We start from the raw sequence: 288358 nt of genomic DNA, 5'->3' as shown, positions 1-288358 counted from the left end.
GGGGGGGGTAAGAATATGGGGTGGGTTGGGAACTGGGTGGAGGGGAGTTATGGGGGGGGGGAGAGGAACATCTATAATAATCTGAACAATAAAGATTACAAAAATAAAAAAAGTGAAGGTTATGGGAGAGTTGCAAGAGGCCTAGCTGATGTTGAAGGAGAACTCCAGCAGAGTCAATCTGCAAAGACCAGGAGAGTTGTATGGGGTTTTAGTTGCCATTGTTGTTTGGGCTCTATGAGGAGATGGCTATAAAATCACCAGTTGACCTCTATGCTAAAGGAACAGCGACTTCAGTAACCACACACAACAAAATAACATAGCCTTCACAAAAAAATAGTTTAGAAAAGTCATTAAACAAATAACTGTAATGCACAACAAGCAGCAGCAACAAACCCTGGGGCGGAGAAGAATGTTATTTCCAGAGTTACTGCATTATAATTTTCAAAATGTCCAATTTCCAACAAAAATTACAAAGCATGCAAAGAAATAAGAAAGTATGGGTCGTCGTCGTCGTCCTGCCTCTCCAGCAGAGAGGATGGTGTCCCACCCAGCTCCCAGCTTTTAAATCTATCTCTGCATCTTCTTTCTTTTTATTATTTCTCAATCCCTGGCCGCCTTCACTTAGAACCGGTTCATTCGTCTCTCTTTCCGTGCTGGACGTGGAAAAGGGAGATCCCCGCCATGTCTGGCCCCCGCTGCATCAGGTCCCCACATTCTGGTGCCCAACGTGGGTCACGGAAAAAAAAAAAGAAGAAGAAAGTATGGTCCTGTCATAGGAAAAAATAAATGAAGAAAAAATGTTTCTGAGGAATTTTGACAAAAACTTTAAATCAACTATCTTAAATATGTTCTAAAAATTAAAAGAAATGGTGTTCAAAAAACCAAGAGTCCTGACTGGTTTGGCTCAGTGGATAGAGCATCGGCCTTTGGACTGAAAGGTCCCTGGTTCGATTCTGGTCAAGGGCTTGTACCTTGGTTGTGGGCAAATCCCCAGTAGAGGGTATGCAGGAGACAGCTCATCGATGTTTCTCTCTCATCAATGTTTCCAATTCTCTATCCCTCTCCCTTCCTCTCTGTAAAAAATCAATAAAAATATATTAAAAAAAAACAAAAAAAAAAAACCTAAAAGATTGTATTAATACATTAATATAATAAACGGTATAAAAAATAAAAGAAATCAGGTAGAAAATATCAGTAAAAATAGAGAAATGATAAAAAGGAACCAAACAGCCCTGGCCAGGTTTCTCGGGTTAGAACACCGGCCTGCAGACCAAAGGACGGAGGGTTCAGTTCCAGTCAGGGGCACATGCCTTGGCGGCAGGTTCAATTCCCAGCACTGGTCGGGGCTTGAGTGGGAGGCAACCAATTGGTGTGTGTCTCCCACATTGTTATTTCTCTCTTCCTTTCTCCTTCCCTCCCTTCTACTCTGTCGAAAGGAAGGAAGGAAGGGAGGGAGGGAGGGAGGGAGGGAGGGAGGGAGTGGGGGAGGGAATTAAAAGAAAAAAGTCAACGGAAAAAATATCCTCTGGTGAGGATTAAAAAAAGAAACCAAACAGAAATGCTGGAGTTGAAAAGTACAAAAACTAGAATGAACTCTAAATAGAAGATGTGAACATTACATGTGAACAGGCAAAAGAATCAGTGAACTTGATTTTAAATGTATTTTTTATTGTTGATAATGTTACAGATACCCCCCATTCTTCCCTCCCTCCCCCCATTTCTCCCCTTCCTCCTGGTCAGTGAACTTTTAGCTAGATCAACTGAGATGATCAAGCCTGAGGAACAAAATTAAAAAGGAATGAAGAAAACAAACAGAGCCTCAGAGACTAGTGGGACACCATCAAATATATCAACATATGCAAAACAGGAGTCTCAGGAGGAGTTGAGAAAGAGAGGAATAGAGAGATGGGGGGTGGGGAGGGAGACACAGAAAGAGAGAGAACATTACACTTACAAGAAGCTCAACAATTCCAAGCAGGATAAACTCAGAGAGATACAAGGAGATAAACACTTAGATATATCATAATCAAACTTAAAAAGCTAAAGATAGCTCTGGCTGGTACGGCTCAGCTGGTTGGAGTATTGCCCCATACACCAAAGGGTGGCAGATTCCATTCCCAGTCAGAGCTCATACCCAGGTTTTGGGTTCAATCCCTGGTCAGGGTGCATGCAGGAGGCAGCTGATGAGTCTCAGTCTCTCTCTCTCTCTCCATTTCCTCTCTCTAAAATCAATTAAAACTTTCCTGTAGCCGAAACCGGTTTGGCTCAGTGGTAGAGCGTCGGTCTGCAGACTGGAGGGTCCCGGGCATGTACATTGGTTGCAGGCACATCCCTGGTAGGGGGTGTGCAGGAGGCAACTGGTCGATGTTTCTCTCATCGACGTTTCTAGCTCTCTATCTCTCTCCCTTCCTCTCTTTAAAAAATCAACAAAAAAAAATATATGTTTTTTTAAAAACAACTTTCCTGTAAATCAAGAGAATCTTAAAAGCAGGAAGAGAAATAATTATTCACCTACAAGGGATTCTCATTAAGATTAACAGCTGATTTCTCATCAGACACCATGGAGATTATTAGGCACTAGATAAAATATTCAGAGTGCTGAAAGAAGATTATGGACCAAGAATGTTACAATTAACAAAAGTATACTTCATAAAAGGAGAAATTAAAATATTCCCACATAAACAAAAACTGAGGCAATTCATTGCTAACAAACCTGTCCTATCAAAAATACTAAAGTAAGTCCTTCAGGCTGAGTGAAAGAATATTAGAGAGTAACTTGAATCCACATGAAGAAAAAAGAACACTGATAAAAACTACACGGGCATATGTAAAAGGCAGTAAATGTACTTTTTCTTTCTAACTATGTTTTTCCTATCTGATTTACAATATAACTGCATAGAGCAATAATTGTAAATCTTGCCTTAATGAGTGCACAGTATATTAAGATATTATTTATCTGACAATAACACTACAAAAGAAAGGGAGGAAACAGAGCTATATAGATGCCAAGTTTTTGTATCCTAGTGACATTAAGTTGGTATTATTCTGAACCAGACTGTGAATTATGTGATATTTATAGATAAATAACAATGGAAGTATTACTGTATTTTGCTTTGTAACTTTTCCCTATGTAATTTAAAAGACAAATGGGTAAAACAATAATTATACATCTATGTTATTAAACACTATGTTTAAAGATGTGGTTTGTGACAATAAAAACATGAAGGGAGGAATGGAGCTGTATAGGAGCAAAGTTTTTATATATATTGAAGCTAAGTTAGTATTAATTCAAACTAGTTTGTTATAAATTTAAAACATAAATTATAACCTCCAGGGTAGCCATTAGTACAATAACTAAGAATATAGAGAAAAGTAAACAAGGAGGGAATCAAAATGATGTAGTACAAAATATTAATTAAACAAACAAAAAAGGCAATAATAGAGTAACTGAGGGGGAAAAAAGATCTAAAGTACACTGGAAACAATTAGGAAAATGGCAGAAATCCTCCCTTGTCAGTAATCCGTTTAAGTGTAACTAGATTAAACAAATCCAAAGGCAGATACTAGCAAAAAGGATTAAAGAAACATGATCCAGACCTAGCTGGTGTGGGTCAGTGGTTAGAGCATCAACCTGTGCACTTAAGGGCTGTGAGTTCGATTCCCTGTCAAGGGCACAACATACCTGGGTTGCAGGTTTGATCCCCAGCCCTGGTCAGGGTGTGTACAGGAAGCAACCAATCTTACATCAATGTTTCTTTCTCTCTCTCTCTCTCCACCTTCCTCCTTCCCTCCCTCCCCCTTCCCTCCATTCTCTCTAAAAATTCATAGAAAACAAAACAAAAACATAATTCAACCATGCATACACTCTCTCCAAGAGACTCACTTTATGATGTAAATAGGTTGAAAGTGAAAGAATGAAAAGGTACTCCGTTGAAATAAAAACTGCAAAAGAGCTGGAGAAGCTATAATAATAATATCAGACAAAATGCACTTAAAAGTCAAAAATTACTTTAAGAAAAAGAAAGCCATGGCCCGGATGGTTTTGCTCAGTGGATAGAGTCGGCCCAAGGACTGAAGGATCGCAGGCTCAGTTCCTGTCAAGGGCACGTACCTCGGTTGCAGGCTTGATCTCAGGCTCTGTTCTTAGGATGTGTGCAGGAGGCAACCAATTGATGTGTCTCTCCCACATCAATGTTTCTCTCTCTCTCTGTCTCCCTTCCTCCCTTCCACTCACTCTAAAAATCAATGGAAAATTATCCTCAGGTGAGAATTAACAGAAAAAGAAAGCCATTACATATTAGTATGTGTCAATCATCAAAAAAAATATAACATAAATATACATGTGCCTAAAAACAGAGTTTCAAAATATGTGAAACAAACTAACAGAGTTGAAGGAAGAATTAGTAATAAATTAATAGCCGAGGACTTCAATATCTTACTTTCAATAGTGGAACTAGGCAGAAGGTCAAAAGAAAGCGCAGGACTTGAACAACACTACAAACTTACTAGACATAACAGACTGTTAATATATAGAACACATCACCCTTCAACAGCAGAATACATATTTTTTGCAAGTAGCATGGAATTTTCTTTAGGATAGATCATATGTTAGGCCACAAAGCAAATCTCAATAAATTTTAAAAGACTGACATTACATAAAGTATCTTTTCTGAGGAACCAAGATGGCCGGTACTCCCCACCTCACACAACCAGGACAAAATTACAAATAAAATACAGAATAACCATCATTCAGAGCTGCCTGAAAGTTGGCTAAATGTAAGTTCTACAACCACAACTAGAGAAGTAAAGAAGAAGGCGCATTGAGACTGGTAGGAGGGGCAGAGGGCCCAACACCCATGTATGGTGTGTTTTATCAGGAGGGATGTCTCCACTGCAAGGCTTCCTTTAGGAAGCAAGGGGTCCCAGCCCCACACCATAACTTGGACTGTAAAAACCAGCGGGATTTTGGCTGAGTGACACAGGCTGTTGGAGACCCAGGCAGTCCCTCTTAAAGGGAAATCACACAGACTTACTCAGGCTCAATCTCTCTGGGCTTCAATAGCACGGCAACAAAAAATAAATAAAATAAAACCGGATTTCATCAAAATTTAAAACTTTTGTGTTTTAAAGGATATTGTCAAGAAAATGAAAAGCCTACAAAATGGGACAAAATATTTCCAAAACATGTATCTGAAAGGTCTAGTATGCAGAATAGATGAAGAACTCTTACAACTCAACAACAAAAATGACAAAACAATCAATTAAAAATAAGCAAAAGGCTAAAACCGGTTTGGCTCAGTGGATAGAGCATCGGCTTGTGGACTGAAAGGTCCCAGGTTCGATTCCGGTCAAGGGCATGTACTTGGTTGTGGGCACATGCCCAGTAGGGGGTGTGCAAGAGGCAGCTGATCGATGATTCTCTCTCATCGATGTTCCTAACACTCTATCTCTCTCTTTCTCTCTGTAAAAAATCAATAAAATATATTTTTTTAAAAATAGAAAGAAAGAAAGAAAACCCAGCTTCTTTCCATCTTAAAAAAAAAATAATAAAAAAATAAAATAATAAAAATAAAAATAAGCAAAAGGCCGAAACTGGTTTGGCTCAGTGGATAAAGCTTTGGCATGCAGACTGAAAGGTCCCAGGTTCGATTCCGGTCAAGGGCATTACCTTGGTTGTGGGCACATCTCCAGTAGAGGATGTGCAAGAGGCAGCTGATCGATGATTCTCTCTCATCAATGTTTCTAACTCTCTATCCCTCTCTCTTCCTCTGTAAAAAATCAATAAAATATATTTTTTAAATAAATAAAAATAAGCAAAAGACGCGACGAATCATTTTCAAAAGATGTACAAATGGCCAACAAGCACATGAAAAGATGCTCAATGTTATTAGTCACTTTATTAGGGCATTAAAACCACCATCAGATACCACTTCACACCCACTAGAATGGCTATCATCAAAACAAAACATGTTGGTGAGGATTGGAGAAATTGGAACCCTCATACATTACTGGTGTGAATGCAAAATTGCACAGCCACTGTGGAAAACACTCTGACAGTTCCTCAGGAAGTTAAAAAAAGAATTACTATATGACCCAACAATTCCACTCCTAGGTATATACCCAAGGTAAATGAAATAGGTGTTCAAATAAATCCTTGTAAATGAATGTTTATAGTAGCACTAGTCACACAGACAAAAGGTGAAAACAGTGCAAATGTCCGACAACGATTAAACGGATAAACAAAATGTGGTATATCCATACAATGGACTATTATTGAGCCATAAAAGTAAATGAAGCACTCACTGGTGGATGCTATAACCATGGATAAATTTCAAAAACATTATGCTTGGTGAAAGCAGACAGACACAAATGACCATATATTGTATGGTTCTCTACATATGAAACAGGCAAATCCAGAGACAGAAAGTTTAGTGGTTGTCATGTGCTGGGAGGGAGGGGGGAGAAAGAGCAATGGAGGAGTGACTGCTTAATGGGTATGAAGCTTCCTTTTTGGACAGTGAAGATGTTCTGGAACTAGTCAGTGCTAATGGTTGTACAACATCCTGAATGTACTAAGGGTCTCTAAATGATACACTTTAAAATGGTTAAAATTTTAAGTTTTATGTGTCCTTTTTAACCACATAAAAGGTAAGTATATAAATTATACATGGGAAAAAATACATTTAAAATAATGCCAAGTAAGTAGAGGTCAACACACCTTGGTAGAAATCATGGATTAAAGAGAGAAAAATATTAGAGAAATATAAACATATTAAATGAATGACACATGGCTGTCATTTATGTACCACGGTTAAACAATAAAATGTTCTAGATTTGTGCCTATCTACTCACACACAGGAGGGCAGGACAGACACTCCTGGGGCACCAGGAGGTAGGGGTGGCTCTGAGATCACCCTCTCTCCTCCTTTGGGCCTTCAGGGAGCTACTGCCCAGGATCGCCGATCCTTCCGTTTGCCAGTGGAACGTTTTCCAGTTTTCCTGCCCTAAAATCTAACCAGTTTGTCTTGCTCCTACACTCCTTTTTTTCTTCCTGTCCTTCCTGGAAAGAGCTTCTGATTAAGCCTTCCTAGAGCCTCAACTCAACCTTGAAACTTCCTCTGCTGGCAAGCCACCTCTGGGCACAGGTGCATGAGGACTCTTCAAAGGGTGACAAGAATATACACTGAGTGGCCAGATTATCATGGCCACCCCATCAGTACTTCGTTGGGCCACCTTTTGCCTTCAACACTGCAGAGATTCTTCTTGGCATTGACGCCACGAGATGCTGAAAGGTGATGCGAGGAATCTGACACCATGCCTGATGGATAGCACTGTCCACCCTGTGAGATTTGATGGTTGTGGAACCAGCTGCCCGATGGCTCTTTTAACTTCGTCCCACAAATGCTCAATTGGATTGAGATCTGGTGATTGTGGGGCCACCTAAGCAAGGTAAAGTCTCCCTCATGTTCTTGAAACCACTCCTGCACAATATGAGCACCGTGGCATGGCACATTGTCTTGTTGGAAAAAGCCATCTCCATTGGGATACGCCATCAACATGACAGGATGAACTTGATCAGCAATGATAATAAGGTGTGTTGTGCTATTCAGACACTGTTCCACACGAATTAAAGGGCCCAAATCTGCCAGGAAAACTTGTCCCCACCAGCTTGAAGGGTTGTACTCATGCATGTGGGGTGCACGCTTTCATGCTGTTTCTGGGAAATTCTCACTCTGCCATCTGCATGATGCAACTGGAAACATGATTCATCAGACCACATGACTCTTTTCCAATGCTCAACTGTCCAATCCTTGTGCTCCTGTGTGAATTGGAGACGTTTTATCGGTAACTGCAGACAGCAAAGTGTTCGAACAGGCCTTCGGCTTCCATATCCCATACAATGCAGTGTACGGCTAATTTGCCTACAAACGTCAGGTGATCATAATAATCTGGCCACTCAGTGTATATTCTATGTCTTTTTAAAAAATATATTTGATTTCAGAGAGGAAAGGACAGAGAAAAAGACAGAAACATCAATGAAGAGTATCATTAATGACCTGTCTTCTGCACAGTCAGGGTTTGAATCTGCAACCCAGGCATGTGCCCTGACAGGGAACTGACCCATGACCTCCTGGTTCATGGGTCGAGGTTCTTGGGCCAGGGTATGCCTTCTATGTGGGAGGCCCTCTGGCCATGGAGAAACAGACAGACCAGCATAGGCCCAGGATAAAGGGGACCAGAACGAGGGCTTTGGGGTGACCCAAGAGGAGGATATGGTCTTGAGATTTGGGTTGTGGTTCATCCATCATGCCCACAGGGCAGGAGAGCAGGCAGGCGTCAAGCACAGGTATCAGGGTGCATGTATTAGTCACGTTGGGATGCCGTATCATAGACAGGGTAGTTTATACTACAGAAATGTGTTTTCTCACAGTTCTGGAGGCTGAAAGTCCAAGATTAAGGTGTCAATAGAGTTGGTTTCTTCTGAACTTCTCTTCTTGGCTAGCACATGCTGTCTTCTCCCTGTGTCATCACCCGGCTTCCCCTCTGTTTTTATGTCCTAATCTCTTCTTATAAGAGGCAGAAAGCAGATTAGTGGCTTAGGGATGGGAGAGAGGAGAGAAGATTGGGGTGGGGGTGGTGATACTAAGGGATGCAGGGATTCTTTATAGAGTGATGTAAATGTCGTAAAATTAACTGTGGTGATGGTTACACAACTGTATGAATTGTACACATTTAATGGGTAAATTACATGGTACATGAATTATATCTCAATATAACTATTTTTAAACAGAGAAAGTAAGTGAAAAAGGTGAAGGGGATTAAGAGGTATAGACTTTCAGTTATCAAAGAAATAAGTCACATGGTATGAAGTACAGCACAGGGTATACAGTCAATAGTATCATAATAACTATGTACAGTGACAGGTGGTTACTAGACTAACATAGTGATCACACTGTAAGGTATACAAATATAGAATCACTATGTTGTATCTAAAATTAAAATAATATTGTAAGTCAACTACACTTTAATTAGCAAAAAAGAAAGAAAGTACAGGTACAGGGAGAGTAAAACTAACGGTCACAGCTGATGATGAAGTTGAACCTGCCGAGTGGACGAAGGAGCGCAAGTCAGGAAGCATGGAAGCAAGTTTAAGGGTGTGCACATTGTAGATGCTAATCAAGAAGGAGGAAAAGAAAAACAAAGACTAAAAAGGTTATTAAAATCCTCCACAAATAGTCTATGTGATGATAGTGCTTTTTTGGGGGGAGAGGGGAGATGAAAACTGCCCTTTAAAACTTTTTCTTTGGGGTTCTTAAAGTACCAAGTTGAGTCTGGGAACATTTCCAAAGGCGAGAAGACTCCCTAAACCAAGCAAATGTTTAGTGTTCAGAAGTCTGTAGTGAAGACGACAGAACAGAACAAAGAATCAGAAACTGCTGATGCGCTGCTGAGACCAACTCCGTGCGGCACAAGCTGTGTGCGAGGAGTGGGTGGGAGGCTGTGTGCTTCTGAACTCGCTTCTTTTCTGAGCACAAGTGCTGTCTGTGTCTTCCCAGCAACACAGAGCCTGCCGCTCGGGAAACACACCAGCCTCTGTTCCCCTGCTGTGCGGATGGTTTTGCTCTTCCCATTTCGGCTGTTGGTCAGTCATGAAAAGCAGCATGCCCTGGTTTCAAAAAGGTCAGCAGTTCATGGCTCCAGATGGAATACAGGGGGGGGCACTTCCAAGTCTGAGGAGGTGACGTGTCACTGCTGACTGAGGGCCCTGTAGCTTCTCAGCCCCCTCAGGGCACGCACACATCTCCACCACACTGATGAGTCAGTTTTCCTGGGAGCCATGCGGGTGCTCAGAGGAAGCCTTGTTCTGCATCCTAGCACTCAGCCCGGGGCCCAGCTCAGAATGGATCCCAGAAAACGAGGTGGCTGAGGCTGGGGTTCATTTACATGTGCCTTATCTGCTCTGGCTGCCATAACAAGACACCACAGACTGGGGCTTCAACACAGAGTTCTCATAGTCCTACAGGCTGGACGCCCAAGGTCAAGCTGCTGCTGGCAACACAGGCTTCATCCTGAGGCCTTTCCTCCTGTTTTGTGGGAGGCCACCATCTCTCCATGTGCGCACATGACCTTTTACTTGAGGGAGAGGGAAGGAGGGCTAGCAATGGCGAGCTCTAGTCTCTTCTCCTTCTCATTAAGATGCTAATTCTATCACGGGGTTCTGCTCTCCTGGCCTCATCTAACTCTAACTCCTACAGATCCTTCCTCATCCGGCCAGTGATGCTCAGTGTTTGAGTGTCGACCTATGAACCAGAAGGTTATGGTTCGATTGCCAGGCAGGGCACATTCCTGGTTGCAGGCTTGATGCCCAATCGGGGATGTGCAGGAGGCAGCAAATCAGTGATTCTCTCTTATCATTAATGTTTCTCTGTCTCTCCCTCTCCCCTCCTTTCTGAAATCAATAAAATATATATACAAACACCCCTTCTCCAAACTCCATCACGTCGATGTTAGGGCTTCAACACAGGAATTAGAGAGCAGAACAATTCAGTCCATTAACGACATGCAATATACCGAACATCACTATGCTTAGTACAAATCAAATTAATCAACTTTAAATGAAAGTACAATATGCATATAGAAAAGTATATAAGGGAGAAACTACAGACTGATGAATTTTCACAGAGTAAACAAACCGAGGTAACCATTACCCAAGTTAAAAAAAAAAAAAAAAAAAAAAGGCATATTCCAGCATCCCAGGGTCCTCCTCCTGCTCTTTGCTACACAGTATGGATTCTTTTGTCTGGCTTCTTTGGTTCAATATTACACTTGTGTGTGTTCATTTTCATTGCTGTATAGTATCCTACTGTATGAATAACTGTTCTACTGTTAATGGACATCTCTGCTTCCACTTTTTATTATGAATAAGGCTTCCATGACTGTCCCACCCCCACACAATCACACACATTTCTGTTGGGAATGCACCTAGATGTCAAACTGATGGGTCACGGGAACATGTGTGCCCACTGTGGTAGACAGGCTGAAGAGTTTCAAAGTGGTAAGAGGAATTCACCCTCCTATCAGCCACTTGTCAGTTCACCTTGTTCTACTCTTGCCAACACTTGAGATTGTCAGTCATTTATTTTATTTTATTTTTTTTGTAGAAGTTTTTTGTTGTTGTTGTTTTTGTTTTTTAAATATATTTTATTGATTTTTTACAGAGAGGAAGGGAGAGAGATAGAGAGCTAGAAACATGGATGAGAGAGAAACATCGATCAGCTGCCTCTTGCATAACTCCTATCGGGGATGTGCCCACAACCAACGTACATGCCCTTGACCAGAATCGAACCCGGGACCTTTCAGTCCACAGACCAATGCTCTACCACTGAGCCAAACTGGTTTCGGCAAGATTGTCAGTCATTTAAATGCCTACCATTCTGGTGGGTGTACATTTTTACATTTGCATTTCCCTGATTCTAATGAGATTGAGTGCCTTCTCACACTGTATTGTTCACTTGCATACCTTCTTTTATAAAGTGCCTGTTCAAGTCTGTTGCCCATTTTTTCTTCATTGAGTTATCCTTTTAAAAAGATCTAGATCTGTGAGCATTCTTTATACATTCTCAATATGAGCCCTCTGTCAGTTAAATGTGCTAGAAGTATTTTCTCTCACTGTATGACGTCTTTTCACTCTCTTAATCGTATGTTTTGATAAAGAAAAGCTAGTCTAATATAGCCCAATTTATCAGCATTTTCTTCTATGATTAGCACTTTCTTGGTCCTGTTTAAGAAATCTTCCCATATACCAAAGCCATGAACATATTCTCATGTCATCTTTTAAGATTTTTATTATTTTACAGTTACATTTGGATTTATAATCTATACAATATACACTTTTATTTTGTTTTTATTTATGTATAACTTGGATATGGTACAGAAATCTTAAGTGCTCAGCATGATGAATGTTTCATGTGTGTATATGTGTATATATATATTATATGTATATATATAAATCAATTACACAGATTGAGATGTTAAACATTCCTCACACTCTAGAAAGATCTCTCATACCTCCTCGTCAATAACTCCTAAAAGTAACATTACTCTGCATCTATCACTATTATTTTTTGAAACTGTTCCCAAAAAGCCTATATTTGAATTTTATATACATGAAACCATACATTTTGTACTCTTTTGTCTGATTATATTTTGCTCAACATGTGGAAGTGAGATTCATCCATGCTGTTGCATGTTGTAGTCAGCACTTCATCCATTTTCATTATTGTATAGATTCCAGAGTATGCAGGCATCACAACTTGTTTATGCACTATTCTTTTGAAAGCATTTGGGCTGTTTCTTAGTTTAGGGTTTTATGATAAATTTGCTATATTCTTGAACATCTCTTTCAAAGAACATAAGCACTCATTGCTGTTGGATATGTGCCAGAACACACAAAATTTAGATGTTACCATATTATAAAAACACTTAGATTTATCAAGATCTCCCTGCCACATACATATAGCATATTTTATTTGTTCCCACATGTATAATTCTGACATTAAAAAATGTTAAACTAGTATTTTCTAGTTTCATTTTGAAATAATTTCAGACTTACTAAAAGTTGTAACAATAGGACAAAGAATTCTCACATTCCAAATTCCTCAATGTTAACATGTCCCTGTATTTTCTTCTTTGTTATTAATCCTCCTCCGAGGATATTTTTTCATTGATTATTAGAGAGAGTGGAAAGGAGAGGGAGAGACAGAGAGAAACATGGATGTGAGAGAAACACATAGATTAGTTGCCTCACCCTGAACAAGCTGTCGGCACAGATATGTCACCTCAGTGTGCTTTGGAGGAATTATAGTGTTCTGTCAGCCAGGGTGAGGACTGGGAGCAGGGGTCAAGTCTGGCAAAACAGAGGGGCCCCAGAGTCCAGCCCATGTCTACTCTGGAGTCAAAGAAGGTGGTCAAATGTGGCTTTGTGTTTCTAGGAGATCCTCACTCACCTTTCTAGCTCTCCCCAAGCTGGACCTGCTCACATGTTTAAACACCAAGCCCAGCACAGAAACCTGCTGAGCCAACTGGGCTTATCTACTGAGGCTCTCTGGGAGCAAAGTCACCAAGTGGGTTGATATACAGGCAGATTCAATTTATAACTGGACCCAGTCCCCATAGCTCATTCTGCAAGCCAAGGGTTAAAGAGCAGTAGGGCGTGGAGAGAAATAAGGTCTCCAGGCTAGCTGACAAAACTAATAACTCGCAAAGCGGTTGCATGGACGATTGAGGACTATGAATGGAAACTGCACTCAGAACACAATTCCTACAAGCTAAAGACTTCGACCTAGGTGCCAGGCAGACAATTTCACCTTGTTCAGTACCGTTCTCAACAAAGTCCACTTCAGCATCCCTGATGGGCCAAGCACTGAGAAACCAAGGATGGGGAAGGTCAGGTTTCTACCCTTGAGGAGCTCACAGTGGTGAGAGGTTTCTGCCATGGGATAGGCCCAGGGACATTAATATGTCAGTGGATGGTGGAACCTGGAACCGACTGTCCCCACAGATGTTTTCAGATGGGCAGGTCATGAGCAGGCCTGCCAGGGGGGAATTAAGCCTGGCTGCTGCTAAGCATGTTTCACTGAGAGGTACTAATCTACCAGTGGATATATAATAGTCTAATTTCTTTTATAGTTCAATGTTTCTTGTTTTGAATTTAAATTTTTTCCCCCAATTACAGTTGACATTTAATTTTATATTTGTTTCAGGTGTACAGCATAGTGAGCAGACATTTACATAACTTATGAGGTGATTTCCCTGATAAATCTAGTTCCCACCTGATACATTATTGACTACATTCCCTATGCTGTGCTTTACACATCTCCTGATTATTTTTTATGGTAGTGGTTGAAACTAATTTTTGCTTGTTTTTAATAGCTTCAAATTTTTCAAAAACCTTACAATGACAGTTCTCAAAATGAAATTTGTAATATCATCTTCATACCTCTTAATCCCTTCCCTTTTCCATCCATCTTCCAACCAACTTCCCATCTGGCATTAATGAGTTTGTTTCTGTTTTATTTATTTTATTAGATTTCACATATAAGTGGTTTTGTTTTTCTCTCATTTCACTAAGCTGGCTGCTGCCAAACATGTTTCACTGAGAGGTACTAATCTACCAGTGGTTATATGATAGTCTAATTTCTTAGAAATTTCTAATTTCTTCTAGGTCCATCCATGTTGTTGCAAATGGTAAGATTTCGTTCTTTTTAATGCCAAGTAATATTACATTATATGTATGTATCACGTCTTCTTTATCCAATCATGTATTGATAGACACTTGGATTGCTTCCATATTTTGGCTATTGGAAATAATGCTGCAATGAACATGTATCTTTTCAAATTGATGTTTTGGATTTTTCAGATAAATACCCAGAAGTGGGATTGTTAGGTCATAAGGTAATTCCATTTTTAATTTTTTTGAGGAACCTCCACACTGTTTCTGTAGAGGCTGCACCAGTTTACAATCCCACCAAGAGTGCACAAGGGTTCTCTTTTCTTCACATCCTCACCAACACATTGTTGGTTTATTGATTTGATAGTCATTGTGATAGGTGTGAGGTGATATTACATGCACTTTTAATTTTCATTTCCCTGATGGTTAGTGACACTGAGCATCTTTTTATCAGTCTATTGGCCATCTGTGTGTCCTCTTTGTAGAAATGTCTATTCAGGTTCCTTGCCCATTTTTATTTATTATTTTTAAATAAATCCTTATTGTCCAGATTATTACAGTTGTTCCTCTTTTTGCCCTCCATAGCTCCCCTCCACCCGGTTCCAACCCCACCCTCTGCCTTACCCCCCATCACTGTCCTCATCTATACATGTATGATTTTTGTCCAGTCTCTACCTGCACCTCACACCCCTTTCCCCCTGGGGAACTGTCAGTCCACTCCCTTTCTATGCCCCTGAATCTATTATATTCACCAGTTTATTCTGTTAATCAGATCTTTTATTGGCTTTTTACATTCACTTGTTGATAGATATGTATTTGTTATTCATAATTTTTATCTTTACTTTTTTCTTCTTCCTCTTCTTAAAGAATACCTTTCAGCATTTTATAAAATACTGGTTTGGCAGTGATAAACTCCTTTAGCTTTTTCTTATCTGTGAAGCTCTTTATCTGACCTTCAGTTCTGAATGATAGCTTTGCTTGTTTAGGCTCTTGCTATTCATCACTTTGAATATTTCTTGCCACTCCCTTCTGGCCTGCATAGTTTCTGTTGAGAAATCAGCTGACAATAGTATGACTATTACCTTGTAGGTAACTGTTTTTTTCTTGCTGCTTTTAAGATTATCTCTTTGTCTTTTGCCCTTGGCATTTTAATTATGATGTGTCTTGGTGTGGTCTTCTTTGGATTCCTCTTGTTTGGGGTTATCTGCACTTCCTGGACTTGTAAGTCTATTTCTTTCATCAGGTAGGGGACGTTTTCTGTCATTATTTCTTCAAATAGGTTTTTAATATCTTTGGATTATTTTTTTCTTTTTGTTCTTCTGGTTGGGTGTCTTTTGTTTCCTCATATTTCAAATATTTTATTTGATTCTTGGGATCCTCTAATGTATTGTTGAACCTCTGTATATTATTATTTTATTTCAGTCATTATATGCTTAATTTCTGACTGGTCCTTTTCCTTTCCTTTTTTTTTTTTTTTTTTTTTTCATTCTCACTAAGATCCTTGAAGGTTTCATTAAGTTCCTCTGATGTTTCTAGAAGATTCTTGAGTAACCTTATAACTATGGTTTTGAACTCTATATCCAATAGTTTGCTTTTCTCCATTTCTTTCATTTGTGACACGTTTCTTTGTCTCCGCATATTTCTTTGTTTCCCTGGGTTGATAGAGTGGCCTTGTGTGGTAGATATCCTATAGGGCCCAGTGGCCTAGCCTCTCCAATCACTTGAGGTGGATACTCTTGGTGCAGCCCTTTGTGGGCTGTGTGCACAGTCTTGTTGTAGTTTAGCCTTGATTGCTGTTGGTATTACTGGGAGGAATTGATCTCGAGACCAATGGCTGTGAGGACCCGCTGTCCTCAGTGGAAGTACTGCTGTGTAGGAGACCCCGTAATGGGGCAGGACTTGGTGCTCACTGAGTCTGCCCCCTGAGTGTGTCCTTTATGGATCTGAGGAGTTGTAATCTGGATGGTCCCACTCTGACCATTGGTACACTGGCTCTTGGATCTCTAAGGAGGTGCTAATTTAGCATCATACTTTTGGATTATGAAGCATGAAGGCCATGAAGCAGGAACTACAGAGAGATCTGCAGATTCCTCTTCTTTGTTTGGGTTTTGGAGGTTCCCAGATGAGGTCCAGCTGTGAAGCAATGCAAGCTGCTGTGGGGCCTTTGGGCCTGCTTTTGGATGTTCTGGGTCTGTCTGACCCAGCTGCAGTTTGTTAGGTAAGTTTAGATTGCAAGGGGCCAAGGCATTCATATGCAAAAGCCTCTGCATACAGCTTGGGTGGGGCGGAGTTTCAGGGAATCCACAGGGCGGAGCAAACAGCAATGGCTGATCATCAGCGCTTCCCTAAGAGGCCCCAGGTCTTAGTGCCCTGCCGTAATCACTGCAAGCACCTTTGAGAGAAAGTTGCCCTCAAGTTCCACCTGATGCCAGACAGTCCAGTTTCTCCCCGTAGGAGTCTGGGTCCCCAGAGTCTCACCCAGAACTGGAGTTCAGAGCAGTCGGGAGCTTGTGTCTCCCTCCCGATTGAGAAAGACAGCCACGTATTCAGTTGCCAGCCCTTTCTGCATGTGCATGTGCCTTCCTACCTCTGCACTCTACTTCCTCACTGCCTTGAATCTCTGTGTGCTTTTCTCTTTCCTTTTGTTGTAGGTTTTCCACTCAGCCAGCCTTCCCGTGGTTCTGGATGATGTCCGTTTTGTCTTTTAGTTGTAGTTTCGAAGTGGTTGTGTGAGGCAGCAATTTCAGGTGTTTACCTATGCCACCATCTTTGTTTCTTGCCCATTTTTAAATCAGATTGTCTTTTCAGTATTAAGTTGCTTGACTTCTTTATATATTTTGGATATGAACCCATTATCAGATATACCATTGGAAAATATGTTCTCCTATTCAACAGGTTGTCTCTTTGTTTTGTTGTTGGTTCCTTTGCTGTGCAAAAATTTTTCAGTCTGATGTAGTCCCACTTGTTTATTTTTGGTTTTTCTTGCTTGAGGAAGCATCAAAAAAATTGCCAAGAGCAATGTCAGAGAGTACTGCCTATGTTTTCTTTCAGGAATTTTATGGTTAGGGTCTCACATATAAGTCTTTAGTTCACTTTTACTTTATTCTTGTATATTATATAAGAAAGTGATTATCTATTCTGTTCCATTGATCTATGTGTTTCTTTTTATGCAAGTTCCATGCTGTTTTGATTACTATAACCTTATAGTATAGTTTGATATCAGGTAGTGTGATACCTTTAACTTTGTTCTTTTTTCTCAAAAATGCTTTGGCTATTTGGGGACTTTTGTGGTTCCACATACATTTTAGGATTATTTGTTCTAGTTCTATGAAAAATGCCATTTGTATTTGCTAGGACTGAATTGAAACTGTAGATTAGTTTGGATAGAATGAACATTTTAAAATAATATTTTTTTTTACTGATTTCAGAGAGGAACGGGGGGGTGGGGGGAGAGGGAGAGAGAAAGGGAGAAATATCAATGATGAGAGAGAATCATTGATTGGCTGCCTCCTGCAAGATCCATAGTGCAGATCAAACCCACAACCCAGGCATATGCCTCTGATGGGAATCAAACCTGCCTGGAACCCTTTAGTCTGCAGGCCAACGCTCAATCCACTGAGCTAACCCAGCTAGGGCTAGAATGGACATTTTAATTATATTAATTCTTCCCATCCATGAGCTTGATAAATGCTTCCATTTATATGCATCTTCTATTTCTTTCTTCAGTGTCTTTTTAATTTCTAAGTACAGGTCTTTTATATCGCTGGTTAAATTTATTCCTAGGTATTTTTTTATGTGTTTGTAAATGGAATTATTCTCTTAATTTCTCTTTCTGACAGTTTGTCATTCATGTATAAAATACAATCAAGCCCTGACCAGTTTGGCTCAGTGGACAGAGCATTGGCCTGTGGACTGAAATGGTCCCAGGTTCAATTTCAGTCAAGGGCATGTACCTTGGTTGCGGGCTCTTCAGGGTTCTCTATATATAATATAATTTCATCAATAAATAATGACAATTTTACTTCTATAGTTTGAATGTCTTTTATTTCTTTTTCTTATCTGATTTCTGTGGCTATGGAGTCCAATTTCACCTAGAAAAGAGACACACCCACCAGCTGTTTCTTCCCTCTCTAACCCACAAAATAATACATTCTTCATACTGTTCTTGACTTTTACCAACCCCCTCTTACATTCCTTGAAAACATTAGCATTTTCAAAGAAAATGAAATTAATGACAGTGGAAGGGCCCAGTCTGATAACAGGTCATCTTTTTTGCCTGAGTCTCCAACCCTGAAACCATCCATTACTGGACCAAGGCTACAGTTAACAACAACAAACTGACAGCTTAATGACATACCAAGGAAGATACCATCCACTGTGGGATCCAACTCAGCTCATATCTCTAACCCTCTCTTCCTTCCTCTCTGAAATCAACAAAATCACATTTTGTGAACAAAGATACATCCTAGAACCAATTTAAAATAAATTCTGGTTAGTCTGACATACTCTAAGCATTGTATCAAGAAGAGAATATGGGAGGGGACAAAAGTGATGATATCGAGCCTCTTCCCCCAGTCAAATAGGGAGACACACTCAACATCTAAATTTCACCTCTCTTTCCACCCTCTCCCTCCCAAGCCCCTAATATCCAACTAGCCAGGACCCATACCTCCTCAATCTCACTCATTCTTTCCAAGCTAAGGACTGGAACCATCTCAGAACTTGGCCTCCTGGCTCAGCCATACCTGCTGCTCTTCAATCCAGCCAGCGCGGGGCGGGGGGCTGTGGCTTCAAATGCCTAACTCATCCCACTGCAGGGCCAGTACCTCCCCAAAACAGCAAGCCCAAGACTAAACCTTTAACCTCAGCCTCCCTCCTCAACTCTCCCACCCTCCAGTATTGTCTCACAGTGTGACTTGACCATGGCACCCCACTTTTTTCTTTTACTTTGCTGGCTACTAGAAAAATAAAGTAATCTGTCTTAAAGTGTGGACATGAGGCCAAGTAATTATGGAATTCAAAGGGCTTTGAGCCTTGATGAAAAAAGATGCATAATTAACTCAGAATATTACAACTGTCTTGTTTTTATGAATACTGATTTCTCAACATGCCTTATTTTTTTTTTTTAATGTGGTTTTGTTGATTTCAGAGAGAGGAAGGGAGAGAGGGACAGAAATATCAATGTTGAGAGAGAATCATTGATTGGCTACCTCCTACAGCGCCCTACTGAGGATCCAGGTATGTGCCCTAACCAGGAATTGAACCCTGACAGGGAATCCAACCACTGAACCACATCAGCTGGGCAAGACGCCTTATTTTTAACGCCATCCTTTATGTCTGTTCTTTTAAACAAATATCTAACAACAGGAATTTTACTGAGGACAGCTGCTCTGGTCAGCAACGACTCAGTTTACAATCTCAAAGATGAAACGGGATGAGTTCCCCCTCTCCCCACCCCTCCTACCCCCAAAAAAGTCAAACAATCTCCAGTATCATAAACTGCACATTCATCAAACCAGGCAGGAGTTAGGAACAGAAAGTCTTTCTGTAAAGAAAAACAGCAGCTACACTTGTGCATAAGGAACATTAGAGAGAGAAAGAGAGAGAGAGAGAAAGAGAGAGAGAGAGATCACCAAATCAACCAAAATGTAAAGCAATTCTCAAGTTAGTTTGAAAAATGTTCTACCCCAACCAAGAAAACTGTGCCGTCGGGAGGGCCGCCCAGGAGAGTAGGCACCCGGTGTTGGTGTGGGTTAGGCAGGGTCACAGGAACCGGCAAACACACAAGCGCCGCACCAAGAGATTCCTGAAAAGGCCGAACAGGCTCCGGGCCTGGGACAGACAGGAATTCTAGTTGGGCCGTTTATGTGTGACCACAGGCCTGGGGCTCCTATAACTTACCACCAGCAAACGGAGCTGGCGCCAACCACGTGCGTTGCAGGCGAGCCATACAGGGTGGGAGGCCTCAGCACGAAGGGAGAAGGGCTGGGGTCCAAGGCCCAGGGAGCACACCGGAAGCGCCAGCACAGAGGGCTGGGCCAGCCAGTGGTCAAGGAAGGGGGTGCAGGCTTCCTGACCAAGGGTGGAAGGCAGTGGGGTGGTACAGGGAGGGCAGAATGGGGCCAGACAAGCAAGGCAGAGGTAAGGTCCCTACCTCCGGGGCTGCTGGTGTCTCCCTGCGCCTCAGCGTTGATCTCGACAGGAAACCGACTTCCACCTCCACTCCTGGCGCGTGCGGGGGGCTGTGGCTTTAAATGCGTGTAGTCCTGCTTCGTGCAGGCTGCATGCGTCCCTTCGTCCCTGCGCCCCTGCCACCCTGCCTGTAGCCCTGCTGCGTGTACGCTGCAAGCGTCCCTACGTCCCTCACACCCTGCGTGTAGCCCCGCTGCGTGCGTCCCTGCGTCCCTACCAACCTGCGTGTAGCCCCGCTGCGTGCGTCCCTGCGTCCCGCCCACCCTGCGTGTAGCCCCGCTGCGTGCGTCCCTGCGTCCCTCTCACCTTGCGTGTAGCCCTGCTGCGTGCACGCTGCGTGCGTCTCTGCGCCCCTGCCACCCTGCATGCAGCCATGTTGGCCCGGCAGCCTGGTGAGGCAGCCAGAGTTTCGCCCTCCCGAGCCGTGGGACAGTGCTGGCGGCTTCTCATGTGCTAAGTTACTGAGTCCTCGCCTGAACGAGGACGCCTGCTTTACAAACAGGACGCTGAGCCCAGGGGGAAGGATCCACTTGTCAAGGGCACCTGGACAGACTGTGGTGGCGCCAACATTTGAACCCAGAACAGATCGTGACTGCTTAGCCATCGGACCACTTCCGGGTCACCTAAGCACCACAGGGATGCATGCTGAGAGCACGCTGCTCATAACTACACCGTCCATGTTATTCTTCATCTTGTTTTGCTTTGAGAACATATCTGCCTTCAGTGTGTAGCTGAGATGCGTGTGTGTGTGTGTGTGTGTGTGTGTGTGTGTGTGTGTGTTTGGAGGACGTTGGCCTCCAAATTCAAACTCAAATGCTGGACCTAGACCTGGGCCTGGGCCTGAGCGAGGCCATTTCTCTTTATTCTATGCCAGCCATGTCACAGGTTAAAACCCACCCTTACCCTTCGGGGAACTGATTTCTAATCGGCGTCATCAATGGCCCATTAGGATCCCGGCTTGGTTCAGCAGCAGGAGGGGCGCTGGCCAGTGCTACGGCTGGGGCTCCGGAGCCCATTAGCGCCTCTTCTGGGCCAGGATGTGAGGGCGAGAGGCAGCAGCCCTGGTGTGCTGAGGGCCTTCCCTGCAGCATTGCTATTTGACCTTTTACTTCTCTTATCAGCTCCTCTGGGAGTTTGGGCCTATCGATTCATCTGACTTCGGTTGTCCAGAGCGATACTTGAGAGCTTGAAGAGTCCTATCCAAATTTCTTGCTGTTCATTGCAGAACTTCCACTTAAATGTATACACAGGTAAATGCATTTTAATGAATATTGAAAGTTTAATATAAATAGACAGAACTGGCCCCAGGCAAAACTGAAAATAACATACACAAGGAAAATAAAATTTCAGTATAAAAATTGCTTCCCACCACCATTACCACATTTGATCTTCACAGTAGGCTGGAGGGCACAATTACTACCTTCGTTTTTCAGATAAAGAAATAGGCTTGGAGGCCACCTACCTGGTCCAGAGCCAGATGCTGGGTTAGAAGCAGCATTTAAGCTCAGGGCTCTTGTTGCTCCTGGCCTAGCTTTTTAATCCACATCATCCAGCACTTTGCCCTCACTGTGGGACTGGCTGTCCTTATTTCTTTGGAACGCTGTGTTCAGGCTCTGTGTCCTCGAGGCTCCACATTCCTTCCAGAGGACCCTGGAAGGAGCAGACAAGGAGGGGGGCTAACAGGGCTGCTTCAGGTGGAGGGCCCCAATAGACAGTCCTCACATGGCCTAGCCATGCGCAGTTGAGGACCAGTCCAATCTCCCCTCCTCCCCTTCTTCCTCCTACTAGTCTTAAAATTCTCTTCTCTTAGGCTCTGCTCCATGTGCTTTGTGCCCACTCCTAGGGGACTTGATGTCTTAGCCAGTTAAAAAGCTGTATTTCTGAGGGTGACATCAACCAGAATGGTGACATATGCCATTCCTGAGTTTGCTCCTCTGATGAGAACTAATATTTATTCAATAATAAGACTGAAGCTCCTCTTTCCCTGCCCCTCAGAGACCAAACCAGACTGCATTAGAAGGGTAAAAGAAGTGGCTACAGGCCCTAACTGGTGTGGCTCAGTGGATAGAGCATTGGCCTGCGGACTGGAGGGTCCTGGGTTCGATTCCAGTCGAGGGCATGTATCTTGGTTGTGGGCACATCCCCTGTGGGAGGTGTGCAGGAGACAGCTGATCGGTGTTTCTCTCCCATCGATGTTTCTAACTCTCTATCCTTCTCCCTTTCTCTCTAAAAAAATCAATAAAATATATATATTTTTAAAAGTGGATACACATTAGTTACATTACTCCTCCCCTAGACAGGGCAGCACCACATAGAGATCTCCCGAGTCTCCAGTTCCTCCAGTGAGAGGGAGGACCCAGAGAGGACAGAGCTGACTGCCCCTAGAGCAAAACTGGTCCTGGGTATGGAGGGTTCCCAGGCTATGCACAACAAAGGGTTAATATAGCCGAAACCGGTTTGGCGGACTGAAGGGTCCCGGGTTCGATTCCGGTCAAGGGCATGTACCTTGGTTGCGGGCATATCCCCAGTGGGGGGTGTGCAAGAGGCAGCTGGTCGATGTTTCTCTCTCATCAACGTTTCTATCTCTCTATCTCTCTTCCTTCCTCTCTGTAAAAAATCAATAAAATATATTAATAAATAATAAAAAAGGGTTAATTTATAGCCAAGGCTGAGGGTAGGTCCCAGTCCCTCCCAGCAGGAGAACCTGTTTGGAAACTAAGAGTACCCTGGATGGCCCTCCCCGCTCCTGCTCAGACAAGGGGGCTGAGACATAGCCCACCTCCTAAGGGTATCTTAGGGGCCACATCTGACCCGAAGGGCTGGCCTTCCATCTGCAGAGAAAAACGAGAAGCTGTGTGATCAGTAGCACTCAAGCTGAGAGAAGGGCAGAGACGACAGTTGGCATAGCAAAGCCAGGAGACCTACTTGGCTAGAGAACTTGGAGTGCAGGTTAAGACAGCGAACAGTTTCACTGATTTTAGAGCCGTTTTTCCTGCTGCTTGTAGGCAGGTTCTATAACTGCTGTCGTTCCAAGGAGCCTAACTGTAACATATGGGAGTCTGCGTAACGCACTCAACAGCCCTACGTATAGCAGCACTTGAACAGACAGCACAGCCCATGGCTTCCCCTCTCTGCAGAGAAAAACTCATGGCCTCACCTGTTCAGAGAATTCGGTGCACACTCAGGCCTGATTCTATTGAAGTTAAGTTGTTATTTGTTTAAAACAAGATATTAAAAGTTAAAGATATTTTATGTAAGCCTCATGGTAGCCACTAGAGAAAATCATGTAGCAATTACATAAAGAATATAAAGCACACTGATACCAAAACACATCATAACACAAAAAAAGGACAGCAGGATAAAAAACCAAGGAACAGCAGGAACCAGTTTGGCTTGGTGGATAGAGCATAGGCCTGCGGAGTGGAGGGTCCCAGGTTCGATTCCGGTCAAGGGCATGTACCTTGGTTGTGGGCACGTCCCCAGTAAGGGGTGTGCAAGAGGCAGCTGATCGGTGTTTCTCTCTCATCGATGTTTCTAACTCTCTATCCCTCTTCCTTCCTCTCTGTAAAAAGTCAATAAAATATATTTAAAAAAACAACAAGGAACAATGGACTACAAAATAATCAGAACAATACAAAAGTCAATAATAAATTCTTACCTATCAACAATTACTTTGAGGACCCTCTCCTCCTCCCCATGTGGGAGTCTACTTATTCTTCAATAAATTTCCACTTCTGTCCGTGGATTCATTTTTCAACAGAGTTGTGGTTACCAAAGGCAGGGGTTAAGGACGGAGTGGAAGGTCCTGGGAATTGGAAGGTGTTCCAGTTACAAAGGTCCAGTTATAAGATAAATATGTACCAGGGAGGTGATGTACAACATGATGATTGTAGCTAATACTGTTGTATGATACACGGAAACATTGTTAAGAAAGTAAATCTGGCTGGTCTGGTGTGGCTCAGTTCTGTTACATGGCATTGCCCCATGTAACAGAAGGTCACCGGTTTGATCTGGCCAGAGCCCACTGCTAAATTTAAACCTTTTGGGCTAGATCCCCAGGAAGGGCAGCCAGGAAGCACCTGATCAATGTTTCTCTCTTATTGATATCTCCATCTCTCTCCCCTTTTCCCTTCCTGAAATCAATTAAAACATATTGATGAGATCCTGACCAAGTCCTTTGTACTGAGAGCATCTCTTAAGACTATGATTCCGCCGAAACTGGTCAGTGGATACAGCGTCGGCCTGCGGACTGAAAGGTCCTGGGTTCGATTCCGGTCAAGGGCATGTACCTTGGTTACAGGCACATCCCCAGTGGGGGGTGTGCGAGAGGCAGCTGATCGATGATTCTCTCTCATTGATGTTTCTAACTCTCTATCCCTCTCTCTTCCTCTCTGTAAAAAAACAATAAAATATATTAAAAAAAAAACAAACTATGATTCCATGGACTATGCTTTGGGAAATAGTAACCTAGTCTAGTCATAGTCTCCATGCAGAGGAAATGGTGTGTGTGGGGGGGAAAGTGACTGGCTGAGCTGGCCAGTGGGTTCAATCCCAGAGCACCTGTCTTCCAGACCAAGGTTTTCCCCCCTCACTAACCATTTAACTACTACAGGAACAAATCAACTATAGGTTCTTGAGCATTCATAGGATTTAAGGGGGAAAATTTTAATTTATTGTTGAGGGATTCCACTGGAAGTGAGGGAGTAACAGTGGAAGTCATTTAAAGCAAAACCCAGCTTTAGATGAGCTGCAAAAAATGTTCAGCTTCAGAAGAGAGTCCATTTTTTTTTTCTTGGTGGAGGGTATACTAACAAAGACCAGATGTGCTCCATCAAGTCCTTTTGAAAATACCATAACCTGCAGGAGACCGGAGGGAACATCTGGGACTTCAACATTCCCCAGTTTGCCTCAAACTGACCACCTGACTCCAAAAGCCCTACACGCACATTGCTTATTCTGTTCAAGCAGGAAATACAATAAAGTTTATTTGAGCCTATTATATGTGAGGCCTGTGCAAGGCATAATTCTTGCTGGGAAGGGAGAGTCTGTCTGGTAGGGAAACACTGATAACCATGAAGCCAGACTGTGACAGGGCTACACTTACAATGTGAACAACATCTTAGGAGCCAGTGGAGGGCAGTGTTTGCAAAGTCTTTGAATGCCCACCCTGCTAAGAAGCTAGCACACCTTAGTTGTGGGCCATTGGAGATATAAATGTGCTTGCTCCGTCTTAAACAGAACTCTGGCCACAGAATGTTCTGTGATTCCACTTCCTGCTGCCCCTCCCTCAACCTCTTCCTTGGTTGATTGATAGATTAAATAGAGAAGGTAGACCGGAGATCGGGATGGCAGGACCCAGGCTTTATTGGAGGGAAGGGTACCCCTGCCGGCTGCTTCCACGGAGAGGGGCGGAAGAGAGCAAGCGAGGGGCTTACAAGCACCTTTAAGGATAGAGGGTGGGGTTTAGGGCACTCAGCACACGCTGATTGATTAGGGACCTAGGGACTTAGGAATGGGGGCTTAGGGTATTTGGCAGGTGCTGATTGGTGGTTCAGAGCTCAGGAATGTCTGGCCGTAAGTGAGGTTTATGTCTGTCCATCAACTGAGAAAGGGAGGATCTGCCAAGACCGGTTTGGCTCAGTGGATAGAGCGTCAGCCTGGGGACTGAAAGGTCCCGGGTTCGATTCCGGTCAAGGGCATGTAAATTGGTTGTGGGCACATCCCCGGTGCAGGAGGCAGCTGGTCGATGATTCTCCCTCATTGATGTTTCTAGTTCTCTATCCCTCTCCCTTCCTCTCTGTAAAAAATCAATAAAAATATATTTTTTAAAAAAAGAAAGGGATGATCTATCATTGATAACCTCTGGGTCTGGCCACCCTCTCACCCATCATCAAGAAATCTGAAATCTGGCCCTACTCTCCTGCCCCTCATCACTTGTATGACTTTGCCACCACAACACCCTTGTAACAGCAGACTGATGCCAGCACTGCGGGTAGGTTTTTTCTGCCCGAGTTCTTGTGAGCTAGGCCAAAGCAGCAAGCTGGCATTGGCTCCCACACTGCCAGGATCAGCATCACAATGAACAAGCATAACAGTGAACACAGGGCCTAGGAGCACAACAGTAGGTGGTGAAGGCCTGGGGAGGGAAGTGGATAGAGGGGGACAGTGGGGGCGAGGAAAGGGGAACATCTATAATACTCTCAACAGTTTGGCTCAGTGGATAGAGCTTCGGCCTGTGGACTGAAGGGACCCGGATTGATTACAGTCTGGGTTATGAGCTCGATCCCCAGTAGGGGGTGTGCAGGAGGCAGACCACCTATGATGCTTTCTCATCATTGACATTTCTCTCTCCCTCTCTCTTCCTCTCTGAAAACAATAAAAATATATTTTAAATAAAATAAGAGAAAAATAAATAAATCTTTTGGGATCCTGCAAGCATCTTGATAGACGCAGGCTTAATGACTTCCCATAGCAGCCTCCACGTTTAGGGAGCACAACAATCAGGCAACAGGCACAAGAATGCTGGTGTGGTTGCCGCTTTCCACCCACGAGGATACGGGTCCCACGTCGCAAAAACAGCTGCCCGGCGCGGCCCGCCACCCAGAACCGAGACCGTGAGAAGTCCCAACCTCCACGAGGGCGCAATGGGGTAAATGCAAGGCAATACTGAGCATGCGCATTCTCAGGCCCCGGGTAGTCACGTGAGCGGGGCAGGTGCGGGCCGGTGGACGCTGGTCAGGGCGGAAGCGGAAGACTGACGCCACGGCGGAAGCAGCCCTCCCAGGAAGTCCCGCCCGTCTCCAGAGCCTGTCCCGGAAGTGCTGCTGTGGTAGCGGGCGACATGGCTTCAAGGTTACTTCGCGGAACTGGAGCGCTGGTCGCGCAGGCCCTGAGGGCCCGCGGCCCCAGTGCGGCGGCCGCGGTGCGCTCCATGGCGTCAGGAGGTACTCGGCCGGCGGACGCGCCGGGGCGCGCCGGGCCCTCCCCGGGGTGGGGGTCCTAGCACAGCTCAACGGGCGGCCATTCAGCTCCTCCGGGCCGCGGCCGCCCAGCCCTGCGGCCTCGGGTTCCCCCCGACGTTCCCCGTTGTTCCCGGCCACCGCTGCACCAGCCCACCTAGTTGACCCTGCTGGGAAAGAATCCTAAAAGGAGGTGCCGGGTGACCTTGGGGGTAGGTGCTGCAAGCGCAATGGGTGGGGGCTAAGCCGCCCTTCAGACCCGCGCGCGCTGTAAATTGGATGAACCCCACCAGGACTCTGATTTACCTGCTTTTAAAAAAAATGTGTCGAATAATGGGCCTCGGTGGTTGGAGGAAGAAAACATTTCCCTGGTGCTGTCACTTTGGGGAATCATGACTCTGGTCCTTAGGAGACAGTGGGTATGGGTAGCCTTTAGGAGCTTCTGAGTTCACTTAAACTGGATGCATTTTCGGTCTTGATAATTTTAGTCTACATCAAAATTCACGAATCTTCCTTTAGGTGGTGTTCCTACTGATGACGAACAGGCCACTGGGCTGGAGCGGGAGGTCATGTTGGCTGCACGGAAGGGACTGGTGAGCAGAAACTCCTTTCTGTGTCTTTGGAGCTCATGACCTTGGATGGGACCAGAGCATTCTCCTCTCTGGGAGCATTTGATCCAGGAACCTGTCTGTGGTAACAGCGCTGGTTAGAGTAGGGGTTCTATGGCATAATGGCTGAATTCTTGTTTCTTTTCAGGACCCATACAATATGCTAGCCCCAAAGGCGGCTTCAGGGACCAAGGAAGACCCTAATTTAGTCCCTTCCATCACCAACAAGCGAATAGTGGGCTGCATTTGTAAGTACCTCATCACTATTTTCTTTTTCTTTAATATGCCATATTCTACAGGATGTCCGTAAACTGCTTCAAATCTTTTGTGTGTTTGTAAAAGTTGTTCTAAGGGTCCTGGCCCTCTCAAACCTCATTATACCTGAGTAAGTCATCCTTACTGTCAATGGCATAGAATATCTAATACTGGCTCATTGGAGATGCAACATAAAGGCATATTCATCCAGAAAATATTTATTGTACTTGCTCTTTGCTAGATGTCATTTTAGGCAGGAGGTTTGCATGTCAGAATGACCCTGCTTTGGGATTCTGCATAGGCCGGAACAGTTAGAACCTATACTGACTCTGATATATGGTCAGTTTACTCACAAGTAAACTCAGGCCTGTTTCTTCATCTGGAAAATGGAGGGATACCTTGAACTGATCTCAAGGTGTCTGCCATAACTTTGTGTGTCGGGTGTCTGAGGAAAAGAGAGTCATATTGCTAGTCTCCTCTCCAGACTAGATGCCCTTCAACCACTTTCTCCTTTTAGGTGAAGAGGACAACAGCGCTGTCATCTGGTTCTGGGTGCACAAAGGCGAGACCCAGCGATGCCCTAGCTGTGGAACCCATTATAAGCTGGTGCCCCACCAGTTGTCCCACTGAGCCCCTGTACTCACTCACTCAACATGTGCTGTAAAGTTTGTTTCCGATAAAGACTAGCCATTGCTTTGGCTCCTCCCACAGTTGGCTGGTCTTATTTCTTTCCGTTTTTGGTGAGATATGGGTAATTTTTATATCAGGAATAGCTATCCGTTACTATTAGCTTGCCATCCACTCATGTACACTGAGACTGACAATCCCATGATGCCATGATTGGAATGACCTTGTATGGGGGAAAGCACGTGCTGTGGAGTCCAGCTGACTGGACTTGTAGTATTAGCTCCATTATTTAACTTTGTCACTGGGGACGTGTTCTTCAGGGTACGTTACATCCACAAAAATGATAAATACCTTGCCAGGTGTCAGAAGTAATATTTATTAAGAGTCTGGCAGATGGTAACTCCTCATAGTATTGTTAAAAAGGGTGACTTTTAAGGAGATTTGGGGGGGCTTTGAAGTTTTGAGGGACCTAGGTTCAAAGCCCAGTTATACAATCAGTAAAATCCAGAATATGGGACAATTCTAGAAAACAATGACCAGATTTTGTCAACAAACACGTTGCAAGGAGAGGGGAAAAAAGAAAGAATCTACGGAATAAAATGGATGAGAGCAAGAACAGTGGCGAACCTTGTTTGGATTTTTTTTTTTTTTTTAATTTATTGATTTTTCCACAGAGATGAAGGGAGAGGGATAGAGAGCTAGAGATGTCGATGAGAGAGAAACATGGACCAGCTGCCTCCTACACACCCCCTACCGGAGATGTGCCCACAACCAATGTACATGCCCTTGACTGGAATCGAATCTGGGATCTTTCAGTCCGCAGACCGACGCTCTATCCACTGAGCCAAACCGGTTTCGGCCCTTGTTTGGATTTTGATTTTAAAAACCAACTATAGCGCTAGCAGGTTTGGTTCAGTGATAGAGCGTTGGCCTGCGGACCAAAGGGTCCCAGGTTTGATTCTAGTCAAGGGCATGTACCTTGGTTGCAGGCTCCTCCCCGGCCCAGGCCTTGATCAGGCTAGTGCAGGAGCAACCAATCAGTGTGTTTCACATCCATGTTTCTCTCATTCTCTCTCCCACTTTCCTTAAAAATCTGGAAAAGCATTCTTGGGTGAGGATTAACCAACACATCAACTGTAAAAAAAGAAATTAGAATATTTTAAACTCTGGGTATTTGATGTTTATGGATTTATTACATTTTTAGCTGTTAATGAGTTTTTATGCTTTTGAGGTACATACCAATATTTAGGGGTAAAATATGTCTGGGATTAGCTTTAAAACAGAGAAGTGATTTGGGTTGTGATTGATCCCTGTAGGTAGGTAGGTACGAGGAGGTCCTTGTTCTTCCTGCCTTTGTGTATGTTTGAACTTGGCCGTAATAATGAACAGCGCCAAAAATATTGTAGTTGAGCAGAGACAGCCCAATTTAGCCACTTTATATTTGTGACTGGATAATTTTCAAAAACTGTGCTTACCTATAAAATGGAAATAGTTCCTTTCCACTCTGTGTTGGTATTAACCACAGAGGAACTTACAGTCTCACAAAATTGATTCAAACTAGATATTTCATTTGAATTAATGAGAGTCAAAGAGAAAAGCCCCCTTTCCCCAAGCTTGTGTTGTCTCTTCAAGGTATGGTCACAACTATTGCTTCCACTCCTTGTTATGTCACCTCATTTCCAGGAAATGCGCAAGCATCTATCTGCCATTGAAGACCCCTTCTGTGGGAAAGGGAACACTGGGTAGCCATTTATTAAATCTGCCTCTACCATTCCCACCTTAAATGACTTTCTATATTATTAATCGATCTACCTTCTCCCCCCCTCATCTCAAAGCCCACTTTGCTGCTTTATCCTCTCTAAATAAAGAAAAGTCTCCAGTACATATCCAGGTGGTGGCAGCAGAGTAACAGCCTCTCTTCACCCAACATGTGCATGTCCTCGGGCCCAGAAGTGGAATGTTAGGTCTGGTAGCGAAAGGTTATTAAGGCGGCGGATGGAATGGAGGTTGCTTAATCGCCTGACCTTAAAATAGAGATTACCCTGGTTGTGTGGGTGGCCCAGGAATTGCAAGGGTGGCAGGAGTCAGAGAAGGCTGTAACTGGAAGAATAGAGGGGTGCCGTGTTGCTGGTTTGAAGATGGAAGAAGGGAGTCACGGGCCAAGGAGTGCAGGTAGGATTCTGTCTGCCACCTGATTTCAGCACAGTGAGACCCATGCCAGACTTTTTTTTAAATTTATTTTTTATTTTTTATTGATTTGCATGAGAAACTGATTCGTTGTCCCACTTATTTATGCATTCATTGGTTGATCCTTGTATGTGCTCTGACATTGGGATGCTGCTGTAACCAACTGAGCTACCACCCAGGGCTGTCAGGCTTCTATAGAACTGTGTCATTTCTTTATGGCACTAATAGATCAGTAAACATTAATTACTTGCAATTTTCCTGTAAGGAAGAACTGTTTCTTCTCCCTCACGTATAAATCTGTCAGAATGGACTCATCACGATTGTGTTCTATGGCTTAAGATTCATTGCAGATTTGGCCACTGGGTGCTCCTTCAGGTTGGTTCCTGTGTCAAGACAAGCTTCCTTCCTTTTTTGAGCACATGCTTGTTTTATGGAACCATAAGATATTCCAGACTCATTTTATATTCTCTCTGCTTTAGATCATAATTTCCCCAAGGAGCTCTTTTATTTATTTATTTATTTATTTATTTATTTATTTATTTATATTGAAGAATAATATTTAGAAACCAAGATTTGAACACTATATGTGCTCATTACTACTGAGTGCCACTGCCTCTAGGCCCTCTGAGCAGTCAGGGCTAGGAAATACACAAATGTTTCTAGCCCTAGTGGTCAGAGAGAGACCTTTATTTCAGTATCTGTATGTATGCATATAGTCCATACCCCCCTTCCCAACACCACAGGTTCTTTCTAGCCTTACCACCTTCTCATCTGTCACTTTGTCCCAGCGGGCCAGAGCTCTAAGCACACCATCCCTGCCGCGAGAGGGAGGAGGGGGATGCTGCATAGAGCTTGGCTTAAAGCACATGTGTCAAACACAAGGCCCGCGGGCCAAATCCAGCCCGCCAGGCCTTGCAATGTGGCCCGCACCGCGCTGTCATCACTGCACTCCGCTGTCAGTTTATGACATTGTCAGTTTATGACTGTTCAGTAAACCATTCGGCCCGCGATTTAGGCTGGATTTTAGATTTTGGCCCCTTCTCTGATTGAGTTCGACACCCCTAGCTTAAAGGATGGATCTCCCACTGATGGCAAAGCCACTCCCAGCATGAGTAGAGGCTGGCGGGCACAGCGGGGCGTGATGATGGGGAAGCGTAAAATGGGGAGAGACAGATCCCTAAGGGACTGGACGTGAGGGGACTTCCCCAGGCAGCAGGGAAGTGCTGGGCATTGTGGATTAGGAAGTGGCAGAACCAGGGCTGGGGAAGTGAGCTGTGGTCTTGAGCCAGAGTGCTGTGGCCATCACAGGAAAGAAATGTCGGGGAGGGAAGGTGCCATAGAACCAACGGAACTGGTAACCGACAGAATGTGGAGGGAGGGAGGCAGGACTCCATGTAATAGGGCTGCAACTTGTGTGGTTGGGAGGAAGTGGAACATGAACAGAACCCCAAACCAAGGGTTCTCTGTAAATTCCGTTTCCCCCTTGAAAGCAGGTATGGGCTTAACTGCTCCCTGACCACAAAGCCTCACAAAATGCCCTGTGAAGACAGGCCAGACAGTACTCTCTCCCCTTACACGATCTCAGTTCTAACTCCCTCAGCTCTAACTCCATTGCCTTCCACACACAGCGATAACCATGCTCCTGTGGCAGGCTGCCCGTCAGCCAGGACACAGCTAACCCCCTCTCCCCCAGGCCCTCCATATGCTGGCCCCAACCTCCCTTTTTGGTCCACCGTGCATTCTAGCCAGAGACCACGTTCCCTTCCCTGCTGACTGGACTCACTCGGGTCTACGCCCTCTGTCCAGCTCACCGGTCCCAGGTGTCTCCAGCTCTTGCCTCTGCCTGGAACACCTCCCACACCTGGTGAGCTCCTGGGCCCACACAGGCCAGCCTGCCCCCCTGCTGGGCTAGATGCCCCTCCGGGTGGCCCTACAACGCTGTACTGAAATAGCCGGTTCTTCCTCCCGACCTGTGTTCTTTGGGCAGAGGGTACCACTGACCCCGAACACAGGGTCCCCGCCTGGGCATGCTGTGGGTGTTCACAGACCTGGTGAAGGGCTCTCTGGACTGGATTCTCACTGCGCCTTCCACGCCTCAGAGCCCAGCTCATCGGCACCACCTCTGCCATCTCCCCATCACTCTCCTTCCTGACTTGTCTGAACTCTGCCTGCATCAGTCCTGGTCCGGCAGCCTAGCCACACGTGCGCGGGGCAGCAGAGGTGTTCCGGCAGGTAGACGCAAAGACACGCAGCCTGCGCCCTGCCCGGAGGCCTGCCCAGGAGCAGACAGAGGACGGCAGCCTGGTCCTGCTGCTCCGGAGGATGGTAATGAGGCTGGGGAATGCTGCCTCCAGGCTGCCCGGCCTCCTGGGGCCTCCGGGCCACGTTGCCCCACCAACCACTGAAACCTGAGCGAGAGCCAGCGCCACACCCAGTGCACACTGCACCGTCCTGGCCGCGCTGAGTCCCCAGGGTGGGGGGCACACAGCAGCACGAGAACCACAAGAAAACAGCCACACACTGGGCCTTGTCCATAATTATTACTATAATGCTTTACAAAATGTTTTCAGGCAACTGTGTTAAATTATACATATCTGGGAGGGGGCGGGCTCTGGCCCCAGGGCAATGAAGACCTTCGTGGGAGAGGCTGTGCCCCCTCACCCTGGGTCTGACTCCTGATTAAGTGCTCCCCCTCAGCCAGCGAAGACCATTAACCCTTCCCCATCCCGTACTGGGTAAAAGGAAGAGCAGCAAGTCAGTGAAGTGCTTTGAAGGGGAGCGTGTAACAGACTGGCTGCCCAAGCCCCCTGCGTACTCTGCCCTGGCTCTGTACCTCCAGCCGGGGCCAGAACCCTGCACTGGGGGAGGAGAGGGGGGCGGCTGCCATACTCAGTGTGCACCAAGGCATCCACTCAGGAAGAGGGGGGCAGTGCGGAAGGTCAGGGATGCCTGGGAGTAGCTGGCCTTGTGCGCTACCCTGTCAGGCCAGGAAGAGGAGGCGTGAGAAACAGTGACACACCGTGGGCGCTGCTGGCCGCCCCTCTCCCACCCCACCCCCCAAGGCCAGTTACACAGGCACCCCGGCTCTGGGAGGGCGTCAGAGGAAATGGGGGTGTTGGGGTGTCTGGCCTTGGAGCTCAGGGAAGCAGCCAGGAACCGTAGGCTTAATTGGCCCTGCCAAGGGGACCCCTAGAACCATCGAAGGCTGGGCCCCCAATTGCTATACTCCAGACTCCCACCCATGCAGCTAGACCGTACTGTGTGCGTGCACGTAGGCAGGGCCGCAGGGAAGGCTGCTGCGCCACCCGCCGGGGTCGGGCATGCAGGGGCCCGGACAGAAGGGTCAAGGACTTTGGCTTCCCTTCCTCCCATGCTCCCAGTGCCGCCCTCCCGGGCACTAGAAGGTTTTGCGATGAATAGCACGCGCGCCGTCCTCTTCGTACTCTTTCTTGGAGACCCACATCTTCTTGAAAGTGTCCAGCGAGGCCAGGATGGAGCCCCTGTGAGGAGGGAGGGGTGTTCTCGGGGAGAGGCCCCCCCAGGGCCCTCAGCTGTCCCCTTCACCGGGAGAAGTCCACCCCCCCCTCCCGCCCGGCTGACCCTGGGAGGCTAGTCCATGGCCAAACGGTTTCCTCCCGAGCCCTCCCGGGAGCCCTGCCTCACCCGATCCACGTGGAGTACAGCCGCTCCTGAGGGGCCGAGATCTAGAGGGAGCAAGCAACACGTGACCGCCTGTCCCCACACAGCAGCCGTCCCAGCCTGGGCTGGTCCCGCGGCCGAGGCCAGCCAGCAAGCACGGGAGCCGGGAGCCAGGGAACAGGCGAATGGAAGCAGCGGCTGGGCTGGAAATGAGAGGCCCCCAGAGGACAGGTGCCCTCTCCTCCTCCCAGCCAGGGCTGCCCACACCCCCTGCGCCTCGGGCACGCTCCACCACCTCACCTTGATTTTGACGTCCTTTGGGGCAAGCTTCTTCACTTCACTTAGCAATCGGTCGCCAAAGCCTGTGGACACAGGGCTGGCTCACCTGGGCCCACTCTGGCCCTCTTACTACCAGCTCCCCTGCACCAGCCCGGTGCCCCCAGTCGCCGCCTTCCTTCAGCATTAAGGGTAGGCGCGAGCCACTCCAAGGGCAGAAAAGACAGCCCCAGGCCTGCAAATGACCCAGCTAACAGGTGACATGAGCTAGGACCCCAAGTCAGCTGGCTCTGCTGCCACCTTCTTCCTCACCCAGCTCCAGTTAAAACCCGCCAGAAGCAAAGGCAAAGGCAAATGACAAATCGGGGGAAAGCATAAGCCATTCTGCCCATTGGGTGGGCAGAGGCCCCACACGGTGTCGGGCAGGCGGTGGGCACCAGCTCCCAGGAGGGAAACGGGCAGCGCCACCAATAATGAAGGCACACCGCCTGACTGTTCTCTAGGATTTACCCCGTCCGTCTGTTCGCACCACGAGAAATGACAGTGCAGCCTGAGACTAGAAGGGACTGCAACTCTTCAAAGGCCCTCAGCAGGCCAGCGGCCAGGTGGCACATCGTCCGGTGAAATACCACACGGACATATAAGATAACATGCTAGTGAGCCATACGTGGTTGGGACGTGCAGAACACGCAGTGTGAGTGTATGTGGGTTGGCGCACATTGTTTATATGTGCAGGAAGGTAGCCGACAGTTGCCTGAGAAACCAGCAGATCCTGTGCGGAGGGAGGAGTGACCAGGACAATGGGGAAAGGACACTTCATCTAACCCATTTAGATCTCATATGAACTCATCACCTCCTTAGGAAGTGAGTAAATGTAGTTTTAAATCTTACTCTTTTAAGAGACACTGCTCACTGAGCACCAAAAAGCCGGCCGGAAGGGGCCATGTCCAGGCTGCGGGGAGCGGGGTGCGGACGGCCCAGCTGCCCCGGCCCCGAGCCCACCACCTCCCGGCCGGGCACCTTTGAACAGCGTGGAGCCTCCCGAAAGCACGATGTTGGCGAACAGCGTCCGGCGGAGGTCCAGGTCTGACTTGTGGATGGCGAAGGCCAGCACCTCGTGGAGTCCCTCGCTCTCGTCCCCCACCAGGTCCGGCTGGAACAGCAGCTCGGGGGCCCGGAATCGTGCCGGCCCCACCTGGGGTCATCAGATTGGGGTACAGACCTCTCCCTCCGGGTCCCAGCGGCACCCGCCACCCAGGCCGGCCTGTGACTTACGTCCAGCATGCTGCCATCCGGCAGGGTGTACTGCACCTTCTCCGTCTCCAGCGCCTCATCCTTCTGCGGGTTGATGGACAGGTAGCAGGCTCGCTGCGAGGCGTGGGGAGCAGGGACACACCTTCAGAGGCTGGGACTGGGACCCCACACCCAGGCTCCGCTTCAAGCCTTGGTCCCGCCCTCCTCCCCTGCCATTCACCCTCCTCCCCTGCCATTCACCCTCCTCCCCGCCACTCCACAGCCTCCTGCCCTCGTCACCTCTTTGATGGTCCGAACAACCTCAAACTCGGCTGAGGTGTGGAAGTCGAAGCCTTCCTTGCGCAGCAGCAGCCGGAGGTAGCGGGAGACGTCGCGGCCGGCGATGTCCACCCGCATGATGGAATGCGGCATGGCAAAGCCCTCGTAGATGGGGACGGCGTGGGTGACCCCATCCCCCGAGTCCAGCACCACGCCTGTCGTGCGTCCTGTCGCGTACCTGTCAGCAGGCCAGCGTCCCCTCGCCTCCGCCGGTAAGGCAGGGGCCTCCCCCCCCGAAGGAACCCCGGACAGCGGCCAGGAACTGCCCGAACTCCGTCCTCAGGGGCTGTCTACAGGGAGAGCAGACATGGTCCCCGCGGCGGGGCGGCCAGGGAGGGGCCGGGAGCACTCACAGGCTGAGCACGGCCTGCATGGAGACGAACAGGGCCGGCACGTTGAAGGTCTCGAAGAACACCTCTGCCGCCTTCTCCCGGTTCTTGCTCGGGTTGAGCGGGGCTTCCGTTAAGAGAACAGGATGCTACGAGACAGCGGAGCTGTGGGCGTGTGCACAGACGGCACACGAGGCCCTAAACGGGTCTTTCCAGAGGAACCCTCCTCCCGCCCCTGAACCCGCAGTGAGTGCACGTCCTTCTCAAGAACGCTGCCCTGTCGCCCGCTGGCAGATACCCTCCCGCAGCCCGCTCCCGGGAGTGTCTGCCTGGCTGCGCGCAGGACGTGTGGCCTGGCCCAGAGGGAGCCCAGTGGGGCGGGGGCACAGCGGGGGGGATTCGGGGGAGGGGGCGCCTGGTGCCGCACCTCCTCGGAGAAGGTCTGCAGCTGGTCCTTGGAGTAGACGTACTGCCAGATGCGCTCCATGTCGTTCCAGTCCCGCACCACGCCGTGCTCCATGGGGTAGCGCAGAGCCAGCAGCCCGCGGTGCTCCTGCGGGGGGTGGGGAGCGGGTAGGCAGTGTGGCTCTGGCCCAGCCACCGCTTTCTGCCTGCACCTGCCCCGAGCAGAACCACCGCTGCGTCCTGGGTGCCCCATGAGTGTGGCTGATTGTCTGGCAGCCGCTCAGGCTGAGCCCAGCCAGCCTCACCTGGCCGGGACGGGGGTGGTGACGTGTTCCTCCCCCCATCCAGGCCCTCCCCTCCTCCCCTGCATGCTTCTCTGCTCAGCCAGCACGTCTCCCCGTCTCTCCACACGGCTACCGCTCCCATCAGCACCGGTACAGTCCCCTCTGGTCACCTGTCACCCCCCCTCCCAGTTCCCCTGCCAGTGCTCACACCTCTGCATGGACTGTCCTTCAGTGTCCCTGTGTCCCTCCTTGCCAAGCACCACTTCCCTCTTTCCTATTACCCATCTCCTGAGAGCCCCCATTGTACTCTCAGGTCCTGGCCCCCCACACCCTGTTCCCCAGGTGCCTAATCTGCTCTTGCTTATAACCCCCCCCCCCCATTCACTCCTCCTGAGGGCCTCTCTGATTCAGACTCTTAAGTCACTTTTTAATCAGTTCTTTCCTCTGCAGCTTCCAAAAGACAGGGCATGAGTGTTTACCTGTACCCCACCCCCAGGACCCAGAGCTACAGCCTGCAGAGCCAGGGGCACTGGCGCGGGGCCCGGAGAGCCGTCTCAGGGGCCTCTGCAGGGCAGCTCTGCCCCAGACATGGTCCCGCCATGGGGACCCCAAACCCGGGAAACGCGGCTCCACGTTACCTCTGCCTTTGGTCCAATGAAGAGGTCCCCCTCCAGGGCCCCGGCCATCACCCGCATGTGCTTTGGGCGCCCGACACTGCGGGGAGAGGCGGGCGGTGAGGCAGGCAGGGGCACAGCTGGAAAAGCAAGCCCACTGCGGTGGCCAAGAGTAACTCACTCGACAGCACCGCAGTGTGGCCGTGGGCAGAGTCAGAAGCAGGGGACTGGCCTGAGCAGGAGGAAGCTCAGGGGGAGAGGGGGCCCTCCGGAGGGCTGAGCTCGGGGAGTGCAGCCAGTGACTCAGCCCCTGCCCATGGCAGGGGGACGAGGGCGGCTGGCCCCGAAGCTGGGCGGTGGCTCCCTGTGTGCCCGCCTCCCCCTCAGCCGATTCTGCCGCTTTCCCACTGCGGGGCTTCCAGAATAGAGATTCCAAAGTTTGACCCAAGCTCCCTGCACAAAGTGTTGGAAGCCGCCTGTCCTCACTGGCAGAGGGGTGGACAGGAACCGGAGGCTGGGCAACCTCGAAGCTCTGGACGGTCAGAGCCAACCACCCACTGTTTAACTGAGACAAGGCAGCTAAAGCATCTTCCACCTTTTAGTTTTATATAAATTCCTGCTGATGGGCTGTTATTGGCATTGCCTGCCGAAAGGCCACGGGTGTATCCCACAGTCTTAATAAAAGGGATGGCAAGGCCAGAGCGGGGTGGAGGCCTTCCCCTTGAGTTGGGCTCCCGCCTGGCCCCCAATATTTCCAAATTAATATTTTCTAGTCTCTTTCATTTGTGTGCGGCCTCCAGAGCCCGAACCCTGAACCGGGACCTGAACCACACGGGACGGGAGGGAGACACTGGCAACTGGCAGCCCAACGTGGGGGCTCACACAACAGGAGCCTTACTTACACCCAGTGGGTTCCATAAAGGAAAGCCCCCCCCCCCCAAGCTTCCCTGCACCCCCCTCCCCCCAGGCTTAGGCTAATCACTCCAAAGCTCCTAGGATTGGCGAGGTGAAGCTGCTGCGGAAAACTTCCCAATGGACTGGAGTAGCCGAAGGCGAACACAAACTTTCTCCAGGTTTCACCTCCTCTGAGAAGGTATTTTCTAGTCTGAAAATAAATGAGCCCCAAAGAAAGCCTCTCTGGGAGGAGGAGGGGGCTGTGCGGTACTCCCCACTCCCCCTCCCAGCTCAGGTCTTCCTCTGGGAATCTCCTCCCTCTTACTTAGCTGCTGCCGCCACGCCCGTCCCCAGGGGAATGCTGGCGCTTCTCCCCGCTCAGCGAGGGACCAAATCCGACTCCGAAGAGGAGGGGGAAGCCAGAGCAGCTGTCGGCCGTTCCAGAGCCCTCAACAGTGACAGCCTCACAAATCTGGTGTTTTCCCGGGGGCAGGGGGCGGGGGGGGGGGGGCGGTTGGCCTAAAAGACTCAGGATACTGTTCTCCCAGGGAAGCAAACAAAAAGGTTAGGGCTGCTGCCTGAACACTTACTAGTTTGGGAAGCAGTATTTGGGAATCTGATCTCCTGCAAAGCCAGCCTTGATCACTCCAGAGCCCTGCGGGGGAAAAACAGTTTAGCTGTCCGCATTCACCTCCAAATCAAGGCAGTGCCTACAGCGGAGAGCAGGCTGCCGAGGTCCTGCCGGGAGGGCAAGGTCATTCACAAGAACACCAGTGGCTCAAAACGGTGTGTGGGGGGGTCAATTCTACATCCCTTCCTCCCACATCTGACAATGTCTGGAGGGATGCTACTGGCATCTACTGGGCAGAGGTCAGGGTCGCTGCTAAGCACCCTGCGGTGCACAAGCCAGCCCCTCACAACCAACAACTATGCAGCCCAGAGAGCCCACAGGAGACTGAGCCATCACAGTCCACCCCCCTCCGCAGGCTCCAGGGCAGCTCCGGCAAGAGGGGTCCCGGGCAAAGCTTGCCTGAAAGCCAGCTACAAGCAGTTCCTTCCAACAGCCCTGGCCCCCTGCTCCCGTGGACAGGCCCCTGGGTGCCCAGGAAGCTGCCCCTCTCCAGTGGCTTCCCTGGAGCCCGCAGACAAAGAACTTGTGCTGCCGCTGCCCCAGCCTGGACCGGCCTCCAGAACCCGTCCCAAGCCCTCTTCACACACAGCTCCATCACCTCAGGTCGGCGGTGCAGGAGTCAGCACGCCCGAGTTACAGAGCGGCTGGAAGCCCAGAGGGACCGTGCAGGACGCTCTCCGAACTCAGAGCCATGTTGAGTGGCCTGAATTATTTCACCCCAAGAAGGGAAGTGGCCTGTCCTTCCTGCAGCCTGCTGGGGCAGCCCTAAGCCGCGTTCTAGCCTTCTTATTAAACACCCTGTGCTGTGGCTCAGGGAGCCCACATGGAACTCCAAGAGAGCCACTCAGCGATGACATGGGTGGTGCGGGAGGGAGGAAGGGAAGGGAATCACTGTCAAAAACTCCAGGGCTCACGCACAGGAGCCTCTCCTTTTCTCACTACGGACCAGACATCCTCAGAGGGCAGCTGACACGTGAGCTCCAGAGCTGCAGGAGAGCACGGGAAAGCCAGGCATCTCCCCTCTGAGGCTCCGAACGGTTATCCCAACTGTGTACGGGCCTGGGAGGAGGGTCCTGCGCTCTGTGCGCGCCTGCCAGCTGGGCAGTTCTGCCCGCGCTTCAGAGATCAACGTAGCCAGCAGCCAGCCAGGTGCTGGTGGATCTCCGGGTGGCAGACACGAACCTGCATGCCTCCCAGTCGCGGGAGGGGGCAGGAGGCCTGTTCGCTGGAAGGTCCTGCCTGGGCGCAGCCCCTTGGGAAGCGCAGGGGTAACGGTCCCCAGACCACCACCCCAAAAGGGGCCATCGGTGTGCAAAGGGGCCACGCAACTTTCTCTGCCTGCGGGGCGGGCGAGGGGGCCAGGAGGCTGGGGTGGCCCCGCAGGGCCGCGCTGTCACTCCTGCCTCCCCGGAAGCTCATCGCGCGGCTGGGGCACCGGTGGCCCCGAGGCCCCGGCTCCAGGGCCGAGCAGCGCGCAGAGGACAGCCCAGACGGGCGGGGTCCCTCCCGGCGCCGCGTGTGACCGGGGGCGGGGCGCCCGCCTCCCCCCGCTGCCGGGTCTCACGTTGTCGATGACCACGGGCTGGTTGGCGATGATGTCGTAGGACTCCATGGCGCGGGCGGCCCTGCCCGGCAGGCAGGGGCAGGAGGGACCCGCGGGCGGGCGGGCGCGAGGACCGGACCGCGGGGCTCCAGACGCGGCGCCGCGCCCTTCCCCCCAGAGCGCAGACTCCACGCCCCGCCCGCGAGGGCGCGCCGCGGCCAATCGCCGCTCCCACCTGGGCGAGGGACCGCCCACACCGGGACAGCGGAGCCGAGGGGCGGTGCCGCCGCGGGCCCGCCAGCCAATCGCGGTCGCCCGGGAGGACCGCTGAGCACCTCAAGGTAGGTTGCGCTGTGTGGAGATGACGTCATGGCATCGCTCTTAAAGGGGACGCGGGTGAAGTCAAGGGTTGGGGGGGGGGGGGCTACGAGGTCACCTGTCCGGGAAGACGTCTTCCCGACCGCCAGCACCTCCGACCGCGCTCCTTCGCTCCTTGGCGGTCGCGCAGTCCCCGGGGAGGCTGGCGCTGGCCGCTGTACCCAAAGCATTTACTGCGCGCGGAGGAGGTCCTTCCTCCTGTAACAATTGCAATTAGTGGTAACTTGGTAGCCGGCGTTTATCCAGCACCTACTCCGGCGCTGGCGGAGCACCGCTACCCACTTTGCATAGATTATGTTAAATCGGGCAGTAACTACCACGTAATTGCATTGTTGTTCCCACTTTACAGGTGTGGACACCTAGGAACCTGGCCACGTTTACAGAACCAGCAACCGCTGGGATTACACGTGGGCAGCTTCCCGCCGCCCTGGAGTCAGAGGCTGTAACCCGCCTGAGTTCACTGACCAAACTGAGCCACAGGGATTTGCCTCTCTCTCTGCCTTTCCCACCAGACTGTGACATAAATCATAAGAGTGGAGACCACCATACAGAAAAGTGCAGAAACCCTGAGTGTGCACTTGGCGTGTTGTTACAATGTGGACACACGTGTATCCATCGCTGAGGTTCAGAAACAGCTTGACCAGCACGTCAGGGGCCACCAGTAGTCACCGCCCTGTTTCTCCTCCTGGCAGCCCCCCTCCTGAATTTAACACCACAGGTTCCTTTTGCCAATTTCAGAACTTAGTGCGAGTGGAATCCTAGGCATGTGTTCATTTGTATCTGGTGTCTATGCATTCATAAAATGGCTCGATGCATAGCCGTGTAAGATCATACAGGGGTTCTGTACAATCTGATATGAAACACTATCAGGGCATAGGGTCAAATCAAAGCAAAGAAACCCAGACCAAGTGTCCCGAATGTTGTATGTGTGAATGGCTCTGAAGAGCAGATGCAACACCTTCGGGACTTCAATATGAGACGGGGATCATTGGTAGATGTCGGTAAATGAGGGGAGAATTCTTTTTGCAATATAAACTTTTGTATTGAATTGTTTTTAACTTGTTTATGTATATATTGCTTTCGTTTCTCATTTTTATTGTGCCAAAATACACATAACATACAATTTATCTTAACCATGTTAAGCGTACAATTCAATGGTATTAAAAACATTCATAATATTGTGGTATCACCACCATCCATCTCCAGAACTCTTTCATCTTGTAAAACTGAAACTCTACACCCATTGAACGCTAATTCCCCACTTCCCACTCTCCCCCGGCCCCTGGCAACCACTGTTGCACTTTCTGTTTCTATGAATTAACTAAGTACCTCCAGCCTCTATACTGCTGTCCATGGCGGCAGCACCACTAGCAATGCACTAGGGCTCAAGTTTCTCTATAGCCTCACCAACACTTGTTTTGTTTTGGTGTATTTTTAAAATATATATTTTATTGATTTTTTTACAGAGAGGAAAAGAGAGAGATAGAGAGCTAGAAACGTCGATGAGAGAGAAACATTGACCAGCTGCCTCTTGCACACCCCCTACCGGGGATGTGCCCCCAACCAATGTACATGCCCTTGACCAGAATCGAACCTGGGACCTTTCAGTCCGCAGTCCGATGCTCTACCACTGAGCCAAACCGGCTTCGGCTGTTTTGGTGTATTTTTAAAAAATAGTAGCCATCCCAATGAGGATGAGATATCTGCTATCAGCATAGTTCTGATTTGCATTTTTCTAATGTTTCGTGATATTGAGCATCTTTTCATGTGCTTTATTGTCCATTTGTATGTCTTCTTTGTGTTCCCGGGAAACCCCTGCTGGGCCCGGGCTGCCTGTCACTGTGTCCAATAAAGGCAGGGCTGAGTCATGTTGGGCGTTTATTGAGAAGGCCAGCCAGCCAAGAAGACAGGGTGCTTACAAGCATCAGATCCCGTCTCCCAGCAGGTGCAGGGTGACAAAGGGGAAGGGCTAGGGCAGGGGTCCTCAAACTTTTTAAAGTGGGGGCCAGATCACGGTCCCTCAGAGAGCTGGAGGGCCGGACTATATGAACTACTAATCCCTACTGTAACACCTCGGCTGCGCTCACTGCCCAAAAAACCTGGCGGGCAGGATCAGACTCCCCTGGGGGCTGCATGTGGTGCTCTGTATATAACATCTGTGTTAGAGCACTAGTTAAGTATACAATTTTACCTATATGTTCCCAAAAATTCTAGTTTAGCACTTCTTAGTTGGGATTCAGGAATCTGTGTTTTAACAACTCCACCAGGTGATTCTCATCATGAGAGAAGGTTGGGAAACACTGGTCTAGTCATCAGGCGATCGATGAGATGGTATTTGACTTCAGGTGAGGGGGTCTGACCCTGCTTATCAGTTCTGCTGCTGGATTCACAGCGGAGTCACCTCCTCGGTCGCTTCGCCCAGGCCTCAAAAGGAAACTTAAGAAAAATTTAACCTTTTATTCACATATGAGAAACTTAACCCCCTATTCACGTAAGTATGTGTTCTAAGATTTAAAACAATATTACTTTTCAGATTAATTCACGTGCTGTAGCTATCAAACTATAAGTCCACCTCCCCCCATCATTTGGAGATATGTCTATGCAAGTCCTTTGCCCATTTTCAAATTGGTTTGGTTTCTTTTTCTGCTGTTGATTTTTAGTAGTTCTGTTATATTCTGGATATTAATCCCTTATCAGATATATGATTTGCAAACATTTTTTCCATTCTGTGGATTGCCTTTTTACTCTGTTAATAATGACTTTGATGCACACAATTTAAAAAATTTTGTAGTCTAACTTGTCTATATATATTTTTGTTGCCTCTGGCTTTGGCGTCATATCTGAATCACCAAATCCAATGTTCTGAAGCTTTTTACACAGTGTTTTCCTCTATACATTTTATAGTTTTAGCTCTTATATTTAGGTTTTTAACGCATTTGTGTTTTTATATTTGGTGTTGGTAAGGGACCTTCTTTCTTTTGCATGTGAATATCCCGTTTTCCCAGCTCATTTGTTGAAAAGACTGTCTTTTCCCCATTGCATGTTTTGGCACCCGTCAAAGGTCATTTGATCCTGTATGTGAGGGCTTGTTTCTGGGCTCTTTTATTCCGTGTCTCTATGTCTGTCTTTACGGTGTACTACTTTAAAAATGAAATAAAATCCTGAAGTGACAGTTGTCTGCATAACAAACATTCATAAAAGAGCAGTTATGAAGAAGGCCAGGGTCCTGGATACAAGAAATCCCATGAACACCAGACAGCAGGGGTCAGGGTGTGAGGCAAGGGGCAGCTGAAAGGGCCCAGGGGGACACGCTGTGGAGCAAACCTGGCTGCAGAGGCAGGAGGGTAAGCTGAGATAACGCGAAAGGGGAGGAGCTCAGAAGGCTTACCTTGGAGGGAGGGAGAGAGAGAGAGAGAGAGAGAGAGAGAGAGAGAGAGAGAGAGAGAGAGAAGGAGAGGGAGGAAGGTGGGTAGAGAATGACAGTGCCAGAGAGAATCCCTGCAGCCCCAGGAGCAGCCACGCCCTCCTGCTCCTCTGAGCCATCGCCTCAGCAGCTCCCAACAGCAGCTCCCTCTCCTGCCTGACCGTTACCCTCGCACTGATTCCTTTGATGTTCAGTCTCAGTCACTGTTACCCTTTGCTAATAACGGTTACTGACCCTGAAAGGGATTACGCCTGTCACAGGGCCTCCTCACGTTAACTGGGCCCAGATTCATAGCAGAGCCCGGCAGCCTGGCTCACGGGCCTTTCGCTCCCGCTGCATCTCGGGAGAGACCAGCGTGGGCCGCTGCGGCTCCCGCGTGTGTTCCTCTGCTTCAGTCCGGCTCCCGCGTGTGTTCCTCTGGTTCAGTCCGTGCAGGGCTTCCCGGCGGTGTCTGACCCGTGGGCTGAGCCAGCCTGTGCAGTTGGAGCTGCGCTGTTGCTAGTACAGCCTCACTAGAGGCCCGAGGCACGAAATTCCTGCCAGAGTGGGCCTTCCTTCCCCAGCTGCCGGCCCGGCTTCCCTCCGGCACTCCGAACCGGGTTTCCCTCGCAGCCCCGGCTTCATCGGGAAGTTCGTCCAGGACGTCTAGTCTAATTAGCATATTATGCTTTTATTATTATAGACTTGCCATCTTTTAAAAAAAATATTTTTATTGATTTCAAAAGGAAGAGAGAGATAAAAACATCACTGATGAGAGAGAATCGTTGATCAGCTGCCTCCTGCATGCCCACTACGGGGGATGGAGCCAGACAGCAACCTGGGCCTGTGCCCTTGCCTGGAATTGAACCTGGGACCCTTCCCAGTCTGCAGGCCGATGCTTTATCCACTGAGCCCCACTGGCTAGGGCCTCATTTGCATCTTTAGAAACCAATCACAGCGGCTCCATAACGACCAATTGGGACACATGATTCTGACCAATCAGGACATTGCAATTTGGGTAATCTAACTGCAAATTTGGATCCTTAATTTGCATAGAAATGGACCCATCAGGGATGGGGCAGCACTTGCTCTGTATAAGCAGGCTTTTTTGCTTCTGCTTTGCCTTTAGGGAGGACACTTTTGTTTCCCCTGGAGGCTGCAGTTATTCCATTTCCATGAAAAGAGTCTGCCCTTTCACTGCCCCCAGGTTGGTGGTTCCCGTCCGCCTTGGATTGGGGGCAGCGGCCCTGTGTTGACAAGACAAATGCACCAATGAAGGTAAGGTCTTGGCACATGTGGCGGGAGCCAGAGGATGGGGTCTTCGGAGACTTCCCTCAGCGACGACCCCAAAACACAGACGATGGAGCACTGTGCAGAGGCCGCCTTCTCCGGGCGGGGCTGAGGGGGTGAGTCTGGGTTGTTTTATATGTTCTTGTTTTTTTGGTCAGTTTTTACTGTTTTGAAGATATTTTAGAAAAATGAGACTTATGCTGCTGCCATTACCTAATGTTTTTAGTTGAATTACTGCCACCTCCCACCCCTAAATCTTGCTCTGAAATGAAAATATGCATATACACAGATTACTGTGATACCTTGATTTATTCTAAGAATTTACTGGCTGTTCTAGCCACTTCCGATTCACTTAGGCTGACTTAGTGAAGTTCCTTCACTTGCAAGCTCCGCCTTCAGGCTGCCGGGCACGCAGATGGAGGGAGGCAGCATAGCCACCGGCCCCCCTCCGGCACCCCCTCCGGTCCCTGTCTGCAGACCCCGCCCGCCCGCTCCCGCCGTAGAACGGCCCCCCTGGCCTCCAGTGTGACTTCACAGCCCTCGGGTTCCACAGAACCCCAGCGTGCAGCTGCTGCGGCTGAGGAGTCCAGAGACGTGCTTCTCTCTGACGGTGCCAGACCGAGGCAGAGATGAGAGGAGCAGAGACCCTCTTCTTCCTCCTCTGCCTGGGCTGCTGGCAAGGTGCAGAGCCCCACCACCCTCCCCACCTCGGCAAAGGTACTGTGGCAGCCGCCGGCGCGGCTCCGGGGTGGAGCCGTGACCTAGGAACCAGGGGTCGCAGTTCAATTCCTGGTCAGGGGACATGCCCAGGTTACTCGATCCCAGTAGAAGGTGTGCAGGAGGCAGACAATCAATATTTCTCTCTCATCATTGATGTTTCTATCTCTTTTTCCCTCTCCCTCTTGCTCTGAAATGAAAATATGCATACACATACACTCACACACACACACACACACTGAATGGCCAGATTATTATGATCTCTGAATGCATAATAACCTGGCCACTCAGTCTATATCCTATATAATAAAAGGCTAATATGCAAATTGTCCCCTCGACCAGGAGTTCAACCAGCAGGCAGGCCAGCCAATTGTCCATGTCCCCTCCCCCTGGCCAGGCTGGCTGGACCCCACCCATGAATTCATGCACCAGGCCTAATACACACACACACACACACACACACACACACACACACACGAGCGGCCAGATTATTATGCGTTCAGAGATTATAATAATCTGGCCACTCAGTGTATATATATTGAGACACTGTCACTGTGAGGCAGCCAGAGAAGTGCGAGGCTCACTGAGCCCACGTCAGGCAGGGAGGTGGTCACCCCGCGGCTCAGGAGTGGTGAACAGGGTCGCCTCCCAGCCCCACCTTCTTCATGTCCCTGCATCGACCGTAAGGATTTCCTGCTGAGGAGAAGGAGTAACTTTCACATTCCCCCTCACTCTGAGCCTTTCCCCAGGTCCAGAGTTCCATGGTGGGCAGCATACACGCACAGCTAACCACATGCAGAACAGCAGGAAGATGCGTATATTGAGCCTCCTGTGTGAGTCAGGCCGATCTTGTTCTCTCTGTCCCTTCATATGCACACACACTATGTTTTAAGTGCCAGTTAGAGATATTCGCATGTAAAATAAAACTCACCCTCGTATGTGTACAATTCAGCAGGTTTTAGAACAAAGACGTGTGAATCACCACCAGGTAATGTTAGAGCATTTCCATCCCCTCAAACGGCGATGTCACCCCCAAACCCCACTCCCCAGGCCCCTGACAACCAGTCTGCTCTATAGATTTGTCTCGTCTGAAAATTCCATATGTAGAATCATATAATGTATGGTCTTTTTAAAAATATATATTTTATTGATTTTTTACAGAGAGGAAGGGAGAGGGATAGAGAGTTAGAAACATCGATGAGAGAGAAACATTGACCAGCTGCCTCCTGCATACCCCCTGCTGGGGATGTGCCCACAACCAAGGTACATGCCCTTGACCGGAATCGAACCTGGGACCGTTGAGTCTGCAGGCCGACACTCTATCCACTGAGCCAAACCGGTTAGGACGAACGTGTGGTCTTTTGTGACCGTGTCTTTCATTGAGCATGTGTTCACGATTTTTATGGCCCACTGATACCCCCTGGTATGGGTCTGCCACATGATGTTGACCGTTCGACAGCCGATGGGCGTCGGTTGGTGCCACCTGTCGCTGATCTGAACGAGGCGTCAGGAACACGGTTTCCAGGTGACCCTCCGGCCTCCTGCTCTTTCGCTGCTGACTGGGCTCCGGGACATTCTCCGGCTGTCCCTGTGTCCGGTCCGGGAGGAAGCAGAAGCCGCGGACGCAGTGCTGACGGAGGAAGAGCAGTGCTCTCCTCCAGAAACTAAGTAACCAGGGTCATAAAAGGTGTCACACTTCGTGAGGGACATGAGTCCCTCTGCAGAGGGCCAGGCCAGGGGGACGGCAGGAAGAGGGCACAGTCCCTCCTCTGGGCGGGCACTGTAAGAGCAGATGGTTTCAGTGAACCAATGTTTTCTGCCCGGGCTCCCTTACACTGCCATCGCCACGGTCCACATCTCGGCAACAGAACACGTCCAGTGTCTGTCACTCACCAAACAGCGGCCCGAAGTCGTGTCCCTGTCCCGGAACCCGGGTTCGGATTTCCTGTGGCGCTGAGTGTGCCCGGGCACCATCACGCCCTGGCTCCGCACTGTCCGCCGGGAACCGGTGAAGCCGGCGCGGCCACTGGCTTTGAGTTCAAGGTCAGGCCCCGGCTGCCCCGGCCGCTCTGTGGCCTCAGAGCCGGTGGCTGCTGGGGCCTTAGCCACCCTGCCCGGGCATGGGTTTCTCCTGGGTGATGGCCCAGGAGCCGGGGCCGGGAAAGGCAGGTCATGGCCTCGAAGCACAAGTGTGTCTGCCCACGGGGACGTCGCCGCTCCACGGAGAGCCTGGGGTGAAACAGCCTCCCGGTCCCTGCGCGGTGAGCCCAGCGGTTCCTGTCGCTGCTGCAGCCGCAGGACGGGGAGCAGAACCTTGGAGGCAGCCCGAGCCGTCTGGGAGGAGACTGTGCACCAGTCCATCCACCCGCTGCTTCATTCTCCCGTTTGCCAGCGGAGCCAGGGGCTCCCGGAGCTCACCCGATGGCCCGGGGGCAGCCTGGGGCTGAGCCCCTCCCCACCCAGACCGGTGTGGCCGGAGCGAGAACGGGGTACTGCTCCCGCTCCTCCTGCAAGGTCACCCCGTCTCCACGACCCAGCCCTCCTGCGGCACCCGTCCGGGACAGGGGGACGTTCCTCCTCACAAACCTGCATGGTGTCCGCCTCGGTCTGCTGCCCCGACACTGAGCACTGAGCCCCGAGCACTGAGCCCCGAGCACTGAGCACTGAGCCCTGAGCACTGAGTACTGAGCCCTGAGCCCCAAGCACTGAGCCCTGAGCACTGAGCACTGATCCCCGAGCCCCGAGCACTGAGCCCTGAGCACTGAGCACTGAGCCCTGAGCCCCGAGCACCGAGCACTGAGCACTGAGCCCTGAGCACTGAGCACTGAGCACAGAGCACTGAGCACTGAGCACTGAGCCCCGAGCACTGAGCACTGAGCACTGAGCCCCGAGCACTGAGCACTGAGCACAGAGCACTGAGCCCTGAGCCCTGAGCACTGAGCCCTGAGCCCTGAGCACTGAGCACTGAGCCCTGAGCACTGAGCCCTGAGCACTGAGTACTGAGCCCTGAGCACTGAGTACTGAGCACTGAGCACTGAGCCCTGAGCACTGAGCCCTGAGAAGCCGGGAGTTCCTCAGAGATGACAGCGCGGAGCCGGAGCCGTGAGAAGGGGGTCAGTGAGCTCTCCCGGCCCCTCCTCCGGGGGTTGGTGCCGCTCCCAGCAGCGTCAGAGAGAAAACCACCCCCGGAGCCTCACAGCCAAGCCCACAGGCCTCACAGGGGCCCCGCACCCAGGGCCGGGTCCCCGGCGCAGCCGCCTGCAGGGCACCGCGCAGAGCACCACGCGGGGGGCGCGGCGTGAAGACATCCGCAGACCGAGGAGATCCTCACAGCTGAGGTCTGTCCCACAGGTTCTCTCCAGCCGAAGAGCTCGAAAAACTCCGAGTTCGCGCCCCGGACACGTAAGCAGGAACACGCGGCTAGACTCTTCGGTGAGCACCCCCTCAGAGCCCTGAGCCCTGAGCCCTGATCGGCTGAAGGAAGGAAGGGGCGCCTGTTCCCGCGCTGGGGGGCGGAGGGGGGAGAGGAGCTGTGCATGGAGGCCAGGCGAGGTCTCCGGCGTCAGGTCCTGGGAATGACCAGAGCGCGGAGACCGGCGGGAAGGACTCCGCTCCTCCGGGGTGTGGCGGCAGCTGGCGCCAGGCTCAGCCCCACCCGAGCCCAGCCCGCCACCTCCCCTGGGCGGGCGGTGCCGATGGGGAGGCCTGAGGCTGAGCCAGACCCTCTGCCCAGGGCTCAGCATCCTGGGGGGCTGCCAGCCTGAGCCGCCCACCCCTCCCGGCCACCAGGCTCCTTGGTGTGGGAGTGAGTCCCGGGTTGATCGATGAGGCCCAGCCTTCATGTGAGTCCCCGCTGGGCCTCATCCAGCTCCCCACACCGCCCACTTACCACTGAGAGTGACAGGGCCCGGAGCCTTTTCTCCTAAGCGGCTGAGAAATCCGCCGTGACTGCCTCGCTGGTCGCTGACCCGCTGCATGAAGGAGGGGGCGCCAGCTGGTGCCTGCCCTGGGGGTCCCGTCCAGGAGCGAGACCTCTTTCCTCCTCCAGGTCCCTCGAGCCCACCTGTGAGGGCGGGGACTGCGTGCACCTAAGGTGGTGTCTGCTTCGGGGTTCGGGAGGACCCATCACCCCCAGGACCTACCGAGCTGCCCGGTGTCATGCCAGCGTCCGCCTGGGCAGCGCCGGCCACCGGGAAGCCGGCCGGTCCCTCTGAGCCGCCCCCAGGAGCCTGCAGGTCACCCGCTCACCAGGGGGCTGCTGGTGAGAGCTTGTCACGGTGCAGGGAGAACGTGACGGTCAAGTTTCTGTCCTTGTGTAAGCATCTCCTCACCAGGCGCAGACAGACCAGCCGCAGACACACCGACAGCCCTCGAGAAAGGACTCTGGATAAGTGTCAGATGCATGGCGCTTAGCAAAGGAAGCCTAGGAGAAAGCAGCACGGCTGTTCTCAGACAGACAGCAGGAGAAAGTAACAGATTTCAGAAAGTGTGCCCAGGAAAAGGCAGAGGCAGAATTACAAGTGACGGGTTTGCTGAGCTTCAGAATCTGCTGTCCTTCTGCCTCCGGGCCGGACCGATTCTCGTGGGTGGTTTTCACGCACAGCGGCTGTGAGGGGATGGGGAGCCGCTGCGGACAGCGTGCCTGGGGGCTGCGTTGGCCTGGGCAGCCCGGGGGCCATGGAGCTGCCTGGTCCCGGGTCCTCTGTGCGGCTCAGGGCTTCCTGTGGCGCCTGGCAGCCCGGGGGAACACGGAGCTGGCTGGTCCCGGGTCCTCTGTGCGGCTCAGGGCTGGCCTGTGGCACCGGGTGGGCGTCGTGGGCCTGCAGCTGCCTGCTGGCCGCCCCGGCGTCGCCTGGTGCCGGCAGGTCAGGGGGTGAGTGTCCCCCGGGGCCATCCCCAGGTTGCTTGCCGGTCACAGACAGACCCCCAGGCTGCCATGAGCCCCGTGAGCCCGCGTGTTGGTGAGTGAGTTCCCTGGTTCCAGCTCTGTGGACAGCACTGGCCTTGGGTCTCAGTAGATACCAGGGTCAGCCTGGTCCAGGCTCGGACTTCAGGGCCCGGGTTCTCTGCAGCCGCTCAGCCCGGGGCCTGCCTCCTGGCCGCCTGGGCTGAGGCGGGTTTCCTCTCCGTCTGCCGGGCCCTCGCCTTGTTCTGTGTGGCAGTGCCGGTGTGCCCGCCAGGTCTGGGCGTGTCTGCCTCTGCCATGTGTCTGGGTGGCTCTGGGATGCGGGCCAAGCAGCCCGTCTCCATCCGCTTTGAACCTGCAGCCGCTGCACAGTTCTGAGCAGAGCAAGGGCTCCACACGGGCTTTGGGTCAGAAGGGCCGATAGTCTTCATCCTGTCCCTGCCTACACGGTGTTAGGATTTGGAGGACGTACACTCAGGTCCCCCGTACAAACACGCGCCGTCACACCAAGCAAAGTTGCCATATCTGTGTGCCAGTTCGGAGTGCCCTTGGCACGACCCCCCTGCCCCTCACCCCAGTCAGGGTCTGTCTGTGTGAGGTCAGCAGGGCCTTGTCTGGTGCTTATGTCTCTTGGTCACAAGATGGCCTCTGTGGCTCCGGACATCACACCCACTTCCCAGGCAGGGGCGAAGCGGGTGGGAGGAGCAGCCCCAGCTCCTTTCTCTTCAAGGGTCAGAGGAGTCTTCAGAGGATCTTTGCAAGTCCCGTGTCTCCCCTCTTACCCCTTCCCTCGCCCCTCCCCCAGCTGCTCGGGGTGGGGTGGGTGGAAAGAGCGAGTCTCTGAGGCTGAGGCTCAGGCGCAGTAGGCGTGGGAGGAGGCTGGCGTGCGTGACAGCTGCAGTCTGTGGCAGAGGTTTCCTTGCTATTATATGTTAATTACATCCTCGCTTCCTTTGCATCTTGTCTTTTTCCTTCCTCGCCCAAGTATGATTCCCCGTGTGCGGGGGCCCACAGAGCCGTGAACCAGCAATGTCACGAGGCGCCGTGGGCTGTTGTTGGAAGTGAGTGGTGAGCGGCGTTTCCAAGGCCTGAGCCTGAGCATGGGCCTCGCACCGCCCTGCCACCTGCTTTCAAAGGTCGTTTCCTTCCGTTTTCACAAACGTCCCGTGGTTCAGTCACCGCAGCCCCTTCCACCGTGTGACCCGGGGGAGGAGGCGGGCGGCTGGGTGGGCCTGTGATCCCAGCAGGTGGTTGGGCAGCGGGAGGTGGGATGTGCCTGCCCAGGGCAGGGCTCCCCTGCCAGCTGCCGATACAATTAAAATACATGGAGCCCTTAGTGTGCACAGACACAGAGGCTTTTTTTTCTTTAAAATTTTTATTTTATATCTTTATTGTCTTAAGTTTTATATATGTCTCCTTTCCCCCTGATTGACACCCTCCACCCCCCAGCCATTCCCACCCCGGGCAAGCCCCCACCGCCCCGTGCCTGTGTCCACTGGTTATGCTAATATGCATGCATACAAGTCCTTTGGTTGCTCTCTAACCACCCCCTTCCCCTGCCATTTGTCTCTGGATCTGTTCTTGTTCATCAAATTATGTTGATCATTATATCCCACATATGAGTGAGATTATGTGATATTTATCTTTCTCATTCACTCAGCATAATGCTCTCCAGTTCCATCTATGCTGTTGCAAATGGTCAGAATTCCTTCTTTTTTATAGCAGCGTAGTATTCCATTGTGGAGATGTGCCACAGTTCTTTAATCCACTCATCTGCTGAAGGGCACTTAGGCTGTTTCCAAATCTTAGCTATGGAGAATTGTGCTGCTATGCACATAACGGTGCTTATATCCTTTCTGATTGGTGTTTCTAGTTTCTTGGGATATATTCCTAGAAGTGGGATTACTGGGTCAAATGGGAGTTCCATTTTTTTTTTTTTTTTAAACTTTTTGAGGAAACTCCATACTGTTCTCCGCAGTGGCTGCACCAGTCTGCATTCCCACCAGCAGTGCACGAGGGTTCCTTTTTCTCAGATCCTCGCCAGCACTTGTCGTTTGTTGATTTGTTGGTGATAGCCATTCTGACAGGTGTGAGATGGTACCATATTGTCGTTTTGATTTGCATCTCTCCAATGATTAGTGACTTTGAGCATGTTTTTATATGTTGCTCAGCCTTCTGTATGTCCTCTTTCGAAAAGTGTCTTTTTAGGTCTTTTGCCCATTTTTTGATTGGATTGTTATCTTCCTTTTGTTAATTTGTATGAGTTCTCTGTAAATTTTGGAGATTAAACCCTTATCAGAAATAGTATTGGCAAGCCAAAACTGGTTTGGCTCAATGGATAGAGCGTCGGCTTGGGGACTGAAGGGACCCGGGTTCGATTCTGGTCAAGAGCATGTACCTTGGTTGTGGGCATATCCCCAGTATCAGCTGCCTCTTGCATGGGCATATCTGATCGATAGGCAGCTGATCGATGACTCTCTCTCATTGATGTTTCTAGCTCTCTATCTCTCTCCCTTCCTCTCTGTACAAAATCAATAAAATATATTAAAGAAAAAGAAAAAGAAATAGCATTGGCAAATATGTCCTCCCATATTTATTTTGTTGATGGTTTCTTTTGCCTGCAGAAGCTTTTTATTTTGATGTAGCCCCATTTGTTTATTTTCTCCTTACTCTCCATTGCCTGAGGAGCTGTATTGATAAAGATATTGCTACAACATATGTCTGCTATTTTGCTGCCTATGGAGTCTTGTAAAATTTTTATGGTTTCCCATCTTACATTTAAGTCCTTTAGCTATTCTGAGTTTGTTTTTGTGTATGGCGTAAATTGGTGATCTAGTTTCAATTTTTTTTTCATGTATCTGATCAGATTTCCCAGCATCTTTCTTTCTTTTTTAAAATGTATTTTTATTGATTTCAGAAAGGAAGGCAGACAGAGAGAAAAGGAAACATCAGCGATGAGAGAGAATCATTGATCGGCTGCCTCCTGCATGCCCCCTACTGGGGATCGAGCCCACAACCCGGGCATGTGCCCTTGACCAGCTTGAACCCAGGACCCTTCAGTTCACAGGCTGATGCTCTATCCACTGAGCCAAACCAGCTAGGCCACAGGAGTTTTTCAGCTACATTGCTTCATTTCCCCTGCAGCCCCATGTATGTAGCATTGCGTATACGCCCCCATTTTACAGCTCGGGTACTGAGGCCCACGGACAGCTGGCATTGCAAAGGCAAGTGATTGAGTCACAGCGTGCTGCGTGTTTTCTCCCTTTTCCAGCCAAACTGAAGAAGGAACACATTTCTCTTTCCCCGGGTATAGCTAAGACCTCAGAGGTGCTCCCTCCCACCCCCTGGGGAGGACTAGCGGAGCCCACCCGGAGCTGCCGCCAGCACAGCAGTCTCCCGGGCTCGGCTTCCTTCCTTCTCACTCCCCGTCCCTGCGACAGCCCTCCTCTGACTGCGAACGGTCCGGACGGAGCCTGTGGGCTCCTGCCACGGCTCCGTTTGCTCCTGGAACAGTCGGACCTCCCAGCCCTCCGACGGCGGCTCCTGTCTGGGCGGCCGCGGCCTCTGCTGCCGTTCCCCAGGCTGAGCTCACGCTGGCCCTGCGGGCTCCGCACAAACAGCTCAAGGCGGCCGTTGGCGGAGTTAGGACGCAGACACTGAGTTCTCAACCCTGTCTCTCTCTCCTAAACCCGTGGTCGGCAAACTGTGGCTCAGAGCCACATGCGGCTCTTTGGCCCCTTGAGTGTGGCTCTTCCACAAAATACCACGGCCTGGGCGAGTCTATTTTGAAGAAGTGGCGTTAGAAGAAGTTTAAGTTTAAAAAATGTGGCTCTCAGAAGAAATTCCAATCCTCGTACTGCTGATCTTTGGCTCTGTTGACTAACAGAGTTTGCCGACCACTGTCCTAAACCATTCTGCAGGCACTCTATCAGTAAATGAGTGTTTCAGACTAGTCCGTGTTCCTGTCCTGCCCTTACAATTTAAGACACATTTTATAAAATATATTCTATTGATTTAAAACAGAGAGGAAGGGAAAGTGATTGAGAGTTAGAAACACTGATGAGAGAGAAACATCGATCAGCTGCCTCCTGCACATCCCCTAATGGGGATGTGCCCGCAACCAATGTACATACCCTTGACCAGAATCGAACCTGGGACCCTTGAGTCCGCAGGCCGACACTCTATCCACTGAGCCAAACCGGTCAGGGCTAAGACATGTTTTTAATAGTACTTTGTGTTATACACCGTTTTCATGCACAGCAGTCCATTCAGGAGGTGGGTCTCATTGTCTCTGTTTGATTCTAGCAGAGCCTGGGGCTCAGGGCTGCTCGGTGCCCGGCTGGCAGGTCCTCACAGCCTGCCGTCAGCAGGGTCACTCTCAGGCCTTCCCAGACGATGAACCCGAACCTTTGGGGTGAGGTCCAGTGGTGTGTGTGTGTGTTTTAATTAAAATTTTAAAAAATTTTCAATTACAGTCGACATTCTATAGCAATCTGTGTTTTAACCAGGCCCCAGGATTCTGACATGCACTCAGGTTCAACAACCACTACCTCGTTAGATTAAAAAATAAAAACAGCCGGGACTGGTTTGGCTCAATGAATAGAGCGTCGGCTTGGGGACTGAAGGGTCCCAGGTTCGATTCCGGTCAAGGGCATGTACCTTGGTTGCGGGCATATCCCCAGTAGGGGGTGTGCAAGAGGCAGCTAATCGATGACTCTCTCTCATCGATGTTTCTGACTCTCTATCTCTCTCTCTTCCTCTCTGTGAAAAATCAATAAAATATATTTTAAAAAAATAATAAAATAAAAAATAAAAACAAAACTTGGGTGCACTTTGGAGTCTTCTCCAAAACCCTCCCAACTTCTCACTCTGATTGAGAGGAAGTGACTTCATCCTCAAACAGAAGTGGCCGCGGGCCGTGGGCCGCTCTCAGACACGCGCTTTGCCATTCTGTCTTTGGTGTCTTGCAGGCCACGCCCCGGAGGAGGTGGGGAAGGGGCCCTCGCTGTTCCACCGGGCGGTCAGCGACCAGTTCCCAGGTAACTAGCCGCTCCGCGGGCGTGTCTGTAGGCCTCGCATGGCATTTTGAGGGACTAGAAGTCAGCACACCTTTAATTCCAGGCATTTGACCACCTTTAGAGAAGGTGCTACTGTTGTGTTGTTCCTGCACAGCCTGGCCCGTTCACACCAGGGGCACCAGCTGCCAGGCCAGGGCGCCCGGCTCCCTGCCCACAGGAAGGACGAAGGCCGCCCTGAGCCTGGTCCCGGGGTTACCTGAGCCTGGGCCCAGCCAGCGAGGGTAGGAACCTGCCCATCAGGGCTTCGTGTTGGGACCAAGACCAGTTCACTCTCTCCTCACAGCCACCGTTATCAAACATTATCAAACATCCCCTCCCTGAGAGGTGAAATGCTAAATTGTTGCAACATAGTCCGTCCTGTTCCCGATGGCACTGCCTCCGGACGGCAAAGATGCAGGGGAGCGGAGCAGCCAGGCCCAGGCCGGCCCCTCCTGCCAGCACCCCTGCGCCCCGTTCCCCTGAATCCGTTTCCCTTTTGGTCATTCTCCAAACGTGTCCCCGATGTGGGCTGGGGTCTTCTTTGAGGAGTAGCTACGATTGCCTTGTACTCCCAAGTCCGCGCTTGCCGCCCTCAGGGTTCCTGCAAGTCCCCGGCCGCAGGCGCTCAGGGTCACCTCGGGGTCACACTTCCCTATGTCACAAAACCCCCAGACCCCTCCCGCAGCAGCCACTCTGCGAGGATTCCCGGAGCTGGAGTGGAGCAGGAGGGCACGGCAGGCTGTGTCCGGACCTGGGAAGAGCTGCAAACCGAACACCTGGCTCACTGTCCTTAAGCGCGTGCCCCTCCTCTAGTGGCTGCCCCTCCCCGGCTGAGCTCCCCTCTGCCCCCCACGTCCCACAACCTGGTGTGGGGCCTGAGGTCTCCACCTCCGCCACAGGAGCCCCCGATGCCTTTCCTGAGAGCCAGCTCCCTCTCCCGGAGGGGTGCTGGAGCCCCGGGTGTCCCTGCCCGGCGCCTCTGGCTCGCCGTGTCTTCCCCGTAGACGCGCGGAACAGGACGGTGCAGTGCCTGCAGCTCCTGCGCTTCCTCCAGAGGAACACCGTCATCCTCATCTGCTCGGTGGCCGGCATCCTCCTGCTGCTGCTGCTCCTGCTGACCGTCCTCAACCGGAGGAAGCAGGCGCTGTGAGTGGTCTCCTCCCGCTCCCTCCCCAAGCGCCCGTGCTGGGCCCGGACTCCTGTGGGCCTGGACAGGGAGGGCGGAGCGCCCCGCGGCCTGGAGGGGGGGGGAGGGCGGAGCTCCCTGCGGGCCTGGACCGGGAGGGCGGAGAGCCCGGCGGGCCTGGACGGGGGAGGGCGGAGCTCCCCGCGGGCCTGGACGGGGGAGGGCGGGCTCCCGGGCGGGGGGGGGGGGGGGGGGGGGGAGGGGGGAGGGCAGGGCGCCAGGCCTGGTGGCCATCGGCACCTCCTGTGCAAGAGCTCAGGTAACTCGGCTGTCAGGTTTGTGTTTTATTTATTATTATTTCTTTAAAAACATTTTTATTGCTTTTAGAGGAGGAGGGAGAGGGAGAGAGAGAGATAGAAACAACAATGATGAGCCGGGACCGGTTTGGCTCAGTGGATAGAGCGTCGGCCTGCGGACTGAAGGGTCCTGGGTTCGATTCCAGTCAAGGGCATGTATCTTGGTTGCGGGCACATCCCCAGTGGGGGGTGTGCAAGAGGCAGCTGGTTGATGTTTCTCTCTCATCGACGTTTCTAACTCTCTGTCCCTCTCAATTCCTCTCTGTGTAAAATCAATAAAATATATTTAAAAAAAAAGAAAAAAGAAAAGAAACAACAATGATGAGAGAGCATCGCTGATCGGCTGTCTCCTGCACGCCCCACACTGTGATTGAGTCTGCAACCCAGGCATGTGCCCGACCAGGAATCAAACCGTCACCTCCTGTTGATGCTCAACCACGGAACCACGCCAGCTGGCACAAATTTGTTTGTTTGTTAATACTCACCGGGCATTTTTTCCATTGGTTCTGTTTTATAGGGAGACACAGAAAGAAAAACATTGATGTGAGAGAGGGACATTGATGGCTGCCTCCCACACACACCCTGACCCAGGCTGGGATAGAGCATGCAACCACGGTATGTGCCCTCGACCTGAATTGAACCTGGGACCCTTTAGTCTGAGGGTCTGTGCTCTATCCACTGAGCCACACTGGCTGGAGGTCAGCTGTCGGTGTTCAGGCGGTGCCATTCAGGCTCGGATCACAGCCAGGTTCTGGCTCTCCAGCCTGGGCCATGCTGCCCTCTCCTGGCCACACCTACCGGCATGTGCGGGCTGCTGAGAGGAGCCGGCAGCCTCCGTCTGGGAGAGCAGCAGCAGGATGGGGTGGGAGGGGGGGACCAGCACGGCAGGAGGGCGGAGGGGGGAGGCTGGGGAGGAGATGGCAGCCGGTTTTCGGGTATGGAAGACAGCTCTACTGGTTGGTGAACCCCTTCCCAGAACCCCCGCAGACTGCCCAGTCTTCCCCAGGTCTGCACCTGGGGGTCAATGCCTGGCGGGCGGGGCCCTCTGCTGGACAGTGTCTGCCTGTACCAGTCATTAGATGCTTTGATTACCCCCCTGGATGGGGGCTCGGGGCCCAGTGGGTCTGCCACTAGCAGGCTGGGAAGGAGATCATGTACAACAGTGTTTCCCAAACTTTTGACATATGTGCACCCCTTCTATAATTTCCGTAACGCCGAGTACCCCTCGTACTCATGAGAACGTAGAATTAGGCGCAGTGCATATCCCCACCGAACTCTGGTGCAACGCGTACCCCCACCAAACTCTTCCCGTACCCCTGGGGGTACGCGTACCACACTTTGGGAAACACGATGTACAAGATTATGCAAATCTGCAACCGTACCTTGAGCTTCTGCGCCTGGTTCTCATCCGTCGGGACACACATTCCTGGTCACAGGCAGAGCGGCTCCCGCAGGCCCGCAGGCCCTGCCTGCCTGCTGGGCGCTCCGCTGGTCCTCAGGGGCTGGTGTGGTGTCCCGGGCGGGGCCACCTCACAGCCAGCTCCCAGCTCTGGGAACAGGGACGGCCTTGGGGCACACGGGAGGGGCCGGACGGGGCAGAAGTTAGCGACAGGATTGGAAGAGCTAGAAGCCAGCTTGGCCCGCTCCCCCGTTCTGCTGAGCGCTCACCCATCAGATTCGCCACCCCCCTCCCGTGTCCTATGGGGACCGTCACTTCCCCCAGGACCCAGTGATGGGGGGCCCTGGGGGCGGGGCTGGGCAGAGGGAGGAACCTCGCCCTCTGGGAGCGCAGGTGGGGTCTCCCAGTGGCACGCCTCAGTGCGTTCTGTGTTGTCTAGCTACCCGCCGGCCAACGTGACCTACAACATCTTCATAATGAGCGAGAAGTCGTGGTGGCAAAAGTTTCAGGAAAAGATCCCCAGGAGCAGCGCGGGGCAGCAGAAGCAGCTGAACAGCGATTCCTGCACCTAGGCTGGCCAGCAGCTCGGTCCCCGCAGACACCGGGCTCCCGGCTGGAGGGGGACCCTGCGAACTTTTACTTCCCAGCTCAGGCGCCGAGGCCGAGTGCCCACCCAGGGCCTGGTGCAGCGCGCTCGGTATTCACCCCGCAGAGCTGACAACACCGGTTTCTTGGTTCACTGACTCAGTCCTTTGTCAGACAGACATAGCTGAGCACCTAGTACCGATGTCAGAGTACCGAGGCCCAGAGGTGCTGGAGGCGGGCGCGCGGGCACTGCCGGAGAGGCGGCGGGCTGAGCTGCTGTGGGGGCGAGGTCTCTGGGTGCTGCAGGGGGCAGGAGCGTTGTCGTGTGGCCCAGAACACGGAGGCGGCAGGTCAGAGGTCCCTGCCGCCACCCGGGGGCGCTCTTGCCTCAGCCTGGTGCCTGCCTTGTGCTCAGGGGGACTCAGCTCCCGGCTCAGCACCAAGCTGTCCGAGGGCGAGGAAGGGGAGATCAGAGGGCAGGAGAGGGGGTGGTGTGCCAGGAAGGGGTGTGGAAACCCGCCGGAGACACACCGGGGTGGGGTGGGGGTGGGGAGGGATTGGACGGGAATGGGGGAGATGATAAGGTGGGGAGGGAAGGGGAGGGATTGAGGGGAGGGGAGAGGGCTGGGATAGCGGTGCTGGGCTGGAGCAGGGCCGGGAAGAAGAAGTGGGGTGGGGAGGAGGAGGGAAGATCTGGGTGTGGGAGCGGGGAGAAGAGCAATGCGGTGAGAAGAAAATGGAAGAGGGGGAGTGGTGTGGCGGCGGGGGGGGGGGGGGGGGGGGGGGGGGCAGATTTGGAGGGAAGAGGGGCAGGAGAATGGGCGGGAGGAACAGGAGGAAGAAGGGTGGGCCCTGGGTGGCCGCCAGGGGGAGCTCTCTCCCATTCAGCACCGAAGCGGCTGTTCAGTGAGCGCTGGCCCCACTCAAGGCGGATTTATCAGCACCTCCCGGGCCAGACACGTGCCTGGAGGCCAATACACCCAGCCCTGGCCTCCAGGGCCCCCTGCTGGGCCTGTGTGGGCCTGCCTGCCGGGCCTCTGTGACCACCCTCACAGCGAGTGCTCCATGGGAAGCTGGGCCCAGCGGCCTCCTCGGCCTCCTCTGGGCCTCAGTCTCCCGTCCTGGCCGCGGGTAGGAATGCACCTCCTTTGCAGGGCTGTGGTTTATGGGCCACTTGCTATGTGCCTGGCACTGTTCCGGGCTGGGTGCTGGGGACGCCGCAGGGAGAGACGGTCGAGCACCTTCCTGAGGGCAGGCTGCTGGCGTCCTCCTGAGCTCAGGGCCGGTGTACACCGCAGGCACCTGGCAAACCCCGGATTTCCCCAGCACCCGACCTGAGAGTCACCCACCTCCTGTTGGCCTGCCCCTGCCTCAGGCTTCCATCTGAGGAACAAGTGGGGTGCGCCGCCTCCGGCCTGTGCCCCGGCCGGCCATCGCCCGCAGGCCCGCAGCCTGCCCTCAGCTGTCGGCTGTGTCCCCATTTCTCTGTCCGACAAGGGGCCCCTCTGTCAGTGTGCCCTCACTCCACCGTGCCACCTTCGGCCCGGCAGCCTGTCCCAGCGCCGTGAGCCAGGAGAGCCCAGCTCTGCCACTCCCTAGCTGTGACACCTCAGGCCTCAACTTCTCTGTCTGTAAAATGGGGCCAGCCTGCTCCGTGGACTGTCGTGAGCATTTAGTGCACCTTCGCCGGGGCCACGAGAAGCCGTGTTGACTATTGATGAACAAATAAATTTTAGCTGCTGTGATTATTCTGTGAGGCGTTGGCTCTTTGCCTGCCCAGCCTTCTTCCCCCTCCTTCCAGCCACAGTCTGGCTTCCCGGGTTCTCAGGCTGGTGTGGTGGGCACCTGGTCCTAAGCCCTCTCACACAATCGCTGGCTGGGGGTGGCGTGTGACCCTCCCGGCCAGTGAGCTGCTGGGGGCTCTCGCGGGGGATAGTTAGAGATTCCCTGCTCCTTGAGTGCGATTGGAAGCTGAGTCACTACCTTGGACCCCAGGAAGGAAAGCTGTCTGAGGGTGAAGTCAACAGATGGTGTTAGAAAAGCTTGTGCAGGATCCACAACCGCGGGCTTCTCCTGGATCCCTGCCACATCCACCGAACACTATGTGCAACTCCCCAGCTCCCCGAGGTCACGTCCTGCCCCAGGGCCTTTGCACGGGCTGGTCCCTCTGCGCAGAATGCTCTTGCCCCACTATCTCCAATGCCCCTCCCCCCGCACCTCCTGCAAGTCTTTCCTCACCGGCTACCCCTCAGCAGGCTGCCCTCGGCTCCAAACCACCTGCCACACAGCTCTGGTTTGCTTTGCTCCTCGGCACTTTAAACTCCCCGATATACTTCTCAGAACAACCGTGCATTTGGCGTCTTCTCTCCCTCCCTCCCCGGAGGGCCAGCTCCCCCAGGGATGCATCTGCCTGTTCACAGCAGACCCCTGCTGCTCAGAGCGGCGTCTGGCCCGAGGAGGGCTCAGTGCTGGGTACAGGCAGCCCCGGAGGACTGTCTGAAGAGGGGACACTGCCGTCGTGGTCTGAGTGTGTAAGGAGCCAGCCATTGGTCTCTTCTGATGTAAACCAAGTTGGATGAAAAATTTGGTGGGGGCGGAGCTGTCACTTTCAACCTTTAAGCTCCTACTTAGCCTTAGCCGATGCAGAACTTGAGAGCTGCCCCTGTAGGGCGCAAGGGAGTCCTGCCGCTGCCCTTGGCCCGGGCGCTCAGGAGCAGCCTGTAACACGGGAAAACTCAGGCCCGGTCAAGCGGTTTGGAGAGCCGCCCCGCACACAGAATGTGGGCTCCCTTTCTGGCCAGGGCACATTCCGAGGCTGCGGGTGGGGATGTGTATGGGAGGTCACTGACGGATGTCTCTCCTGCTCTCTCTCAAAATCAGTAAGAACGCATCCTCGAGTGAGGATTTAAAAAAGAATGGGGGCGGGTGGGAACTCGGGAATGCTTGTGACGGTGAGGCCGCGATGGCCTGTGGGGCGGGTGCCGTTTCCTAGGTGAGAAGCTAAGACACAGAGCGCCAGCGACGTGCCCAAGGCCCCTGAGCTATGATGGCAGAGCCAGAAAGAACAAGAGGAAAGCCCGCCGTCTGGCCATCAGAGGGAAGGCAGGAGAGCGCGCGGCTGAAGACCCAGGCGGGAAGGGCTGAGGAGGGCCTGGGGCAGGGGCTGCCCTCCCGTGGGGGGTGGCGGCTGAGGGGGAGCCTCTCCCCAGCCCCCTGGCTGCAGGTCTCCCCGGCTGTGTCTGGCGTCCCTTTAGCCCTGGAACCCATCTGGCCTGTGCACAGGTGAAGCCGACGCCAGTCCCCACCGGCCAGTCAGAGGCCCGGAGGCCTTCCTGGAGGCGGAGGCGGGTAGAAGCGGTGGGTGGAGAGAGTCAGGCTGGGACATGTGTGGGCGGAGGCCTGGGGGTGTGAGGGTGAGCAATCAACTTCCTCCGAGGCTCTCTGCCTGTCTGGAGTGAATGTTTACCGAAACCCCCCCAGCTTTCCAGCCCACGTGTCACCGTCTGCTCTTTCCCCTGAGCGTTCGCAGGCCGCACCCACGGGTCTCCCCACTCTGGCCCCCCGAGCGGCCTTGTCTGCAGGCCCATCTCAGACTGTGGGGGGCAGGCAGCGTGAGGAGGCGCCCCAGGGCCACTGAGCCAATGCCTCCGGCACGGAGCCCTTCCCAGGCCCGAAGACCCAGCCGGCAGCCCCGCTGCTGCCCCGCGGGCGCCCGCCCACGTGGAGCCGCTCCCCGCCCGGCTCTCCGCGTCCAGCTCACAGGTTCCCCTCCTCTGTCCGCCGAGGTCGCTCCCACGCCTGCACCTCGCCGGCCTCACTTAGCTCATCTGGGGAAACTGGTGAAGCTGTAAACTGCCTGCAGCATTGTGAAGCCCGTAGGCAGGCACGTCACACCCGTGGCCGTGGGCCGGAGTCTGCCCTGCTTGGGAGGCTTCTGCTGTGACCCCGCTCAGCCTGCTGGCCATCCTTCTCCCCGCACCGGGAGGCCAGTGTGGAAACAATTTCTCTGCCTCCTGAGTTTCAGGTGCCTGTGGGAAGGGGGCTTCCAACAGAACACATTCATCCGGGGACTCTACACGGGGGGGTAGCCCGGCCGGAGCCCAGAACACGTCCTGCGTGAGGGGGAGGGTGGGCGAGCTGGGGCAGCAGGACCAGGGGCGGGGCGGGGGGGGGGGTCCGGAGGGCAGGTCTGGGTGGGCATGGAGGAAACTTCGTCAGGCGGGCTGGGGAGCTGAGCCCTCTTACCCAGCGGCAGGACCCAGAGGAGACGGATTCTGGGGTCTCAGCAGTGGGCCTACGACAGCCCCACGGGTCCGAGAGGCCAGCAGAGGCCGCGGGCGCCGCAGGGGGAGCGGGTGGAGGAGGCTAAGCCGGGCTCTGCAGCAGGGAGAGGGGGGGCGGGGGGGGGGCTCCGAAGGCTGAGGGAGCAGCTGTGAGGTGTGGCCACCCGGTCAGCCAGCGTGCAGGCAGGCACCATGGGGAGGGAGTGTGAGGGGGGAAGGAGAGGACGAGGAAGTGGTTGTGGCCAGAACAGGAGGTGGGGATCAGCGTGCGGCATGAGGGAGAGGTCCCAGGTGGGCTGGGGGGGCTGGGTGGGCACGGGGGCTCCCAGCCCTGCGTCCTGATAGGACTGACAGGACCCCTCTGAGTCCTTCCCGGCACCCCCAGGCTGCGAGGCTCCTCTGGGGGCGCACAGTGCCCCGGCTTCTGCTCCCAGCCCATCTCCCTGGGCTCCCCCGTGAGCCCTCGGAGGGCAGACACAGCTGTGCTTGCCGACCGACCCCTGTGTGCCGACCAAAGCCTGTGTGCCGATCCTGTGTGCCGATCCTGTGTGCCGATCCTGTGTGCTGATCCTGTGTGCCGATGCCTGTGGCGCTGGGTGCTCCGAGCCTCTGCGGTGGGCCCTGCTCAGTAGGCTTCCCTCTCTGTCTTTAACTGCCGGTGGAATAAACACATCACTCTTACCGGCAGCTCAGCCAGGGCAGCTGGGTCCGCGCCCCCCGGGAGGGGAAAGTGGGGCGTTCCCGTTTCCAGTGCGTCCTGGGGATCCCCCTCCCACTGCTGTCCCCCCCATTCCGGACACTCCGCTCCCCCGCCCCCAGGCTAGGGTGCTGTTGGAATCACCATTCCTGCATCACCTGGACGGCAGGCAGCCCAGTTCCCCTCCAGCTGGGGCGGGGGCGGGTGGGGGGCGGGCTGGTGGCCCCGGAAATACAACTTTCCTTGAGCGCAGCACTTTGTGACTGAGACGTAAACTTCAAATGCAGCCTCTTTCCTGTCTTTGCATCAAGGAAACAGGCCAAGTTTCAGAGAAGCCGCTGCTCACTGCTCAGAGCACAGCCTCCGCCGCCCCTGCCCGCTGCCCGCTGCCCGCTGCCGCGAAGGTGAGTGGCATCGCCAGCCTCCTGCCTCTGTCCCGCCAGCAGCCCCCCTGCAGGGCACTGGGTGCCAGCGGTGGGTGGGCCTCCTCACACCTGGCCTGGGCCTGGGGGAGGGTGTTAGCCAGCAGGAGCCTGAGGTGGGGCTCAGGCCTAGAGAAACCAAGCTGGTTTCCTGGGCCCAGGTCTGCACCTAGAACCGGCCAGCTGGGCACTGGGGACCAGAGACCCAGCGGGTGCTTATCTGGACGCCTGCTGCACGTCTCCAGTGAGCCATCCCGGGTGGAGCAGCGGCCGCCCCCGGGGCTGGGTCCAGCGAGGAGGACAGAACAGGAGGCCGTGGGAGAGACAGGAGGGCTGTCGGTCTGGGCGGGTGGTGTCGAGCTGCAGAAGGAGGCAGACATGGCTGTGGCCCCCTGAGGGGCAGCCCCGCCTCCGGAGGGACCTGGACACAGATGCTGCCCGTCCCTGCTCCCGCTGGCTGCTGCGTCAGGGCGGCCTCCGTGGCTCCCGGAAACAGAGACCCCAGACAAAGCTCTGGCCCGGCCCATGGACGTGAGCGTGGCTCCGCGGGGCTGGGCACCTGACAACAACATGCTGACCGGCTCCCTGAGGAGCCCAGGGCGGCCCCAGCCCCTGTGGGCAGCTCGGCGCAGGTGGGACGCGGAGGGCGGAGGAGCACACGCTTGGATCCTGCTCCGTCACTGTGTCCCCGGCACGCAGCTCGGCCATCCGAGCCCCGGTTTGTGCGTTGGTACAGGCGGGTGGGAATATTGGCACCCATAGGTGCTTGGCTCCTGACTGTTGGATGAGAGGCTGGGAAGGGGTCCTGGCAGGAACAGGGGTCGTGTGGTGATCAACTCAAGACGATCTTCGTTACTCTTGTTTCAGCCGGGGAAGCAAGCACACAGTAGGTGCTTAATAAATCTTTGCTGAGAGATTAGGGTTAGGGACTCCCGGGTGGAAAGTCCTCGGGTGCCACCTGCCAAGGCAGAGTCTTTTCCCTTTTCTCACTGGTCCTCCAGCCTCACGCACGCAGCCCGGCAGGGACCCGGCCGGGCGGGCAGCCTGCTGGTGTGTGGGGTCCACTCGAGCTGGGAGGCCCAGAGCCAAGTCCTGGCTCTGCCACCTACTGTGTGTGCTGGGTGGCCTCGGGCAGGTCCCTCCACGTGTGTGCCTCAGGTTCCAAATCCACAATCCTTTCCTCACAGGGTTCTTGCAAGGATTGGGGGAAAGACTATGTCCAGGGTCCCTGGCACATAGTAGGTGATATAGAAGCATAGGAGCCATAGTTGATCTTTGAACAATGTGGGGGCCAGGGGTGTGTACCCTCTGCAGTCAGAAATCCATGTATAACTTTCATCCCCAGCCATCCCTCTGCATCACGACCCTTATATAGGACTAGAGACCGGGTGCATAAAAATTCATGCACTGAAGAGCTGTCCCAGGTCACTGCCGGAGGAAATGCTCCTTCAGGTGTGCCTGGGTGCTGGTCCCGGCCTCCCCCAGCCCCCAGCTCTGACCTGCGGCCAGGTAGCTGGCACAGCAGCCTGACCCTGGGGCCGGTCCGTGGCTGTCGAGGTAGCACAGGAACCCCAGGCTGATTCTGTCAGAGCCTTTGACATCTTTTAATGTACCAGGTTTCACTGAGCCCTCGCTCCACTGGGTCTTGAGAGGGACGCTGACATAGGACCCAGACCCACCCCCACCAGGGCTCCCAGCTGTGTCTGATGGGCAGCTCCGGGGTGGGAGGGTCCGGGAGGGGGGGGATTGGCACCTCCCTTGGGTGGTGCTGGTGGTCCCACTGACTTTACGGGGGAAACGAGGCCCAGTACCCTCTGGTGGCGTTTCTGCTGTCCATCTGCAGGCCAGAGGCTGGCTTCCTCCAGGCCGTCAGGTCAGAGTCCCCTCACTCACACCTTGCTCTGGCCTCCAGCAGCAGCTCAGCCCCGGCCGGCATGGTTTTGGGCACAGGCTGTCTGAGGGCGCTCCTCACTCCGCTGCCTCAGGGCGGCCTGCAGCCCTGGCTGCACCACCCACCGGCGGGGCCACCTGGGCTGTCTTCTGGAGCCTGGCCGGCAGAGGCAGTGCTCCCAGGCCTCCTGCCCCGCAGCCACAGAGGCCACTGCACGACAGCCACGTCCTGGCCCAGGCGGTGTTGCCCAGAGCCAGCCAGTCTCCCTGGGTGCCAGAGGGGTGCTCAGGGCCATGGACATTCAGGACTAGACCTGAGCACTATCTATATACACTGAGTGGCCAAATTATGGTGATCTCTGAATGCATAATAATCGGGCCACTCAGTGTATATCCTATATAATAAAAGGCTAATGTCCCCTCCACCAGGAGTTTGACCAGCAGGCCAGCCAACCACCCAAAGCCCGGCTTCCTGTCCCTAGCGACTAGCCTCCTTGCAGTTTCTTCAGCCCAGGAGCACAACTCGCTTTATAGCCAAGTGGTAACATTTCACACTGTAACCAAATGTCTGTGAAGCGTTTTCCGTGCCTCATCTCATTTGATCCTCACAGAAGTCCTGGGGTAGGTAGATAGGAGACTCGGTGGAATCCCATTTTCATTAGCCAGAAAACGGAGATTTAGAAAGCTTAGAAACTTGACCTGACTGAAAAGAAGTAAGAAATGGTGGACCCTGAAAATGACTCAGGTTTTCTCACTGCACAGAATATAGTCAAACACCTCTGCAGTTAATATTTCACCCTTTTGTCCCCCTGCGTGACCTATAATAATAATCTGTTTCGTGTTGATATTTACTGCTGTGTTGCTCACAATTACCTGAAAGAGAAGTGGGAGTGCTTCATTGGACTGGAAAAAGTTTAGCTACATCAGAAAGCATGTCTAAGTAAGCAAGTTTATTCTACATCTATAAAGGGCTAAGTTGACTCACCCATATCTGATACATATAAAGCTCTCACTGGCTAAAAAAAAAAAAAAAAAAAAAAAAAAAAAAAAAAAAAAAAATTTATGCACTGGAGGGGGCGTTCCTCAGCCTGGCCTGCTCCCTCCCATAGTCCAGGAGCCCTCAGGAGCTGGAGGCAACCTGGCTATCACCCATCACACCTCTGCTGCTGCCACTGCTACTGCTGGCAGCGCAAGCCTCTGCTGGCCCTGGTTACCTGCGCCTCGGGCGGCCCTGGGCGGCTGGGCAGCTGCCATCCGAGGCTAGCCTGCACCTTGGGCTGGCCCTGGCAGCTGGGGGGCTGAGGGGACTGGGGGACTCTGCCTCTGGAGTCCAGCCTTGCAGCAGGCCTGCTGCCCCGGCAGGACTCAGGAGACTGGGCACCACTGTCTTGTAGCTGTGGGCACCACCATCTTTGAGGCCATGACAGTCAATTAGCATATTCCCTCCTTATTGGCTGTGGACGCCGCCATTTTTGCGATAACATGAGGGTCAATTAGCATACTCTCTTTATTAGATAGGATGGCATAGAACAGTGCATACAGTCAGCCCTATATCTTGCAGATTCCCAGCAGGGATAAAAAATACTGCTTTCCATCGCAGCTGGTCCAATCCAAAGATGCAAACCCTGGGGGTCCGGAGGACTCACTGTATTGAAGGAAGTCCATGTGGAAGTGGACTCGCTGCTCAAGCCCGGTGGCTCATGTCAGCTGGGACGTTACTGAGCGTTGTGAGCTCTGGATGGTCTCTGGGCAGCGTAGCTCCTGGGCTACACAGCCAGGCCGCTCCGCGCGGACCCTGCCCCCCACAGCGCTCACTGGAGCCGGCCTTGCCCCGCCTCCTCCAGGGACAGTTACCCGGCCTGAGACCTGGCTCCTCGGACCCAGCGGGACTGGCGTGTGGGGTGTGCAGGCAGGGGTGCTGCTGAGTGGCCTGTGGTGCCCAGCACAGCACCATGCCTACCCCACGGCCTACCAGGCTCCGTTCTCCTGACTCATCCCACTTCCCCTCCTCTAAGCCTCCTCATCTCCCTCCTGCAGAGTGTGGTGCTCAGAGGGGGAGCCGTGCTGAGGTCACAGCCCCGGCAGCGGAGGCCGGGAGGGGGGACGAGCTCACGGTGCCGGCCGCTCAGTAGACACCTGGAGAGTGTGCTGGATGTGAGGCTGGCCCTGCCCCCTTAGCGCCCCCACCCCCGTCTGGGCCCTGCAGCCACCCGGGCAGCCCGGGGTCTGTGGGCACCCAGCTTGCGCCGAGGACGCTGCCACCCTGATGGGCGGTCACCAGAGGGGTGAACGCTGCTGCCGGTGAGGCCGGTTCAAACCTACGGCAGCTGCGGACTGCGTGGTTCTGAACGTGACACTGACCCCGAGTCTGGGCCTCTGTAGCTGAGGAGCGGGAACGGCAGTGCCAGGGATGCGGTTGAGGGAGGATCGGACTAAACGGAGAGGGCCCCTGAGAGGACAGACCCCGGCCCCGCGGCTGCTGCTGCAGTGTGACAGACGCTCATGGGGGGAGCGGGCGCAGTGGAGAGCCAGCCCTGTGGCTGCCGAGGAGCCGGCCCGGGAGGCAGGTGCAGCCGTGGTCTCGGTGCCCGTCACCAGGTCAGGGCAGAGAGGAGAGGCCTCCTCCTCCCGCGGGGGGCAGGGGCACTGATGTCCCCAGAAATGTCCTCTGCCCTCCCAGGGCACGTGGCCTGTGAGCGTGGCCCACGTGACGCACACGCAGCTTCACACACAGCCCCTTCCTGCCCCTGCACCCAGGAAGCAGCCTGGGTTTCCGAGAACCCGCTGCCGGGAGCCCTCAGGTGCCGTCCCGCCGGCCGCCTGCCGCTGCGTGTCCGGTGAGTGGCCTCTTCGGCCTCTGCTCTCCGGCCGCTCCGCCCGGGCCCGGGGGGTGGGGGGTGGGGGGGGCAGAGGAGGTGCCCCAGCCTGGGAGGAGCACCGAGGGAGGAGGGACGGCGGAGGGGACCCGCGGCCCGGCCGGGAGGGGGCTGTGGGCGCTGTCCCCGGGCGGGGAAACGGCCTGTGCGGGATCCCAGGTTCATGGAGGGAGCCTGCAGCCCCACGCCCCCTCCTCTCTCCTCGGGAGCCCCTCAGCCCCAGCCCTGCCAGCCGCCAGGCCCCGGGCCGCGGGTGTCCAGCCCGTCGCGGCTGCCTGCCTTCTGGTGCTGGCGGCGGAGGCTCTGCCAGGAGATGTTTACGGCACACGCTCTGCTCCGCGCTGGTGTGGGTGGCAGGACACCACTCTCACAGTTTCCACCCCACCCCAGCATCAGATGTGCCGCACACATGCTGACATATGGCAAGGGCACATGTCAGCCCGTGGATACCTGACTCCCATTTCCATGGTGCAGAGCCAGAAGCTGGTCCAGGACAGAGACGGGGGGAGCGGTTTTGGAGAGGGTTTCGGGGAGGCCTCTGGAGGAGGGGGAGCTGAGACACGGGGTGCGGCTGAGGGAGCAGACAGGGCCCCTGCCCTGAGGTGGGCCACCCTGTTTGTTCCGGTGACCCCCACAGACCCGGAGAAGCTCTCCTGGTCCCCCGTCCCCGGGGCCCCCTTTCCAGGAGGGTCTGGTGAGCTCGGCCCCTGCCAGGGCCCCACCGGCTGCTGCGCAGGAGGCCGGGGTCCGCGACGCACTCAGATGTCTGGTGTCCGGAAAGGCCTGAAGGAGCCTCTGCCCCCGGGCACCATGCCGATCGCTGTCCTGTGACGCGGAACCAAGGTGGCATTTTGTGGGCTGACAAATGCCGTGCTGCCTCTGGCGGGCACAGGAGCACAGAGGCTCCAGGGGGGACCCGGGGCCTTGGCAGAGTGGGAGGAGCGGGCAGGCAGGGCTGGGCCCTCACTTCACCGGCTGCGGGGGGGACCCTCAGTGTCTGGCTGAGGGTGGCGTGTGGAGCCCGCAGGCCGGCGGGGGCCGCCCGCCCCATCCCGGCGGGTCCCGGGCCTGGTTCCCTCTGCAGCTGTCTTCCCCAGCCCCAGGACGGCCTCCGATGTTGGTGCTCAGACTGGTGTGGAGCACAGACCCGCCGGCAAACTCATTAGGCAACAGAGCCAAATGCCAACAGCACAATGATTGACATTTCTTCTGAGAGCCAAAGTTTTTAAACTTAAACTTCTTCTAACGCCACTTCTTCAAAATAGACTCGCCCAGGCCGTGGTATTTTGTGGAAGAGCCACACTCAAGGGGCCAAAGAGCCGCATGTGGCTCGCGAGCTGCAGTTTGCAGACATGGGACTAACCAAAGCCACAGGGCCTGGCTGCCGAGCCGCCCTTGCTGGTTTGCGTTGTGTCTCGGAGTCCACGGTATGGGCGTCGGGCACGCTGGTCTTCCTGAGCCGCCATCCCCGGCAGGCCCTCTCCAGGCCCGACGGGTGGCTGTGCACGGCGGAGTGATAGCCCGCTGCAGTGCGCATGGCATCTTCTCTACCCATTCATCACCTATCGGTGGACGCCCAGGATGCTTCCACGTCTTGGCTGTTGTAAATAATGCTGCAACGAAGTGGGGTTGCAGGTGTCTTTTCAAATGAGTGTTTTTGTTTTCTTCACACAGAAGCCCGGGAGGGGGATTGCTGGGCCAGACGTAAGTCCAGTTTTAACTGTTGAGGAAACGCCATCCTGTTTCCCACCCTGGCTGCCTGGGAGCCTTTACTGTGCTCATGTGCTTTTCAAAATGGACGACCGTTCTCCTCTGCAGTGTGTGTGGGGGTCTCCTGGAGCAGATAGAACTGCCCTGCCTTTCCCTCAGCGATGCTGGAGTGGAGGCATTTCAGGAGGACCTGCCTGCCCAGGATCAGAGGTTTCCTCCCCTCCGTGGCCTGGTGGGTCCCTGGTCTCGGGAGCTGTGCCCTCTGGGAAGGCAGTCAGGCCTCTGAACCCCAAGGAGCTCACATGCTCAAGGGGAGGCTGCTGGCGGCCGCGCAGGACGCGGTGGGGAGAGCCCTGGCGGTCCTCCCGGGAAAGCCATGGGGCCTGGGGGGTCCTCCCGGGAAAGCCATGGGGCCTGGGGGGTCCTCCCGGGAAAGCCATGGGGCCTGGGGGGTCCTCCCGGGAAAGCCATGGGGCCTGGCGGTCCTCCCGGGAAAGCCATGGGGCCTGGGGGGTCCTCCCGGGAAAGCCATGGGCCTGGACACGGCTCAGGCAGAGCACCTGGTCCTGCCCCAGAGCAGGCTCCGGAGCTGCGGGCGGCCGGTGCCGGAGCTGGTGTCGCTGTTGGCAGTGACTGACGCTGGGATGAGACAGAACACTCCTGTCTCTGGGACACCTGGGCCCGGTCCACGTGGCCAGTCATGGCTCATGGGCTGCCTGAGCCCCCAGGCCAGCCGCTCCGCACCCCGCTCTGCAGGAGCCTCTGGCTTCCCGGCTGCACCTGCGGCCGCCACTCAGGGAGGAGCTTCTAACTGTGCTGCTGACAGTTCCCCACCACAGCTTCCTGCCCAGAGACAAGATCACTCCTCCTCCCCCACCCCCGCCCGCGCCTCCTCCTCACTGTCCCGGACAGCCCACCCTCCTTGCGGACAGCCCACCCTCCTCACCTACAGCCCCACCCTCCTCACCTACAGCCCCCCTCCTCACCTACAGCCCCCCCTCCTCACCTACAGCCCCCCTCTTCACCTACAGCCCCCCTCCTCACCTACAGCCCCCCTCCTCACCGACAGCCCCCCTCCTCACCTACAGCCCCACCCTCCTCACCTACAGCCTCACCCTCCTCACCTACAGCCCTACCCTCCTCACCTACAGCCCCCCTCCTCACCTACAGCCCCCCTCCTCACCTACAGCCCCCCCTCCTCACCTACAGCCCCACCCTCCTCACCTACAGCCTCACCCTCCTCACCTACAGCCCTACCCTCCTCACCTACAGCCCCCCTCCTCACCTACAGCCCCCCTCCTCACCGACAGCCCCCCTCCTCACCTACAGCCCCCCCTCCTCACCTACAGCCCCCCCTCCTCACCTACAACCCCCCTCCTCACCTACAGCCCCACTCCTCACCTACAGCCCCCCTCCTCACCTACAGCCCCCCTCCTCACCTACAGCCCCCCCTCCTCACCTACAGCCCCACCCTCCTTGCGGACAGCCCACCCTCCTCACCTACAGCCCCACCCTCCTCACCTACAGCCCCCCCTCCTCACCTACAGCCCCCCCCCTCACCTACAGCCCCCCCTCCTCACCTACAGCCCTACCCTCCTCACCTACAGCCCCCCTCCTCACCTACAGCCCCCCCTCCTCACCTACAGCCCCCCCTCCTCACCTACAGCCCCCCCCCTCACCTACAGCCCCACCCTCCTCACCTACAGCCCCACCCTCCTCACCTACAGCCTCACCCTCCTCACCTACAGCCCCCCTCCTCACCTACAGCCCCCCTCCTCACCGACAGCCCCCCTCCTCACCTACAGCCCCCCCTCCTCACCTACAGCCCCCCTCCTCACCTACAGCCCCCCCTCCTCACCTACAGCCCCACCCTCCTCTCCTACAGCCCCCCTCCTCACCTACAGCCCCACCCTTCTCACCTACAGCCCCCCCTCCTCACCTACAGCCCCCCTCCTCACCTACAGCCCCCCCTCCTCACCTACAGCCTCACTCCTCACCTACAGCCCCCCTCCTCACCTACAGCCCCCCTCCTCACCTACAGCCCCCCCTCCTCACCTACAGCCCCACCCTCCTTGCGGACAGCCCACCCTCCTCACCTACAGCCCCCCCCCTCACCTACAGCCCCCCCTCCTCACCTACAGCCCCACCCTCCTCACCTACAGCCTCACCCTCCTCACCTACAGCCCTACCCTCCTCACCTACAGCCCCCCTCCTCACCTACAGCCCCCCTCCTCACCGACAGCCCCCCTCCTCACCTACAGCCCCCCCTCCTCACCTACAGCCCCCCTCCTCACCTACAGCCCCCCCTCCTCACCTACAGCCCCACCCTCCTCTCCTACAGCCCCCCTCCTCACCTACAGCCCCACCCTTCTCACCTACAGCCCCCCCTCCTCACCTACAGCCCCCCTCCTCACCTACAGCCCCCCCTCCTCACCTACAGCCCCACCCTCCTCTCCTACAGCCCCCCCTCCTCACCTACAGCCCCACCCTCCTCACCTACAGCCCCCCTCCTCACCTACAGCCCCCCTCCTCACCTACAGCCCCCCCTCTCACCTACAGCCCTACCCTCCTCACCTACAGCCTCACCCTCCTCACCTACAGCCCCCCTCCTCACCGACAGCCCCCCTCCTCACCTACAGCCCCCCCTCCTCACCTACAGCCCCCCTCCTCACCTACAGCCCCCCCCTCCTCTCCTACAGCCCCCCTCCTCACCTACAGCCCCACCCTTCTCACCTACAGCCCCCCTCCTCACCTACAGCCCCCCCTCCTCACCTACAGCCCCACCCTCCTCTCCTACAGCCCCCCCTCCTCACCTACAGCCCCACCCTCCTCACCTACAGCCCCCCTCCTCACCTACAGCCCCCCCTCCTCACCTACAGCCCCCCCTCTCACCTACAGCCCTACCCTCCTCACCTACAGCCCTACCCTCCTCACCTACAGCCTCACCCTCCTCACCTACAGCCCCCCTCCTCACCTACAGCCCCCCTCCTCACCTACAGCCCCCCCTCCTCACCTACAGCCCCCCTCCTCACCTACAGCCCCCCTCCTCACCTACAGCCCCCCTCCTCACCTACAGCCCCCCCTCCTCACCTACAGCCCCCCCTCCTCACCGACAGCCCCCATCCTCACCTACAGCCCCCATCCTCACCTACAGCCCCCTCCTCACCTACAGCCCCCCTCCTCTCCGACAGCCCCCCTCCTCACCTACAGCCCCACTCCTCACCTACAGCCCCCTCCTCACCTACAGCCCCCTCCTCACCTACAGCCCCCCTCCTCACCTACAGCCCCACCCTCCTCTCCGACAGCCCCCCCTCTTCACCTACAGCCCCCCTCCTCACCTACAGCCCCACCCTCCTCTCCGACAGCCCCCCCTCCTCACCTACAGCCCCACCCTCCTCTCCTACAGCCCCTCCCTCCTCTCCTACAGCCCCCCCTCCTCACCTACAGCCCCCCTCCTCACCTACAGCCCCCCTCCTCACCTACAGCCCCACCCTCCTCTCCGACAGCCCCCCCTCCTCACCTACAGCCCCACCCTCCTCTCCTACAGCCCCTCCCTCCTCTCCTACAGCCCCCCCTCCTCTCCGACAGCCCCCCTCCTCACCTACAGCCCCCCTCCTCACCTACAGCCCCACCCTCCTCTCCTACAGCCCCTCCCTCCTCTCCTACAGCCCCCCCTCCTCTCCGACAGCCCCACCCTCCTCACCTACAGCCCCCCTCCTCACCTACAGCCCCCCTCCTCACCTACAGCCCCCCTCTTCACCGACAGCCCCACCCTCCTCACTTACAGCCCCACCCTCCTCACCGACACTCCCACCCTCCTCACCGACAGCCCCACCTTCCTCACCTACAGCCCCACCCTCCTCACCGACAGCCCCATCCTCCTCACCGACAGCCCCACCCTCCTCACCGACAGCCCCCCTCCTCACCTACAGCCCCCCCCCTCACCTACAGCCCCCCTCCTCACCTACAGCCCCACCCTCCTCACCTACAGCCCCCCTCCTCACCTACAGCCCCCCTCCTCACCTACAGCCCCCACTCCTCACCTACAGCCCCACCTCCTCTCCGACAGCCCCCCTCCTCACCTACAGCCCCCCTCCTCACCTACAGCCCCCCTCCTCACCTACAGCCCCCCCCTCACCTACAGCCCCCATCCTCACCTACAGCCCCCCCTCCTCACCTACAGCCCCCCTCCTCACCTACAGCCCCCCTCCTCACCTACAGCCCCACCCTCCTCACCTACAGCCCCCCCTCCTCACCTACAGCCCCACCTCCTCTCCGACAGCCCCCCTCCTCACCTACAGCCCCCCTCCTCACCTACAGCCCCCCCCCTCACCTACAGCCCCCATCCTCACCTACAGCCCCCCCTCCTCACCTACAGCCCCCCCATCCTCACCTACAGCCCCCCTCCTCACCTACAGCCCCCCCTCCTCACCTACAGCCCCCCTCCTCACCTACAGCCCCCCCTCCTCACCTACAGCCCCCCTCCTCACCTACAGCCCCCCTCCTCTCCTACAGCCCCCCCTCCTCTCCGACAGCCCCCCTCCTCACCTACAGCCCCCCTCCTCACCTACAGCCCCCCTCCTCTCCTACAGCCCCCCCTCCTCTCCGACAGCCCCCCTCCTCACCTACAGCCCCCCTCCTCACCTACAGCCCCCCCTCCTCACCTACAGCCCCCCCCCCTCACCTACAGCCCCCATCCTCACCTACAGCCCCCCCTCCTCACCTACAGCCCCCCTCCTCACCTACAGCCCCCCTCCTCACCTACAGCCCCACCCTCCTCACCTACAGCCCCCCCTCCTCACCTACAGCCCCACCTCCTCTCCGACAGCCCCCTCCTCACCTACAGCCCCCCTCCTCACCTACAGCCCCCCCCCACCTACAGTCCCCATCCTCACCTACAGCCCCCCCTCCTCACCTACAGCCCCCCCATCCTCACCTACAGCCCCCCTCCTCACCTACAGCCCCCCCTCCTCACCTACAGCCCCCCTCCTCACCTACAGCCCCCCTCCTCACCTACAGCCCCCCCCCTCACCTACAGCCCCCCCCCTCACCTACAGCCCCCCTCCTCACCTACAGCCCCCCTCCTCACCTACAGCCCCACCCTCCTCACCTACAGCCCCACCCTCCTCACCGACACCCCCACCCTCCTCACTTACAGCCCCACCCTTCTCACCGACAGTCCTCCCTCCTCACCTACAGCCCCCCTCCTCACCTACAGCCCCACCCTCCTCTCCTACAGCCCCTCCCTCCTCTTTGACAGCCCCCCTCCTCACTTAAAGCCCCACCCTTCTCACCGACAGTCCTCCCTCCTCACCTACAGCCCCCCTCCTCACCTACAGCCCCACCCTCCTCACCTACAGCCCCACCCCCCTCTCCGACAGCCCCCCTCCTCACCTACAGCCCCACCCTTCTCACCGACAGTCCTCCCTCCTCACCTACAGCCCCACCCCCCTCTCCGACAGCCCCCCCCTCCTCTTTGACAGCCCCCCTGGCTGCCTGCCACGTGTCCTGGCTGTGGGGTCTGAGGCGGGCTGGCTGGGCTGGACAGCGGAGCGGGAGGAGGCCCACAGAGGGCGGGCACAGGGATAAGATGGAGGTGAACTTGAAGGAAGGCTCCCAGCGCCGCCCAATGGCCAGAGCGTGGGCTGAGAGCTCAGAGCCAGTGGAGGAGGCAGGAGGGAGCACCGCGGTTCCTGAGGGGGGCCTGGGGAGGCATCGCCTAAAGCAACTTGTTCCGTTCGTGGGGGAGACAGACGGTGGGGTTCAGCCAGCCACAGGCACCTCTCGAGGGAGATGTGGATCTCAGCTTTATTAATAGAAACAGCGGGTAGAGACCAAAGGAGGTGAGGGCAGCACCACCAGCTCGGCAGAGAGCTGGCCTGGGCCGGTGTGTGTGGCCGCGTGGTTAGCCACAGACGAGGTGGCCCAGATAAGGGACCAGGGCTGCGGAGGGGAGAAAGGAGAGACCATCAGAGAGGGGCGGCAAGAGAGGCATCGAGAGCCCAAGGGAGCCGTGGTGTCAGCGGGACTCAGGGCCCAGCATCCGGGAGGGGAACGCCTCGCCTGGCGCCCTCCGGTGGTGACGGCAGTGCCGGAGCCCGGAGCTCAGCCTCTGGGGGAGCGGGAGACCCTGAGGCTGGGGGAGAGGGTCGGAGTCAAGAAGGGGAGCCCCTGCTCCCTATTCCAGTTGTTTTTAGTGCCTGGTGTGTCTGTACCTCCAGCTCTTCTACCCCTTTTAATTTAAAAAATCAGTATCAGTTACATACAGTGATGCACTCACTCTAGAGAAAAACTGTGGATCTGACAGGTGCGTAGACCCGAGAAACTACCGTCTCCACCGAGAAATCGCCTCTTGCCCGTTTCCAGTCCGTCCTGCCCCGGCCCCTGGCCCAGCCTCGGCAGCCGCGGACGCATCTCCAACGACCCAGCTTTGAGTGGAATCACACAGCTGCAGTTTGGGGCCTGGCTCACCCCTGGTGCTGGGTGTACCAGCATCCCGTTCCGTCGGGGTGCTGAGTGGTACCCCGTGTAGAGACGCCCCACTGTTTATCCGCTCATTTGCTGAGAGCACGCGTGTGGCTCTGGTTTAGGCGATTCCGAGCAGGGGCGCTCAGGTCCTGCGCAGGTGTCGTGTGAGTGCACGCTCCCATTTCCCCGGGAGCCGTCCTGGCTCAGCTGACCCTCCGGTGGCATGGTGACTGTGTCTGCAGGCCTGGTCCATCGCCCCTCCCATCTGGCCCTCCCGACCCGGCTCAGAACAGCCTGGTTAGAAAGTCAATCTGGCCCCTCCTCCAGCCGCCTGACCCAGGCCTCTCCCAATGACTCCCATCAGCAGGGCAGATCCCCAAATAACGTGGTTTTTCGTTCAATGTTGTTTTGTTATAATATTGAAAAAATATGTAGAAAAAATATTTGCCCTCAGCCCAGCTGTCTGTACGGGTTTTCTCCAGAGATCCCCGCTTCCTCCCACATCCCAGAGGAGCACGTGGGAGGACCAGCCTGTCCCGGTCTGAGTGAGTGTGTGTGTGCGGCCTGGGATGGCCGGGCGGGGTCCCTGGCGCCTGAGCTGCCATGTGGGCGCTGAGTCCCCGGACCCTGACTGGCCTCAGCAGGCTGGGAAAGAGCTCGCACACCCGGTTTTACTCACCGCTCTGAACTGTATGCCTGGCTCCCATTTATTTCAATGTTATTGGTTTTTTAACTCTTATTTATTGATTTGAGAGAGATGCATTAATGGTTGTGTCTTGTATGTGCCTTGACTGGGCGTTGAGCCCACAGCCTTGGTGAATCGGGGTGATACTCTGACCCAGTGGTCGGCAAACTCATTAGTCAACAGAGCCAAATATCAACAGTACAACGATTGACATTTCTTTTTGAGAGCCGAAAACCGACTTCTGCGCATGGGCCGCGGAGTTTCAGTTGCACTGTACATGCGTGCCCGCATGTGGTATTTTGTGGAAGAGCCACACTCAAGGGGCTAAAAAGCCACATGTGGTTCCTGGGCTGCAGTTTGCTGACCACTGCTCTAACCAACGGACCTACCTGGCCAGGGTCAATGCTTAATACTAGAAGAGTTTTGGGTCTTTGTTTAGAAGTTTGGTGGTGTTTTTGTAATCACAAATACGCCACATGAGCTCCTGTAGATAGCCATTAACCCATGGTAAAACCGGGTCCTCACACATCATTTCACTGAAAGTGCAGTTTCCGAGCGCCTGTCGATGCCGTTGCTTGAGGACTGGCCGATCTTCCTCTCGGACCCAGAGCCCACCCTCCTGGGTCCCTGGGCCCGGGGAGCGGCCTTTCTCAGGCCACAGGGCTTTCTTTGCGCCTGCAGACATCTGCTCACTGAGAAAGGCCCCTGGCCCTGCTCTGAGCACAGCTTGTGCCGGGGGCCTTGCTGGGCCCCTGAGTGAGAAACGAGCAGACACTGCGGTGGGAGGTCATTTGTCAACGTTATCAGCGCGTGCCCGCTGGCGGGAGCAGGGAGCTCTGCCTTCCTTTTCCGCCATCACTCCGGAGCCAGTGTCTTTCCCACTGCTCGGGGCCTCGTTTTTGTGCCGCTGGTGGGTGATGTCGCTGTTTAATGGCCCCCACATGCTGCCGGTGTTCCCAGTGCCGGGCGGCGGGAGGCTCCTGAGGGAAAAGAGTGGGTCAGGTGAGCTTCAGTGCTGTTGGCTGGGCGTTCGGTGTTAATGAGTCAACAACAGGAGGCGTCTTGCGAGGATATGTCCTGTTTGGTTCGTGGAAACGTGACCAGAGGCTGGAAGGAGCCTGCCCCGTGTGTCCTCGGCAGCAGCGGCTCAGTCCCTGCTGATCTATCTGCCGGACTGCAGAGCCGCTGTGACTGACAGGCTGTGCCCACCACCCACCCTCCTTCAGCGTGCCGTTGTCTGGACATCGGTACCCACCTACACATTTCTGCACACAGATCACTAACTAGGGTTTAATATTCTACGGCTCTTTTTCACTGAGGGTTCCAAATACAAGGAAGTGAACAAATCTTAAGCATACATTCTCAGTTAAAGGATTTCAGAATCCCGTGGAATCCAGCGTCCAGCATCGTCACCCCAGAAAGCTGACGGTAGATCCTTTTAGGTTATTTGCCAAACCAGGTTCTTATTTACCTAAATAGCCTTCATTCCTTCTCCCCATATGCGATCATACTTCCCGCCACACGCCTCACTGTGTTCAATGGCTCTACGGAAGCTTGCATCCGAGTTAAACCCTGAATGTTGAAGCCGACCCCTGGCGAATGTGTGTGTTCTGGAAACTTGTCTGGGAAGGCAGGGGGCAGAGCCCAGGAGGAATGACTGGTGCTTCGGGGAGTGGGGGGACGGGAGGAGGGCTCAGTAAGGGTCCTCTGATGAGCAGACCCTGCTGGGCTTCAGGGCCTCTGCGCGGGCTGTTCCCCCTGCCGCCTGCTCTCCTCACGCCTCAGGGGAAGTTAGCCGCCCCCCTCAGCTCCGTCAGACCTGCCTCTCAGACGGAGGCCATCCCAGCGGCAGTTAATGAAGCAACAATAGGAGGCGTCTTCCAAGGTTTCCTCTATAGCACCGACCTGCTGTCACTGTTCCGCTGCCCTGCCCTGTGTCCGGCATCCCTCCCCGCAGACTGCCGTTTCAGGACGGCAGGGCCACGTCTGTCTTTTCGTCCCTGTCCCGGCTCCGCCTGACGCACAACAGGGATTCAACCCGTGTTTGGGGATGAAGGAGTGGGTCCAGGTGTGCGTGACCCCGCGCGGGTGCCTGGCTCCCCGCACAGGGTCTGCAGAGCCCGGGGCGGACCTGGGACCCCCGATGTGGGCCCAGCAGGCGGGGCTCCTCCCGGTGCCCTCTCTCCGCCGTGTCCGGCCCGGCCTGCGCTCAGGAAGCGGCCCGGGCCTGACGCCTGGCTTTGCCCGCAGGGCTGGCGGCCATGCCGGACCCCGCGGCGCACCTGCCCTTCTTCTACGGCAGCATCTCGCGCGCCGAGGCGGAGGATCACCTGAAGCTGGCGGGCATGGCGGACGGGCTGTTCCTGCTGCGCCAGTGCCTGCGCTCGCTGGGCGGCTACGTGCTGTCGCTGGTGCACGACGTGCGCTTCCACCACTTCTCCATCGAGCGCCAGCTCAACGGCACCTACGCCATCGCGGGCGGCAAGGCGCACTGCGGGCCCGCCGAGCTCTGCGAGTTCTACTCCCGGGACCCCGACGGGCTGCCCTGCGCCCTGCGCAAGCCGTGCAACCGGCCGTCCGGCCTGGAGCCGCAGCCCGGCGTCTTCGACTGCCTGCGCGACGCCATGGTGCGCGACTACGTGCGCCAGACCTGGAAGCTGGAGGTGAGGCCTCCGGGGCGGGGGCTCGGAGCGGGGAGGGGTTCCCTCAGGTTTGGGAGCTGGAGGGCTGGGCCCCTGGGAGTGGCCTCCGAGGGGGCCTGACTGCGGGAAGGAAGGGGGAGGTGGCTCTGGACGGGACCAGGCGAGGCTTGGGCGGAGGGCAGGCAGTGGGCGGTGTCTTTGATCCCCTGCATTAGTCAGGGTGCTCCACTACCAGTGTCCGACCTCCAGCTGGAGAGGACTGGGGGCTCGGCCCTGGGCCCCGGGCTGGGAGGGACCTGACGGGGAGGTGGAGGAGATGGACACGGGTTCCTGGCCGCGCTTTGCCGTCACTGACCAGTGCCCCTGCCCCGGTCCCCAGGGCGAGGCGCTGGAGCAGGCCATCCTGAGCCAGGCACCCCAGGTGGAGAAACTCATCGCCACCACGGCCCACGAGCGGATGCCCTGGTACCACAGCAACCTGACCCGCGAGGAGGCCGAGCGCAAACTCTACGCCAGCTCGCAGACTGACGGCAAGTTCCTGTATGTGGGGCCGGGCTGGGAGGTTCAGTGTGTGGGGCCTTCTGTGGGAAGCAGCGGGGTGTTCGGGCTGTAGCTGGGCGGCCTGGGCGGGATCCAGAGCCTGCCACTTGCTAGCTGGGACGTGTGGCAAGCAGGTGGCGTTCCTCCTTCACTCAGCACACAGTGACTGAACCCCTACCTGGGCCAGGCTCCGAGGACCGGCAGTGAACAAAGCAGACAGCTCCCGTCCTGTGGAGCAGGGAGACAGAAAGCCAATAAAGAGTGTGTCAGGAGGCAGGCGGGCGCTGTCCAGGTGGGAGGGTGAGATCAGGGGCAGGAAAGGCCTTTGCTGCTGTGGCTTCCGAGCGAAGACCCAAGAGGTGAGCGGTGAGCCGGCGGCCCTCTGGGAGACGGGGGATCTGGCCGGTGGAAATGCGAGGACAAAGACCAGGGATGCTGTAGTGAGCCCTCAGAGAGCCCTGAGCAGCCATGCCGCAGCCGAGTTACCATTACACTCCGGAGGACTGCAGCTGTGCAGCAGCCCCAGTCACCATCACCATCACCATCACCATCACCACCACCACCACCACCATCACCACCATCACCACCACCACCACCACCACCATCACCACCACCATAACCACCATCACCATCACCACCACCACCACCATCACCATCACCACCATCACCACCACCATAACCACCATCACCACCATCACCACCACCATCACCATCACCACCACCATCACCATCACCACCATCACTACCACCACCACCACCACCACCATCACCACCACCATAACCACCATCACCATCATCACAACCACCATCACCATCACCACCACCACCACCACCACCACCATCACCACCATCATCACCACCATCACCATCACCTTCACCACCACCACCATCACCACCACCACCACCACCTTCACCACCATCACCACCATAACCACCACCACCATCACCACTATCTCCATCACCACCATCACCACCATCACCATCAGCACCACCACCATCACCACCACCATCACCACCATCACCACCACCACCACCACCATCACCACCATCACCACCACCATCACCACCATCACCACCACTACCACCATCACCACCATCATCACCACCATCACCATCACCTTCACCACCACCACCACCATCACCACCACCACCACCACCACTATCTCCATTACCACCATCACCACCATCACCACCATCATCACCACCATCACCATCACCTTCACCACCACCACCACCATCACCACCACCACCACCACCACCACCACTATCTCCATTACCACCATCACCACCATCACCATCACCACCACCACCACCACCATCACCACCATCACCACCACCATCACCACCATCATCAATACCATCACCATCACCTTCACCACCATCACCACCATCACCTTCACCACCATCACCACCATAACCACGACCATCACCACTATCTCCATCACCACCACCACTACCACCATCAACATCACCATCACCACCATCAACATCACCATCATCACCATCATCACCATAACCACGACCATCACCACTATCTCCATCACCACCACCACCACCATCACCACCACCACTACCACCATCACCATCACCACCACCACCATCACCATCACCACCATCAACATCACCATCACCACCATCACCACCATCAACATCACCATCACCACCACCATAACCACCACCATTACCACCACCACCACCATCACCATCACCACCACCACCACCACCATCACCACCATCATCACCACCACTATCATCACCATCACCTTCACCACCACCACAACCACTATCATCACCATCATCACGACCATTATCACCATCACCACCATCATCACAATCATCACCACCACCACCACTACCATCACCACCACCACCATCACCACCACTATAACCACTATCACACCACCATCACGACCATCATGACCATCACCACCACCATCACCATCATCACCATCACCACCACCATCACCACCATCACCACCACCATCACCATCACCACCATAACCACCACCACCATCACCACCACTATCATCATCACCCACCACTATATCATCACCACCATCACTACCACCACAACCACTATCATCACCATCATCACGACCATCATCACCATCACCACCTCCATCACCTCCATCACCACCACCACCATCATCATCACCACCTTTACCATCACCATCACCACCACCACCACCACCATCACATCACCATAACCATTACCATAACCATCACCATCACCGTCACCACCATCATCACAACAACCATTACAACCATCACCACCACCATCATCACCACCACTACTGCCACCATCACCATTACAACCATTACCATCATCACCACCACTACCAGAGAGAGAGAGAGAGAGAAACATCGATGTGAGAGCATTGACTGGCTGTCTCCTGCATGCCCCCCTACTGGGGATCAAGCCCATGACCCAGGTATGTGCCCTGACCAGGAATCCAACCAGCAACCTTTTGGTGCCCAGGATGATGCCAAACCAACCGAGCCACTTCAGCTAGGGCCCAGCGCAGCTTTGACTTGTTTCATACCTTAACCTCCCACGGAGGACGTCTGACACGGAGTTCCATTGCCCAAAGGAAACGCTGGCAGAGACTGTGCGTTGACACAGAGGTTAGGACAGGCTTCGCGTTACCCGTCTATGGATAGGAGGCGTCCCCGGAGAACCAGGGCCCATGGCTTTCAACACCAGCAGGCCTGTCGTGATGACAGGCGCTCTGGAGGGCACGGTGGCTTGGAGGCTCAGAGGCGGAGGACCAGCTGGCCGTGGAGGGTGAGCTGGAGGAGGGAGGACCTGGCCCAGGAGAGAGACTGAGGCTGGAGCTGAGGTGCAGGAGCAGTCTGAGTAGTGGCATGCTGAGGGACAGCGATGGATGCTGGGGAATGTCCAGAGGCCTGAAGCAGCCCCAGGGAGCCCGCCTGCCAGAGAGAGGCAGGGCGTGCTGCGCAGAAACGGTGGCTCCTCAGTCACCCACTGCTTTCTCCGCATGTGGAGAGTCAGGCTGAAGGCCAACGCTGGGGCACAGACCCTCACACAGGCCTGGAGGTCTCGAGGCCTGGGTCGTGCTCGGAACTGGTCCGGGCCTGAGGTCAGGGTGCAGGGTGTGATCCACGCAGGCCACCCCACCCTGACCACAGAGATGGGAAATTGTCCCCAGTGCCGCTTGCTGCCGACGCCGACTGCCTTTTTGCGTAACTGAAGCACCTGTGGTTGTTGGATTCACCGTGAAAGCAAACTAGACCCTGAGAAGGGCCGTCAGTGTACATTGTTAATGCTTCTTCCCCTCTTCTGGATGTCCCCTTCGGGAGTCTGACTGAAGCCGGACCCCTCCCATGCGTGCCCCACAGTGGCCAGTTGTGTGAGGTGTGTGTGGGTAGACGTGCTCTCACCGCACACAGGCACCATCTTTAAGGGGCTCAAAATATCTTATTTTGGCAAATTTCCAGCAGAGGACAATCAAGCATCTCATTCTGCCGCAGGTCGGTCTGTTACAATAGGTGGTAATGGTGGTGGCAGTGACTCGCTCTGTCTGCGTGGGGTGTCCCATGACCTCGCCACAGGGCTGTGCTTACCTTTGTCTCTACGTGTGGACATGACTTTCCCTGAGAATGGTCCTGAGTCCACCTGTGTAGGCCTGTGTGTCCCCTGTGAGTGGCTCTGTGTCCACCATAGATGGCCAGCCAGCCTTCCATGCTGGCCAAGAGTCCCCTGTGGCTGAGCGAGTGTGCCCTGCGGGAGGCTGGGTGAGCGTGCCCTGTGGGAGGCTGAGTGTGCCCTGCGGGAGGCTGGGTGAGTGTGCCCTGCGGGAGGCTGGGTGAGCGTGCCCTGCGGGAGGCTGGGTGAGCGTGCCCTGCGGGAGGCTGGGTGAGTGTGCCCTGCGGGAGGCTGGGTGAGTGTGCCCTGTGGGAGGCTGAGTGTGCCCTGCGGGAGGCTGGGTGAGCGTGCCCTGCGGGAGGCTGGGTGAGCGTGCCCTGCGGGAGGCTGGGTGAGCGTGCCCTGTGGGAGGCTGAGTGTGCCCTGCGGGAGGCTGGGTGAGCGTGCCCTGCGGGAGGCTGGGTGAGCGTGCCCTGCGGGAGGCTGGGTGAGCGTGCCCTGCGGGAGGCTGGGTGAGCGTGCCCTGCGGGAGGCTGGGTGAGCGTGCCCTGCGGGAGGCTGGGTGAGCGTGCCCTGTGGGAGGCTGAGTGTGCCCTGCGGGAGGCTGGGTGAGCGTGCCCTGCGGGAGGCTGGGTGAGCGTGCCCTGCGGGAGGCTGGGTGAGCGTGCCCTGCGGGAGGCTGGGTGAGCGTGCCCTGCGGGAGGCTGGGTGAGCGTGCCCTGCGGGAGGCTGAGGGTCAGCCATGTAAGGCTGAGTGGGTGCTGTGGGAGGCCCAGTATTTTGTGGGAATCGTCACACATCTGCCCTTGGAGGGTGGGGTCTCTCTGCTCTCTGACCAGTCCTGGCTCCCCCGGTCCCTGCTGCTCCTCCGCAGGCCCTGGGGTGCCGAGCCCGGAGGGTGTGCTGGGGGCACCGTGACGGGCCCAGGTGGCTGTGGGTGACCGCCCCCCTGGTCCCCCCAGGCTGAGGCCCCGGAAGGAGCAGGGCACGTTCGCGCTGTCCATGGTCTACGGGAAGACCGTGTACCACTACCTCATCAGCCAGGACAAGGCCGGCAAGTACTGCATCCCCGAGGGCACCAAGTTCGACACGCTGTGGCAGGTGAGCGCCGGTGAGGGGCCACGGGTGCCAGGCCCCGGAGGAGGGCCGCGCTGACGCCCCCCGGTGTGAGGGGCCACGGGGGGCCAGGCCCCGGGAGGAGGGCCGCGCTGACGCCCCCCGGTGTGAGGGGCCACGGGTGCCAGGCCCCGGAGGAGGGCCGCGCTGACGCCCCCCGGTGTGAGGGGCCACGGGGGGCCAGGCCCCGGAGGAGGGCCGCGCTGACGCCCCCCGGTGTGAGGGGCCGTGGGGGGCCAGGCCCCGGAGGAGGGCCGCGCTGACGCCCCCGGTGTGAGGGGGGCCATGGGGTGTGAGGGGCGCCATGGGGGGCCAGGCTCCGGAGGAAGGGCCTGTGCTGATGCCTGCCCCGGTATGAGAGGGGTCATGGGGGTGCCAGGCTCACGCCCGCCCAGTGTGAGGGGGGCCGTGGGGTGCCAGGCTCCGGAGGAGGGCCGCGCTGACACTCGCCCCCGCAGCTGGTGGAGTACCTGAAGCTGAAGGCCGATGGGCTCATCTACTGCCTGAAGGAGGCCTGCCCCAATGCCAGCGCCAGCGCCAGCGCAGGTGCGCGGGGCCGCGGGGGGGGGGGGGTATGGGAGACGCCGCCCTCAGCCCCTCACACCCTCTCTGTCCCCCCAGGAGCCGCCGCTCCCACCCTCCCTGCCCACCCGTCCACGTTCACCCAGGTGAGTCAGCCGGCACCTCAGAGCTGGGGTCTCCGGGTGGAGCCGGTGTGGGGGCTCTGGGTCCTGTTCCCAGGGCGAGAAGGCCCCCCATTGCTGACCCTGGGAGTCCTCAGAGGATATGGGTCCCATGAGCGGGGCTGGTGCCCTCAGCGTGGGTCCTACTAACCCCGGTGGCCCTGACCTTTAGCCTCAGAGACGGATCGACACCCTCAACTCGGATGGATACACGCCCGAACCAGGTGGGCTCCAGAGCCGGGTGTGGCGGGGTGCTGGCGGTGGCGGTCCCGGCGGGCTTGGGTGTGCCAGGGAGGTGTGCCCGGCCTGCCCGTGGCAGGTGGCTGGGTGGGCCCTGTGCACACACGGTGCTGTCTGCATGGGCACGCCATCACGCCCACCCTGCACGTCCATGGGTGTGTGCAGACGTGCAGGGGAGAACCGTGGCCGCGCCTGGAGGCCCAGGGCACAGACACACATTGTGAAGTACCTGCTGTGTGCCAGCTCCACTCGGAGCTCACTGTGCACTGGCTCACTGGGTCCTCCTGGCTCACTGAGGGAGGCACCACAGTCATTCCCACTTACAGCCGAGACAGGAGGGAGCGGCTCTCCCAGCCACACGGGAGGCAGTGTGGGGTGAGACTGGACAGGCTCCAGAGGCCACGCTCCTAACAAGCCCGCTGCCCATGCTGGTGTGCTATACGTGTGGATGCAGTGTCCCCACGTATGTGCTCAGAGAACATACGTGGTTGTGTGTGCACATAGGCTCACCTGTGGAGCTCTTGTAAACATGGTTGCCTGGTTCCTACAGAGACATGGACGGGCATGGACGTAGGTGCATACATGTCAGTGTACACACAGGCACAGGTGTGCACATTCCAGCTGGCACACCAATGGCTACTCACACAGACATGGGTGGAAGTGTGCATGGGTGCATAAGTGTGAACACACAGGGCACACATGCTTATATGTGCACAGAGATGCACAAGCCTTTGGGGTCCAGTTGGATGTGACTTCCCAGTGCACCCACCAATGGGATCAGGAGTGCACACATGTGTGTACACACACACACATACACACACACACACGAACCCACGTGACTGTACATGCTCTAGGTGGCATGCCCCTGCCCACGGTACATGCCTTGTGGGCACTGAGGCTCCCTGCCCTCTCCCTCCTCCTGACGGGGTGCACGCCTGTGTGTGCCCAGCTCGCCTGGTGTCCCCCGAGCGTCCGCGGCCCCTGCCCATGGACACGAGCGTGTACGAGAGCCCGTATAGCGACCCCGAGGAGCTCAAGGACAAGAAGCTGTTCCTGAAGCGTGACCACCTGCTGGTGGCGGACATCGAGCTGGGCTGCGGCAACTTCGGCTCCGTGCGCCAGGGCGTCTACCGCATGCGCAAGTACGGCCGGCGCCTGCCCTGCCTGCGGGGGGGGGGGCATCCCCTGCCTGCGGGGGCGGGGGGCATCCCCTGCCTGCGGGGGCGGGGGGCATCCCCTGCCTGTGGGGGGGGGGGCATCCCCTGCCTGTGGGGCGGGGGGCATCCCCTGCCTGTGGGGGGGGGGGCATCCCCTGCCTGCGGGTGGGGGGGGGCGTCCCCTGCCTGGAAAACGGACCTGGGAGAGGACATTGCCCTTGGGGACGGCACCGAGGGGTGAGAAGCAGTGTGGGCAGGGGAGGGGGGGCTGCAGTCGCTGATCCCAGGGGAGCTGTGGGGGGCCCCTGAGCCCCTGCACCACCCCGTTGGACCCGGGCTGCGCAGGGGAGCGGTGCCTTTGAAGGAACCTCTCCGCAGAGGGGCAGGTCCGGGGAGGGCTGGCCGTGCCCCGCCCCCCTCACCCTCCGCACTCCCGGCAGCCGGGCTGAGCTCGGTCCAGGAGGGAGAGCGGGTGGCACCGCGGCGGCCTGCCCCAGCCCGGGAGGAGGCGGCAGGTGGGCACGAGGGCCGAGCAGGCGGGCTGACTGTGCGCCTCGCCGGGCAGGAAGCAGATCGACGTGGCCATCAAGGTGCTGAAGCACGGCACGGAGAAGGCGGACCGGGACGAGATGATGCGGGAGGCGCAGATCATGCACCAGCTGGACAACCCCTACATCGTGCGGCTCATCGGCGTGTGCCAGGCCGAGGCCCTGATGCTCATCATGGAGATGGCGGGCGGCGGGCCGCTGCACAAGTTCCTCCTCGGGAAGAAGTGAGCGGCTGCGGGCGGGCCGGGCACCCTGTCCGCCGTGGGTGTGCCCGCTGTGAGGGCACGCTCACTGTCACCACACGTTTACTTAGGACTTTAGAGAGAGAGCAGAAGGGGGCAGAGGGGGAGAGAGAGGGAGAGAAATCAGCTGTTCCACTTTTCCATGCGTTCATTGGCAGACTCTTGTATGTATCCTGACCGGGGATCGAACCTGCAACCTTGGATGATGCTCTAACCAACTGAGCTACCCGGACAGGGCTCATACTCATTCTGTATGTTCATAGACACACACCCAACAGGCAGCACACCCTGACACCCACACTCACACTCAACGCACAGCACACCCTGACACGCACATTCATGCCTGCCCCCGTACACCCTCACACGCACACACATGCCTGCCCCCGCACACCCTCACACACACACTCATGCCTGTCCCCGCACACCCTCACACACACACTCATGTCTGCCCCCGCACACCCTCACACGCACACTCATGCCTGCCCCCCGCACACCCTGACACACGCACACTCATGCCTGCCCTCCCCACACACACCCTCACACGCACAGTCATGCCTGCCCCCGCACACCCTGACACGCACACTCATGCCTGCCCCCCGCACACCCTCACACACACACTCATGCCTGCCCCCGCACACCCTCACACACACACTCATGCCTGCCCCACACACACCCTGACATGCACATTCATGCCTGCCCCCCGCACACCCTCACACACACACTCATGCCTGCCCCACACACACCCTGACATGCACATTCATGCCTGCCCCCGTACACCCTCACACGCACACTCATGCCTGCCCCCGCACACCCTGACACACACACTCATGCCTGCCCCCGCACACCCTCACACGCACACTCATGCCTGCCCCCGCACACCCTGACACGAACACTCATGCCTGCCCCCCGCACACCCTCACACGCACACTCATGCCTGCCCCCGCACACCCTGACACACACACTCATGCCTGCCCCCGCACACCCTCACACGCACACTCATGCCTGCCCCCCGCACACCCTCACATGCACACTCATGCCTGCCCCCCGCACACCCTCACACACACACTCATGCCTGCCCCCCGCACACCCTCACACGCACACTCATGCCTGCCCCCCGCACACCCTCACACGCACACTCATGCCTGCCCCCCGCACACCCTCACACGCACACTCATGCCTGCCCCTGCACACCCTCACACGCACACTCATGCCTGCCCCCCGCACACCCTCACACGCACACTCATGCCTGCCCCCGCACACCCTCACACGCACACTCATGCCCACAGGGCAGAGCCTGGCCTCCCTGTGGAGTCCCAGCTCTGCCTCTGACTGCTGTGACCCTGAGCAGGCTCCTCACTGGTCTGGGCCTCAGTTTCCTCATCTGTACCCCAGTGCTGCCACAGTACTTCCTCCAGCGCCCTGTGCGGCTCAGATGAGTGGTATCCATGGCGTGCTTAGCCTGGGCTGGCACTGCGTGTGAGGCTGAGTCCCAGCCCCGAGCCCTCACTGCTGCCCCTCCGTCCTCCTGGCCCAGCACCTGGCCCAGCTCCTGGCGCACAGGCAGTCCGGTGGCTGTCTGACCAGGGGCTCAGCGCACTGCAGCCCGCTGGCTGTGGCCCTGCGTGGCTGTCTGACCAGGGGCTCAGCACACTGCAGCCGCTGGCTGTGGCCCTGCGTGGCTGTCTGACCAGGGGCTCAGCGCACTGCGCCCGCTGGCTGTGGCCCTGCGTGGCTGTCTGACCAGGGGCTCAGCGCACTGCAGCCCGCTGGCTGTGGCCCTGCGTGGCTGTCTGACCAGGGGCTCAGCGCACTGCGGCCGCTGGCTGTGGCCCTGCGTGGCTGCATGTGTGAAGGGCTGTAAACAGACAAATGCCGGGACACAGGGCAGAGGCCACATGCTGAGGCCAGAGTATTCCTGTCGACCTGGCCGTTTACAGAAGAGTTCGCCGACCTCCATCTAAAGGAATTGCAGTCTCACTTGTGTTCCCTCGGCCTCATCTCTTACTGTCACACCCGATCCCACTAACCCGGCAGTGCCCCCGCACGCTCGCTGGCAGCCCGCCCTGGCCCTCGCCCTCGCCCCGCCGGGCCCGGCTCATGCCCAGTCCCTGCCCAGTGTTCGGGCAGTTTCTCTGTGACGGGACTATACAGCCCTTGGGATTCGTCCCTTTTGTCCCTTTTGGGACAAAAGGGGAAAGATGGTTGCCTGCATTCTGGTGGGAGAAGAGGCTTTAAATAAGTACACAGTGAAGTGCTGGGTATGCGGGAGATAAGAACAATGGCAAAGGGCTCGGAGTGCCAGGCGGGAGGGGAGGAATGAGAGGCGAGGTCTGCGCAGACAGGGAGGCAGCCGGGCACAGCTGGGGGGGGGAGTGTTTTAGGCAGAGGGCGGGCACAGCCAGTGCAAAGGTCCTGCGGTCACCCAGCCTGGTGCCGGGAGGACGGTGAGGGGCCTGTGGCTGGAAGGGATGCGGGTGAGAAGGGGAGGGACGTGTTTTGCAGAGCCCTGTGGGCGCGGGTAGGACTTGAACGTTGACCCTGAGTGAGATGGGCACCTGTGTGGCTGTGAGCAGAGGGGGGCTGACTCTTCTGTGGGGAAAACCCAGGAGGGTGCGGGTTAGGGGACTGTTCGGTCCAGGGAGGGGTGACGGAGGCTGGACCAGTGGAGGCCGCGGTGGAGAAGCAGGAGGCGCTGGAGGGGCTGAGGGCAGAGCTGATGGCTGATGTTGGGCTGAGAAAGGGCAGCCGAGGCAGGTTCTGGCCGGAGCACATGAGAGGCTGGAGCTGCTGGGGGAGGGGAGGGAAGGGCCGCTGTGTGTGTGTGTGTGTGTGTGTGAGTGTGTGTGTGTGTGATTGTGTGTGTGAGTGTGTGTGTGAGTGTGTGTGTGATTGTGTGTGTGAGTGTGTGTGTGTGAGTGTGTGAGTGTGAGTGTGTGAGTGTGAGTGTGTGAGAGTGTGTGTGTGTGAGAGTGTGTGTGTGTGATTGTGTGTGTGTGTGAGTGTGTGTGTGTGAGTGTGTGTGTGTGAGTGTGTGAGTGTGAGTGTGAGTGTGTGAGTGTGTGTGTGAGTGTGTGTGTGTGATTGTGTGTGTGAGTGTGTGTGTGAGTGTGTGTGTGTGAGTGTGTGAGTGTGAGTGTGTGAGTGTGTGTGAGTGTGTGTGTGAGAGTGTGTGTGTGATTGTGTGTGTGATTGTGTGTGTGTGTGAGTGTGTGTGAGTGTGTGTGTGTAATTGTGTGTGTGTATGAGTGTGAGTGTGAGTGTGTGTGAGTGTGAGTGTGTGTGTGTGTGTGAGTGTGTGTTTGTGTGTGAGTGTGAGTGTGTGTGTGCGGTTTAGCTTTGTCCTTAACCATCATTGAGGTACCCTCGGGCCTGAGGGAACGGGGAGAATGCAGACAAATGGTTAGTGGGGGATCTGGCACGGGGGTGCAGTTTACCGCCTGGGCCTGCGGGAGGCAGGCTCCGCTGTTGCTCACGCCGCGTGCCCAGCCCCTGCCTGGCGCAGCCGGTGCCCGGTTAGCATGAGCACCCGCCCGGCTGGGGTTTGGCCCCCAGGGAGCTCAGGCTGCACCTGCTGACCCCCCCCCCCCCCCAGGGAGGAGATCCCGGTGAGCAACGTGGCGGAGCTGCTGCACCAGGTGTCCATGGGGATGAAGTACCTGGAGGAGAAGAACTTCGTGCACCGCGACCTGGCGGCCCGCAACGTGCTGCTGGTGAACCGGCACTACGCCAAGATCAGCGACTTCGGGCTGTCCAAGGCGCTGGGCGCCGACGACAGCTACTACACCGTGAGCCCGGGGCCGGGCGGGGTCCCCACGGGGGCGGGTCCCCACGGGGGCGGGTCCCCACGGGGGCGGGTCCCCACGGGGGGCGGGGTCCCCACGGGGGCGGGGTTCCCAGGGTGGGGGGCGGGGTCCCCACGGGGGCGGGGTCCCCACGGGGGCGGGGTTCCCAGGGTGGGGGGCGGGGTCCCCACGGGGGCGGGGTTCCCAGTGTGGGGGGCGGGGTTCCCAGTGTGGGGGGCGGGGTTCCCAGGGTGGGGGGCGGGGTTCCCAGGGTGGGGGGCGGGGCCCCCACTCCGGCCCCAGCAGCGTCCCCCCACAGGCCCGCTCGGCGGGGAAGTGGCCCCTGAAATGGTACGCGCCCGAGTGCATCAACTTCCGCAAGTTCTCCAGCCGCAGCGACGTGTGGAGCTACGGGGTCACCATGTGGGAGGCCTTCTCCTACGGCCAGAAGCCCTACAAGGCAGGGGGCGGGCGGCGGGGCGGCTGGGTGCGAAGGGGGGAGGGGGCGGGCTGGGTGGGAAGGGGGGAGGGGGCGGGCTGGGTGCGAAGGGGGGAGGAGGGGGCGGGCTGGGTGGGAAGGGGGGAGGAGGGGGCGGGCTGGGTGGGAAGGGGGGAGGAGGGGGCGGGCTGGGTGGGAAGGGGGGAGGAGGGGGCGGGCTGGGTGGGAAGGGGGGAGGAGGGGGCGGGCTGGGTGGGAAGGGGGGAGAGGGCGGGCTGGTGCGAAGGGGGGAGAGGGCGGGCTGGGTGCGAAGGGGGGAGGAGGGGGCGGGCTGGGTGCGAAGGGGGGAGGAGGGGGCGGGCTGGGTGGGAAGGGGGGAGGAGGGGGCGGGCTGGGTGCGAAGCGGGGAGGGGCGGGCTGGGTGGGAAGGGGGGAGGAGGGGGCGGGCTGGGTGCGAAGGGGGGAGGAGGGGGCGGGCTGGGTGGGAAGGGGGGAGGAGGGGGCGGGCTGGGTGCGAAGCGGGGAGGGGCGGGCTGGGTGGGAAGGGGGGAGGAGGGGGCGGGCTGGGTGCGAAGCGGGGAGGGGCGGGCTGGGTGGGAAGGGGGGAGGAGGGGGCGGGCTGGGTGCGAAGGCCTCCGGGAGGCCCGGTTGGTTGCTCACGTGCCCTGGGCTCTCTGAGCAGAAGATGAAGGGGCCGGAGGTGATGGCCTTCATCGAGCAGGGCAAGCGCATGGAGTGCCCGCCCGACTGTCCGCCCGAAATGTACGCGCTGATGAGCGACTGCTGGACCTACAAGTGAGTGCGGGCGGGGCCCGGCCCGGCATCAACCCAACAAAACTGCGGGGTGTCATCCACCCAAAGACGGTCCCACAGGCAGGGGCTCTGCCTCTGCTCAGCTCTCCCACTCCCTCCGCTGCCCCCACCGGGGGACACCCAGCCTCCGGCACCTCAGCCCCAGCCCCACAGCCCGTCAGCATGCTGTCCCCCAGGGCTCAGACAGGTGACCACTCTCACCCACTGCGGTCCGGCTCTGAGGCCCATCTGGTCAGCCCCACCAGCCAGACGGCACCCCGCAGTACGCAAACACTCAGTATGTCTGCTCCCCCCGCTGTCTGATCCAAGCTGAACACGTGAAAGCCCAACTCCGAATACCGTCAACAGCCCCATTTCCATCAGACAGCGGGCAGCACGGACCAGACAGGCAGTCTCCTTACACGGATCACGCAGCGCGTGTACATCCCAGCCCCCAACCCCATTGCTCCACTACCAACACCTGTGACCCTGACAGGCAGACATCCAGGCAGGCCCATAAACAGACCCCTCTGTGGTAAATAAATAGCAAGTGACCAGCCTTCCCTACCTAACGTTCACCCGCTCCACTGGAAACACCGACCACACCCACACCCACACGCAGAGCCTGGTACCCCACACATGCCACCAGCCCCGCACGCACCAGCCGCCGCTCAGCTCCTCAGCCTCTGTGCCCGCATGGGAGCACAGCGCACCCATATGCGTCCACACCCTGCCCCCATTGCCCTGCCCGGGCACGTCACATGCTCAGCACGCCAGCACTCCGTCAGCCGAACCCTCAGTGCATTCAATGCATACGCCTTTACCAGTTAACACCCAGCATCCTGTGTGTCTGCAGCCCTCCTATCAGCCAACCCTGAGTTCCTGTCTCACACCTTAAAGACCCCTCCTTACCCCGAACTTCACCACCTGGGCGCCCCGGGGTTTCTGAGCCCCTGCATGCCCACCCCAGCCGGACTGGGTTCCGGCTGGCGGTCAGTGGCCTGGTCTGCCCACCCCCACAGGTGGGAGGACCGCCCGGACTTCCTGACTGTGGAGCAGCGCATGCGGACCTACTACTACAGCTTGGCGAGCAAGCCCGAGGGCCCCCCGGAGGGAGGGCAGGGGGCCAAGCCCGCCAGTGCCTGAGCGCCCCCTGCCCCGCCGTCCGGTGACTCCAGCCCTTCCCGGCCGGTGTGGCTGGGCCAGCCCCTTCCCCCGCAGCTGGGCTGTGAGCGGGAAGCTGAGGCCCAGGCCTGACTGTTAGGCACGTCCTGCCTGGGCACCGTCCTTTCTGGTGGGGAGGGGATGCCCTGAGGGGGGGTGTAGCCTGGCCCTGGGCTGGCATGTACTGGGGCCCTGAGCTGAGGGGCTTACAACCAGGACCCTCCTTCCCCGCCGAAGGGGAAGACTCTGGATCTGCAGGTGGCACGCCCTCAGCCACCGGAATAAACCAGCTTCTCCCTGTGTGAGATTCCTCCTCTTTTTGGGTGGGGGCGGGCCAGGAAAACCCCTCTTGTGTGGGACTGGCTTTCCCACTTAACCACGGGGCATTGGAGAAGCCAGGCAGGTACTGTGGGCTGTGGGCACGGCCTCAGCTTCCCGCCTCAGTGACTGCGCCTGGAGGGGCCGATGGCTGCTGACCCCCCTCCCCACGCCCCGGCGCCTGCTCCGCCTCCAGCCTCTCCTGGGCGGTCACAGCCGGAGTGTCCAGCACCGGGTGCCCAGGTGCCAGCTCAGTCCCGCTCAGCACGCCTGTCCCTAAGCTCCGTGGCCTCAGTTTCCCCACGTGGAAAGCTGGGACGTTGGATCGCAGAACCCAGCCGGTGGGGCGAAATGAAGCCAAGCAGCTCCCCATCCCGGTCCGTCCTGGGCCGGCCCAGGCCCCGGGCAATGCCTCTTGGCTCCGCCCCAGAGCGATGGGCTCGGGGCCCAGGACCCGCTCAGAGCCCGGGGAGGCAGCGCTCCGTGGTTTCTGGGAAGGCGGCTGTTCTTCTCCCTGTGGTGCCCGGGCGGCCTGTGGCTGTTTGTGCGGTTATGGGGGGGCTGGGGCTCCAGCCGCTGTGCAGAGTGGGAGCGGGAGGCCCGGTGGGTGGCACCTGAGAGCAGAACCCCTGGCCTCTGTGACCTGTGAGTATGTGATCCAGTGTGGCTGGGCCAGGAAATGGACGCTGAGAGGATTAACAGGTGCAGACCTTGCTGTGATGTCACCATTTACTGTTGAGTTTTAATACTTGATACCGACGCCTCATATGAGCATATTGAATGAACTTTGTAGTCTACATGGAAGTGAATTCAGAGGCCCCCAGCGATCCCGCCCGCTGACTCTCGGAGGCCAGCTGCGCTGCGTTTGGAGCTGCCGGTGAAGGTGTGGGCTTTTCTGAGGGCCTCCCAGCCCTGCATCTAGAGTGAGAACAGACCAGGAGGGCGCAGGGACCCTAAAGTTAAAGACACGAACTCGAATCACTCCCATGTTTGTCACTCTCTGTGACCACTTGGAGATTTTGTGTTTAAAATGTGAACCAGTGAGGCCTGGCGAACCATGAGATAGATTAGCTGTAGTTGGAAAAAGCGTATAAGTTCATGCAGGAACCATATTCCTGCATCTGAATAACACCATTAAAATGCAAACATTGTTTTTAAACTAATGAGCAAGTCAAGAAAAAAGTCACATCAATGGTACAATCTTGTGGCTTCCCAAATTCTGTTTGCAGATACTTCAGTTTTATTAAATTCACTTGTTAGTTATGGGATAATTCACATTGCTACATAAAGCATAACATAAAGGGAAACAATGTTCACGGTCTGCATTGATTTTATTTTATTATTATTGCTGAGCATTATCTTATAGGAAGGCGGTGTTCAGGTGTCCCGCTCTGGGGGTCCCATACACCCCGAACGCTGTGGCGCTCCCAATAACCGCTTGTTGAGCCAATGAAAGAGGGTGCGGTTTCACCCAGCCGCCACCAGGTGCCGCTGTTCCCGCAGCCAAGGCCGCTCGGCTCCTGCCCGGCCCTGCGTCTGGGTCTCTTATGTGGGGGCGCGACCCCAGGCTCCTCCCTGCTCTGCAGGTGCCCCCGCTCCGCGCCGCCCTGCCTCCTGCAGTCCATTTTTCTTCCAGGGTTCCCCAATCATATCACCCCCGCCCCCGCCGCAGCGGCTTTCCCCAAACTTTGGGGAAAGGATCTTAACTGAACTGAGTGACAATCCTGGCTCCGGCACCTCGGAAAAGGCCTGTTATCTCAGGCCGGGCCCTGGGGACAGAGAGGGTCCTGGGGACCCGGAGAGAGAGCACCAGCTGACGTTTGGGGGAGAGTGTTCTGGGCAGAGGGAACCTCCGCACAGAGGCCCTGAGGGGGACATGCCCAGCTGTGGAGGCACAGGGAGGAGGTGGGCGGCGGAGCAGATGGGTGAGGTGCCGGGTCTTTGGCTTTCACTCCAAGTGAGGTGGGCACCTTGGGTTTGGCCCGTACAAGGCTCGGAGCCCACACCCATGTGTGGTCCCTGGAGTCTGGTTGTATGACTTCAGGCAGGTCACTTAGCCTCTTTAAGCCTCAGTTTTCTCATCTATAAAACAGGGATAACAATCACACTTGCTTCTCTGAGTGGTGATGAGTGTGAAGTGAGAAAATGCATGAGCTTGGCACATAGTAATTGGTTAATAAATGCCACTCCCTTTCATGTTGGAAAGCTGAGTGGGAGTAGGGGAGTGGAGGGGTGTGACAGCTAATCCATCCAGTCCTCAGAGTTCGGGAGCCAGAGGGAGAAGAGATTCCCCATGGACCTGAAGAAGGAACTGAGAACAACAGGGAAACATCCAGGGAAGGCAGATTTAGCTCCACTTTAGAAAACCTTTGTGAGCTTACCCAACCCAAAAGGAGTTGGCTTTAGAGGGAATGAGTTCCCCATCACTCAAAGGGACCAAACAGAGTCCAGGAATAAGTCCATTTACTGGGGGGAGGAGTACTCTTTTCCACAATTGGTGCTGGGACAACTGGATTTCCACATGCAAAGAATGAAGTCAGACTAGTAACTCACACTATATACAAAAATTAATGGAAAATGGGTCAAAGACATAAATTGAAGAGCTCAAACCATAAAAATCTTAGGAGAAAACAAGAAGGTAAAATCTTCATGACCTTGGATTTGGCAATAGATTCTTAGATATGACACTAAAATCACAAGCAACAAAAAGAAAAATAGATCAGAGAACTCAGAAATTGACCCTAGCCATTATGTGCTGGGGTCTTTTTTAGCATCTGCTAGGGTTCAAGAAATCTGGAAAGTGGGCTGTGCATAAAATAATAAAGGGACTAGAGAAGAAATATGAATTTGGAAGGCATTTGGGGGAGCCAGATGAGGCTTAGTTCTAGTAACTAAGTTCCCTGAATCTCTGGACCCAAGGCTTTTTATTCCCACATTTTGCCCTATAGCAAAGCAGATATGCATATCAAAGGTAAGGTTTGGTAAACAACAAAAGATTATCAGCCTGTGGGAACTGCCCCCAGCTGTCTGTCAGCAGGCAATAGCATGCAGATCTTCAGCCCTGCTAAAACCCTAAGGTTCATCAACCTTTTGATGAACTTCTTGCATTTATGACCTGCTGGAATTAGCCTCCAGCAATTATGCTCAATTAATATTTGACAAAGGAGGCAAGAGCATGCAAAGGAGTCAAGACAGTCTCCTCAATAAATTGTGCTGGGATACATGCAAAAAAATGAAACTAGATCACCAACTTACACCATCCATAAAAACAAACTCAAAATGGTTAAAGGACTTAAACATAAGACGAGAAACCATAAAAATCTTAGAATACTCCATAGGCAGCAAAATATCAGACATATGTTGTAGCAATATCTTTACCGATACAACTCTTAGGGCAATAAAGACGAAGGAGAAAATAAACAAATGGGACTACATCAAAATAAAAAGCTTCTGCACAGCAAAAGAAGCCATCAACAAAACAACAAGAAAGCCCACTGCCTGGGAGGACATATTTGCCAATCTTATCTCCAATAAGGGTTTAGTCTTCAACGTTTACAGAGAATTCATACAACTTGACAAAAGGAAGATAATCAATCCAATAAAAAAAAAAAATGGGCAAAGGACCTAACTAGATACTTTTCGAAAGAGGACATTCAGAAGGCTGAGAGACATATGAAAACATGTTCAAAGTCACTAATCACCCGAGAGATGCAAATCAAAACAACAAGGAGATGCCACCTCACACCTGTCAGAATGGCTATCAACAAATCAACAAATGACAAGTGCTGGTAAGAATGTGGAGAAAAAGGAACCCTCGTGCACTGCTGGTGGGAATGCAGACTGGTCAGCCACTGCAAAGAACAGTATGGAGTTTCCTCAAAAATTTAAAAATGGAACTGTCGTTTGACCCAGGAATTCCACTTCTAGAAATATATCTCAAGAAACCAGAAACACCAATCAGAAAGGATATATGCACCCCTATGTTCATAGCAGAGCAATTTACAATACCTAAGATTTAGGAACAGCCTAAGTGGCCTTTAGCAGGTGAGTAAATTAAAAAACTGTGGTATATCTACACAATGGAATACTATGCTGCTATAAAAAAAAAGGAAAATTTTACCATTTGCAACACCATTGAATACTATGCAGCAGTAAAAAAGAAGAATCTCGATCTATCATCCGGACCACGGGAGGGAGGTACTGGGTGGCTAATAGTCAGCAATTAACGTGATGGTGGGAGCAGGGAGGGACCGATGGGGCTCCTGGAATGTGACCAGCTGGAGAGATGGAAGAATGGCAGGCCCGGAGCGGCCAGGCCCGGAGGAGCAGTGGCCAGGCCCAGAGCAGCCAGGCCCGGAGCAGGAGCCAGGCCGGGAGCGGCCAGGCCCAGAGCAGCAGCAGCCAGGCCCAGAGCAGCCAGGCCCGGAGCAGGAGCCAGGCCGGGAGCAGCCAGGCCTGGAGTGTTGTGGGGTTGAGCCCTGGGTTCAAAATGAAAGGAAAGAAGGAGCAATGCAGCCAATTCGGGTGCCAGAGTGTTAGGTCCATCATCACAATGGACTCAGAGAAGCTCCTGTGTCCCTTCTCCCAAAAGGACTGAGAGTTGCCCAGATGACAGCAAAGTGGGAGAAGAAAACTGAAGGCTACGCAAGGGACTGAGGTGCCAGCATGGAGTCATCTGAAGAAATTAAAGGCTGAAGTGGAAGCTACTTCTTTAATCATGTTCCTGCTCATGCTAGCATCTGTTAGCTTCCAGTCTTCTGCAAAGTCTTGTGCAGCAAGTCCAAGGACTCTGAGTAAATCTACACCACAACAAAAGAGACTCATTTAGTAGCTAAAAATATTAATATGTCCATAATTCTGATTTCTCATTTTGTTGTTTTGCATTGACATTGTTGTTATTATTTAATAGCCAGAGTTTTGCTCTTGACATTCAAGTTTTGAAAATAACATGTATGTGGTTTAGTTTTTGCATTGGCATTGTTTGCAATTGTTTTTAATTTTCGAGCCCTATTATTGATGTTTAAATTTTATTTTAACTAGTAAAAAAGGGTGAGATATAGAGAGCCTCCTGAGAAGGCACAGGGACATTCTTTTAATTCTTATCAGCTGAGCCCGAGGGCACTAGCAGAATCCTGTTATCAGTACTGATTTCTTAATCCGTGTGCTTGGAATGAGGAACAAATAGGACCTGGACTCACCAGGTCTCAATATGCTAAATCTTGTACCAAAAAATAAGGAGCTAACCCAGACTTTAATGAATAGGATCTGGGCACACCTGAAACTCCTTTTGACCTCAAACTCCCCTTTGGAAGCCAATAAAACAAACAAACAAACAAACAAACAAACCCACCAAGAGAATTAAAAAACCTGATGAACAATATTAACTGGTGAATATAATAGAATCAGAGGTATGGAAGGGGAGTGGACTGAAGATTCTTGGGGAAAAGAGGAGAGGGGGTGTGGGAAGAGACTGAACATAAACTGTGCGCCTGTGGATGAGGACAGTGGAGGTTGGGGAAAGGGCAGAGGGTGGGGTAGGAACCTGGTGGAGAGGGGAAAAATGAGGAACTTTTGTAATAATATGAACAATTAAGGTGTATTAAAATAAATAAATAAATAAATAAATAAATAAATAAATAAAGTCAATGAAAATTGGGAAGAAAAAAAAAAGGAAATATCTCTTACCTTTGAGACAGCATGGAGAGACCTGGAGAGTATTATGCTAAGTGAAATAAGCCAGTCAGAGAAAGATAAGTATCACATGATCTCATTCATATGTGGAATATAATGAACAAAATAAACTGATGAACTTATCACAATAAAAGCATAATATGCAAATTGATTGAATGGCCAAACAGTGGAACAACCATCTGGTCGACCATCCTATGACACCCACTGGTATCAACCAGCCAAGGGGGGTGTAATGCAGTTGGTTGGGGTCCCAGTTATCACCCCATTATTGCCCTGTAGAGGGAGGCCCAGGCCACTGGCCGGCAGAGTGATTAATCAATCAGGAACTCCACAATCGCCCAAAGAGAGAGACCCAGCCTACCCTGCGGTGGCGCTGTGGCAGGTGGGCGGGACCTACATGGGGCCTCCCTCTGTGGGGGCGATCCATTTTGGAGCCTTGGCCCACCCTCTGCAGGGACAATCCATCACAGAGCTCCCGGACTGTGAGAGGGTGCAGGCTGGGCTGAGGGGCCTCCCTGAGCGCACAAATTTCATGCACCAGGCCTCTAGTTTACTGATGACTAGTGGCTTGGCGCACAAAATTTGTGCACGGGAGCTGGGGGGGGCTCTTACCCTAATCTGCACCCTCTCCAATCCAGGACCTCTCAGGGGATGTATGACTGCTGGTTTAGGCCTGATCCCAGGAATCGGGCCTAAACCAGCAGTCGAGCACCCCTCTCACAATCAAACTGCTAGCTCCTAACTGCTCACCTGCCTGCCTGCCTGCCTGATTGCCCCTAACTGCTTCCCTCCCCCCTCCCCACCACTGGCTGGATCGCCCCCAACTTCCCCCGCCACGCCAGTCACTCCCAACTGCCCCCCTGCCAGCCTGGTCGCCCCTAACTGCTCCCTCCTGCTGGCCTGGTCACCCCCAACTGACCCTCTTTGACAGCCTGGTTACCCCCAACTGCCTTCTTGCTGGCCTGGTCACCCCTATTGTCCCCTCTGCCAGCTTGGTTGCCCCTAACTGCCACTCCTCTGCCAGCCTGGTCACCCCCAACTGCCCCCCTGCCAGCCTGGTCACCCCCCAACTGCTCCCTCCTGCCAGCCTGGTCACCCCCAGCTGTGCCCCCTCACCCCACCAGCCTGGTGGCCCCACTCAGCCTTCTGTTCATTCGTTCGGTTGTCCCTCACTAAACCCCCTGCCAGCCTGATCGCCCCACACAGCCTGTGTTTGGTCATCCATCCAGTTGTTTTGGTCGAGATGGTCCCTGGCTTTTTATAGATTAGGACAGCCATTCTGTCAGGTGTGAGGCAATCACCTCATCGTCATTTTAATTTGCATCTCTCTGATGACCAGTGACTTTGAGCATTTTTTCTGTTTGTGTGCTTTAGAGAAATGTTTATTTAGGTCCTTTGCCCATTTTGTAATTGGGTTGTTTGTCTTCTTTTTGTTAAGTTGTATGAGTTCCCTCTTTATTTTGAATATTAACCCTTTATCAGATGTATCTTTGCCAAATATGTTCTCCCATACAGGTGGATTCTCTCTTCGTTTTGTTGATGGTTTCTTTTGCTCTCAGAAGCTTTTTATTCTGATGTAGTCCCATGTGTTTATTTTTCCTTAGTTTCCTTTGTCCTAGGAGATGTATCCATAAACATATTGCTATATGTCTGAGATTTTGCTGCCTATGGTTTCTTCTAGGATTTTTATGGTTTTACAACTTACATTTAAGTCTTTTGTCCATCTTGAGTTTATTCTATATTTTTTAAGTTCTTTATTGTTTAAAGTATTATATATGCTTCTTTCACACACACACACACACACACACACACACTGTTGAGTTTACTAGCATTCTTGTGTACGGTGTAAATTGGTGATCTAATTCTTTTTTTTTTTTTTTTTTTAGTATTTCTGGTCCAATTTTCCCAATAAATGCAATATCTGCGAAGTGCAATAAAACGAGGCATGCCTTAATACTTAAAACTATGGAACTGTACAGTTTTAAACAGTTAAAATTGTGAATTTCATAGCAAAACCGTGAAAGAATGTGTCAGAAGAATGTCTACTGGACCTTCTGTACCTGCACCAGGCTCATCCCCGTGGCCGTGGAGCTGTGACCGCGCGGACAGGTTAGGTCTGCCAGCTCTAACGCAGGCAATGTCAGGCACAAAGTGACTTAGTCCTGGCCATGGAGCCTGAAGCCTGGAACTTAACCAGGGATGGAAAACACCGAAGGAGAAGTTTCCAGATTAATAGGTGAGCTGTGAATCAATAACGAGAGGGCGGAGGGTGGTAAAGCAATGGGTATGCAGCTCCTCCCTGGCCCTCCACTCCTCACGGTATACAGTTATCTACTCTGGGCCGACACATCTTGTTTTCCTACAGTTTATTAACCCAGGGCAACGGATATGTTGGGAATATTTGTTCATAAGGTTGGTGATGGCATTAATCCTAATTTAGCCATGGTGGGGGACAGTTTCCTTATAATTTATGTGTTGGTATAGTATTTGTAATGAATGCTCAAAACCGCTAGTTTTTTTTTTTTTTGTGTGTGTGTGTGTGGCAAATTTAAAACAGGTTTAATTTGATAAAGAAGAGGCTCTTCTTCCTTCTGAATTTTATTATTGTTCTGACTTTCCTCACGTGACGTGTGTCAACTGATGATCACGGCCCCAATTCAACGCCAACAGGAGTCCCCTTTGGGGTGCCGTGAAGAGGAAACTTCATTCGGTGCAGAACAGCTCTGCTGCGGAAAGCTCTGCCTTGGAAAGCTCTGCCGTGGAAAGGCTATGAAAGCCGCTGGGCTGTGGGGCAGCCCAGGGCCGGCCAGACAGCTCTGCTCCTCGCTGGTCTGCTGGCGCTGCGGGTCTGCTCCCTCTGGGCCCGTCTCCGCCAGCCTTTGGACCTTTGCTGCTCTGCTCTGCTGCACGAGGGGAGACATCCCTGGTGTTGGGGCTCAGCAGAGCTGGGGTCAATGTGGTTTTCAGGCCTCAGAGGAAAGGGTAGGTGCAGCCCAGAGCCAGGTGGGAGCTGACTGATACAGACAGGAGTCCCCACCCGGGTCTCTAATTGGTCTGTCCTCATGCAAATGAAGACTCAAAATCCTTGCAGTCTGATCGATCCAGTGAGCACTTTCCTGATTGGCCAGAATGGAGCTGTTCTGACTGGTTAATGAAAATGAGGCTCTCGCTGTGCAGCTCTGATTGGATGGGGAAGGTCCTTTAGGTTGGAAGAGGGTCCCGGGAGCATTTATAAGAGCTGCCCGATGGCAGCGGCCCTGCAGGCGCAGGTCAGGGCGGCCCCCTGGCGCAGCCTGCTGAGCGGCCCCTGCTTCCAGCCAGCCACCAGGAGGCCTTCCCACCAGCGGAAGGAGGGCTAGGACGGAGAAAACAAGATTGTGGCCATGAACAGTCAGTGTGCGCGGGCCCAGTGAATGCTGGGTAGTGTCTAGGAAGCAGTTGTTTGTTTTTTTCCTCTCATTGATGATTGTACTAGACTGACCCCTGGTGGCCACTGCGCTGACACAGACCCTGCGTTCCTGGGGCCATTTTCACCCCGCCCTGCCCATCCTTATAAACCAGGTCATGCCACTCCGCACATACAATGTTCATTCTATAAAATGTAGTTTCAGAGCAGGGGAAAGTCAAGTTTTATTTTCTGTGAACAGCTTTATATGAAATTTCTCTCCGATTCCTGCTGCCTCCTCCCCAGGAGACCACGAGCACGCTGATCCTGATCTCATTGGCTCTTGCTGGGTTAGAGGGATGAGGTTGGGAATGCCTTTTGAAGGAAGTATTACTCATAGTGACTGCATTTCCTACTTAGCCTCTCCCTCCCCCGCGTTCTAAAAAGTCAAAAACATTTTAAAAAGTGGGGGACTAGAAGGGCATGGGGACATGGAGGAGAAGGGAGAGGGACAAGGAGGCTGAGGGTGGGGGGGAGCTGGGAGGCACTGCTCCCCAGGGGGCCCTTTGGGGCAGGCTGCGGGCCGGCCTTTCTCCGGCCATGGAGCCGGGGGTGGGTGGGTGCAGGGCTCAGGGCAGGTGTCATCATGGTGGCAGCAGAGGCGTGCCTGTGAGCACAGTCAGAGGGGGGGTGGCTCAGGGAAAAGAACTGTTTCAGAAGGATGCCCAGGGCACGAGAGCTTGCAGTCCAGCTGACTGACTGGAGAAGGGGGTGGGTTTCGGGCATAGAGACCGGTCAGCCTCCTCTCTCCTGACAAAAGGGCGTCTGGCGGGAGGGAGGCCACAGTGGACACTTTATCCGAGTGCAGAGCCTCTAAGGAACTCGCCCCTGGGCTCGCTCCTCAGGGTGTGCCCTCTCGGGGCTGAGGCAGAGGGCATGCCCCCTGGTGTGGGTCGGGGTGGTCAGGGGGCAAGCCAGGGGGCAAGGAGCTCAGGGTGCTGCTGCACGTCTGAGGCCCCACCTCTTCGGCCAATATTGGTTTGATTCCCTGGGAAGTTTGCATTTCAAAGGCTTAACATTTGAAATGCCCTTGGAATAATTTACCACAGTGACCAATAAGAATAAGAAGGGTTGCGCCAGGACCGGTTTGGCTCAATGGATAGAGCGTTGGCTTGGGAACTGAAGGGTCCCGGGTTCGATTCCGGTCAAGGGCATGTACCTTGGTTGCGGGCATATCCCCAGTAGGGGGTGTGCAAGAGGCAGCTGATTGATGACTCTCTCATCGATGTTTCTAACTCTCTATCTCTCTCCCTTCCTCTCTGTACAAAATCAATAAAAATATATATATATAAAAAAAAGAATAAGAAGGGTTGCCATTTATTTAAAAAAAAAGTCTTTATTGAGATATAACTGGTATATAACATTTAATTTAAGCTGTACAGCAGAACGAATTGGCATTTGTATATATTGAGAAGTGACCACCACAGTAAGTCTAGTTAACATCGCCCTGCACATACTTACAAAATGTCTCCCCTTATGATGAGAAAATTAAAAACAAATCTTTACCCAATGTTTTTATTGACATTTTTAGAGAAAGGGGGAGAGAGATCCATGTCAGAGGTGGTTGTCTTCATTGGTTGCCTCCTGCACATGCCCTGACCAGGGCTGGGGATCAAACCTGCAACCCAGTTATATGCCCTTGACTGGGAACTGAACCCAAGGCCCTTCAGCATGCAGGCAGACACTCTAACCATTGAGCACACCAGCCAGGGCTCTGTCTTCTTGATGGATTGTTCCATTTACTATTATGGCTGGACGGCTGTTTTGTTTGATGTAAGTTGGCAGCACTCTCTTTTGGTCACCATTTGCTTGGATTGTCTTATTCTCCCCTTCACGCTGAGCCTGTGTTTGTCTTTGTAGCTGCGATAGGTCTCATAGAGTTGGGTCAGTTGGGTCTTGTTTTTTTAGTCCATCCATTTATTGGTGCACCCTCTTGCAGTCCAGGAGCCCTCAGGGGATGTCTGACTGATGGCTTAGGCCCACTCCCCACAGAGAGTGGGCCTAAGCCGCAGTCTGGCCTCGCTCTGCGAGAGGCAACCAGTGGGCCAATCAGGAGAGGCGCTGGCCAGCGAGCGACCAGACCTGCCCCCCATCACCCTGTCGCTGCTGGTGGCCGCCCTCTGTAGGAGGTGACCGGGCAGGCCGATCAGGGGCCCTTGCCCCCGTGATTGCCCCTCCACTGCTGCTGGTCGTTGTTGCCCACCCTCTCCCCAGCACTTCCCCCTCCCCCCACACTGTCCCCTCCCTCTGCCTGCTGGCATGTGCCTTGGCTGGCCTGGTGCTGCCTGCTTACCGGTTCCCCTCTCATCCCCCCCTCCCCTGACTGGTTGTTCTGCTCTCTGGTCAGCTTACATACTATGCTTTTATTATATAGGATGCCATTGATAGGGACAACAGGTTGGAACATTCAATACAGAGTTAGTCGTTATAATTTGTGCTATAAAGTTTTCCAAAACCCCTCTTGGAAGAATTACTTCTGTGTACCCAAATACATAGATAATTGAAACACTGAAATAAGACAAGTCTAGCCAGAGTTTGCTGGTAACGATTACAAATCTATTGCCTACACAATATGTACAGACTAATTCATGCATCGCACACTGGGAACACGATTCACTCTTTGAAGGAACACACAGGTAAACCTTGTGTGTGGAACACTGGTTTCTTCTGTGAAATATCTATATATATAAAAAGCCAGCGACTGCAATGGCCATAACAACTGCAACAACCAGGGTGCTATGATGCCCACTGTAGCCAGCGCACCAGCCTGATCAGGGGGTGCAGGTGTCAGTGGTGCCCAGAGCTGAAGAAAAGGCAGCCACGGGGCGTCTCGGGGGACCTCCCGAAGGAGCGAGTTAAGGAGCTGAGACACGTCTGCAGGGGAAATTTGCCAGCATTTCTGTCATAAGTGAGGGCTAATATGATGCCCCCATTTTCATAGCTTTGCAACACTTACTTGCTTTGGTGCAGAATCTCTAGCCTCGAGTGTCCTGGCTTTGCACACAGGAGCCCCATCAGTGAGACCCGATCTCCCAAGGCCCTGAACAGTGACTGCAGAGGCAACTGGTGTCGCCGAGGGCAGAGCACAGTAAAGCTGCTTTACTGAACTTGGCATGAAGCAGAGAAAAGGTCGGACCCAACATCACTCTGTTCAAGGTTTCAACTGCCTGGACCTGGGGATGGTCGGGGTCCTTCAGGAGGTGCTTGGCCTCAAACAGGACATTTATGGTGTTTCCCGTTACCCAGCAGAGGCTGCATGTCCCCAGGTTGGTGTTAGGCTGGAAACGAGAGGAGAAAACAAGTTGGGCAGGACTTTCTGGAAGACCAAGCCACATGGATGCACCCCGGCACACCGCACCTGCGAACCCTCCACAAGACCATGTGGAGGGGTTATGGGAGTTTTAAGATTGGAAAAGGGAGGGCACACTTCCAGTTGAAAGGAAAAATAAATTTTATGTAAACTTTTTCTATCAAGGACCTTTGGTGACTCCCATGGAAATACTCAGAATTTAAGTAGAGCCCGGGGTGTCAGCCATGACAAACCAAATTCCAGAGGAAGTAAACGACAGCATGGCTTACCTGGGAGTGAGAGAATCCAAATAAACGCACCTTGCATGTAAAAAAAGGCACACAACAACGCAAGGCTTTTGAAAAAAGCATCATTTATTTCAAAGTACAACACAAAGTTGTATTTTTGAGAAATACACATTCAATCTTGTATCTCAAGACTTGGCTATGTGCATCTCAGTTTATCTTTAAAATAAATTCAGGTATACAAATGTTACATACCTCAAGTACAAATAGCACAGAAAATGCATATGGTCTTACTGAATGTTTTTACATTCATTCTGTGTTGTTCAGCTTGACTCACATTTCTGCAATCTGCTTTTAAGCCAGGACAGCCTTATTTTAAAAAAATACTCTGTATTTTTCAGCACAAAGTCCTCATACATTTTTAAAATTAGATCTTGGCGCATAATATTGTGAAATTATAAAAAGCCAACCCTGGTAGTTTAATAAAATTGTCACATGCCAGGACTTCTGAATCAACTCAAATTATTTCTTCAGCTGTAATGTCAGATTTGTGTTCCTACAGATAAAGAATGGAAGAAAGACAGACAGGCGGTGGCAACTTGACAGCAGTTAAGGTTTCAGACGTACAGGTCTTACTGAAGTTTGTGGCCGAGTCCAGACTTTTCTCTAAAAGCAAACAGCAAATCTCATTATCATAATTGCAAGAAGGATCTGAAAGCAGCGAGTGGTACAAGCCTGCCCTGCCGAGTCTGTTTGTGAAGAGGAGGGGGGGGGGGGAGTGGGAGCTACAGCAGGAAGAGCCTTAGAAAGATGTCTCAGAAACCGGCAGATCATGATCTAGACAAGGGCCCCCTTTCTGTGTGTCTGTGCGCCTAATTTCAGTTCTCAGGAGGGAAGTGCGAATTAGACCACGGGTCAGAGCTTCTTCTTCCGATGGTGGGGCTCCATATGCGCCAGGGGTTGTAGGTCTGTCCCAGATCGTCCGCGGGGCTGGAGGCCGAAGGGGCGTGAGCAGCAGCGCTCTCGGGGCCCATGAGGCCGATGCTGGTCAGCGAGTTTGGAGTGGTGAAAGGCAGGGCGCTGCTCAGGTTGCTGGACCAGATGGAGCTGCTGAACGGAGGGGTGTACCACAGGCCGCTGGTGTTGCCAAGGACTGACTGCAAAACAGAAAACAACAGGGCGTCAGGCGGCGGCCAAGGGCTGAAGGCTCTGCTGAAACAGCGGGGCCATCGGTTCCTTTCATGTTATTTTAAAACAAACGTGTTACATGTATAACCATCCCAGAATCTGAGCAGATGACTGTGATATTTGTTGTTAATCCTCACTCGATATTTTTTCCATTGGCTTTTTTTTTTTAAAGAGTAGAGGGAAGGATAGGGGGCGGGGAGGGGGGGGGGGGAGAGGGAGAGAGAGAGAGAGAGCGAGCGAGCGAGCTAGAGATATCAACTGGTTGCCTTCCACAGTCACCCCAACCAGGGCGGCAATCGAACCCGCAGCCCAGGGACATGCCCGTGACCTGGCATTGGACCCTTGACCTTTGGTGCATGGGCTGATGCTCTAACCACTTAGCAACACTGGCCAGGGCAAGAAGGATCTGAAAGCAGCGAGCCTGCCCTGCTCGCGTCCTTGTGTGGAGATGAGAGTGGGGGGTGGGGAGCTTGGTTGTGACCTTTTAAACAAGGACTGTGTGACTAAGCCAGGGCCAAGCCCAGCCCTGCCTGTTTCCGGAGAGAAAGTTCCCTGGAGTCCAGCCGCACCATCTGCTCAGGTCCTGCCCTGGCTGCTGGGCACAGGGGCAGAGGAGAACAGGTGCGAGTGAAACCGCCCAAGGTATTGCTGCCCGTTTTAAAGCATGGCTGAGACGCTTTTAAACTTAAAGCCAAACAATGACAAGCAGAGACACGCGGTATCTATCGAGTTACAATAGATCAGTACCGACAAACCCTGCTTGTTCATTTAGCTCTCCTGAGGATGAAGACGTGGCCACAGTGGGAACATACTTTTCTATCACAATTTTGTGAAAGCTGAGACCAGTAATTATTTTCCTTAGTGAGATTGCTTTTCTAGAACATGGTTTTTGCAGAAGAATTTTACTGAAAATCGAACAAATGCACAGAAAGCTCACGTAAGGGCACATGTGCTTCTCAGAACGAAACCAATGCCACCCCCCAAAGCCTCCCCCTGGCACCCACCTGCCTGTTCTCTGTACCTCAGTTTGTCGTTTTCTTTTTGTTTTTTGTTTTGTGTGTGTGGTTTATTTTGTATTTTATTTTAAAAATATATTATTGATTTCAGAGAGGAAGAGAGAGGGAGAGAGACAGAAACATCAACGATGAGAGAGAATCACTGATCAGCTGCCTCCTGCCTGCCTCACACTGGTGATCGAACTGTAACCTCCTGGTTCCTAGGTCAATGCTCAGCCACTGAGCCATGCCGGGCTATTTTGTATTTTAGATTCCAAAGATAAGTGATATCATATGGTGGCTTTCTCTCTGAGTTATTTAACTTAGCATTCTTATCCTCGGTCCACCCATGCTGTCACAAATGTAAAATTTCATTCCTTTTTATGGCCGAGTAATATACCAGTGCATACAGACTGGTTACGTCGGACTCGAAATATGTTGTTTTGTGGTTACATTGCCATCTCCCATTTATTTATAAAACAAAAAATTCTGTCATTTTGATGTATGTACATATGTGCTTTATGTTTTTTATTTATTTACCACAAGTTACCTTCCTTTTAAATTCCTTTCCTGTATCACTGCCGTGTACGTGCTCCATGTGACGTAGGTGCTTATGTAGGTGGGTTCCGACTTACGGCGAACACCGCGTAACGTCACTAAGATGATGATCTCTGCCATAACCCGAGGACCCTCATATGTACCAATCTTTATCCATCTATTGACAGGCACTTAGGTTGCTTCCATATCTTGGCTATTGTAAATCATACTGCAATCACACACGGCCGCATATATATTTTCAAATTCGTGTTTTGGGTTTCTTCAGATAAATACCCAGATGTTGAATTGCTGGATTGTATAGCAGTTCCACTTTTAATTCTTTGAGGAACCTCCATATTGTTTACCATGGCGGCCGCACCAATTTACAATCCTTTCTCCACATCTTCACCAACACTTGTTTCTAAGATTTTTGACAGCCATTCTGACAGGTGTGTGTTAATGTGCATTTCCTTGATGGTTAGTGATGCTGAGAATATTTTCACATTATCTGTTGGCCATCTGTGTGTCTTCTTTGGAGACATGTCCCTTATGTCCTCTACCCATTTTTAAAAAAAAAATTTATTTTATTGATTTTTTACAGAGAGGAAGGGAGAGAGATAGAGAGCTAGAAACATCGATTAGAGAGTAACATTGACCAGTTGCCTCTTGCACACCCCCTACCGGGGATGTGCCCGCAACCAAGGTACATGCCCTTGACCGGAATCGAACCTGGGACCTTTCAGTTCGCAGACCGACACTCTCCCACTGAGCCAAACCGGTTTCGGCCTCTACCCATTTTTAAATTGGATATTTTTTTGGGGGTGTGTGTTAAATATATTGGGAGGGGCAAAGGTAGTTTTACATTTGTTTGTATGGAAAATACAATAATTATTTCTGTACTCACAACTGTGGACCTACTTCTGCCCCTCCCTGTGTGCGTTCTGGATGTATTTTGGACATTAACCCCTTCTCGATGGGTCCTCTCCCATCCAGCAGGTTGTCGTTTCATTTGGTTGGTTTCCTTCATGTGCAGGTACTGGGTATATCAAAGCCCGCCACTGCTGTATGGGGTTTGAGGATCTGTGAGCGGTTTAGGAGTCTGCAGCAAGCCAAGGCAGGTTGCTGGTGTGAAGGAGCCCCTGCGAGAGGTTTGGCTGAGCAGATCTGGGAGGGGTGAACCTGTTTGCCAGGCGAATGCCAGGCTGGCTGGCTGGGGGAGAGCTCAACAAAGGAACGATGTCATCTGCTAGCACTTCTGTCTCCAAAAAGAGCTGCCCTTCCCCTTTCCTTCCCCTCCCCCCTCCCCCCAGAGCCAGTCAACTGAGTTCCTCCCACTCTGTCCCTAGTGCTCTCTGAGCGGCTGCCCCTGTGGGAGTGTGGAGTGCATGCGTATCTGCACAGGCCCTCTAAGAGCCGCAGGTTTTCACAGACGTGCCCTGGGGACTCGCTTCCTGGCACTGGTCTCCACTGTGGAGCGTGCTGGCTGGACCCTCCCTCCTCAGGAGAGCCCTTGCCATTCTGTCGCCACCTCTCCCACCAGCCTGGAGGTGGCTTCCGTTCACCCTTACTCCAGGACTGTCGGCGGGTCCTCAGGGGGCTCTCAGTGCTGCTCTGTGATTTGGTTCATTCGGATGCGATGTGGGACCAGGCGAGCACACACTCACCCACTCCACCATCCTGGCCAGAAGCCTCCTCTCCCCCGGTCCTTGCCTACAGTGGCTTTACAGACACTGGTGGGCACACTGGCAGACGTGAAGACACGGAGAGACAGATAACAGCAGCACAGCCCGGCCTCCCCGCCCCCCACCGCTCTGCCGCTGTAACCGGCGGCGATGAGGAGCCGGGCACTCACCGTGGCCGTGTGGGTCGGCGAGCTGGAACTGGCCGGCCAGGAAGGGCTGGGGTCTGTCGCTGGCGATTCCCACAGGTATGAAGGGCCACTGCTAAACTCGCTCCAGCTCCTCTGCGAGGCCTGACTGCACGATCGAGATAGTCCGAGTTTGCTGAAAACTTCTGAAAGTAAGAACACAATTTCAATCCACATTCTGGTTTGTCCTGCTCCCCGAGGACAGAATGGGGCGCTCATCTGGGCACACACCGCCGCTGCCTCTTGGGACTCCTCACACCCACTCCATCAGCCCACCGCACTCCACAGAGGACGGATGTTCCCACGAACTCGGGCAACCAGCACACCATCTGAATCTTTACCCAAACCCATCCCTGGATGACAAAATGCAACTTTCTCCCAACTCAAACATTACAGTCACAGCTAGCGAACGCTCTCATGATGCTCTCTACTTCTGTGCGAGAAAACACGAGGTGCCCCAGAACAGCCAGGAGCCACCTTTCAGACACAGGATCCTTCCTGAGGTTCTGAAGTAATGGCTGCGGAGCACACCCCACGGGGCTCCCAGCACCGCCGTTCCAGGGCCCTCTGGGCTGAGAGGAGGGGGGGGACCCTTCCTGGAGCCTGTGCTGGGCCCCAAGCATCTGTCCAAACAGCACGGACAGACCCACTTCCCCAGGTCAGCGGTTGATGTCTATTGGTGCCTGGCAGCAGGCACAAAGAAACGCATCTTTTAGAAAATGTCTAATGACAATAACCACGCTTTCCTCCCCCTCAGTGTTTCTCCACACATAAAACTAGCCTTCCTTCTCCTTGCCCGCAGCCTTATCAGTTACAGGTCCGGCGTTAGACACTTACCCCCCGTTAGGTTAAAGGAATTCCCAAAGGCGGAGAACGAGTTGAGGGGTGTGAAGTCGGGGCTGCTGGGGTTGCTGACGGGACTCCACAAACCCGAGCTGCATGTTTCAAGAGGAAAAAACGCAACACAAACGGATGAGGGCCAGCAGAACAGTCATTAGGCATGGCTTCACAGAGGGACCTGCTTCCCCTGGGCGCTCCCGTGTTCACACACACAGGAGGGGAGGGTTGAAAAACCTCTCTCCCACAGAGGAGTGCGGCCCAGAGCGGTCAGAGCGCCGCCTCCTCCTCACAGTGAGAGCCTGCTGGCCGGTGTGGCTCAGCTGGCCGGTGTCATCCTGTGCACCCAAAGGTGGCTGGTTTGATTCTGGGTCAGGGCACATGCCCAGGTTACAAGGAGGCAACCAATGGCTGTTACTTTCTCTTTCTGCCTCCCCTTCTTCCCTCCTTCCCTCCCTCAGATCAATAAAAACATTAAAAAAAGAAAAGAAAAAAAGATGAGGGTCTGAATGAAAGCAAATTCTGCAGTAAAAAGAAATCTATTTCTTTAGGGTTACTACCGTGTTTCCCCAAAAATAAGACATCCTCCGAAAATAAGACCTAGCGCATGGAAAGATAAGACACCCCCTGAAAATAAGACCTAGAGCAACTTTGGGAGAAAAAATTAATATAAGACACTGTCTTATTTTCGGGGAAACAGGGTACTTGGTAGAGAAAGATTTAAAATGCAGGACTCATTCCCTTTAGTGCCAAGCAGGTAGAATTGGTTCTGCCGCTGACAGCCTTTACCATGACTGTCGCTGTCATCAGTTATCTGAGGAGACAAACCGAGGCCCTTAGCTGCATGCCCCCAGGTGCTCCGAGTCAAGGAGGAGGCATGTCCACTAACTTAGTGTGAGTTATCCACCAAGTATTTGCTGCAGTTTCCTTCCTCCCAATTCCATTTCTGTCCTTCTATATCTAACTATCAGGTCACATCCTTTCCTAGGCGGCCGTGATAACGCAGAAGGATGAGGACGGATTTAAATTGGGGACATAAGCCTCCTCTCCCTTGGTCAGGGGAGCTGTGGGGGGAGCACAGCAGCCGGGCTGTCTGCTTCCACCCGAGACAAAGCCCCCGGAGCCTGGACCGCTCCTGACAAACGCCTGCTTGTAATCTAGGGGAGAAATGCCTGGAACCCATGTATGGACAGCCGCTAACCTGACTTGAGATCCCGGCCCCTCCTTCTCACGAGTCAGAAGGGTCTACCGTACCTGTCTGAGCCATCGCTGTCACCAGGAGTGTGTGCAATGCCAAGGCTGCTGGAAAAATCTGTTTTGCTTGAAGAGACTTTAGCAAAGCCATTCCCCCCTGTAAGAATGGACTGTGTCAATCGCGGGCGAACGGCCAAAGGCCATCCCCCCAGCCCGGCCCGGAGGCGGCCTCCGTGCAGGCGCTCACCGGGGCTCTTGTCGTAGCCGGCCGTGACGGCAGCAAAGGTGGGGTTGCCGTTCTTGCCAGGCAGGGAGGCTGCTTTTGTCAGTTTGTTTTTGCTTCCACTGGGCTGCTTGGCTTTTGGGTCGCTGGAGAAGCAAAGGCAGAATCATTAACTCCTCACCAGCACTGCTGCTGGAGGCCTGGAGGCGCACTGTCTCAGCTGTGGGGTCAGACGGAACGTAAGAAAGTTGTGGGGGAAGGTAAGAAAGTACAGGTCCGTCCAAGAGAGGCCAGGTTCACAATGTAGGGACCGGAGACTGCTGTAGAGAGGGCACGAGGAAGGGAGCCATTGGGCAGCGAACAGGAGTGGAAGCGGTCCTGGCAGGTGACCGCACATGACAAACTGGTTCTTACAGAGCATCTTCCAGTCAGGACAGCTACGGAGCTCATGGGGACGGCCCAGGCAGGTGGCTGCCCCAGACTCAGTGGATGCTGCAAAACAGGGGTGGGGACAGGCCCTGTCTGTGCTTGTTGGGAGGGTGACACGCAGTGACAGTTGTGCGGTGCTGAGAACAGTGCAGGTGCAAGGGAAGAACTGATAGGCAGTGACAGTGACCACTGAGGTCACTTTCCCCTTAAAGGCAAACACAAGTGTGGCTGTGCTCTGGTGAGAAGCACCAGCTGGTGCCCACTCCCTGTCAGGAGGCTGCCTGAGTGCGCACGTCCCCTACTACAGCTGACCTGCTTAAGATCCTGCCCCTTTCACTGCTGAGCTAACTGCCATAAGAGCAAAATAAATGGGCCACAAAGCCATTTCCTCAACTCACAGATGCACACCAGAGGCCCGGGGCACGGAATCGTGCGTCGTGGGGTCCCTCAGCGTGGCCTGCAGGCATCGGGCCGGAACCGGCTCTCTGATAGCCCTTGAGAGGCCCCAGATTGTGAGGGTGCAGACCCGGCTGAGGACCCCAATGGTGCACGGATCCATCACCGGGGCTCTAGTAATTCTGTAAGTTAAATGATGCGTTTCCAGGCGATGGGTTATAAAAGCCCAGGGATGGAAGGCAGCCAGGGAACCGCCCCAGGGCAGGGGCGAGCTGTGGACAGATGCAGGAAGAAAGACAGGACAGCAGTCTGTGGCCACAGATGTTTACACAGAATGGGAGTGAGCGCAGGTTTCTGGAGCAATTCCCTGTTGGAGGGCGAGGAAGCGACCGGCGAACCCACCTGCTGGAGCTGCTGTTCAGGATGCTGCTGTAGCTGCCCCGCGACGCAAGCGGGCACGGTGCCGCCGGGGGAGACGGAGAGGCAGGTGTTGGTGAGGTCTGGCGTTGTTTTAAGAAAATGTCTGCATTGAAGGTTTGCAGAGAAAGTTTATAAAGACTATCGGTAGCTGGAAAGTAAAAAAAAAAAAAAAAAAAAAGGTCGCATTAATATGCTATCTTTACTCTTCAAAATCAGTTTCTTTTGGTGTTCATCTGATACTATGCAGAACTCAAGTGCTCCTACAAAGAAAAACGTAATTAACCTTTCCGTGTGCTCTGTCCAGAGGTTTAAAGAAAACAGGGAGGTAGCGTCTCTGCAGTAAGAGTCCCGGAAGCACCAGTGAGGCCCGCCTCTGCCGAGCTGTGCAGGACCTCCTGCCAGGCCTGCTCTTCCTCCCGCCTCCCGGGTCCTTCAGGACGGACGGCAGGTGGAATCGCTGCGGGGGGCCTAGAGTCTCTGTGCTTCCATACAGGCTGCCCACTGTGGCAGGTGCAGAGCCCAGGGCACCCCCCAGCTCAGCACACAATACCCTAGTGAGGTGCTGTTCCTGGTCCTGGTTTATAAGCATACAAACTCCTAATATCTTCCTGCTGCCCTCTAGGGTAATGTCTACACAGCTATTTAAAAAAGTTTAAAACAAAAATTGTCATGAAATAATACTTCTGCACTCACTAAATGGAAACACATACAACACCTTTATTAGAAAAAGGTATCACCACTTCTGATCAAGACGGTGGAGTAAACATCATGCTCACTTGCCTCCTCCCATGACTACATCAAAATTACAACTACATTAGAAATAGTAAAAGAAGCCGAAACCGGTTTGGCTCAGTGGATAGAGCGTCAGTCTGCAAACTGAAAGGTCCCAGGTTCGATTCCAGTCAAGGACATGTACATTGGTTGTTTCTATCCCTCTCCCTTACTCTCTGTTAAAAATCAATAAAGTGTGTGTGTGTATTTATCTATCTATCTATCTATCTATCTATCTATCTATCTATCTATCACAAAAGTAACAAATGCTTGTGGCTGTGTACAAACAGACAGACAAAAAGAAATAGTAAAAGAAGAATGGACAAGGCCCAAAGTGAGTAGAGGGAAAAAACAAGGATCGGAACAAAAATAAAAAATGTCTAAAAGAGTAGGGGAAAAAAATCAAAGAAACCAAGAACTGTATTTTTTGTAAAGAAAAACAAAATAAATTTTTAGACGAACTCATCAGGAAAAAAATGAAAGGACTCAAATAAATAAAATCAGAAATGAAAGAGAAGTGACAGCTGAGGCTCAGAAATACAAAGGGCTGTAAGAAAACACCACGGCCCAGCCAGTTTGGCTCAGTGGACAGAGCGTCGGCCTGCAGACCAAGGGTCTCGGGTTCTATTCCGGTCAAGGGTACGTATCTTGGTTGCAGGTTCCTTCCCAGCCTAGGCTCTGGTCAGGGCACGTGCAGGAGGCAACCAGTCAATGTGTCTCTCTCTGTCTTTTCCTCTCTTCCACTCTCCCTAAAATCAATGGGAAAATATCCTCAGGTGAGTATTAAAAAAAAAAAAAAAAAAAGACCAATTATGTGCCAACAAAGGACAACCTAGATGGAATGGATATATTCCTAGAAACATGCAATCTTCCAAAACCGAATCAGGAAGAAACAAAAAATCTAAACATACTGATAACCACCAACAAAACTGAATCAGTAATAAGAAAAACTCCCAACAAAAAGTCCTGGACCGGATGGTTTCAGAGGTGAATTTTACCAAACGTTCAAAGAACTAACACTTCTCCTTGAACAATTCCCAATAATAGAAGAGGAGGGATGACTCACTAGCTCAACTTACGAAGCCAGCATTATCCTAATTCCAAAACCAGGTAAAGACACTACAAATAGAGAAAAATCATAGGCCAATAGAATGGAAGGCTATACCATGCTCATAGATAGAATTATCACCATCATTAAAATGTTCGTATTATGCAAAGCAATCTAAAGATTCAATGCAATCCCTATCAAAATACCAGCGGCATTTTTCATAGAACTAGAACAAATAATCTTAAAATTTACATGGAACCACCAAAGACCCTGAATAGCCAAAGCAATCTTGATAAAAAACAAACTTAGAGAAATCATGCTACCTGATACAAACAGCATAATACTAGCATAAAACATAGATCAATAGAACAGAATAGAAAGCCCAGAAGTAAACTCACACTTATATTGTCAATCTATGACAAAAGAGGCAAGAAAGTACAATGGGTAAAGAGTCTCTTTAATAAGTGGTATTTGGGAAAGTGGAGAGATACATGGAAAAAAATGAAACCAAACTACTTTCTTACACTATATATAAGAATGAATTCAAAATGGATTACAGACTCAAATGTTTCAGATCCGAGACCATTAAAATTTCTAGAAGAAAATGTAGGCAGTAAACTGTGATATCAGTCTCAGCAATTTTTTTTTTTTTTGAAATGTTTCCTTGGGCAAAGGAAACACAACTAAAAATAAACAACTGGGATTACATCAAACTAAACATTTTCTGCAGTTAATGAAACCATCAACAAAATGAAAGGACAACTTATTGAATGGGAAAAGGTATCTGCTAATGATACATCTGGTAAGAGTCAATACCCAAAATATGTAAGAAACTTGCACAACTTAACACTGAAAAACTAGATTAAAAAATGGGCAGAGGACCTGAATAGACACTTCTCCAAAGAGGACACACAGATGGCCAATGGACATATGAAAAAATGCTCAATCAATATCACTAATCGTCTGGCAAATGTAAACTAAAAGCACGAGATACTACCTCACATCTATCAGAATGGCTATCTATAAAAGCCTAATATGTAAACTGTCCCCACAGGAATTTGACCAGGAGACTGATCACTCACTATGATGTGCACTGACCACTAGTGGGTGGTGCTGAACAAAGGAAAGCCCGGCCGGCAGCAAGGGAAGGGAGGTCCTAGCTGGCAGCCAGAAGGCCCCATTGGCCCTAATCACCGGCCAGGCCTAGGGCCTCTAGTTATCCTATCTAATAAAAGAGTAATATGCAAATTAACCACCATTTCATTACACAAACCACGCCCACCAGCCACACCCACCAGTCAATCAGAATAAGCATGCAAATTAACCCCAACCAAGATGGCTACAGCCACAGAGAGCAGGGGGAAGGCTTGGATTTCCCTGGCAATGGAGGAAGCCAAGCTTTTCACACACCCTGGCGGGTCCAGGCCTCCACTCAAGGCTACAAAGTTTCAATTATAGAAGATAAATAAATCCCAACAGAAATGGCTGCCGCCACTGAGCGAGCAGGAGGCGTGGCTCTGCTCCAGGCTACAGAATTTCAATTGTAGAAGATACATAAACTCCAGATACCAGGGCCTCTGCTTGGGTTGCAAACCACCACAGGCCTCTCGTCCAGGCTGCCCCACACCCTAGGGGAACCCCCACCCTGACCTGGGACTCCCTTCAGGGCAAACCAGCTGGCTCTCACCCATGCACCAGACTTCTATCTAATAAAAGAGTAATATGCAGATTGACTATCACTCCAACACACAAGATGGCTGCCCCCATGTGGTCAAAGATCCTGCCCCCATGTGGACACAAAATGGCCAGCAAGGGAGGGCAGTTGGGAGGGACCAGGCCTGCAAGGGAGGGCAGTTGGGGGTGATCAACCCTGCAGGGGAGGGCAGTTAGGGGTGTCCAGACTGGCAGAGGAGGGCAGTTGGAGGCAAACAAATGGCAGGGGAGCAGTTAGACATCAATGAGGCTGGCATGGGAGTGCTTAGGGCAGGGGTCCTCAAACTTTTTAAAGTGGGGGCCAGATCACGGTCCCTCAGAGAGCTGGAGGGCCGGACTATATGAACTACTAATTCCTACTGTAACACCTCGGCTGCGCTCACTGCCCAAAAAACCTGGCGGGCCGGATCAGACTCCTCTGCGGGCCGCATGTGGCCCGTGGGCCGTAGTTTGAAGACCCCTGGCTTAGGGGGTGATCGGGCTGGAAGGCAGAAACGGTTAGGGGCAATCAGGAAGGCAGGCAGGTGAGCAGTTGGGGGCCAGCAGTCCTGGATTGTGAGAGGGATGTCTGACTGCCCGTTTAGACCCAGATTGGAGAGGGTGCAGGCTGGGCTGAGACACACCTCCCCATGCACGAATCTTGTGCCCTGGGCCTCTAGTCAATAAACAGACAGATAAGTGCCACCTCTGGTACGGACCTTGCTTAAACCTCTCCACCCTCCTGCTCTCCTTGGAAGCCCGACAGCATAGTGTGCCTATCTGCATCACATCTTCATTATTGTAGACTTGTTCTGACCTTTCCCTGGCCATCACTTATGACACATTTTCTGACTTCCTCCACCACCACAGAAGTGGCCTATCCCCTTGTGAACTGTCCACACCTGTGCCCCTCACCTGAACTCCAAGTTCTTAGTCTTCATCCAAACTATGGAGGCTTCAATCACCCACTCTTCATTTACATTCCCCCTCAACTTGAACACGCTTTTGCTTAACTGTAGTGCAAACAAGCCAAATGTGAGTTTATTCTAACTCTGTGGTGAGTGTACACAAGTCAGTCCTAAGATTGGCCCTCTCTTCATTCTAAATCCTACCATCAGGCCCCTGCCTATGCTCGTCTCTGTCTTCTATAGTGGAATGCGGGTTCTCAAACTTAATTCATCCCTGAAGACTGTTCGAGAAGTGATTTGTTAAAAAACAAAATTTTCTCCCATTATTAGAAATAATGTAAATTGAATTAATCCATTCCAGACCTCCAAATGACTGTTTTAATCTTTCTTATATACTGTACTTGTCTAATGTACTGTTTAATCTATAAACACTTCTTTTCTTTTCTTTTTTTTTTTTAATATATTTTATTAATATAAACACTTCTTTTCTAAAATTTATCAAACCACCCCCTACTAGCCTTGTTACAAGGTTATCTTTCAGGTCAGTATATGGCATCTTCACATGTTCAGATATTATTGCCTCCAAAATGCTGTCACTGGTTAACTGCTTTTCCTTTACCCAAATCAACAACCCTTTTCCCAACTCTTCAATTGCCAGTGATCATTGTTTTTTACACACGCTTAGCAACATTAGCACTCTTTTAAAAAAAAATTATATATATTTTTATTGATTTCAAAGAGGAAGGGAGAGGGAGAGAGAGATAAAAACATCAACGATGAGAATCATTGATGGGCTGCCTCCTGCACATTACCTACTGGGTATCGAGTCTGCAACCCAGGCATATGCTCTTGACCAGAATCAAATCTGAGACCTCTTAGTCCACAGGCCAAAGCTCTATCCACTGAACCAAACCATCTAGGGCTACATCAGCACTCTTGATGGCCTTTTTGTTTTAAAATTGTGTTACAAAAGCTTTCTTTCCTTTCTTTGTTGCCCGAGAGACACTTTTTGTTATAAAGGGTTGTCAGGTCTAGGAAAACTGAAGTTTGGTTGGACAATGAAGACGTATTTTTGTGAACAACTTGGTTGAGAACTGAACTGTTTGAAATGGGAGACGTCTGAGAGATGAGGTTAGACTGTATTTCAGGCGAGGACCTCTACCTTATTTTAGTAGACTGTGCTGTTGTCATGACTGACTGCAGGGGAAATCTGAGAACAAGGTAAAAAAGCTAGTGAGGAAAATAATGAAATTTTCAGAATAGGTTGTTTATGAAAAAGATTGAGTAAAGTTGAGGATACACTGAATTTTTAGAAAACGATTACACTGTAACTGTATGAGAAACATGACAGGTAAAGAAATGTGGAATTGCCCTATTTGATGTGGCTCAGTAGGGGTTTTGCTAGAGGCAGCTGATTGTTTTACTCTCTCATCAATGTTTTTCTCTCCTCCCCCGCTCCCTTCCTCTCTCTATAAAACCTATGTACGTATATAAAAGCCTAAGTCACCAGATAACCAGACAACACTCAACGCAAGAGCTGCCCCCAGGTGGTCAGTGCACTCCCACAGCGGGAGTGCACTCAGTTGACAGACGGGGCCAGACGCTAGGCTCATGACTGGTGAATACAGCTGTGGCGGCAGGTGCAGCAGGACCAGGATGAGCGGGAGCAGTGTGGTGCCCAGCCTGGGCTCGAGCTCCTCCCCGCTGCCTGCTGCTTCTGCACTGCTTTGTGCTGTGCGGGATGGATGCGGACAGCAGGAGCTGCTTCCTGCACTGCTTTGTGCTGTGCGGGATGGATGCGGACAGCGGGAGCTGCTTCCTGCACTGCTTTGTGCTGTGCGGGATGGATGCGGACAGCGGGCTGGAGCCCGACAAGCTGGTGGGCAAGGCCAGGCTGAGGGGGCATGGGATCCCTGCAGCCCAGACGAGGGACCCCACAGGTGCACGAATCTGGGCACTGGGCCTCTAGTAGTAGTAACAAAAATAATGATAATAATGATAATAGTTAAAAGTCTTACATTTGTAAAAATGTATTATAAAAAAGAAATATGGAATTAATGTTCTCATAAAGCAGTTTTTTGGAATGATTGCCCAGTCCAAACAGGTCTTCCCATTTTGAACACTGGGCAGTGTGTGCTGGTGCACCAGCTTCTGGGAAACAAAGACCTGATTTGAATCATCTGCTATTTCTCTGGTTATACACATACTCTTATTACAGAAGGTAGGTCATTATTAACAAAGAAAGGAGAAGCTGCAGCCTCACAGACTCCACAAAGGGACTTAATTCCAAGCAGGCAGTACGACTAGCTTTCCAATCTCCGCAGAACAGCGGCCATTACTGGGGGGGAGGGAGAACCAGTAAGGGGACATTCCTCTACTGAGGCATGTGCAGTAGCCAGACGACAAAGCAAAACTATGAGACTTGTGCAATAGAAGCCAAAATAATGACCATAATGGGGAGGAATTCAGCCTGGGAAAAGGATAGGATAAGGGCATGCAACCCCAAAAGGTCCACGGAAGGTACTGGATAAGGAGAGCCCGGCACAGGCTGGGAAAAACCAGGAAACAGACTGGGTTGGATGGTTTGACAGTTGTTATAATGTAGCAGTAATCAGGGGTCCTCAAACTTTTTAAAGTGGGGGCCAGATCACGGTCCCTCAGAGAGCTGGAGGGCCGGACTATATGAACTACTAATTCCTACTGTAACACCTCGGCTGCGCTCACTGCCCAAAAAACCTGGCGGGCCGGATCAGACTCCTCTGCGGGCCGCATGTGGCCCGTGGGCCGTAGTTTGAAGACCCCTGGTGGTAATGGTGAGAGTATTCCCAGAATCTACAACATTGTAACAACTGGCAGACTATTTTGAAATAAATTATAGGCTTTTGCTGGTTGATAGAAGCAGGCTCCAGCAAATCAAACACTGGGTCTCCTTTCAAAGTAATGTTCCGCCCTGGCCAGGTGGCTCAGTTGGTTGAAGTGTCGACCCATGCCAAAGGTTGTGGGTTTGATCGCTGGTTGGCGTGTCAATGTATGAGAAATATGGTGAAAACAGAAGTATGGTGAAAACAGAAGTATGGAGAAAACAAGACTTTTAATACGTTTTTGAGGGTGTCTGTTTGGACAGGCACACCTGTGGTAAGGAACACAGCCTGTTTATTCAGGTCCTCTTCCAGTTCTATGGGCACTATGGCGTCACCTGTTTCCTTATCCATCTCCTAGGTCTGATGGTCTCCCATTGGGCCATTTAAAAAATTGGGCTGAGGTCTCTTCTAGTTGCCTCCACCTCCCCCTGTCTAGCTGAGGCAGACATCTCGGGGGTTCCCACCATGAGGGTTCCCACGTCCACATTCTTTGCTCGTCCATCTTCTTCCCTCCTCCCTACATTCTGTTTGCCCTGGGGAAATTTAGTGACCATTTATCAAAGCTGACCATGCTAGAGATGGATCACAGAGGCCCATTTCCTACACATGGGAAGCATTGATAGATGCTTCTCTCTCTCTCTCTTTCCCCATCTATCCCTCTAAAATCAGTAAAAACATATCCTTGGGTAGAATATATAAATAAAAAAGCATATTCCTGCTGAGTAGTCATGCCCAGAGTGATTCCCATACTTACAGCTGCCAGGCTTGTGGACTGGCACGGAGTCCCACTCTGGTGGGGGAGAGTCTTTTTCACCCTCTGAGCTACTGGTGTTGCCTAGTTCTTGACTATTTGGGAGGAGTTTTGCTAGGGCAGATGGTCTGTTATCCGCTAACTTACTTGTACCTGCACAGAAAGAAGAAAAGGAAGTTGTTAATGAACGGTAACTCCTTTCTTTCAGATCTACTTCAATGACCCTTCTAACAAGGAGAGAACACAACCACGGCCTTTAACTACTCACAGATGACTGGTAATTCACAACTTAAAACTGTTAACGTAAGTGTCTATACAACCATCAGGAAAATACCTTTTGGTTTCTGGGAATTCCGTGACTTGGAGCTGCTGGTCAATGCAGTTGGAAGAGGGATCTTGGTTGAGAGGGTCTTCCGTTGTTTACTTTCCAATGGGGGAGGGTACGGCAGCTCTACACAACTGAAAGACAAGCACAGCGCAGCACAGCTCAGCTCCTGCAGACACTTCTTAGAGCACCTGCCTCATTAGCAGGAACTTGCCATTTGGGGGCTGTTGACTCTCTCCCTGCAGCTACAGTACTAGTGGGGTTCCTGAATATGGAGATTCAAGGTTCTGCTATTCAGAACTTTGAAGACATTTGTAGTAAAAACTATGAAATGAACCAGGCTGAGCTCCTGGGCTATCTATAAAACTGCACAGCCTACTGCAGAGTAGCAGTACTGCCGTATTTGCCTATGGTGACTGGGGAGAAATGGTCTTCTTTATTCTTGAAATTCAGACAAATATTTAAATATATTTTTACTTAAAGTATATACTAGAAGCCCGATGCATGAAGATTTGTGTCAGAATGGGCCTTCCTTTCCCTGGCTGCTGGCACTGCCTTCGCTCTGGCAGGACCCAATGCCTTTCTGCCTTCCCACGCTGCCCAGAGCTGCCAGGGGTGGTGCAGGATGCCTGCATCATCGCCATGGTGAAGACACAAGCATCCTGCCCCACTCCTGGCCACTCAGTGCCCATGTATGCAAATTAACCTGCCATCTTTGTTGGGTTAATTTGAATACTCACTCCTGATAGGCTGGTGGGCGTCTTGAAAGTATAGTCAATTAGCATGTTACTCTTTTAGATGCTTTCTAAAAGGTTTAGCAGTAAGCTTAACATCATAAACACCTGTAACTAGGATAATTAATCATCCTCAAACTTCCTGTCAGCCAAGGTGAAATGGGAGGCATGATGAGCTATTTTAAGTTTCCATAGCCTGACAGGGGGAAAAAACACCCAACAACCACCTTCAAGTCTGATGGGCAAAAAGCAATCTCTAGGAGAAATGGATTGGGTAGATAGTGCATATAAACCAGCATGTGAGCAATGGAACTAGGCTGGCCACAGCCCAGAGCCCAGTGGTCCCTTATGAGAATTCTTCCAGGCATCATCAGAAACCCCCACCATGCTCCTGGTGATGGCCACAGAGCTGTCAGTTCAAGGCTGAGCTCATAGCTTGCTTTTAATTGGAAATCTGACCTGCAACAATAAATATTTCTATGGCATTTTCTAGTTAGTGCACTTCCTGTCCTCAACCCCACAAGGTGTGCCACCACTCAGGACTCTCCTGGGCCTCCTTCAGGATCTTTATGCACCACATGGTGTTCCTTCTGTTGTCACCCCAAAGTCTCCCTCCCAGAGGCAGCTAATCCACACCAGATTTCAAAGGTTAGAATGGTTCAACTTTCCAGATCTAATGGCACACACCTCCCAAAGTAAGCAGATGATAGAACAAAGTATCATCTCATAACCAAATATATTTTTAAATATATATTTTATTAATTTTTTATAGAGAGGAAGAGAGAGGTAGAGAGTTAGAAACATCAATGAGAGAGAATCATCGACCAGCTGCCTCTTGCACACCCCCTACTGGGGATGTGCCCACAACCAAGGTACATGCCCTTGACCGGAATCAAACCTGGGACCTTTTAGTCTGCAGGCTGACGCTCTATCCACTGAGCCAAACCGGTTTCAACCCAAATAAATACATTTTAATGAAGGCTATTTACAAACATGTTATAAGGTACTAGCTCAAAGGTCACTTTATTTACATTGTTTTATTCTCTATATTTCACAAATTTTCCCTCAGAATTAGATATTATATTTAGAATTAGTAAAATGACTAAGCAAAAATCAAATGAGTCTTAGTTAACCCAAAACAGAATTAGGAAGGATAACAAATTGACATAAAAAAAAATCCACCCTTATGGGTAAGACTATTAATGCTACAGCTTTATTAACTCTTCCATCCTTCTTCCACTTTTGACAGGGTTGTTTAAAAACTCCATCTTTTAAAGTACCAAAAGCTGCCGAAACCGGTTTGGCTCAGTGGTAGAGCGTCGGTCTGCGGACTGAAAGGTCCCGGGTTCGATTCCTATCAAGGGCATGTACCTTGGTTGCAGGCACATCCCCGGTAGGGGGTATGCAAGAGGCAGCTGGTCGATGTTTCTCTCATCGACGTTTCTAGCCCTCTATCTCTCTCCCTTCCTCTCTGTAAAATATCAATAAAATATATATTAAAGTACCAAAAGCTCCCATGACAAAGACACCCATGTGAATTATTTTTAAGTGGTTTATAAATGTGGAGGATGAGGGCTGTCCATTTACACAAAGTTTGACTCTGTGCCACTGCAAAATTAATTGGTTTTTAAGAAAAAAGGTGCCAGACAACTACTTTCTTTTTGCTGAGTCATACTTTCTCAAATTAAGCCAAACGACCTCCATTAAGAAACCTTTTTTAAAGCTTCTGAATAAAATGGGCAATACCCAACTTAAGTGATTCTTTCTAAAAGGAAAAGCCAGAAAGATATTTCAGATGCCAGACTTTGACTCACACAATACATGGTAATTCCCATATTTCTCTGCACTAATTTTTTTCTCTCACCTGGTTTTCACATCTGTTGGGATTTCCTTTTTAACATTCAAAAGTTTTTTGCTTTTTTGTTTCACTTGAGACATTTCATTTTCATGTTTCTCAGGCATGGCTTGTTTTCCCTTTTGCTTTTCTGTATCCTGTAAAAAAAAAAAAAAAAAAGTACACTCAGTTGCTAAGAAAGACCAATAAAAATAAACTGATATATGATATAGTAGCGATACAAAACTGAAGATGCAACAGATATATATGTCACATGTATAAAAACAAACTCCTTTCTTCAAATCTGTCAGTTTTCAGCCTTTGACTTTTTATAAATGTATTGTTCTGAGTCTGAGTTATAAAGAGTGTCGTTTTAATTTATACCCACATCCTGACAGAAGTGTGTGTTGGTACTGACAGCAGCAAATTGACAGCTTACTTTTCAGACTTTGGGAGCAAAACTTGCCTATTTCCAAGAAAAGTTCAGCTGGGACTACAATATAAACACTTTAGCAATGTGCTCAATGCTGAGCCCAAGCACAATGCAAGCCAAGAACAGTGTTCACGCCTACTAATGTGAACTGTGACTGTCCATAGTCTTGAGTTAATTAACTACTACTCACCATAAACGGGAGGGCTCACTCATTCCCTTACTCAGCATTTACTGGTCACACGCTAGGTGCCAGGCCAGGACTACCAAGAGGGCCGAGGCCCTTCCCCAGAGGGCTGTGAGGTCCAACAGGAGGGAGATACATATGAGAAGGCTCACCGGCCACGACTGGAGCAGAGAAGAGCTGCTTCCCTGGCTCATGCCAGACTGAAAAGGCCATGCCTACACTGGATCTTACAGCTGTGCTACTGCTGTTTCGGGCCTGTGACCAAGTACCAAGCCACACTCACACTTTTTTACAGTAACTTGATACTGTGGCGGTGTCCGAGCACCAATAGGAGTTCTTCTCTCCTGGACATGGCATGTGGCTGCTTGGGTGCTGCTGAATTTGCCTGGGAAGTGGCACGTGGATTGGATGTATAACATATGTATAGTAGGACCATGTATATGACAGACACGCAATTTTTAAAAACCTGGTTCTTCATTAAAGATAGTTTAAAAAATATTTTATTGATTTCAGAGAGGAAGAAAGAGGGAGAGAGAGACAGAAACATTAATGATAAGAATCATTGATTGGCTGCCTCCTGCATGCCCCCTACTGGGGATCGAGCAGGCAACCAGAGCATGTGCCCTTGACCAGAATAGAACCCAGGACCTTCCAGTCCGCAGTCCAACACTCTATCCACTGAGCCAAACCAGCTAGGGCCAAAGATAGTTTGAGATGCACTGAGACTAACAAGGGGACAGGCAGGAGAGGGACACGCAGCAAAAGGGAACAGCTGAGGCGGGGAGTTACAAGCACATGGGGAGTGACAGTCAACCCCACAGGGTCCTGCCTCACAGAGTGTGCTTATTAAGAAGCCTGGATTTTAACAAGTCACAAGTCAACCGTTTAACTGTTAAGAGGAAATAACCAGAGGAAGGGCGCAACACCCTCTGTGTTCTTCAGGAAGCACTTCCTGAGCACCTGACTCGTCAAGAACATGGAGACTCAGCTCTTTGAGGACAAGAATCTGGTCTTTGTCCAGCTGTTCCCCTAGCTCAGCCTAATACTGGCACTTAGGCACTCAGAACAGAATGCTGAGTAAATGAATAGGATACAGGTGCAATCAGCACACGAGTGTGTAATCTAGTGGGGAAGAAAGTACAACAGGCAAATGGGTCATTCACGAAGGGAGAGCACTGGAGCCCTCCGCAGAGGGCTGGTCGGGATTCTCCCAAGCTGCAGGCGAGGGGAGGGGGCCAGGCATGGAGGCCATGTCTGTAAGGCACAGATGACAGGGAACAACAGAGAGGCAGTATCTATGGCAGTGAGGGCAGAGAGAATGCTGGGAGTCAGGGTAGCTGGAGGGGCACTGAGGAAAACTGCTGGAAAGGTGGAACAATTGTGAAGAAAGTGTGTGCTGACGTGCTTTCCGAGCGCTCATTCCTGTCACTGAAACTGCTGGGGTTCTGCTCCATGCTTGGCAGTCACGTTAGGAGACAAAGCACAGAAGTCCAACACTCACTACCGACGATGCCGAGGGGCACAGTGCAATGTGAGGGTGCAAAGGGGAAGGCAGCTAAGAAAAACAGTTACATATAAACGTTATTTAAAAGTGAATATATGTGGATGACACTGCTGGATATCTTTAAGAAATGGTTCCCTAGCCATTAGGTTAAAACTGAAAACAAACAAAAAACCCCACAAAAAACTTCTGGTCTACAATAATGTCTATATTAGCACTGTTTTACTTCTGAAACATAGTTATCTAAAAATACGAATGCCAAAATAGAATTCTGCTTTACCTTTTCTGCATACAGCTTGTACCTCAGACCCTCAGACCCATCACAACTCCTCCCCTGCCCCCTACCCATTTCCTAATGCCCACTAGGACCGGACACTTCGCAGTATTGCTCCTGATGCTGAGAACTGAGGACCGAGGACAGCAACCCTTTTGATGGGCTGATGTGTGGGGCTCGCTCAGTCCCATTCTGGGTGACTGCCACCTGTGTGGGCAGCGAGCTTCTACAGAGCCCATGCTAGGACTGACCTTACAGGAAAAGTCAGTCTAATTAAAACGGTGCAATTCCTTCTCATTCTCTTCTGATACTTAAAATCTGAAACAAATTTCACAAGTCAGAGTAGCCCTTAACTTTTAAGCAGTGTTTCCTACTTCTAACTATTTTACTTCCCATGTCCTTCCCTGGGGGAAAGGAAAACATTCGTCCCAGAGCCGTCCTGCGTCCTGCTGAGACATGCCTGTGAACCCGAGCGCTAACCCTGGAGTATGTGCTCACACGCACGGACACGCTGGTCCTGCCCACCTCCTTCAGGAGAGGCTCTGTGTCGGGGTTGGAGGTCTCTGTGGTGGTGGAGGAGCTGTCATCGTCAGCCAGCGAGTCTTTCAGCTCGTCATCCTGGGGCTTTCCCTTTCCCTTCTTCTCCTCTTGCTTCTTCGGTGTTTTAACCTTGCGCTGAAGAGGTTTTCCTTTCCCTGGGGATGAAAATCAAAGTAAAATTTCAAACTCTTCATTAAAAAAAAATTAATTAAATAAATAAATACACACACACACACACACACGTGTGTGTGTGTGTGTGTGTGTGTGTGTGTGTGTATATATATATATATATATATATATATTTTTTTTTTTTAATGACTTCAGAGAGGAAGGAAGAGGGAGAGATAGAAACATCAATGAGAATCAATGATCAGCTGCCTCTTGCACATTTCCTACTGGGGATGTGCCTGCAACCAAGGTACATGCCCTTGACCGGAATCAAACCCGGGATCTTTCAGTCTGCAAGCCGATGCTCTATCCACTGAACCAAACTGGTTTCGGCTAGGACAATTAATTTTTGACATGTGGTTGGCCAGTGCTTATGTGACAAGCTCTTTTGTTCTTGTCTTCACATCCTCACTCCAGGTTGGCCATTCTCACATTCACGTGGCTAGTTGGAAAAACTAACCTGGGTGCCTTCTCAAGCCCAACCCTCAATTTCCTGTTCTCTCTTGCCATCCCCTGATGTGTAGCTTATGATAACTGTGTCCTCGTGGAATCACCAATGTAATGCTCCATAAGGAAGTATCTTTTAGTAGATCAGCTCTATGACTACTGTGAATATTAAAAAGTCTTTAATTTTAAAATTATGTTCTAGACCAGGGGTGGGAAACCTTTTTTTCTGCCAATGACCATTTGGAAATTTATAATATAACTCATGGACCATATGAAATTATCAACTTAAAAATTAGCCTGCTATACCTGGTCAAACATCTAATTATCTCACCCCTAATGCCTTGGAAGGGCTGGACCTTATACGGCCTGCAGGGCAGATGTTCCCCACTCATGTTGTACATGAATAACCCTGAAAGTTCCTATTCTTCAGGTTAGAGACTATCTCAGACAGGCAGCAAGGGATTCAATTTTACTACTCAACTCTTTGCTTGTGGTAAGAAAGATAACATCCATTTATTTTCTTCATTTCCTCAATAGGGGAAAAACAACACATTAGGTAACTTGATCTAATTTAAAAATTTTAAACATTAACATTACTATAAAATTACCCAAAATACATAAATTCTATTATTGAGATAACCAGAAAAAGATTTCTATGGAAGAAACTTTTCATGTGGAAGACATGTTATTGTTTTATAACTCCAAATGCATGCACTTTTTAAAAGACTCAGTCAAGAAAGGATAATCTCTTTAATAAATGGTATTGGGAAAACTAGATATCCCCACTTGCAAAAGAATGAAATTGGACCCATATCTTACACCACTCACTAAAATGAAACCAAAATGGATTCAAGATTTTTTTGGTTTATGGTCTGCTTGTTCACTTATTTTGGTTTTTAAGATTCAATTGTTAATAGATATGGATTTATTGCCATTTTATTATTCACTTTTTAAAATCTCTCCCCCCCCCCCCCCCCCCTTCTTAAAGAAGACCCTTTAACATTTCATGTAATACTGGTTTGGTGGTGGTGAACTCTTAGCTTTTTCTTGTCTGGGGAATTCTTTATGTCTTTCAATTCTAAATGATAGCTTTGCTGGGTAGAGCAACATTGGTAGTAGTCCCTTGCTTTTCATCATTTTGAATATTTCTTGCCAATCTCTTCTGGCCTGCAAAGTTTCTGTTGAGAAATCAGCTGACAGTCTTATGGGAGCTCCTTTGTAGGTAACAAACTGTTACCTTGTGCTTTTAAGATTGTCCCTTTGTCTTTAACCTTTAGCATTTTAATTATGATGTGTCTTGGTGTGGGCTTCTTTGGGTCCATCTTGTTTTAAACTCTGTGCACTTTCTAGACGTATCTATTTTCGTCACCAGGTTATAGAGGTTTTGTCATTATTTTTTCAAATAGGTTTTCAATTACTTGTTCTCTCTCTTCTCCTTCTGACACACCCATTATGTGAATGCTGGCACAATTGAAGTTGTCACAGGGGCTCATTATACTATCCTCACTTTTTTTTTTTTTTTTTTTGGGGGGGGGGGAATTATTATTATTTTTGGATTATTTCTTTTGTTCTTATTGGGTATCTTTTGCTTCTTTATATTACAAATCACTGATTTGATTTTAGGCTTTATCTTCTCTACTGCTGATTCCCTGAAACTTATTTTTCATTTCATTCAGTGTATCTTTCATTTTTGTCTAGTTCATATATATATATATATATATATATATATATATATATATATATATATATATATAATCTTTTACAGAGAGAGGGATAGAGAGTTAGAAACATCGGACAGCTGCCTCTTGCACACCCCCCACTGGGGATGTGTGCCTGCAACCAAGGTACATGGAATCGAACCTGGGACCCTTCAGTCTGCAGGCCGAGGCTCTATCCACTGAGCCAAACCAGTTAGGGCTTTCTTATGGCTTTTATGTTTTTAATGTTATTGACATTCTCCCTAAGTTCTCTGAGCACCCTATAACCATGGTTTTGAACTCTATCTGTTAATTTGCTTGCTTTGTCTCCATTTCATTTAGTTTTTTTGTCCTTTCACTTAGGACTTGTTTCTTTGTCCCCTCATTTTGGCTACTTTCCTGAGTTTGTTTCTATGTGTTAGGTAGAACTACTATATCTCCTGGGCTTTGTAGAGTGGCCTAATATAGTAGGTATCCTATAGCAGTGGTTGTCAACCTTTCGGACCTCACGGACTACCCACTGTTGACTGCTGACCTACAGGGTCCAGTGGCAGAGCCTCCCGTTCTCCAGAGCTGGGCATTCCAGGTATGTTACCCCTGTGTGGGCTTTGTACACCCTTCTGTTGTAGTTGAGCCTTGATTGCTGTTGGCACCTCAATAAGAGGAATTTACCTTCATGCTGATCATCTTCAAGGAGGCTGGGACCATGGTGGAGGATTAGCTGTGCAGGGCACAACCATGGTGCAGAACTTACTTCAGCAGGGCTCTGGTGCCCTCTGAGTTTGCCTCATGAGTGTGTTACTTGTGAAGGTGGTTGGGTGGTACCTTGACATGATCTGAAGCTATCCACTGGGTGTGTTGGCTCTGGGCCTCCTGGGAGGTGCAGTCCAAAGTCAACTGCTGCCTGTGTTTTGTCCAGGATCTCCAGGAATGAGCTATAAAGCATTGTGCAGATGTTACTGCTGCTAGAAGTACCAACTTGGGAACCAAGGCTGCCAGGCCCGGGACCACTTAGTGAGAGTTATGGGGTACACCAAGATCAGATGCTGCTTGTTTGAGAGAGTTTAGGAAAGTTTGAAGTATGAGCCAAGACAGTTTGAAGGAAAAGCCACTGGAAATAGCTTGGATGAGCCTGCAAGTTAGCCGAGTGGGGTCTCAGGGAAACAATAGGGCAGGTTGAACAATGAAGACTCAGATATAGCACCTGCCTGCTGGCTCTGTGGTGGGGAGTGACCAGAGAAGGAACAATGGCTTATGCCAGTACTTCTCTTTGGGAGAAAGCTGTCCTTCCAGCTCTCACGCTGATGTAGGACAATTTAGTTCCTCCCTCTGTATCTTTGGTGCTTTTTGAGCTACTGCTCCAGTGCTGCAGCTTAGACAGAATGAGCCTGAGTAGTCTGGGCATGGCCCCTTTAAGAAGAACTGTCTGGGACTCCAAAAGCCCTCTGTTTCACAATCCCTGCTGGGTTTTTGAAGCCAGAAATTACAGGGACTTCTCTTTCTGGATCTGGACCCCTGGGTGGGGACCCCTCGCTCCTCAGGGGACCTCACTGCTGAGATGTGTTTTTATCTACCACATGTGGGTGTGGGACTGAGTCACTCACTGTCTCTGCCCCTGCAGCAGTCTTTACGTGGCTTCTTTTTTGTATTGTTGGCTGTAGGACTTCCATTTCAGCTATATTTCAGGCAGTTCTGAGTGATGGCTGTTCTGTAGTTTAGTTGTAATTCTGATCTCCTAAATGCATGTACTTCTAAGAGGACTCCACATAAACATCTTTACATCACTGTGATAAGGAATTTTCTATAAAAAAAACTCCTGGACTGTGGGGACATCAGGTTTCTTAGGGTTAGGAGTTCCTAGTCCCTATGTAAACAAAAAGCAAACCTCCTTGGTACTTAAATAGGCTAGGAGTAATGTGCATTGGAATGGCTGCCATAGGAAAGGAAGATACAAAAAGAGTTCAGGATATAAAGGACTAATGTAAGTACAGCTAGGCCACTTAATACTTTTTACATTTGATTTTGGAAGTTACCAATTAGCCTACCTGTGTATATATGTGTGTGACATCAGACTTCTAAGATGGCTTCTAGGGACCCCACTTCCTGGTATAAGTGTTCTTATGAAATTCTCTCACCTGAACTATGGGTGGGACCACACTGCTAATGACCAGAGTACTGCAGAAGTGATGGGATGTTACTTTCAAGAGTAGGTCACAAGATACAGACTTCTGTCCTGCCAGCTTATGTTCTCTCTTTCTTTCTTGTGCTTGCTTGCTCTGGGGAAGCCAACTGTTTTGAGCTGCTCTAAGGAGAGGACCCATGGCAGGCTGCTGGCCACATCCATTAAGGAACTGCGACCCTCAGCCCAACAGGCTGTGAAGAAATGAATCCTACCATCAACCACCTGAGTGGGCTCGGAAGCAGATCCACCTTCAGCTGAATCTTAGGATGACTTCAGTCCTGGCCAACACTGACTGCAGCTCTGTGACAGCTGAAGAACCCAGATGAGTTGCACCCCAATGCCTGACCCACAGGAACTATGAGAGAATCATCTGTTACCATGCAAAAGGTAACTAACAAGAGTATGCAGAACTCCAAAGCAGGGGTCAGCAAACTTTTTCTGAAAGGGCTAGACAGTAAATCATTTCAGGTGTGTGGAGCCTATGGCTTCTGTTGCAGCTACTCAACTCTGTTGTTGCAGCACAAAAGCAGTCAAAGACAATATATAAACAAATGGGCATGGCTATGTGCCAATAAAACTTGTTTTACAAAACAGGCAGTGATTTGGCTCACTCCTGTAGTTTGCCAACCCCTGCTCTAAAGAGCAAGCTGTACAGAAATACTATTTTTCAGTTAAAATATCTCCATTTCAGCATTGTCTTAAAAATTATTTTAATAATTAAAAACAAACTCAATCTATTATAACAACACAGGCAGCTAAAAAGAAAACAGATGTCTAATAAATTTCTAAATTTTGCCAGTAATCTAAGAAACACAAGTATCTTCTATGACAAATGGCTACCTCTATTTGCATTCAGATATTTCTTCAATGTTGGAGCAATATCTGAGCACCTACCAAATTAGTTGTGTGTCACAACTCCGACCACAATAGCTGCTGAGACATGCACTGGCTTCCCCCTCACGTGGTGTGCTGTTCCCACAGTGAGAACAGTGCTTACCTTTGCTTTTGGACAGTGGCGATGGTGGCTGCTCTGTAAACACATCTAGGGCTGGGGAGTCATGGTGGTCGAAGTCTTTGTCCATGGCTTCTATGAGATTGGTGATGTCTGAGTCCTCTGAGCTGTGCCTTGTGCTGCTGGCATGTTCTGGGTGGGAAGGGTGCACGAGAGGGGCGGGTGACAGCCTTCCAGACTGTGGCTCCTGGTGCTGAGGCACTGGCGGTGGTGGAGGGGGAGAGTGCTGCTCCAGCGTGCCATGGACATGGTGCTGGCTGCTCTGCTGGCTCTGCTTTGCTCCTTTGGACTTCCTGCCTGCTGCGTGACCCTGGGCCACTGTGTTCGAGTCAAGGACCACGGTGCCTGCTTTGCTAGCAGACTGTGCAGAAGTCCTGCTAGAGGTACTGGTGCTGTTTTTGGCTCTGACATTGTTCATGTCAGTTGAGTTTCTATTGCTGTGACTGCTGTGTGGATGGACTGATGGACCACACTGCTTATGACTTCCTGCACCAGGTCGTGATGATGAGCCCCCTGGGCCACAGAAACCCCGGCTATGACTCGGGTCACAGCTGAGTGTGTTCAAGCTGAAAAAAGGATGAACTGCAGTTAGTAAAAGAAACATACAAATCCTTAGATTAAAAATAATATTTATTTAATCAGTAGAGCCATTACTCTAAAGAAAAACAACAAGAAATAGGGATACTCGCCCTAGCCGGTTTGACTCAGTGGATAGATCACTGATCTGTGGACTGAAGGGCCCAGGTTCAATTCTGGTCTAGGGCACATACCTTGGTTGTAGGCTTGAACCATGTATGGTATGAGAAGCAACCAATCGATGTGTCTCTCTTTGTTTTCCCCCCTCCTTTCTAGTCTGTCTAAAAATCAATGAGAAAAAAAAAAAATAGGAATACTTTTCACAACTCTATATGGTCTGTTCTATCAAAAATTTAGAAATCAAGTCGGGGTCTAAGAACATTTTAACCTTCACCAATATAATAATTACTTGCTATGAGTTCTTAGTAACTGAGAGCTACATACAGCATGTTATTAAGTAATTAGAATTTAGATTCCCTCCACCCCAAATAAAAATGAAGAGAAAAGGCATTTTTTACTTAATTACATCAGTCAAATGTATACATTCTAGAGAATTTATTTCCAGCCAGTGAACATACTTTCCTTCAGATGAAATACCAATGATTCTCCTGAGATCAAATGGTCTCCCCACATCAAAGGGTGGGTTTGAGGCCTCAAAGGACAGCCGTCTTCGAAATGGCTCCCAAATTCCTTGAGCTTCTAAATAGGCTGTTCCGATGACCAAAAGAAACAGGGCACTGTAGGGACAGAAAGAGAGAAATGGGTTCATGTGTTAGTGCAAGAGTAACCCAATTTGACATTAAAGGCAGAATTTCTTGGCAAAGTACAATCTTATTGTATATATTAAAAGGTGAATATGCAAATTGCCCCCTTGGGAGTTTGACCACTCGCTATGACATGCACTGACCACCAGGGGGCAGTGCAAAACAAAGGAAGGCCCCAGCCAGCAACTGGCAGCCAAAGGAAGACAGGCCCTGGCTGGCAGCCAGAAGGCCCTGATCGCCAGCCAGGCCTAGGGACCACACCTGTGCACCAATTTTGTGCACCGGGCCTCTAGCATCATATAAAAGACAAAATGACTATGAAAGTTTTTAATGGGCCAGACAAAAAACAAAGCACTATACCAGTTTGTGCACCAAACTTTTATAGAATGTCAATTTACACAAGGTTCATAAAGGGGAAGTAATTATTTGTATCAGAACAGACTCTAAAGGATAATTTCCTCTTAACAAAAGCGGCTTTTATCTTTTCTTTTAGTTTTAACTCTAGTCAACTTTATTCCCTTAAAGAGAATAAACACATAAAGAAATATACCAGGGTGGGGGGGGGAGAGGGGGGAGAAGATGAGAAAAAAAAATGCTAAGGATTTAAAAACTATTTCTAATCAGTTTTCTGTTGCTTAGGTGAGATTTCAGAAGAATACACTGTAGGATAAATCACATATGCCCAAATCACATAATTTTGATAAATTAGGAGTTTTTTTTCCTTTAAGAAATTAACATGCACTTAATTTATATAGCGAATTGCAAAGTCAGACAGTTGTTTATGGTATACTAGTGACCTGGTGCATGAAATTCATGCATATTAAAAGGGGTTTAGAGGAAATAATTTAATATTACTATTTGCCCTTTCTCTGTAATAGAAGTGCCATAGATGAAATAAAATTAGTAAAATGTATATGAAAACCTTTCTCCTGTCAAGAGTCTGGGGCACACCACGGGACCCAGAGTCAAGTCCCTGCCCAACCTCACGCACCTCAAAATCGAGTGAGACCCAGACCTGGCTGGCCCCGCCCCTATTGGGCTAGATCCAGACCCGGCCAGTTCCACTCTTGCCGGGCAAGGTGGGTAGCCTCAGGTCCCCTGGCCCAGTGCCAGGACAGGGGTGTGTGGCCTGAGGTCCCACAGCCTGGGGCATGGGCATGCCTTGAGGTCCTCCATCAAGCCCGGCCAGGTGGGGGACATGGTCTGAAAACCCCATCAAGCCCTGCTGGGTGGGAGGCATGGCCTGAGGTCCTGGACCCAGCACTGGGGGTGCACCTTGAGGTCCCCCATCAAGCCCTGCTGGATGGGGGGCACGAACTGAGGTCCCTTGTCAAGCCCAGCAAGGCAGGGGGCAGCTTCAGGTCTCCTGGCCTGGTGCTGGGGCAGGGGTGTGGCCTGAGGTCCTCTGTCAAGCCCTGCCGGGTAGGGGAAAGTGTAGCCTCAGGTCTCTGCTGATTCCTTGTTAAGGCTCCTTAAGGGAACTTGGCCTCAGCTGTGGGTACAGCCATCTTTGTGATGGAGTGATGGTCAATTAGCATATTCCCTCTTTATTAGATACCCCCAACACTCAGAACATGACTGGACATGGTGGGCACTCGATGAACAATGCCAACCTGGAAAGAAGATAAGTACCTCATTATTCCTGAGATGATGATATACAGAGCCAGCTCCCAGTTGGGTCGGGGTAGGGCTTCTGCACAGGTTGCTAACATATGGTATGGAAGGGATGCATTCAATATAAACACAAATTCAGAGCCACTGGCTGTTATAAACTTCAGCTCACGAATAACCCTAGACGCTGTGAAATCAGGAGTAAACCTAAAACAGAATAATGGCAGTTAAGATCAAATTTTAAAAATATATTGTAAGCAATTTAAATATAATACCAGTCCCATACGCCTCTGAAACGTAACACAGAATTTCAGTGTAACACTTTTTTATTCACCTTCCTCATTTTAAGATGGAAAATTTCCCAAGAGGTTAACAACAATAACAACCTGCTCCTGTAAGTATTATTAATTCAGAAAGTAGTCTCTGAGCTTCCTTCCCTTCCTTCCTTCTCTCTTTAAATCCACAGTTTTCCCAGGATACATTCCTATACTTAAAAAATTCTGTCCCAGCCCCAGTGATCTTTTCTTTGTCTCCTGCAATCCTGCTTTCTGTCCAACTATTGTGTTTTTATCTTTGTAACTGTATGTTCCCCAGCCAGGTAAGCACCCGAGGAAAGGTGTGCTGTTCCTCACAGGCCCTGTCGGTGCCAAGCACTGTGCCTTACTCAGAGTGCTGAGTGCAGTTCCCTGTGAAGACAATGTCCACTCAAGGTCATGACATTGTCATTCAATTGAGGGGACAGGTTACATTTTATTTCATAAACTTTACAACTTATCAATTAGCTGTTAAAATAGGCTGCAACTATCACCAGCACAGGAACTGAAACTGTCTTGACAAAAATACCACACATTCGTATATGGTACAACATGGAAAACAGCATGTATGACTACCAACACCTTCTGTTTTAACACAAGCTGGAAAATAATTTTGAAACTCGTTTCTAAGACTATCTGATCCATTCTGAAATTAGGAGTTTCACAATTTTGAAAACCAAGCTATAAAAATATAATTTAAACAAAGACCAAGTAAAAACAAAACAAAAACATCAAGTAAATACATTTGTGGATAAAGACTCTTTTTTGTAAGAAAACATATTTGCACCAACTGTGAATAACTCTAGTTTAAAAAGTTAATGAGAAGCTACTTACTCATTATACCCTATCAGAAAATACTTACAATATAATTATGTCTTTAGAGGCATTGGCGCTTAGTACAAACTCTTGACAATTAACGACTTTAAATCCATATCCCTCACATGGGTACCCACTGACTTCGATGGTTTCTATATTAATTTGAAGATGTCCTGTATTCTCTACTTTAAATGTTCTTTTCAATGTGAAATTCGGTTCTCTCAGTTTCAAGCCTAAGGGGAAAAATATGGGAGTGAGTCTACATCTTGCAGCATGTGCTCCAGGTCCAAATGAAGAGCAAGTCCCTCGTGAACACGTCTGGTGACTATGAAGCACGTCCTCGTACCAGAGACCAGCTTTACAGACTTCAGCAGGAAGCTCTCCACTTTGCATGTCCTCTCAGATGCCAAAGTTTGATCATGCTTTATCTTTTACATCAGAGTAAGTAATCTAAGGCATGAAATGAATACTGGTACTTTAAGTCTTTTAAGATCCAAATCAAACAACCCTGAAAACAAGTCAGGATGTTTTCTTAAAAATCTGAAGTATTCATCACTAGTATGCACTTGTGCAACAACAGAAATACTGTTCTTATTTTTGGAATTGTTTATTGTTGAAAGCAAATGCTAAAATTTGTGCCCGTGGACCTGTTAGTAATACTCACTATCTGTACAATCTTTTAATAATGCTTCTGTGATTTTGAAGCGTAAAGAACTCCCTGGTCCAGGAAGCTTGCCTGCCACCCTCAAGTTCTCGGTTGTTCCTTGTCCTTGGACCATCAGAGCATCCATCACGGTCAGGTTATTTCTATGCAAGAATAAGAATTACAGATTTTTAAAATCACTTCTTGGCCTTTTGGCTAAGATCAAGCAAAGAACTACAGATTTTTCTATTATATTCACACAATATTTTGATCCATATTTTTTTTTACTATTTCTTCATAAACCACCATGTGGAAATTAATACAGTAAATTTAAGAATGAGACAGTTATACTTTGGTTTTTTACTTGTAAGAGCCATACATGCACAGTAAGCACAATTCAGGTCTTTAGCTATGAACACAATCGCAAAGTAACTTTCATCAGGCATTGTGTCTTGGACAAAGCCAAAAAACATGTCCATAAATAAAGATGCAAACAAATCAAGTAACAACTTCTACAGAAGTACTAAAAATCACAGCGCACTTACATACCAGGCCGTACCTGATTATGATCAGTGAGGAAACAGTTCTGTTGTGAACGGGAGTAAACTTTACTTTGACAGACCTCTTCTCTCCAGGTCTTAAAATGAGGTTCAAGATGAAATGTCGAGAGAGGCCCTCTGTGAACCTTGTTGAACTCTGCGGTGGATGAGCCTTGGGTAACAAATGGCAGTCATTAATAAAGTCTCGGGAAATGTTTTTTCCTTTACGCCATCTGCAGCCCAGTGTCAGTATCACCAGCTTCTTGAATTGATTAAATTATGTGAACAATGTTATCTGTCACAATTTAAACACTGCTGAGCTGATAAGCAGAGCTGGGCAGCCAGAGCATTCAGCCCCCAAAAGGGTTTTGTTCCCCAGGACACTGAAAGGGACATGTCTCCAAAGTCTTCATGTTTGTACTAGTCATGTTTTTATATAGATATCTTTTAATTTTGAAACATAACACTCATGCAGAAAATGACGCAATCCTAAAATCAATAGCTCAGTGTTTTAAAAGAAAGCGAACAGCTGTGTAACCAACACCAGCACCGCAGGTCCCACTGCCGCTGCCCCGCCTGCCATCCCTGCTGTCCTCTCCTCCCACTGAAGGGTGTAAGCTGAAGGGTCTAAGGTTGCATCCTATTTTTTATTTGTAAAAATATTTCCAATTCATGTTAACCTATCTTTGACTTTTATTCTGAAAGCTAATATAAACACATAATTACTGTTTCATAAACACTTGATGATTTAAAGTTTAAAAAATAGTTTAATAATCAAAATAGGACTTTTTGACAGCCAGTTACAGATTATTAAAAAAATCATAGTTCACATTTCAGGATATTCTGCTCTGATGCTTAAGCAACATTAAGTTTAAGCTTTCTGTGGGAAGGGTCCGTGAGCTTCATGGCTCTGCTACCGTGTGAAAGGAAAGTGAGTTTTGTAAGATTTTTCTACTCTACGTGGCAGTTTGGTTTAATACATACAGGTCCATCTACTTGCATTGGCAGGATTCATCAAACATAACTTAAGAGTCAATGACTTAATGCAGCACACTACTTTTTAACTCTTTACCTGAGGCTATTTTTTCCCGTGTCTAACATTCATTTCCATTAATGTCTACTTGGACAACAGAATATTCTGAGTGCTCTGAATGGTTGGTAAACAAATAAGTTCCTTTTAAATAAACCAGTGTTTTTCAACCTCTTTTGGGCAAAGGCACACTTGTTTCATGAAAAAAATCACGAGGCACACCACCATTAGAAAACGTTAAAAATTTTAACTCTGTGCCTATATTGACTATATATAAAGTAATTCTCTTGAATAGGAATCAAATAAACACAAAGAAAGTATTTTATAATTACTTTATTATGAAATATTAAGTAAACAAAATAGTGAAAAATTATAAAATTCTTGTCTTGTCTGCACCTACGGCACACCAGGCAACATCTCGCGGCACACTAGTGTGCCATGGAACAGCGGTTGAAAAACGCTGAAATAAACTATTCTGGGTAATTGATGGACACATTTTATATTATACACTAGAGGCAAGATGTACGAAATTCGTGCAAGAGGCTTGGCCCTTGCAGCCCCAGCTTTGTCTGGAAGGTGGTCCGGGACAGTTGTTCTGCTGTTTGGTCTAATTAGCATATTAGCTCTTTATTATATAGGATTATATAGAATATATTCCCAACAAGCATTAGCTAATATAAACTTTGAGGACTTGGGAAAAACAGGATGTTGTGATGCCTCAGAGATAGCATTAAGGGCCCCCAACACTCTCTATCATTATGTAGTAGTGGTGGTTTTCACAGAGTGATCCTTGGGATGCTCAGAGATCTTTCCAAGTATCCAGTGTCTGAACTATCTCCCCAATACTGGAAGACCTAGCTGACTTTTTCAGTGTTTTGACATCTGGCCAAAACCCCATGGACCCAGGCTCACATGGGGGGAGTCTGGACTGTCAGGTAAAGAGAAAGGCACATGGAGACTTGGAGACTCGGGGGAGCCAAGGCGGGCAGGCATCTGGAGGCACACACATGCAGAGAAGACTGACTAATGAGGTTGCCACAGGCTTTCCCTAGCAGAAGGGAGTGGGAAGCTCCTGATTGCACTGAATCTCAGTTCCAGGCAAGCCCCTGAGACTCATGCTCTTACGGGGGGAATCTGGACTGTCAGGGACAAACTCAGGGGAGCCGGGGAAGGCAGAAGTCTGGAGGCACACGTGCAAGGGCAGGGCTGACAGGAAACCAAGACTATCTGCTGAGCCCCGAGATTCCACCCCATCTAAACTGAGCACAGAGGCTTTTGCAATTTTGCAAGTTTGGTCCTATAAGGCTGCCTCCAGCACAGAAGATCCCCCGATGTAGATACAGCTGATACAGTCAATTGGCCTGGAGGTCAATTTCTCCCAGTGATACCAACAACAATCAAGACTTAACTACAACAAGACTGTACACACAGTCCACAAAGAGGTACACCAACAGTGTCCACTTCAGGTAACTGGGGAGGCTGAGCCACTGGCCCATATAGGACACCTAGCACACATAGCTACCCTACCAACTCAGGGAAGCAGTGAAAATGCCGAGACAAAAAAGTAGATCGCAAATGAAAGAAATGTAGGAAAACAAACAACTGGAGATAGAGTTCAAAACCACGGTTATAAGGTTTCCCAAGAATTTCATAGAAAAGGCCAATAAATTTAGTGAGACCCTTGAGGATATGGAAAAGGACCAACTAGAAATTAAACATACTGACTGAAATAAAAAATATTACACAGAGACCCAATAGCAGACCAGAGGAATGCAAGAATCAAGTCAAAGATTTGAAATACAATGAAGCAAAGAACAATCAACTGGAAAAGCAAAAAGAATCCAAAAATATGAAGATAGTGTAAGAAGCCTCTGGGACAACTTCAAGTGTACCAACATCAGAATTATGGGGGTGCCAGAAGAAGAGAGAGAGCAAGATACAGTGAAGAAATAATGACTGAAACTTCACCCACCTGGTGAAAGAAACAGGCGTACAAGTCCAGGAAGCACACAGAACCCCAAACAAAAGGAATCCAAAGAGGACCAGTCCAAGACACATCATAATTAAAATGCCAAGAGCAAAAGACAAAGAGAGAATATTAAAAGCAGCATGAGAAAAACAGTTAATTACCTACAAGGGAGTACCCATATGATTGTTAGCTGATTTCTCAACAGAAACTATGCAGGCCAGATGGGAGTGGCAAGAAATATTCAAAGTGATGAATAGCAAGAACCTACAACCAACATTACTCTACCCAGCAAAGCTATCATTCAGAATGGAAGGTCAGATAAAGAGCTTCACAGATAAGAAAAAGCTAAAGGAGTTCATCACCACCAAACCATCATTATATGAAATACTGAAAGGTATTCTTTAAGAAGAAGTAGCAAAAAGTAAAGATAAAAATTGTGAACAACAAATACATATCTATCAACAAGTGAATCCAAAACTCAAATGAATTAAAAATCTGAGGAACAGAATAAACTGGTGAATATAATAGAATCAGGGCACAGAAAGGGAGTGGACTGACAATTCTCAGAGGAAAAGGGGTATGGGGGATGCAGAAAGAGAATGGACAAAAATCGTAACCTATGGATGAGGACAGTGGTGGGAAGGTAAGGGCAGAGGGTGGGGTGGGAACCAGGTGGAGGGGAGCTATGGAGGGAAAAAGAAGAAACAATTGTAATAATCTGAACAATAAAGATTTATTAAATTAAAAAAGAGAGAGAAGGCAGAGACTCAGAAGGGCAGCAATGGAAGAAGTAGTTCACCAAGAGCAAAGATGTGCCATTAGAACCCTCACATTCCCAATAACTATGTACCGATGTGAAAGTTAGACAGTGAAAAAGGCTGATAAAAAACAGTAACATGGAGCTCAGCCAATGTGGCTCAGTGGTGGAACAAGTGAGGTCATGGTTCAATTCCTGGTCAGGGCACATGCCCAGGTTGTGGGCTCGATCCCCAGTGAGGGTGTACAAGAAGCAGCTGACTGATGTTTCTCTTTCATCAATGTTTCTATCTCTATATCCTTCTCTCTTCTTCTCTCTCTAAGAAATCAATAAAAACATTAAAAAAAAAAACCACAAAAAAACCAAACAAACCATGGATTCATCTGAAATACGGTGTTGGAGAGCACTATGGATATTGTGACAGGAAGACAAACAAGTGGGCCCTAGAGCAAATTAAGCCTGAAATATCACTGGAAACAAAAATGACAATACTGAAGCTGTCCTACTTTTGCACATCATGAGAAGACAAGGTTCTTGGCAAAAGGCAATTATGCTGGGAAGAGGCAGGCAGAAGGAAAAGAGGAAGACCAAACATGGGAGAGACTGACTCCATAAAAGAAGCCTTAGGCTGAGTCTACAGAAGCTGAGCACGGCACCGAGGACAGGACTGGCGGACATCACTCAACCATGGGGTCACCAGTAGTTGGCGCATATAACACACACACACACACACACACACACACACACACACACACACTTCATCAATATAGTCTCTGAATTTCTAGTAGCTGTTATAAATAATCCAGGCCTTAATTTTTAATGACCACAAACAGGAATTTTCTACCCAGTGTGCTTCATGTTGATCTAAATCCTACCTATTCTGCCTATGTTTTTTACCTCTAGTACCATTACTGAAAGTTCTGACTTCTTAGATAACTTGCCCTTCAGCCAAATTGCAGGGCAGGTAATAGTTTTCCTTCACAGGAGCACTGATCATGTTACAGAATTATTTCTGTAAAATAGTATAAAGTTTGAATACTTACATTGTTTCTGAAGACTTGAAATTCTAGAGTTCTTAAATCTATCTTTGCCACCTTACTCAAGTTAAACCTAAAATAAAAATGTATGCATATTTCTGTGTAAGCAACATCAGAATTAAATAAATCACAGAGTAATTATCAAATCTGTATTTTGTTTGCAAATTATCTTTTGGCAGATTTGAGATAACTATTTTGTCAGATTAATAGCCTTTAAACATTAATTGCCACAACTTACACTTAATATTTTGCTCACTTTTAAAAGTAAAATACTTCAAAGGTTCCATTTGCTTTCTTTATAATTTTGTAGGAAGATCTTCTACATTGCCTTTTCTTATCTTAAACTGAAATTTGCTCCCATACACAAACAAGGTTGAAGTTCAATTTCAGGTTAGTGCACATAACTAGGTTGCAGGTTTAATCCCCAATTAGGGCAAGGAAAGGAGGCAACTGATTGATGTTAGAGTCTCTCTCATATGGATGTTTCTCTCTCTTTCCCCTCCTTTCTAAAATCAATAAACATATTCTTGAATGAGGATTAAAAAACAAAAAGTTGTATAACATTTTCCAATTTGTTTAACATAGTATCAATCTCTCTTCCCAGAACCTCTTCTCAACTTTAATTACAGACCCGGAATTTCTTTAGGCCCAATCTATTACTGTGTAAAGAGTAGAGTTTTAAATGGCGTAAAGTGAGGATTCAATGCTAGTATAAAAACATTTTGACTACCTAAAGAAGTGCTCACCTTGATATTAACTTATCTACAAAGACTGAAGGATTGGAATATAAAGCCAGAGGAGTAAACTGAATATAAACAGGAACATCTGCAGGATTTTCTACAGTAATCTCTTCTTCCTTAAACAAAATAACCGAACAGTAAATGAAAAATCCATAGTTAAGAGTTAATAGTTTATAATGCTACTATGTACTTCCAAAACTCGAATCTGCTTTGAATACTCACTGAAGAGGAGTTGGTGTTGGTGAGTGGAAATTTCAGGAGCCGGGGTGAGCTAAGTATGGAAGGCCAGGAGAGCTCAGCAGTGACTTTTGATAGGATATTTTTTTGAAGGTCTGTATTTACTTCAAATAAAGCACTCAATCTAGAAAAAAACAATTTTATAAGCCACTGGGTCAAAATGAAATATAAGTCTTCTAAAAAGAAATTCTATCAGGCTTGTGTGCTTGAGGAATTTTATTCTGGGTCTGGATAAACACAGCTTTATTTGCTCTAACATTTCACTATTCTTTAAAAGAGATGTATAAAGTTGTTTCTATTTTGGCACAAAGAGCTGCCAAAATATGTATCACTGATCACCTGTATTGTTTTCTCACTGAGTATGTAAAGAAAAGACAGGCAGATAACATATAATGTATGGGGATCCCAAAGGATCTTGCATGCCTAGTGGAAAGATCTAAACACTAAGAGCAGGGTGCTAAGAACATTTTTATTAGAACTAATGAGAAGGTGGTACATTGCTTGGCATATAGTTTTCTCTCCCTTGAGATAAAAATAAAAATCCTACATGCAATGAAGACATCAGTTGCAAGGTAATCCACAGGAGGGCTTTGTGCAGATATATATAATGTTATCAGCAACATTCGGGCCCATCTGAATATTTCTCTACTTAGGAATGTTTGTAAACCAGTTGTTTAGAGCTCAGAACACATTTCTTAAGCAAACAATAGTATAAATGGGCTAAGGTTTCCGGACTCAAACCCTGAAGCCCATTTTAACCCTACATAACACCAAATTATGGCATTGCAATATTGGTAAGAGCACAGGTTTTATTAGACTAGTAACAGAGCCCTAGCTGGTGTGGCTCAGTGGCTAGAGCGTCAGCCTGTGGACTGAAGAGTCTCAGATTCAATTCCGGTCAAGGGCATGCTGCCAGGGTTGCAGGCTCCTTCCCCAGTAGGAGGCGTGCAGGAGGCAGCTGATCAATGATTCTCTCATCATTGATGTTTTTCTCCCTCCCTCCCTCCTTCCTCTTGGAAATCAATAAAAAAAAAAATATTGAAGAAAAAAGAACAACAACAAAAAAAACACGACGACTTGTAACAGAAATTCTCTGTAACGTACACATTGACACGGTACCACAGAGGCAAAAACAGGAAGCATGCCCTGCTCCTGGAGGCACAGGGCAGACAGGGAGCCCAGGTCTTTAGCAGTGGAATGCTGGGCATACAAAGAGGAAGGCAAGGGGTGTCAGTAAGTGGGAGGTGATGAGGTTCCTTGTCAGCTGAGCCTAGGGCAGCACTCTAAGTTACTTCTTCACAATTTAAAGTTAATTTGGAGACTGCCTGTATATTATAATGTCCACTATGGAAACTTAGGAGACCAATAAGTGTTTCAATCAGTGTTCTCTTAGTGAGCTCGTTGTCTCTCTGTACTTATTTTAACCATATGAAAGTAAAAATTTAACTCTTTGCTTTAAGAAAACTTTTCAAAGCAGATAGTTCAAATAATCAGAAAGCTCAGATTTAACTGTTAGTGGTTTGAAAATTTTATAGTACGATAAATTGCAATATCTTGATACATTTCAAATTAGCCAAATGAGAAGAATAATTTTCATCAGTTGTCATATTATCATCATTCTAGTCAAATTCTCTTCTGAAGTAACTGAAAAGATCACGTTTCTACATGGTCTGGTTTTGAATACAGGTGCAATGGATTTGTCATTAGCATGTTTTCTACCTGCCAAAGACATGCTGAGCCCATTGGAACTAGGCCTTGTGTACCCCTAGCAGCCCAGCATTTGGAAAAGGTCGTCTTTCCACTATGACCACAGACACACTCGGTCTCCTGCTATGGGATTAAACCGAGAACATGTTTCCTTGCCTTTAACGGAGGTCAGTAGTAGACAAAACTTTCTTATGCAAATGGATGTGTCTGAGGTGAACACTGTTGTCATCCTACATAAAGACAACTTCAAATAGTTTCTTTGAAGTATCTAGAATGATGAAGTAAAGAGAAAAATGGTAGTGTGTATATTTCTGAGCAACATACAATTAAAATGGCAATTCAAGATGCCTCATTAATAATTTTCTGAAGATAAGAATATTTTCTTAGCTATAGTAAAGTAAAATAATCTAATATAAAACAATATTTAGGGAAGTAACATCAACTGAGACGTTCTGAACTTGTAAAGGTAGTCAAAATACTTAAAGCAAAACCACTCACTTATGACCTGAGTTTTCCTTTATTCCCATCCATCCTCTGAATAGGCTTTGGTGCAAATCCCAGTCTGCATCCCATGTATCTTCCTGCATGGCTACCCCAGGCTGCACTTTGGGTTCAGCTAAAACAGGGAACATAAGTTATTATTATTATTTTTAATTTTAGAGAGAAAGGTGTGTGTGTGTGGGGGGGGAGAAACACTGATTTGTTGTTTCACTTATTTGTGCAGTCATTGGTTAATTCTTATAGGTGCTCTGACTGGGGATTGAACCTGCAACATTAGTGTATCAGAATGATGCTCTAATCAACTGAACTACCACTAGCCAGGGACAGGAACGTAAATTATGACATACTCACCCTACATCTAATCCACTTGCTAATTTTCCTTCAAAATGACTTCTACCTAATAGATTAAGATGGACTTTAAAAATGGCAGCTTTCATTAAAGAATATTTTGTGCCCCTGGCCAGGGTTTCTCAGTGGTTAGTGTGTTGGGCAGCCCACCGAAAGATCTCTGGTTCAATTCACAGTCAAGGGCATGTACCTGGGTTTTGGGTTTGTTTCCTAACCCCAGTCGGGATGAATGTAGGAGGCAACCAGTCCATGTGTCTTTTTCACCTCAATGTTTTTTTTCTCCCTCCCAACCCCTGCTGCTTTCACTCTCTCTGAAAGGCAATGGGAATAAATATTCCCATGTAAAAATTAACAACAAAAAAACAAAAAAGAAAGAAAGAAAAATAGTATTTTGTGGTAGTGAAAAAACAACAAAGTAACTTACATTTGAACAGAAAAGGCAAGCCAACATAGCAATGATCTCCACACTGCAGTCCAGGATCAAAATAAATGTTCGCAATCTATGAAGAGGCACAGAAGATTCATGAATCCCAAGTCCACAGAAGGTCACAAAAATAAAACACTTATGGATAGAACATGTCAAACCTTTGATTTTTTCCCTGGCTCCAAGTCTTCTTTATTGGCCCGTAATCGCTTGTAGTAAAACCGCCCATCTTCTGACAAAGATCGAATTTGCTGTATCTTTACCTTCTGTGAGAAGGAGTTCATTATACTTAAACTCTGATGAACTACTTTCCCCTGAAGGAAGAAAACAAACAAACAAACAAACAAACAAACAAAAAACAAAGTCATTTGTATATGGCTGGACTTCCTTACAAACATACACGTAAGTGGCAACAGACATCTCTCTAGGAAACCAAAGCTCAGAGGACATTTAGAATGTTCATCAGTTGATACTCTCTAAATTTATAATCAGAGCTCTTATCAGCAGCATGCTTCTTTCTATATAGGGTACCAGATTTTAAGTAAAGAATTGGGTAATTTAAATAATTCTTAATTAAATCATATTATAGTCTTTTACTTTCTTTTGTTTGCAAACAACATTTTTTGTTTATATAATCTAAATCTTAGCTAATATTTGGTATTAAAAGACACAGAAGTTAAGAGAATGCACAGAAGAAGAGCTGAATGATGGTGAAGTTCAGACTAATACTCATCATTTACAGTCTAGCCAGATTAAATGCAGTAGAAAGACAGTAGAGGGCAGGAAAGCTGCTGAGTCCCGGCGTGGCTGCTAATCAGTTGTGTCTTCTAGGCAGTTACCTAGTCTTCCTGTCCCTGTAAGAACTACTTCTCTCATGTCGATGTCTTCTTTTGCAGGGGTATGTTGAGGATCAAAAGAGTAGCAGATACAAAAGTTCATTTTATAATGGTATTCAACAATGGAATTCAAATACTACTAGGAAGAATTAAACTATGAGTTGTTTGAAATGTTTATTTTTGTTTTTGTTGTTAATCCTCACCTGAGGGTATTTGCATTGATTTTTAGGGAGACTGGAAGAGAGAGGGAAAGACAGAGAAGCATCAATGTGAAAGAAAGAAGCACATCTATTGGTTGTCTCTTGCACATGCTCTGACCAGGGCCTGGACTGGGAAGGAGCCTACAACCAAGGTACATGCCCTTGACTGGAATTGAACCTGGGACCGTTTGGTCTGAAGACTGACATTCTCTCCACTGAGTCAAACCAGCTAGGGCTGAACTGTTTATTCTTAAGTATTATTTTCAGTTAGCTCCTGTATTCTCCATCTGATGAAAGACTTTATAGCATTTGGTAATTGTTATAGATTGAATGTTTGTGTCATCCCCAAAATTTATGTTGAAAGCTAACCCCCAAATGTGATGGTATTTGGTGATGGGGCCTTTGAGATGCAATTAAGTCATGAGGGTAGAAATCTAATGAATGAAATTAGTAATTTCAAGCAATTAACTGGTTTTGTAAGCCACCTAAAGATAGATATTTGAAAGCTTAATCTAAAGTAGTTCAAAACCAGCACCTTGTTTTCATACAGATGTTTTCTCATTCACTGTAGGATTTATGTACTGATTAAGGAGATCACGGATGGAAAAGGCAAAGGAAGGAACTGATCCTTTGACAAAATAAAGCTTTTAAGTAAGACCTAATCTTGAATGTGCTGAACCTTTTAAATAAAAAATTGTATTTTTAAGCAGCTAAGATCTGAATTTAAGTTTTATTTTACGTAGCATTAAGATTTTTACAATGCAATATTTTAACCTACCATGTCTCCTACCACAAAATAAGACACACATTTGCTCTGATGTGCCCTGAACTGACTGAATTTCACAGCTTCCTTCAAAAGGCAGTGGCCATCTCCTGTTTTTGCATCTCTTTTCTCCTATTGCCCAGGCTCAAACTCTAAGTCATATTTTTTACTCCTCTATCTGCTAGCCTACCTATATTTGCTTCGATTAGGTCCCCTTAAGATATTAAAGAATAGTTCAAATGATTTTTGCCTGTGTTCTCTCCTCCATCATTTTGCTCCTTCTTCACCCATCATCTACTTAGTGCCGACTATTGGGGATAAAAGGTCCCTCCATCCCTTTCCCAGAGCATCTTAGAGTCTCATTGGGGAGACCAACACAAAGGCAGTATTTATAGCACAATGCAAGGCTTGCTGCGAGAGAGGTAATTTCAAATCATTCCAAGATCACGCATAAAACAACCAGTACTGTCTAGTGGAGTCAAGGCATCTTCAGAGAGGAGATGACAAGAGAACTGAATCTGGAAAGATAAGTTCTTTGAAGGCAGATCAACAGCCAAGTCTCCCCTCCATACTTTTATGTGGACTCTGGTCAGTCTAGGATTGGCTTCCAGGCACTATATTTGTTACTTCCATATGTATTCTGGCAGTCCACCCTGAAAGCTCAGCTCTGATGATGTCAATCCTCTATTCAAAATACTTAGATTTTCATGAATTTAAAGGTACTCATTTTTTTTTTATTTAAATACTATCACTCCAACATAACATTCCATCTCTACGCTTGCCAAACTAGGCAAATGACTGCTTAAAGTTCTCTCGGACTTTACTGCTCTGTCTTTCCCTAGGCTGTTCCCGGAGCCCTGAATGCAAGTTCTCACCACCTCTGATCTATCTGCCAGAAGACAATCTGAGTGAGTTCACACGGCACCTTCATCCGTTAGGTGTGCATTTCTCTCACAGTGTTCTATTTTTATACTCTTACAGCAGCTTCTATATTCTGCTTCATATCTCTGAATCATGGGCCCATTTCCTATTCTAAATGAAAAGCTCCTTTTTAAAAAAATATATATTTTATTGATTTTTTACAGAGAGGGATAGAGAGTCAGAAACATTAATCACCTGCCTCCTGCACACCCCTACTGGGGATCTGCCTGCAACCAAGATACATGCCCTTGACTGAAACTGAACCTGGGACCTTTCAGTCCACAGGCCGATGCTCTATCCACTGATCCAAACCGGCTAGAGCAATGGAAAGCTTCTTGAGAAGGAACCATTTCATTCTCCTCTTTGAATCTCCTACAAAATCTGGTAAAAAGTCTTACCTTAAAATAAGCAATTAATAGAGAATAAATAATTTTTCTATTGAATTTGAGGAACAGAGGTAAAGACAAAGAAAAAAATGAGCAAGAAGAAGTCATTAAATTAACTGTCTTACTGGGAAGGACGGTGGAAGGACTATATGCTTTGGGAAGCTGGTCAGCGAACCCACGGCGATCACAGCCTTCACAGGAATCGTTAGGATCTGGGAAACGAAAAGGCAGACCATAAGGAAGTGTTTAAGTCTGAGATTGATCCTGACAGTTACTGCATTATTTTTTGGGATTAAAACAACTTATTTTTGGACTTACATTAGCAATAACCAACTCTTATGCAATATTAAAAACAACCATGGGTACTGTTTAATCTGACCAATGTACTCCATAAAATTACTGAAATACAATCAATTTCCATGTACTTCTTTTTTTTTTTTTTTAAATATATTTTATTGATTTTGTACAGAGAGGAAGGGAGAGAGATAGAGTTAGAAACATCGATGAGAGAGAGTCATCGATCAGCTGCCTCTTGCACACCCCCTACTGGGGATATGCCTGCAACCAAGGTACATGCCCTTGACAGGAATCGAACCCGGGACCTTTCAGTCCCCAAGCCGACGCTCATCCACTGAGCCAAACTGGTTTCGGCTCCATGTACTTCTTAGTGACTCATTAAAAACATGGTAAACAAGACCAAATAATGGGGAAGGAATAAAGAACAGATTTTTTTTTTTTTTCACAATACAGGTTATTTTGTAAATTATAATAATTTAAAAAGGAAAGTCAAATTGTACTCCTAAAACAATGCATGAAAAATCCAGTGTTTTCTAGAGTTATACACCTTTATATTTTTCATATATAGCAATAAGTTAACATAAAAACCTAATATAAAAAATGATTTAAATGACTTAAACATTCCAAAAAAAAAAAAAATTAATCGTCATCTGAGGATATTTTTTCCATTTGATTTTTAGAGACAATGGAAAGGAGGGAGGAGGAGAGGGGAAGAGAGTAAGAGATGTGAGAGAGACACATTGAATGGTTGCCTCCCAGCCAACACTCTAACCACACTGGCCAGGGCTAAACATTCTAGATTTTGAATCTTAACTCACACTCATTTGTAACTCACAAAGATATTTGTCTAAAGTAATTTTCCCTAATTTTTATTTCATCCATATTAATAAAAACTTGTCTTAGCCATGAAATATAATTATATCATGAGTGATAAACATGAATTCCGTAGATTTAATTTGATATTTTCCTAACAAATCATTTATTATTAAATGTTTATTCTCAATCAGTTTTCGTTCATGTGAAGCTAAATGTGCTGAAAACAGGTAGGAGATAAAGGGTATCAATACGCTGAATTTAGCAATGCACAACTTCCCAAAGTGCGTTTCAATATTAAAAATCAAAATATTTAGGTCTAGTACAAATACATATATTCAAATTTTGTCTGTGACATGGAACAACTCATATAAACACATATGAGAACTCTAAGATGTGATTTCCCGACAGTCTTCCTTTCCGGAAGTGTTCCACAGGAGATTTATGACTACAGGAAGAACCAGAGCTCCAGCTCATCCACCTCCGCCAGGGCCTTTGCAATGCTATCAACCACCACTAAGCAGGCTTCTCAATGTGCTCAAAGCATTTTTGTGTGTGAAGATTTTCAGTTAAGAGGTTTAGGTTTTATTAGGAGACCAATATTCTCTAAACCAGCGGTCGCCAACCTTCTGGCCTTCACGAATCTGGCCTCCACAGACTGACCACCGGTTGGTGACCGCTGCTCTAAACTATTCTCAAAAGCTCATTTTTTAAGGCACAAAACAGGTAAACTATAACTTTATGAGTAAATATAGTTCTGTTTATATAAAAACAACAAAAAACCCTCAATTATTCAGGAAAGACTCATAAAGCCCTCACCTCATAATCTGTTGTGATCTGTATGGCTCCATCATGAATCCCTTCCAGTTTTTTTGCAGTAAGCTTGACTCTGAAAATTGCAAAATAGCCTGAAGCTAATATCACCTGTATGCAACAGAAATGACAATGATTCATTAGTCTTGCTAGTTGAAGTTCCTGACAAAATGAAAAAGGTTATAGTGATAAACTGACTTCTGAATCCTAACATATACAAGGATGACACTGAATTACCATATCATGTATAAATATCTTAAAACAAACAATGCCCATCCTTGGCTGTTTGTCTACACTTATTCCAGGTGCCACTTAGAAAACTGGATTCTTGATGAACAGAGTCCCAACTGTCAAGGGGGGGCAGGGCGTGGTCTGCAGGGACCCCCAGGTGCCTGCAGGAGCAGAGGGACACAGCCTTCCCCCTCGCCGTCAGCCACATAGGGCACAGGTAGATACAAAGCTGGTTCTGCCATGTTGATAATCATGTTGTCAGAGAAAATGAGATTGGGTTATATAAAAACATCAAATATCATGGAAAGGAAGAAAAGTTAAGCAATACAAATTTGAAAGAAGAATGGGGACCTTCTTTGTTTGCTCAAGCTATTTACTGATGTTTCTGACACTTAATCTTTTCAATTGTGGAATTAAAAAAAAACCCACCCAAGCAAACCATGAAATTCATTTTGTGAAGTTATGTTTTAGATCTTAGTAGGAGTATTTACATCAAAACAACAAATGTTGATAGACCCAATATATTCACTTTCCCATTTTTAGAAGCATTTCTGTGTGGGATTTCTGTGATTCTAGTTATTTTCATCAGCTATATATATAAAAGTCAAGCAACCAGAATGATCAGAATGCTCCAAACAACTGGAACAACAGATTGCTATGACTGATGCACACCGTGGCTGGCCAACTGGCCAGATCAGAGCTGGACCAGCTGTCCAACCTCCACCAGGCCCCAATGGGGGCAAGCCAACTGGACCCTACCTGTGTATGAATTCATGCACCAGGCCTCTAGTGATTTATAACTACCCAAGTCAGAACAAAGAGCAGAGAATGTTGGCAATGTGTATTTTATAAGGTACACAATGCTAATTTAGCTCACAGGTTTGGCTTTTTAGAAAACAGTTGAAAGATTAGGCATTACAAACTTTAAAAAAGTCATTTTTGGAGATTCTATTTTGAAGTTCACCTTGGCACAACTTCTCATTTTAAGTCAAGGTTCATAATAATGACCTAATCTGTTTGTCCCTTGTTTCTATATTTATAATTTTTAAAATTTTTGTTTTTGTTTGTTTTTTAAAATGTTTTTATTGATTTGAGAGACTGGGAATTGAACCTCAACCTGGTGGTTCATGGGTTGATGCTCAACCCCTGAACCACACAGACCATGCTGTATTTATAGTTTTATTTAAAAATAAATTCTAAAACCCTAAATTGTCAAACAGTCTTTATGTTGTTAAGTGGATCTCTCAAATTTAAATAGTATATGTTACATATGCTATTTATTGCTAGAAAGTAATCCAGATTTCTAAAATTATTTATAATGTTTAATAAGGAAACAGAATAATGCAGCCATCTGGTATTAGACACACATACAATTTTACTCTACCTATATTGTTGGAAGGAACATATTAATGGCTGGTCTCATTATTAATTTTTTTCAGCATTTTATTTGAATTAGAAATAAAATTTAAACTGAAGTGACAAATATTACCTCTCATTAACATGTCTTTCTGTTTTAAAAAGAGGCTTTATTTCTAAACCAAACTTAAAACATTATAAATTATTAAAATGTAAACACCCATAAATCTACTATTATTCAGAAATATCCAATTATGCAGCTTGATTGCTATATAGCTGCAATTAGAATACATTATTTAGTAGTTTCTGACTTTTTCATAAATCCTTTCCAACTGGCCAACTGGTTATACAATCACATTTATAATTGTTTCTTTGCTTCAATACTTTATTATAAAATCATGATTTCTTTTATGCATTTGGCTACCTCCTGTTGCTTAGAATAATTAATAATGCTATTATAAACATCTTCATTCTCACAGCTTTTGTCTCTTAAGTTGCTTGCATGCAAAGAATTTCTGGGAGTGGTAAATACTGTCAACCTGTCCTCCAAAAACAGTTTTGGGGAATCCTTCCATAGATTTTTAAAGACAATTTTTAAATCTGTTTTTAAAACCGAAGGCATTCCCTGAAAGTGCATCTGTCCTTAATCTCTGCATTAGGGCATCTGACTTTCCTTTTGTAAAACTGCTGCAAGAGGTTCTATCCACACCTATAGCTGTGGTCAGTTTCAGTTCTTCTCATGAGAGGGGATCCTAATTCCGTTCTGAGTAGGTGCAAACTCCAAGTTCCTTTTTTAGCAGTGGGGAGGGCTTAGACTGATACTACTATACCCACTTTCTCTTGTTTTGTGCTTCCAGCTCTCTGTATTTTTGAGACAGAAAAAAGTACTACATGGGTAGAGACCAAACAATGTTTACCTCATTTGACTCTTCTAATCAGTGCAGAAAATTGATCAGAACTACTGTATCATTGAATACAGGGTTAATCCAGTACCTATGGGACCTTCTCCTGTAATGACATTTGTATTATAAAAGGACTAGAGACCTGGTGCATAAAATTCATGAACTCAGGAGAGGGGTGGAGTGTCCCTCAGTCCAGACTGCGGGAGGGTGCAGACCAGACCAAGGGACCCCACTGGTGTATGATCAGAGCTGGGGAGGCACCATGGGAGAGCTCCAGGGCGTGTCCGACCCTTCTCGCTCAGTCCCAGTTCCAATCAGCTGGATCCAGCAGCAAGCTAACCTACTGGTTGGAGCATCTGCCTTCTGATGGTCAGTTCACATCAGTGACTGTCAACTGTCTGCCCCCTGGTGGTAAGTGCATGTCATAGTGATAGGTTGGTCTCATGAAAATATGAGTTGAAGTATGTGACATGGCAACAGTCTTTTTCTGTTGTTTAGACAGACATACATCTATACTTAAGGAAATAATGAGGTTTACTTACTGATGACTGGTCTGATAAAGAGGATTTTTCTAACTCTGGAAGGCTTGCAATTATTGTTGTTCTATTGCCTCTTTCAGTAGCTATGAGTTCTATTGACAAGCCATCTCCTATGATGTGCCAACTTTTTATAGCCAACTTAAAAAAGAGAAAGATATGAAAGAGATTATTGCAGCACTAGAATAAAATCCTTAAATGTGATTTAGAATAAAAGATATATATATATATTTTTTTTTACCTCAATTGGATTACTGTTTATAATTGCAAACAAAATATTACTCGCTTCTGTAGCACTCAGTATGCCAAAATCTATGAAACGTTCCTCTATTTTGGGGGGTAACACAAAGTACTGAAAAGATATAAAAGAGCTAGATTAAATGTAGTTATCGAGAAAAAATGACTACATTAAGATATTCTAAGGTTTCTATATTTTATGTAAATATACACATATACACACACACAAAATATAATTAAGAATTTTGTATAATGAAAACATTTTGAGTAACTGAAAACACTCATGGCCTCTACTCAACAGCTTTTCTTCCTCTAAAGGCACATAAAGCAGCAGAAATGGAAAGGGAGAGGATAAGTGGCAAGAGCCTATAAGCAGGCAGAAAGCCCGTGGTCTCAGTAACACCACACGTCATGAAAGCAGCTACAAATATGTAATAATTTAAGCAAAACAAATGAAGGAGCAAAAAAATATGAAGACCTCCAGTTCTAATATTCTTATTGATGCCAGCTTTTTGGAGAACTACATCTATGTTCTCATTTACTTTTTTATCTTTTTATCTTCCTATCAGTTTCATTTATTTTATAAACTTTCATCAACTACTTTCAGGACACTGGATTTTTTTTTTTTTTTTTCTGTACTAGGAAGACTTATATGCTAAACTTCTGCTTAGATTACTATTCTAACTATGTAATTTTTTTAAATTTTTTTTTTTAATTACCTGTTCTTTTCTTCACCCTGATGCTGCCTGGTCTCTTCCCTACATAGTTCCTTCCTCACCCTCCTTGTTATCCCCCCCTAATTATGAATTCCCCCCATTTTGTGTTTAGCTTCCCCATTATTATAACAGTTTAAAAGCAAAATCAAGAGAAAACAGAATGTGGAGAAGATCTAAGTGGAGACTGTAACTAGAAGATTCAACTGTATCATGAGGGGAGATAGCTGCTGGGAAGGGTAAAAACCACTTTTCCTAAAGTACAGACTAGGGAGGAATTACATTTACTTGTAAAGCACAGTAAGTGGCAAAATGCAAGGGTGCCCAATAATGACTGCCTAATGATACCCGGAAATACAGAAATGAGGGAGAGGTTTAAATTTTAAAGGTAGATAACATACTTACATCTAAAAAGCCTGTATATACCCGCACAGGCAAATGAAATTTGGAAGCATTGGTAATGAGTAAAATGTTGTTATCTATGTGTACAGATGATGTGGATGGCATAAAAAAGAGGGTAAAAATGTATCCTGATTCGTTTGGAAGAATTAAGACTGGTTTGCTGAAGTTGTGAACCTAGGAAATGATGGGAGAGAAAAAACATCTTAGTATCTCCTAGCTGGTAGATCAGTGAAGTTAAAGTATGAGGGGTCTCAGACATACTTTAAACATTGTTTTGGCTTCCTCTGGTAGCAACACATCATGAATGAGGATTGCAAAACTGAAAGTGTTAGTGAGGTAAATTGGCCTTTCCACAGGATCAGCAGGACTGTCTCGGATGTGAAACAATGTCGCAGCGTGATCAAATCCCAAGTAACTATTTGAGACAAAACAAAAAACAAAATAAATCATTTTTATTTCCATGTGTTAACTTAAAATCCAAGTTCTTTTGTTGTGGGCAATAATTTACATTTAGCACTAAGGGCTGTTATCAGAGAACTAAAACTATTAATGTTTTTGTGACTGACCACATGATTTAAAACAAAATTCAAAATGCAAACTATTGACATGTAATATAAAGAACTATTTCCTACTGAATTATATGTAATAAAAAAGTTAAAACCAAGAACATAGTAACAGAAAGAGTTGTAAGCTAATAAAAATGTTTATCATTAAATTATAAACATCTTTATACCTACCAAGTTGGATATTAACTTATTGGTAACAGCAGCGATTTTCAATAGGCATGTCACAAGATTTTTAAAACATGCAATACCTGATTATTTAGTCAGGAGCACTGACCTCTTTTCCCTTAGATTGTTTAAAAAAAAAAAAAAAAAAAAAGAATAGCCAACAAAACAATATCAACACAATAGTGTGAATGAATCAAAATTATATCTATTTTTTTTTCCACATCTGCAAAAACTAATTTTTTGGTGTGCCCAGAATTTTAGTAACTGGTTTATGTGTGCCATGAGATGAAAAAGGTTGAAAATTGCCAGGTTACAGTATAATTGGTAAATGAATTATATATATTATCACCCATTTACAAAAAGTTGCAATTCTAGAACAGTGCATATGAGTTTATATAGGAATATATATGACTTTGTTTCAAGTGCCAGCATACTTTAGTAACAAGCCATGACCACTTCCATGTTACAAAAGGAATTTACAGAAAGGAAACAGTTCAACTGACTTAAACATTATTTAAAATTCATAGATTCCTGTTTCTATTGAATTACTGAGTCATCAAGATTTTATTTAAGGCCAAATCACATCAACCCATTTACCTTTTTCTTCTAAGTAAAATATAAACAAAATATAGAAGACTTTTCTTCTTTACAGTTCAAGTTGTTCTTTTCAACAATAATTCCTTGAGTTTATGAGAATTTAGCTACTATGTTTTTGCTAAAGTCAATAATTAGCAGAAAGACAGAATTTACTGATTAGTAAAAAGTAACAAAGCTTAAAGAGAAACTCACCCATCTAATACTTCTGCTTGATATGGTATTTCAAGTTTAGAATAACTCTTTTCCTTTGCTTTAACAGTGATTTTCCCAGAAAACTGAGATGGTTTTTTTGCCTTTGATGCTGAAAGGAAACACACACACAAGAAAATCTGTCACCTTTTGCTACCTCTAAAGAGTTTATACACAGAAGTGTGAGGGTGACTATGTGGACTGAAAAAATATTAAAAGGAAAACTGAGTTTTCAAGTTGAATAGTTTTACAGTATTTTAAATCAAATTATCACACTTAATAAAAAATAATGTTTTAATTTTCCTGTAATGAAACAAATAAGGAATTAGCAAATAAACACAATTCAGGAGGATTGATCTACAGTATTTGAGCTACTTCTCTGCAGCCATAAGCTTTGGTTTTGCTTATATTTATTTTCTTTGTTTTTTAAAATTTAAATCTTTATTGTTGAAAGTATTACATGTCTCCTTTCCCCCCCACTGACCTCTACTGGCTGCTCTTGCCCCAGCGTGGCTTATATTTATAGCAGGGCTTCTCAGCCTTGACACCATTGACATTTGTGCCAGAGTAACCCTTTGTTGTAGGGTGGGGTGGCTGTCCTGGGCACTGTAGGAAGTTCAGCAGCACTGGGGCCTCTATTTGCTCAATCAGTAGAAGCACCCCCAGCTGTGACAATCAAGAATGCCTGTAGGCACTGTTAAATGTCTCTGGGAGCAAAACTGCCCCTCACTGAGTCACTGGTTTACAGCCACACTAAGGTAGAAGTAACATTACTAGTGTGGCCAGAGTATTGCTACAAATGCCCATCGAGTTTTAAGCTCTGACCTTTTAGATTAGCCAACCCTAACTCACAGAAATAAGAGACATCTCCTCTCAGCCATCACATTGCCTTCACAGATGACATAAAACCTCTAAATTCTGTTCTACATAATTCTCACCGGAATTACAGAAGTAGATTAAGCTGGATCCAACCTGAGTACCTATAGGGTGTTCCTTTCAAAGCAAATAAAGCCACTTATTTTTATCCCCTTTAAAGTACTCCCAGAATGCTTGGAAGAAGTCACAGGTGGGCTGTGCAATGGATGCTACCCAACTCTGGCATAAACAAACAAAAAACAAACAAACAAACAAATAAAAAAGGTATGATATCTACTGTGTGGCTGGCTATGCACAGATGATGACTTAGATTTTTAAAACCCTATTTAGTTTCATTTATTTCTGCTTGCTATTTTAGCCACTCATGGTTGTTCTTAATTTTTCATTATTTATTCTGATGTAAAGTTGATCACAAGGGCCATAATTAAGGTATTTCATGATATCTTATAAAGTTTTATTTTAGCAAATGAAGTTTTTGAAAACCTCAAGAAAATTCAGTTAAAAATCCTAAAGAATAATGACTTTGTAAGAAAGATGCTTGCTTGGTAAGTCAACACCATAGAGTTGGTATGTATGTGTCTTCTGAAAATATTAAAAGTTAAATAAAACACATATTTCCTGGTGATTTTCACAGCAATCCCAGTGGTATTTTGTGTTGGGATCTGGGGTGACAGGTAGAATGTTGGAGGGATTGTCCACGATAATATAACCCACTTTTAACAAATACAGCACTTGAACAGTAATATATCAGACAAAATAGACTTTAAACAAAGGCTATAAGAGACAAATAAAGACATTACATAATGATAAAGGGATCAATCCAATAAGAGACTATCACCTTCATTTATGTACCCAACACAGGAGCACCTAAATATATAAAGCAAATACTGATGGATGGAGAGATTGACAATAATAGTCATAGTAGGGAATTGTAACACCCCACTGACATCAAGGGATAGATCTTTCAGAAAGAAAATCAACAATGAAATAGTAGCCTTAAATGACTCATTAGATCAGATGGATTTAAGTGATAATCTTCAGAAGAAGAATATACATTCTTTTCAAGAACACATGGAATATTTTCTAGGATAGACCACATGTTAGGACACAAAGTAAGTCTTAAATTCAAAAAGATTGAAAGCATATCAATCATCTTCTCCAACCACAACAGTATGAAACTAGAAATTAATCGCAAGAAAAACAAAAACAAAAACATGGAAGCTAAATAACATGCTACTAAACAATGAATGGGTAAACCATGAGATCAAAGAAGAAATCAAAAGATACCTTGAGAAAAATGAAAATAAAGACACAAGAACAAACAATCTATGGGGCACAGTGCAAATAGTCCTAAGAGGGAAATTCATAGCATTATAGGCCTACCTCAAGAAATAAGAAAATCTCAAACAATCTAACCATATACCTGAAGGAACTAGAAAAAGAACAACAAATAGCCCAACTTGAAAGAAGGAAATAATAAAGATCAGAGCAGAAATAAATGGAGTCTAAAAAAAAAATACAAAAGATCAATAAAACCAAGATCTTCTTTGAAAAGATAAACAAGACTGACAAGAAACAAAGAAAGAGGACTCAAATAAATAAAATCAGGAATAAAAGTGGTGAAGCAACAACTGACACCACAAAAATGCAAAGGATTATAAGAAAATATTGTAAGTATATGCCAACAATTGGTCAATCTGGAAGAAATGAATAAATTCCTAGAAACACACAATGTTTCAAAAGTGAATCAAGAAGAAATATAGGAGAGCCCAGTTTTAATTTAATTATAATGTATTTGCCAATACTAATTTAGGCTTATAAAATTATGTTATTTCCTTTCATAAAACATCCAAATAAGAGTTCTTGATGCTCTCTATATTAAGATGTTGATACAGAGGCCTTTTGTTATCAAAATAAGGGACTGTATTAGAAAAAGCTTAATACTTACCATCAAAACTAATACTTGCAACTTTGGTATATTTACTTTCTGAAGCTTTTAAGGTAATTGGTTTAAAGTGTACCGTTATGGCGTCATTTTGGGGTGTGGGTCGAACACTCTGCAAAGACAAAAATACAGATAGTAATGCTTTAGTCTAATCGTTCAGTTACATTACACTGGAAAGTATACTGGTAAAGTAAAGCAGAATCAAAATTTTAAAACTTTATGTGGTCCCTTTAAAATGGAGTAAGCCAAACCAATAAAATGTTAAATTAATTTCAGTAGAATATCTTTATGAAATAAAATGATCAAAAGAAAAATGTATGATAGATAAAAATCTGAAGACAAACTAGTACATGGGGTGTGAGTACATAAAACAGAAAAAAGGTATTTATTTTTTCAAGTGAATCCTAAGTCATAAATGAAGAGAAGGAGGCATGAAGATTTATGACAGAGTCCCTCTGAAAGAATCCGTATTACTGAAATTAGTCATCCTGCTGTATGAAGATGAACAATGAACATGAACTTGGGAGCTGCTGCAGACCCATTCTCCAGGGAGCTCTGTTTTATTCTCCAGGGAGCTCTGTGCAAGCATGGTGCTGGGGCCAGAGGCAGGGTTTCATTCCCAGCTGAGCACTGAGCAGTGATGTGATCGCAGGAATATGTAACCAGAAGAGGTCAGAATTCTTTAAACTTAATAAGAAGTAACTTGAACTGATGATCCTCACTGACACAAAGCACTTTTCATTGGAAGGAACTTTAAAGACCCCACCTTCTTTCCCATTTAGGGGTGAAGAGAACCACGCAGTACTGAGTCATGTTTTAGTAACTAGGCATCAAGAGGCAGAATTGGAAACAAGGGTCCGACTTGGCCCAGGGCCCTTCTTCACCTGACACCCCTTGCCCAAACATGCACTAACATAACGACTACACACACTGCTTTCCACCTCCTACAGGCAGAGCATCTCTGACCCACTGCTGGTAACTCAGCCATCAGCAGGTCTTGACTGGGCCTGGAACCATGGCCCTAAGTAGTTCTGTAGTTTCTGTGCCTGAAATCTTCACAGCGATAGCACCTGCCTCATGCTCTCACAATTCTACTCTTTTCCTTCCCATTTCTCTTTGACTACTCCTAATTTGCTTGTAATCTCTCATTGAGGCTGTGAGTTGATATGCTTATCTATACATACAAAAAGCCAGCCACGTAATGGCGAGAACAACCATAAGGAACGACCAGTCACTATGACGCCCACTGTGGCCAGCGAACCAGCTTGATCAGGGGGTGGGGCCACTTGCCAACCTCGTGGCCCCTCCCCACTGCCAGTCCACCCCTGATGGGACTCTCCCACCCCGATCAAGAGTGGGGCTGGCCTGCCAAATGCTCCCTCCCTTCCCCCAACCCTGATCAGCCCACCTCACCATGATAGACCTACAGACCCTCACCCCCGCTGGCCCCACTCTTGATCGGCCCCCCCACCCCAATCAGGGGAAGGGCTGGCTGGCCAACCACCCATGGTTCCTCCCTCAGGCTGATGGCCCCCAATCGGCACCCCCCACCCCAATCAGGGGTGGAGTCCGACGGCCAATTGCCTGTGGCCCCTTCCCCCAGCTGGCCTGACCCCAATTGGGGTGGGCTGGCTGGCCAACCTCCTGCTATCTCCTCCTCCCGACAGCCCAGCACCAATCAGCCCTGCACGAATTCATGCACTGGGCCTCTAGTATTAATATAGTTATTATCAATAAGCTTACTGCAATTAGCAACCACTTAAAGTACAAGTCTCTTCATTCCTTGAAGGGTGTGTGTGTGTGTGTGCTCAAAGCAGTTTGAACTGTAAGATAAACAAAAACTGGATAACGCTTCATTTGGTTCCATTACTCTGTACTACATGTTAATACTAGAGGCCCCAGTGCATGAAATTCGTGCAGGGGGGGGGGGGTGTCCCTCAGCCCAGCCTGCACCCTCTCTAATCTGGGATCCCTCTCACAATCCAGGACTGCTGACTCCCAACAGGCCTACCTGCCTGATTGCCCCCAATCACTAACTGGTCACCCTTAATGGGATTGGGCCTAAACAGGTAGTCAGACATCCTTCAACGGGTCCCAGATTGGAGAGGGTGCAGGCTGGGCTGAAGGATACGCCCTGGCCCCAGGCATGAACTTCGTGCACCAGGCCTCTAGTAGTAATAAGCTCTGACTCTGCCTTGGCCAGATGGCTTAGTTGGTTGGAGTATCATTCCAAATACCAAAAGGCTGCAGGTTTGATCCCTGGTTGGGGCATATACATGAGGAGTGATTGATGTTCCTCTCTCATTGATATTTCTGTCTTTCCTTCACCCCCCCCCCCCAAAAAAAAAAATCCTTTGATGAGGATTAAAAACAACAACCCTGACTCATTTTCACTATTTGGGAAATCCATGAGCCTTATAGAATTGTTGCATTAAATAAGGTAATCCCTGTGAAGAACCTCGCATGGAGCAAATAAAAGAGAAAAGGGGTACATGGGCCTATTTGATTCTATCATAAATGTACTGAACACTAACTTTTTTTCATTTACATTCTTAGGCTTAATTGCTAATTTCATTTTTCTAGGAAATGTTTATTGAAAAAGACATTTGCTGTGGTCCATTCACCGTATGTAAAAAGTTGGACCAGAATGTTGGGCTATGTAAAGGCACTTTCCCATTAAATCTCTAAACCTAGCATGTCAAACTCGTGGACATGCTTGCTCTAACCCTGACACTGGAGAAGTGATTGTAGGCCTGAAGTCTGTCCAACAAGCACAAAAGTTCCCACTGTGACCTTGCTTTTGGTCTTTTTGTGTACCTAAAACTATTTAATGGCACACCAAATCCACTAAAGGAGTAAAAGTCATCTGTTCTGTGTATATGTGTGACGGGAAGTGGGGGCCCTAATTTATAGTATGCTACTTAGGAAACTACTACGTACACTGCCAGTTAGAAGGAACACCTGTGACAAATGTTAACAGCATTCTACTCTTACCTACAATACTTCTTTCCTTCATGATTTCTCTTGCCAACACATCTGAAATTTTTTTTTAATCTCTTTTTACCTTCCTATACATTAAGTCTAACAACCAAACCTGATGGACTCTGTATAACCTGTTCTTCTTTGCCACATAGGATTTACCAGAATCCACATGCCTTTTATATGATTCTGTCAACCTCATAAACTTGGGTTCAAACTTAGCTTGGAGAAGATCACCTACTTTCCCTTCTCATCCTTCAAATTCGGTGGTTAAGGCAAAATAGGTTTCTCACATCATACTTAGAATCAAGTTGTCACCAGGTCACCACATTTTAGAGGAAGAGTTTAATTATTTTTAACTTTGCCATAAGTTTAAAAACAAAGAATACATAAATTAGTAAAAAGATAAGTAAAAACTTACTGTTATTGGTACATCTTTTGTTCCTGAATTTAATAAATGAAGATTTAAAACTTTTGGTAGATCTGTTAAAATTGAGGAAAAGAAATATTTCTTAAAATGGTGTGTTTTATAGCAATTTAGAATCTTATTAGATATCAAATTGAATCTATTCTAGAATGTGAAATAAAATGGCCATCACATTAATAAAAATAAACATTAGTTAGGAATCACCTTAATCATACTAGTAAGGACAGTGAGTGTTACAAAAACTGCCCCTACCTTAACAAACCAAACCAAAACATTATTTAGTGAAGTTGACATTAACACTTGTAATTTTCTAGCAAAGTATAATGAAGCAAATTAAAAATGTGCAATGTGAAACCATCATATTAAAACTGAGTCTAATATTAAAAAATGGATCTTCAATTTCAAACAAGCAATTTTTAATTACACATGGCCCACAGACATCCCAAATTACAAGTACAACACAGAGGTTAAGGGTGCTAATCCCCATGTATTTGAAAATCCACATATCACTTTGACCCTCCTTAAACTTAACTACATTCTCTCCGTATCGGAAGTGGGAATGGTTCCAAGACACCCAGCAGATTCCAAAATCTGCAGAAGCTCAAGTTCCTTATATAAAAAGGTTCAGAACTATAAAGTCTGCCCTTCACATCCACATATTCCCAACCACAAACTGACAATCTGGTTTTCAATGCCTGGTTTGTTGAATCACAACTGCTAAACCTGGGATACAGAGGGACAATTGTATATTTATTGAAAAAATCTGCAGAAACCGGTTTGGCTCAGTGGATAGAACGTCGACCTGCAGACTGAAGGGTCCCAGGTTCGATTCCAGTCAAGGGCATATACCTTGGTTGCAGGCACATCCCCAGTGGGGGTGTGTGTGTGTGTGTGAAGGAGGCAGCTGATCGATGTTTCTCTCTCATTGATGTTTCTAGCTTTCATTTTTTAAGTTTTTATTTTATTTTTAAAATATATTTTATTGATTTTTTACAGAGAGGAAGGGAGAGAGATAGAGAGCTAGAAACGATGAGAGAGAAACATCGACCAGTTGCCTCTTGCACACCCCCTACTGGGGATGTGCCCACAACCAACGTACATGCCCTTGACCGGAATCGAACCTGGGACCTTTCAGTCTGCAGACCGACGCTCTACCACTGAGCCAAACTGGTTTCGGCAATGTTTCTAGCTTTCTATCTCTCTCCCTTCCTCTCTGTAAAAAGTCAATAAAATATATTTTTTTAAAAAGAAAAAAATCTGCATATAAACAGACCTGTGCAGTTCAAACACATTGTTCAATGGTCAACTACACTCTTACTTTTTCCTTAATAAATCTTTAACTTGATTGTTTTCAATTTTAGAATTTGAATTCTTTCTCTGACCATTTTGGACACATTTTTAACATCATGTCATTATAATGCAATTAAATAATATCTAGACAAAAATCCAGAAGTAGGTGTGGAATTGGATTCCAACACTGGGATGCTATCTTGTGCCTCAACTTCTATTTAGAACACCTTTCTGAAGGTGTCCAATGACCTTGCTTTGCCGTCTGGTAAGCAATGGTGTCCCTCAGAGGAATGGGGTATAAACTGCAAGGATTCTCAGTTTCCCCAAGTAGATTTCTACAAGATCATACAACCCACAAGAAGGAACTTTCAAAGCTGAATAACAAAGGGGTTAAAGTAGAACCATTTAGTACAAACAGGGTGTTATAAAGACACTGTCTCTTTTTTTACCTTGTGTCCGCAGTGTACCAAAATCTAACATTTCTGTTGAGGAATAAATTCCAGGAGCTTGGAAAGAAGAAAAATAAACAATTATATTTCACTTTTCCAGAGTCAGATGCAATGAAACAAACAAACAAACAAACTTTCAGTGCCTTTAGTTTTCCACGAACCTGTTGTAACTTCAACCTCAACAGGAAGAATGATGAACTCTGTGCTGTCTGAAGCGTTAGTCTTTATTCTTATGAAGGCTGTGTGGTTATCTGCTTCTCTGGAGGAAAAACTGGCTCTCATCACTCCCTTGGTTTCATAAGGAGGAATTTCCTGACAAGTTAACAGACCATAATGTAGCACACCTTTTATAATGTTGCAAAGCCATCAGTTATTAAATAAAAAAAAACACACAAAAAAACATGGACCGAAAAATGCATAATTATTTTATACTAGAGGCCTGGTGCACAAATTTGTGCACAAAGGGGGTCCCTCAGTCTGGCCTGCAGAATAGGGCTGAAATTGGCTCTCCAATATTCCCCAACGGGTCCCAGATTGTGAGAGGGGAGGGTGCAGGCTAGGCCGAGGGACCCCACCAGTACATGATCGGGGCCGGGGAGGAATGTGGGAGATTGCTAGGATAGGAGGGACTGTGGGAGGGATCCAGGACATGTTGGGTCCACCTCGCCCCAGAAGCAAGCTAACTACCAGAAGTGTCTGCACCCTGGTGGTCAGTGCACATCATAATAAATGGTTGAGTGGTCTTAGCATATCATTAGCACATTATGCTTTGATTGGATGAATGGCTGACCAGACTCTTAGCATTATTAGGCTTTTATTATATCGGATACTTACTAAGAAAAAATACAATGATAATTAAATATATTCCACTGACTATAAAATACATTCAATTTGGGAGGATGTTAAAATGTCAAAAATGTGCATTGCCACTTTCAAAATCATTAAAAGGTAGAATTAATCTATAAAGTCAGTTGTTCTTCAATGTATTGGTGGTGCCTCGGTGTATAATTCAGTCCTGAAATGCTCTAATCAACAGAAATGTCACTGCCAGAAGGAAGGTTTTGCAGGAGCCTTTATATGGATAACCAAGAGAGCTTCCTTTCTTTTAAAACCTAACAAAAACAAGTAGGGCTACCGTTTGCCAAATGTGGTCAGGAAGGCTGTAGTCATAGAAGACAGCACCAATTTTCAGGCACTAGAAAGAAGACGTTGAAAAAATAGGCTTTTTTGGGAAGTGTAATTCTTTTCCTGGTTTTAGAACAATCTGGTTTTCCTTGTTTTAGAACAATTCTGGGATGATCAGAATTTCTCTGCACTTTTTGGCATATTTTAGGAAATCCCTGTGTTTTACATTTTATTGTTCTTCAGTCACCCTACTCTCAACTTGTTAAAGTAGGAAAGAGGCGACTGCAACCCTCCTGGGCTACTAGAGCAAGACCATCCATTCATCCAATTTGCCCATCTCTGGGAGCTGGCTTGGTCTCTGGATTTTCAGGTACTGAAATGAGTTGGGGGTGAGGTCAAGGCCAACTGACGTTTTTCTCTCTAGCTTGGTAGGACTAAGAGTCACTTTATCTTTTCTTTTTCTTTTTTTTAAATTTTATTTTATTGATTTTGTACAGAGAGGAAGGGAGAGAGATAGAGAGTTAGAAACATCGATGAGAGAGAGTCATCAATCAGCTGCCTCTTGCACACCCCCTACTGGGGATATGCCCGCAACCAAGGTACATGCCCTTGACCGGAATCGAACCCGGGACCCTTCAGTCCCCAAGCCGACGCTCTATCCATTGAGCCAAACCGGTCTCGGCACTTTATCTTTTCTTGTACTCACTGGGAATATTAAAACATTATGCAATTTCTGCTACCATTCATTATAGTTCTTAAATAATTAGAAATCTGAATTCTCTTATGTTTATTAGATACCCATTATATTTCATAGCAAATTCTTAGTTCTTCTATCTAAATATACAAATTTAATACCTTATTAAGTTAATTTTCTTAAGTATTGTTTTTATACACTATTTTTCTCAAAGGCTTTTCAAATAATAACAATTATAAGGTAAAATATTTTGCAGAAAGGATATAAATGGACCATCTGTTATGTATTGCTACCGGATAGTGTGTTTCTATATCTGAGCAGTTTTAGCTGATTACTGACAAATTTGCTTCTAAATTTTTAAGTCCTAAAAAAGCCCCACATATCCTTTCACTGGTTGAGACAGGTGTTTAACAGTGCAATTCATAAATAAATATTGAACTTCAGAACTTTTCAGAGTGGCACTGTCACTGTGAGTGGCCTTGATCCAAAAGCTGCATTTACTTACTATGTCTTCTCCCCCTTTGATTAAAGCATGGTAGATGACATTAAAACCCAAAAGTTGCCTATCACAGGAACCTTGGCAAGTAAGGTAGTTACAACATATTCATTAATTTGGTTAATATTTGGTATTCTCTAGAAAAAAGTGGTTTTCTATGCACTGACACAAACTACTGTTAAATATTCAACATTAAAGTGGACATTTAAAAATTTCCAAGTCATAAAGGGCTTGACTACGTTTGCTCTGCAAATACCATCTCATCGAATAAGTCCGATGGGTCAATTCTCTACCTTCAAAAATCGAATGGAACCTTTCCACAGGGTTGTGTTGTTTTTTAAATCTTAGAGTAAGCAAATTATAAACAATTAGATTCAGAGACACCTTTACTAATATAAAAAAAATCCCTTCCTTTCCACACAATGGATTAAAGATGTCACCAATTTTATTCACTACTCTTTCCAAAAGTGAGTTTTCTCTCACTCTCTCATCCAATTTTCAAATATACTAGTATTTGATATAAATGTAATATTAAGACAGCAATTAAGAAAACATCACCTATATTTTTTCAGGTGATGAGGAATTAAATCTTTTGTGCGGTATTTAAGAAAATCATTGGTTTTGTGCAACCACATGTGAGAAGAAAATGTGTTAGTACTCACCCACAATTTTTTGGTCCCTCCTTGCTGACCTGTTGGAAGTTCTAGGTGAAGATCTCCTCCACTAGAGTACATTTCTACAACCTGCGACAAAAGAGCCATGACAGTTAATATGCATATCCTCAATGCATGAAATTTGCTGTGAAATGGAAATAAGTTTGATAACCTAATTATTATCAGAAAAGATTTAAAAACATTTATAGATATAAATGTAGGATAAGTGTCATGTCATATCACCAGAGTCAGTGCCCCATAAGTGTAAACAATGGTGGTAGTTTTAACAAAAACAAGTTGACTTTGAAATATAAAACTGTGAAATAGTGTGGGTATCTAAAATACTGAATTTTCAAAAATCCATCCATAGGACACTTACAGTTTACGAAAACGATCAAATTATAGAAATACAAATTCTTATAGTAACACAAATGCTTTTATATTCACACATCTTATTAAAGGCTAATATGCAAATAGACCGAATGGTGGACCACCAGGAACAAAAGAACAACTGGTTGCTATATGTGCACTGACCACCAGGGGGAGTGTGCGGAACATGGTGGTTGTTGGCTGCAGCAAGATGGTGGAGCAGGTGGTGGTACAGCTTGCACCTGGCTTGCACCCGCTGCTGGCGCCAGCCCCAATTGCTCCTCACTTGGGTACGAGTGGAGCCAGCACTGATAGGGCGTGGTAGTGGCAGCGGTGGGAGCAGGGCTGTCAGCAGACATGGGTCCAGGGACAATGGCGAGAGGGGCTGGGCAGGGGTGTGGAGGATAGGCCAAGACCCACCCCTGGGCCTATTTCAGCCTTGTGGCCCACAGTTCCTTTCAAGGTGCACAAATTCAGGCACTGGGCCCCTAGCTTATAGTAAGTCCCAGCAGTGGACCTAATAACTGCTATAATTGTGAAACAGTGAAGAGTATATTTCCTGAGACATATACAACAATTTTAATGTAGTAAGAAACATTTGGTTTCCACTGGCCGCAAAATCACAGGTGCTGCCAAAACCGATTTGGCTCAGTGAATAGAGCGTCAGTCTGTGGACTGAAAGGTCCCAGGTTCGATTCCGGTCAAGGGCATGTACGTTGGTTGCGGGCACATCCCCAGTGGGGGATATGCAGGAGGCAGCTAATCAATGTTTCTCTCTCATCAATGTTTCTAACTCTCTATCCCTCTCTCTTCCTCTCTAAAAAAATCAATAAAATGTATTAAAAAAAAAAAATCACAGGTGCTGTTAATGCCTCTATGGCTTGTACCCATACTCATTATTTTTTAAAGTTGTTTTAATGAGGTATAACTGATGTACAACAAACTATACATCTTTAAAGTATACAAGATGAGGTATTCTGCCTGACATATGTATACAGTGGAAAGCTACCACTTCAATTAAGATATGTCATATACCAATTACCATCTAATTTCCTCATGCCCTTCAAACCACTGTCCCTCTCAAACCCTCTCCAATCCCCAGGTAACCACTGAGCTGCTCTAGTCCACGCTAGATTCATTTGTATTTTGCAAAGTTTTACATAAATGGGATCACAAGTCTGTATTCTTGTGTCTGGCTGCTTTAAATCAGTATGATAATTTTGGAATCCATCATGTTGTTGTATGTATTTATAGGCCAATTATTTTCAATTCTGTGGATTATGTAATAATTTTTAACCCATTCACCTAGTGATGGACATTTGGGTCATTTCCAGTTTTTGGTCATCACAAATAAAGCTGCTATGAACATTGCATTTATAAGTCTGTGGATGGACGTCTGCTTTCCTTTCTCTTAGTAAAGACCTAGGAACAGAATAAGTCCTGTGGTGGGAGACTTCCCTTTAATGGCAGGTAACCCTATTTCCTAATAAAGAAATAGTATATTTAGTGCCACTCCGAGACTCTGCCCCATTCAAGTGGAATACAGAAACCCTCCTAGCTGAGACACTTCTGATCCTCATAGCCAATTGGCTTGGAGATCAACGCTTCCCAGTGATACCAACAACAAGCAAGGCTTAACAACAAGACTGCACACACAGCCCACAAAGGGCTACACCAAGACTGTCCACCTCAGGTAACTGGGAGGCTGACTCACTGAACCATATAGGACACCTTAGCACACAAAGCCACCCTACCAACTCAGGGAAGCTGTGAAAATGCCAAGACAAGGAAACAGATCACAAACAAAAGAAATGGAGGAAAAGAAGAGACTGGATATAGAGTTCAAAACCACGCTTATAAGGTTTTACAAGAATTTCCTAGAAAAGGTTGAAAAGACCTACGAGGAGATGAAAGGGGATCAACAAGAACTAATAAGGGATCAACAAGAAATAAAGAATACATTGTCTGAAATAAAAAATATTATACAGAATCCTAAAAACAGAATGGAAGATCGCAAGAATCAAGCCAAAGATTTGGAACATAAAGAGCCAGAAGACACTCTTCCGCAGAAGCAAGAAGACAAGAGAATCCAGAAAGTTGAAGATAATGTAAGAAACCTCTGGGACAACTTCAAGTGAACCAACATCAGAATTATGGGGGTCCCAGAAGAAGAGAGAGAGCAAGATATCGAAAACATACTGAAAGAAATAGTGACAGAAAACTTCCCCTACCTGGTGAAAGAATTAGACTTACAAGTCCAGGAAGCGCACAGAACTCCAAACAAAGGGAATCCAAAGAAGACCACACCAAGACACATCATAATTAAAATTCCAAGAGCAAAAGACAAAGAGAGAATATTAAAAGCAGCAAGAGAAAAGCAGGTAGTTACCTATAAAGGAGCACCCATACGATGTCAGCTGATTTCTCAACAGAAACCATGCAGGCCAGATGGGAATGGCAAGAAATATTCAAGGTGATGGATAGCAAGAACCCACAGCCAAAAATAATCTACCCAGCAAAGCTATTACTCAGAATCGAAGGCCAGATAAAGAGCTTCACAAAGCCGAAACCGGTGTGGCTCAATGGATAGAGCGTCAGCTTAGGGACCGAAAGGTCCCGGGTTCGATCCCGGTCAAGGGCATGTACCTTGGTTGCAGGCATATCCCCAGTAGGGGGTGTGTAAGAGGCAGCTGATCGATGACTCTCTCATCGATGTTTCTAACTCTCTATCTCTCTCCCTCTCTGTACAAAATCAATAAAATATAGTTTAAAATAAATAAATAAATAAATAAAGAGCTTCATAAATAAAAAAAAGCTTAAGGAGTTCATCACCGCCAAACCAGAATTATATGAATTGCTGAAGGGGGTTCTTTCGGAAGAGAAAGTAAATAAAGATAAAAACTACAAACAACAAATATGTAACTATCAACAAGTGAACCTAAAAACCAAGGGAATTAAAAAAAAATCTGATGAATAATATTAACTGGTGAATATAATAGAATCAGAGGTATGGAAGGGGAGTGAACTGATAATTCTCGGGGAAAAGGGGAGAGGAGGGTGTGGGAAGAGACTGAACATAAACTGTGCACCTATGGATGAGGACAATGGGGGGGTGGGGAAAGGGCAGAGGGTGGGGTGGGAACCTGGTGGAGGGGGGGAAAAATGAACTTTTGTAATAATATGAACAATAAAGATTTATTAAAAAAATAAAAAATAAATAAAAAATAGTATATTTAATTATGCAAATCTTGGGTGATGTAATAAGAGAATAGGTGGAAATCTCAGTAGTTTTATTACAAAAGTTCTCCAGGGGCATATAAAAAAAGAACAAAGAAGGAAACCAGTAATACTTTAGTATAAACTTAAAGGTTTTTGGTAAGTGTGGAACTGTTAAAGAAATGCACAGGGCAAAGACTAGTGAGTTAGGATTTTTTTGGAGTATTACTACTTGTTTTCTAATTTCTTAAAACAGTGTTTGTTCCCTTAAAGTAAGTATTAACAGATTAACTGATGGGGTAACTATGGAACTTTTTCTGAAACAAACAAAAATTAAAAAGTAAAAAACCCAACCCTCCCCCCAAAATAAAAAACCAAAAGAACCTCAAAACAAAACAGAAAACATCACATTATTTAATTTAACCTTCTAAGGAATTAAGGAAATAAGTGTAACAAAGTTTGGAAATAAAAGATTCAAAGTTATACTACTGATAACAGGAAAATAAATGAGAAAATAGGGACAGAAAAAAATCTAAATTATAAAATCAAAGGAAAGTTTATATTAAAATTAGATATGTGACATATTTTTTATTTTTAGTGCAGTACTATTTATCCTAATTTAATCAAGTCTAGGGGGAAAAAATCCAAAAATATAGATATAATTTACTTTTAAAATTCCCACAAAGAATGTTTATTTTTGCCCACACATATGCTCATGCAAAAGAATGAAAAAGGGTTGACCTGACACACACCAAGATAATATGAATAGTATTTACAAAAGGGCATAGATTTGGAGTTGTGCTAAGACAATATTTACCTGCTTCAATTGTTATTTAAGTTTAAATTCGTTGAAATAAAATAAACTGTTCAGTTCTTCAGGAACCCTAGCCACAGATTCAAGTGCTCAATAGCAATGTGTGACACGTGCCTACAGTACTGGAAAGAGCAGATACAGCCCTAGCCAGTTTTGCTCAGTGGATAAAGCATTGGCCTGCGGACTGAAGGGTTCCAGATTCGATTCCAGTCAAGGGCACGTGTCTGGGTTGTGGGCTTGATCCCCAGTAGGGGGCATGCAGGAGGCAGCTGATCAGTGACTCTCTCAACATTAATGTTTCTATTTCTCTCTCCTTCTCCCTTCCTCTCTGAAATCAATAAAAATATATTTAAAAAAGAAAAGAAAAAGAAAAAGAGTAGATACTGAAGTTTTTCTCCATCCCAGAAAGTTCCCACTGGACAGTGTTAGATTAGGAAGGAAGACGTTTGAGGGAACTTTTGCTTTATACTTGTTTGAATTAACATTTTTCCCAGGGAAAACATACTCGTGTGTGTATTGTACAATGAAAAAAATCAGATGCAATTCCTTGCTTTACAACATTTTCTTAAATTTAAGGTTAAGATTAATGAAAGTATAACATATTATAGAACTATTAGAGGTCCAGTGCATGAATTCATGCACCATTGAGGTCGACACCACGGGGGTCGCTTGGCCTGGCCTGCAGGATGGGGCCAAAACTGGCTCTCTGACATCCCCTGAGGGGTCCCAGATTGTGAGAGGGCACAAGTCAGGACAAGGGATCCCACCAGTGCATGATCGAGGCCAAGGAGGGATGCGGGACATTAGCCAGCCAGGGAGGGACTGTGGGAGGGCTTCAGGGCATGTCTAGCCTGTCTTGGTCAGTCCTGATCAGCCAGACCCCAGCAGCAAGCTAATCTACCAGTTGAAACATCTGCCTCCCTGGTGGTCAGTGCACATCATAGCAAGTGGTTGAGCAGCATTAGCATGTCATTAGCATATTAAGCTTTGATTGGTTGAACGACCAACCTGTCAACTAGACACTTAGCATATTAGGCTTTTATTACATAGGATTAGATTAAGGTAACTTCCATAGAGAGTTCCAGTTATAAAATACACAAGTCCTGGGAATGTAAAGGTGACTATAGCTAATAATGCTGTTTTGCATATTTGTAAGTTGCTAAGAATAGATCTTAAAAGTTCTTGACACACAAAAAAACTTGTAACTATGTGTGGTAATGAATGTTAACTAGACTTATTGTGGTGACATTTCACAATATACTAGTATACAAATAGGAATCATTATGTTGTATAAATAAAACTAATATAATATTATATGTCAGTTATATATCAACCTTTAAAAAGCCCATCAAGTAGGAACTTAGATAAAAACAATGTTTCCCTCAAGAAGAATGCTTTCCAGATAATCTACATTGGTTTAAAGACAACTTTGGTCTTTTTATTTGCTTTCTTGTGTGTGATAAAAAGTATATTGGGCTAAAACTTCTTGAATTAAAATGTTTAACTACTAGATAAAGACTCAATGAACAAAAGAAAAAAAGTCAGTATTGAATCCAGAGAGAACTGTTGTAGCTGACAGCCTGATGACATGAGGCCGAGGAGAAAGGCTCAGTTGTAAGGCCTCGTGAACAACTGTGGGCCGCCATGCCCAGGACGCTCCTTCCGCTCCGGCCTCCGGAGGGCGCCCTAGAGTTCTGTCACCTCACTGCAGCCGTGCGGCAGCTCATGCAGCAGGTCTGACAGAATGAAGAACAAGCTTGTTTTTTTCAATGTCTTTGACTAAAAATAGTCAAAACAAGAAAGCAGCAAGAATTTATGAGGTTTCTATACATCATTACCTAAAGTAGAAAATACATCATTACCTAAAGTAGAAAAAAGATAGAAATGAGAGAGTGATGGTGATGAAGATGTACACTTTCCATGTACAAGCAAGCAGGACATAAGATTTCTCCGTTTGTGATGAAGCTAACTAATAAAAAAAGGGGGGGGGGCATCTGCTATACTTTCAACAATAAAAATAAATTTAAAAAATTAAAATTCGGGCAGAGTATTTTTATTAGTAGCGTTCCTCAGCCAGTGCTGGGTAAAACTGCTTTCTAAATACTTCAGCACAGGGTTCCTAAGCACTTTGTAATTCAAGCTCTGAAAATCTCATCTTCTTCCTCATTTCCCCTTTCATTGTTTATGAACATGTCTACCAGGGGGTTCTTGGATAATAAAAACCATTTTGGTTACCACAGCTCTGCAGCTTATCACAATATATAGTGTTTCCCTCCACCTGTCATTTTCAAGATATTATAAGTCCTGAGGGTTGGTCCTAATGACTCTGGGTGCTCTCGGTGTAGATATTAGGAACCACTCAGGAAAGCAACCGCATCTTCTTCCAACACAGACAACAGAACTAGATAAGCTATAGCTGCGATTGGGAGTCACTAGGGATGTGGGTAGGGTTTGGGAAAATATCTGAAGGAGCCACACACCAGCCACACCCACTGTGGAAAAGACCAAGAACCAGTGAGGAGGGATTTCAAATTTGAAAACAACTACTACTAAAAGATTGGATAAGATAAAAAGTCAGATTTGAAAAAAATTTCCCCTGGCAGGTATGCTAAGTGGTTAGAGCATCAGCCCACACACCAAAGGGTTCCAGGTTTGATTCTTGGTCAGGGGTACATGCCTGGTCAGGGGCGTGTGCAGGAGGCAGTTGGTTGATGTAGGAGAGACACTCTGATGTTTCTCTCTGTTTCTCCTTCCCTCCCTTCCCCTCTCTGAAAAGCAATAGAAATAATATTCTCTGGTGTGAATTAAAGAAAACAAAACAAAATAAAAATAAATTTGCTTTTAATCATGATTCTTTTTTACCCTTCTCTTAAGACTTCAATTTCAAGATTACCATCACCAAAAAATTATCAAAAATAGGTAAAAAAAAAAAAAAAAAAAGTATAAACTGTGTTTTTAAAAGTTTATATTGGACCAGAAAGAGATTATATGCAAGAAAAGTACAAGCCTTGTATAGTGGAAAATTCTTCTTCAATTAAATGCAGAGCTGCTTAAACTATAATACCAGAAAAGCCATCATTGTAATGGTTCCAAAAATCCAGTATTAGACTACTGACATTCAAAATTTAGGCGACAGCAAGATGCATTAAAAGAATACCCCTCTTCAACACATCTTTAAAACCCCATTATTTTAAAGTCTTGAAAACTATAACAAACTGAGATTTTAAGCTAAGCATTAATTTCTCCCAAAATGAAGCTCATTCAAAAATCACCATTATAAACTCACCTGCAAAGGCTCACTGTGAGGGTTGTGTATGTTTATTAGAGGTGAGAAACTGCTATTCACAGGGACTCTAGCCCCAAGGAATGGCCTCAATCGATAAGGATTTGGAACTCCAACTCCAAATACCTGTTTCAAAGTAGGAAAAAAAGCAATTTGAGTTGCAATTATAACTAACATTTTTACAGGTTATGATTGACTGACCTAGAGAAAACTGGTGAGTCTAATGCAGATGAGAAAAGTTTCATCTCCTTCAAAAGGACCTCACATGTGATTTCTATATCTGATTTGGTGACATATTTGCTTTACTACAAATACATGCATTTGGAATAATTTATATGATATATTGAAACAAAACGATAGCAGTACGTCAGGAAGTTATGAGATAGACAAGAAAATAGGGCCTCAAAATTGTTCCCTACTCCAACCCTTAAAAGATGAATCTAGGGCCCAGACAATCTCTCAAATACCAAGCCCAGCCCTAGGTCATGTCCACATGGGAGGTCCTGGGTTGACTAATCAGTGTTAGCCAGTCATTCAAATGAAAAATACTTACAAAGTGCCTTCAATGTGTTAGGCACAAACAAACAGTAGTGAATAACTGAATAGTGAACAAGACAGATAATGCACCTGCACTCATGAAACGTACATTCTAGTATGCGTAAGAGACTACACAACAACAAAAGGTTTAAAAAATGGGAAATGTGATCTAGAGTAACTGGCTAAAGGAGGGATGGGACTTCTTTATAGAGGGTGGCCAGGGAATTCTTCTCTGGGGTGGGTGGGGTGTGTGTGTGACAGGAGTTGTCATCTGAAAGATGATAAAAGCCAGCACTGGGTGTGGATTCAGGCAAGGGGAAGTGTACAGGAAAGAGGCAGGAAAGGGCATGCCTTGTCTGAAGATCAGGAAGAAAAAGAGAAGTATGGTAAATGGGATGAGTAGAAGATCTATATAGGAGTCAGATTCTTAGATCCTTGTAGGTCTCGGTCAGAAGTTTACATTTTGCTCTAAGAGCAATGGGAAAACCCAAGGATATATGTGGGAAGTTAATTAGATCTGACTTACGTAAAACAAAACAAAACAAAAAAACCACTCTGACTACAGGGATTGGGGAGGAATGGAAGGCCAGTTAGAAGGCTAGTGTGTAATAGAGTGAGAGGTAAAGACAGCCTGGAACAGGGTCAGGGAACATCCGTCCTGCAGGCCCTTATTAGGCCCACAAAATCTTTGGTCTGGCTCTGGCAAAGCATTAGAGGTGAGTTAATTAAATGTTTGACCAAATACAGCAGGCTAATTTTTAAGTTAATAATTTTGTATGGCCTGCAAATGATGTTATAAATATCCAAATGGCCCTTGGCAGAAAAAAATTTCCTCACCCCTGGCTTAGAAGATGGCAGTGGAGAGGAGAGAGGTAGACAGACTCGATATATATTTAGGAGGAAGACTGAGGTAAAGAAAGACAGCTGGCCACTGAGGCTCATCTTGAGAACAACCTGATCATGACACTCCAGTAATCCAGACTGGCCAGACACCTAGGTCACTTGGGGCATCTCTGCAGGACAAAGGTCTTCACATTCTAATGATAGCCTTTTTATTTACACCACAGGTGCATGTTAACATATTGCAGACGGATTGCGAGAATTCTTGTGTTTTCTATTCTAAGGCTTGTGGGCAATCATGAGAATTCTTTAAAAAGATATTAGCTTGTAAGAACATGTAACAAATAACTTCAAAGTACAATGGGTATTTAACTTTAAAGCGTGCCTTTAACATTTATGTTAAACATTTTCTATACTCCTTCAACAGAAACTTATCTGGCCACTAGGTAAAGTTAGCAATAAAACTACTGGCCCATAATGTGTTAATATGGGTGTCATCTATAAAGTGCCATAGTTATTTATCTATTCAAGCCTTTAAAAGTTTACTGACTGCCACTAAACAACCATTTAAGATTTATTTTCATTAAATAAGTACAATATATGGTTATGACTAAACAGAATTGTTTACTTTGATACTAATTTTCAAAATAATTGAAGTGTTCTGGGCACTGGAGAAGAAATGTTCAAAAACAAAAATCACAGAAACAATAAAGTAAAACAATGAAACAACTGAGTTCCATGGCAATAGCACAGTGGCTAAGAGGCTGGTCTTCAGAGTTACAAAGACATGGGTTTGAATTGCTGCTCAACAACCTACTAATAGCATAATCTGGGCAAATAAAAAAACCTTTATACATTTCAGCTTCCTTCTGTAAAAATTGAGAATAACACTACCTATAACACAGGCAGAAGTGTATGTAAAATATAAGGAATTCTTAAAAATCTTGATAACCTTGATTATAAAAATCTTGATTCACAAAACAGTAACTTACTTTAATAACCTGTATAACAACATAAAAATAAGCTTATTAAAATTTTTAAAACAATATATTTACTAAGAAAAGCAGGCATGTATGTTTTAATCTTAAAACTATTATTGAGTATGCTTCACAAGTATGCAAAAAGTAAAGAGAAGTTAATATGAAAATATTTTTATGATTCTTTTGTCAATCAATCTTATATTAATACTTTAGCAGTAGCTTTATTCATCTGTTCAGTCTAATTTGAACTGGGATATTCAAAGACACAACAATAGGTATACAAATGCTTCAAGTCTAAACTCTTACATTTTCTATTATCCTTAAAAGTTATTGGAGAGGAATTGTAAAAGCTGGTCATGTTATAGGTCGGAGATGATGACTATATTTTAGAAAACAAATGAACGTTTTAATATTGGTTCTTACCTGGTAGGTAAATACCCCATGATTAGATGTATTAATAAATAAAGTATTTTCTACATTTCCTACTACTCTTGCAAGAAAAACTACATCAAATGATGTATTTCCTCCCGGAAGAATTTTCTGTAAAAGAAGAGCAATAAATAAATTAACAAAAAATCAGATCATGCTAATCACAATTAGATAGCTAAAGTTCTCTAAAACAAATATCTTAAAATCATTTCCATAAACTACCCCCTGCAAAAGTCTAAGTTTTTAATTAGCCAAACTATTTTGCAATGGAAAATAACAAAAAAAGATGTCTTCAGAATGGAAGTTTAGTCACATATCTTTGTCAATACCAGTCGAAAACCCCACACAACAGACGGCTTCCCTGGATTCTGTTCATTCAGCAATCATTGGGCAGGAATGCAGTGCCTCATTATAGGCTGCTGAGAGAGAAGTGCTTTTTTTTAAAAAAAAAAAAAAATTAAAAAAATATATATTTTGTTGATTTATAATTTCTTTTTTACAGAGAAGAAAGGAAAGGGATAGCAAGTTAGAAACATCGATGAGAGAAAAACATCCATCAGCTGCCTCTTGCACACCACCTACTGAGGATGAGCCCACAACCAAGGTATATTCCCTTGACTGGAATCAAACCTGGGACCTTTCAATCTGCAGGCTGATGCTCTATCCAGTGAGCCAAACTGGTTAGGGCAGGTGCAATTTATTTGAAAAATTTTTAATTTGCTTGGAAGTAATACCAACATATTGGTATATATATGTGATTTCTAGATCTTTAGCTATAGGGTAAAACTGGAAAAATACTATTCTCTTTCATATTCGGAGTTATTTTAATTGTGTATTTTTCCAAAGGGAAAAGCAAATTATGAACACCTTTAAAATATTTTCCTTGAAGTTGGACATGAAAACCAAACAATAGAAGCTAAATGTCATGAAGAGAAGCTTAAACTTCAACAGAAACATGATGCTGATGTTCAGAAGGTAAGGTATATATTATACCATTTATTCTTTTATTAATATTGAATATTTGAAATAGTCTAGGTCTTGTGATCCTTATCTGTCCATCCACCCACTGACCTGTCTACCAACCCACCCACCATCACCCATCCATCCACTGATATACATACTTAAGATACTGTGTTATAAATGTAACTTGATAAATTAACATTCTAGCAAAAGTTGATCTTTAAACTTTATGTAAATTCTCATAGGTTACATTACTTAGTGCAACTATAAATACTAGAGTTTGTTTTGGCCTAATATTTTTTCCACTTTCTGGCAATTAAAATTTCCCTTTTAATTTGAAAAGGAACTCTTGGATTTAGCTCCGACTGCATGTCAGCACTGGCAATGTAGGCTTCTTTCTTCATGATCATGTTGTGGTAATCATGTTGCAATATATAAATGTACCAATTCAAGGTACATTTACACAATGTACCTTACATTTACACAATGTTCTATGTCAATTATATCTCAAATTAAAAGAAAAACTGAACTACACCCCCATTGTATTAATCCCTCTCTTCCCAGTTTGTTTCATCACCTAACATCATAAAATTTTACTTATTCCTCCTGAAGAACTGGGGTGCTAGCAAAGAACAGCAACTTAAATGCTAAATGACTAAAATGGACTCAACTGTCCAAGAAGTCACTTTGTAGAGTAGAATTTCCCAAAGATAGGGGGAAAAACATGAGAGTTCAGAAGTGGGTCTGAGATGGGAGCAGTAATAATTAGCATAGAATGTGAGCTTCTGAGAGGACAGGTAGGTGCGAGATTTGCCTCTGGGTAGCTGCTGAGGATGACAGGTGAGAAAGGCATCCTGGGACTAACCAGCCTTCAGTGGGTTTGAGGTGGGTGAGGGTGTTTTTGTGGATGCAGTGGGAGCAGGGGGTGAGCAGTGGCATGGTGTCTGCTGTTCATAAACCTGGTCAGCACACGTTGACTATGGTCCAAACAGAATGTTGGTAATGAGTTATTTCTGACCTCTGTAAAGGCCAACCCTTGATAAGTGCAGGTACAACAGGGCCTGTAACACTGTGAAGCAGTCCTTGGCCAAGGGGCATGGTGCCATCGGATGGCGGCCCATTGGGAGAGAAGGCCCGGAGGGTGGAGGACTCTGCCTGTCCACATCCTCCCACTGAACGCATTTATGGCCCAGCCTGTCTTCTTCCACAGTCTTCCTCCAGCCTGCAGAGGCCTGTCCAAGACTCCCATTAGACTGAATGTTTGTACACTCATTTCAGTCTATTAAACGTTCTGTCAACTCTTCCTGGAGAGGGTTACGCAGTCTTCAGTTAGGTTATAAACTACCTAATGCCTATGGGCCACACAGGTTCCTTGTATCTCCTCACAGTTTATAGAATGCTGCCAACTAGGAATATAACTGATACTCAAAATGCTCTTTTAATTGAATTTTCTTTTTTTGTTTTATATTTAGGATATAAAGGAGAGAGGTTACTTATTAGGGAATAAAGCAGTCTGACAGTGAATAATATCTCGGGGGGGAAATGTATTTATTTACAACTCTTGCCTCCCCTATGCTGCTATCATATCTCCCTTCTCCGCCTACCCAGAGATAAGTATCATAAAAACAATCTCTGTTAGTCATTAATAAATCCAAAGTTCCTGGAAACTAGTAGGCACTCAACAAATATTTGTTAAATTAATTAATTCATACTTCCACACTATTAGATGGCAAACTATTTTTTTATTTACTTATTTTCTTATGTTTTAAATTTCAAAAGTAGTTAAGTGCTTATTTCATCTAGTGATATCTTGTAAAGATGTATAAAACTAATTCTCTTCCTTTTCACGTTATCCAATTAGCCTGTGTATCTGTTATACATTACATTACATTGACTCTTAAGATATCCAAATATATAGAAATTTTCTGTTTTATAAAAATGGTACATTCTACTCTACAAGTGCTTTACTACATATTAACATATATACCATAGCACAGTGGTCGGCAAACTGCCGCTAGCTAGCCACATGCGACTCTCTGGCCCCTTGAGTGTGGCTCTTCCACAAAATACCACGTGTGGGCACGCATGTACAGTGCAATTGAAACTTTGTGGCCCATGCGCAGAAGTCGGTTTTCGGCTCTCAAAAGAAATTTCAATGGTTGTACTGTTGATATTTGGCTCTGTTGACTAATGAGTTTGCCGACCACTGCCATAGCACATCCATCCATCCATCCATCCACCCACCCACCCACCCACCCACCCACCTACCTACCTACTATCTATCTAGCCTAAGTACCTACCTACCTACCTACCTACCTACCTACCTACTTACTATCTATCTAGCCTAAGTGATCGTTCAACTGTTCAACTGGTAGCTATGACACACTGACCATAAGGGGACAGATGCTCAACATATAGGCATGGAAACATGGAACAGACTGATGAATCTCAGAGGGAAAGGGATAGCATGGAGGGCAGGAAGAGATTAACCAAAGATCTTACATGCATACTAGAGGCTTGGTGCATGGATTTGTTCACCAGTGGGTTCCCTCAGCCCGGCCTGCACCCTCTTGCAATTCAGAACCCCTTGGGGATGTCAGATGTCCAGTTTCAGCCTGATCCCCGCAGGCCAGGCTAAGGGATCCCAACAGTGCAAGGATCCATGTACCAGGCCTCTATTTATTCCATAGTAATAGAGCAGTTCTAATTCATTCTTTTTATTATCTCTATAGTACTCCATACTACTGCTTATATGACATTTTGTCAATTCCCAATAACATGCATTGATGTCAGAGTTTAATATGAAATAAAATAAATAATATCTAGGCTTCTAGATCAATTCTATCTACACTAATAAAAGAGAAACATGCAAATTAACCATCACTCTGCTACGCCCACCAGCCAATCAGAGCAAGTATGCAAAGTAACCCAATAAAGATGGCGGTTAATTTGCATACAAAGACAGGGAATGAAGACTAAAGACAGCATAGAAGGAAGAGGGAGGGAAAGCAGAAAGCAAGGCAGTGGTGGCTGCGGGAGGGAAAGCGCAGGTGTGGCGGTGGCTGCGGGAGGGAAAGCGTAGGAGGGATTTCGGGGTGGTGGCTGAAGGGAAAGCACGGGGCAGCAGCGGAGGAAGGGAAACCAATGGGAGGGTGTGGGGGAAGTGCGGGGCGGCAGTGGTGGGAGGGAAAGCGTGGGGTAAGGGGCAGTGGTGCGGGTGGGAAGGGAAAACACAGGGCGGGAGGGGTGGTGGCGGCAGGAGGGGAGGGAAGCCTGCTGGAAACCCTGTTCTTGCAGGAACCTTCCTGCAACGGGCCTCTAGATCAATTCAATATATATATAAAAGCCTAAATAAACGTTTATGGTGGAACGACTGGTCGAGATGATGCGTACTCAGCAGGCAGACAGGCAAGCAGTTAGGGACAAGAAGTCCTGGGTTGTGAGAGGGATCCAGGATTACAAGAGGAATGTTTGACTGTTGGATGTCCGACTGCAGAAATCAGGCCTAAACTAGCAGTCAGACATCCCCCAAGGGGTCCTGGGTTGCGAAAGGGCGCAAGCTGGACTAAGGAACCCCACCACGTGCACTAATTTTGCACACCAGGCCTTTAGTTAAAAATAATCATAAACATTCATTAGTGACCTTCAACCCATGAGAAGAGAGTTTTTATATATACTAGAGGCCTGGTGCACGAAATTCTTGCACGAGGGGTATGTCCCTTCGCCCAGCCTGCACTCTCTCCAATCTGAGACCCCTCGGGGGATGTCCAACTGCCTGTAGGATCAGGCCTAAACGAGCAATCGGACATCCCTCTCACAATCCAGGACTGCTGGTTCCCAACTACTTGCCTGCCTGTCTTCCTGATTACCCCTAACTGCTTCTGCCTGCCAGCCTGATCACCCCGTAAGCACTCCCATGCCAGCCTCATTGATGTCTAACTACTTCTGCCTGCCAGCCTGATTGTCCCTAACTGCCCTCCCCTGCAGGCCTGGTCACCCCCAACTGCCCTCCCCTGCTGGCCATCTTGTGTCCATATGGGTGCAGCCATCTTGTGTTGGAGTGACAGTCAATTTGCACATTACTCTTTTATTAGGTAAGATAGAGGCCTGATGCACGGGTGGGTGCTTTGCCCTGAAGGGTGCCTTGAATAATGAGGGGAGTTATCTTGGGATATGGGGTGGCCTGGGCGAGGGCCTGTGGTGATTTGCAGGCCAGCCATGCTCCCCAGCGACCCAAGAGGAGGCCCTGGTATCTGGGATTTATTTATCTTCTATAATTGAAACTTTGTAGCCTTGAGTGGAGGCCAGGGCAGGACAGGACTGGGGGAAGCTTGGCTTCCTTCATCGCTGGGGGCAACTCAAGCCTTCTCCTCTCTCCAGCTCCGTGGCTGCCACCATTTTTGTTGGGATTTATTTATCTTTTAAAATTGAAACTTTGTATCCTTGAGGGAAAGCCAGGTCCGACCAGAGTGGGTGGGAAGCTTGGCTTCCTCCATTGCTGGGGAAACCTAAGCCTCCTGCTCACTCTGTGGCCACAGCCATCTTGGTTGGGTTAATTTGCATACTTGCTCCTGATTGGCTGGTGGGTGTGGCTTTTGGGTGTAGCAGAGGTACTGTCAATTTGCATGTTTCTCTTTTATTTCCGTATTTTCCGGCATATAAGACGACACTGTGTTCTAGTAAAAAGCCTGCTCAGATTGGCCAGAGTCAGAGAGGCGGTCTATTAAAAAAAGAACTGGTGTTGCCTCGGAAGTGGAGGGTAGTCTTATACAGCAAATATAGGCCTAAACCTATGTTTTAACTGTAAAATTAGGGGGTCGTCTTATACGCTGGAAAATACGGTAGTGTAGATATATAAATGTTTATATATCTATATTATATAAAATATTATAAAATGCCTGTAGCACCAATGGCCAAAGACCAGCACGGGTGGGCGGGGCTGCGAGCACAGTGAGGCCGTGTGGGTGGGCAGGGCCACGTGATTTCGTGCACTGGGCTTCTAGCATGTATATATAAAAGCCAAGCAACTGGTATGCCAGAATGACTAGCCTCTATGACATGCACTGCAATGGCCAACTGGCCCAATCAGTACCCTGATCGCCTCCCCCAACATCTCACAACCCCTCCACCCAGCTGCTCCCCTCTCCTGATCGAGGGTAGGGCCAACTGCCCGCAGCCTCTCCTAGCCCCGATTGGCCCCCCCCAACCCTGATCAGGGGAGGGGCTGGCTGGTCAACCTCCTGCAACTCTCCCCCCGCCAGCCTGGAACCCACTGGTGCACAGACTCATGCACTGGGCCTCTAGTTTATTATGTTAAGCATCTCTATAAATAAAAGTCTAAGCAACCATTACAACCGGTCGACCAATTGCTATGACGTGCACTGACCACCAGGGGGCAGAAGCTCAACATAGGAGCTGCCCCCTGGTGGTTATTGCGCTCCAACAGTCAATCTCCTGCAGTCTCTCCCCCTGGCCAGCCAATACAGTATCTGCTGTTTCTCCACCCACCCTACCCGCCCCCTCCCCCCGTCACTGGCCGGCCCCAATCACCAGTGAGGTTGAGGGACTCCACCCCTGCACAAATTTGTGCACCAGGCCTCTAGTACTAAAACACTTTAATTTTAGTCACAGTTTGAAATGAAGTTTATCTTAATCTTCAGTGTATCTGAAAATTTAAACAAACAGAAGCTTCTAAATAATACAGGAAAACATTTTTTGTTTTGTTTACCCATTTGTGTAAGGCATTCCATTTTAGAATTCTTAAAATTTGACTTTTACTGAGTGTAAAAAAACACACATGTATTCTTTGATGCAAAACATGTATTGCATTATGACCAATATACAATACAGCCATAATGATAAATAGGCCTACAATTCAGTCTTAATATATAATTTTAAATTATAGTTAATAAGACAATTAAGAGTTAATTAACAGATAATTATAAACAATAGATAACAGAAATTACATATATAGAAAAATAAACTGTCTTAAAAATCAAAACTTTACTAAGAGGGATTATTTGTGTGTGTTAAAATACACTCAGCCTTTTTTTTTAATTTTTTTTATTTTATTGATTTTTTTACAGAGAGGAAGAGAGAGGGATACAGTTAGAAACATCAATGAGAGAGAATCATCGGTCAGTTGCCTCTTGCATACCCTCTACTGGGGATATGCCCACAACCAAGGTACATGCCCTTGACCGGAATCGAACCCGGGACCCTTCAGTCCGCAGGGCGACGCTCTATCCACTGAGCCCAACCGATTTTGGCACGCTCAGTCTTTTAAACAATAATTATTCTTTTCTGTATTTGCTATTGGTTGGTTAATGTAGAGATGATATTGGTTAATAATCAGAACTTCACTGAATTACAGAATATGTTTCAAAGAAATATAATCTGGCCAGGAACTCTGAAGGTAATACAGGCAATCAGAGTTAGAATAAATATACAAAAAGGGTTTGCTCTTCTGAACATGAGAAACTTGCTTCATTATCCTCTAACGGCTCTTATCATAAGCATAAAATTAAAGTAGAGAGAAAATAAGATGTTTTCTTTCCACAAGAGTTCGGTCCATCTCTACTTCTTGAGCTTATGAGATCAAGACCTTACTGACAAAAAAAGATGGAGAGCAATATAAGAAAAAAAAAAGACAGCATAGATTTTAGCTATATCCTTTGAAATTAAACCTCAATTATAGGTACAGATTAATTTTATTTGTTAAATTTCATCTCAAGAATGGAAAACATGTTAGTTTTTAACTTGTTCTCTGACTACACATTTACTCTGTCTTTTGAAGAATTTTCAGAAAAACTATTTTTTTAAAATAATATGCATAAGATAGAAGCCAATCCCTGCGAGAGCCTAGTTCATATAAAAATATCACATGGATGATGCTTGGCTTGTTTGGTTTGGTCCACACTACCTCTTTCTAAAGTTGAATTCACTGTCAATATGTAAAAATTAGAATATCATATAAAAATGACTATTTCTGACTTTTTGGAAAATTTGAAGAACTGCTCATGGGCTTACATTCCCACTTATTTATACTGCCTATATGACCCGGTAAGAATCTGTGTTTGGAACTATTGTTCTATTCTCCATACTGCAATAGCACCATGATAAAAGTAAAAACCCTCACCTTTAATGAGGCTGAAGCTTGGATAAGTTAAGAAACAAAGCACTGCTTGAATTAGCAAAGACCGTTAACAAGTTAAAAATAAATCTGCAGGCAGTTGTGAACTATTTTAAGACTGTTTCTATTTGCACTTCATTATTTTGCCTTTAACCCAACATGTTTGAATGCCTGACAGCTGGGTGATTTCAATCATCCATATGTGCATCTCTATGGACAAGTTGTAACGTATATGTCACAAACTGTAGCTTACCATGAATTTTGTGCACTGGGCCTCTAGTATAAATATATTCTTCATACTTGCCCAAGAATATACTTTTATTGGTTTTAGAGAGAGGAGTGGGGAGGAGAGGGAGGAGGAGAAGGAGAGGAAGATTGTAAGGGAGAGGGAGAGAGAAACCTGGATAGGCTGCCTTCCCCACACACCCTGGACCAGGAATTGAACCTGCAATGTAGGTTTGTGCTCTGACTGGGAATCAAACCTGCAACCTTTTGATGCACAGGATGACATTCCAACTAACTGAGCCACCCAGCCAGGGCAGTCTTAGCATTATGGTTTCTTTTTTGTATGCCTCCTAGGGTAAAAACAACAAAGGTAAAAATAAACAAACTGGGTAACATCAAACTAAAAGGCTTTTGCAATGTGAAGGAAACGATTAACAAAACGAAAGGGCAACCTACTGAATGGAAAAAGATATTTGCAAATAATATATCTGTAAGAGGTTAATATCCAAAATATATAAAGAACTCATACAACTCAACATTAAAAAACACACCAAAAACTCCAAAATATCCAATTAAAAAAATGGACAGAGGACATGAATAAACATTTCTCCAAAGAAGACATGCAGATGGCCAACAGACACATAAAAAGATGTTCCACATCACTAATCATTAAGGAGATGCAAATCAAAACCATAATGAAATATTACCTTGCACCTATCAGAATGGCAATCACTAATTAATCAACAAACAACAGTGTAGGCAAAGATGTGGAGGAAAGAGAACCATCCTGCATTGTTGGTAGGATTTCAAACTGAGTGCAGTCACTATGAAAAACAGTAGGAAGATTGACCAAAATATTAAAAATAAAATTATGGCAAGGCCAGTGTGGCTCGGTGGTTGAGCATTGTCGACCTGTGAACCAGAAAGTCATGATTCAATTCCCGATCAGAGCACATGCCTAGGTTGTGGGGTTGATCCTATGTGGGGGACATGCAGGAGGCAGCTGACAGATGATTCTCTCTTCCTTCCTGTCTGAAATCAATAAAAATATTTAAATAATAAAAACGAAATAACTCTATGACCGAGCAATCCCACTTCTAGGTGTTTTTCAGAAGAAAATGAAAACATTAATTTAAAAAGCTATCTATGCCGAAACCAGTTTGGCTCAGTGGATAGAGCATCGGCCTGTGGGCTGAAAGGTCCCAGGTTCGATTCTGGTCAGGGGCATGTACCTTGGTTGTGGGCACATACCCAGTAGGGGGTGTGCAAGAGGCAGATGATCGATGATTCTCTCTTGTTGATATTTCTAACTCTCTACACCTCTCTCTTCCTCTCTGTAAAAAATCAATTAAAAAAAAAAAAGATATCTATGTTCCTTGCAGCATTATCTATATATATAAAAGCCTAAGTGGCCGTTAAAACCGGTCGACTGAATGACCAGTCAACCAGTTGCTATGATGCACACTGACCACCAGGGGGCAGATGCTCAACGTAGGAGTTGCTCCCTGATGGTCAGTGAAATCCACAAGCCAACCTCCCACAGTCCCTCCCCCTGGCTGGCCAACCTCCCAACCTAATTGGCTGGGCACAATCAGGACTGGCCGCTGGCCAGGCTGAAGGACTCCAACTCATGCATGAATTCATGCACTTGGCCTCCAATTTGCAATAGTGAAGCAACCTAGGTGTCCACTGATAGATAAATGAATAAAGAAAATATGCATAGCCCTGGCTGGTGTGATTCAGGTGGTTGAGTGTCATCCTGTGCACCAAAAGATTGCTGGTTCAATTCCCAGTCAGGGCATATGCCTATGTTGAAGGTTCAATTCCCAGTCAGGGTGTGTATGAAAAAGCAACCAATTAATGTTTCTCTTCTCGTCTCTCTCTCTCTCTATCCCCTCCCCCCCCCGCCCCCCGCTCCAAAAAAATTAAAGACATATGCTTAAAAATTCTAAACATTTCAAACTCAACAAAAATCTGCTATAAATAAGACTTACCCTATTTTGAAAAAATGATGCGTGAAAATGTGATGTTGTAGCAGATATTGATATTAAAGTAATAGTTTCTTCAGAACTAGGATTATGTAAGTAAACTTTTTCCATTTTTGGCATTCCAACTGGCCTGTAAAAAAATAAATAAAAAAAATTACTGTCACAAATGCTTCAAAGATCATTTCTAGCTGTTGGGTTAATTTCTAGTTGTTAAAAAAAAAATCAAACATTAAAGAGAGCATAAGGGGGGGGTAAATGGTGATAGAAGGAGACTTGACTTGGGTTGATGAACACACAATACAATATACAGATGATGCATTATAGAATGTTCACCTGAAGCCTATATAATTTTATTAACCAATGTCACCCCAATAAATTTAATAAAAAAGAAAAAAACCAAACATTAAAGTTATTAGGGAAATATATTTATAAGTGTTTAAAACAATTTATTAAATTAATTTATATTTAAAGTTACAGATAAAAATGCATTTAGCCACTCAACAAATATTCGAATGACAATTATATGTCACATACTGAGCCAGGTGCTGGGAAATAATGAAGCAAGTCTCCACCTGGATGAAGCTTGCAGTGTTGTAAGGAAGCAGGCTGGAAACAAATAGTCAGATCCTTTTATCTCTTTCTGTAAAACCACTCACTCTGCCTTCCTACTAATTTGAATTGCGTCCTCCTCTTCCCCAATGCCACTGATACATGCTCTTCAGTTTAGGAGGTGCTATTATCCCCCTCACTTTATAGATGGGGATACTGACGCACATGAAATTTAATTAACTTGTCCAAAGTCATATCTGGCTCTAGCTTATATTCTAACACACTGTCTCCTCTCAAGGGATAAATATAACACACTCTGGTCTGTGTGTGGAATTGGGGCTCTACCTTAGGGATCATCTTCCTTCTTACATTCACAAGTAGCAAAGACCAAGGCCTGGCCTTCTCTCCTTCTTCAATATACAAGATAGGAGCTTCTAAATTCACACCAAAAAAATAACAGGATTTGTCAGGAAAACTATGCATTAAAAAACATACTATGTCATCATAGGCTGCAATGTTACCGATTTGCTTCTGAACCTGTGAGAGATTACACTTTTCCATCTCAGTAACATTAGGCTTGGCCATATGGCTTGCTTTGGCCAATGTAATGTGAGAAAAAGTGACGTCCATCATTAAGTTTTAAGAGCCTTCTTGCTTCTTTTTCCTCTGCCAAGAAAGCGGCGTTTCCCAGAGAGGAGTGCTCTTTCAGTCTAAATCTCAGGGAGATTTTGGGTTTGGTTGTGGTCACAGCATCATCTAATGAAGGCTGAATAATACAGACCAGAAGCTAGAAAAATTGAACCAAGAATTAAAAATAAGCATAATGTAATATACTTGAGAAATGGCAAGATATTAGGAAAAAGCAAGAAATCAAAAGAAAATCTTAGTACGTATAAAAAATAACATATAAAGGCAACAGACAGGTATGTAGGAAGCTATTAATGAGTCAGAAGAACAGATGACAACTTAGAATATTCTTTATATTGTTAAAATATTTTAAGGAAAATGGAGATATGTAGGCCATAACTAGAAGTGTTAATATTTGAAAACTGAAATGTAGAATTATTTGAAGAATATGAACAAAAATAATAAAGCAAACCCAAATTTTTTTAAAAAGCTGAAAGAATTGTTGATTGAAAGGCTTTATGAAGTGTCAATATCATGTAAACATCAAATCTAGTTCACCACACTTTACTCATTTTCATTTACGGCTTCAACAGACTCATCAATCCCAGGATCATGGAGACTGTCTTGGATTATTTTAAACGTTTTTCTCTTCTAGAATAGAATAACAATATTTTCTTTCCCTATTACCCCCAAAAGTCAGGCTCATAGGCATAAGGTCCACAAACTATGTAAATAAGAACTTATCACTGTCTTTTATAAACATCTAATGCATTTTTAAAGTTTATTTTGCCATCAGTTTGAGAATTTGCAATGCAGACATAAAGTTTTGCTGTTGTTAAGGTTAAATGTTTTCTAGTGCTTTTAAGGCCCAAACCAAGCCCTATCGGTCTTCTGAGAACTTATCACTGCAGATGCCACCACCTCTTACAAAAGTGGGAGCAGATGAGTTGGCTGCATTTGCAGTCACTGAAAGGCTGTGCCCAGATTGCCCGTGCAAGGTGGGATCCCACAGAAGACATTCTCTGCTCTACCCACAGAAGCAATATGTAATTAGTACTTGATTGAATAAAACTGGGAGAAGATGTATGTGCATCTCACAGGCCAGGAATTTGGCCTGTCATAAGCAGCAGTTATGACTACTTGCATAGACAGATTTAAAAATAAAACAAAGATTTTCAAGTGCCTGCCAGTTTGTCCAACAGCATCCTATGGCCTATAGCCCCAGCCAACATAAGGGCCAATATCATTCAGCCCTTAAGGAAAAAGCCCAAAAGTGGAACCAGGGTTTGGGTCCTGAGGGATAGAGGGTATCCAGAGGGAAGTTTATGAGCTCCTCAAATCAGGAGCCCCCAATGTGTGAAATCCCTCCTGCTTTGGGTGCAGACTTTCTCAGGAGCTGGATCCCTCACCCAACAGACTCATCAATCCCAGGATCATCACACAATTAAGGAAGTAGATCCAGTTGGGACCTCAAATCATGGCCATGATGCTGCAGAAAGAAGCTGTATAAAGACAGTATGGAAGATAGGTTCCCCCTCCTTAAGCTTTATACAGACATACAAGTAGACTAACAGTATACAAAAATTAAAATGTCCTCCCTACATCCTAAAAGTTACTGATTATGTGCTTTCTTCAACAAATTTGCTCTTTTACAACTCAAATGTCCTGTAGGCTAACTGACAACTAGTCATTCATTTCCCTAAGAATTCGAACTTAATGTTTTTCCTCCTGTGATCTCTATGCAATCAACCTTAGTTAAGACACAGAAAACAGGTATAAGATGGACAATCCTTCAAGAAGACAGATGAAAACTGTGGGGTTAGGAAACAATTCTGGAGGCTCTAGGAGTCTCAGATCCTTGATTTGCAAAGCCATTGAGGCTGCCCTGTCCTTTCTAACAGTGACCAAAGGAAAGGCCCTGGGCCCCACCCTACAAAAATTAACCCTCACTCAGATGAGAAGGGTCATCTACTTACTAGGTGTAGTGGTTAATAATGTGGATTTTTTTCAACAGATGGAGTTACACATATGTTGATATATGTGTGAATTGATTTGTATGCTATTTTGTTGTATTGACAAGCTTCAAAATTTTCATATGTCAAATTTGCTGAAGGTGTTAACATCATAGATATTTTTACCCTTAAAAATGTCAAATTTCGTGCCAAAAAAAGAGCATCTTTGGGAAGTTTTAATTCATTATTTTGAAGAAAAAGTTTTCAGATACTTTGGGAAGCTTATGGTGAACATGCTCCATCTTAAGATACTTGTGAACGCTGGTTTAAACACTTTAAAAGTGATGATTTTGATGTGATAGACAAAGAACGTCCAGGATAACCGAAAAAGTTTGAAGAACAACAATTATAAGCATTATTTAATGAAGATGCATGTCAAACTCAAAAACAACTTGCAGAAAGATTAAACGTTGCTCAGCAAACAATTTTCAGTCATTTACAAGCAATGGGAAAGATTTTAAAGAAAGGAAAATGGGTGCCACATCAGCTGAATGAAAGACAAATGGAAAACCAAAAAGTCATCAGTAAAATGTTGCTTCAGCGGCACGAAAGAAAGTCTTTCTTGCATTGAATTGTGATTGGCGATGAAAAGTGGATTTATTTTGAGAATCCCAAATGCACAAAATCATGGGTTCATCCAGGCCAACCATCAACATCGACTGCAAGGCCAAATCGCTGTGGGAAGAAGACAATGCTCTGCATTTGGTGGGATCAGGAAGGTGTGTGGTGTATTATGAGCTTCTAAAACCAGTGCAACTGTTAATACTGATCGATATCCGACAACAATCAATTTGAACCAGCTTTGATTGTGAAATGACCAGAATGTGCCAGAAGACATGCAAAATAATTTAGCTTCATGATAATATACAATCACACACTTCAAAACCAGTTAAAAGACATGTTAAAAGGTCTTGCTAGGAAGTATTAACCCACCCGTCTATTCACCAGACCTTGCTCCTTCAGATTAGCACTTGTTCTGATTAATGGCACACACACTTTCTGAGCAGCACTTCAAAACGTACGAAAAAGTGGAAAATTGGGTCTCTGAATGGTTTGCCTCAAAACAAGAAAAGTTCTATTGGGAAGGTATCCACAAATTACCTAAAGATGGGAAAAATGTGTAGCTAGTGATGGACATTACTTTGAATAAAGCACTTTTGATGTTTCTCTTGAAATTATCATGTTTTCTTTGATTATAAAATCCGCATTATTAACCAGTACACCTAGTATGTTGTTCAAAGAAGTTGGAGTAACAAGAACAGAGGGAAGGTCCCAGGAGGAGTGTCAGCAGGCGCCCTGCAGTGCTGGGCAGTTCACAGCCTTGGAAGCAGAAGGAGCACGCCTTGATCAGACCTCCTTATAGATGGCCTATGAACAGCTTTTCCTGCCACTCTTTTGTCTCAGTTCCCTTGGTGATATGAGCAGAATCGACAATAAGTGGGAGACTGAAGAGAGAGAAAGGTCACATTAAACCATGGAAAACTTTGGTCAAGTGCCAATTAATACATGCACTATAATTAAGCAGTGCATTAGCTCTCTGCTATGTAACAAATTACCACCAACTTAGAAGCTTAAAGTGATATCCATTTCTTATCTTACAATTCTGTAAGTCAAAAGTCCAGCATGCATAAAAGAGCTTGCCTTGTTTATCTGCTCAGGCCTTCACTCATCAAAGCTCAAAGTCCTCTTCTAAGCTCATGCAGGTCACTGACAGGATTTAGGATGCTCTCAGTCTCTTGCCCTACGGCCCCTCCATTTCTAAAACCAGCACAAAGCAAGTCCCTTGCATCAAACACCGCTCATGCTTCAAGTTTCTAACATTTCTGCCTCTGACTGCCACAGCCAGATGTAACAGGACTCAGGTTATCAGGACAGACCCCAGATCACCTCCCTATCTTAAAGATTAAGTGACTTTGGACCTTAATTATATTATCAAATCAATTACAGCAACATGGAGATTAGTGCTTGATTGAATACAACTGGGAGAAGATGCAGACCATCTTAGAATTCTGCCTGTCATAAGCAGCATGCATGACTGGCTAGACAGGTAGATTTAAAAATAAAACAAAGTTTTTCAAGTGTCTACTGGCGCTGTTTCCATTATGAGCTGCTTCAAAGACAGAAGCTGGGCCAAAGGGGATAGTGTGAATTATTTAGATAAACCAAGCTGAAGCAAATATGCAGCTGTTTTCTGAATGCAGAGCTAGCTACTAACTATTCATATTTTAGAAGAGTCTGAGGCTCCAAAGAATTAGGAAGCAGCAGCTATGAATTAGAAACTAGCTTTGGAAAGCAAGTTGCAATTCTGTGGTCAATGGCAGTTTCCTATGCCCCAGAAAGAGGACATGCAATGCCAGGAAACAGCTGAAAATATGGCTGAGCAACTGCCTTGAGACAAATCTTATGAATGACAGTGACACAGCACTCTTAATAACACAACTTTTGGCAGGAAATTGCACCAAATCAGTATGTACTACTTGTACCACTCAACTACCACACACTCAACCATCTTCTCAAACACATTGTAAATTGAGGGTTTAGCTAGGGTGCTGTGGAAAAGTTAGAAATTAAAAAGCTAAAGGCATCAAACATGCCTTTAGAAAAGAGGGCCTAGTACTTGATTTTCTTGGAATACCAAAAAGTGATAAGGGAGAAATGCCTTTCGCAAATGGAATTTAGCTTGAAAATAAAGATCTTCCTTTTAGCAAGTCTATTCAATCTCCGTAAGTCTCCATTTTAAGATTTAGATTTGAAATCAAGATCTTCTGCTCTTAATTGTGATTAAGAGCAGAAAATCTCAAAAGAACTCAGTAAACCAAGTTTCCACCCAAAACATCTTTTACAGTCTGCAATAAATGTTTGAAAGAAAGAGCTATGGAAAAAAGAAAATATTTAACAACACTGGCGTAAATAACTGGGGGAGGAAGGTAAGAGGTAGTGATGCCCAGATTATTCCAGCCAATTGTTAAAGAAAGGAGGAGAGGCTGGAGAGAAAGAAAATGAAGGCAGAGGACAAGGGGAACAAGAACTAAAGAAAAAATTTAAACAAAAATGGATGAAGACAAAGTCAGTCACTCTCTCCCACCCCCAGGTTTGTTTGTTTGTTTGTTTGTTTTTATTTTAAAAATACACTTTATTGATTTTTTTAAGAAAGGAAGGGAGAGGGATAGAGTTAGAAACACTGATGAGAGAGAAACATCGATCAGCTGCCTCCTGCACACCTCCTAATGGGGATGTGCCCGAAACCAAGGTACATGCCCCTGACCGGAATCGAACCTGGGACCTTTCAGTCTGCAGGCCTACATTCTATCTACTGAGAAAAACTGGTTAGGGCAAAGTCAATCATTTTTTATAAAAATTAGTTTAATTCACTAAGAAAGAAATTGTAGAGGGCAGTAGAGGCGTTCAGGTAGCAAGAGAAGCCAATACAGGGGGGTCTAGAAGTGGCCAGGGAAGTAGAGCAGCTTCCTGGCTAAAGAGCCTCAAACACTTTTGGAGGCTCAGTATGGCAACTAGATGCAACCTGGAGTGTTAAATTCGATCTCACTTAAAGTTCTTCCAGATACTGCAAAGGGCATCTTAAATTAAGAGTGACTTCTGGCCCTGGCCAGTGTGGTTCAGTTTGATTCCATTAGGGCACATGCCCCGTTTGTGGGTACAATCCCCCAGGCAGGGGACTGATGCTATGCTCTCACATTGTTGTTTCTCTCTCTTCTTTCTAAAAATTGATGAACTATCCTTTTTTTTTTTTTTTTTTTTTTTTTTTTAAAAAGAGTGACTCTGGTTTTAGCAAAAATTACAAGCAGTGTGAAAAGGTTCACTGAATACTTAAGACAAAACTTCAGTGAATCAGTTATGGTAGTGGGCAATGACAACTGCACAACATTTTTGGAAAAAATATTGTTCTCTTAAGGATACTTCCAAAGTTCTAAAATTACTGCTATATATATATATATATATATATATATATATCAAACCAATGAAATATGTACAGCATGGCATTAAATCAGCACATTGTTGGACCAAAAAGAAAAGGTATAGCAAATATTTAGTGTAGTCCAGCAAAAACACTTGAAAATGTAAAACTAATTTAATTGAAGCAAAAGAAATCAGCAGGCAATATTGTTAGATTTAATGTATTGTATGTAAGTGTTAAATATGAAATATGTGCCAGAGGTACAAAGATAAACAACATGTATTTCTCTCAGTAGCCTAGCCTGGTAGGGAGACAGACATCAAAACCATCAGGGCGATCACCAGTGCACTAACAGAAGCTAGAAGATGTCATGAATAATGAAGACTAACTCCATGTTTAATGCTTGATTATTGACAGTTTCAAGCCCCAAATGTCCCTTCACCTTATGCTCTACATCTGAGCAAAACAGTAAAAAAACCTGCACATTTTCTTTTCTTTAAAAAAAAAAATGTTTTATTGATTTTTTACAGAGAGGAAGAGAGAGGGATAGAGAGTTAGAAACATGGATGAGAGAGAAACATCGACCAGCTGCCTCTTGCACACCCCCTACTGGGGATGTGCCCACAACCAAGGTACATGCGCTTGACCGGAATCGAACCTGGGACCTTTCAGTCCGCAGGTCGACGCTCTATCCACTGAGCCAAACCGAAAAACCTGCATACTTTCCCTCTTGGATCTGGTGAAAAGTTCAAACCATGCAAGTCCGCCACACACTCCTCCCTTAGCCACAACCACAGCCAAGTCAGTCCCCTTTCTCTGCTCTCTCAAGCCATTTTCCAGACCCGCTTGGGAGCACACCCAGCTCTCCCCAGAAAACCTCATTATGTTAAACTTTTCATACCCTCTTGGTGTGCAGCATGTGATGCCATCAGGCTTGACATCTGGAGCTAATTTGGGGTGGGGATCCACCCCAGTTCTGTGAGTGACCACAACCCCGTGGAACAGGGAGAAAGCAGTCTCCACCTCTCTGGGGAAGCTGGGGAAGGCCTGCTTCACAAGGGACAGCCATCCTCCACAGCAGTGAAGGCCATTAGGGGTTCTTCCCTGCTGGAGGGAGGCTACAGAATGGTCTGAAGAGCAGTCTGTGAACCTGTTATCACTGTAGCAAAGATCTGTTGGCAGTGGGAAGAACAAGCCAATGCAGAGGGGCAGGAATAAGCAGCACAGAGTAGCCCTGGAGCTGAGGGAAAAGGTGGGTCCTGTTGTCCCCAGTCCCAGCTGCACCTCTGACCTTCCTTAGACATATTCCTGTCCTCAGCATTCCTTCCAATATAGTATGCTCATTTTTGCCTCAACTAGTTTCAGTGAGATTTCTATCCCTTAGAACCAAACAACTACAGCACGACCAAAGCAGGGAAATTAAAGGCACTGTTATGACTGTTAATTGTCTTACAATACAGTAATGGTACTGCAGTCATGGAGAATGTCCTTATATATGCAAGTGTCTACTGAAGAACACAGGAATAAAATGTCATAATATCTGCCACTTTCAAATAATTCAAAATCAACAAAAGTGAGGTAATATATGGCAGAAATGTTCATTACTGAATTTGGGCTAACAGTACACTCATCATCTGTTCTTTATATTTTTGTGACTACATAAAAGCTTCCATAAAAAGTATTTTTATATGGAAGACTCCTAAAGTATGTATAACATACCTAGAGCTTAGAAAGACCAGGTATTTCAGAACATGGTACGTTAAGTATTTCTCCACAGGTGTAGTTTAGGGTGAGGTGGCATATAAGAAAGATAAGGGACAGACTTGATGTTAAGACTTTTAGTATTTATCCTGAAGACATTAGAAAACCATTAAAAAACTTTTTGGGAGGAGTACAGAAAATGACATGATCTGATTCTGATAGTACAGAGATTTCTCTGTTGGTAGTATATACATCATCAACTGGAAAATGGCAGGCATGTGGTCACAGTCTAGGTAAGACATGACAAAGACATGAATAAGAGGAGAAGAGTGGGCAATGAAAGTTAGAGAGGAGCAGACATGAAAAGCCGACAGGATTGTGGTTAAGGATTGGGTGGGAAAAGGGATGGGGCAGTTTGAGGGAAAGGAACCAGAAAGCCTCAAGATTCAGGCTCTGCTGACTGGTTGGCACCATTCATAGAGATTGGGGACACAGAAGCAAGAGCAGGACACACTGAGGTTAAGGTGTTGAGGACGCATGGTGAGTGATGGTAGGGTGAAGAGGACAGTACAGATTGGGAAACCATAGGCAGAGGCCAAAGGTTTGAAAGAGATCACCAACTAAGAAGTGCGGGGCTGGTTGAAAAGGGCTAAGGAAACAGAACAGCCAGCTAGGGACAGACAGAAGAATAGAATCCTGAAAGCAACTAAGAAAAAAGAGCCTTAGACACAGGAGGAAAACACAGAGAGTGGTTCACAGGGTAGAGGGAGAGAAGAGTTGAGAGGGAGGAATAGGTCAACAATGCCATGTACTCTACAATAGATCAAGAAAGCAAGAATAGTCAGTGCTACCTAACAAAAAGACCTGAAGCTAGGCAGTTTTGGATTAATTAATTCAGCAGTTTGACAATATGGTCAAGGGCACAAGTTTTTTCCATTTTTCTTCTGTGTCAGACGAACTTCGCTGACTTTGTCCTCAGCTAGCACTTCTGATTACCAGAGTTGCCGTGGCACCACAGGAATCACATGTAGACAATACTCAGCAAGGAAGAAGGGTATTTCTTTATTGTATCTATCTCTGAGTAAGAAGTGAAAGAAAAAAAAAAAGAAAAAAAAAATTTCTTCCCCAGAAATCCTTTAGTAGACCAGACCTCATTATGTCGGGTAAAATGGAATCACATCTATCCCTGAATTGTTCACAAACAAGAATGGGATTATTACAGCTGACGTAGATTAATCAGGATTTACTACTGAGCAAGGAACAGGATCACTTATCTTAAGGGCTGGATAACTGCAGGGGGGTGGGGGGAGGCGGGCGGGCAAAAACCCCCAAAACAAACTGGCAATGTATGAACAAAAATGCAGGGTGGGGTGGATGGTGACTAACCTGGCATGGGGATATGAAAATGGGCCATTCTATACTAAGATATCCTAATATATTTCATTTTCCACTTAATATCCATTTAAGAAAGAGCAGGGATTTTTTGAGGCAAAAACAGAAAAGGAGTCCATGAAGGAAAAAATTTCAATAACTAAGTTTTATGTTTCTGAGAGTGAAAAACAAACATATTTTAAAAAAGGATATGTGCTAACACATCTCTGATTTCCTTTAGCAATCAGTTAATTTCTTACTCAGTGATCATTTGCTTTCTGCAAAACAATTCATTGTTTATTCTAAAGTATGTTCAAGTTTCATAAAAACAAACCTTAACTTTAAAAATGCCTGACAAAAAATTTAAAAATAAAAATGCCAGGCAAATTCTTTCATTCACATCCCCTCTGATTTTCTACAGTCAAAAGTTCTAAATTTAGAAAACTCTGTTTATATTCATGTGGTGGTTTTGAAATAAGGATTTATGAGAATTCAGTTTCTCCTATTTGGGGTGGGTCATTATTTAAATTGTTGAGGGGCAGATAATTTGGAACAAGAATTCCTAATTCCAATTAAGGTATTCTGAATTCCTAAAAACTTTTTATTTCAAGGGATCCATGAAATTTGCAAAACTCCCTCAAAAAAAAAAAAAAAAAACACAACACAAAAAACAAAAAACCAAACTAATGAAGCAAAAAAGAGTTGAGTATAACTTTTGAAATAATCTGTCTAGAATGCCTACTACTAAGATTTTCAAAGTAAAAACTCGCTATTTTAGACTAAAAATATTAGTACTATACACTGATCTCCTCTGCCCCACCCTCATATATACTCATATACCCTCGTTTTGCTCACACAATAGCCTTAGAATGGAGTTCATCAGTTTTTATTCTAATCTTTCTAACTCACCAGAAGGGCATTACTGAAGCAATTATATCATTTAAGATATTCTTTTAATCCACCTGCTAAAGTGGGTTGAAACCAAATATGGGTGAAGACTTCCCCTAGTGTATTTGCAATGTGCAAAATCCGAGACTCAGAAGTAGAAGGTGAGCTAGAGATATAGTTTGAGGAAGCAAGTCTGTAGCTGAACACTGTCTTTCTGTGGGATTTGCTCTAGTTTGCTCTTCTGGGATGGTGATACTATTATTTTTAAAAAATCTCCTCTTTTCCCCATTGACCCCTTTTAGCCCACCCCCGACCCTAGGACTTCATGTCCATAGGTTTATGCATATACTCATACAAGTTCTTTGGTTGATCTCTTCCCATCCATCCACCCACCCATTCCGTCCTTCCCTATGAGACTTGACAGTCTGTTCCATGTTTCTATGTCTCCAGATCTATTTTGCTCATCAGATTCTACATATGTGGTTTCGCTGATTTTTTGTTGTTGTTTTGTTTTTTGTTTTTTTATCTCTATGCCATTTATTTCTGCTCTGATTTTTATTGTTTCCTTCCTTCTACTTACTCTGGGCTTTTCTTATTGTTCCTGTTCTCATTCTTTAAGGTGTAGTGTTAGTTTTTTGTTTTTTTCGTGTGTGTTTGTGTGTGTGTGTGTGTGTGTGTGTGTGTGTGGCAGGCCTGTAGTGCTTCCCTCTTAGGACGCTGTATCCCATAGATTTTGGTTTTTTTGTGTGATCATTTTCATTTGTTTCTAGCAAGTTTTTTTTATTTCTTTCTTGATCTCATTGGTAATCCATTCACTGTTTAATAACATGCTATTTAAGCTCCATGAGTTAAATGCTTTTACTGTAGTTGATTAACGTTATTGTTTTGATGGTGTATAAAAGGTTGTACTTTAGACCTGTCAAGTGTGGCTCAGTTAGTTGAGTGTTGTCCCATGCACAGAGTGTTGCAGGCTTCATCTTTGGTCCAGGTGGATTCAGCTGACTTGATTTTCTCTCTAACATCAATGTTTCTCTCTCTCTCTGTCTCTTTCTCAAATCATTTTTTTTTTTAAAGTTTATACTTTAAAAGCATATGTATCTCTCTGGCCAGGTGGCTCAGTTGGTTGGAGCATCATCCTAAACACCTAAAAAAGGGTAGCGAGTTCCATTCCTGGTCAGGGCACATACCTAGGATGTGGGTTCAATCCCTGGCTGGGGAGCATATGGGAGGCAATGAAACAATGTTTTCTCTCTGACATCAATGTTCCTTTCTCTCTCCCTCACTTCTCCCCTCTCTAAATAATAACAAAAACACACACTCAGGTGAGGATTAAAAAATAAAAATAAAAGCACATGTATTAAACAAATAGTATATCCTTCTATATACACAGGAAGCATTTAAATAATAAAAATGGAAATTAAGCACTAATCAGAAAAGGTAACCTATAAATTTTATTCTGCTCCTAAAGATAGGAGTTTCTGAAAAAGAGACTAAAATATGTGAGTAGTTTTCAAATTTCAAAAGTTAATATTTTATGTTTGGTTCATAATATTGTTTCCCATATGTAAACTGCATTAAAAATTATTCGTTTCCCTGGTGACTTGAACATTAACTTTTTCATACAGATAACACAGACAAAAGGCAAGACAATGCATGAATAAAGAAAGTATACACAGTAGCTGAAAGGAATAACTATGGTCTGAACATTTTAAACTTACTGTTCATGGAAATCCAGCATTGGTGGTTCAAATCGTATAGGCCTGCAATTACCCCGATACAGAGATATACTGCAAGTAAAAAGAAAACAGCATAAGAAGCAATTCCTCAAATAACCTATTTCCCAAACCAAAGTCTGACACTTAAATTTTGTCACAAAAACATATCTTTAAGAAAGGTTAAGTCTAATGTTCTATTAGGGATGTGCATTACTTTATTAGAGCATATCACTAAATGTGTGTTTTAACAAAATTAAAAAAACAATAACAAAAAAACACACAACAACACCGGAATAGTTTCCCTATGGAAAGGTAATGCACAAACAAACTAATCAGATAGACAAAATGTTAAAATTTATTTGGTTGATAAAAATTGATAATAGTATACCTTAACATGTTCACTTGGATTTTTTATATATGTACAATGAACCATAGATAATGCAACTACACATACTTGGAAGACAATATACATATAACTAAAATGGCAAAGAAGCTTTAGCTGGTTTGGCTTAGTGGATAGAGCATTGGCTTGCAGACTAAAGGATCCTGGGTTTGATTTTAGTCAAGGGAATGTACCTCGGTTGCAGGCTCGATCCCTGGCCTTGGTCAAGGTGCCTGCGAGAGGCAACCAATCAATGTGTCTCTCTCTCATACTGATGTTTCTCTCTGTCTCTTCCCCTCCCTTCCACTCTCTCTAAAATTCAATTTAAAAAATGACCAAAGAATTAAATAAAAATTAATTTTGGAATAGAAATTTCCAAGAACTGACATACCTTTTTAACCTGAGAGTCTGGTACACACTGAATTATGCCATCTTGGCCTAAATATTTGAGTATCCTGTTTAACCATCCCATTTGGTACTAGTTCTTCCCACTAGAACAGGTTTCAGAATAGCAAACCTCCTCAGCATCACTACGATCTCACAGTGATGCTAAATATAAACGACCTGGGGGTTGAGTCCACATAACTACAGTCATCTGTTTACATATCAAGAAAGTCAGAAATTCAGTCGACCACTAAAGTTTCTAAATAGTCCATATTTATCTTTCTGTTGCATTTTAAGAAATGATATAAGAGCAAAATTCATTCTGGAAGATGACTATTTTCATCACCACCACAATTTACAAGAACACAAGCTTCAAATTATACAGTAATTTTACAAAAAAAAAAAAAAACCACAGAGAAAATACATTAGAATATACAAAATATGTAGGAAATTTAGCTTTAACTCAATTCTATAATGATTAAATAGTCTGAGGAGTGGAATAACTGAACTAAAAGCTCTAAAGTCAAACGTGTTTTTAGCCCTACCCAATTAAGATCAATCCTCTGTGCTGCTTGAAAATCTATCTACAAATGGTGAACAGCAAAGATGTTCAAACAAGAAGAAAATACCCAACATTAAGATAATATTGTACTAAAACACAAAACTAAATATGTTGGGACAAAGAGGGCCAATTTCTCAAAGACATCTGTTACATGCAGCAAGAACTACAGAATCTATTCTTGATTTCTGTCCTTCTAAGACATGATGTAACTCTGGCTCCTCTGAAACAAGAGATACTACTACTGATAACGTTCATCGGTTTTAATGGTGTGAAAGCCAAACTTGCATGACCTCTTAATCCAATCAAGGGAAAAGCATAGCGCATAAAGTAAATATGTATAACTTATTCATCTATACTAATAAGAGAAGTATGTAAAAAATGACCGTCACTTCACGACGCCCACAGCCAATCAGGAGTGACTATGCAAATTAACCAGACAAAGATGGTGGCAGCCCCAATCCCCCGCCGCTTGGGGCCTCTGAGCAGCCCGCCTCCTCAGGGCCTCCCTGCTGTGCTCCACACCTGTCAACTGTCCTTGCAGCCTCCCTGGTGCCCAGCCCCTGGCCTCAGAGGCAATCCTCTGGTACCTGAGGTCATAGCTCCCAGTGTCTGCCACCTCCCTACCTCACCCCTGTGACCTTGGCTAAACTGAGACCTGAGCTATGGACAGATACTACCAGCTGACCAATCAAGCCTCCTAAGCTGAGTGGTGAAGGACTATTTCTGCTGAAGCAGGTGATAAAATCTGAAAGAGGACACCACTTACTCTAACGCAGGGGTCTTCAAACTACGGCCCGCGGGCCACATGCGGCCCGCAGAGGAGTCTGATCCGGCCCACCAGGTTTTTTGGGCAGTGAGCGCAGCCGAGGTGTTACAGTAGGAATTAGTAGTTCATATAGTCCGGCCCTCCAGCTCTCTGAGGGACCGTGATCTGGCCCCCACTTTAAAAAGTTTGAGGACCCCTGCTCTAACGTGTAGTTACCAAGGAAAAAAATAGCCAGTAAGGAGGGAATATACTAATTGACTGCCACACCCTCAAAGACAGTGGCACCCAGTCCCCTCAGCTCTGTCTTTTGAGTCCCCCAATCCCTCGCCACCCAGGGCCAGCCTGAGGTACAGGCAAGCCTCAGATGGTGGCTGCTTAGCTGTCTAGGGCTGCCTGAGGCTCAGGTAACCAGGGCCAGCTGAGGCTTGCACTGCCAGCAGTGGTAGCTGCAGAGGTGTGATGGGGTGTCACCTTCTTCTGATCACCAGGTCACCTCCCGCCCCTGAGGGCTCCCGGTTTGTGAGAGGGGGCAGGCCAGGCTGGGGGACCTGCCCTCCAGTGCATGAATTTTCTGTTTGGTATAAGAATTCCATGTTTGGCAGAATTCCATGTTTGGTATAAGAACAGTCAAAGAGAAGGCAACACTGAGCTGGCAATCAGAAGAGAATGAATTCTGCCCTGGCCAGGATCTCAGTTGGTTGGAGTGTCGTCCCATATAGCAAAAAGGTTGTGGGTTCAATTCCCAGCCAGGGCACATATCTAGGCTGAGGTTCAATCCCCAGTTGGCCACAGACATCTGGCAACTAACTGATGTTTCTCTCTCACACTGATGCACTCCCCCAAAAAACCAATATACATATCCTCAGGTGAGGATTAGAAACAAATAGAAGATAATGAATTCTAACTAAACTTGGGCACATCCCTTGGTTGGATGAGTCTCAGCTTCTTCACATATCAAACAAAGGGGCTCAATAAGACAATCTATTGGGATCTCCTGTTAGAATAATCTGATTATATGATAACTTTCATCTAACTGACATTTTCAAACCCAAACTCTGACACTTTTATAGAAGTTTGTATTTGGACTGAGAAAAATTACAATTTCTATTCTGAAACAACTATGTATTTACAATTTCTATTGTTCACGACTGCAAATTTTATTTTATATTTCCATTTCACATATACATTTCCATGAAAGTTATTCATATTTAAATGAGAGTTCAGGCACTGTTTAATTTGACTGTGCAACACTGAACCACATATAAAAAGGGCTGGCTATGTTCTTCCAGTGTGAAGCTATGTTCTGATCATTACTGCTAGGTAAGTACGAAGACTATATTTTCTCCAAGTCATGTGCTTTAAACAAATGATTTATTAAATATAATTCATAAATACAGATCTTTAGGGTTTTTTGTTTTTCTTTTTGCTTTATTTTATTTCATTGATTAATAGAGAAAGAAGAAGGAAGGGGGGAGAAGGAGGGAGAGAAGAAGAGAGAAAGAGAGGAATGAGAGGGAGAGGGACCTGGGCAGAGAGAAAGAAACATCTGTATCAGAGAGACACAACTGGTAGCCTCCAGCAGGTGTCCCAATCCAGGCCAGGGAGTGAACCCACAACCAAGTATGTGCCTTGACTGAGAATTGAACCAGCGATCCTTCGGTGCACAGGCCAACACTGTAACCACTGAGCAACACCAGCCAGGGCCAACTCTTTAGTTTTTAGTTGGTTGGTATGAGCTAAAATGTAAGTTTAAACTTGTATATGACCATAGATTGAACTGCATCCTCCCAAAATTCATATGTTGAAATCCTATTGACAATTGACGGCATTCGGAGATGGAGCTTTTGGGAGGTAATTAGGGTTAGATGAGGTCATCAGGGTTAGGCCCTTAGAAGAAGAGACCCCAGAAGGCTTGTTTCCTCTTTCTCTCTCTGCCATGTGAGGACAAAGGGAGCCCACTGGGGAGCCAAATCTGCTGGGAACTTGATCTTGAACTCCCTACCTCTAGAACTGTGAGAAATAAATGTCTGTTGCTTAGCCGCCCAATCTGTGTGGTATTCTGTTGTAGCAGCCTGTGCTGACTAAACATCTGTTTACTGTCTAATCCAGTCCATACCATATGGCATTACTGCATACCAATTTGAACCTAAAGTTTATCTAATTCATTGTCTCAGTGAGAAAAAAAGGTATGATTGTTTTAAAACTTATCTACAAATTCTCCAATATTCCTGCTATCAATAGGTGTAAATCTCTGCCTCCATCTCACAATGCCTTAATTCCATGCCAACCTAAATGACCAAAAACATATGAAAGAAGTCACACTATATGAGGATATGTCATAGAAGGTGATCCAGCTCCCACTGGCTCTCCTTGGATGTTCACTCTTGGAATCCAGCCACATGCAGTAGAATAAAGAAGCCCAAAGCTTTGCAAAAGACCACACAGAGGGGCCCACAAGCAGGGGTTCTAGGTAACTGCTCAGCTGAAGTCCCAGGTGACAAGCTAGCACCAGCAGGAGAGCAATGCTATCTCCAGCCCCCTGCCACTGAGCCATTCCCAGAGCTGGAGTGTCCCCACTGAGGCCCTGACCACCATGGAGCAGAGGCAAGCTGTCTCTGCTGAGCTCTGCCTGAAGTCCTGCCCTACAGTGTCTGACAGTATAGCACGATGATTATTTTTTGCCAGTAAGTTTCAGGATAGTTCATTAGACAGATGTAGATAACAGATAAGTGGAACGTAAGATCAGATTATCATTATGTATTCATGTAAATTCTTCATTATATGAGGAAAATAACTCAAAGCCCAGATCTTGATCATGATGAATAAGATCATTTTCATAAATGTAGCCCAGTATAATTTCATAGCTAATCTCCTAACTGCTGGAATAAAGAACTGAGGAAGAAGCACAAGATATCAGGCATGCTTTTCTCAACACTAACTTTGCTTCCGATAGGCCAGAGTTCTAGGGTTCTCAGACGGTCAAGCCAAGACTAGACTCTTAGTGGTCTGGAAATAATCCAACCAGATCAAAAACATCTGGGGAGGGGTGAAGGACAGAAGGTGGCATTACAATTTATAATCATAATAGTAGAGAAGTCTACACCTAACTGTTGGCAGAGGACATGTCCTTAGGGCATGGATTACAAGCAGATCAGGTCCAAGAGATGAAAGTAAAACATTAAGGAGAAGGACAGAGCAATAGGGGAGCAGGGACATTTAGCTGCAGATATGAAAGAGCAAAAAAAAACAACAACACAGTGATTACTGAAGGAGTTCCATTATACATATTTTTGAAGTAGTTTTTAGTTGTCCTACTCTTAATGGGAATATTTGCTACTCTGTCTCAAAATAAAATGTTCTGTTGATGCCATCTGAATTTCACTGGTGTGGAGATACTTCCGGATGTACTATAGTATGAAGGATCTCTCATCCCTTAAAAGCTCTTCTTTCCCTCCAGAAACCAGTTGCAGGCCTCTCTGGATATGGAAGCGGATCAGGCAGTATCATTCTTTATATTGTCTCCATAATACATGTGAGAAACTACCAAAAAAACGAAGAATGTGGAGGTGCGTGTGTACGGGACAGTTCAATGACACTGAGGGTAAACAGCTCTCTTGCAGTCGTGAGAATCTGTGTAAAGACATCCTTTCCAGAGGACTGGGTCTCACTACTCCCAGTTTCCCTCTCGGGGCCTGCAGACAGAATGACCTCTGGCCATACTGCAGGCAGAAATGGTCAGTCCATAAAAGGCGGGGAGAGCTACAAGAGCAGTCTTTAGGGAGTTACAAAGTTGATCCTCTGACAAAGCCACAAGGTTACAGCTCTGAGTAAAAGCCTTTCATATATGATATCTACTCAACACATCACATGAAAATTCAGATTTAAACTTGGTTTTCCATACACAATACTTGAAATACATGACATAATATGATTTATAATATACTTTTCCCCTCTTCATAAAAAAAAGCATGGGGAAGAAATGGGGAACATTGTAGGAATCCCCCAGAAGGAACTGAAAGTATATTAGTATTTTACTAAATCTACTGAATTTTATATATTGTAATATATAAATATATTCCTTCTTTACCTTTTTTGTTGATAGGAACTGAATCCAAGTGTTGTCTCAGTCTGTGAAAGAAAGAAAACAATGGTAAAAATACTAAAACATCTTTATTCTAGAGATATATAAAATATCCAAAATATTTTATTGTAAATTCAATCATGATCTTATGCTCACTTAAATTTTCAGGTTAAACCTGATACCTAAATCATATGAAACGATCTGTCATACCACTAATACGTACAGGTGTCCTCTGCTTTTTGTAAGTTCACATTATACCACTTCACTTCACAAAACAACTGCATTATTAGTACCTGCTTCTGGTAACCAAAACAACCTCGAGCATCTGAGTCTCATCTCCCTTGATTTTGTATGTCCCTTTGCAAGCCGTGTCCTTAGGGTATCAGAAAAGGCTAAGAGAACTCGTCAGGATGTTAAGTTTTAGCATGAAACTAGACATAATTATGCATATAGATTGTGATAAACAAAATAAAGACCTGCTTGTGTTGAATTTTGGGTCTGGGAACACTTAAAAATTTCCCCATAGACATGACTGTGCTTCTCTGCTTTATACCATTACATTTTTTAACACACAAGAACCTAATAAAAATGTCATTGCTTTTTAAAAGTTTGCCAGACCAACACCTCCAATGAGAAGAGTCTTCACAATCACTTAGTGTGACTCCAGGCCCTCTCTCTGCTCACTGTGACCGCTGTGTGCCACGTGCTGGTGCACAGCAGTAACGGCCATCGTAGACCTCAGGTACTGGAGAGGGAGCGAGGTGGGTAGAGATGGAAGAGGGTATGGGGGTATAAACAGTGATAGGGGAAAAAAATAAAGAAAAATGTGCTTAAACATTAAATAAAAGACTATGAAAACCCTGGAAAGATGCGCTGTCAGAGAATAGGTGACGTGTTCTAACATGTGATGAGGGAAGGCTGTCTGCAGAGATAACATTTACACCAAAGCCTAAAGGACAAAAAGAGCTGTGCGCAGAAGTAAGATTGGGTGGTGGTGGAGAAAACAGATGTGCACAGGTCCTCAGACAGGGGAGAGTCTGCATGTTCGAAAAAAGGCAGCAGGTTTATGTGGCTGGAATTTGGAGAGAAGGTAAAGAAGAGAGGAAAATGAGGCTGGAAGGGGGCAGATTCAGATTACATTGTGCTCTGGTGAGAAGCCATGGTAAGAAGTTCAAACTGTGTATATCCTAAATGCAATACAAGGGGTCTGGAGGAGTAAGAGACAGAGACAGACATGGATTTAAAGATATTATTTTGGCTTTAATGTAGAGGACAGATTTGAGGATAAGAGAGAATGTAAAAAGTTGGGAGGCAACCAATGAAGAAAATAAAACATTTAATGATATGTAAGCAAATGCCCAAACTCTAAGAAATACCATCATTGTCCTGGCCCATGTTGTTCAATTGGTTGAGCACTGTCCCATGCAGCGAAAGGTCACTGGTTTGATTCCCAGGCAGGGCACAAGTCCAGGTTGCAGGTTTGATCCCCAAACAACCTGGAAGGCAACCTGTCAATGTTTCTCTCTCACATGATGTTTTTCTCTCCCTCTTTCTTTCTCAAATCAATAAAAACATTTTTTTAAATTAGTGAACTTATCCCCAAAGGTTCTTATACATTATAATTAGAAATAACAGTAGAGTTGTGGCATTATTTCCCCCATAATATATGTTATTTTGAAATGGTATTTTGGATAATGTACATAGAGACTATATGGCAGATGTGAAAAATGTCCTTATTTTTGAAAGTGAATGTTTGAGTGGAGGTAAAATGTCTTGATGTAATTTTCTTTAAAATATTTCAGCTAAATATATATTTGTAATATATTTTTATTTGAAAGAGGGGAAGAGAGAGATAGAAGCATCCATAAAGAGAGAGCTCACTGATCGGCTGCCTCCTGCAAACCCCACACTGGGGATCCGTCTGCAATCTGGGCATGTGCCCTGGCCAGGAATCAAACCGTGATCTCCTGGTTCATAGGTTGACGCTCAATCCCTGAGCCATGCCGGCCGGTCCAGCAATATATTTTGTTGTGCATGGAAGTACATATGTATCTAAAGCAAATATGGCAAAATGTTAGCAACTGTTGGGTCTAGCTCTGTGGTAGGTGAATGGGTATTCATTGTCTCAACTCTTCCATTTTCTGTACTTAAAGAAAAATTTATTTAACTTTTTATTATGGGAATAAATATTTATAAATCACATATCTGATGAAGGATTAATGTACATAATTTATAAAGAACATCCATAACTCAACAGTATACAATAACAAACAACCTGGTTAAAAAAAAAAAAAATGGAGAGGACTTGAAAAGACATTTCTCTAAAGACATACAAATGGGTATGTCTCTGCAGATACATGAAAAGATACTGAACATTATTGATCACTAGGGAAGTACAAATCAAAAACCACAATGAGATACCACTTCACTCCCATCAGGTTAGTTACTGTAAAAACAATCACAGAAAATAGCCAGTGTTGGGAATTGGAGTAAGTGAAGTTGGTAATGTGGAGAAACTGAAACCCATGTACACTGCTAGCAAGAGTGTAAAATGTGCAGCTGCTGCGGAGAATGGTATAGAAGTTCCTCTACAAATTAAACTGTGACCATACGATCCAGTAAACCCACTTCTGGATAGAGATCCCAAAGAATTGAAAACAGAAAGCAGAGCCTCAGATGTGTGGACATCCATGTTCATAGTAGCATCAGTCACAATAAGCTAAAGAGTGGAAGCACCCAAATGCCTATCAATCAATAAATGGACAAAAAAATGTAATTTATATAACAGAACAATTCTGATATATGCTACAACATGGATGAACCTTGAAGACTAAGTTTACACTTACGCAAAGTGACATAAGCATTCACAAAAGGACAAATAGGGTAAGATTCCACTTATATGAATCAGGTACCTAGAGTAGTCAAATTCATAGAGGCAGAAAATAGAATGGTGTAAAGGGTTTGGGTTAAGGAGAGTTACAATGTTTTAGTTTGGGATGGCAAAAAAGTTCTGGAGCTGGGTAGTGCTGATGTGAAAATAAATGTAAACATACCAAATATCACTAAACTGTACACTTAAAAATGGTTTAAAATGCAATTTTTAAATTATGTATAACTTGCCACACTCAAAAAAAAAGCTATAAGCAATCAAGACAGTGTAGTACTGGTATAAAGGCAAATAGATTAATGGAATAGGAGAACGTCCAGAAATGAACTCACATTTGTAGTCATTTGATTTTCAACAAATGCATCAATGCAATTCAATAGAGAAACATACTTTTCAACGAATGGAGCTGGGACAACTAGCTAAACCTATTGGGGGAAGTAAGCCTTTATCCTTACATCACACAAGGCACTCAAACTAACTTTAGATAAACCACAGTTCTAAGATTAAAAATTAAAATTCTAAAACTTCAACAAGGAAACAGGAGATTATCTTTATTGCCTTGAAATAGAAAAAGATTTCTGAATGAGGCAAACAAACAAACAAAACATACACAAAAAACCCCCACTAAGTATAAAAGAAAAAAGATATATTCACCAAAAGATATTGTTATGAAAATGAAAATGCAAGCCACACATTGAGAGCAAATATTTGCAAATCACATATTTGATTAAGAATTTATATTCTGAACATATAAGAAATCTGAATAATTAACCACCCAACTTTTAAAAACTGGCCATTATACGAATGTCAGCTAAGCACATTAAAAGACATTCAATATCAGCTACTAAGATAAACTACAATTAACTACACATCCTATCTAATAAAGAGGGAATATGTTAATTGACCATCACTCCCTCACAGCCCACAGCCAATAAGGAGGGAATATGCTAATTGACTGTCACATCCTCAAAGATGACGGTGCCCACAGCCACAAGATGGCAGCATTCAGTTCCCTCAGCCCCACCGGGGTACCTGCCTCCAAAGTCCCCAAGTGCCCCAGTCCCCTCAGCCAGCCAGACCCCAGGGCTGGCCCAAAGTGCAAGTAAGCTTCGGATGTCGGCTGCCCAGCTGCCTAGGGCCACCTGAGGCACTGGTAACCAGGGCTGGCCAAGGGTTGCACTGCTGGCAGTGGCAGCAGCAGAGGTGTGATTGGGTTGTCACCTTCCCCCTGATCACCAGGTCACCACCAGCCCCTGAAGGCTCCCAGACTGTGAGAGGAGGTATACCGGGTAGAGGGATCCCAATTTAGTGCATGAATTTTCATTCACCGGGCCTCTAATCTATTATAATGTCCAAAATTAAAAAGACTGATCATATAAGAGATTGGAGTAGATGTGAGGTAACTAGAACTACCTTTCATATATACTGGTGGGAGTGCAAAGCAAAATAAAACCACCACTTTAGAAAAAGGTTGGCAATTTCTTACCAAGTCAAACATACACCTGCTATATGACCTAACCACTGAACTCCTAGATATTTGCCCAAGAGAAACAAAAGCTTATATCCACCCAAAGACTTGTACATGAATGTTTATAGTAGCTTTAGCTATATTAGTAATTGGTCAATTCTTAGGATAACCCAAATTTCCATGAATGAATATATGAAATGTGTTCTATCTGTACAGTGGAATACTACTCAGCAATTAAAAAAAGAATAAACTCAAGATTTGAGAACCTTTGTTTTCTTTTTCCATTAAACATGTCTTTATTATCCTATTCTAGTGACCTGGTACATGAAATTAGTGCAGAGGAGGGGGAGAATGGGGGGGGAGGCGCTGAGCCCGGCTTTCACCCTCTCCAATCTGGGACCCTTTGGAGGATGTCCACTGCCAGTTTAAGGTCAATCCCTGTGGGATTGGGCCTAAACCGGCAGTCAGATATCCTTCTTGCAATCTGGGACCACTGGCTTCTAACTGCTCACCTGCCTGCCTGCCTGATTGCCCCTAACCACTCTGCCTGCTAGCCTGCTCACCCCCAACTGCCTCCTTGCTGGCCTGCTTATCCCCAACTGGTGCCCCCCCTGCTGGCCTTCTTGCCCCCAACAGCTCCCCCTCCCCCAAGCCTGATCACCCCCAACTGCCCTCCACTCCTGGCCTGATCATGCCTAACCACCTCTACCTCAGCCCTACCACCATGTCTTTGTCCAGAAGGAAGCTGGAAGGTCTCCAAGAAAGTCTCCCAGTATAATTAGCATATTATCCTTTTATTAGTATTATATCTAATAAAGAGGGAATATGCTAATTGACCTTCAGACCGTCACAAAGATGGTGGCGTCCACAGCCAACAGGGAGGGAATATGCTAATTAACTGTCACGCCCTCAAAGATGGTGGCACTCAGTCCACTCAGCTCTGCCTTTTGAGTCCCCAAGTCCCCTCAGTCACTCAGCCAACCAGGGCCAGTCTGAGGTGCAGGCAAGCCTCAGATGGTGGCTGCCCATCCGAGGCTCAGGTAACCAGGGCCACCTGAGGCTTGTGTTGCCAGCAGTGGTAGCAGTAGAAGTGTGATGGGGTGTTGCCTTCTTCTGAGGGCTCTGGATTGTGAGAGGGGGCAGGCCAGGCTGAGGGATTTCCCTTCCAGTGCATGAATTTTCATGCACTGGGCCTCTAGTAGATAATAAAAGCCTAATATGCTAAGTCTCTGGTCATCTGGTCAGCCTTTCAACAAATCAAAGTGTAATATGTTAATGATATGCAAAGACTGCTCAACCACTCGCTATGATGTGCACTGACCACCAAGGGGCAAACGCTCAACCAGTGGTGGCGGTGGAGGAGCAGGGCCAGCAAGTAGGTGGTGCCAAGCTGCCAGCCAAGGCAAGTGCGAGCATGGCCCCCTTGATCACCCCGCAGGCTGCCCTGTAGAGGGAGGCGACTGGTGGGGGGTGGGGCCAGTGAGTGAGTGGCCCCAGGCCAGCCAAGGTGAATGTGAGCAGGGGCCCCAATTACCACTTTGATTACCCTACAGATTGGCCCTAATTGCCGGCCAGGCCTAGGGACCCTATCTGTGCACAAATTTTGTGCATTGGCCCTATAGTTTTACAATAAATATGCATTATTATTATTATTTTAAAAAATACATTTTATTGATTTTTTTACAGAGAGGAAGGGAGAGGGACAGAGAGCTAGAAACATTGATGAGAGAGAAACATCAACCAGCTGCCTCCTGCACACCCCTTACTGAGGAAGTGCCCGCAACCAATGTACATGCCCTTGACTGTAATCGAACCGCAGACCGAAGCTCTATCCATTGAGGCAAACTGGTTTCAGCGAAGTATGCATTATTTTAAAAAGAACTTTAAAAGAAAATAATATTTGAGTGAAAAAAAATAATAAACTATTGGTACACACAAGCAACATGGGTGAATATCAAAATAATTATGCTGACTCAGATCCCCCTAAAGCAGGGGTCTTCAAACTTTTTAAAGTGGGGGCCAGATCACGGTCCCTCAGAGAGCTGGAGGGCCGGACTATATGAACTACTAATTCCTACTGTAACACCTCGGTTGCGCTCACTGCCCAAAAAACCTGGTGGGCCGGATCAGATTCCTCTGTGGGCTGCATGTGGCCCGCGGGCCGTAGTTTGAAGACCCCTGCCCTAAAGTATATGCTGCATGATTCCATTTATATAAAGTGATTTAAAACATAAACTGGCAGTGACAGAAAGAAGGTCAGTGGTTGCCTAGAGATGGAGTGTGAGTGGACAGATCACCACAGGCCACGAGTAAACTTTCGAGGGTGATGGTTATGTTCATCATCTTGACTGTAGTGATGGTTTCACAGGGGTGTAAATACGTCAAACTTTTCTAATTGTACACCAAGTGACCACTGTTAAGTGTGACACTTCTCTGTATGTCACTTCAGAGAAGTGTAACCTAACAATTGTAGAAGAGCAAATCTGGTTCCCATATGCAGTTGATAGAAAGGAGATTCGGGAAATGTATCACCCATGTATACTTAATTGGGGGATAGGCGGGGAAGGAACCTTTAGGAAGATAATCTACCCAAAAAGATTAGTCATGAAGAATTACAAATGAGGAAGCTGTCTTGTGAAAGATAAGTAGGTACTCAAGGAAAAGGAACTGTGGAAATAAGGTTAGAAAAGTAGCAAGTAAATGTTGTTTCTGAGGTATAAATCACAAAGTAGAAAAATAATTATTTAACTATAATGAAGAGTGAAAATCTCAGGACATGTCAACAACACACCCTAAGTACTGAGAGAAAGGGAGAGGTCACAACAGACACTATTTATTTTAAGAAAATCTGAGAAATAAAGGTTTAAATATATATACCTGAAAATTAAGCCTCTAAATCAAGAGGGAAAACAAAAAGGAAAGCATAAAAATTAGATGGTTGGGATTAAACACAAATATAGTATGATTAAATGAGATCAACTTGTCTATTGATATTTAAAAAAGACAAAAGGATTATATCAAAAGAGGAGGAGAAATAGCAAGTCAGGTAGAGTCATACATTAATAACCTTACATCTTAAGTAAAACTTTTGATAAATCAAGAGCAAAAAGGAAAAAAATAAAGAAAATGGAGAAAAGAATATTGTGACTGAAATGTAAGCAAAGGGCAAGAACCTAAGACCTTCTGATGTACAGGACAATGCTCCAACCAACTGAGCCACACTGGCCTGGCCAATGTCTTGATATTTTTGATGGTTAAAACAGAGGGGGCTACACTACTGGAATCTAGAGAGCAGAAGCCAGGAACACTGACAAATACTCTATACTGCCCAGGCCAGTCTTCTTCCTTCCTCCCCCATTCCACCCCAACAAAGAACTTACCTGGTCCAAAATGTAAGTATTGACGAGATTGAAAACCCTACTATAACCTTAAGAAATAGAATTAATTCAGAATTTTCATTTGTAAACGCCATGCATTATAAATCAAAGTATGTGATTGTCACATTTATATCTCTAGTAAACTTTGCAGTTCCTAACATATTGGAGCATAGAGAATTATATTTTACAGATAAGGAAACTAAGCCTCTGAATGATTCAAATTACTGGCCAAGGAACAAATGGTATGAGTCAAAACTCAAATCCTATAATCTTATCTATTATTACATAGTTATTATAAATAGTTATTATACATCTTACACAGGGATAAGACTATATGTGCCCAAATACTGACTTCTTTTAGCCTTACATGAGCTGAAGTTGGCCATATTATTGCTAACAAATTTGATTTCATGTGATCATCATTTTATGCTATACAATTGTTGAACAGAAAGAAAAATTCAACTAAATGAAATTTGCTACAGAATTAGGCAAACAAGGCTAGTTGTGTACAAGGCACTAGGTGCTTAGATGTAAGACAAGTTATGTGCCAGCCTAGACATTAAGGTCTCGATAGTAAAGGTGGGGCGTGGACACAGGTCAGTAATACCAGGGACCATGCTGGGCAGTATATTAGTGTCACACACTGTGCAGCTTTCCCCAGAGCCAAGTTTCCATGCAGATGACCAGATTTTTTTTTTTTCCACCTTCAGATATAAAATGACATACTTCAAGGCTTGGGGTAGAGGTAGAGGAAGAGGATTAAGAAAACTAAACTTGTTTAAGAAAGCTAAACTTGTGCTCTTGCCTCTCATCAATACTCACCCCCATTCCCCAAAAGGTTCTTCGTAAATAATCTCATCACTGAAAACAGGTAAAGTGCCTGTGAGGCAGTTGTTGAAAGTTTTAACTCACAAAATGGGTCTTCCTAACTTTTTAAAACAATTGTTTTGCTTCATGTGTTTGCCTATGTGTATTTTTAATGTAATTTTTATTGAGATAATTGTAGATTCACATATAGCTGTAAGAACCAAAATAATAGAAAGCTACATTTTATCCAGTTTCCTCTAATGTAAACATTCTGCAAAGGCTATCACGTAAGATCACAACCAGGATACTGACAATGACAACGACACAATTACATACCTTGTTCAGATCTCCCCAATTGTACTTGTACTCATCTAAGTATATGTGTGTCTATTAACTCTCACACGTGTATGTTCATGAACCCACCACCATAGTCACGATTCAGAACATTCCATCACCACAAGGAGCCTGGGTGCTACCCTTTACAACCCACCTTCTGCTTTCCCCTCCCCCAAGCTCTAGCAACCACTACTCTGTTTTTCATATCAAAATGTATCATCTCAAAACTGTCACGTACAGCCGGCACCGGTATGGCTCAGTGGTAGAGCGTCGGTCTGTGGACTGAAAGGTCCCGGGTTTGATTCCGGTCAAGGGCATGTACCTTGGTTGCAGGCACATCCCCAGTAGGGGGTGTGCAAGAGGCAGCTGGTCAATGATTCTCTCTCATCGACGTTTCTAACTCTCTATCCCTCTCTCTTCTTCTCTGTGAAAAATCAATAAAAATATAAAAAAAAATTTAAAAAAAAGAAAAAAGAAATAAAAACTTAAGGACAATCAATCACAAACAGTCAACAACACTTAAAAACAAAACAAAACAAAACAAAAAAACAAAACAAAACAAAAAAACTGTCACGTACAGTAGAATCATACAAGTGGAATCTTCTGGTGATTCACTCAGGTTGCTGCATGTGGCAAGAAATGCTCCTTTTTTTATTGCTAAGCAGGTGTTCCAGGACATGGGTGCTCCAAATCTTGTTTAACCAGTCACTCACTGACACCTGGGTTGTTTGCAGTTTTTTACTATCTACTCTACATTAATAAAAGAGAAACATGCAAATTGACCATACCTCTGCTACGCCCACCAGCTACATGCACCAGCCAATCAGGAGAAAGTATGCAAATTAACCCAAGCAAGATGGCTGAGGCCACGGAGTGAGCAGGAGGCTTGGGTTTCCCTGACAATGGAGGAAGCCCAGCTTTCTGCCTGCTCTGGCCTCCACTCAAGGCCACAAAGTTTCAATTATAAAAGATAAATAAATCCCAACAAAAATGGTGGCAGTCATGGAACTGGAGAAAGCAGGAGGCTTGAGTTTCCCTAGCAATGGAGGAAGCCAAGCTTCTGCAGCCCTGGCCTGCCCTGACCTCCGCTCAAGGCTACAAAGTTTTAATTACAGAAGATAAATAAATCCCAGATACCAGGACCTCCACTTGGGTCGCTGGGGGACATGATTAGCCTGCAAACCACCACAGGCCTCTCCTCCAGGCCACCCCACATCCTAAGGGAATCCCCCCCCTGATCAGAGACACCCTTCAGGCCAAACCAGCCACCTGTGCAACAAGCCTCTATCCTAGGGGTGTCGAACTCAATCAGAGAAGGGGCCAAAATCTAAAATCCAGCCTAAATCGCGGGCCGAATGGTTTACTGAACAGTCATAAACTGACAATGTCATAAACTGACAGCGGAGTGCAGTGATAACAGCGCGGTGCGGGCCACATTGTAAGGCCTGGCGGGCTGGATTTGGCCCGCGGGCTTTGTGTTTGACACATGTGCTCTATCCTATCTAATAAAAGAGTAATATGCAAATTGACCATCACTCCAACACACAAGATGTGTTATCAAATATGGCTGCCCCCATGTGGACACAAGATGGCCGCCACAAGATGGTCTGCAAGGGAGGGCAGCTGTGGGCAGTCAAGCCGAGAGGGGAGAGCAGTTGGGGGGCACCAGGCGGGCAGAGGAGGGAGGTTGGGGGTGACTGGGCCTACAGGGAAGGGCAGTTAGGGGCAATCATGCTGGCAGGGGAGCAGTTAGGCCTCAATCAGGCTGGCAAGGGAGTTGTTAGGGGGTGATCAGCTGGCAGGCAGAAGCATTTAAGGGTAATCAAGCAGGAAGGCAGGTGAGCAGTTGTGAGCCAGCAGTCCTGGATTGTGAGAGGGATGTCCCAGATTTGAGAGGGTGCAGGCTGGGCTGAGGGACATACCCCCCTCCCTCATGCACAAATTTCATGCACCGGGCCCCGAGTTACAAATAAAGCTCTATGAAGATAAATCGTTGTGAATATAAATTTCCTATTCTCTGGGAGAATTCACTAGAGTATAAGGTTATTTCACAGAGTAACCACATGTTTTTTTAAGAAATTGCCAAACCATTTTCCAGAGTGGTGTACAGGTACAGACCCACTAGCAATACATGATGCTCCAGTTTCTCTCCATCCTGGCTAGCACTTAATGTTGTCACTATTTTGTGTGTGTGGTTTGGATTTGCATTTTCCTGATGGATAATGTTAAATATCTTCCCATATCCTTTTGTTATTTTTATTTCCTTTTCAGTAAAATGTCTGCTCATGTCTTTTGCCAGCTCCTAATTAGATTTTTAAAATTATTATGGAGTTTTGAGAGTTCTTTATATATTCTAAAAAATAGGTTCTTTGTCCCTTAGTCCACAGCCTGACTTTTTACCTACTTCAGATGGTCTTTTGCAGAGCAAGTTTTTAATTCATCAGTTTTTCTTTTATGGAGATTGCACTTCTGTGATAAATCTTTGGTGTCAAGAACCCTGCTTTTATTACAACTACAGAAAATCCTTTTTTTCAGCAATATTTGTCATGTTTTTAGTTATAAAGAAGTAAACAAATACATTATGGGCAGTACAGCATAATACAGAGACTAATAATCACACTTAGAGTGAGAAGACCAGAATTCTAATACCCAATCCCAGTACCACAAAGTCCTAGATCTTGGGCAACTTTCTTAATCTAAAACTTGGAATTCTTCAAATACAAAATGAACAAAATATTATCAATTATGCTGCCAAATAACATGGTATTAAAAACAAATGCTATCATTATAAGGTGGTAAGACAAGCATAGAATATAAATGAAGTTTGGAGTGGGGGGCAGGAAACACACCAGCCACAAAAACCAGAGAACTGGTTAAGACAGCTTTTATTGTTCCTTTCAGCTCTGAAATTCTCGAACTGATTTTAGCTCAGAACACTACAGCAGGCTTCATGGTAATATCTAAACTGGAACTGAAAGACAGGATTTTATCAGATTACATTTTCTAATTTTATATAAAATATATTTAAAGATGGATTTAAGATGGCAAGTGGAAGGATGACGTAGATGTAAATCTATAGAACTTACACCCTCTTGAGAAGTTCTTGTCCAGATAAATATTTGGGAGGCCAACACTGAGTTCAGTGTTTCACTCACTTGTTCCATACTCGTGGAAGTGACACGGATTCCACTGCTCCTAATCAGACTCACACCCTACACCTCGTGGAAATATTTAATTTAAAAGATAATTCCTACAACTCAGGAGTTGTTTTTTTTTAAATTATTATTATTACCAACTAGAATCCCAGTACGCAAATTTGTGCATGGGTGGGGGTCTCTCGGTCTGGCCAGCCAGAGGGAGGGTTCATGGAAGGTTGACCTGCTGCCCCCCGCCCCCCCAATCGGGACCTATGGGGAGGGGCCATGGAAGTTTCTGAGGGGAGGGGGGAAAGCACAGAAGGTTGGCCAGTGGGGGGTGCGGGGATGGAGGGAGAGATGGGACATGGGAGGTTGGCTGTAGGAGCACACTGACTACCAGGGGGAAGCTCCTGTGCTGAGCGTCTGCCCCCTGGTGGTCAGTGCGTGTCATATCGACTGGCCAATGGTCATTTGGCTGTTAACTGTCACTTAAGCTTTTATGTATATAGATGATTCTACTGCCCTTTCCCCACATAAAGCTCATAAAATATATTTCACAGAAGGCAGTTACATATTTAAAAGAAAAGTAATAATCAGATATCATTTAAGGCTTGACACTGAGATATTCTTTACCTGTAGTAGACCTCCATCATCAAAACGCAGTACTTCTATTATGCTCTCCGACTGAATAAATGCTGTGAAGGAAACAAAACATACTATCATTTAAAGAAACATTAATTTTACTTAAAATATTTTTACCTTAAAGTTCATTGCTACAGTTTTTATATTTTAAAAATATACTGCTTGATGGTGATAGTTGAGGAAAATATGACTAATGCTTCAGGGTTTTAGCAACCATAGAATGCTTTAAAATAAAATAACACAACTCAATTAGAAACTAGTTTTAAACAAACTACAGGCTGTGTAAATGACTTGCAAAATATCTATTCCTACTATACTGCCAGAAAGCACAAAATAGTCATATTTGACTAATGTCGCTGATTATTTACACTGATAGATTACTAGAAATAAAACAAACACCTAGCAAAGATCACTACAGGATTGTATTTCCCCCCAAAATGGTAAGTTGACATTTTATATCATCTGCTCTTTTAAAGGGATGATATGACTTGGGATCAACAGTCAAAACAGACTTGGTAGGGGTGGGTGAGGAAAATGGCAAAAAGATTATTCTGTTCCAAGAAACCGAGCACAATGCAAAGCCAAGATAGAAAGCTAACACACCTTTACCACACAACCCAGCAGTTATGTTCCTAGATATTCACCCAATTGATTTGAAAATATATGTCCATAAAAATCTGCATGCAATTCCTTACAGCAGCTTTATTCATCACCACAACTGAGCACAATCAAGATGTCCTTCTACAGTAACAGACAACTATACAAAGAACTACTAGTTGGTGACAAGAAGTAAAAGAAAAGGCTACATACATACTGTATGATTCCAAGTATATGACATTTTGTAAAAGGAAACACTATAGAAATAGTAAAAAGATCAGTGGTTGGTAGGGGTTTGGAGAGAGAACGAAAGGCTGAAAAAGTGAAGCATAGCAAGTTTTTTCTGGGCAGTGAAACTCCAGTACCCTACATGACATTATAATGTAGACACTGCATTTGTCAAACCAGAACTCTATAGCACAAACAGTAAACCTAATGTGTGCAATTAAAAAAAATATTCAGGACATGGCTTGTGTGGCTCAGTTGATTGGAGTGTTGTCCCATACACCAAAAAGTGGCAGGTTCGATTCCTGATAAGGGCACATACCCAGGTTTCAGGTTCAGTCCCCAGTCATACTAAAGGCAACTGATCGATGTTCTCTTATCTTTCTCTCACCCTCTCACAAATCAATAAAAACATATTCTTGGGTGAGGATTTTTTAAAAATCATTTAGGAAATCAAGGGATCCCATAATGTAGGGGTGTCGAACTCAATCAGAGAAGGGGCCAAAATCTAAAATCCAGCCTAAATCGCAGGCCGAATGGTTTACTGAACAGTCATAAACTGACAATGTCATAAACTGACAGCGGAGTGCAGTGATGACAGCGCGGTGCAGGCCACATTGCAAGGCCTGGCGGGCTGGATTTGGCCCGCGGGCCTTGTGTTTGACACATGTGCCATAATGGAATGCAGAAGGTAACAAAACAATTTAATGATATTACAAATGTATGAAATCAACTCATTAAAGGGGGCAGGATGAGGAAAGATGATAATATAAATAATTTGGAAATTAGTGGAATCTGTTAGACTACAAGCAAAAGAAACTGCATAAGCACTGTACTCTAGCTGATAAAGTTATTTCCCACAGGGGTTTGTGTTAATAATTCTGATGCTGATACATGCATACTGGAATTGAACAATTAAGTACATGGAAGATAGTGGGAGTTAAATTTCTTACTGTTCGTATAAGAGTTTACACAAAAGCAAAGGAAGAAGGCTAGAATAATCTATGTGGTAATGGATTAGAGTTGGCAACATCAGTATGTTCAGCATGATATAATTACATACAGAAATATATGGATGTGTATATGTGCAGGTTAGTGTACACACATAAATTTCCTTGCTGTCAGTTGAGGAGGCCTAGAAGTAACTCTATCCTAGTAGCAAAGAGCACACTTCGCACCCAGGTCTTGGTTTCTAATACCATCCTCCAACGAAAGGAACCAGGGTTTCCTAGAGAGGTGGCTGAATCTAGGGCTAAGGCAGGAAAAATACAGGATAAAACTGGAGCATCTTGTTGTGCCAGAAAGTGAGAAAGTGCTAAAAACCAAAAACCCTACATTAATGGGAATATGTCATAGGAACAGAAAGAGTTCCCAAATGGCCAAAGCTAAAACAACTTGAGCAGTAAAATAAAGTAGTATTAGATTATAACCCAAAGTATAAAATATCTGTGAGTCCATACTGCTATAAATAAATGAGTGAATAAATACATAAGTGAGGGAGAAGAGACAAAACTCCTAGACAGAAGAATTCTTAATAATTTACACAGAAACTCTTTATCTAGATGGTGGAGTGTAACTCTCCACTCTTTAAGCCTGGGATACACACTGTGATTTCCTTCCAAATAAAACAATATAGAAAGGAAGAAAATATAGTAAATTCACAATGGAGAACATTACACAATTTCCACAGTGAAAGTTCACGGCTGAATAGTATATAACCTTGATATGATTTATAATAAAAATAGCATTTATATGTCTGTGGTCTTCCTTCCAAAATTACTTAGCCACAGTCTCGTGAGAAAAACACCAGACAAATCTCACTGAGAGACATTCTACAAAGTACCTGACTAGTACTCCAGAAAATTGTCACGGTCACAAAAAAACAAGAAATGTCTGAGAAACTGTCACAGACAGAGGAGCCTCAGGGGACATAACTACTAAATGTAATGGGTATCTTGGATAGGATCCTACAAAGAAAAAGGAAATTAAGAAAAAGCTAAGGAATCAGAAAACATGGGCGCTTCACTTAATAATAATGTATGAATACTGGTTCATTAATTGTAATAAGTACACATTAAGGGAAGTGTTAATTATAGGGAAAACTGGGTGAGAATTTATACAGAAACTCTGTACTATCTTTGAAATTTTACATAAAACTTGGATTGTTCTAAAATAAAAATTTAATTTTTAAAAAGCACAAAACAATGGAATTTCAGTTGGCTCCTCCTTGTTGATCTTTGGGCATTCAGGGAAGAAACTTGCTGTCTAATCCCATATACCTGGCATACGGCTAAAGCTGAAAGTCAAGCAGCAGAATTAGATATTAGCTAATTAGATTACTTTACATAATTAAGTGGTGTTTTCCTGCTTTCGAGCATCACTTTCCTGTTAATCTGAGTAATCACATATTGATTTTACTTTGGGAAACCCATCACCTCCATTGCTGTGTTTCTCTTTAACCACATTGCCAACCTGTTGATAAAATTTCCCAGGGCTGAGAGACCAGAGAAAGAGGCTGACAAGTCCATCATTACATCGAGTTCATTAAGGTGATCCCACTTCTAGGAATGTATCCCAAGAAACTAGAAACACCAATCAGAAAGAATATATGCACCCCTATGTTCATAGCAGCACAATTCACCATAGCTAAGATTTGGAAACAGCCTAAGTGCCCGTCAGCAGATGAATGGATTAGAAAACTGTGGTACATCTACATAATGGATTAATACATTAAGGAATTCTTACCATTTGCAACAGCAATGGATGGATCTGGAGAGCATTATGCTAAGTGAAATAAGTCAGGCAGAGAAAGAAAAAGATCACACAATCTCACTCATTTGTGGAATATAATAAACAACAAACTGATGAACAAAAACAGATCCAGAGACAAAGAAGCATAGATCAGACCATCAAACCCAGAGGGAAGGTAGAGAAGGATGAGGGGAAGGGGAAGAGATCAATCAAAGGACTTGTATGCATGCATATGTCTAACCAATGGACACGACAACAGGGGGATGAGGGCATCAGTGGGGGGAAGATGGGGAGTAATGGGGAGATAAGGAAAGATATGTAATACCTTAATCAATAAACAAATTTAAAAAATAAAATAAAGTTTATTAAGGTAACTTACATATGAGGAGTGCCTTGAGTGGACAAGAGAACATGGATATCCTCTGCCTCTGAGTTATATAGAACAGGGCAGGATGCATAGGGGTACAGGAGGGAGATCAGCTCCAGGTAAGGAAAATTCACCCTGGGAGCTTGCCTTGGGCAGAAGGGAGGTCAGTTTCTGAGGGGATGGATTTGGGGGAAGTGAAGTCTGTTCTGGGTCCAGCAGCCGTCACATCATAGAACAGTCTCTTCTCCATGCAACCTATTCTACTCCTGCTCATTCCCCACCAGTTTTTACTATACAGAGAACATTCAATGAATATTAAGTGCATGAATGAAATCCCACCTTTTTGCTCAGGTATAAGTTGGTATTAACTGGTGCAAATGACCTTTTTCTGGTTGTTGTCTTTAGTCCTAGCTTGTAGATGGATTTCAAACTTAGGTCAGAGCTAATGACGCCAAAGGAATTACTGACATAGAGTACATTTGGAGTGCAAAGAACATCTCTCCACTGATAAGCTGTTCAGAAGAAAGGACTGTGAGTATAAAGTTCTGCCCAGTTCACCCATTCCTCAGCCCTTTCCTCACCTGTTAACATAAACTGAAATTTCAGATGATCTAGAAAGTATATTTTTGTTATACTCCTATTGAAGACAGATTTATTGATGTAAGAAGAACAAAGAAACTAATAAGAATTAATTGGCTAGCCAGATGCTCTCATGTAGGAGATAAAAAGTAGGAGTTCCTAGTTAGAAACTTTCTGTTTATTTAATAGAGAAAACCAAGAAGAAAGTACTGGAAGCATACAGTATTTGGTGGCTGCTATTATTGCATAAATTGCCATTATCAAACTAGAAGTTCAGACTATCTTATCTTTATCTAATTGACCTTTTTAAAACCCAGACTAAAGAAAGGCCATGACTTGGAAGGGCCCCCAAATCCTGTGTCAAAGAGCCACCTTGCCTGAAATCCGTTTCTCATGGCTGGTGAATTCTCCTTCAAGTGGCAATCTAAAAGCCACCCCAGAGAGACCTCCTGTAACTGTTTAAAGCATTTCCCTGCTATTGTCTCTCATATGCCCTATTTTATCACAATCTGTAACTAGTTCCTGGTTAGCTTATTTTGCCATCTATGCCTAGGACAAAGTGTGAAAGATGAAAGATAGGGAATACTGGTTAAAATAATGGCATTACTATTTCAAAATGAATTATCATTAATGACATTAATATAACTTTCATAGTTATACTTGCTCAGGATCTTGTCTCAGCAAAATGCTCAATAATAAAATTTTTTAAACATTTTGGACTAGTTTTGTATGGACCCCTCTATCTATAAAGATACTTTATGATTGAAACTTTATTCCTTCCCTTGCTAGTTTTCTTATCTGAAAGATGTAATTTACATTTAACTTATCTACTTCCCACATTAAAAGTACAAAGGGATTTATGAAAGAAACTCAATAAGAAAAAGTGTAATTACTGAAATTCTCCAAATTTTAATAAAGTATGATAAGGAATATAAAGGAATGACAAAATACGTCCCATACACAGGAAAAAATGAAATAAACAGAAACTGTCGCTCTGGAAGACTAGATGTAGCTCTTACTAAAAATATTAAATAAGCTATTTTAAGTTTGTTAATAAATAAATAATAAAAGGGAAAAAAATAAAGAGAATGATGGTCTCACCAAATAGAAATACCAATGAAGAGAAGGAAATTAGAAAAAGGATACCAATAGATATTTGGAAATTAAAAGTACGTAACTGAAGTAAAAAATGCACCAAAGGAACTCAACAGCATATTTCAATAATGTGTAGGAAAGAACCAGCAAACGTGAAAATGGGTGAGATTATTTGATCTGAGAAATAAAAATGAAGAAAAATGAACAAAGCCTCAGTGACCTCTATGAGATACTATCGAGAATACCACCAACAATTGCACAATTGGTGTCCCAGAAGAAAAGGAAGGAGAAGAGGCAGGAAAAATATTTGAAGAGCGAGTCGTATTAATCTGAATAAAACTATTATAAATTAAGGTGTTAATTGCTATGCCCAGGACAATCATTAAAAAAAAATTAACAAAAATGTTACTAGAGACATTTCATAATGACAAAGAGATCAATCTATCAAAAAGATATAGCAATTATAAATATATATGCACATAAAACAAGAGAGCTCCAAAATACAAGCAGCAACAACTGACAGAAACGTTAAGAAGAAAGAAGAAATTCAACAAAAATACTTGAAGAATTCAATATCCGGCCTTCAAAAATGAATAGAAAAACTAGGCAAAGTATCAACAATGAAATTACAATAAACCCAAACAACACTAGAAACCAATTAGATCTAACATCATCAATAGAACACTCCAACAATACAATATACGTTCTACTAAGTGTACACGAAACGTTTTCCAAGACAGACAATATGTTAGGTTATAAAACAAGTCCCAAAAACTTTAAAGGGATGAGGTCATACAAACCATGTTCTCCAACCACAATAGAGTAAAATTACAAATCAGTAGAAAGAAATAAAAAATATTTCTTTATTAAAAACAATAATCAATGTGTCAAATAAGAAACTGCTGGTGGGAATGCAGACTAGTGCAGCCATAGTATGGCATTTCCTCAAAAAATTAAAAGTGGAACTCCCATTGGACCCAGTAATCTCACTTCTAGAAATATATCCCAAGAAACTAGAAACATCAAATCAGAAAAAATATATGTACCCCTATGTTTATAGCAACATAATATACAATAGCTAAGATTTGGAAACAGCCTAAATGCTGATCAGCAGATGAATGGATTAGAAAACTTTGGTACCGTGTTTCCCCGAAAATAAGACATCCTCCGAAAATAAGACCTAGCACATGGAAAGATAAGACATCCCCTGTAAATAAGACCTAGCGCAACTTTGGGCGAAAAAATTAATATAAGACACTGTCTTATTTTCGGGAAACGGGGTATATCTACACAATGGAATACTATGCTGCTATAAAAAAAAAAAGGAATTCTTACAATTTGCAACAGCATGGATGGACCTGGAGAGCATTATGCTAAATGAAATAAGCCAGTCAGCTAAAGATAAATACCACATGATCTCACTCTTTTATGGATAATAAAGAACATTACAAAACTGTTGAACAAAGATAGAGGCAAAGAAGCATCAAACAAACTGTCAAACTACATGGGAAGGTAGGGGAGGTTTTGGGGGCGGGGGATGGAGGGTGGGGGAAGAGAAGAGATCAACCGAAGGACTTGTATGCGTGCATAAAAGCACAACCAACAGACTCAAGACACAGGGGGTGGGGGTTGGGGAGGCTGGGGGGAGGTCAGTGGGGGGAAAAAAGAGACATATGTACTACTATTTGTATTGTAATACCTTAAACAATAAAATTTTTTGGAAAATTAGAAAATATTTTGTAGTAAAAACAAAACCACATATAACTTATAAGATGTAGGAAAAGAAGTGCTTAGGAGAAAATTTTTAGCTGTATATGCTTATATTAAAAAGAAACAAGCCTAGTCAGTTTGGCTCAGTGTATACAGCATTGGCTTGAAGACTCAAGGGTCACAGGGTCGATTCCGGTCAAGGGCACATGCCCAGGTTGTGAGCTCAGACCCTAGTAGAGGTGTGCAGGAGGCAGCCAATCTATGATTCCTTCTCATCATTGATGTTTCTAACTCTCTCTTCCTCTCCCTTCCTCTTTGAATCAATAAAAATATATTTTAAAAATTAAAAAGAAACAAATATCTCAAATAACCTAACCTATAATTTTAAGAAACTAGAAAAAGAGCAAACTAAACCCAAAGTAAGTAGAAAAAAGAATATAATACAATTTAAAGTGGAAATAAAATTGAGAACAGAAAATAAAAAAAAATTAATCAAGCAAAAAATTGGTTCCTTGAAAACATCAACAAAATTAACAAACTTTTTAGGTAAGCTGAAAATAGTTCATGAATGAAACAGGGAACTAATCTTACAGAGATAAAGAAGGGTTTACCAGCCTTACAGGAGTAAATGGGTAAGAGGATAACTAGGAAAAGTGTACGCCAATAAGTCAGAGAGACTAGATGAAAAGGACAAATAACCAGAAACACAGAAACTACTGAAACTAACTCAAGAATAAATAGAAAATCTGAACAGACCTATAACATGATTAGTAAATCAGTAACCTCATATCTGCCCATAAAGCAGGGGTGGGGAATGTCTGGCCCTCAAGCCAAATAGGCCCGTGAAATCATTTGGTGTGGCCCTGCCAAGGCATTAGGGTTGAGTTAAATGTTTGACCAAATACAGCAGGCTGATTTTTAAGTTGATAATTTTGTATGGCTCTCGAATGATGCTATAGTTATCCAAATGGCCCTTGGCAGAAAGAAGGTTCCTCACCCCGGCCATAAAAAGAAGCCTAGAGACAGATGGCTTCATTGGTGAATTCTATCAAATATTTTAAAAAGGACTAACACCAAAGCCTTCAAACTCTTATAAAGAGTAATGGAGAAGGAAACACTTCCCAACTGATTCTATGAGGCCCTAATAATGATATCAAACTCAGATAAAGTTATCACAAGAAAAGGAAATTACAGACCCATATCCCATATAATAAAAGCCTAATATGCAAATAGTTTGACCTCCTCTCGCTATGACATGCGCTGACCACCAGGAGGCAGATGACATGAAAACCCAAAGGAATCTATGGAAAACACCAAAACTAGAATAAGTAAATTCAGCAAAGTAGTAGGATATAAAAATCAACACACAAAAATCAGCAACAGTTTTATATACTAACATGTGGAAACCAAAATTAAACCCAAACACCATTTACAATCAACACACAATAAAATAAAATATTTAGGTATACATTTAACAAAAATATGCACAGGATCTGTATGCTAAAAATTACAAAATGATTCTAAAAAAAGACCTAAATAAACAAACACACATACTGAAGTAATCATAGTATAAATTTCAATCCTACCCAAATTAATACACAGATTTAATGCAATTCCTATCAACAGAACAAGCTCATTCTAAAATTTACAAAGAAAAGCACTCTAACGTAGCTGAAATAATCTTTCGAAATAATAAAGTGAAAAAAATACGTAGTCTACCTTATTATATGGCTGGAGTACTCCAGGCAGTGTAGTACAGGGAGGCATATACGCACAGATCAGTGAGATAGAGCCCAGATAGAACTGAAACACACAGATAAGCCAGGCTGATTTCAAAGGTACAGAAGCAAGGAAGGGCAGACAGTCTTGTCAACAAATGGTGCTAGAGCAATTGGACATCCATGATTAAAAAAAAAAGCCAAACATTTCAGTATCTTGCAACCATTTGTTTTGCTTTTGATAAGCATAAGTGTGAAATACAATGTCCCATCAGATAATTTGCTGATTATAAAGATAACATTTTTTGTTGCTAATCTTCACCCCAGGATATTTTTTCCACTGATTTTTAGAGAGAGGGGAAGAAGAGAGAAAAGAGAAGAAAGGGAGAAGGGACCAGAGGAAGGGAGGGGGGAAGAGAGGAAAGGGAAGAGCTATAGAATTTCTCTCAAGGGAGTCCACCACTTAAGTGTATGCAGAGGATCAGGCTGTAAAGAAACACCATTAGAGAAAGACTCATAGATTGGCTGCCTCCTGCACGTATTCTGCAGTAGCAGGGTTGGAACTGGCACATAGCCTTTGATGGAGAATGGAACCCAAGACCCTTTGGTGGAGGGGCCGACACAATAACCATTGAGCATGCAGGCCAGGGCAAAAGAACATTTTTTTTTTTTTTAAATCCAATCTTTGTTTTAACTCATGTGGTTTTGATCTCCTATATTCTGATCAAACAGCTTATGGGTGCAAATTAAAATTTCAAATTTCTTTCAAGGAGCTCCTACAGATAACACATCACACTCCATAAGAGGTTAAGGGAAAAAAAGAATTAAAATTTGGAAAATTTTCTTGGGCATAGTAATTGTGGTGCAAACAAATTATATTAAAAATTTGAGGAAATGTTATAATTAGAAGAGATAAAGGACATTTCTTCAATAATAATGTAAACTATATTATTTTTACTATTAAACATGACTTTTGTAAATACGTGATTTTTCCTTAAGTTTATAAAAAATAAAATTGTCCAACAGCATTAATTTAAAATGAAGTTAGATGTTCAAACAAATGTGAAACATTTACAAAGAGAAAATAAAAGACTCCAAATTTGACAGGTTCCAAACAATAACAAAAAACACAAGAATCCTACTGTGCCTAAGTATGTTTTACTTAAATATAAATTTTAGCATTACTATAACTTTTGATTTATTACTTATTTTTAAGTTTACTTATATAGTTCATAATAATTATATGAAGTTACATATATTTTCTCTCTAGTACAGCAATTTTCAATCTTTTTCATCTCGTGATATACAAACTAATAATTACTAAAATTGTGAGGCACACCAAAAAGAATATATTTTTTACCAATCTGACAAAAAAAAAGGTATAATTTTGATTCACTCACAACAGCTATTGTTGTATTGGCTGTTTTTTTTTATTTTTTTATTTGACAATCTAAGGAAAAGAGGTCAGTGCCCCTAAGTCAGGTAATATATGTCTAAAAAATTTTTGTGGCACCTCAGTTGAAAATCACTGCTTTAGTAACTAGGCATAAATCTTAATTATACCTCATCTGTCCTGGTTTGCTTCAAAGCTCTAGGGATACCATTTTTGGCATTAACCTCTGACTATAAATAGAATGTACCAGCTAACTCATTCCTAGGGAGAGGTAGGGTTACTTTACCGTCTCATTGTGGGGTGAGTCAATTACAAACCTCAAGTTAAGACAAGAAGCAAGTTACCTCTTTAGACATCAGAAAAAATGTGAAGTGCTAAAACTTCTACTACAAACCGATATACATTTATCCTGCCGATTGGTATGGCTATCAAGTATGCTGACAAATGAGGAAGAAATTTTCAAAATTAAGCCTCTAAAAGACAGCTAGCTAACAACAGAGTAGGTACTCTGGTAGTCATTTAAAAAAAGAAAAAGAAAAAAGAAAACTTATAGGAGCTACTGCACATAGGCACAGTGCTTGGGGTTGAGGCTGGGCACTGCCTGTCCTCAAGGAGCTCACAAAACTAAGATGGGACACAAATGAAGTCCTGGGCTCAGGTGCACTGACACCACCAAATCCAGCTCCAAGAGGCTGCAAATGCTTCCAAGGGTAACCATGATTTAACATTTCCATGAAGTGATCAAGGCTACAGCAACTCTATTTTCTTAGAGTATACAGAGTATATTCCGGTTTTACTTCTTAACTAGCCTTTTTTTTTTTTTTTTTACAGCTTATAGCAGCCTGCTCCAGGAGAGAAGAGCTGCTTGGCACCAGCTGTGTCAGGTGTCCCTGTAAATCTACAAATTCCCCTTCAGCTCCCCTTCCCTTTACTCATGGGAGATGGCATGTCCATAACCCCTCCCCCTAATCTATTCTGCTTTTCCTCTCCATCCTTATAAAAACCTCTGCCTGCACTGAGATATTAAGATGGGTTTGAGGACTGCAAAAAGTCCATCTTCTTGAGATGCCAGCAACTCAAATAAAGCTCACTCCTTAGTACCAGCACCTGTCTCACTAGATTGGCTTGCGAGTTTGACTTTTGTTGCAGCAGGCAGCGGAGCCTGGGTTCAGTTACACAAGCAGCAGTTACATGAGAAAGGCAAGCAAGAGTCAGAGGGATGTGCATTACTACCAGAAAGCCCCGGGCAAAAGCATTAGAGGTGTGAGAAATGATGGTACTCTCAGAAAATAAAGGTCATGTAGTAGTTCTGAAATTTAGGGAGCACTGGGAAGAATTAGAGAAGCTGAAGAGGGAAGTAGAGGCTGAGCCATACCCCATGCCAGGCTATCTCATGGAAGTTATGTGATTCCCCCCCCCCCCCCTTTTTGTACCGTGTTTCCCTGAAAATAAGACCTAGCGCATGGAAAAATAAGACATCCCCTGAAAATAAGATCTAGCGCATCTTTGGGAGCAAAAGTTAATATAAGAGACTGTCTTATTTTCGGGGAAACAGGGTAGTAACATGACCCAGGTCACATCAGCTGGTAAATGGCAAGTCAAGATGAAAGCTCATGTCTGTTTTTCTACAAAGTTCAAGATCAAGCTGCCTCTCAACAATCCTCCATACTTTGGTAGTGGGGGAAGTGTCATGCAACAAGATTTGGCTGCTTGAAAGAAGAAAAATCCCATGCTGAACTAGTATAATAACTAGCCCTTAAACAGGTCATTAAAACAGCAATTCTCAATGTAGTGTCCTTGGATTCGAGCACTGAGCCTCTAGAGTCCTTGTAAGTCCTTGAGCATATCTCTGGTTTCTGGCACAATGCCACTTTTATTCAACAATAGAGCTCCAATGCACAAAATTCGTGCAAGGGGCTAAGGCCCTGCCGCCACAGCGGCTGCCTCTACCTCAGCCCCCGCTGCCAAGGCTTCATCCAGAAGGTAGGCTAGAAGGTCATCCAGTCTAATTAGCATATTGCACTTTTATTATTATAGATTATTCTAGAAGTTTTAGCCACTGAGGCAAGAAAAAAGGAACAAAAGGCATACAGACTGGAAAGGAAGGTATAAAACTGTTTTTATTCACACACGATTTATGTCTGTAGAAAATCCTGATGAACATACCCAAAAAAGGACATTTTTAGAATTAGTAAGTAAATTAAGATTGCAGGAATACCCTGTCAATACATAAACATCAATTATACTTCTACGTGTTAAAAACTGAAAATTAAAAAATAAAAATAAATAAAAATACAATTTCATTTATAGTAGCATTCAAAAACATGAGACAAATTTAATAACTTTAACAAAATATGCACAATACTTATATACTGACAGACTCAATGTTGTTGATATGAATTCTCTCCAAACTGATCTATACACTTAAAGATTCAAAATCCCAGCAGCCTTTTAAAAAAAATTGACAACTTAAGTCTGAAATTTATATGGAAATGCAAATAAACTAAAACAGCTAATCCAATTTTTTTTAAAAAAAAGGAAGTTGGAGAATTTACACTGCCTCTTAAAGACTTCTATGTAAATCTATGGCATAGAATTGAAAATCCAGAACCAGAAATACATATACTATTAAGGTTAAATGATTTTCACTAAGATACAGAGCAGTTCAGTAGGGGAAAGGAAGTCTTCATAAATGGTGCTGGAACAGCTAAATATCCATATGCAAGTAATAAATATTTATTCCTCCCTCATACCATATACAAAAATAAGGTGAATTACAGACATAAATATAACAGCTAAAACTACAATATTCTAGAGAAACACATGGGAGGAATCATTGTGAATTTGTGGTAAGCAAAAATTATTTTAAGATTCAAATAGCATAGAACCATAAATAAAAATGTTGAAAATTCAGACTTCTTTAAAATGTAAAATAATTGCTCTCAAAAAACACTGTTAAAAAAACAGCCTGAGTAATTTGGTTCCGTGGTTAGAGCGCTGGCCTGTGGACTGAAGGGTGGTGAGTTCGATTCAGGTCAAGGGCACAATACTTGGTTGAAGACTCGGTCCCTGGTTGGTGGGGCAAATGTGGGAGGCAACCAATCAATGTCTCTCTCTCACATCAATGTTTCTCTCTCTGGCTCTCCCCTCCCTTCCATTCTCTTTAAAAATCAATGGAAACAAATATAACTGGGTGAGGGTTAACAAATGAATGAATGAATGAATGAATGAATGAATAAATAAGCAAGCCAGCCATAAACTTGGAAAAAATACTAGCAATATATATCTGATAAAAGAATCACATGCAGAGTATTAAAAAACTTACAAAAGTTAATGTGACAAACAGCTCAATAAAAATTGTGCTAAAGATTTAACTAGAAATTTTATAAAAGGAGATCTATAAGTAGCCTATAACCACATGAAAAGGTAGCCATATCATTAGCCATTAGGCAAAAGCAAATGACAACCATAATGAAACACCAGTACACATCCACAAAAATGCAAGGATGTACATGCAAGAACAACTAGAACACTCATACACTGCTGGTGATGTTTTGGCAGTTGTTTATAAAGGTAATCTTAGCAAACTGTCATCAGTCCCACTCCTAGATAACTTACTTACCAGAAAAAGACTTTCACTTGAATGTTCATTAATCCTTAATTGTAAAAGACCATAACTTGAAACAACCCAAACATTCATCAACAGTTAAATACAGAAATTGTAGTATCCTATATAATAATCTGATCCTATATAAAAAAAGGATAATATGCAAATTGACCACATGGCAGAACAACCTGTCACTATGAGGTGCACTGACCACCAGGGGGCAGATGCTCAATGGAAGAGCTGCCCCCTGGTGGTCAGTGCACTCCCACAGGAGGAGCACTGCTCAGCCAGAGGCTGGGCTGATGGCTTGGCGAGCACAGTGGCTGGTGAGCTCAGCGGCTGTGGAGGGAGCCTCTTTGGCAGCTAAGGATGTCCAACTGCCAGGGCCTAAGCCAGTCGGATATCCCCCAAGGGCTCCCGGACTGCAATAGGGTGCAGGCCAGGCTGAAGGGCCCCACTCCCGTCCCCTCAAGTGCACGAATGTCGTGCAATGAGCCTCTAGTATCCATATAAAAGATCACTACTCAACAATAAAAAGAAACTAAGTTCTATATATGCAACATGGATGAATCACAAAAGCATTGTGCAAAGTGAAACAAACCAGGCATAAAAGACTGCACACAGTATGACTCCATTTATTTTTAATTTTACAAAAGGCAAAATTATAGTGACAGAAAGCAGATCAGTGGCTGCCCAGAGCTAGTATGAAGGGAAGGCATTGGCTATAGAGGCACAAGGGAAGTTTCTAAGACTATGAAAATGTCCTATATTATGATGGTGGTGATTTAATGACATTAAGTTTGTGAACTTAATCAAAGTGTACACTTAAACCTGGTCAATTTATTTTATGCAAGTTATATTTCAATAAAGCTGGTTAAAATATAAAGCTGGCACAAGTTCAGGAAGTTCATTCACCAAACAGGGCTGTTTTAGGTGCATATTACTAGATACATATGTCTAAAATACCACTAAGGCATATAGACCTGTCACCTAGTTTGTCTTTTATTAATTTCCTTTGTATTGAGAGAAAAAGAGTTATGTTGCTTCTTCATGTTTCTTTTTAAAGGTCACAGGAAGTAGTCAGCTTAAAAAACTTTAAAGATCACTAGAATAATTTGCTTTTTCACTTTAAAACCAGAAAATGTTTGTACTACATTATGTTGATAAAGGTTAGCTGGAACTTTTAAGAAAACACAATCAGTACAGAGGATCTATGGAAGGAGCTGGGATTTATGGAAGTCTCTCCTAGGCAATCACGAGAGTACATGAGAACTCTACAGAGAACTCCATGCTCACAATAAAGCTCTGTGGTTCTAACTTCCCCTTCTGTAACTTCCTCTTCCCTTGTATAAAAATACCTCTCCAAATTGGCACACCAGGCTGATGTGCACCTGGCTTGCCATGTCTGCACAGCTGGGTTGCCATTCTTTTCTTTTTCCTGCATAAATCATTTTAGGTGACAAAATGCCTGGTCCTTATTAATTTTCAGTCAACAATGTATTAAAAAGAGTGTTTCCTCTTGCAAATATATTGTGATAAATTTCTGTTAAAAGTTCAAAATATTTGGGTATGGAATGAATTAATATCTGAAAAAATGGTAAGTGCTGGAGGGGGTTGAAGGAGACATAAGTAATACTTTCAACAAGTAAGAATTGTTTAAAATTAAGTTAAATTTTAAAAAAGAATGACAATCTTTTTAAATATAAACATTTTTCTCAATCCAGTTTTCTGATCCATGGGCTTATATAAAAGTGACATAGGTATAGTAATGTTCTACAACACTTCCACCTGTTTCCAAGCAAACTCACAAACTTTCTTGAATGTTCTGCCAATAGGATGACAGCAATTCCACCACACCCATTACCACAAACAACTGCAGTCAAAGCTCTCTTTTTCTTTCTCAAACAGACTCCTCTGTCTCCAAGACAAAAGAAAATAAATAAATCATCTATAAGTTCAAATATACTGCTATTAAAGTTAGGAAATTAGGAGAATTGTTAAAGATTATATCAATATTTTATACTAGGTTTATTCAAGGTTAATCTATGAACTCCATTTCCTTGCAGTTTTGTTTACTTCCTATTCTGAAATTGGTATGCATGTCACATACCTCCCTTTGAGTAAATTTAGTTCCACTACAAACAAATAACAGGAATACAGTTAGGGAAGAAGTCCAATACTACTGAGGGAAGCAAAAATCACATGTAACTAAGAACAGAGCTTATTAAACGCATACTTAAGAATAATGTCCTTGACTAAGTCAATCCTGCAGTCAGATTGTTTTTTATACTACATATTTCACTCAGAGACAGAAAAACACACTAAAAACAGTAGCCAGAATAAAATGTCTAACAGCAGCCCTAACCGGTTTGACTCAGTGGATAGAGTGTCGGCGTGCAGACGGAAGGGTCCCAGATTTGATTGATTCCAGTCAAGGGCACATGCCTGGGTTTTGGGCTCAACCCCAGTAGGGGGTGTGGAGGAGGCAGCCAATCAATGATTCCCTCTCATCATTGATGTTTCTCTCTCTCTCTCTCTCTCTCTCTCTTTCTGTTTCTCTTTCCCTGAACTCAATAAAAATATATTTAAAAAAAAAAAAAAAAGTCTAACACCATCTAGTGAATTCCTTCTACATGCTGAGAACTGAGCTAAGCAATTTGCATGTGATATTTGTATCAAACCCAACAAATCCTAGGGAGGAAGGTATTCATCTCTAAAACAGGGTGACATTATCAAATGATAAAATTATTAAATATATACTATTAACCATTATTAGGAAAGTCTGAGAAAACACTGACTCATGGTCTTTAAACCCATCATCTGTAAAATACTGACAAACTGGTTAAAACAGGCACTACTGTAGAGTAACAGCTACCACTTACTAAGCACCTACTGTCAGTGCCACTTTTAGAGTCACTGGGCTAAGCACCGAGTGGAAACCAGGGATGATAAATATGGATGGTGTGACAAACCCTATGACTAGGCACTAACTTATTTGATCTCATAAACTGCACAGACTGTTTAAAAATTTCCTAGTGCAGCAATTTTCAATTGGTGTGCCTAAAGAACTTTTAAAATATGCAATACCCTATTTAGTCAGGGGCACTGACCTCTTTTCCCTTAGAATATCTAATTTTAAAAATGATAATAGCCAACACAACAGCCTTTCCATGTGAATAAATAAAAATTATACCTATTTTTGTCAAATTAGCAAAATATATATATATTTTTTTTGGTGTGTCTCAGAATTTTAATATTTAGTTTATGTGTGCCATGAGATGAAAAAGATTGAAAATCATTGCCTCACTGTAATGAAAATTACTGCTTCTGGAAATCAAAAGAAATTCTCCAATGAATTTACATTGTGTAAGCTGACCAACCCCTATACAGGCTAACTTCAAAAGTTACCTTCTATCTTTCTTTAATCTGCCCATAAAGAATGATGCAAATACAATACAATTTTGAAATTCACATAAAGGTAGATAGCAATAACCGTTTCCCAGTATAGCTCTCAATTAGATCTAAAAACATAAATGTAGGGAAAGAACAGTAATGGAAGAATAATTCAGTAAAAGAGTGAAGAGATCTAAAGAAAAAACTAATCAAAAGCAGAATTAGAAATTAAAGAAAAACTGAGAATTAGAAATTAAAGAAAAAATGAGATTATCCATTTTAATTTTTAATTTAAATGATCATCTTTAATTTGACAGGAGTTTCTATAATTTTTTTTGGCATAAAACGAATTGCAGTCATGGATATGTTGTTAAACTTCTGATTACTAGGCTGACAGTGCATACATTGAACATATAAACTTTGTACAATGACTTTTCTGCTAAACCTGCACAGGACCTGGGGTAGTTAGTAAGGTCTAGAGGGGTAAATTTTACTAAACCATCTAATATTTTACTTTACAAGAGAATCCTTTACTAATTTTCTGATTTCTTCATTTTTTCAAATTACTTAAGTGTCCTGATCTTGAAAGTAAAGAATGCAACACAAATAAAAAGCACTAACTATCTGAGGACAGGATCACTTCCCATTCATCTCTGAGGCCTCAATGACCAACCTGACAAGTGTCTGACAGGCTACTTGTCTCTCAGGAAATGTCTGGGAGCTGAATACATGGAATTCCTTCCGACCAAGGAGTCGGTCTGAGAGTAATGTCAATCTGGCTACCTGGGTATTACACTAGTGGTTGGGGTTGAAACATAACATGAATATGTAACAACAACAAGAGCTACTAGCACTCAAATAACACTTAATGCATGCCAAACCCTACAGATGAGTAATCGTGTCCTCACAGCCACCCTAGAAGGGAGGTACTCCTACTATCCCATTAAATCATATCAGGAAGCTGAGGCATGAAGGCTAGCTAACCTACTCAAGGTCACAACCAAGGTGGTATTCCGCATTAGCTGTATGTCTCGCCTCCACGGGAGTTAGGCAGCTAGGCTTCTTATGCAAGATGACAAGACTGGTCACTCATCAGGAAGATGTGAGATTGCTCTGACCAAATTTTCCCCAGGGTTCACAGGTTTTAATTCAGCCACACCAACTCCTTCCGCCATCCCCCTTGGAACTACAAAAAAAGGGTACCCTTATTACATGGGTAGCAGGGGTGGGTCAAATGAAACTATAGGGCAGTGTTCTGATTCACTACAAATCTGGGTTATGTGGACCCAGGCCTAACATCCTCACTAGTATTGTTCTCTCCTTTATATAAGCTAACCAACACAGGTTTATTTATACAGTCAACCTCACTCCCACCTGTGGCACACAAAACCTAGATATGCATCTTTAAAGCAACATTGTAATTATTGGTTTATGTGTGTCCCTCTTAACAAGAACTTCTTGGAAGTTAATGCTATATCTTATTCAAACATGTTCCCAGAGCCCAGCAAAGTGCTCAGTAAGTACGGGCTGCATGAGAGACACACTGACAGAGAACAGGATGTGTAACTTAAAACAGTACAGCGTTACATTTACTCATATGTGACTACAAAATGGAAGGTCTGAGAGGGTTCCATTGAACTTAAATTCCTTAGGTACAAACCAACCAGCAGGAAAGAAGGAAATAAAATCAACATATAAAGATCACAGGGAAACTGGGAATTTTAATGGGTAATTTGTTAATTACCTATAATTAAAAACTGTATACTTGCTAATCCAAAGCTCACAATGGGGAATTTTTCAAGAGGGTTAATGCTAGAGGAGAAAAGGTGGTGGCGGACAGATTAAGTACTCTAGAACCAAAAGTTTAAACTCCACAACTCTCATTTTCTTCTCCTTTGGTAGGAAAGTCTCAGCCTAAGTAACTTATTCAAGGTCACAGAGATAGTGCTGGAGCCTCAATGCTTTCATTTTATCAAACCATACTGTATTCCCACATAACAGTTTATTGGTTTGTTTTTAAGGTAGGAGTTAGGAGAGTAGGAAAAAGAATCCAAATCCCCTCTTTGAGACATAGACATATCATAACATAGCTAGAACATCAAGCCTAAGACCTCCAAAATGGGCTCCTTACTGTGTGCTAGTCAGTTTACAATCTGCTTGCTTACTTATGGACCCCAAAGGCTTTATTCAAAGCTGCAGACACTGGATCATAGTGAATGATTTTTTTTCCCCTCACGTTTCCCAGGCCCCTAGTACATTAGAGTCCTGTCCATAACCCTGGGCTCTCCTGGCAACCACTGTAACCTGTGACTCAGTGTCTGTCTCCCCCAACTGCACTGGAGACTCCTTGCAGGGCCAGAACTGGGCCTTTATCTTTGTAGACACAGGCTAAAACATAGTGCCTAGTGAATGAAAATGAATTAGCTTGCCAGTGTTCAGCCTTCTCTGGTGACCAGTAAGAATTAAGGTGTGACTATGAGATAAGGGCTCAGAGGGTCTAGCTTAAAAAAAAAAAAAAATCAATGTGGTGTTTTAATGTTTTAAGTACAAACAGTTTAAGACACCAACATGAAGTTCTGAGGTAAACACTGAAATGGTCATGAACCAATCATTCCATTTCCCACTGAGTCAAGATTCACTGAGCATTTGCTGTCAACAGGCATAATGCAGGTAACAGTGGGGACTCCTACCTCCCTCTGATGAGGCCTCTGACAATGGATTCCATCCTCAGAAGGGAGATATTGAGACAAAAACATAAATCTTCAGAAAGTATGCCAAGCAGTGTTGGTGTGTGCTTGCCAAAGGGGACTCCCAACACCTTCCACTTGTCTTTGTGTGGTGAAGACAGAGACCTGACAGCTTCCTGGATGCCAGCATCAGGGGGTTAAATCCATCCCCAGGCCAGTTTTCCATGGCAAGGCTCCCCATCAGAACAAAAAGGATGTAACAACAGTTGGTAATTAATTAGCTGACTTCACTCACTAAAATATAATTTGATGTTATGACTATCAAACAAATAAGACTTTTATTTTCAACTGTACAAAGACTCTGAAATCATCTTGTACACTATGCATATTTTAAGGCCAGCTCCCTATGGATACCTTAGAGCCGTGGTCGGCAAGCTGTGGCTCGAGAGCCACATGCGGCAGCTCTTTGGCCCCTTGTGTGGCTCTTCCACAAAATATCACGGCCTGGGCGAGTCTATTTTGAAGAAGTGGTGTTAGAAGAAGTTTAAGTTTAAAAGTCTCAAAAAAAATTTCAATCGTTGTACTGTTGGTACTTGGCTCTGTTGACTGATGAGTTTGCCGACCACTGCCTTAGAGGTCCAGGTGGGGATGCAGGTTTAGACACAATCATTTTTTTCACCAGTTTCCTCCAGGCCTCTTCTGCCGCCCCCTCCTCCCATTCCATCCAACTCCTCCAGGACAGACTCTCTCTGCTAGCCATTATCTTTCTCCTCCCCTGTCAGCAGACACCCAAATGCCTATCTTATGTTTTTTAAAACATTTCCTTTTCAGAATATAATAATGACCTTTTAAGCCTTCTTTGATATCCTTGTATGTACTTTATTGTGCTGGCACTCCTTTACCCAGGCTGTTATTCCTGATCTTGCAGCATATACCTACACACCCTCTGGTAATGATTATTCATATATTGAGGCAAGGTGGTAAAAAGCTAGGAAAATTCCTTGGCAAGTGGAATGGGGAAACTAAGACGAATAGTTGAACAAAATGCCCCAGCAATTTACAATTTGATACAGAAGGTCGCCTCCCCATAGATAACATCTAGGCCTCAGCTGTATTTCAGCTCCAGAAAACCAGCAAAACCAGGTGATGCCAGAACCAGCTGCAATGACTAAGGACCCCAGTGCTGACCAATCAGTGGTGACCATGACCCTGAAAGGGCACACCAGGAAAACTAATGAATATTTTGTTGGAACCCTCCCCTGAAAACTCACCTAAGATTCCTGCCTGCAAAAGAGAAATAAAGGCCTCTGGGAAATACACATATACCTTTCCCTTCTCCTACAGGGACTCATCTTCTAAAATCTAAGGGACCCCATGGGACTTGCAACCAAGGAAGCAATGGGCAAACAGCAGCTCTTTCCAGGCTAATCCAATGCGCCTATCAGCAAGAACCCTTTGTTCTGATTTCCCAGTGAGTTAAAGCAGTCACCTTGACTCATTTCCTATGACATTTCTAGAAAAGCAAAGCAGCCCAGCCTGTCTCTCATGTTGCTTCTTCTATGTTGAGCCTTCCCTGTTTCACTGTCCCCAGGTTTAACAAATGTACCCACATGAACACCTGGGCTCGTGTTGTGAAAGCTTTCCTGCACACTGTCACATGACCTAGCCCTAGGAAGACCCACTCAGGGCCAGGTCCCTGTTCAGTAACATCATTACTATAGACAACCTGCTCAAGTAAAATAAAAAGTAAAACTGATGCAGTAAGAATCTACAGAAAGTGAACCATGAAATCAAAACCTCAAACTTTCTCCCAAGCTTTCACTTTCAAAGGGGATCATGGACTATACTGGACTACCTGGTGCTCCATAAGTAAAGCAAAATTGACCAGTTCTCCAACTTTTCCTCACTGCCCTTCACAACTTCTGACGCTGAGCAGTGCAGGGACCCCTCAGCAAACAAAGACGCTGGCATCATTTCGTTGTACCCTACGTGCTGATTGAAAATAACTTGAATAAGGCTGCTGAAGCCAATGAAAAACAGTTTCCAGAATTGTGTGCTGTGAGCTAGAAGTAGAAAACCTGAGATATTTTGCAGGAGGATCCACCTAGAAAATAATTGTTTTTTTTTATTGAAATCAGCATGAAATAAAATGCAATATTGGTATACATTATTCAAATAAAACATATAACACCTTAAAGGAATGACTACCTCTTTGGGTGTGTCCTTAGGCTTTCCTAGTCCCCAAGCAACTGCTTAGAAGGGAGCATGAAGATGTTAAGGGCAGATCCAAGAGATAAAAAGCTCCAGGCACCTTTTCTCCCTGGGTGGAAAGGGTGGAAGATGTAAGTACAGACAGAGCAAAAGAAAATAGCTCAGAGACATATAGACCAGTGGAACAGAACAGAGAACCCAGAAATCAACCCAAGTCATTATACTCAATGTTTGACAAAGGAGGCAAGAGCATGCAATGGAGTCAAGACAGTCTCTTCAATAAATGATGTTGGGAAAATTGGACAGATACATGCAAATTAAAAAAAAAAATGAAACTAGACCACCGACTTACACACACAAAAAAAAACTCAAAATGGATAAAGAATTTAAATGTGAGAAACCATAAAAATCTTACAAGAAGCCATAGGCTGCAGAATAGCAGACATTTTTCATGGCAATATCGTTACTGATACAGCCTCTAGGGCAATGGAGACTAAGGAGGGAAAAAAAAAATGGGACTACATTAAAATAAAAAGCTTCTGCACAGCAAAAGAAACCATCAACAAAGCAACAAGAAAGCCCACTGCATGGGAGAACATATTTGCCAACGTTATCTCCAATAAAGGTTTAATCTCCAAAATTTACAGGAAACGTATACAACTTAACAAAAGGAAGATAAACAATCCAATCAAAAAAATGGGTAAAGGACCTAAATAGACACTTTTTGAAAAGGGGCATACAGAAAGCCAAGAGACATATGAAAACATGCTTAAAGTCATTAATCACCCGAGAGATGCAAATCAAAACGACAATGATATACTATCTCACACCTGTCAGAATGTTTATCATCAACAAGTGCTGACAGGGATGGGAATGCAGACTGGTGCAGCCACTGTGGAGAACAACAGTATGGAGTTTCCTCAAAAATTTAAAAATGGGCCGAAACCAGTTTGGCTCAGTGGTAGAGCGTCGGTCTGCGGACTAAAGGGTCCCGGGTTCGATTCCGGTCAAGGGCATGTACCTTGGTTGCGGGCACATCCCCGGTAGGGTGTGTGCAAGAGGCAGCTGGTCGATGTTTCTCTCTCATCGACGTTTCTAGCTCTCTATCGCTCTCCCTTCCTCTCTGTAAAAAAAATCAATAAAAATATATAAAAATAAATAAATAAAATAAAAGTACTAATTAAAAAAAAAAAAATTTAAAAATGGAACTCCCATTTGACCCAGTAATCTCACTTCTAGAAATATATCCCAAGAAAACAGAAACACCAATCAGAAAGGATATATGCATCCCTATGTTCATAGCAGCACAATTTACAATAGCTAAGATTTGGAAATAGCCCATCAGTAGATGAGTAGATTAGAAAACTATGATACATCTATACAATGGAATACTATGCTGCAGTAGAAAAGAAGGAATTCTTACCATTTGCAACAGCATGGATGGATCTAGAGAGCATTATGCTAAGCGAAATAAGCCAGTCCAAGAAAAATAAATATCACACGATCTCACTCATTTGTGGAATAAAATGAACATCATAAACTGATGAAAAAAATAGATACAAAGAAGCATCAAACAGACTGTCAAACTTCAGCAGGAAGGCAGGGGAGAGTTGGGGGGGGAAAGGGGTATTAGATCAACCAAAAAACTTGGATGCATATAAGCATAACCAATGAATGTAGATACTAGAGGGGGTGAGGACATGTGCCGAGAGGTGGGGAAAGCTGGGGGGAGGTCAATGGTGGAAAAAGAAGACATATGTACCACTATTTGTAATACTTTAAACAATAAAATAGATAGGATATAAATAATATTAGGACATTATTTAGTTAGACTGAACCTGAATTTATGTGGCAGAATATTAAGAAATGAAATCTTTCAATGTTGGAATGAGAGAGAAAAACACAAAAACAAAAAATAGCTCAGAAAAAAAAATTTAATGGTAGAAAGTCTTCTCTAAAGATAACAAAAACTAACATTTCAGTACACATGTAAAATAACAAACAACTCGATTAAGCACATGTATGCCCATTTTATAGCTAGAGAAGTCCACAATTAAATAATTTATTCCAAGGACACACGGAGCTAGTAAATAATAAACTAATATGTGGAGAAAACTCATCCATCTGCAAAGCCTTGACCTTGTCTATTTACCAGGCACCAGACCCCAGGCAGAGACTAGCCAGGTGGAAAAACAGGTGCTCAGCCAATCAGGGACCAGGTCCCAGAACTGTGGCCAGAACCCCAGGCTTCTTCCTGCAACAGGGACAAAGTGCTGAGTGCTTTGGCCAACTTCTTACTGGTCTACCATGCTGGGCACATCTAATGCACTTTCACCCAGGGGTGTGTGCCAGTGGAAGCAAAGCAGGAGGACTCATAAACAAATGTCACTGGCTTGACAACCTGCTCAAAACTGACCCTACTGACCTCCAACTATGCTTACACATGCAAAAGCCTGGTTTGTTTTGTATTTAATGTGAGTGTGTGTGTGGTGGTGGTGATGGGGGAATTAAAATCTGCATTACCATTCTGTATTATCTTTCCTTTCATGCACTGACTTCTGGCTGAAATAGTATGAAGAAACACTGTATTAAACAACTACTTCAGAATTCCATCAATACTTTAGACATATGGAGAAGATGGAAGTTAAATACAACAGAAGGGAAAGTGAGAATCACTCAGAACTGTTGTATATATGCTATCAATATTAAGTACATACAACCCTTCCCAAAGAATTGTGGGTAAAGAACAGGTAGATAATCACAGGTCTACAACACTGACACTTGTCAAAGAGCACTTAATTATTGGCATGTGGGAGTTAACACTGCTGAAGGCCTGACAGGAAACACTAGGAGTGACCAGCTGCTCTGCGTGATAAAAAGTGACAAAGCACACAAGAGGGTAACTGTGATAAGTGAGAGAGGAGTAGATACTATTATATGATTTTAAGAAAAAAAAGAAAATACTAACCTTAACCTTTGGCTAGTGGATAGAGCATCGGCCTGCAGACTGAAGGGTCCCAGGTTCGATTCCGGTCAAGGGCATGTACCTTGGTTTCGGGCACATCCCAGTAGGGGGTGTGCAGGAGGCAGCTGATCGATGTTAATCTCTCATCAACGTTTCTAACTCTTTATCCCTCTCCCTTCCTCTGTAAAAAATCAGTAAAATATATTTGAAAAAATATACTGAAATATAAGGTATTTATATTTCACCTGCCTAAATTTACATTTGTAGCAACTTGAGAAGTTTCTATAGATTGCCAGGTAATAATGGGTTGAAATTCTCAAATCACAATTTTGTGAAGGAATCAATAAAAATTAACATTAGAATTGCATCTGCAATAAAAATAAATTACCTCCATATATTATGTATGATAGACAAACTATATTTTTTTAAAGTGTAGGTCTTCAGAGTATCATTGGGATTTTGGATAGAGTATTCAGGTCTTACCTAAGCTGTGGTAATAATTAGTCCTAGACTGAGCACTGCTCTATACCTACCTAACAAATCTTAAAAGCAAGACCCCAATAAATGCCGAAGTTAACAGTATCTTAGAACAAAGCTCAAAAAATATATTTGGAATACAAAAATATAGCAACTAAAAGAGTAAAACTCATAATGTCTGGCACACAATTAAAGACTACTAAACATACTAAAAGGTAAGAAAATATGAGAATCCATTGAAACCAACCTAGAACTGGCACAGATGTTAAAATTAGCTGACATGACAATAAAAAAGGTATTATAACTATGTTCCATATGTTCAAAAAGTTAATTGAGAAATGAAAGAAATACAAGAGAATGAAACTATACTTCTAGACATGAAAACCACAATCTGTGACATGGAAAATACCCTGAATAGGATTAATGGTAGATTAGACATCGCAAAAGAAAAGATTAAGAAACTTGAAGGCAATGCAATAAAACCAAAATGCAGCCTGGCCAGTGTGACTCAATGGTTGAGGATCAACCTATGAATCAGGAGGTCACAGTTCGATTCCTGGTCAGGGCATATGCGTGGGTTGCAGGCTTGATCCCCAGTAGGCAGCCAACAATAATTCTTTCTCATCATCGTGTCTGTCTGTCTGTCTGTCTGTCTCTCTCTCTCTCTCTCTCTCTGAAATAAAAAAAATTTTAATGCAAAAACTTAATAGTCCAGTGAGTTGTTACAACGATTTTAAACTGCCTACTACATGAATAATTAGAGTCCCCAAACTATAGTTAAATAGAGAACTGGAAAAATAGCTAAAGAAATAATAGTTGAAATTTTCCCAAACTTAATGAAAACTATAGATCCATAGATCCAAGAAATTCAATAAACCCTAAGTACAAGAAACATGAAAAAATATATACGAAGAGACATCAAATTGCTCAAAACAAATGAGAAACAGAAAATCTTAAAAGCATCAAGAGAAAATGATACATACAAAGGAATAAAGATAAAGATGACATCAAATTTTTCATGAGAAACAATGCAAGGGAGAAAACAGTAAAGATAATATCTCAAAAGTACTAAAAGAAATGTAAAACATTTAAGACATGCCAAAGTATAATTTTATACACAGCAAAAAAACATTTTAAAAACCAAAGGCAAAATAAAGACAATCAGACATATAAAAGCTAAAATAATTCATTCTTGGATGAATTCAAGAAACATTAAAGGAAATTTCCCAAGCAAAAGAACTATGGATATAAAAAAGAATGAATATCTCCAGAAACGGTAACTACATGTTAATAGTACGTGTATACACCACACACACACACACACACACACACACACACACACACACAATGTAATTCTCTTTTTAAAAAAAAATCATTGAAGTTTAAACAAAAATCATGATGTATTATGGAGCACAAAACATAATCACAGTGGTTTTTATAAGAAGGAGGCAGGTGATGAGAGGGACAGAACATGACAAAAGAGCCAAGTAGTTGAAATAAAGAGAGTGGAGTGAGGCGAAGAAGGGGCTACAAGGCAAGAAATGCAGTAATCCTCAAAGCCCACAAAAGCAAGAATGCAAATCCTCCCCTGAACCCTCTAGAAGAAACAGATCTGCCAACACTTCGAGTTTAGAATTCTGCCTTCGGAACCATAAGAGAATAAACGTGTTGTTTTAAGCCACTAAAGTTGTAGTAATTTGTTATAGCAGCAATAGGAAACTAGTGTTGGGTCTAAGGATTTAAATTGGGGGCTGATCACATCTGTCCAGCACATTCCAGACTCCCAGAAGGAAAGCAAGTGGTTATCGTAAGCCACATGTACTTAGGTCTATTTATGGAATTTCTATTCTATTCCACCCACCTATTTTTACACCAATACCTTACCTTTTCAATTATATAATGGCATAGGAGTATGTTTTAATAAGTTGCTTGTGCTGCTCACCCCTCTTAACTTTTCTTTTTCAACCTCTCCCCAACATTCCTACATGTTTATTTTTCCATGTGAACCTTAACATGGAAACTTTTCTAATTCTATAAAATTAACTTTTCTAATTCTATAAAATTAGTTTTGTTGGTATTTTTAAATCACATTGTGTTAAATTAATGTTATCTTAGAGAGACTTGACATCTTTACAATGTTGAATTCTATCCATTATAAGGGATGTCTTTTCACTGTTCAAATCTTCTCTGCCTTCAAGAATGTTTTAAAGTTTTCCTCATTTCTTGTTTTTAAATTTACTCTTTTTTTTTATAAGTCAATTTATTTTATTTTTTTTAAATATATTTTATTGATTTTATACAGGAAGGGAGAGAGATAGAGTTAGAAACATCGATGAGAGAGAGTCATCGATCAGCTGCCTCTTGCACACCCCCTACTGGGGATATGCCCGCAACCAAGGTACATGCCTTTGACCGGAATCGAACCCGGGACCCTTCAGTTCCCAAGCCGATGCTCTATCCATTGAGCCTAACCGGTCCCGGCTTAAATTTACTCTTAAAACTACTTTTTTGTTGTTGTTAAAACTTTTGATAGCTTTTGACAATGTCTAAAGTATATTTTTTAAAACTTTAAAAAGAATTTTGGGTTAAAAAAAATACACACACCCCACATTATAAAAATATAAACACATCAACTACAGGGAGGAAATGTGTGCGAGTTTGAGAGTGGTGTGTTAGCAGCTAGCAGCCCCTGTCCAGCGGCATCAATAGGCAGGTTTGCTAGATGGGATAGAGAAATGGATTAATTCACCAAAAGAGTTCAGTGGTGCTGACCTAAGATAACTGCTGCTGTAATCTAAACAGCCTAAATCAATAACTTAAAACAGCATAAGATATTTCATCTGATAAATGTCATATCTATCCTAGTAACTCTTAAAACTAAAACAAATATATAAGAAATTTCCTATTACTAAAAATGTTTAATTTCAACCAACTACATACAAGAATCCTGTACAACAATGAAAACACTTAAGGCTTTACTCTATAAAGATCGGAGAAAGATAAGGATGGTTCACTTTTGAACCACTCTTAACATTGTTCTCAAGATCTAGACAATGCAATTCAATACTATATATACATTCAGTTGTCATTCAATCATTTTATTTCTACAAAAATGGCCAATTTCATACAGTTCAACTGTGTGTGTGTGTGTGTGTGTGTGTGTGTAAGGAAAATGGAAAGCTGTATAAGGATGTCAACAAGTTCCAAATTTGTAACATTTTAATGCAATGCTAATCTAAAAGCAAATAGTAATTTAAAATTTTCTTCAGCCTTTTAGGGTTCACAGGGAATAAAATATTTATTATATATTATAGTATGTCGTTTTACTAGAGATTAAAATTGAGTATTATACTATCATAAACAAGCACCCCCCAGCTGTACTGACAGCCACAGAAGAATTATAGTCAAGAACAAGCTGATCTGCGAAGAGAGGAAAGGAGGAATGTGGCACACATAGGGCTAATGTGAGGATTATATGAGATAAGATATGCAAAGCAATTAGAACAGTGTTCAATTAATACAAAGACAGAACTTGATAAACATTAGCCATCATGATCAAGTAATTATAAGTGATACCAATATAGGCCATTACTGCATACACAATGTATTCCTGAAATGGTAAGAACATCAAACTTAGATAAATATTATCATTTCAGAAATACTTTTTCTTATTCTGTTTCATCTTTGCTTATGGTTCACTGCTTCTCCTACCAAGACAGAACTCAATGTGCTGAACCCCTTAAAATGGTAGGGACAGGAAGAACATGACCTAGTCCTTAACCTCCAGAAGCAGTTGAAAAGGGACTGACAATTCAAAAAATATTTTCTACTTACAAGAATTTGTAGGATTCCAATAACGTTAAATCTAAACTGCTTCTTCCCTCTTACGCTTTCTCTCTTCAGCAAAAGTCTCAGTAACCCATTTTCTCCTCTAGCCATAACCTAAAAAAGCCCCTAGTAAGGTAAATCTCTAAATACAAAATAATTCCCCTAATTGGGAAACATAGCTACAGCTGCACTGGCTCAGAAAACAAAAGTTACTTGGTATTGCTAACCACTACTTCATGGCCCATTTGCAAATCAAGAAGCAATACTTCAGCCAGCCTGGTGTGGGTCAGTCGTGACCTATGAACCAGGAGTTCATGCTTTGATTTCCAGTCAGGGCATGTGGTCTGATAGAGGGCTTGATCCCCAGTAGAGGATATGCAAGAGGTAATCAATCAATTATTCTCTCTCATCACTGATGTTTCTCTCTCTCTTCTCCCTTCCTCTCTCTGAAATCAAGAAAAAACATATTAAAAAAAAAAAAAGAACCAATACCTCAGATGAGCCCAAGTTGCCAATTCAGATAAGCATTTTTTAAAGTACACACTTAAAAAAATGTGTGTGTGTGTGTGTGTGTGTGTGTGTGTATATATATATATATATATATACACACACACACACACACACCCTGTATCCCCCAAAATTAGACAGTGTCTTATATTAACTCTGCTCCCAAAGATGAGCTAGGTCTTATTTTCAGGGGATGTCTTATCTTTCCGTGCAGAAGAATACGGTACACATTTATTGTTAAATGAAAATAAAGGAAATTTATTACCTGTATATGGTACGGTAGTACGGTAGTTGTCAACACAAACCAGACAAACTGTGAATCCTACAGTATCAAGAATTTACTCATTTATTCAATGACAATCATGTCATCATCTTCTGGAACATCATCATAACAATCCAATTCCTGAATTTCCTGGTGAATTTCTTGTGACTCCATTTCTTTCAGAATCAGTGGACCACATCTCTCATGTTTAGCCTAGGGGGGGCTTATTTTCGGGGGATGCCTTATATTTCACTCAGAAGGAAACCTGTAAGTAGGTCTATTTTCGGAGGATGTCTTATTTTTGGGGAAACACGGTGTGTGTGTGTGTGTGTGTGTGTGTGTGTGTGTGTGTATACAATCTTGAAAGAGAACAAAGTTTGAGGTCTCACACATCCTGATTTCAAAGCATATCACAAAGCTACAGTAATAAAAATATGTGGCACTGTCATAAAGAGAGACAAATAGATCAATGAGACAGAATAGAGCCCAGAAGTAACTGTCATATAAATGGTCACATGGAACAACCAAGATGGCAGCATAGGTAAACACCTGAACTTGCTGCAGCACACAACCATATTACAACTAAAAGACAAAACAAATATCATCCAGAACCACAGGAAGGCTGACCGAGTGGAAATTCTACAACTAGAAGGAAAGAGAAAAGTGCCCTGAGTCCTGTAGGAGGTGCGGAGGTGCGGAAGTGAAGTGTGGAGGTACGGGGGCACTTGCAAAAGGGGCTAGCAACTGAGTACGCTGTTGTCTTTTTCAATCAGGAGATATAAGCTCCCGACTGCTCTGAACTCCAGTTCTGGGCAAGACTCTGGGACACAGACTCATACGGGGAGAAACTGGACTATCTGGCATCATGCCCAAACGGGTGCTTGCAGCGATCATTGTCCCTGCATGGTGCTGTGGGACATAGAGACCCGGGGACCTCTTTGGGGTAGGGTTGACATTAGCCATTGCTGTTTGTTGCATCCTGGTGATTCCCTAACACCCTGCTCCACCCAATTTACAACCTTACCCAAGCTGTGCTCAGAGGCTTCTGCGTATGAATGGACTGGCATTTTGCAATCTAAAATTAACTAACAAACTGCAGTGGGTCAGAGAGCCCCAGGGATTCCAAAAGAAGGCCCAAGGCTCCACAGCAGCTTGCACTGCTTCACAGCTGGACCTCATCTGGGCACCTCCAGCCCTCAAACAAAGAGGAGGAATCTGAAGATCTCTCCATAGCTCCTCCTGGGTGGCCTCAGGCAGTAGCTGACTTTGCACCTCCTTGGAGATCCAAGAGCTAGTGTACCCAGTGGTCAGAGTGAGATCATCCAGATTACAACTCTTCACAACCATAAGAGACACACTCAGGAGGCAGACTCAGTGAGCACCAAAGCCCTAATGAAGCAAGTCCTGCCCCATAAGGATGTCTCCAGCACAGAAATTCTCCCAGCATAGACCAGCTGATCCTCACAGCCAATTGGCCTGGAGGTCAATTCCTCCCAGTGATACCAACAACAATCAAGACTTAACTACAACAAGACTGTGCACACAGCCCACTTAGGGGTGCTCCAAGAGTGTCCACTTCAGGTAATTAGGGAAGCTGAGCCACTGGGCCCTATAGGACACCTAGCACACAAAGCCACTCTATCAATACAGGGAAGCAGCCAAAATGTGGAGACAAAGAAACAGGTCACAAATGAAAGAAATGGAGGAAAGCAAACTACTGGATATAGAGTTCAAAACCATGGTTATAAAGTTACTCAAGAATCTTCTAGAAATCTCTAAGAAATTTAGTTAGACCCTCAAGGATATGAAAAAGGAACAATTAGAAATTAAGCATACACTGACTGAAATAAAGAATAATATACAGAGATCCAACAGCAGATTAGAGGATCACAAGAATCAAGTCAAAGGTTTGAAATATGAAGAAGCAGAAAACCCCCAGCCCGAAAAGCAAAACGAAAAAAAAAAAAAAATCCAAAAATATGAAGACAGTGCAAGAAGCCTCTGGGACAACTTCAAGTATACCAACATCCAAATTATGGGGGTGCCAGAAGAAGAGAGAGCAAGAGATTAAAAACCTTTTTGAAGAAATAATGACAGAAAACTTTACCCACCTGGTGGGGAAAAAAAAAAAATAGACTTACAAGTCCAGGAAGTGCACAGAACCCCAAACAAGAGGAATCCAAAGAAGACCACACCAAGACATATCATCATTAAAATGCCAAGGGCAAAAGACAAGGAGAGAATATTAAAAGTAGCAAGAGAAAAACAGTTTTCTCAACAGAAACTATGCAGGCCAAAAGGGAGTGGCAAGAAATATTCAAAGTGATAAATAGCAAGAACCTACAACCAACATTACTCTATCCAGCAAAGCTATTATTTAGAATTGAAGGTTGGATAAAGAGCTTCACAGACAAGAAAAAGCTAAAGGAGTTCATCACCACCAAACCAGTATCAGATGGAAATGCTGAAGGGTATTCTTTAAGAAGAGGAAGAAGAAGAAAAAGGTAAAGATAAAAATTATGAACAACAAATACATATCTATCAACAAGTGAATCTAAAAATCAAGTGAATAGCTGAGGCCGGTTTGGCTAAGTGGACAGAGCATTGGCCTGCGGACTGAAAGGTCCCAGGTTCAATTCTGGTCAAGGGCATGTACCTTGGTTGTGGGCACATCCCCAGTAGGGGGTGTGCAGGAGGCAGCTCATCAATGTTTCTAACTCTCTATCCCTCTCTCTTTCTCTCTGTAAAAAATCAATAAAATATAGTTTTTAAAAAAATAAAGTAAAAAACCTGATGAACAGAATAAACTGGTGAATATAATAGAATCAGGGGCATAGAAAGGAAGTGGACTGACAATTCTTGGGGGAAGGAGGTGTGGGGGGTGCAGGTAGAGACTGGGCAAAAATCGTACACCTATGGATGAGGACAGTTGGGGGAGGTAAGAGTAGGGGATGGGGTGAGAACCAGGTGGAGGGGAGATATAGAGGGGGGAGAGGAACAATTGTAATAATCTGAATAAAGTTTTTTTTTTTAATGATCACATGATCTTCAAAAACAAGGGTTTCACAGAAAGCGGTTTGGCTCAATGGATAGAGCGTTGGCCTGTGGACTGAAGGGTCCCAGGTTCGATTCCGGTCAAGGGCATATACCTTGGTTGTGGGCATATACCTTGCATATACCTTTAGATATCTGATATCTAAAATATATAAAGAGCCGAAACCGGTTTGGCTCAGCGGTAGAGCGTCGGTGTGCGGACTGAAAGGTCCCAGGTTCGATTCCGGTCAAGGGCATGTACGTTGGTTGTGGGCACATCCCCGGTAGGGGGTGTCCAAGAGGCAGCTGATCGATGTTTCTCTCTCATCAACGTTTTTAGCTCTCTATATCTCTCCCTTCCTCTCTGTAAAAAATCAATAAAATATATTTAAAAAATAAAATAAAATATATAAAGAACTCCTACAACTCAACAATAAAATAACCCAATTTTATTAATAAAAACAGTAAGACATAAGCAGTGATGCTTGGTATCACTAATTATTACAGAACTGTAAATCAAAAACCACAATAGGCTAGCACCTCACATTCATCAGGATGGCCACTATAAAAACTGTTTTAAAAGCACTATAAAAAGTAATATAAGTGTTGGCAAAGATGTGAAGAAATAGAACCTTTGTACACAGAGAAACTGTAAACTGAACCTTTTGCATTGTTAGTGGTACAGCTACTATGGAAAATGGTATGGCAGTTGCTCAAAAACATAAAAACAGAACTACCATCTGATCCAGCAATCCCACTATATAATTAAAGAATTAAAAGAATTAAGGGGGGATCTCAAAGAGACATTTGCACACTCATATTCATAGCAGTATTACTCACAATAGCCAAGAAGTGAAAACAACCCAAATGTCCAGTGATAAATGTACAAACAAAATGCAAAAGTGCTATATACATTCAAGAGCAGCCTTTAGAAAGAGGAAAATCCTGTCACATGCTGTAACATGATAAATCTTGAAGACATTACACAAAGTGAAATAAACCAAAAAAAGAAAATCCTACACGATTCCACTTATATGGGTATCTAAAGTAGTGAAATTCATAAAAACAAAAAGTAGAATGGAAGTTTCCAGGGGCTAGGTGAGGGAAAGAGAAATGGGGAGTTACTGTTTAATGGGTACAAAGTTTAAGTTATGCAAAATAAAAAAGTTCTTGGGACCTGTAGCACAACCATCTGAGTGTACTTAACACTATGAAACTGTACAATTAAAAATGGTTAAAATTGTAAGTTTATGTACAATATATAAAAATATATAAAAATTTCTATATTTTTAAGAGTATATAGAAATCACCAAATAAATATAGTAGATTTGACCCTGTATCATGACAGACCATGTAAAAGATCCTCTTAGACCTTAGGCATTTTTCAGACCTTTGTCCTAAGTGATATATACAATATAAATCAAAGAGTTACGGCTTTCTAAAAATCTTTCCAAAGCAATCAACAGGAATGAAAGAAAAACTCATCTACTAGTACAGATTAAAATAATTACTACTTAATCCAGCACTTTTCAATCTTTTTCATCTCATGATACATAAACTAATTACTGAAATTCTTCAGCACACCAAAAAATACATTTTTGTTGCTCTGACAAACATATAAGTATAAATTTGATTCATTCACATATTATCCTCTTTTTTAAAAATCTGACTATCTGAAAGAAAAGAGGTCAGTGCTCCTGATTACGCAGTCAGTATTGCACGTTTTAAAAGTTCTTGCAGCATACCAGTGTGTTGCGGCACACTGGTTGAAAATCACTGACTTAATCCAAAAATGCCCTCATGAAGGACAAAGCAACAGAAAATGAACTTCTAGAGCTCCTGAACCTCTCATGGAAGTCCACCAGAGATTCTGAGAAGCTGATGTCAATGCCGGCTTTCAGAAACATCTCCAATTCCTTTCAATCCATGGCCAGATTCAGAGAATATTCTACATTTCTAGACAAACTTGCCTCATCAACCTAGAATTAGAAGTATTCACAAAATGCAATATAGCCTAATGTAATGTAAGCAATTACCAGGTACCTAAATCATCAATATCAAGTACATTCTCTGGTTTATCTGTTCATGGGGTCCCTTGGTTTCCTTTTAAGAATGTGCATGGCCAAGTATGGCCTGTGATCATCATAATAGTTAAAAAGTTGACAGGAAGTAATATGAATGTTGACAGCATATGCTGGTTTTGCCCTAACTGCCAGGTCTGCTCTCTCCAGCTGGAATATAACACAACAAAATCAACTACTACCTTAAATACTCATACAGGATTAGATAGCTTAGCTTGTGACCAGATGGCCTGGAATGAAATCTGGCTCAACTACTTACCAGATCTGTTGCCTTGGGAATACAGGCACACCTCATTTTATTCACAGATGTTTTGGTGAAGGCAAAAACCCTCTACCAGCAAAAAGAAAGAAAGAAATTAAGAAAGAAATTGAAAGAAAGAAAGAAATTGAAAGGAAGGAAGGAAGGAAGGAAGGAAGGAAGGAAGGAAGGAAGGAAGGAAGGAAGGAAGGAAGGAAGAAAGGAAGCAAGGAAGGAAGGAAGGAAGATCGCTTCATTGTGGTCTGGAACCCAACTGCAATATTTCTGAGGTGTGCCTCTTCATTTCTTTGTGCCTGATTCATTTTCTACAAATTGGAGTTTTATGAGAATCTGAAATCTTAAAATCCAAAGTTACAAAGTAATGATTCAAGTAGCTGTTTACTACTCTTTTAGGTAAGAAAAAGGTGTTTACGTCCAATTATAGCAGATTCTACTGTAACATCTACATCTTAAGCTCAGAGTTTTACATGTTCTCTTGATCCTCAATTGAGGTCTTGGATTCGAGAAGGGGAGAAAGTCATTTTAGGTCAACCTTCATTCAAACCAAATGTCTGCTATGCATAAACTGTAGATGTTAACAGAGGTTCTGCCCTACAGAAATTCCAATCTGGGCAAAGAATGATACTAATAAGATAATTTAAGTAGCTAAATAAGGCACTACACAATTAAATTAGAAATGAATGACAGATGAGTAACAAAGAAGATGCAAATTCAGAGGGGATTGCAGGGCTGAAGAGAAATGGAGAAAGTTGGGAGATGAGAGCCCATTGCAGTGCCCAAGCTGGGAGCAGAAAGAGCTCACCAAGAGAATTAATAGGCATTGCTGCTGCCTGGTAAGGAGTCCAAAATGAGATCAATGTGGCAGATAGAATAACCATGGCATTAATAAAAATCGGGAAACTGGAGGTGGCACAAGATAATTCTGCTCTGGACATGCGCAATGTGTTGGTGCCTAGACATCCACACGAAGGAAGACATCCTCAGGGCAGCTAGAGGACAGTGACTGACAACAGGATAATAACCAAGAACTACAAAGTCACAGAAACCAAGGCAGAAAAGTTCCAACAAGCAGCTATCAACAATGCCTGATGCTGCCTACATCCAATAGCAAGAGAAAATTTAGCCATGGAAAACAGGCCTCTTGGCAGTCTCAAAAAGACGATCAGAAAGCTCAAGCCACACGCAGATGAATAAGAATTTCTAAAATATCAAGCACCAGCAATAATTTAATTTTCCAGAAGAGTAGTTTGGCTATTACTACTCTAGATGATAATAAATTAGATGATTTTATATCTAACCCACCCCCCAAAGGTATCTGAGTCCTGCAATGGGAAATAGTCATCAACAAGAGGAAGAGAGGACACTTCCAACGACAAGATTCCAAGGCTTCTGGTAGCAATGAACAGCTTTAAACAATATTAATTCTACTTAGTAGGCCCTAGATTAGAGTAGCCATTCTACACCCCTATACAAAGGATTTAAACACATTTGTTAAGAAAAATCACCTTTTAAATTATTTTTACATTTATATAAAGTAATAATTTGATTAGAAGTAAATACCGTGTTTCCCCAAAAATAAGACATCCTCCGAAAATAAGACCTACTTACAGGTTTCCTTCTGAGTGAACTATAAGGCATCCCCCGAAAATAAGCCCCCCCTAGGCTAAACATGAGAGATTTGGTCCACTGGTTCTGAAAGAAATGGAGTCACAAGAAATTCACCAGGAAATTCAGGAATTGGATTGTTATGATGATGTTCCAGATGATGACATGATTGTCATTGAATAAATGAGTAAATTCTTGATACTGTAGGATTCAGTTTGTCTGGTTTGTGTTGACAACTACCGTACTACCGTACCGTATACAAGTAATAAATTTCCTTTATTTTCATTTAACAATAAATGTGTACCGTATTCTTCTTCACGGAAAAATAAGACATCCCCTGAAAATAAGACCTAGCGCATCTTTGGGAGCAAAAATTAATATAAGACACTGTCTTATTTTCGGGGAAACAGGGTATGTCTGAAGAACCAAGATGGCGGTGTAAGTAAATGCAGGTACTTGCCACCTCCCACAACCACATCAAAATTTTCAAAATACACAACTACCATCATTCAGAACCACCTGAAATCTAGCTGAATGGAAGTCCTACAACTAGAGAAGTAAAGAAAGCACAATGAGACTGGAGGCGGAAGCCAAGGAGAGGTGGAGGCACAGAGCAGGCTCGTCAGACACCCATGTGTGGTGTTTTTATAACAGGGATAGAGAGGTGTGGCTGCAGAGGCCTCCCATGAGAAGCAAGGGGTCCCAGATCCACACCAGATCCCTAAGCACAGAGCTCCAGTGCTGGGAAGAGGAGTCCCCACCACTCCTGGCTGTAAAAACAAGCTGGGATCATGACTGATTGACACAGAAGCTGCTGGAGACCCAGGCAGTTCCTTTTAAAGGGCGAGCAAAAGACTTACTCAGACTCAGTCCCTCTGGACTCCGATGCTGGGGGTTGGTGGCTTGAAAGGAACCTGGGACATTCAAGGAGGAACTGATTGGCATTGAAGCAGGAATTTAGGGGTGGCTTTCTCCCAGATTTAGGGGTGGGAGTCGTTGTTCCTGTCCTAGGATCTCCCCCATTGCAAAGCTGACTAGAAGCCATATCTGAGTTCCCATAAGCTTGGCTGACTCTTTTTGCTCTGCCCTGGTGATTCCCTGAGAAACTCCCCTTTGCAATTTGCAGCCCCACCCAAGGTGTTTGCAGCAGCTTTTCCATATGGTTTGTCCTGATCAAGCTTCTAAAATTCCTAAACAAGCAACAGCTGTTAGCATGCCCCACCGATACCAGTGATCAGCAAACTCATTAGTCAACAGAGCCAAATGTCAACAGTACAACGATTGACATTTCTTTTGAAAGCCAAAGTTTTTAAACTTAAACTTGTAATGCCACTTCTTCAAAATAGACTTGCCCAGGCCATGGTATTTTGTGCAAGAGCCATACACAAGGGGCCAAGGAGCCGCACGTGACTTGCTAGCCACAGTTGGCGGACCGTGGCCCCATACCTATCAATAAGAGGACCAAGACCCAGCACTAGCACCAGCAGCGTGCCTTACTTCACAGCTGGGCCTTGCCTGGGCACTTCCTACCCCAGTGATCGGCAAACCGTGGCTCGCAAGCCACATGTGGCTCTTTAGCCCCTTGAGTGTGGCTCTTCCACAAAATACCATGTGTGGGCACACATGTACAGTGGGATTGAAACTTCGTGACCCGTGAGCATAAGTTGGTTTTCAGCCTGGGCGAGTCTATTTTGAAGAAGTGGTTATGAGCCACACTCAAGGGACCAAAGAGCCACATGTGGCTTGCAAGCCGTGGTTTGCCAACCACTGTCCTAGTCCAATGCAAAGGTGGCCCCAGGCAGTGGCTAACTCTGCACCTCCTGGGAGGCCCTAGAGCCAGTGTACCCAGAGCCAAATTACAACCATTCCAGATTACAACTCTACACATCCACTAGCAACACACTCAAGGGTCAGACTGAGTGAGCACCAAAGCCGCACGGAAGAAAGTCCTGCACCATAGGGGAGTCTCCTGCACAGAAGTTCTTCCATTTGCAGACACAGCTAGTCCTCAGTCAACTGACATGGTGTTCAATTCCTTCCAGTGATGCCAATAGCAATCAACACTCAACTACAACAAGACTGGGCACTTAGACCACACAGGGATGCACCTAGAGTTCCCAGTTCAGGTGATTGGGGAGCTGAGCCATAAGGCCCTAAAGGACACCTCCTACACAAGACCACTTTACCAATTCCATGAGATATAGCAGCTTTACCTAATACACAGAAATAAACACAGGGGAGCAGCCAAAATGCAGACACAGAAACATGTCACAAATGAAAGAAATGGAAGCAAACTGAATTTTGAATACAGAGTTCAAAACAATGGTTACAAGGTTGCTCAAGGATCTTAATGAAAGCTTCAAGGGACTCAGAGAGAGATTCAAAGGACTTAGTGGCAATGTCAAAGACATGAAAAAGGAGCAGTCAGAAATTAAGCATACATTAACTGAAATAAAGAATAATTTACATGCATTCAACAGTATAGTAGAGGATTCTGAGAATCAAATCAAAGATTTGAATATGAGGTAGCAAAAAGCACCCTATCAGAAAAACAAAAATAAAAAAAAAAAATCCAAAAATATTTAGATAGTGTAAGGAGCCTCTGGGACAGCTTCAAGCATACCAACATTTGCATTAAGGTGATGCCAAAAGGAGTAGAGTGCAAGATATTGAAAACCTATTTGAAGAAATAATGACAGGAAACTTCCCTCACCTGGTGAAAGAAATAGACTCACAAGTGCAGGAAGTGCAGAGAGTCCCAAACAAGAGGAATCCAAAGAGGACCACACCAAGACACATCATAATTAAAATGCCAAGAGCAAAAGACAGAGAGAGAATATTAAAAGTAGCAAGAGAAAAAAAGTTCATTACCTACAAGGGAGCACCCTTCTGACTGTCAGCTTATTTTGCAACAAAAACTTTGCAGGCCAGACGGGAGTAGCAAGAAATATTCAAAGTGATGAACAGCAAGGACCTACAACCAAGATTACTCTACCCAGCAAAGCTATCATTTAGAATTGAAGGTCAGATAAAGAGCTTCACAGACAAGAAAAAGCTAAAGGAGTTCATCACCACCAAACCTGTATCAGATGGAAATGCTGAAGGGTATTCTTTAAGAAGAGGAAGAAGAAAAATATGAACAATAAAATGGCAATAAATACATTTCTATCAACAATTGAATCTAAAATCAAAATAAAAGAACAAAAAAAAATCTAATGAAAAAAATATACTGATGAAAAAAATACAATCAGAGGCATGAAATATGGAACAGACTGATGAATCTCAGAGGGAAGGGAAGGGCAAGGGAGCAGGAGGCGATTAACCGAAGATTTTATATGCATGGCATTACCTATGGACAGACAATGGGGTGGTGAAGGCCAAGGTGGCACCAAATCTGGATGCAGGAGTGGGGTGACGGGATAATGGAGGTAAATGGAGGACATCTGTAATACTTTCAACAATAGTTTTTTTAAAAAAATAAATACTACACCTAATCAATTCTACTTCCTAAAACAAATTACCTAATCAAATTATGTTTTTAACTCCTTTTGGCCTTTATTCCTAAGCACTTTGCTTGCATGCTTTGTTGGTAAAACATTTTTATATCCTCCTACACATCTGTCACATATACAGATTAAAACAAAATTGAAATTAAATTACCATCTACTAAAACAGTAATTTTTGGAATTTTATCCAAATTTATATTTACTAGACATATAAAATGACCATTTTATTGTAATAAATTAAAAGAAGCCCGGGCAGAGGGTGGGGGTGGGGGTGGGCCTGGACTTGACAGGGGACCCCAGATCCAGCCCGAGATTCCTCAGGTCATGCCGCTGCCCTTCCCTCTTCCTCCCCACTCCCCTTCCAGCACCGGGCCAGGAGACCTCAGGCCATGGCCCCTGCCTTGTGGGGAGTGATGGGGGGGCCTCAGGCCACGCCCCTTGCCCGGTGAGGCTTAATGGAGGACCTTGGGCCACACTCCCCACCCCAGGGCTAGGCCACCTCAAGCTGTGCCCCCCCCCCCAACCCCCACCCCATCCGCCAGGCAGGGCTTGATGGGGGATGTGAGGCTGTGCCCCCCACCCAGGGCCAGGCTGGGGGGCTTGAGGCTGCACCTCCTGCCCAGAGGGGCTTTACAAGGGTAGGGCCAGCCAGGTCTGGGTCTCACCCAATGGGGTTGGGACAGGCCAGGTCTGATTCTCCTGGATATGTGCAGGTGGTGAGCAGGGACTTGACTCTAGATCCTGCGGCGTGCCCCAGACTCTGATATGAGGGAGATTTTATATACATTTTCTTTCATCTCTGACACTTTTATTATAGAGAAAAGGAAAACAGCAATATTAAAATATTTCTCCTAATTAATTTCCTTTTAATGTGCATGAATTTCATGCACTGGGCCACTAGTTTTTACCATAAAACAAGCAAGCCAAACTTTGGCAAGAGTTACAAGACTAGCATGCACTGGTGGCTTTTTTTTATCAGAAAGAGTTCTTTGCTAACCCAGAAAAAAAAACACACAAGAGTATATATGACATAATGCTTTTATATGTGTGTGTGTGTGTGTGTGTGTGTGTGTGTGTATTTTTTTAATTGACTTCAGAGATGGACGGAGATAGATACAGAAACAACAATGATGAGAGAGAATCACTGGTGGCCCCCCCCCCCCCCCCCCCGCATACCCCCCCACGTGATGCTTTTTTAAAAAAAGATCCCATTTGCTGGTCATAATGGGCTGATTGGTAAATCAAAATACTACTAAAATTATACATTTAGTATATACACAGATATATTTTTAATGTATTTTCACTATAAACACATGTACACACACCTGCTTTCACAATTCTCAATAGCTAAGTCTTAGCTTCAAGAAAAATCTTGACACATCCAGAAAAACGAGTTATTTGTAGTAATTATAGTAACTTCTACTTCTGGCAACTTTTGCAAAGTCCTTACAAACTGTACAGTACAACTAAAACATTCTCAAAGTCCCTTTTCTCTAGACTATTCATAATACAGGCTCATAGGTCAGTAAAGATGAATGTTAAAATATAGTTATGTTAAAACATATAGGATGATAAGACAAGGAAAGGCTCACTGACTTTAGAAAATTAACAACATCTAATCCAAGTATGAAAATCTGCAGTAGGTAATTTAGCTATTTCTGCTGGTTTTCTTCAGGAGACAATGAATTTTATTTTGCTTTTAAGACTTTTTTGGTGAAATTACACTGCAATGGGGAAAAATTATACAAATTTACAAAATATCCAGAGAACCATCATTACAATTACAGGTAAATCTTAACTTTGAAAAAGAAAACTAGTTTACATTACTAAAACAAGCACAAAAATCCCTACGGTGTCAATGGACAAAGAGAACTCAGTGACTTTCAGAAATCTGCCCAGATTCGCTGGAAAAAATCAACAGCATCCTTTTTGGGCAAATGCTGCGTTTGTGCCCTGTCAGATGTCAAACGCACAGTATCACAATCATGTGAGAAAATCCATCTCATTTCTCCTTCTTAAACAAAAACACTAGAATTTGATCCAGAGGAGGTTGAAAGCAAAAGCCATTTTTGGAACTACGTTCAGGAATATTTGATATGAACCAGACCCATTCATGATGGGCAGAGACCTGTGTTCTATGGAAGTATAATTACCATCACTATATTAAACAGCTCACTTGTACATTCAATGGTTCACATAGACACAACATGGCCACAAGATGTCTGACTCTGCAGGACCATGGGCTGATTCAATGACTTCTTTTCATACTTTACATCCTGGCAGGCATTCTCCTCACCTGGCCCCATTTATGGGGATCAGAGAGGTGGACTAAAATTTATCAACTATACAAATGGGAAATTAGCAAATATAATTTAGGCTGATATTTCTCAAACCAGGGATTTGTTTCCTTATGTATATACAAAGAATTAATGAATAATGTGGCTCTTGGAAAAATAAGCAGTAGGATAATACAAACTTAACGTTTTAACTAGACTGAATCATTCTTTTATTTCCCTGTGCTAATGGCCCATGAAGAAAGGTCATACACTCAAATATTAAATGCCTACTGTGTGCCTGGCACTGTGCACGGTAAGCAAAGGTACAGAAAAGCAAGGACACATGCCTGCCAAGGACAACTTTAAACTCAAGGAGAGAAGCCCATTACATTATTGTACTATTTTAGGTTTACTGGACACTAACTGCCGCCAGACTGTGCTGGGCACCATGGACACACAAGAACAATCTACTCAGGACAGTTTGGTAACCAATGACGAACTACCACCACTCCAGGCCTGACTGGTCTTAAAGCTTCAATATGTTATCCTGGAAACAAACGTGCATGTGTCCATTAATCCTTTCTATAGATGCCAAGTTTTTGAATACTTTCCACCTATGTTAATCCAGGCTAAGTTTGCTTAGAGAGTGAGGTGAGGAAATGTAATGTTTTGAACGATAATAAAGAAACAGTAAACGGAAGCACATTTGCACTTTAACCTTAATTTGCTGGTGCTTTCAATAACAATAAAAAGCAAGTAACTTTGGTCATAACGTGGGACATTAAATTTTCTTGCCATGGCAGTTCAGTGTGAAACAAAAGCTAAGCTAACAAGTTCTGCTGAGCTTTTTGTAAAAACCACTCACTTTCAGTACTTTCTTCAGGAAGACTCTGTGACTCATTTCCCTAGGCTCAAAAACAGGTAGTATTGACAAACTGCAGATCTGGTCTTCTAGGTGACAAAATAACTTTTATCCCTGTGCAAGTGCCTGTTTGTAATCATGCAACACTAATGAGAGTTTTTAAAACAGAGGCCAGCCCTTTTGATTGCAAATTATGAAGATCTGCAAACCAGAAACTTTCATATTGAAGACAATGACACCCAATCACTATCTTAGAATAAAAAACGTAAACACTTTCCATAGCTTTCTGGGACGCTAAGTAGAATCGTCTCATAGAGAGAGAACTGTTCAGCTAAACGTCTGCCAATACTGCAAAGCGATCCTGGAGGGGAAACTGAAGAAGCCAGATTCCCATCCTAGAACTGTTTGAACAAACTCAAAGGAAAATATTGTAAGCTGTGTTCCGAAGGCTTCCCACCAGTCTTGCTATTTTTACTACATTTTAAAGGGAACTCTGTCTGCATGCCGTTATTAAAACCACAACCAAGGAAAAAAGTGTCCTAAAATTTGCCTATGAACAGCAATCAAGTCTAAAAATAAGCACCCCCCACCCCCACCCCGCAGTGGGACAAGTGGCAAGAACACCCGAGAAGCCGGGAAGTTCGGAAACGGCAGTGACAGGAGGACGGGGGAAGGAATCACGGACAGAGCGACTCCGTGCGGCCAACGCGGCGGGCCGGTCTCCGGAAGCAAACTCGCCGCTCGGGGCCGGGCTCGGCCCCGCAACTTCGGCCGCACCGAGGGAGCCCCGCGCCGCGGCCCTGCCTCCCGGCGGCAGCCCGACAGCGGCCTCCGCGAGGGCGGGTGCCGGCGCGCGGCCGGACGCGGCCGGTGACACCCACCTTCCTTCTCGGCTCGCGCCGCGGCCACGACGAGGCTCATCACCAGGTGCAGCGCGCCCAGCAGGCCGGCGGCCGCGCTCCTCGGGCCCCCGCCGCGGCCGGCCGCGGGCTCCACCCCGGCCCCGGCGGCCGCGGAGGCGGCGGCGGCTCCTGCGGCCCGCTTCCCCATCCCTGCCGGCCGGGGGCCGCCGCGCTCCGTGTGTGGCGCGGCCCTTCTCGGCGAGGCGGCGGCGGCGGCGGCGGCGGCGGCGGCGCGGGCGCCGTGTTCCGGGCTCGGGCAGCGGCGCCGGGGACGAGGGCGGCTCAGGGCCCAGGGCCTCAGCTCCGGGCGTGGGTCCGGGCCCGTGTGTGCGTGGGGGCGAGCGTGTCAGTCACGGCCGCGGCCTCCACATCGCAGGCGAGGAGGCGAGGCGGAGAAGCGGCGGGTCAGGCGCGGCGGGCGGCCATACTGGAGACGGGTACGGCCACGGCTGCGGCGCAGGCCTGCGAGGGGCGGGGCGCGGCCTGGGCACCGCCCGCCGCGTCGTCTCCGGGGGGAGGGGAAGGGGGAGCCGCCGGTCGACTGTCGCCCGGAGGCCGAGGGCCCGATCTGCTCGTCAGGCTCTCGCAGGCCCACGGCTCAGCGGCCAGCGGAGCGGGGACAGCACAGCCCCGACCCGTTCGCTGCCCGCAGGGAGGAGGAGAGAGGCGGCCCGGCGCGGCCGCCAGGACTTATGATGGCGACGCACGCTTCGGGGAGGCTGTGACGTCGATCACGTGGAGACGCCGGCCTGGCGGCGCAGCCGCCGTGGGAGGGGGCGGGGCGGGGCGGGGCGGGGCTCCGGGAGGGCAGCAGCCGGACGCTGCAGTGCGGAGCCTCCCGAGTAGTGAGCGGAGTAGTGAGCGCCTGCGGACCCACCAAGGCCGGCCTGGGAAATCCCCGCAGCGACTACCCCGCCCGCACCGCCGCCTGGGGATGCCTGGTGGCGCTCCCAGGAGGACGGGACCTGCGCTGCTCATCTTTGTTTCTTCTGGACAGGGTGTCCGGAGCGCTTACTGGAAACTTCCTGCCCTTGGATTGTGCCCGCTTTGCTGTGTGTGTGTGTGTGTGTGTGTGTGTGTGTGTGTAAAGCAGCAGTGACCCTGGAGGGAGAGGGCAGATTGGTCTTCAGAAAAGCATCCAGCCGTTTTATTAACATACTAGAGGCCCCATGCATGAAATGAGTGCAAGGGCCTCGGCCCTCACAGCCCTGGCTTCATCAGGAAGGTTCAGCATATTACACTTTTATTATAAACTAGAAGCCCGGTGCCCGAAAATTGTGCATGAGGGTGTATGTCCCTCAGTCCAGCCTGCACCCTCTCCAATGTGGGACCTCTCAAGGGATGTCCGACTGCCCATTTAGGCCCAATCCAGGTAGGATAGGGCCTAAACGGGCAGTCGGACATCCCTCTCACACACAATCCAGGACTGTTGGCTTCCAACTGCTTGCCTGCCTTCCTGATTGCCCCTAACTGCTTCTGCCTGCCAGCCTGATCACACCCTAACCCAGTGTTTCCCAACCTTCTCTCATGATGAGAATCACCTGGTGGAGTTGTTAAAACACAGATTCCTGAATCCCAACTAAGAAGTGCTAAACTAGAATTTTTGAGAACATATAGGTAAAATTGCATACCTAACTTAGTGCTCTGTATATAAAATCTGTCTTAGAGCACTAGTTAAGTATACAATTTTACCTATATGTTCCCAAAAATTCTAGTTTAGCACTTCTTAGTTGGGATTCAGGAATCTGTGTTTTAACAACTCCACCAGGTGATTCTCATCATGAGAGAAGGTTGGGAAACACTGCCCTAACCACTTCCCTGCCAGCCTGATTGATGCCTAACTGCTCCTTGCCAGCCTGATTGCCTCTAACTGCCCTCCCCTACAGGCTTGATCGCCCCCTCCAACTGGCCTCCCTTGCATGCCTATTTCCTCCCAACAGCCCTCCCCTGCTGGCCATTTTGTGGTGGCCATCTTGTGTCCACATGGGGGCAATCATCTTTGACCACATGGGACAGCTATCTTGTGTGTTGGAGTGATGGTCAATTTGCATATTATTTTATTAGATAGGATAGAGGCCTGGTGCATGGGTGGGGGCCAGCTGGTTTGCCCTGAAGGGTGTCCCAGATCAGGGTGGGGGTTCCCTTGGGCATGGGGTGGCCTGGGTGAGGGGCCTGTGGTGGTTTGCAGGCCAGCCACGCCCCCCCGCGACCCAAGCAGAGGCCCTGGTTTATCTTCTACGATTAAAACTATAGCCTTGAGTGGAGGCCAAAGCAGACCAGGGCTGCAGAAGCTTGTCTTCCTCCAACACCAGGGGCAACTCAAGCCTCCTGCTCTCTCCAGCTCCATGGCTGCCGCCATTTTTGTTGGGATTTATTTATCTTCTATAATTGAAACTTTGTAGCCTTGAGCGGAGGCCTGGGCAGGCCAGGTCAGGTGGAAAGCTTGGCTTTCTCCATTGCCAGGGAAACCCACGCCTCCGGCTCTCTCCATGGCTGCAGCCATTTTGGTTAGGTTAATTTGCATACTAGCTCCTGATTGGCTGGTGGACATGGCTTTGTGGGTATAGCGGAGTGATGGTCAATTTGCATATTACTCTTTTATTATATAGGACTATATCATATAGGCTCGGTGCATGAAAATTCATGCACTGGAGAGGGGGGTCCCTCAGCCCAGCCTGTCCCCCCCCACAGTGTGGGAGCCCTCAGGGGTGAGAGACAACACCTCCATCACACCTCTGCAGCTGCCACTGCCAGCAGCGCAAGTCTCTGGTTACCTGAGCCTCAGGTGGCCCTAGACAGTTGGGCAGTGACATTTGAGGCTTGCCTGTACCTCGGGTGTCAGCTGAGCAGCCACCATCCAAGGCTTGCCGGTGCCTCAGGCCGGCGCTGGGCGGCTGGGGGGCTGAGGGCGGGTCCAGCCGCACCATGTGCCTGCCGCCGCCCATTCTCCCCTGCAAATCCCCCTCCTGCGAGGACTGGGGACTCTGGCGGGGCTGAGGGGACTGGGCACTGCCATCTTTGTGATGGCCAATTTGCATATTCCATCTTTATTAGATAGGATTAAATCAAATGCCATCCCCTGGAGTTGCCTTCATTTGTGTCTCTTAGATGCCCTCAGGTTGGGGTTCTTGGTGCACGTGGCTCTTGTCTCCAAACTTAAGCTCCTTAAGGGAGTTTCTTTTTACTCATCCTAGTAACTTTCCCAAACTCCTAACTTGTGACTATTTAGTAAGTCCCTCAACTCCAGAGCTTAGAAGTATTTGTTGAGTGAATCTCTGTAGTTTTAAGGCTAAATCCACCCTTAATACAGCTTAGAACAAATTACATAGGAAAATAAGATCTCAGAAAGGCAAAAGGTCCTCCAACTGCTACTCCAGGCAAGCCCTTAAATTTATTTTATTTAAAAATTAATTCATTTTAGTGGCTTTACCCTAATGACTTTGAAAAGCAATTTTACTTTTCTGAATATTAGTGTTAAAATTGAGTAATCTTTTTGTTCTTGATGTAGTGAAATAGGAATAATCATTATCTCTTAAGTTGGCTTTTTTGTATTTGTATAACCTAAGCCGTGGTCAGCAAACTGCGGCTCGGGAGCCACATGCGGCAGCTCTTTGGCCCCTTGAGTGTGGCTCTTCCACAAAATACTTACTATGTTAAGTTTAAGTTACTTACCTATTAATATACACTGAAAAAGTTTAAGTTTAAAAAATTTGGCTCTCAAAAGAAATTTCAATCATTGCACTGTTGATATTTGGCTCTGTTGACTAATGAGTTTATCAACCACTGACCTAAGGCAACAGAGACAAGAAAACTGCCAAGGCGCTTAAGATAACTAAGGGCCTGGGCTGGGCCCCAGCTCACCTGCTAATGTGCTACACAAGGAGTCAGCAGCCCTTCTCCATGTCCAGGGCAGACGAACCTCCAGCCATGAGATATTCAGGTTCTCTTACGCAGAAATAAACCATGTCCTCTGCTCAGCCCCAGGCTCATGATCCCCATGGGAAATTACCTGGCTCTGCGTATAATTAGAGTTAGACATATGCAGACATGTTTGATGGGAGACTGATTTCCCATGAAGCTAATGAAGTTTAAACGTGAGGACCCCTCCAGAGGCGTGCACTTAGTTGTGTATTTATAATCTTGTATTCTTGTACTAAGGGGCTCCCTCAATAGTTGTGTAAGTTCGTAGGGCCACTACACCTGAACCTCCCTGTGCCTAATGGGCACTGGAAGCCAGTTAGATCCCAGGAAAGGACGATGAGGCTGCAGTGTGTGTTTGTGTGTGTAGTGCTAAAAGAAGGACTCTCACTAGACAGGTTGGTAAGTTGTTGTTGGAAGACACCTGGAGTTGAGCCACTGTCACCCTTTCATCCCCTCTTCTCCAACACCGATGTGCCTTGGGAATAAGAGAGTTCTGGTCAACTCTGAAGTAACTATCACCAAGGGGCCTTATGATGTTCTGCCTAGCTCGGGGAACCCCCATCCCCTTTTTTTTGGGAATTAGACCTGGGCATTTGGCAGGTGGAGACAGACTCTTTAGCTGGCAAAATCAGGAAAAACCTGCCAAACCCGTGGTTCTCAGTGTCATCCCAGACTAGCAGCCTCAGCATCACCTGGGGCCTTGTTAGAGATACAAATCAGCAGGCCACATCCCAGGCCTGTGCGAGGAAAAACAGCTGTGGTCCAGCAGTCTGTGTTTTAACAAGCCTCCGGAGTGGTTCTGATACATAGTCAAGTTTGAAGACCGTTGTACTAGATTGATATGTGCCAGGAATTACAAGCTGTTGGAACTCCTCATCTTCTGCTCATTTCCTCTATCAATTTAAAAGGACTCAGACGAATTTGGACTTAAATCTCAGCCCTGCCTTTCTTACCTATTAATATACACTGAGTGGCCAGATCATTATGATCTTTGAACACATAATAATCTGGCCACTGAGAGTGTGTGTGTGTGTGTGTGTGTGTGTGTGTATTTTAGAGACCCGGTGCATGAATTGGTGTATGGGTGGGGTCTGGCCAGCCTGGCAGCGGGAGGGGACATGGGTGGTTGGCTGGCCTGCCTGCTGGCTGAACTCCTGGTCGAGGGGACAATTTGCATATTAGCCTTTTATTATATAGGTCATACACTGAGTGGCCATATTATTATGCGTTCAGAGATCATAATAATCTGGCCACTCAGTGTACTCCTAGGCAAATTACTCAACTCTTTTGGCCTCTGTTTCCTTATCTGTAAAAAGACTTCTAATAAATTTGCAGACATATAAAATAGTGTTTGGCATATAGTAGGAGATTGTAAAAAGTAGCTATTATTGAGTACCTGTTTTTCTCAAAACACCATATTAGACACAATGAAACTTTTTAAAAAAATATTTTATTATTTTATTTATTTATTTGTAATATATTTTTATTGATTTTTTTATGGAGAGGGATAGAGAGTCAGAAACATCGATGAGAGAGAGACATCAATCAGCTGCCTCCTGCAGCCCCCCACCCCCCCACTGGGAATGTGCCTGCAACCAAAGTACATGCCATTGACTGGATCAAACCTGGGACCTTTCAGTTCACAGGTCGACTCTCTATCCACTGAGCCAAACCAGTTTTGGCAGACACAGTGAAACTTTCAAAGATCTTCATTCCACAGAATATTTGAGAAGGCTTACAAGAATAAATTTCCTTATAATTAAATACATATGAATTAAAATTGGGGACAAGGTAGGAAAAACACTACTGGAGTCCCCAGAGCTCTCTCACTGCTCCCCAGGTGAATGCATGTGGTCTCCTGGTATTCAACACCGTGTCCCAGCTTTCTCCTACCAACCAACCAGTCTCTATTGCTGTCTCCACTCAGGCCTCTAATAAACATTGTGAACTCCCACAAACTCCTAATCTTCTTCTGGAACCTGCTCCACCCACAGCTTTTCCTATTTCCAAGGCACCTCTAGCCATCGGTTCCACCAGCCAATAACCCAGGAGCTATTCTTTATTCATCTCCAGATACATCCAGAAGCTGACTGCTTCTCACTACCTCTGTGTACATGCTGAAATGAGACCATTGTCTTCTGCCTGGGTTTTTACAAGAGCTTTCTAACAGCTTTCCTTGTTTCTAACTGCAACAGGAAATTTTTCCACTGAACAGCACTTGCCTGGGAGAAATCAAAATGGAATGCTGTTATACCTCAGCTGGTTAAAGACAAACTAAAGCTGATGAAAGCCTGAACTTCCAGTGACCCCCTTGGCCAGACCCTTGTTAGACCTAACTGGAAACTCATTCCTGTCCAGCAAACAGAGGACTTGTTTTATCCCAAACTACCCAGACGGCGGGTTCTCAATCCTTGATTAGTGTAAGCATCTTGAACCCCCTTCCTCTTTCTAGCATTTAAAAAACCCTGACTTGGAAAAGGACAAAAAACATAGGATTTCACTTACATGTAGGATATAAAATAGCAATAAACAAACTCAGGCAACGGTGAAGAAGGGGGTTAGGGAGAGGATGAAGAGGGTAAAGACTTTAGGGTCAAATATACACATGGTGATGGAGGGAGACTGCCCTTTGGGTGGTGAGCACACAACACAATATAAAGATGATGTATTACAGAATTGTACACTTGAAACCTATAGAATGTTATTAACCAATGTTACACCCAACAAATTTAATAAATAAAAAATTTTAAAACTTGACTTTCCTGGCAAGTACATATACTCATCCTTGAATTTTTGTTTGTTTGTTTGTTTGTTTGTTTGAGACCCTGTGGTCTTTGCTTTACATTTTGACATAAATTTGAACATTTATGGTCTCTTGTCAACACTGTATCTAAAATGACCCATTTAAAACAGGCCAAGGGGAAGGGGAGGAGTAGGAAGAGATCAACCAAAGAATATAAATGCAAATATACCTAACCCATGAACACAGACAATAGGGTGGTGAAGGCCTGGGTCTAGGGGGGAAGGAGGGTTCAAGAGTGGGCTAAAAGGGGTTAATGGGGTAGGGTGGATAGGACATATGTAATATTTCAACAATGAAGATTTTTTTAAAAACATAGGTCATCCTGTGCCCCTCCTACAGGGGCTCCATCTCATGGTAGAGGCCAAAGCTCTTAGGATACTTCCTGTGGCACATGATTTGGTTCACTGTGATCTTGGCCTTCCATTTCTGCTGCACTCTTCCAGGCTCAGTCTGTCTCCGCTGACCTCACCACATACCAGGTGTGCTTCTGCTCCAGGGCCTATGCTCCGGTCTCCCCTCTCCCAAGTGCTTTCTCCTCCCCTAGTTCTCTGCTTGCCTCATGTTCTCACCACTTTTCAATCTAGGCTTAGTTATCACCTTGGTAAAGCAAACTCTGATCACTACTGCTAATACTACAGTTTAATATACCCACTCCCAAGGCCTAGTCCTCCTTATCCTGTGCTCATTTTTCCCCCCCATAAAACTTGTTACTTTCTATAATACTATATAACTTAATCATTATACAGTGTTACTATGTTTTCCACCAACCGTGTCCCCCCCTCCAATCTATTTTTGTTCACTGATGTATCCCAAGTTTCTAGACTATATTAAGCACTCAGTAACACTTGTGGAATATGAATGAATGATTGGATGGGTTGATGGATGGATAAATAGACCAAAAGATAAAGATCAGCAAGACATAGTTCTTCCCCTCAAGGGAACTTAAAATCTAGTGGGTAAGATAAGCATGTACAGAACATAATAGGAGGGAGTGAACCAAAGGAGAAAAGAGGAGAGAGAGATTAAAGAAAAACGCCTCTGGGTTCTACCAATTTCTATATTTATCCTGCCTTTTCCTTTGTTTTTATTTCTTTGTCTCTTTCATCTAATCCAGTGAATGAGAAAAAATGTAGCATATTGACAATCTTCCTCAATATATAGAGTGTTCTGCTCATTTTGTCTGCTGTGTGCCTTATTCTTTGGTAGGTCTCCCCATCCATTATTCTTAAAAAATTAATTCACAAGCCCCAGGTTTACGTATATTTACCTTGCTGGGTAAGTTGCTGTAGCCTAAGGGGTGGACAGGTAAACCCAGACAGGTCCGTGCTGCAGCAGAGGTGGTAGCTTGTGAGGTGTTGGCTGAGTTTGATGCTTTTGTGGATTCCATCCAATCTGAAGCTCTTTACTCATATATTCTTCAAGAACACTAGACTCCTTTGCATTTTCCAAATTCACATGAACTAAGACCTGATCAAAGTCTATAACCATTACCACATACACCCCTCAACTAATAAGCTTATTGCATTTAAATGCTAGAATTAACTATGGTTTTATTCACTAGTTCCCTTCCAAACCAACTGACTCATTCTACACACCTACCATTTTCATGGCAAAATTTAAGTTGAAATAACCAAAATTTCAGCCTGCCATTTCAAATTCTCCACAATAGGATCCAGGGCCTCTCTAGTTTTCTCTCTCCTAGAAGACTTATTATTTAATGTTTGTAACTGTAAAACTTCCAGTAATGGTCCGGAAAGGTGAGGACCAACATAATCAAGATGCTCAGATGGAGACCAGAAATTATGAGAAACAACTAAAATACTAATAACGTATGACAGTAAAATAAATAAATAAATAAATAAATAAATAAATAAAAGGACACTGCGGAGGTGAAGCTGAGGTAGGAAAGACACAATCTTATGACTTTGAGATGTTCTGTTGTTTGGTGGTCCTTCCATTAAAAGGAGGGAAATTATATTCTTTTTTTTTTTTTTTAATATATTTTTGTTGATTGTTTACAGAGAGGAAGAGAGGGATAGAGAGAAACATCGATGAGAATCATTGATCAGCTGCCTCTTGCACACACCCTACTGGGGATGTGCCCGCAACCAAGGTACATGCCCTTGACCAGAATCGAACCTGGGACCTTTCAGTCTGCAGGCTGACACTCTATCCACTGAGCCAAACCGGTTTCAGCCGGGAAATGATATTCTTGAGGACAGTCTGCCTCTAGTATTTTTCTAATTCTTCCCATCTTCCCTACCATTGTCTTCTCTAGTGCTCAGTAAGTGCTTTGAAAATTAATTTTAGGCTCAGTCCCGAGTTTCTGAACTTTACTAAACACCATTGTTAAAGAAACCTACTTCAACCATCATTCATTTGTACTTAAAATGCCATGGCTCGATGGTAATTAGCAGCCTGGAAAATCGCTCAGGATGGAAAGGAAATTGAACAATGTGTTGAGGGCCATTTGTTTCTACCTCTCCCTGTTATTTAGCTATTTGTAGCTGTAAAGAATGCCAGAACTGGTCAGTAAGGGGAGGGCCAACATATGCAAAATGCTCAGATGGAAACCAGAAATGATGAAAACACTAATAATGTCCGACAGTAAAATCATGGCCGCTACTGAGATGAAGATGAGGTAGGAAGAGACACAGTTCTGCCAAGCCTGGCAAGAGTTCCCTAAACGAGAAATTGGGAATTGACCATTTTGTGTGGACTCTGTAACAGCAGACAGCCTAAAAGTAGACATCCCAGCACACACACACACACACACACACACACACACGCGCGCACACACACACACACACACCCCTCAGCAGTGTTTTCTAGAAAGTGAACTCTGCTTTCTCTAAATGTCATCACTTCAATTTCTGTTATTTTAGACACAAGTTAAATTTGGTATTTTAAGTCCGGCATTTTATAATCACTTAATATGGCTGTTAAAAATGTCTTCATGACCACGAATTAACAAATCTTTGACTTGTTCTTGAGATTATCATCCTAAGTGAAGTACATTAGGCAGAAATGTCAAGAACCATATGATTTTACTCATGTGGGATATAAAACTGAAATCAACAAATGAATAAGCAAGATAAACAAACAAAAACATATACACACAGACAACAGTATCTGGGTAAAGGGGGCCGTAACGGGTAAAGAGGGTAAAAAAGATAGCAGCAGAAGATTTGACTTTGGATGGTGGGCACACAATGCAATATACAAAGGCTGTATTACAGAATTACGTAGGTTTCACATTTGAAACCTACATAATTTTATTAACCAATGTCACCCCACTAAATTCATTTAAATAGAGCTTTTAAAAATGGCGGGGGAAAGTTAGGTGCCTGGTCAGCGCAGTAGGTAGCGCGTCAGTCTCATAAAAATGCGGGGGGAAAGTTATAGAAGAAATAGTCTATGCGAGTTCTCAAGGGTAACACTCATGCTTCAGAGTTAACCTACATCATGGTTAGCATCTGTGCTCCATCACAAAGGTTCGCTGCTTCGACCTATTTGCTAGGACACAGGCCAGGAGCAGTCATAGCAGAGTCCTTGATATTTATAAAATATGTCTGCACATGCTGGGAAATATATTGTAATTGCCAATAAAGGAACTATTCTTTTTGTCGGAGAAAAGATTTTTTGACAATGTGATTTTACTCGTAACTTCACACCAAATATTCACAGGATTTTAGAACAAGGAGTTAACCTTAAATATAGAATCCCCTCTACTCCCAGCACTGCGGGCAAATTTCTCAGCATCTCCAGTTTCCTGTTTAAAAAAATGGCAGAAATGACTACTGAAGGCTCATTGTAAGGACTGAATAAACTAAGTTTCACGGAATTACCTAGCACGTGGCAGAGGCTCAGCAATGCCACTGGTGCAATAATGATTATCGTTACAGAAAAGGAAACTGAGGCCCGTTAATGAAGGGACCTGTGCGAGATCTCCGCAGGGCAGAGGCCTGACTCCCCAGGCCAGAGTTTCAGTTTTTGTTTCATCTTTAGGTCCATTTAACTTAATATCTTTATAATAGTGTTTTGTTGTTTTTGGCAGAGTGCTCCTTATGGTAATGTCAAGGCTAAACAATGAAAACACCACCGCTCTACCTAAATGACAGTACAAATCAATTCAATGACATTCTAAGAGGTGAATCAAATGATTGCTTAAAAGGGTTTCACTAAAATTATATTAGCCATAGCCTGAACTTCCCTGGTCACGTGCAAGCATAAGCACTTTACATGAGTCAAGGTAAATCAGGATACCTCTAGTATTTTTCTAGTATAACAAACAACTTCAAAATATAATGACTTAATGATTTGGTTCTGTCTTCCAATACATGTTCATCTGAGACCCTGGCTGATGGGGTGACCTGGGTCACTGTAGCAAAGTTAAAAGAGGGTTCTGGATGTGTGGGGTCTCATAAAGGCCATTGAATTACCTGATGGGAACTGACATTTCATCATTTCCACTCACAACTCATTGGTCAGAACCAGTCACATGACCACACCCAACTTCAGGGCCTGGGGCAGTCTAACCCCCCTGTGTCTGGAAGAAGAGAGGCAGGTGGGACTATTAATGACCACCGAAGGCTTTAACTTAGTTTCTTTTCTTCTTGGGAAATAAGAAACAGAAGCTTCGGAAAAGAAGATGGAAACTATTTGTAAAGAACAACTTTAAATTTTTATTGTGCATATTTTCTTATTTATTTAATATATTTTTATGGTGACTAGAGTAATCAATGAAATATGAATGTTTTTAAAAGCAGTTGGGGGACTCAAATTTTAATATTTAGAGTTTGTACATTGAAAGAGCAGTAACAGGGAATATTTAAATACAGTACTAGCTTTATTTTTTATGAGAAATTGTTAATTATCATATGTGTAATAATAATTACTATAGATTTTTAGAAATACTTACTGAAATATCTAAATATATAAAAGCCTAAGTGACTGGAACGACAGGCTGCTATGACACACACTGACCACCAGGGTGCAGATGCTCAATGCAGGAGCTGCCTCCCCCGGACACCCCCAGTGGTCAGTGTACTCCCACAGCCAATCTCCCTGAGTTGGCCAACCTCCCACGGTCCCTCCTGCTGGTCCCCAGGCTGGGATGGGGAACTGGGAGTGGGTGGTGGTAGATGTGGCCCTTTTCTTAGGGGACAAAGGGCCTGCTTCCTCCTTAGGGCCGGCAACCAACCTCCCATGCCCTGTCCCTCCCCCCAGCCAGTAGGCCCCTATCGGCCCACTGTGGTGGCAGCGCAGTGGTGAGGGAAGTAGGAGGGGGCAGGTGGGGAACCGCGTGGTAGCAGAGTGCTGAGATGGCGGTGTCAGCCTCCGTTTCTTCCATGCCCGGCCCAGCAACTGTTGCCTCCTCTCTGGCCTGGCCCTGATCAGCCTGGCCCTGATTGGCCCTGACAACCAGCCAGGCCTAGGGACCCTACCCATGCACGAATTTCATGTACCGAGCCTCTAGTTTATGAATAAGATGTGATGGGATTTGCTTCAAAATAATGTACAGGGTAAATGGGGGTAGGGGGTAAGATTATAGATGAAAGATTAGCCATGAACTGATCATTGTTGAAGCTGGATCATTGGTGCTTATAGGTTTATTATTCCAGTCTCTCTATTTTTAGGTATGCTTGGAATTTTCCATAACAAAATTTTAAATGCAATAATAGGCCTCCAGCTGCTTCAGCCCCAGATCTATTTCTCTATGCATGGTTAACAACGGGTCCTCGGCCATCACTTTGACCAGGGAGGCCTGGCCTGAGAGCACAAATCATTGATTCTCAGGAAATTTTTATGCTTGGCAAATATTGGAAACAACCAAACTAGCCCAAGGTGGCAGCAGTTAAGGCCCATACCTCAGAACCAGCCATCCTTGCTCCCTAAAGAGGCCGAGTGCTCAGAGCCCCCAGAGGCCGCAGCTGCTTGTACAGTCCAACCTGTGAGACTGTGTCTAACTCGGAGCTGAACTCCTCTTCCCGGTTACTCGGTGACCCTGGCAGGGCACTAACGTTCTGTTGGTAGTTAACACAGTTCACAGAAGGCAAAAATGTGTGGGACGTGAACCTGGGCCACAGACAGACCTGGGATGTGACACAAGGGTGACTATAGATGCTCCTCCCTGCCTTCTAAGGCCCCGGTCCTCATCGTGTGCTTCACAACAGAAATTTACTTTCTTATGGTTCTGGAGGCTGGAAACCCAAGATCAAGGCGTGGCCAGAGTTGATTTCTTCTGAGGCCTCTTTCTTGGCTTGCAGATGACCGCCTTGTTTCCATGTCCTCACATGGTTCTTCTCTGTGTGTGCGTGTGTATGTATCCAAATGTCTTCTTCTTTAAAATAAATATTTAATCCTCATCTAAGGATATGTTTTTATTGATTTGAGAGAGTGATAGAGAGAGAGAGAGAGAGAGGAGAGAGAGAGAGAGAGAGAGAGAGAGAGAGAGAGAGAGAGAGAGAGAGAGAGATCATTGAGGAATAGAAACAGCCCACTCTCAGTTCCAGTCACTCTGGTCTTTCACAGCAGGGGTGCTGGTTGTGAGCATCACCGGGTGACACCTGGGACAGAACCTATCCTCCTCTGTGATCACCGCTCTCTTACCCGTGGGGTGGACCTCTGGCACCTGGGTTTGTTCTTCACGATCTGCTTCCCCTGCCATAGTTGATTGTCAATGGATCCCAGTCCGGCCCAGTCAGATTCTCTTGAAATTTTCACCAAGAGGTAGGGACATCGAGGATAAATTCTGAGTTATGAAATTGGCAGAGCTTGTATCCGACCATCTACAAACTTCTGCTGCTGAGTCCCTGGAGCTGCCTCAAGTCCCAGTCTTCTGAGGACTGGTCACTCATCACTTTCATGGGTGCCATGAAATTATCCACTATTACCAAGTGTATATATGACTGAGGTTTTGTTCTTTGTTAAGTATCTGGATGGAGTAGTAGGAAACCTCTACAATAGTCTCCAGTCATCTCCACATTCTGAAGACCACCCTCTCTAACCTTTGAGAGTGGGCTGGATCTAATAACACTTCTAACGAATAGAATATGACAAAGTGATGCGATTTTACTTCAAGATTAGGTTACAAAAAGCTCTCTGTGTCCCCTCTGGGGGAAGAAAACTACCATGAATGAGTGTCCCTGGGGAAAGGCCCACGGGACAAGGCCAGCAAGGACCCGAGGCCTGCCAACAGCCACATGAGTGAGCGTGGAGGCTAACTGGGAGCCTTGAGATGACTATGAATACAGGCCAGGCTAACACTTTGATGACCAACTTTTGGGAAATTCTGAGCCAGAAGCACCCAGGTAAGCGGTACCCAGAGTCCTGCTGGTAAATGTTGTTTTAAGCTGCTAAATTTGGGATAATTTGTTACACAGCAATAGGTAACTAATACAAGGGGTTGTAAGTATTCAAAATAAAAACTGATGAAAATGAAAAGAGATCTAGACTAATCCAAAGTTATAGTGCTGATTTTAATACTCTTTGGTCAGTAATTAATAGAAAAAGTAGGCAGAAGTCATGAAAACAGAAAAGACTTATACAGCACTGTCCAGAAACTTGACTGAATTAATGTTATGGAATGCTCCATGTAGAAAGAGCAGAATGCTTATTCTTTTTAAGTGCATGTGAGTTCATCTAGATATACCATCTGCTGGGCCATGAAACAACCCTGCATGGTTTTACAAGGACTAAAATAATAGAGTGTGTTCTTCACCCACAAAAAAATTAAAATTGAAATCAGCTTTAAAAAGAACCCAGTTGGGGTGGCTCAGTGGTTGAGTGTCAACCCATAAACTAAGAGGTCAGGATACATGCCCAGGGTTTGAGGCTCCATCCCCAGTCGGGGGCATGCATGAGGCAGCCAATTGATGTTTCTCTCTCTCTCTATCCCTCTCCCTTCCTTTCACTGAAAAATCAATAAAATAAAAAAATACCATATATGTTTTAAAAAGACCTCAGGAAAATTAAACCCCCACGTGTTTGAAAATTAAATATATTTTTTTTTAATTTATCTTTATTGTTGAAAGTATAACAGATGTCCCTTTTATTTCCCCCTTTGACCCTCTCCACCCCACTCCTCACTCTCCAGGCTTTCATCACACTATTGTCTGTGTCCATGGGTTATGCATATATGCATAAACGTTCTTTGATTAATCTCTTCCCACCCACTGCCCCACCCTCACCTTCCTTCTGAGATTCATCAATCTGTTCCAAAGATTTTAAATAATGCATATGTCAAGGAAGAAATCACAAGAGAAACTAGAATATATCTCTAACTGAAGGATGATGAAAACCTGACATATTGAAATTTATGGGATAAAGCTTAAGCATTGCTTAGAAGAAAAAGGATAACTTTAAATACAATAGAAAAGAATAAAAGTTTAAAACGAATGATGTAAACTTCCATCTTAATAAGCTAGAAAAACAGAAAATTAAGCGCAGATAAATAGAAAGAAGGAAATAGTAAATACAGGAGTGAAAATTAATGAAATAGAAACCAGACAAACAATAGAGAAAAATCAGTTACTCTGAAAATAGTTGTTTGAATGACCATTCTTCTGGCTTCCTACTTCACTCACTTTTTCTTTCATTCTGGAGATCATCTTGAATATTAGACATGATGCTCAGCTCTGTCCTCGTGACTAAGAATTCAGCTCCTATATCCTGCATCCGCTGCTCTAGTTTAAACTGGAGGAAGTTTGTTAGGAAGACCACAATGTCCTTACAAGGGCTGAAGGGATATATTAGGTTCAGCCTTTAGGGGCATCGTCTACAACCCCTTTTCAGAATCAGGGTGGTAAGAAGCATTGACCCCAGAACCACACTGCCTCGCCCACACCGCACCAGAAGTGAGGGTCCCTGGGCCCTTGCAGGGGCGTCCGCTCCATGTCTCACAACGATTTCATCTGACAGGTGGAACCCAAGTCAAATGTTTGATTGTGGTGGGAAGGAAGGCTGGGAAAGGTCGGATCTGGCTTCTACAGTTGAAGGTGAATTCACAACCTAGGAAATCATCAGACTTTAGAACAAGAATGTCAAACTTGTGGCCCTCAGGCCACATGTGGACCACAATGAATATATATATTTAAAATATATTTTATTGATTTTTTAAAAGAGAGGAAGGGAAAGGGAGAGAGAGTTAGAAACATCGATGAGAGAGAAGCATCAATCAGCTGCCTCCTGCACCTACTGGGGATGTGCCTGTAACCAAGGTACATGCCCTTAACCAGAATTGAAGCTGGGACCCTTGAGTCTGCAGGCCAACGCTCTATCCACTGAGCCAAACCGGTTAGGACCACAACGAATATTTTTGCAGCCCAGCCAATATAACAGTATGTAAGAAATGTTCTAATAAAAATTTTTAACTTATTTTTTACAATATCCTGTTATAATAATTATTAATAATGAATTACAATGTTCACTAATGACTGATTGCTACAATCGTGTTGCATTCATTTCCCTCATGTGCCTTATGCACAGGCATACCATTTCTCTCCACTAATACTAGCAGTGAATATTTTAGAAGCTGATGGCCACATCATCAGTCTTGGACTGACTTGTTTGGTCTGCAAACAGGAAATATTTTGCTTTCAGAGAACAAGAAAAATATGTTTATTTGCTTTACTTTTATTAATTTGTGCAGTTATTCAGTGTCTGGTAAGTTAATATTCAAGAAAAAATATTTTTACTAAAGTGTCCTATTTTATGTTAACGATTACTCGTTTATTTCAGCCCTTTGTATTCAGCATGTCTCTCAAAATAAACCTACATTTCTAAGAAAATTGAGGCTTTTGGTTTTTTTTTTGCCACCCACATAAACTTCAACCTTGTTTATTTGGCCCGTGTTAGCCTTTGAGTTTGACATGCTTGGTTTAGAAGATTTTGGGTAGGCACAAATGACAGATGAATGCCTTAGCTCTCCATTGCTAGCACATTAGGCTTCCGCTCTCCGGTGCTTTTTCAGCTTTTAATTTTGAAGTGTATTTTACACATGCAGTTGTAAAAAATAAAAACAGGACGCAATCTTGGTGCCCTTCACCCAGTTTCCTCCAATGGCAGCATCTCACAGAAATATAGCCGACAGTACTGTCAAAACTAGGAAATTAAACATTGAAACAATGCATAAAGCTTTTTCAGATTCCACCAGTTTCAATGCATGTGTGTGTGTGTGTGTGTGTGTGTGTGTGTGTGTTAGTTCCATTGCACTTTATCACATGCAAATTTGTGTAAATGCCATCAGAATCAAGATACAGAGCTGGTCCATCACCACGAGGCTCTCTTGTGCTGCTCTCACAGCTATCACCTCCCTCCCTAACCTTTGGCAACCACTAATCTGCTCTCCATCTCTGTAATTCTGTTACTTGAAGACTAGAATCAGGCCGTTTACGACCGGTTTGAGATTGGCTTTTTGCTCCCCTCAGCACAATTGCCTTGAGATCTGCCTGAGTTTTAATTCTGGTTTTGCGTCTTACTGGCTGTGTGGTCTTAGGCAAGTTATATAACTTCTCTGTGTCAGTTTCCATTTAAACCAAGGGCTGCCTGATCTCCAAGCTTCGTTGTCTCCACTTCACTGTCTTGTCTCTCAGGCAGCTGAGAGAGGCCTTCCACTGGCTCTGTTCCCGGTGTCCCTGTGGCTCCTGGGAGCACTGCTGGGACCAAACTCCCCCCTCCCAGCATTCTCAGGTCAGTACAGTGTAAGGAAAAACACCAACTGGACATGCTAATGGATAGGTTCGGATATTTGAATTTTGTCATAATCTTAGTCTTTTGCTAAGTACTTTTATATATGTTTAAAGGAATGTTGCTTTAAATCAGTGGCTCTCAACCTTTTTAATGCGACCCCTGTGAAAGGGATGGAGACCCACAGGTTGAGAACCGCTAGCAGGGTCGCCTAAGACCATCGGAAAACATAGACATTTACATTACGATTCATATTAGTAGCAGAATTGCAGTTATGAAGTAGCAACAAAAATAATTTTATGGTTGGGGGTCACCACAGCATGAGGACTGTATTAAAGATCATGGCATTAGGAAGGTTGAGAACCACTGTTTTAAGTGGAAGCCCGTTTCTGCTGCTGCCAGATTTTACTTTCGGTCTGTTTCTCTCTTCAGTAACAATACACATCCAGGTGGCATTTACCTGTCTTCTAGAAGCCATCTGACTTAGTCTGAGAGTTGGCATGGCTCTGGGTACACCGCCACGGGAATGGCCTCCCTGCTGTGCAAGTGGCTGGTTATCTGTAGTATCATTTGTGGAAAGCTTTTGTGTAACTTCACAGAGCTCCCTGCACAGCTGTCAGCTCCACAGAGAGGCCCCCTGACTATCTCTAAAATAACATCTATGCCTCTGTCTCTCTTCATTTCTTTATCCTACTCTGTTTATCTGCAGAGGACTGTCACTGCATTATATGTCTGCGATATGTATTTATTTCTTTACTGTCTGTCTCTCACCTTCGGGATACAATCTTCAGGCGAGGAGGAACTTATCTATACCCTGCTATATTTCCCTTGCCTCAAGTGGTCTCTGACACATGACATTTTTAGAATGAACGAATGAAACGAAGGAATGAATGAATGCATTCTCCCACTTTTAATGG

General features: G+C 46.0%; 5 protein-coding genes across 9 annotated transcripts; 3 read left to right on the top strand and 2 right to left on the bottom strand.

Annotated features, from left to right (window-relative positions):
* The first annotated feature begins 27123 nt into the window (after nt 1-27123).
* COX5B (cytochrome c oxidase subunit 5B) lies at nt 27124-28954 on the top strand. The gene is made up of 4 exons (XM_084900317.1): nt 27124-27366; nt 27901-27974; nt 28138-28237; nt 28762-28954. The coding sequence occupies exons 1-4, from the start codon at nt 27264-27266 to the stop codon at nt 28872-28874; spliced, it is 390 nt and encodes a 129-aa protein (XP_084756443.1). The 5' UTR covers nt 27124-27263; the 3' UTR covers nt 28875-28954.
* Nucleotides 28955-33585: 4631 nt separating this feature from the next.
* Nucleotides 33586-41447, bottom strand: ACTR1B (actin related protein 1B). The gene is made up of 11 exons (XM_084900309.1): nt 41267-41447; nt 39662-39726; nt 38202-38277; nt 37302-37427; nt 36899-37023; nt 36507-36723; nt 36249-36341; nt 35994-36168; nt 34998-35059; nt 34722-34762; nt 33586-34558 (listed from the first exon to the last, which is right to left on the bottom strand). Exons 1-11 carry the CDS (start codon nt 41312-41314, stop codon nt 34456-34458), a joined length of 1131 nt encoding a protein of 376 aa, XP_084756435.1. The 5' UTR covers nt 41315-41447; the 3' UTR covers nt 33586-34455.
* A 2504-nt stretch (nt 41448-43951) lies between these two features.
* LOC311631167 (uncharacterized protein C2orf92) lies at nt 43952-60739 on the top strand (the record flags this gene model as incomplete). The annotated part of the gene is made up of 5 exons (XM_084900981.1): nt 43952-43968; nt 50338-50465; nt 56910-56978; nt 58001-58142; nt 60317-60739. The coding sequence occupies 5 exons, from the start codon at nt 43952-43954 to the stop codon at nt 60447-60449; spliced, it is 489 nt and encodes a 162-aa protein (XP_084757107.1). The 3' UTR covers nt 60450-60739.
* A 4934-nt stretch (nt 60740-65673) lies between these two features.
* On the top strand, nt 65674-96763 carry ZAP70 (zeta chain of T cell receptor associated protein kinase 70). 4 transcript variants are annotated; one of them, XM_084900416.1, is made up of 13 exons: nt 65674-65846; nt 81744-82156; nt 82515-82675; nt 87245-87383; nt 87857-87944; nt 88020-88066; nt 88254-88305; nt 89271-89463; nt 90044-90250; nt 93861-94053; nt 94370-94510; nt 95172-95284; nt 96304-96762. In XM_084900416.1, the coding sequence occupies exons 2-13, from the start codon at nt 81755-81757 to the stop codon at nt 96425-96427; spliced, it is 1860 nt and encodes a 619-aa protein (XP_084756542.1). In that variant the 5' UTR covers nt 65674-65846; nt 81744-81754; the 3' UTR covers nt 96428-96762. The 4 variants fall into 4 exon arrangements, with proteins under 4 accessions (XP_084756542.1, XP_084756541.1, XP_084756543.1 ...); XM_084900415.1 differs by lacking the exon at nt 65674-65846 and adding an exon at nt 70503-70591; XM_084900417.1 differs by lacking the exon at nt 65674-65846 and adding an exon at nt 70535-70591 and having other exon boundaries at nt 81796-82156; nt 96304-96763.
* Nucleotides 96764-109541: 12778 nt separating this feature from the next.
* TMEM131 (transmembrane protein 131) lies at nt 109542-270728 on the bottom strand. 2 transcript variants are annotated; one of them, XM_084900319.1, is made up of 41 exons: nt 270008-270728; nt 225124-225185; nt 212485-212525; nt 206307-206375; nt 193531-193654; nt 183214-183330; nt 180437-180559; nt 172761-172841; nt 169945-170095; nt 169784-169840; nt 168039-168100; nt 164642-164750; nt 161821-161929; nt 160562-160715; nt 160304-160474; nt 159190-159300; nt 158955-159089; nt 155930-156034; nt 154126-154212; nt 151056-151208; nt 150895-150970; nt 150120-150237; nt 147900-148038; nt 147684-147793; nt 146944-147010; nt 142165-142316; nt 141627-141769; nt 141009-141195; nt 139854-140039; nt 138036-138194; nt 136867-137447; nt 131361-131530; nt 128474-128601; nt 125885-126009; nt 125554-125703; nt 117502-117667; nt 116299-116420; nt 116112-116208; nt 114858-114955; nt 114006-114163; nt 109542-110590 (listed from the first exon to the last, which is right to left on the bottom strand). In XM_084900319.1, exons 1-41 carry the CDS (start codon nt 270174-270176, stop codon nt 110312-110314), a joined length of 5601 nt encoding a protein of 1866 aa, XP_084756445.1. In that variant the 5' UTR covers nt 270177-270728; the 3' UTR covers nt 109542-110311. The 2 variants fall into 2 exon arrangements, with proteins under 2 accessions (XP_084756445.1, XP_084756444.1); XM_084900318.1 differs by having other exon boundaries at nt 114006-114166; nt 270008-270727.
* Nucleotides 270729-288358: the final 17630 nt, after the last annotated feature.

The sequence above is a fragment of the Pipistrellus hanaki genome (genome assembly GCF_964339955.1).
Source record: "Pipistrellus hanaki genome assembly, chromosome: 12".
Taxonomy (NCBI): domain Eukaryota; kingdom Metazoa; phylum Chordata; class Mammalia; order Chiroptera; family Vespertilionidae; genus Pipistrellus; species Pipistrellus hanaki.
Note: the sequence above shows the minus strand (reverse complement) of the source record. Positions and strands in the feature narration are given on the sequence as shown.

Excerpts from the sequence above, each read along its gene's own strand:
- COX5B (XM_084900317.1), top strand. The coding sequence starts at position 27,264 with ATGGCTTCAAGGTTACTTCGCGGAACTGGAGCGCTGGTCGCGCAGGCC. Across the intron at positions 27,975-28,137 it reads TGGCTGCACGGAAGGGACTG|GACCCATACAATATGCTAGC; the intron begins GTGAGCAGAAAC and ends GTTTCTTTTCAG. Across the intron at positions 28,238-28,761 it reads GCGAATAGTGGGCTGCATTT|GTGAAGAGGACAACAGCGCT; the intron begins GTAAGTACCTCA and ends TTCTCCTTTTAG.
- ACTR1B (XM_084900309.1), bottom strand. The coding sequence starts at position 41,314 with ATGGAGTCCTACGACATCATCGCCAACCAGCCCGTGGTCATCGACAAC. Across the intron at positions 35,060-35,993 it reads AGGCTCCACGCTGTTCAAAG|GCTTTGGCGACCGATTGCTA; the intron begins GTGCCCGGCCGG and ends CTGTGTCCACAG. Across the intron at positions 34,763-34,997 it reads CAAAGGACGTCAAAATCAAG|ATCTCGGCCCCTCAGGAGCG; the intron begins GTGAGGTGGTGG and ends TGCTCCCTCTAG.
- ZAP70 (XM_084900416.1), top strand. The coding sequence starts at position 81,755 with ATGCCGGACCCCGCGGCGCACCTGCCCTTCTTCTACGGCAGCATCTCG. Across the intron at positions 87,945-88,019 it reads CAGCGCCAGCGCCAGCGCAG|GAGCCGCCGCTCCCACCCTC; the intron begins GTGCGCGGGGCC and ends CTGTCCCCCCAG. Across the intron at positions 94,511-95,171 it reads ACGGCCAGAAGCCCTACAAG|AAGATGAAGGGGCCGGAGGT; the intron begins GCAGGGGGCGGG and ends CTCTCTGAGCAG.
- TMEM131 (XM_084900318.1), bottom strand. The coding sequence starts at position 270,176 with ATGGGGAAGCGGGCCGCAGGAGCCGCCGCCGCCTCCGCGGCCGCCGGG. Across the intron at positions 183,331-193,530 it reads CATCATTTTTTCAAAATAGG|AAAATTCTTCCGGGAGGAAA; the intron begins GTAAGTCTTATT and ends CTTCTTTTACAG. Across the intron at positions 128,602-131,360 it reads CAGAGCCTCTCCTGAAGGAG|GATACAGAAAAGCAAAAGGG; the intron begins GTGGGCAGGACC and ends TTTTTTTTACAG.